This window comes from Raphanus sativus, chromosome 8 (genome assembly GCF_000801105.2).
Source record: "Raphanus sativus cultivar WK10039 chromosome 8, ASM80110v3, whole genome shotgun sequence".
Taxonomy (NCBI): domain Eukaryota; kingdom Viridiplantae; phylum Streptophyta; class Magnoliopsida; order Brassicales; family Brassicaceae; genus Raphanus; species Raphanus sativus.
The window spans coordinates 821,683-1,051,445 of record NC_079518.1 but is presented as its reverse complement, the minus strand read 5'-3'; the positions used below and the strand labels follow the sequence as shown (position 1 = coordinate 1,051,445).

The 229,763-nt window shown below is 36.3% G+C and overlaps 48 protein-coding genes, 2 long non-coding RNA genes, 7 other non-coding genes and 2 pseudogenes across 72 annotated transcripts; 33 read left to right on the top strand and 26 right to left on the bottom strand.

The window, feature by feature from the left end:
• Positions 1–643: 643 nt before the first annotated feature.
• LOC108822259 (elongation factor 1-alpha 1) lies at positions 644–3,062 on the bottom strand. Its single transcript, XM_018595292.2, has 3 exons — positions 2,930–3,062; positions 1,879–2,360; positions 644–1,786 (listed from the first exon to the last, which is right to left on the bottom strand). Exons 2-3 carry the CDS (start codon positions 2,338–2,340, stop codon positions 899–901), a joined length of 1,350 nt encoding a protein of 449 aa, XP_018450794.1. The 5' UTR covers positions 2,341–2,360; positions 2,930–3,062; the 3' UTR covers positions 644–898.
• A 2,201-nt stretch (positions 3,063–5,263) lies between these two features.
• On the bottom strand, positions 5,264–8,973 carry LOC130494473 (L-ascorbate peroxidase 1, cytosolic-like). 3 transcript variants are annotated; one of them, XM_018593830.2, is made up of 9 exons: positions 8,871–8,973; positions 8,139–8,278; positions 7,862–8,036; positions 6,271–6,336; positions 6,067–6,201; positions 5,890–5,969; positions 5,713–5,815; positions 5,567–5,625; positions 5,264–5,471 (listed from the first exon to the last, which is right to left on the bottom strand). In XM_018593830.2, exons 2-9 carry the CDS (start codon positions 8,255–8,257, stop codon positions 5,456–5,458), a joined length of 753 nt encoding a protein of 250 aa, XP_018449332.1. In that variant the 5' UTR covers positions 8,258–8,278; positions 8,871–8,973; the 3' UTR covers positions 5,264–5,455. The 3 variants fall into 3 exon arrangements, with proteins under 3 accessions (XP_018449332.1, XP_056849138.1, XP_056849137.1); XM_056993158.1 differs by having other exon boundaries at positions 8,139–8,270; positions 8,871–8,940; XM_056993157.1 differs by lacking the exon at positions 8,871–8,973 and adding an exon at positions 8,641–8,722.
• A 3,822-nt stretch (positions 8,974–12,795) lies between these two features.
• LOC108822261 (probable serine/threonine-protein kinase PBL5) lies at positions 12,796–14,848 on the top strand. Its single transcript, XM_018595294.2, has 5 exons — positions 12,796–13,078; positions 13,242–13,489; positions 13,559–13,748; positions 13,833–14,224; positions 14,301–14,848. The coding sequence occupies exons 1-5, from the start codon at positions 12,958–12,960 to the stop codon at positions 14,610–14,612; spliced, it is 1,263 nt and encodes a 420-aa protein (XP_018450796.1). The 5' UTR covers positions 12,796–12,957; the 3' UTR covers positions 14,613–14,848.
• Positions 14,849–15,433: 585 nt separating this feature from the next.
• On the top strand, positions 15,434–16,452 carry LOC108822264 (uncharacterized). Its single transcript, XM_018595296.2, has 2 exons — positions 15,434–15,860; positions 15,951–16,452. The coding sequence occupies exons 1-2, from the start codon at positions 15,692–15,694 to the stop codon at positions 16,280–16,282; spliced, it is 501 nt and encodes a 166-aa protein (XP_018450798.1). The 5' UTR covers positions 15,434–15,691; the 3' UTR covers positions 16,283–16,452.
• A 474-nt stretch (positions 16,453–16,926) lies between these two features.
• LOC108822265 (histone H4) lies at positions 16,927–17,617 on the top strand. The gene is made up of 2 exons (XM_018595297.2): positions 16,927–17,034; positions 17,160–17,617. The coding sequence occupies exon 2, from the start codon at positions 17,174–17,176 to the stop codon at positions 17,483–17,485; it is 312 nt and encodes a 103-aa protein (XP_018450799.1). The 5' UTR covers positions 16,927–17,034; positions 17,160–17,173; the 3' UTR covers positions 17,486–17,617.
• Positions 17,618–19,323: 1,706 nt separating this feature from the next.
• Positions 19,324–21,936, top strand: LOC108819651 (probable NOT transcription complex subunit VIP2; the record flags this gene model as incomplete). The annotated part of the gene is made up of 12 exons (XM_056992318.1): positions 19,324–19,344; positions 19,475–19,589; positions 19,678–19,743; positions 19,837–19,990; positions 20,025–20,215; positions 20,509–20,579; positions 20,670–20,774; positions 20,877–21,269; positions 21,360–21,412; positions 21,503–21,544; positions 21,626–21,764; positions 21,871–21,936. Coding segments are annotated over 12 exons (1,416 nt in total), but the record flags the coding sequence as incomplete, so codon positions are not given.
• LOC130499304 (small nucleolar RNA snoR35) lies at positions 19,509–19,586 on the bottom strand. Its single transcript, XR_008938183.1, has one exon. It is a non-coding gene; the product is annotated as a small nucleolar RNA snoR35 (small nucleolar RNA).
• Positions 21,937–31,174: 9,238 nt separating the features above from the next.
• On the bottom strand, positions 31,175–33,198 carry LOC108857637 (3-ketoacyl-CoA synthase 3). Its single transcript, XM_018631640.2, has 2 exons — positions 32,650–33,198; positions 31,175–32,481 (listed from the first exon to the last, which is right to left on the bottom strand). Exons 1-2 carry the CDS (start codon positions 33,124–33,126, stop codon positions 31,534–31,536), a joined length of 1,425 nt encoding a protein of 474 aa, XP_018487142.1. The 5' UTR covers positions 33,127–33,198; the 3' UTR covers positions 31,175–31,533.
• A 6,097-nt stretch (positions 33,199–39,295) lies between these two features.
• On the bottom strand, positions 39,296–39,845 carry LOC130499182 (uncharacterized). Its single transcript, XR_008938049.1, has 3 exons — positions 39,731–39,845; positions 39,546–39,634; positions 39,296–39,459 (listed from the first exon to the last, which is right to left on the bottom strand). It is a non-coding gene; the product is annotated as an uncharacterized LOC130499182 (long non-coding RNA).
• Positions 39,846–41,063: 1,218 nt separating this feature from the next.
• On the bottom strand, positions 41,064–42,300 carry LOC108837311 (dirigent protein 25). The gene has a single exon (XM_018610370.2). The coding sequence runs from the start codon at positions 42,298–42,300 to the stop codon at positions 41,206–41,208; it is 1,095 nt and encodes a 364-aa protein (XP_018465872.1). The 3' UTR covers positions 41,064–41,205.
• LOC108837310 (pentatricopeptide repeat-containing protein At1g07740, mitochondrial) lies at positions 42,154–44,132 on the bottom strand. Of its 2 annotated transcripts, none has more exons than XM_018610369.2 (2): positions 42,717–44,132; positions 42,154–42,293 (listed from the first exon to the last, which is right to left on the bottom strand). In XM_018610369.2, the coding sequence occupies exon 1, from the start codon at positions 44,088–44,090 to the stop codon at positions 42,738–42,740; it is 1,353 nt and encodes a 450-aa protein (XP_018465871.1). In that variant the 5' UTR covers positions 44,091–44,132; the 3' UTR covers positions 42,154–42,293; positions 42,717–42,737. The 2 variants fall into 2 exon arrangements, with proteins under 2 accessions (XP_018465871.1, XP_056849134.1); XM_056993154.1 differs by having other exon boundaries at positions 42,158–42,293; positions 42,735–44,132.
• A 236-nt stretch (positions 44,133–44,368) lies between these two features.
• LOC108837309 (DNA repair protein RAD51 homolog 4) lies at positions 44,369–46,543 on the bottom strand. 3 transcript variants are annotated; one of them, XM_056993155.1, is made up of 10 exons: positions 46,392–46,543; positions 46,175–46,254; positions 45,990–46,105; positions 45,794–45,875; positions 45,492–45,629; positions 45,315–45,407; positions 45,142–45,238; positions 44,970–45,040; positions 44,738–44,890; positions 44,369–44,599 (listed from the first exon to the last, which is right to left on the bottom strand). In XM_056993155.1, the coding sequence occupies exons 1-10, from the start codon at positions 46,477–46,479 to the stop codon at positions 44,552–44,554; spliced, it is 966 nt and encodes a 321-aa protein (XP_056849135.1). In that variant the 5' UTR covers positions 46,480–46,543; the 3' UTR covers positions 44,369–44,551. The 3 variants fall into 3 exon arrangements, 2 of the variants coding, with proteins under 2 accessions (XP_056849135.1, XP_056849136.1); XM_056993156.1 differs by having other exon boundaries at positions 45,142–45,232; XR_008938048.1 differs by lacking the exon at positions 44,369–44,599 and having other exon boundaries at positions 44,821–44,890; positions 45,130–45,232.
• A 6,212-nt stretch (positions 46,544–52,755) lies between these two features.
• Positions 52,756–53,070, top strand: LOC108821687 (non-specific lipid-transfer protein 2-like). The gene has a single exon (XM_018594680.2). The coding sequence runs from the start codon at positions 52,756–52,758 to the stop codon at positions 53,068–53,070; it is 315 nt and encodes a 104-aa protein (XP_018450182.2).
• A 1,084-nt stretch (positions 53,071–54,154) lies between these two features.
• On the bottom strand, positions 54,155–56,095 carry LOC108821005 (glutelin type-D 1). The gene is made up of 3 exons (XM_018594052.2): positions 55,816–56,095; positions 54,639–55,359; positions 54,155–54,545 (listed from the first exon to the last, which is right to left on the bottom strand). The coding sequence occupies exons 1-3, from the start codon at positions 56,009–56,011 to the stop codon at positions 54,392–54,394; spliced, it is 1,071 nt and encodes a 356-aa protein (XP_018449554.1). The 5' UTR covers positions 56,012–56,095; the 3' UTR covers positions 54,155–54,391.
• A 5,852-nt stretch (positions 56,096–61,947) lies between these two features.
• Positions 61,948–62,019, bottom strand: TRNAH-GUG (transfer RNA histidin (anticodon GUG)). The gene has a single exon. It is a non-coding gene; the product is annotated as a tRNA-His (tRNA).
• Positions 62,020–63,339: 1,320 nt separating this feature from the next.
• Positions 63,340–64,464, bottom strand: LOC108819551 (40S ribosomal protein S15a). The gene is made up of 4 exons (XM_018592609.2): positions 64,311–64,464; positions 63,902–64,055; positions 63,648–63,808; positions 63,340–63,556 (listed from the first exon to the last, which is right to left on the bottom strand). The coding sequence occupies exons 2-4, from the start codon at positions 64,032–64,034 to the stop codon at positions 63,458–63,460; spliced, it is 393 nt and encodes a 130-aa protein (XP_018448111.1). The 5' UTR covers positions 64,035–64,055; positions 64,311–64,464; the 3' UTR covers positions 63,340–63,457.
• Positions 64,465–64,570: 106 nt separating this feature from the next.
• On the top strand, positions 64,571–69,090 carry LOC108822365 (calcium-transporting ATPase 4, endoplasmic reticulum-type). Its single transcript, XM_018595417.2, has 9 exons — positions 64,571–64,714; positions 64,996–66,438; positions 66,581–66,641; positions 66,735–66,856; positions 67,012–67,293; positions 67,368–67,745; positions 67,835–67,944; positions 68,043–68,271; positions 68,350–69,090. The coding sequence occupies exons 2-9, from the start codon at positions 65,026–65,028 to the stop codon at positions 68,932–68,934; spliced, it is 3,180 nt and encodes a 1,059-aa protein (XP_018450919.1). The 5' UTR covers positions 64,571–64,714; positions 64,996–65,025; the 3' UTR covers positions 68,935–69,090.
• Positions 69,091–74,692: 5,602 nt separating this feature from the next.
• Positions 74,693–77,064, top strand: LOC108822057 (dof zinc finger protein DOF1.1). Its single transcript, XM_018595070.2, has 2 exons — positions 74,693–75,004; positions 75,276–77,064. Exons 1-2 carry the CDS (start codon positions 74,978–74,980, stop codon positions 76,251–76,253), a joined length of 1,005 nt encoding a protein of 334 aa, XP_018450572.1. The 5' UTR covers positions 74,693–74,977; the 3' UTR covers positions 76,254–77,064.
• Positions 77,065–78,465: 1,401 nt separating this feature from the next.
• LOC108822056 (probable protein phosphatase 2C 4) lies at positions 78,466–81,234 on the bottom strand. Its single transcript, XM_018595069.2, has 4 exons — positions 79,555–81,234; positions 79,347–79,460; positions 78,984–79,248; positions 78,466–78,894 (listed from the first exon to the last, which is right to left on the bottom strand). The coding sequence occupies exons 1-4, from the start codon at positions 80,821–80,823 to the stop codon at positions 78,779–78,781; spliced, it is 1,764 nt and encodes a 587-aa protein (XP_018450571.1). The 5' UTR covers positions 80,824–81,234; the 3' UTR covers positions 78,466–78,778.
• A 1,776-nt stretch (positions 81,235–83,010) lies between these two features.
• On the top strand, positions 83,011–85,492 carry LOC108822055 (protein TRM32). The gene is made up of 4 exons (XM_018595068.2): positions 83,011–83,342; positions 83,598–83,742; positions 83,829–84,731; positions 84,817–85,492. Exons 2-4 carry the CDS (start codon positions 83,613–83,615, stop codon positions 85,326–85,328), a joined length of 1,545 nt encoding a protein of 514 aa, XP_018450570.1. The 5' UTR covers positions 83,011–83,342; positions 83,598–83,612; the 3' UTR covers positions 85,329–85,492.
• A 665-nt stretch (positions 85,493–86,157) lies between these two features.
• On the top strand, positions 86,158–88,347 carry LOC108822054 (probable GTP-binding protein OBGM, mitochondrial). The gene is made up of 5 exons (XM_018595066.2): positions 86,158–86,386; positions 86,460–86,568; positions 86,827–86,909; positions 86,995–87,057; positions 87,151–88,347. The coding sequence occupies exons 1-5, from the start codon at positions 86,246–86,248 to the stop codon at positions 88,219–88,221; spliced, it is 1,467 nt and encodes a 488-aa protein (XP_018450568.2). The 5' UTR covers positions 86,158–86,245; the 3' UTR covers positions 88,222–88,347.
• An 881-nt stretch (positions 88,348–89,228) lies between these two features.
• LOC108822053 (uncharacterized) lies at positions 89,229–89,803 on the top strand. Its single transcript, XR_001944686.2, has 2 exons — positions 89,229–89,404; positions 89,524–89,803. It is a non-coding gene; the product is annotated as an uncharacterized LOC108822053 (long non-coding RNA).
• A 548-nt stretch (positions 89,804–90,351) lies between these two features.
• On the top strand, positions 90,352–90,924 carry LOC108822052 (uncharacterized). The gene has a single exon (XM_018595065.2). The coding sequence runs from the start codon at positions 90,464–90,466 to the stop codon at positions 90,869–90,871; it is 408 nt and encodes a 135-aa protein (XP_018450567.2). The 5' UTR covers positions 90,352–90,463; the 3' UTR covers positions 90,872–90,924.
• A 1,597-nt stretch (positions 90,925–92,521) lies between these two features.
• On the top strand, positions 92,522–99,142 carry LOC108834426 (leucine-rich repeat receptor-like serine/threonine-protein kinase At2g14510). Its single transcript, XM_056991719.1, has 13 exons — positions 92,522–92,603; positions 92,719–93,259; positions 95,760–96,238; positions 96,331–96,475; positions 96,615–96,686; positions 96,765–96,836; positions 96,906–96,983; positions 97,076–97,224; positions 97,306–97,502; positions 98,076–98,202; positions 98,302–98,367; positions 98,453–98,642; positions 98,737–99,142. The coding sequence occupies exons 1-13, from the start codon at positions 92,522–92,524 to the stop codon at positions 99,140–99,142; spliced, it is 2,604 nt and encodes an 867-aa protein (XP_056847699.1).
• A 526-nt stretch (positions 99,143–99,668) lies between these two features.
• On the bottom strand, positions 99,669–100,807 carry LOC108822831 (F-box protein SKIP19-like). Its single transcript, XM_018596013.2, has 2 exons — positions 100,471–100,807; positions 99,669–100,288 (listed from the first exon to the last, which is right to left on the bottom strand). The coding sequence occupies exons 1-2, from the start codon at positions 100,782–100,784 to the stop codon at positions 99,685–99,687; spliced, it is 918 nt and encodes a 305-aa protein (XP_018451515.1). The 5' UTR covers positions 100,785–100,807; the 3' UTR covers positions 99,669–99,684.
• Positions 100,808–102,478: 1,671 nt separating this feature from the next.
• Positions 102,479–104,406, bottom strand: LOC130498426 (F-box protein SKIP19-like). Its single transcript, XM_056991781.1, has 2 exons — positions 104,023–104,406; positions 102,479–103,195 (listed from the first exon to the last, which is right to left on the bottom strand). The coding sequence occupies exons 1-2, from the start codon at positions 104,331–104,333 to the stop codon at positions 102,694–102,696; spliced, it is 813 nt and encodes a 270-aa protein (XP_056847761.1). The 5' UTR covers positions 104,334–104,406; the 3' UTR covers positions 102,479–102,693.
• Positions 104,407–105,502: 1,096 nt separating this feature from the next.
• LOC108822051 (telomere repeat-binding protein 5) lies at positions 105,503–108,104 on the top strand. Its single transcript, XM_018595064.2, is given in 10 exon segments — positions 105,503–105,562; positions 105,564–105,683; positions 105,768–106,443; positions 106,529–106,693; positions 106,775–106,834; positions 106,921–107,000; positions 107,084–107,325; positions 107,400–107,669; positions 107,756–107,819; positions 107,925–108,104. Coding segments are annotated over 10 exon segments (1,917 nt in total).
• A 1,048-nt stretch (positions 108,105–109,152) lies between these two features.
• On the top strand, positions 109,153–111,929 carry LOC108822050 (scarecrow-like protein 14). The gene is given in 3 exon segments (XM_018595062.2): positions 109,153–109,285; positions 109,379–110,805; positions 110,808–111,929. Coding segments are annotated over 2 exon segments (2,289 nt in total). The 5' UTR covers positions 109,153–109,285; positions 109,379–109,451; the 3' UTR covers positions 111,743–111,929.
• A 9,239-nt stretch (positions 111,930–121,168) lies between these two features.
• LOC108822706 (transcription initiation factor IIA large subunit) lies at positions 121,169–124,506 on the bottom strand. 2 transcript variants are annotated; one of them, XR_008937913.1, is made up of 13 exons: positions 124,372–124,506; positions 124,112–124,274; positions 123,812–123,976; positions 123,569–123,721; positions 123,364–123,409; positions 123,223–123,281; positions 122,971–123,084; positions 122,739–122,882; positions 122,599–122,659; positions 122,372–122,529; positions 122,198–122,281; positions 122,029–122,105; positions 121,169–121,699 (listed from the first exon to the last, which is right to left on the bottom strand). XR_008937913.1 is itself a non-coding variant. In XM_018595851.2 (12 exons), exons 2-12 carry the CDS (start codon positions 124,235–124,237, stop codon positions 122,082–122,084), a joined length of 1,134 nt encoding a protein of 377 aa, XP_018451353.2. In that variant the 5' UTR covers positions 124,238–124,274; positions 124,372–124,506; the 3' UTR covers positions 121,849–122,081. The 2 variants fall into 2 exon arrangements, 1 of the variants encoding a protein (XP_018451353.2); XM_018595851.2 differs by lacking the exon at positions 121,169–121,699 and having other exon boundaries at positions 121,849–122,105.
• A 320-nt stretch (positions 124,507–124,826) lies between these two features.
• Positions 124,827–126,728, top strand: LOC108822707 (tropinone reductase homolog At1g07450-like). Its single transcript, XM_056992656.1, has 6 exons — positions 124,827–124,992; positions 125,101–125,308; positions 125,392–125,608; positions 125,689–125,795; positions 125,859–125,938; positions 126,463–126,728. The coding sequence occupies exons 1-6, from the start codon at positions 124,928–124,930 to the stop codon at positions 126,572–126,574; spliced, it is 789 nt and encodes a 262-aa protein (XP_056848636.1). The 5' UTR covers positions 124,827–124,927; the 3' UTR covers positions 126,575–126,728.
• LOC108822708 (tropinone reductase homolog At1g07450) lies at positions 126,661–128,267 on the top strand. Its single transcript, XM_018595853.2, has 6 exons — positions 126,661–126,793; positions 126,890–127,003; positions 127,131–127,338; positions 127,444–127,660; positions 127,769–127,875; positions 127,983–128,267. The coding sequence occupies exons 2-6, from the start codon at positions 126,939–126,941 to the stop codon at positions 128,172–128,174; spliced, it is 789 nt and encodes a 262-aa protein (XP_018451355.1). The 5' UTR covers positions 126,661–126,793; positions 126,890–126,938; the 3' UTR covers positions 128,175–128,267.
• A 97-nt stretch (positions 128,268–128,364) lies between these two features.
• LOC108821834 (probable inactive L-type lectin-domain containing receptor kinase III.1) lies at positions 128,365–129,475 on the bottom strand. Its single transcript, XM_018594824.2, has one exon. The coding sequence runs from the start codon at positions 129,473–129,475 to the stop codon at positions 128,510–128,512; it is 966 nt and encodes a 321-aa protein (XP_018450326.1). The 3' UTR covers positions 128,365–128,509.
• A 4,546-nt stretch (positions 129,476–134,021) lies between these two features.
• Positions 134,022–136,570, bottom strand: LOC108819536 (methylsterol monooxygenase 2-2). Of its 2 annotated transcripts, none has more exons than XM_056992524.1 (7): positions 136,356–136,570; positions 135,621–135,758; positions 135,193–135,338; positions 134,892–135,011; positions 134,594–134,806; positions 134,426–134,506; positions 134,022–134,356 (listed from the first exon to the last, which is right to left on the bottom strand). In XM_056992524.1, the coding sequence occupies exons 1-7, from the start codon at positions 136,383–136,385 to the stop codon at positions 134,269–134,271; spliced, it is 816 nt and encodes a 271-aa protein (XP_056848504.1). In that variant the 5' UTR covers positions 136,386–136,570; the 3' UTR covers positions 134,022–134,268. The 2 variants fall into 2 exon arrangements, with proteins under 2 accessions (XP_056848504.1, XP_018448094.1); XM_018592592.2 differs by having other exon boundaries at positions 134,022–134,341.
• Positions 136,571–136,900: 330 nt separating this feature from the next.
• On the bottom strand, positions 136,901–138,128 carry LOC108822115 (ras-related protein RABA2b). The gene is made up of 3 exons (XM_018595135.2): positions 137,994–138,128; positions 137,686–137,892; positions 136,901–137,611 (listed from the first exon to the last, which is right to left on the bottom strand). The coding sequence occupies exons 2-3, from the start codon at positions 137,848–137,850 to the stop codon at positions 137,126–137,128; spliced, it is 651 nt and encodes a 216-aa protein (XP_018450637.1). The 5' UTR covers positions 137,851–137,892; positions 137,994–138,128; the 3' UTR covers positions 136,901–137,125.
• A 628-nt stretch (positions 138,129–138,756) lies between these two features.
• Positions 138,757–142,515, top strand: LOC108822109 (neutral ceramidase 1-like; annotated as a pseudogene).
• Positions 142,516–142,708: 193 nt separating this feature from the next.
• LOC108822114 (zinc finger CCCH domain-containing protein 4) lies at positions 142,709–145,198 on the top strand. The gene is made up of 4 exons (XM_018595134.2): positions 142,709–142,869; positions 143,189–143,458; positions 143,547–143,770; positions 144,239–145,198. Exons 1-4 carry the CDS (start codon positions 142,765–142,767, stop codon positions 145,074–145,076), a joined length of 1,437 nt encoding a protein of 478 aa, XP_018450636.1. The 5' UTR covers positions 142,709–142,764; the 3' UTR covers positions 145,077–145,198.
• Positions 145,199–145,503: 305 nt separating this feature from the next.
• LOC108822113 (sugar transport protein 2-like) lies at positions 145,504–147,707 on the bottom strand (annotated as a pseudogene).
• A 907-nt stretch (positions 147,708–148,614) lies between these two features.
• On the bottom strand, positions 148,615–151,402 carry LOC130498853 (uncharacterized). The gene is made up of 3 exons (XM_056992525.1): positions 149,961–151,402; positions 149,164–149,843; positions 148,615–149,066 (listed from the first exon to the last, which is right to left on the bottom strand). The coding sequence occupies exons 1-3, from the start codon at positions 151,261–151,263 to the stop codon at positions 148,692–148,694; spliced, it is 2,358 nt and encodes a 785-aa protein (XP_056848505.1). The 5' UTR covers positions 151,264–151,402; the 3' UTR covers positions 148,615–148,691.
• Positions 151,403–151,605: 203 nt separating this feature from the next.
• On the bottom strand, positions 151,606–154,517 carry LOC130498852 (internal alternative NAD(P)H-ubiquinone oxidoreductase A1, mitochondrial). Its single transcript, XM_056992523.1, has 8 exons — positions 153,796–154,517; positions 153,155–153,368; positions 152,920–153,080; positions 152,745–152,810; positions 152,504–152,667; positions 152,304–152,418; positions 152,028–152,207; positions 151,606–151,938 (listed from the first exon to the last, which is right to left on the bottom strand). The coding sequence occupies exons 1-8, from the start codon at positions 154,285–154,287 to the stop codon at positions 151,786–151,788; spliced, it is 1,545 nt and encodes a 514-aa protein (XP_056848503.1). The 5' UTR covers positions 154,288–154,517; the 3' UTR covers positions 151,606–151,785.
• Positions 154,518–155,374: 857 nt separating this feature from the next.
• LOC108821577 (protein PSY3) lies at positions 155,375–156,101 on the bottom strand. Its single transcript, XM_018594578.2, has 2 exons — positions 155,881–156,101; positions 155,375–155,596 (listed from the first exon to the last, which is right to left on the bottom strand). The coding sequence occupies exons 1-2, from the start codon at positions 155,969–155,971 to the stop codon at positions 155,469–155,471; spliced, it is 219 nt and encodes a 72-aa protein (XP_018450080.1). The 5' UTR covers positions 155,972–156,101; the 3' UTR covers positions 155,375–155,468.
• Positions 156,102–156,836: 735 nt separating this feature from the next.
• On the top strand, positions 156,837–158,299 carry LOC108819355 (ran-binding protein 1 homolog a). Its single transcript, XM_018592370.2, has 4 exons — positions 156,837–157,080; positions 157,213–157,364; positions 157,450–157,575; positions 157,819–158,299. The coding sequence occupies exons 1-4, from the start codon at positions 156,923–156,925 to the stop codon at positions 158,052–158,054; spliced, it is 672 nt and encodes a 223-aa protein (XP_018447872.1). The 5' UTR covers positions 156,837–156,922; the 3' UTR covers positions 158,055–158,299.
• Positions 158,300–160,027: 1,728 nt separating this feature from the next.
• On the top strand, positions 160,028–161,077 carry LOC108819597 (uncharacterized). The gene is made up of 3 exons (XM_056992317.1): positions 160,028–160,072; positions 160,161–160,361; positions 160,419–161,077. The coding sequence occupies exons 1-3, from the start codon at positions 160,028–160,030 to the stop codon at positions 160,908–160,910; spliced, it is 738 nt and encodes a 245-aa protein (XP_056848297.1). The 3' UTR covers positions 160,911–161,077.
• A 528-nt stretch (positions 161,078–161,605) lies between these two features.
• On the top strand, positions 161,606–162,227 carry LOC108821895 (uncharacterized). Its single transcript, XM_018594885.2, has one exon. The coding sequence runs from the start codon at positions 161,677–161,679 to the stop codon at positions 162,076–162,078; it is 402 nt and encodes a 133-aa protein (XP_018450387.1). The 5' UTR covers positions 161,606–161,676; the 3' UTR covers positions 162,079–162,227.
• A 1,191-nt stretch (positions 162,228–163,418) lies between these two features.
• LOC108819141 (CST complex subunit STN1) lies at positions 163,419–166,187 on the bottom strand. 3 transcript variants are annotated; one of them, XM_018592130.2, is made up of 3 exons: positions 166,069–166,184; positions 165,525–165,572; positions 163,419–164,100 (listed from the first exon to the last, which is right to left on the bottom strand). In XM_018592130.2, the coding sequence occupies exon 3, from the start codon at positions 164,096–164,098 to the stop codon at positions 163,622–163,624; it is 477 nt and encodes a 158-aa protein (XP_018447632.1). In that variant the 5' UTR covers positions 164,099–164,100; positions 165,525–165,572; positions 166,069–166,184; the 3' UTR covers positions 163,419–163,621. The 3 variants fall into 3 exon arrangements, with proteins under 3 accessions (XP_018447632.1, XP_018447633.1, XP_018447634.1); XM_018592131.2 differs by lacking the exon at positions 165,525–165,572 and having other exon boundaries at positions 166,069–166,187; XM_018592132.2 differs by lacking the exons at positions 165,525–165,572; positions 166,069–166,184 and adding an exon at positions 165,046–165,506.
• LOC108819140 (protein CHUP1, chloroplastic) lies at positions 165,796–168,051 on the top strand. Of its 4 annotated transcripts, none has more exons than XM_056992429.1 (5): positions 165,796–166,601; positions 166,731–167,047; positions 167,130–167,241; positions 167,499–167,630; positions 167,722–168,051. In XM_056992429.1, exons 1-5 carry the CDS (start codon positions 166,062–166,064, stop codon positions 167,824–167,826), a joined length of 1,206 nt encoding a protein of 401 aa, XP_056848409.1. In that variant the 5' UTR covers positions 165,796–166,061; the 3' UTR covers positions 167,827–168,051. The 4 variants fall into 4 exon arrangements, 3 of the variants coding, with proteins under 3 accessions (XP_056848409.1, XP_056848410.1, XP_018447631.1); XM_018592129.2 differs by having other exon boundaries at positions 165,800–166,601; positions 167,737–168,051; XR_008937716.1 differs by lacking the exon at positions 167,722–168,051 and having other exon boundaries at positions 165,797–166,601; positions 166,731–167,051; positions 167,499–167,518.
• A 513-nt stretch (positions 168,052–168,564) lies between these two features.
• Positions 168,565–173,925, top strand: LOC108822311 (6-phosphofructo-2-kinase/fructose-2,6-bisphosphatase). Its single transcript, XM_056992428.1, has 23 exons — positions 168,565–168,855; positions 168,940–169,003; positions 169,090–169,382; positions 169,473–169,694; positions 169,786–169,995; positions 170,090–170,185; positions 170,358–170,456; positions 170,544–170,573; positions 170,661–170,714; positions 170,878–170,931; positions 171,002–171,079; positions 171,245–171,336; positions 171,421–171,478; positions 171,596–171,670; positions 171,785–171,832; positions 172,045–172,142; positions 172,316–172,391; positions 172,697–172,759; positions 172,854–172,945; positions 173,250–173,318; positions 173,393–173,456; positions 173,571–173,636; positions 173,724–173,925. Exons 1-23 carry the CDS (start codon positions 168,682–168,684, stop codon positions 173,799–173,801), a joined length of 2,253 nt encoding a protein of 750 aa, XP_056848408.1. The 5' UTR covers positions 168,565–168,681; the 3' UTR covers positions 173,802–173,925.
• Positions 173,926–174,910: 985 nt separating this feature from the next.
• Positions 174,911–174,984, bottom strand: TRNAI-UAU (transfer RNA isoleucine (anticodon UAU)). The gene has a single exon. It is a non-coding gene; the product is annotated as a tRNA-Ile (tRNA).
• Positions 174,985–176,150: 1,166 nt separating this feature from the next.
• Positions 176,151–179,337, bottom strand: LOC130498474 (gamma-interferon-responsive lysosomal thiol protein-like). Its single transcript, XM_056991868.1, has 5 exons — positions 178,958–179,337; positions 178,826–178,891; positions 178,588–178,728; positions 178,171–178,263; positions 176,151–177,789 (listed from the first exon to the last, which is right to left on the bottom strand). Exons 1-5 carry the CDS (start codon positions 179,264–179,266, stop codon positions 177,574–177,576), a joined length of 825 nt encoding a protein of 274 aa, XP_056847848.1. The 5' UTR covers positions 179,267–179,337; the 3' UTR covers positions 176,151–177,573.
• A 5,080-nt stretch (positions 179,338–184,417) lies between these two features.
• LOC108833360 (zinc finger protein CONSTANS-LIKE 7) lies at positions 184,418–185,545 on the top strand. Of its 3 annotated transcripts, none has more exons than XM_056992272.1 (3): positions 184,418–184,917; positions 185,010–185,162; positions 185,494–185,545. In XM_056992272.1, exons 1-3 carry the CDS (start codon positions 184,516–184,518, stop codon positions 185,542–185,544), a joined length of 606 nt encoding a protein of 201 aa, XP_056848252.1. In that variant the 5' UTR covers positions 184,418–184,515; the 3' UTR covers position 185,545. The 3 variants fall into 3 exon arrangements, with proteins under 3 accessions (XP_056848252.1, XP_018462291.1, XP_056848251.1); XM_018606789.2 differs by having other exon boundaries at positions 184,419–184,917; positions 185,330–185,545; XM_056992271.1 differs by having other exon boundaries at positions 184,419–184,917; positions 185,010–185,545.
• Positions 185,546–186,926: 1,381 nt separating this feature from the next.
• On the top strand, positions 186,927–186,997 carry TRNAG-GCC (transfer RNA glycine (anticodon GCC)). Its single transcript has one exon. It is a non-coding gene; the product is annotated as a tRNA-Gly (tRNA).
• A 4-nt stretch (positions 186,998–187,001) lies between these two features.
• LOC130499313 (small nucleolar RNA snoR114) lies at positions 187,002–187,087 on the top strand. Its single transcript, XR_008938191.1, has one exon. It is a non-coding gene; the product is annotated as a small nucleolar RNA snoR114 (small nucleolar RNA).
• A 112-nt stretch (positions 187,088–187,199) lies between these two features.
• LOC108833359 (uncharacterized) lies at positions 187,200–188,056 on the top strand. The gene is made up of 2 exons (XM_018606788.2): positions 187,200–187,354; positions 187,452–188,056. Exons 1-2 carry the CDS (start codon positions 187,345–187,347, stop codon positions 187,922–187,924), a joined length of 483 nt encoding a protein of 160 aa, XP_018462290.1. The 5' UTR covers positions 187,200–187,344; the 3' UTR covers positions 187,925–188,056.
• A 10,116-nt stretch (positions 188,057–198,172) lies between these two features.
• On the top strand, positions 198,173–198,954 carry LOC130498305 (uncharacterized). The gene has a single exon (XM_056991538.1). The coding sequence runs from the start codon at positions 198,253–198,255 to the stop codon at positions 198,760–198,762; it is 510 nt and encodes a 169-aa protein (XP_056847518.1). The 5' UTR covers positions 198,173–198,252; the 3' UTR covers positions 198,763–198,954.
• A 2,611-nt stretch (positions 198,955–201,565) lies between these two features.
• LOC130498482 (cation/H(+) antiporter 14) lies at positions 201,566–205,271 on the bottom strand. Its single transcript, XM_056991880.1, has 3 exons — positions 205,020–205,271; positions 203,620–204,615; positions 201,566–202,813 (listed from the first exon to the last, which is right to left on the bottom strand). Exons 1-3 carry the CDS (start codon positions 205,269–205,271, stop codon positions 201,566–201,568), a joined length of 2,496 nt encoding a protein of 831 aa, XP_056847860.1.
• Positions 205,272–213,286: 8,015 nt separating this feature from the next.
• On the top strand, positions 213,287–218,584 carry LOC108822553 (protein TIC110, chloroplastic). The gene is made up of 15 exons (XM_018595668.2): positions 213,287–213,879; positions 213,974–214,033; positions 214,118–214,241; positions 214,341–214,409; positions 214,505–214,603; positions 214,732–214,798; positions 215,030–215,094; positions 215,173–215,267; positions 215,647–215,774; positions 215,854–215,954; positions 216,087–216,303; positions 216,606–216,760; positions 216,993–217,118; positions 217,204–218,172; positions 218,266–218,584. The coding sequence occupies exons 1-15, from the start codon at positions 213,356–213,358 to the stop codon at positions 218,512–218,514; spliced, it is 3,048 nt and encodes a 1,015-aa protein (XP_018451170.2). The 5' UTR covers positions 213,287–213,355; the 3' UTR covers positions 218,515–218,584.
• Positions 218,585–218,867: 283 nt separating this feature from the next.
• On the top strand, positions 218,868–224,403 carry LOC108833983 (nardilysin-like). Of its 2 annotated transcripts, XM_018607358.2 has the most exons (19): positions 218,868–219,348; positions 219,426–219,501; positions 219,587–219,633; positions 219,741–219,853; positions 220,176–220,249; positions 220,381–220,476; positions 220,567–220,686; positions 220,821–221,054; positions 221,163–221,311; positions 221,454–221,610; positions 221,732–221,881; positions 221,964–222,343; positions 222,417–222,566; positions 222,650–222,832; positions 222,956–223,159; positions 223,275–223,378; positions 223,463–223,616; positions 223,705–223,826; positions 223,921–224,403. In XM_018607358.2, the coding sequence occupies exons 1-19, from the start codon at positions 219,034–219,036 to the stop codon at positions 224,162–224,164; spliced, it is 3,072 nt and encodes a 1,023-aa protein (XP_018462860.1). In that variant the 5' UTR covers positions 218,868–219,033; the 3' UTR covers positions 224,165–224,403. The 2 variants fall into 2 exon arrangements, with proteins under 2 accessions (XP_018462860.1, XP_056847998.1); XM_056992018.1 differs by lacking the exon at positions 222,956–223,159.
• A 685-nt stretch (positions 224,404–225,088) lies between these two features.
• Positions 225,089–229,208, top strand: LOC130498911 (UDP-xylose transporter 3-like). The gene is made up of 9 exons (XM_056992745.1): positions 225,089–225,243; positions 225,437–226,787; positions 226,866–227,059; positions 227,431–227,615; positions 227,703–227,770; positions 227,916–228,048; positions 228,152–228,313; positions 228,396–228,668; positions 229,009–229,208. The coding sequence occupies exons 3-9, from the start codon at positions 226,939–226,941 to the stop codon at positions 229,132–229,134; spliced, it is 1,068 nt and encodes a 355-aa protein (XP_056848725.1). The 5' UTR covers positions 225,089–225,243; positions 225,437–226,787; positions 226,866–226,938; the 3' UTR covers positions 229,135–229,208.
• A 383-nt stretch (positions 229,209–229,591) lies between these two features.
• TRNAG-GCC (transfer RNA glycine (anticodon GCC)) lies at positions 229,592–229,662 on the top strand. The gene has a single exon. It is a non-coding gene; the product is annotated as a tRNA-Gly (tRNA).
• Positions 229,663–229,665: 3 nt separating this feature from the next.
• Positions 229,666–229,749, top strand: LOC130499314 (small nucleolar RNA snoR114). Its single transcript, XR_008938192.1, has one exon. It is a non-coding gene; the product is annotated as a small nucleolar RNA snoR114 (small nucleolar RNA).
• Positions 229,750–229,763: the final 14 nt, after the last annotated feature.

Sequence of the window (229,763 nt, the reverse complement as noted above, 5' to 3'; positions counted from 1 at the left end):
TTTAGATTTAAATAAATTTCACTTTTGTTCTTAGATAAGGTTATATTCCAAAACTTTTATAATTTTCTCAAATTTAATCCTTGAGTTTAATATATTAAACTATCTCAAACTACAATGTACTTCAATGGGCTTAAATATAAAAAGCTCACATAGGGAAGAAAAAAATTTGCAAAACAATTTAAGTTTGGTCAAACAGTCGAACAAATCAAATTCACCCGTCCATTCTTCTGGACGTATGGGTCTAATGGGCTTTAAATATATAAGCTCATATAAGAATCCATCGATTCCCACTGGCATTAGTATGGCAAAAAGGGTGACGAAGAATATACTTGTGAACAATGGTGTCGTAGAAGAAACCGAACCAGAAGAAGCCGAATGAACGATGTGGCCGTTAAACAAAAAATGAATACACAGGTTTATGCTCCACTCTATAGAACAAGCGAGACGTGATGAGCTGAAGATTAACAATGGCGGGAGGCGTTGAAGACCGAAAAGACACTAAGATGTTTTCAAGTTCTAGATGAATCGGATTTGAACGATAATTAGAAACGATAACTCTGCTGCTCAGATCATGCAAGACTATTCGCTAACTAATCTATTCGACGTAGTTTATAGACGTGATCAGTAAACGACACGAAGCTAATAACCGCAGGAATAATTCCATATCATAACATCCAAATATTTCAGAACAAAAGCAAAAGAAAAGAAAAAAAACAGGAAGCTAGAGTGCAGTGTAGCTCCGCCACCTCCGATCAAGAACCCAATTACGAGGACAGAGTTCTGACGGAGACGAAACAAAGCTGTACCACAAACAAGCTACAAAACACCAAAAAAACGAAACAAAACTAAAATTGTCTTTTGATTCAACTGCGGATGATAGAGTTGTACTGAAGGTACTTTATTTGGCACCCTTCTTGACGGCAGCCTTGGTAACCTTGGCTCCGGTTGGGTCCTTCTTGTCCACGCTCTTGATAACACCGACGGCAACGGTCTGCCTCATGTCTCTGACAGCGAAACGACCCAATGGTGGGTACTCGGAGAAGGTCTCAACAACCATGGGCTTGGTTGGAGTCATCTTCACCATACCAGCATCACCATTCTTCAAAAACTTGGGCTCCTTCTCGATCTCCTTACCAGAACGCCTGTCGATCTTGGTGAGGATCTCAGAGAACTTGACTGCAATGTGGGAGGTGTGGCAATCAAGGACTGGTGCGTATCCGTTTCCGATCTGACCAGGGTGGTTCATGATGATGACCTGGGAAGTGAAGTTGGCAGCACCTTTAGCAGGGTCATCCTTGGAGTTGGATGCAACATACCCACGCTTAAGATCCTTCACAGCAACGTTCTTGACATTGAATCCGACGTTGTCACCTGGAAGTGCCTCCACAAGAGACTCGTGGTGCATCTCAACGGACTTCACCTCAGTGGTCAGCCCTGAAGGAGCGAAGGTGACGACCATACCAGGCTTGAGCAAACCGGTCTCAACACGACCCACTGGCACCGTTCCAATACCACCAATCTTGTAGACATCCTGAAGTGGGAGACGGAGGGGCTTGTCTGAGGGTCTCTTTGGCTCGTTGATCTGGTCAAGAGCCTCAAGGAGAGTCGGTCCCTTGTACCAGTCAAGGTTGGTGGACCTCTCAATCATGTTGTCACCCTCGAAACCAGAGATGGGGACGAATGGGATTTTGTCGGGGTTGTACCCAACCTTCTTCAAGTAGGAAGACACCTCCTTGATGATCTCGTCGTACCTAGCCTTGGAGTACTTGGGGGTAGTAGCGTCCATCTGGATAAAGGAAACACATAAAAAGAACATCCATTAGCATCAAACCAAAACACGATAATCACAATATGCAGAAACATGAGTAATTAGTTTACCTTGTTACAGCAGCAAATCATCTGCTTGACACCAAGGGTGAAAGCGAGAAGAGCATGCTCACGGGTCTGACCATCCTTGGAGATACCAGCTTCAAAACCACCAGTGGTGGAGTCAATGATGAGAACAGCACAATCAGCCTGGGAGGTACCAGTGATCATGTTCTTGATGAAATCACGATGACCAGGAGCGTCAATAACCGTGCAGTAGTACTTGGTGGTCTCGAACTTCCAGAGAGCAATGTCAATGGTGATACCACGCTCACGCTCAGCCTTAAGCTTGTCCAACACCCACGCGTACTTGAAAGACCTCTTGTTCATCTCAGCAGCCTCCTTCTCGAACCTCTCAATCACACGCTTGTCAATACCTCCAAGCTTGTAGATCAAATGACCAGTGGTGGTTGACTTCCCAGAGTCGACGTGGCCAATGACAACAATGTTGATGTGAAACTTCTCTTTACCCATAGCTACTCGTCAATTAAAATCTGCAGAGATTATAGAAACGATCAATACAATAAACATATAACAATATAAAATTCATCTTCATCAAAACGTTGATTGTTAAAAAAAAAAGCTGCTATCGGAGTCGAACCGATTTCTACCACAAAAGAGTGTTTGTGGTGCTCTATCCACTGAGCTAAGCGAGCTATAATTCATAAGAATCAGGAGATTCAAGATTAGTAACAACTAATCCGAGAGTTTCTCAGGCTTTTAACACAAGTCTAAGTAAAAACTGGAATCAGTATGCTACTAAACCATCTCCTGATTCTCAATACGAATCTCAAAAGAAGTTTCATCGGATAGATCTAACCAACAATCAATCGTCCAATAACCAGATCTGAACTAGCGATAATCTAAAGAGTAAAACGTAATCCAATCGTTGAATAGGCTCATAACAACAGATACAAAGAATCATCAAGCTCATTGAAATCGAAGACTGAAAATAATTAACAGCAATCTAAAACGATCAAGTAGCAACAGGAATCGAATCGAAATTACGTGTAAAGAAACATTCAGCACAGATCGGATCGTAGATGCGTAGAAGCAGCTTTACCTCAGTGATATCGTGAGTGAGAAGAGGATACAATGTAGCACGGCTAGGATGTAAGTAGAGGAGGAGGGGATACGTGTCTGTATTTATATAGTGGTGAGTCGGAAGGGAGATAGGGCTTTTAACATACTAATAGTTATAGCGAAATTACAATCATGCCCCGGCCGTCGTCAATGCTTTTCATTTTCTTTTGTGGTGGGCCTTTGAGGTCGGTCATACATATCTTTGGGCTCACGTTAGGTTGAATTGACAAAGAAGAAGAATGTTAAGTTCACATTATGTTATTATCAAACAATTTGGTTAATTCTATTCATTCGCAATGGATTAATTTATATTTTGAAGTGAAAGTTTCAGTCCTAACATGGTATAAAATATAGTTGTCCGGAAAAAAAAACATTTAAATAGGCCTAAAACAGAGAATGGTCAGAGGAGAAAGCAAAAGACATGGCTACTCATTTGACTTTCTCTTTATTAATTTTTTGGTTCTGGTGGTTGACTCACTGGTTCTCTGGGTATTGCTTTGCAGGAGGTAAGGAGATTCAGACGCATCTAAGATCCGATTGATCTGTTTTGATGAATCTTTGGTGTTAAAGCTGAAATTCACTCATAACCAACATTTAAGCTGTTTTATACGTAGATGAAGTTTCAAAATACCAAGGTGGACTTGCTAATGTCTTATTAATTCAAAAAACAATATGATAATTTATTATTTAAGTTTTCAAAATTTTTAAATTAAATCAAACATCAAATGACTTATATATGACAAAGTTTTTATCAATATATATATGCTTGTTATTTTGTTGAAATTTAAGAAACACTCACATATTAGAAATATTTAAGAAAAAATCATTGTGTAAATGTTTTTGCTTGATTATAATCTAATTAGAAATTTTTTATATCTTAATTTTAAAATTTTATAATATAAAATATTATTTATAGATAATAACACAGTATATAAAAATTATCTTATGTTTTGAAAATATGTTTTTATTTTTGAGAAAATTTATTATGTTAATTTATAAGCAATTATCTAATATATTATATAAATCTAATATTGTTGATATAAATTTTATTTTAATTATTTTATAAATTATATATATATATATATATATATATTTCATTAAGAGTAATTATTGATATGTGCATCCATTTATTCTTGTTTATTTTTCAACGAAGTGAAACATTTGTCTATCATGTCCAAATTTCTGTTAGTTGGATTTAACATTCACTATAAAACACATGGATATCATCTTGTCATTATAACTAAAACTACTTTCCAGATATATTTTATTTGTTGTATGCCCTTTACCTAATAAGTTCGCATGCAGTATTTGCTAAGAAAACATAATCTAAGGGACGACTTCATCAATGGTACAAAGGATCCAACTGAATAAAAGAGCATGGATTGGTAAAAGCCTTTAAATTAAAACAAGGAAGAATTAAGAACAAGTAATAATTAAATAGAAGAAAATCATAATTAATCGAAGAATTCAAGCTACAAGATCCATCATTCATCGCTCATCAGATTTTGTCTTGATGGTCGATTCCAAGGGTTTTGAACGTAAAATAACACAGATCTTCTCGAAGAGCAGAAAAGAGACCATGGCATAGCCACTTTTGATTAAAAACCTCAACACAACAAAGCCCGGGCTGGTTTGGTTCTGATCGCAATTCTCGTTAGGTGTTGATGCGCCACAAAGAAAGCAGAACAAGAAAACAAGAATTTTGTGATCTGATGCGGCAACTCTGAATTCATTACGTTGCCAATCCCGAATATGTTTCTTGTAAGGGAAGGACGAAACTAGAAACACGATGAGGGTCGCAATGAATATTAACACGGTCATACAATCAATAGTATCTTCCAGCTCCTTCAAGAGTTTAACCAAAGGCTCGATCATCGTTCAAGAGAGCCTTTCCCTTCGTAGAATACTAATGGCCCTTTTATATGACTTCACTGAATAGTTATTACCATATTCCTGTAAGTTATGTTTATGGAAATGTAATATTTATTTTTTTTGGTGAACAAAACTTCAGCATTTCTTTTCATGCAAATGTAATATTGCCAAATCTATTATGCCGGAAAAGATCTTATTCACTGCAGAAGATAGGACAGAACTACTTGGTATTAATTACGACGTGTGAATTGAATTTTATACAGCTAAGTATGTTTCAGTTAACGTATTTATTGATTTACTTAATGTTTAATAAGTAAAGACGCGTTAATAGATATATTTTCTTTCCTCGCTTATAGAACCAAAATCGATTGCGTATTTTTCTTTAAAGTTAAGAAATGTCTAGATGATAAAGCACTTACCATATTTTTCCGGAAGTTCTTAATCGCTGAGAAATTGATTTATTAGAATGTCTAACCAGCAAAATCAAAACGTACCAACGTCCAAATCACAAGACCCCCAACAAAAGAAAAGGCTACGCAAATCCGAGAGTACATAAAACAATCAAATGACAAACGTTCAAATGCAATGCGAATCCTCCGAGTCTTGGAGACACCATATCCACACATGTCGCATCTCAAGCATCAGCAAACCTGCAACAAACAGAAGATTCAAACTCGAATCATAAATACAATACAATTTAGATTCACTTCTAATTAATTCAGAGAATCATAATATATGTAATTACCCGAGCTCAGAAAGCTTCAAGTGGGCCTCAGCGTAATCATTGAAAAAGGCTTCTTCATCCTGTTTAAATTGTGACAAAGCAAACGTTAGCTTTCTATACCACAACTCAAGAAAAGACGCAAAGTTTTAGAAAGAAAGGATGCATACAGCAGCGTATTTCTCAACCAAAGAACGGAATGTGGGATCGTCCAATAGTGACTTGTCAGAGACGAGCTGAATAAGACCTTCCTTCTCACCGCTCAAGAGCTCCCTGGTCACATTATATATTATCAGTTGATAACATATCAACATTGAATCACAACCTGAGAGAGTTGGGACACTTACTTGAAATAAGAGTTGTCGAAAATAAGAGGGTTTGAAGTCCAAGGACCTTCAAAGCCAGACCTATCCTTGTGGCATCTCCCCTGTGTTATCATAATTAATAATCATTCATCAATTTGTAGATTGGAACCCAACAACAAAAGACAGAGTCTTTAAGCAGTTGGGAGTGATTATACGGACCAGAGTGTGGGCACCAGATAAAGCGACAATGTCATTGTCAGTCAAACCCATCTGCTTTGCAAAGACTTCTCTCAAGTGGTTACAACCCTTTGTAGCATCAGGAAGACGACCCTCTGGAGGTGGCTGAGGCTTGTCCTGGAAGCAAGATACGAACGTTAGTAAATACGCAATCCCCAAACATTTCATCCAGTTTTGATGACTAACCTCTCTTCCAGGGTGGAACTGGATTTCAGGTCCACCAGTGACTTCAACAGCAACAACACCAGCAAGCTAAAGGACATGGTGAGTTAGATTCCAAATCATAGAGTTAAGTTAATAAACACTACTAATCGTGGCCGAATCAGAAATTTTTTGTACTGGATCATAGTTATTTTTTTCAAAAACATAATTTATAAATCATTAAAAACTACAAATTATAACTTTATCTTTTAATGTTTTGTATTTACTTTAGTGGGATTATACACTACAAGAGAAGTATGCTAACTCCGACAAAACTTTCCGAGAATCTTTGTCATCGGCAAAATCACGATAAGTTTCTGATAATTTACCGATAATTTTAATAAGTTGTTGGCATTTTATCGGAAAGTTCCGATATACGAATTTTATCGGAATTTCATCAAAAAGTATTTTCTCGGAAAAGTGTATTCACCGACAAACGTATTGTTTTCTCGGTAACACGTCGCAAAGTAAATGAAACTTCCTCGGAACCAGTTATTATTTTATTTTTTCATTAACTTCTCTCAATTTTCATTAATCAGTTATTAAAACTATTTCTAGCCATTAATGGTCATCGTTTATCTTTACCTTTCTTCTCTTCTTCCTTAACATTTTCCTTTACTTCTCATCTCCATCAATCTTCTTCCTTAATTTCTCTTTTCTCTTCAGTTATTGTTAATCTTCTCTGATTTTCTCTCTCGTTTCTTTTTCCTTTTGTCTCACATTGGCTCTTTATTTAGATCTCTCTTTCAGATCTGCTTTTTCTTTTCGGCAAAACACAACTTTTTTACACGACCATCTTTGCTGACAATCCTCCACTTCCATTAACATCACCGCTTATCCTCCACCATCAACGCCGTCGCAGTTTCTCTCACAACCACCGCCGTTGCAGATTCTTTCAGGACCACCACCGTTGCAACTACAGTTGCAGTTTCTTCAAGACCTACGCTGTTGCCGTTTCTGTCAGGGCCACCGCCGTCCCAGATCCTTTCACAAGGTCGCCGTTTCTTCCATCACCACCTCATCCATAGATCTCTCTCCACATTGTAGAAATTAGTTTTATTATAATTTTTGTGTTTAATTTTCATTTTTCAGTTGTAATTCTTTAATAATTTCAAGATTTAATTTATATTATTTCTATTTTATTAATGTTTTTTGTTATTTTGCATTTATTTTTTTTAATAAAGTTTTTAAATGTCATCGGAACGGTCTCGCTAACTACCGAGAATGTGTTTTGTCGTTATTTTCCGAGAACGTGTTTTCTCGGTATTTTCCGACAATGTACCGACCTATGTTATTTCCGACCGTCAAACTCCGAGGGATTGGCATTTCTCGGAAAACCCTCGGTAATGACGTATTCCGACAAAGTTCCAATAAATTACAGCGTCGGCACTAAGGTCTGTTTCTTGTAGTGATATTTTTTGTGGGATCAAATTTTATATTTAATGGGGTCAATAATTTTCTTCTTAAACAAAAACAAATGTTGTCAAAAAAAAAACAAATATATTTAAAAAGTAGTGGGGTCAGCTGCCCCTGACTACCAATTAAAGAGGTTTTCTTTCTTTAAAAAAACTTGTACCTGATGGAAATCAGCAAAAGAGATGGTAGGGAACTGCACCCTGATGGGCTCCAACAACCCAAGAGCAATCTGGATACCACTGTTGGCCTCATGAGCTTGCTCATCGGTGAACCTCATTGTTCCAAAGGGACCACCAGTCTTTGTGGCAGAGTCAAATGTTCCAGCAGAGTGCCATCTATACAGTTAAAAGCCAACCCACAGACTCAGCACGTCATATATAAAAAACTTCAGAAACCACGCGCACGCACGATGATATATATGGTTAAGTTTTACTTACGCGAGGCGGACCATGATAGGTGCACAATGCTTCTCAGCGATCAAGCCTCTGAGCTTCCTCCTGCACTTCTCAATAGCCTTCTTGTAGTCCTCGCTCACATTTGGGTAGTTCTTCGTCATCTCTGCTAAAAATCTGAAACACTGCACATATACATGAGCTAAAGTAGTAAATTTACGCACAGATCACAGGCTACATTCATCAAAACCACCGCCTCGGGCCCAACCTCATGTCCTCCCATATAATTATAATTAAAAGTTTTATTTTTATATATTCCTATATTTTACACAATTTTCAACTGTTTTTATTGATAGTAGATTGAAAAGGGCCCCAAAATAGTTAAATTTTTTTTTTTTGTTTTCACCATAAAATTTATAAAATAGTTATTTATAAAGTTTCATAATTTATTTTATATTTTGAATAAACGTAGATCTAGAAGTACTAAAAAAAAGTTGCCCTAGGTTTAAAGTTACACTTGTAAATAGCAAACTAGATCAACAAACACCTCGAGAGTGAGCTAATATAACCTAATGTCCATCTCAAAACTTAAGATACTTAGCCAAGAAACACAGTGAGATCGATCCACAAAACGCAAATGAGAAGGAACAAACGATGGCTAACGTCAAAAACAGAACGATCTACAACGTTAAAGCACATCATTCAACTCAGATCCGATCCATTAAAAGAGAAAAAAATACAGCGAATCGAAAGAAAAAGAGAGAGTTTCTGTTATACCTTTCTCGAGAGAGGATAAAAATCTGAGAAAGTGAGAGTAGCTGGTACGAAGTGAACACGAGTTTTTTTCTTTTATTGGAGTCCAAATATATAGAGGGGGGCTGTTACGAGAAGGGAAGAGGAAGAGAGCATTCTATTAAACACCGTCAGATAATGGAAAACGTGTGGTTAATATTTGCGCAAACGTAATCGACGGTGACGATTCATCGCATATAATTGTTAAAAGAAAAAATATAATTAGCGTATAGTTTCTATTGGACGAAACATGCTTCGTGTGGGGTGGGCCACCTCAAAAAAGGCGAGATTTGGATTTTTGTTGCCGAGGAGTATGGGATATTATGAACACGTTTCCATAGTGGTAGTTTCGTAATTTTCATTCGTTCCAGGTGTGAACGCGTCTCACGCATGAGTAGTTACTGACCCTTCTTCCCTGATTGGTTGGTTATAAATTGTCCGTATTTGGTTCACTCTGGGTTAGAAAAATTGGAACTGAACTAAATTTTTGTTTCTTTTTTCCTGCAGCTTTGGTCTAGATAAATTTCCTTTTAATCGAGGATTTGGTTGTATAATTGTTAAGTGAGCATGGTTAGGTAACACAAGTAGAAGAACCATGATTTAGAAGGTTCAAATAGTTTTCATGTTGAAAAGAGATAGAAAATGTAAGAATTGGATTGAGAATGCAGATTTGGTAGATGCTTTTCTGAGTTGTAACGAGTATAGACGTAAGTTAATAGACACTTCTATTTTCAGATTGGCTCTGTTTGCTTTGGTCCTTGGACAACCGTAAAGTTGACTAAGGATGGGGCTAAAGAGATCTTGGAAGGCATGTGGTCACGGTGGCTGAAGTTGAATGGATTGAATATATGGTCTTAAAACACGGTGGCCGAGTTCTTACAACAAAGATGAAAGATGGAGAAAATTGATATATAATGGTAGATATGCTGTATTGCTATGTATAACGTTCGGTATATTATATGTTACTCCGATGTGAATAACATAAAGATAATATATCCGTAAATAATTCCACACCGACCAATCTAATACAAGATCAAGCTAAATCGACCATAATCAGCCTAATCGATCTACTTTCACCAAATTCCTAAAAATATCCCAAATCAACGAAAAATTTATGTGAATGCCTGTCTTATGCGTGAACTATTTTTTTATAACTTACAGATTTGGTAGTCGTCTGATCATCTAATGGTGTTGTTACTTTTCACTGGATTCTCTATCACTAATTGCACTACTTTAATCCGAGTAAAGGATGAAACCTAATAAAATGAAAGAAACTAAAAGGTGAAAGGGATCTATATTATGAATTTTTCTGCATTTCTACAACTTTAACTGCGTATATAGTTTAGCAAATTGTCTTTATCATGCAACTAGCTCGAATTTTTCTTTAAAATATACACTATGCCCACCCATCTGTGCCGGAAAATAATATTCTAGCCGTGTAAACTAATTGGTGATTTGGTATTATAATATACAAATTGAAATTGGACCAAGTAAGTCACCATCATTTTATTGAGTAATATCTTGAACTCTACCTCGTGTTTTGAGGATTCTTTGTAATTTTTTCGAGTAAAAGGATCCTTTGTACTTGAACTAAGTTAACGAATGAAAAATGAAGTAGGGTCTGAACAAGAAAAAGGAATAAACGTGAAAACATCCCCCTAATGAAACCGTAATGGGACAAAAAAATACAAACACGTCTTAGTTTACAAATGCTGGTTCCGAATAATTAGTAAGCATTCTCCGTAGAACCCATACATCTGTATAGATTATACGTTTTCCTTTCTAGATTAAATAATTTGAGCTGTCAAGATAAATTATAATTTAAACTTATCTTCTCAAATGTTGCAAGCAAATGTAGGAAGCAACTAGATCAAAGTTAAAAACACTAATATAAACTTATCTTTCACTCCGACATTGATTAAAATCTGAGATATTATTACAATCCAGTTTTTAATCAAAAGGGAACTGACTAGAGTTTTATATGCTGGACCAATACAGTTACGAAGGGAGACAGAATAACTAAATCGTTACGTTTTAAGTATATATGGATTGACAAAACGTATTTGCGTTGTTGTCGTATCAACCTACCAATGGGGTTTTGTGTACGTATGTATAAGTAATTAGTTCAAGACTTAAAATCATCAAATTATTTCCATACGTTTGTTTTAAGTATTGTTTTATTTTTCGGAAGTTCTTAATCCTGTAATGTTGTCAAAATTTGGTTTTATTCTTTTTCCACGATAAAAGGTTATACAAAAATTTGAAAGTTAGGTAAAGCACGGAAGACTATGTGGTAAGTGGTAATAATATATTTGGGGTTTTTATCAAAAAAAAAAATATATATATATTTGGGACATCGAAGATAAAAATATGAATTATCAACGGTAAGCAACATTCTTGATTATTTAAATACAACTAACGTATATAAAGCCAGTCTACAAGAAAATAATAATAATAACAGTATAAGACCAAGGAAATCGATGATGGCTTCCGTAACGAATAGTATTAGTTCGTATGGAGGATCACAATATGACAATAATACATGCTTTACTTCTTTTTAGGGTACGCGACATGCTGTAGGCATGGCCGCATGGGATCTGTCGATTTTGGTTCAGATGATTCAGATTTTTGGATTTTCGGTATTATGTTCATAAGTCTCATTCAGGTTTCACTAATTATCGATCGTGTTCAATTAATTTTTTGGGATTCAGGATGGATCCAACTGTAACCAATGTTTGAAATCGTCCAAAATATATTTTTTCTAAAATCTAATAAATAATTTTTGGTTTGGAGTAAAAACACTCACGCCTCTTTTACATTCACTTGATATAGGTAAAAAGGTAAAAACGTGTAGGTCGATTCGGTTGAGATTATACCCAAACCTCAAAATACTAAGTTCATAAATTTCATTCGGATATTTTTAGATAGCAGCTCAGATTCATCTGGTATTTTCGATTTGGATTTAGATAGGTATTTTGGTTTGAAATAAAAACACTCATGCTTCCTTCACATTCACTGTAAGGTAAAAAGGTGAAAACGTGTAGAATAAACAACGTACAAAATGTCTTTTTTTTTTAAGTTACAAAATGTTTGCCAGCAAAAGAATGTCTCTTTGAAGTCGTAAAGGTCTAGAACATTACCGTATTTGTGATACTGTATTTGTTACCAAGGGAGTGGTTGACCTAACTAAGCCTTGTTGTAGACTTGTAGGTAAAAGAAATGAAATGCGATTAATCAGTCATCTGCCATGTAACATTGATATCGTTTGCACGTGACGCTATTCGCTTTCATTATGGCTTTTAATGGGTTCCTCGTAACATAGCTAAGCCAGCTCACCAGACGAAACGCGCCGCAGTTAACCACCGTTGGAACTTGGAACCATGCAGAAAACAAAAGCATACATATGGCATGTGTGAATTCAATTTTCTTAAAATAATCATTCAAATCCATATGGTGAGAGACAACCAAAAAAAAGAAGAAGAAGAAAGGTTCGACAACAGATAGCGCGTGGAGTTAAAAACGTGAGACCCACCTCATGACATCCTTTCATTCTATATAAAAAAATGAAATCAAACGGTGAGTAATTGGCCGTCGTCGTCGTTCATATATATCAAAATATTAATCCAAAGAAGTGAGACATTAATCAATCAAACCCAAATCCAAATCTCCATCATTCACCCGCCACGTCAGATCGACGGTGCCGGTTTCGAACCGCCGGTAGATGATACTATTAAACAAAAGAGCTGACTATTCTACGTGGCACTAGTTAATTCGCTTCACTACCAGCCATAAGTCATCCTCTGCTGACGTGTCTAATCCTGATTAGTCGCTATCGTATGTACTATGCACCTCGCCGTAGAGAAAAACTTTACCTTTCCTCTTAAAAATCTTCTCACGAAGCTTTCCTCTGTTTTTGTCATCTCACTAAGCTCTCCTTTTTTCTTCTCATTTCTCATTTTTTTTTCTCTTAAATCTTCTTCCGTGTTGGATTTGCCGTCTAAAGTTTCTGACTTTCCGACGAGGAAGTAAGAAAGAAGATCAAAGTAATAACAAGCGAATTGCTCTCATCTCGATGGGTTGTTTCGGAAGCAGTAAGAAATCGAGCAAACGATCGGAGAGGAACCACCACAAGGACGCTTCGAAAATCAGGAAGACCCTCGCTGGTACAAGCGATCAGACTCAACTCTGTTCAGGTACATACAAGAGTGTGATTCCGTATATAAACTGATTCCGCGTTTAGGTTTTTTGTGTTCTCTTAGAGGAGACACGTGTCCAAAGTTTTGATTTTTATGTTGCTGTGGTCTGTTGATTTTGATTTGGTTTAAGTTAATACTCTTTCCATTGTGTGTTTTGTAGATTCCACAAAAGTCAGCCCATACCGAGATGTAAACAACGAAGGTGGTGTTGTTGTTGGTAAGGAGGAGGATCAGTTAGCTCTCGACGTGAAGGGTTTGAATTTAGACGACCAGCCCGCAGGGAAGAAAGCACAGACCTTTACATTCGAGGAGCTTAAGGTTGCAACAGGGAACTTTAGGTCGGATTGTTTTCTCGGTGAAGGTGGTTTTGGTAAAGTTTTCAAGGGAAGTTTAGAGAAACTTGATCAGGTAAAAGTCTTAATCTTTTTTTTTGAAACAAGTTGTGTGTGATTGTTGTTGAACATTCTTTGTGGATAGGTTGTTGCAATCAAGCAACTTGACCGTAACGGGGCTCAAGGAATCAGGGAGTTTGCGGTTGAGGTGTTGACGCTGAGTCTTGCTGACCATCCCAATCTCGTGAAGCTTATTGGGTTTTGCGCTGAGGGTGATCAGAGACTGTTGGTATACGAGTACATGCCGCTAGGTTCTCTTGAAGATCATCTACATGGTATATGTTCCAAAAACTCAACTCTGTTGCTGCTCCCTTGTGTTGTTGTGTTCATTCATTCAAACGGTCCTTACTGTTTTGCAGATCTTTCTTTTGGTAAAAAGCCACTTGATTGGAACACTCGGATGAAGATAGCAGCTGGTGCAGCAAGAGGGCTAGAGTATCTGCACGATAGAATGAAACCCCCTGTGATCTACCGTGATCTCAAATGCTCAAACATTTTGCTCGGTGAAGACTATCAACCAAAGCTGTCAGACTTTGGGTTGGCTAAAGTTGGACCAAGCGGGGATAACACCCATGTCTCCACGAGGGTTATGGGAACGTACGGGTACTGTGCTCCCGACTATGCTATGACGGGTCAGCTCACGTTTAAATCCGATATCTACAGTTTTGGGGTTGTCCTTCTTGAGCTTATCACCGGAAGGAAAGCGATTGACAGTACAAAAGATCGTAAAGATCAAAACTTGGTCGGATGGGTATGTTCCTCTCTCTCTCTCTCAATGATCGTTGCAGAGACAACAACACTCATTTTGTTTTTTTTTTCTCTTGCAGGCACGACCGTTGTTCAAAGACAGGAAGAACTTCCCGAAAATGGTTGATCCATTGCTTCAGGGACAGTACCCTGTTAGAGGACTGTACCAAGCGCTTGCAATTGCAGCGATGTGCGTTCAAGAGCAGCCGAACATGAGGCCTGTTGTATCCGACGTGGTCTTGGCCCTCAACTTTTTAGCCGCTTCTAAATACGATCCGAATAGTCCTAGCAGCAGCAGCAGGAGGAGGAACACTTCTTTTCACAGAGATGGTGATGATGAAGAGAAAAGACCAGACTTACTCAAGGAAACAGAATCTGAAGTGTCTTCATAGGGAAGAAGAGAGTGGTGGAAAAAAATCAAATATAGGTTTTTTTTTTGGCTTCACCAGGAAAATGGGTGGATATATATTATAAAAAACCAAATCAGTGACATTTTTAACATCTATTCGTGGATGTACATCTTGACTCAGCCTCTGTTGTATGTAGCATGCTTCTTTTTCTGTAACAGACCATTTTGTTTTTGGGACATATATACATATATTGAAGAATAAACAAACATCTTTGTGTATATATATGTATATTCAGATTAGACTATGATGATGGTCCTGATTCTTTTCACAGAGATATAGATGACAAGAAAGATCAGACCTCCTCAAGGAAACAGAATCTGGAGGATCTCATAGGAAGAAAGTGGTAAAAAGTCAAAAAAAAAAAGGGGTGGGTATATATAAACCAATACAGTCACATTTTAACTTCTCTTGTGGATGTAGAACAACAACAAACCATTTTGTTGTTCTTTTTTTTTTTTTTTTTTTTTTTTTGCACAAAAAAAAAAAAAAGAACAACAACAAACCATTTTGTTTCGAGACAAATTAAACAAAAAAACCCAAACATTTTATTTTTTGTAACTTAACCCAAACATTTTTGTGTGTATAAATATATACAATGTTCTGATTAAACCATGATGATGGTGTTGATGATTATCAATGATGCCGGCTCAGTTATAAAGGTCCAATTTTCCAATTTTTTTTTATTAAATTTGTTTTTGGAAGAAGAACATTTTTCAGAACAAAAGTAAATATACAAATATTCTTATTTTATATGATTCATATCTAAATTAATAGCATTCTTCACAATAGGATATTAAAAAAATTTATGCTAAAATAGTGTGTTTTTAATTATTAAACCTTCTCCTATAAACCATGAGCCGCTCTGATGATGATGCAACTTTACTTTGGCATCACGTGATGCAAGTTTTCCCGCGCCAAAGCCGTTAAGAAGAAACCGTTATATAACGAACCTTATCGGAGAAAGGCTTCACAAATCTCTTTCTCTCTGCTTTCGCGTTCCTCTGTTTCCTCTCGATAGTGCTGACGATTCTTGGAAGAAAAAGCTTCGAGAAAAGACAACAATGGCAACGGAAAGATCCTTCTCGCAGCTCCCGATCTCCTCTTCTCACGGTGGCAGGAGGATGATGAACACCAGGAGAGGAGTTTTCCCGGTGTCGGAGTACTGGATCCACGCGATTCCCGTGATCATCTTCCTCTGTTTCTTCACACTCTGGTTCTTCTCCCACTCAGGTTTAGTTCCTCTTTTCCCACGGATTCCATCAATCTTTCTCGAGAACAGTAGGTCAAGAACGTTTATCTGATTGATGGTGATTTTGACAGTGAGCTTGGACGAGAACAGTGGAGAGATAATTTCAGTGCGTCTCCTCGAGAAGAAATCCATGGCGGCCGTGAGAAACGAGTCTCACGTGAGTTTGGCGGTTCTTGCTTCCTCCGCGGTGTCACCAGTCGTCTCTGCCAACGTTACTCTCACTGCTCATCGCAACGAAACGCAACCTCGCAATGCAACCGACACGAGTGAGCTTCGTAAACGGGAAGAGATAAAGGCGAAAGGGAAGAAGAAGGAGAAGAAGAAAGGTAGAAAAGAGAAGATGGAGAAAGATATCAACAAGTCCAAATCGGTGAAGAAGGGAAAGAAGTCACTCGCCGGTTAACACTTCCACTTGCGTCTTTTGCTGTTCTTGCTACTTTGATTCTTGAGTTTGTTGTGATGATGATGATGATCTTCTAGAAGTCTGTTTTAGGGTTGCTAATACTGTTGTTGTAGCTTAAGCTGTTTCCACGGCGGTTACTACTCTGTTTTTTACTCCCTCTTAAGTCAGTTTTTTTCTGTTACATCACTTGTTAAAATGAACATAACGAAATAGAAAAGATCTTCAGAATATTACTTGCAATTGCTAAAACGTATGTTCTCACATTCTCCACTCTCATTAAACTAAATCTAAATACAATAAAATTTTGGATATATTTTTTTTTGGGAACAAAACTGGTGCGATGTAGGATCGAAATAGTATATGAGCTGAGCTCTAACAGGCCTGGGAATCCATCCATATCAATGCCTCGTAAGGTCAGGGTAGTGAAATGGCACAAAGGAAGTAAAAATCAATCAAAACTTCAACATTTCCTGAATGTACAGGCCCAATACAAACATTATGTTATATTATGGGCCCGGCCCAATAAGGTGAGGGTAAACGTTGTTCTCTCTCTCTACTTGCAAAAACTGAGAGCTCCACGTCATCGATCCGTGTATTAGTTTAACGAAGTAAGAGCCGTCAGATCAAAATATCAACGGATGTAATGAAAAGCACGCGGATCGTCTCTGATTTATATATACAAATATTCACCGGGCATTTATCATCGTCAAATCTCATTTTGCTGTAATCTCCGTCTCCGATCAATTCAACAGGTATCGTCTTCTTCTTCATGTAGAATATGCTGTCGATTCGATTGTTAAATTAGGCTATATTTTTTTGGTTCGTTTTCAATTGAGCCAGGTCACTGACAAATATCTTCTATTTTTGTACCTTTCAGATCTAACAGAAAGGATGTCGGGAAGAGGAAAGGGAGGAAAGGGACTGGGGAAGGGAGGAGCTAAGAGGCACAGGAAAGTGCTGAGGGATAACATCCAAGGCATCACCAAGCCTGCGATCCGTCGTCTCGCTCGCAGAGGTGGCGTCAAGCGTATCAGCGGCCTCATCTACGAGGAGACCAGAGGAGTCCTCAAGATCTTCCTCGAGAACGTCATCCGCGACGCCGTCACCTACACCGAGCACGCGCGCAGGAAGACTGTTACTGCTATGGATGTGGTCTATGCTCTCAAGAGGCAAGGACGCACTCTCTACGGGTTCGGCGGTTAATTCAACGATGGTTGGGGGTTTAGGGTTGTTAAATTGTAGCTAAATCTTGTGCTGTTAAGTTCTCAATTGAAAGTGTGATGTCTTTGTTACTTTTGTCGTTTAATATGAATCCAAACTCAAGTTTAATTTTCATACTCGGTCACCTGCCATATGTTACTGTGATTCATGTTATTGATAACACATTTGACTTCCAAGCGTTGCAAAGAATACTATCTCTGATCTGTGTTTATTTCGTTACTGCTCTAGGAGTCAAGGTATTGGGTGATGTATAAGTATACAATCTCGTAACCTCCAAGTAAAAGTATCAAGGTGTCTATGATCTGAGTGCCTTACCGAAAATCAAATTTCACCCATCAAGGCTCAATCTTATTCCAAAGAATAGCCAAATTGTGTTCTACTAGTAAAAACACACAACTCAGATTTAATGATGAGGTTGTTGAATTTTGAAACATTCATCTTTTGCATTTCGGGCCGTGTTGGAACACACATGTCCATGATGAGCCCATTCCGTTGATTTTCAGTAAGCTTTTCTGAAGTGTAGCTAAGGGAATTACAGTTTGGGCTCTGATTATTTGCTTTAGTGAAGCAATAATATTGCGACGAAGATGGGCCGGTAAGCCTTGCCACGTCGACTAAATGGGACTAGAGAGCTCTGCTATGCCGTTTCTACACGTGGGGTGATATTGTTGGTTAAAGAAAAATAAGAAGGGGCTTTTCAAATTGGAAAGAAATATAGTGTTTGACCAAAAAAAATATCTCGTCAGCAAGAGATTATCTTCCTTATTTGCTAAGTTGAATTTGAATGACAAAATACAACTGTTAGATAAAATAAATCTCTATATATAGAAGTGTATATTTATATATTGGCTATATATGGAAGCATAATCTATCATATCTTACAAATGGCTTTTACAAAGAGGAGAAGTCTCAACTTGAGTAAAAACATTCAATGTACTGTGAATAGAAGATTAATATTTTCCCAAATTTTGCTAAAGAATGTATGTTGACTAAGTGGACTCTAAAATAACATTACCATATAGGGACAAAAAAATTCAGTTTAAATTGCTCGCATGGCTTCCGGTCTCGGATGGTCCGAAAGGGAGGTTTTGTCTTGTCTGATTTATTCTCTACCTTCTGAGATAAGGTTATTTCGTTCTTCCTCTATAGAACATGTTATATTCGTTATTACAAATCTTAGTGCTCTCTAGGGGTTTTGTTCATTTTCGATATTCTGAATGGTTGATCTTTCTGTAGAATCGTTAATATGATTGTTCAGTTCATGAAAAGGTTTTGATCGGGGTCGATATGTATCGCTTTAGATGCATTCAGTTTCTAGTGTTTATGGTGGTTCTTTGTTTTGAGTATGATTGAATTGTATGGCTTTTGATCACTCAGTTCTACTGTTTTATGGTTCATGTCGTTAAGCATGTTCAATCCATGAATGACGTTTTCATTAGGGTTTGAAATGTATGGCTCGGATGCATTTGTATTCTACTCTATATAGTTCTATGTTTTTTTTAACTGTGGGATCAAAAATTAAGGTTGAAATATATGGCTTTAGATGCATTAATGTCTACATGTTAATATGGTTCATGTCATTAAGAATGTTAAATCCTTAGATGTATGGCTTAAGCTGCATTCAATTTCTACCGTTTATATGCTTCATGCCATTCACAATGTTAAATCCATGTAAGGGTTTTGATTAGGGTTGAAAAATGTATGGCTTCTTTGATTCATCTGCTTACGTTCTTTTGTTAATGCCTCATTATCTTTAATCCTTCGTTTCAGGTCAATAACCATTTGCAATCTCTCAGCCCTGATCAAATTATAATATTTGCAAAATGTCAAGTTTCTCTAGTGTACGTATACTGCCTCTTATCATTCATCATATCCCTTCTATAAGTTTCAGTATTGTCAATGTAGCTTTCTACAGTTTACACTCTTTGTCATTCGTCTAACTAATGTTTTAACTCGCAATGATATTCTCAGTCGACGTCATCACTCAGCGGTTCTACTTCGAGTGCACCAGACGGTTCAGGGAGAACGTTTACTCCTACTTTCACTGGTCAGTTTGGGTCAGTGTCTCCGCTTTACAACCCTGATGGTGAGTAGATTTTTTCTCCAGCGTTCTCTCTTTCAAAGCTCTCATGATTCTGAACGTATGCATTTTGGTTTGTTTTCAATTTGTATAGGATCTATTAAGGGCATTTATGATCTTCAAGGAAACTTCTATGTTCATGGTGGATCGAGAAACTCAGGTCTAAATGGATGTTCTTGTCTGCTAGATTCTATAATAGCTTTAGTGATTCTACTCTTTCCACCATTGGTTAATTGTTTTTTTACTGTGACAGTTTTGGGAGCTTCTCCAACTTTGGTAAATGCCACCAGCTCTCGAGCACCACCACCGAGCTCTATGGGGAATATGGCTGGCGGAGTCTCAGTGAGCAGGTCTTTGAACTCCGGCAGAGGTGTCCTGAGTCAAGGGATCCTTCAACAACAAGGTACTTCATAGATCTTTTATCCTTTTCTGTTTTTTTTTGTTTATGTCTATAGTTAATCATATGTGTATATGTATGCTCACAGGACCTCCACAGGTTTATACTATGCCTGGACGTTCCTATCCTACTGCTGGAGGACATCCCCAAGCTCATGTTCAAGGTATGAGTAGCCAAAGCTCTGTGAGCTCTATGAATGATATGAACTCCAACTACACTTCTCCATCGCAATTGGGTAAGTAATAAATATATAAACCCTTTGGTTCTCTATAATCAAATATTAACTTCTACTCTTTTTTGGCATAATATTTTAGAGCTTATTTTTGTGATCATATCCCTACTGAATTATTGTTAATCATCTTCATGATCCAATATGCATGGTGCTACCCTCTTGAATCCTCATAATGTTCCTAGTACCACAATGTACCTGTTTTTAATTTTCTGACATGTTCAAGGTGGCTGCATCCATTTTATTTGTTGTTCTTATAAAGAGTTAACCGATTAAGAAGATTAATTTGTTGTATACAGGTAGTAATGCTGACTATCATCAAATGAATTTACATCATAAAGAAGTAATGATGCAATCTCAGCAGTCATCTGTGAGTTTTTTAGCTTGTCAATAAAGGTTATTTGGTTTGCTTTCCTTACACTGAAGGTTTATCCTCTATAATTAATGTGGCTACTTGTAGATGGGAAGGCATGGTGGGGTTTACTTTGGTGGTGCGCCTTTGCCACACTATCCTCCACAACTACAACATGTTCAAGCTGTGAGCAGTAGTGGTATCTCCTCTCAGGTGTGATATATATTCTAATTTTTTTTTTGAAAGCAGGCTGGAATCATTTGAAGTTCTTACTTATAATTGAACCAACGTTCTTGTTCTTTTTATTGGTTTCAGACTGGTGCATTAAGATCTGTGAATGCTGCAACGGGTTATGACCAGCCCCTCCAGCACCATCAGAACACGTCCCAGTATTGCGGGCAGATGCTACCAGCTATTGGCCAGCCCATCAGAGACGTGGGATCACAACCAACGCACGCAGCGGCGACACAGTCAGCTCCTGACCCTTTTAGCATGCTAGGTTTGCTTAGTGTGCTAAACAAGACCAATCCTGACGTGACTACTTTGGCACTTGGGATGGACTTGCAAACACTGGGGTTAGATATGACCTCGAAAGAAGATCTTTTCAAGACTTTCGCCTCGCCTTGGGCTAATGAACCCCTTAAAGATGTTCCTGATGAGTTCACTCTACCGCAGTGTTACAACGCAGAACAACATCCACCTCCACATGTAAGTCACTCTCTCATAAGTAACATCATTCACGTATCATTAGCTAACATATATATATATATACATTCATTTTTTTTTGTGTGGATGCAGCAATGGATGTTTAGAAAGCTTACGCTGGACACATTGTTTTACATATTCTATAGGTAACATATCTTTTTGGAACTGTGTTAATTTTTGATGCCCTCACTTGTCATAAGAACCATAACGATATTTTTTTGTTTCTTCTCATGCAGCATGCCGAAAGATGAGGCGCAGCTATACGCAGCAGATGAACTGTAATGCCCTTTTCTTCTCCATGATATTGCAATACATTGAAGGATTAAGCTGCATAACTTTTTTTCTTTCTTCTTTTGCAGTTACAACAGGAACTGGTTCTACCACAAAGAACACAAGTGTTGGTACTTTCGAATTGGGGAACCTATCGTGAAAACAGATGCGTATGAAAAAGGATCATATATGTGTTTTGATCCAGAGGAATTTGAGTCCGTTCAAAAGGTGATTGATAACATTACATCCAAGTTCTTCTGCTCATTGGTTGTGTTTTTTTCTTTTTCTTTTTATTTTGGCATCTAATGAACACCTTAAAACCATCTTGTTGCAGGATAATGTAGTTATTTACTATGAGATGGTGGAAAAGAGGACGTTTATACATCAATACCGAATGTAGATGATCTGTTATTAAGTATCTATGATGTAATGTTCCATCTGTTAGGAGTGTTCATAGATCAGGAATCAGTTTCCAGTATGTACTTTTCCAAACTTTGCTTTTTGTTGGTGATCATATGTAGCTGAAACTTCTTTAAGCTATATATTATTCAATGAACGCATATCTATTTCCCATTATCTTATTTTGGTTAATTTATCATCTAGTAACTTTTTTTCGTTTGGCGATTATTTGCTGCTGAATCTTCTTCAAGGTAGATTAAATGAATGCATGTCTCTTCCCCGTTAGCTTTTTTGGTTCATTTATGTCACTCTTTTTTGGTGATCATATGTAGCTGAAACTTCTTCAAGCAGCTATAATGAATGCATATATCTCTTCCCATTAGCTTTTTTGTTCATTTTATCACCTACTAACGTTATATATTAAATCTGTGTTTCATTGACGTTATTCTCTTATTTTCTGGTGTAATCATTATTTGATTTCTCTGGTTCAAAGAATCTCAGGCAACTCTCAACGCCAATTGTTTCTCTTTGTTCAACAGTTTATGGTACTTCAAGCTATTGCAGTGTATATAAATGCAAGGGTGGACTGAGTATCGTTAAAGTCAGATTACGCATACATTTTCTTATACTTGTTTTGGAGAACGTTACTGTTGATAGAGGATCTTCTAATGTTTCTTGCATTGGCGGCTGTAATCTTGTGCTGTATAATCCAGTAACACATGGACCCTAATGTCGTAGTCACTATGTTTGCCCCCAATAGAAGTCACCCAAATGGCTAATCATTTTTCTTCTTCAGCAACAACAACAAACAAGAGAGCAAAAAAGGTAACAGGGATAAGAACACAGGCAAGCCACGTGATATTGTTTATCACAGCCATCATCTATTTCTTGGTCTTTCTCTCTGTTACCACCACTGATGTCTGAACCACCAGGTCCACCCACAACTGCTAAGGAGATGAAGAGTGCGATCAGTTCAAAGACGATGAATCGTTGATGCAATATTAGTTGAAGCTATGTTCACACATGAATTGCAATCAAGAACATATATATTTCTATGTTAGGATTCAGATTTTTGAATGTGACATTTGGAAGATGGTTCTTCAAAGCAAGAAAGCGCATAATTGTTGGCTCATTTTTAGTGTGATAGTTATGTTTATATTTGCAACATTTTACTCTTTATTACACAGTAAATAATATGGAGAAAACCCTTATAAAAGAGTACAGTTGGAATTGTATCATTTGATTAAACAAGAAAAATAAACAAAAAGCAAAGAAGAATAAGAAAAATGTGAAAGGAGCAACAAGTCAAGGGAGGTGGTGAAAGCTTTTCTTTGTTCATACGGTTTACGGGATAACCTCGGTTTTGGTAAAAGAAAATAGTGTAGTTAATGAAAAAACTAAAAGTAGTGTGATTTTGATATAAAAATAATAATGTAAAATATATGCTAATATAATTAAAACTAATTTTTTATTTAGTGATACTGTAATAATATTTTTATTTATTTTTATAAGTTTAAATATTAAATTTTATTTCAAATAAAAATAAAAATTTAATATTTGAATAGAAATTTTCATATCATTTAGCATAAATGAGATGCAACAAATATATTTAAGATAGTTTTTATTGGTTGATTTCTTCTACAAATTTAATTAGCAACTGTTTTTGTTAATTAAGATTTGTATTTTGTTTTTTAAATATTTTTATTAATTCATATAACTTTCCAGATTTTATAATTATGTTTATTTAGTATTAGCATATATGTATATATTTATATATAAATGCAAAATATATTTTATACTATATATTTACTTACTTACATGTATATAAAAACTAGGGGTACTTGCAAAAACAACCTAGAAATTCAAGTCAACCCCAAAACCAACCTCTTTTTTTTTGTCATTACTATTCATCATTGAAAGTTCCTATTAATCTTTATGTTTTTGAAATATTTACAGAATTGACATTATTAATTAATTTTTTAATTAATTCGAAAATGCTATAAAACCTATAACACCCTACACATTTTTTCTTATTTACAACCATGCCATTATCATCAATTCTTCAACCACCATTAACAACCATTTTTGAGCTTTTTACACCTCTATCATTCAATTCTCAACCATTTTTTTGTGTTTCTAAACAAACAAATCTTCATTTCCTCTTATTTCCTCTTCATTTTCATCTAAAAAACTCACATAACTTTCATTTTCATAAGCACAACTTCAAATTTTCGAGTGTTATCTCTTAAAGATCATCAAAGTTCCTTCCTTTTGCTCATATTTGGAGTTTAGACGGTGGAAAAGGGTGGAAACGAGTTTCACACCGCAAAAAGGTAACTATTCACATAGTTTTCGTCATTTTTCAGATCTGTGTCGCGAATGTAGACAGTTTTGTAGGTCTACGGCTATACGTAGACTTACATTGCGGTCTACAAGTCAACGCACAAGTTAGTTTTACAATTGACCAAAATGCTTAAAAACCTATAAAGTAGACTTCCTTGGAAGTCTACGACTTTTCCTTTGATAACAAAAAAAAATATCCCGTAAACTTACCAAGAAGTCTACGTAAAGAGGTTAGTTTTTTCATTTGACCGAAACTTTTTACTTTTCAAAGTAGACTTCTCCAACAGTCTACAACAAGTAGACTGCTATGGAAGTCTACATAAGGTCTGTTTTGCATTTGACCCAAACTTTGACTCCGTTGATTAAGTTAGTTTTGTATTTGACTAAAATTATAAAAAGTTGACCATGATGGAAAAAAGTGTAGATTTCTTATTCAGTCTACTAAAATCAAGAAAAAAAAAGTAGATTGCATATGAAGTCTACTATTTTATTTTGGTCAAATGCAAAACTAACCCAGCGGATTAATGTGTAGACTTCATATAACATCTACACATTTGTAGACGTTCGTGTCAGTCTAGTTTTCGAAAGTCAACTTGGTCAATTGCAAAAACTAACCTGTTCTAAGAAATAAAAAACTGTAGACTATATATGAAGTCTACTTTTCAAAGTCAAATCTGGGATGAATTCTGGTCAATTGCAAAAGCTAACATTTTCAAAATGTAGACTGAAAACAAAGTCTACTTGTATAAAATTACAACATTTTTTAAAATACAGATAGTAACCCGTGAATTTTGCAATTGCAAAAACTAACCCAAACAGTAGACCTACAAGACAGTCTACAAACGTAAACTGATAAGAAAGTCTATTTATTTGTTGACGGAAAAAAAAGTCTACGTTCGAAAATATATAAAAAGTGAATTTGTGTGTTATTCATGATGTATTTTTAAGATTTTATTGTTTGACATTGTTTGTTAGTTAATCCTAATGGTCCTGAACTATTTTGAAAAGTTAAATCTTTTATAGTTATGAAAGTATCAACCTTTTGATTTGACTATGTAGTTAGTTAATAAGTGTAGACATATTTGTACGTCTACGTTTATAATTTTAAAAGTGAAGAAAGAACACTTTTTGTGGTTGAAGAATGTTAGGAAGTTTATGGAAGACTGACAGGTAAGATCATTACCAAGTATCTTGAGATAAAAAAAAATCAGAAATGTTTAGATGAGACTCTCAAACATAGTTACAATAGATGTTACGAGTGATAGACGAATGTGAAACTTATATTGAAATATTGGTCTTGAGTCAGTATTATGTACTAAACACATACTTATATTGAAATTGTGGTCTTGAGTCCGTATGTGTACTCAACACATGTTCTATTGCTTTGATGTTGTATTACATGATGAACTTTTGATAAATTGCGAGCCTTAACTTTTATGTATTCCTTTCAAGTTGTATTAAAGAAGTCTACTTTTAGTCCGTAAAGAAAATTAATATCCAAGCAAATTACAAGTGTTTCCAAAAAAAAAATTCCAAGCAAATTTCATAATACAACAGTGATACAAAAACACAATACAATATAGTCTAGTACAGGCATATATAATAAAAACACCGATTACCCAAAACTTATATATAATACAAACACCTATTACCCAAAACTTCGTATCCTCCAATTATAGCCAGGAAAATGGTTGCACAATTAAGGCAGTTGTAGCGGCCACAAAGAATGCAATCAATGCTTAAGAAAGATGGATAAGACTGAGACTACTCACGATTTCTCTTGGCAAGTTTACAAAAGCAATCAATCACAACTGAAAGGGTACACATATAGATCATAAACATGGGAATAGACATTATAGTCTTCAACAACATGAATCTTTCAAGCTAGTCGCTAGATGATCTTCTTTGAGTCACTTCACGAGCCAAACAAGGTTCATGCGGTAACTTGCATGCATTGCATAACCACTGAAATCAGGAAAAAGAAAAAGAAACCGATGAGGTAAAGAAGTTATGGACATTGTATATTATGTGAGAGACTGACATAAAACACTAATTGGAAGCACAAAAGAGAAATAACATGGACTTGCGTTTTAGGTTTTAAGTTGACAAAAGAGGCTCAGTCACAGTTTAAGTTTTTTTTTTATAATGATTGAGATAAAATGGTGAATAACCATCGGATTGCGTTTTATGGTTCATAGTGGAGATTAGAAGACAATGGAACCAGATAAAAGGAGCAGAAGTAATAAAGGGAAGCATGTACCTACAAGGTCACCAGTCCAAATTACAGCTTCTTCTCCACGAGTTACCTTCAAGCAATATATTTCTGGCGTCAAGAGGATGGTGGGAAGAAGTAAACATCAGCTGACACAAGTAAACACAAAGTTACGAAACTATGAACCAAGTCCAAGAGCGTTACGTAGTTACATGATGGAGAAATAAAGAGGGTAAACCTTAAGTTGTTTTCGAAGCTCCCCAGCCATATCTTCATCAATGCCAGCCTCTTTCGCCAAAACTGAATCAACAAAAGTACAAAACCAATCAAAACAAAACCCAAGGAACAAAAATGATGCAAAAGTAAAGAAAAAAAAGGAGGAACCTTTGGATTCTGGTAACTGCTTCTCATAGTCCTTGAACCTACGGATACAACCTAGGAATAATCCGAAATTGAAGTCAATATAAATAAACCCAAATAAAAAGTTGCAAACTTTACAGCAAATAAATAATGACAATACATCGTCCAGCTCGGACATGGACTGTGTTAGTTTCTGGTAACTCCTTATCCTTCATACCAAAAAGGAAAAGTCAGACCTTTAACCAGATCCTCGTTCCTCTTCCTCAAAATCGAGACTTCAACACAACTCTCTTCAGATCTGAAACAGTTCCAATAAAAAAGAAGAATCAGAAGTTGCTTCAAGAAGGATAGAAACATAAAAATAAAAGAGAAACAGGGGAGCAAGCTTGGACAAAGGGCGGCATAGATCTGGAGACGTGAGACCATGCTTGTCGTCGGAGAAGTCACGGCGAGGAGCCTCCTTCGTCAAGCTTCGTCTACATCCTCCTCCGTCAAACTTCTTCTCCATCTTCCTCCGCCTAGAACAAAAATAATATGAATCAAAACTCACACAAACACAGAGAGACATAGAGAGACATATAAATATATATATATATATATATATATAGAGAGAGAGAGAGAGAGAGAGGAGGTAACCGTGAGAGAGGTGGTCCGGCGTGAGAGATTTGAGTCGGATCTTGAGTTCATGAGAAGAGGAGAAGAGGAGGAAGAGCGCCGTGAGGGAGAGAAAAAAAATTATGAGATTAGGGTTTTGCATTTTAATATAATAAAGCAAAATATATTATTATGTAAAATTTCAAAAAAAAAAAAAATTCTGAAAAAAAATATTCAAAGCGGGAAAATTTTAAGCGGGAAAATAAAACTTTCCCAAAAATAACGGTTTTTTATACATTCATTTGAAAGTAGTAAACTAAATTTTAAGTCTACGAAACTCTAAACCACAAAACTTAAACCCTAAAATGCTAGCTTGATACGTTGACAGACACTAAACCGGAGATATTTACTTACCGGAGAGAAGATTGAATTTGGTTAGAATTTACTTGGTTCACTCCGGTTAGGTTAAATTCGATGAGAACTGACATTTTTGTCGGTCTACAATATTTTAATTTCCTATTTTATTTTGTTTTTTTTAGTAAATTTATATATGAAATACCAAAATTCTTTTTTTATTTATTAATATTATAATGTGTGATTTCACTTTTTTTATTCATAGACTCAATTTATAGAAGAAAAATGACTTTTTGTACACTTATTAAAGTAGACTGAATTGTAAGTCTATAAAACCCTAAACCACAAAACTCAAACCCTAAACCACGAAACTCAAACCCTATATGTTAGTTTGATAGGAAATTATTGTATCAAATATCAAATTTACAAAATATAAACTATTCAGTAATAATATGTTAATATAAACAAAAACAAAATCAATCTAAATCTAACCCTAAAGATCTAACCTTTAAAGATATAACATGTTATGTAACCTTTTGTTACTAAACCATGAACATTGTCTCAAATGGTTACCAAATCAACATATATTCTTTTTAGTTGTTCACTTATATACAAATTTAGTTTATAAACTTCATATTAACCTTTACATTGATGATTAATTAATAATTTCATAAAAATTAATTTTATATATTTTTAAACGTAATTAACTAGATTAAATTGCAATGTAGACTACAAATTAAGTCGACAATGTAGACTGTGTATGACGTCTACGGATATGTAGACTATGTTTGTTATGTGTAGACTTACGAAGGACAGAACAGTAAAATTACTTTATGTTTTTTTGTTTGGTCACAATGACTAAATAGTAGTTTTAACACCCTTTTAGGTTGGGTTTGCAATTGATTGAATATGGGGTGTACTTTTAGGGTTGCAATCAACTTTTGGGTTGGTTTTAGCAATTCTCCCTAAAAACTATTGAATACCGCACGTATATGTCGAAACACACCAAATAAGGATTTTTCAAAAAAAAAAAACACACACACCAAATCAGGTGTGGAATTACTGTTGATTGCGTTTTCTTCTTTTCCTTCGTTTTTTTTTTGAATAATTTTTTTTTTGATCTAGACAATTATATTTATTGTAACAAAAATGAAAAACGCACCGCACACATACATTTTGACTGATTGGTAACTTAGATATGGGGTCCACCACAACAGTTACAAACCCGTCCCGCATGTATGAAAAACGCGTCTCCCACTATGAAATGGAGAAGAAGATCGAGAGTGTTAGGTTTCCTCTATAAATATGTGTGTGCAATGTTGTGTAAAAATATCCTTGAGATCAATATAAGAAATGTAGACAATAAAGAGTTCTCTCTTCTCTTGTGACAGAAAAAAAAAAGAGTTCTCTCTTCTCTCTACTAGAATACACAAGTGAGAGTAAAGAGAGTGTGTGCTTGTGTATGTCAAAACACAAAGTACAAAAACAAAGAATGAACAAGTACAAAAACAGAGTGTCAACTGAGAACAAGAACAAGTGAGGGAGATGGCCATGGCTGAGAGTAAAGGCCAAGCAAAATTCACAACAAATACAAACTTAATATATACCTGAAACAATCACACATGATATCGATGCTCCCTGTGTCTTTTATAGTGTTCATCATCCTCAAGATCTTTTACTTCATATATTTATTTACATCCCATATATAACTTTTTTGTTTTAAAAGGCTTTCGTATTAGATAAAGAAAGGAAACGTACAATACAGAAATAAAAGAAAAGGGGGAGGAGGCCTATTGCCAAAGCAACGGAGAGTATCCCATATATAACTTGTTTCCCATATTGAAAGAAACAAAGGAGTCAGGTTTAATATTTACAAAATGCATCCAATTTCTCCATCCATTGATGTTCTCCACACTACATGCATGCTTCATGGCTTCATGTATATGTCTGAGATATTCTAATCTCTATTGATGGCAGCAGCAATGGCATGATAACCAACATGATATTGAACATAAGAAGAGACTGAGGAGCAATGGTTATATTAATACACGGATGCATCGAATTGAATTTTTATAACATTAATAAATTTCGCATGCTATGTCACCAACTCGTTCAAAAGCTGCAACGTACGAGTTTCTTTAAAACTACTGTACTAGAAAAACTAGCATTAAAATTTGAAAACATGCGATTTCAGAAGTCTTCGACCCATATGTATTGGTATAATGGAGTCCAGCACAACCACAAGTAATAAATTGATTCGGTGCAATGAATGTAATGCTATTTGAAAAATATAAGACAGTTTTTTTTTTGGCTCAACATCAAACTTTATATTCACCAATATATGGGTACAACTGATTGACAGAGATTAACCACTCATACAAGGAGATGATCTAGTATCGCACCAGCACACTTCCAAGGACCTAGCACTACCCAATCAATATAAGACAGTTTAGTTCTATATAAAAGTGACAACTGATCTTTAGAGCTTATTACGAGTAAAAAAAAAGCCTGCAAGTAGGCACAATTAATTCATTCCAACCACTTTAAGTACGTCGGCTATTACATTATTCGATCGTATGCATAAGGTCCTACACTTCTCCTGGTTCTCCATTATCAGCCGTCACTATTTGTTTATTTACGTAGCCTAGTCTATCAACAACTCTGAAAATTTCAGTCACGTATGATTTTCATAATAAATATATAGCTAATATAAATTTATCTTGCAAAATGAAAACTATGTTTTTAGTTGTTCTTTCCTTTGCATAGAAAAGTATTTATAATTAGGGCATGTTTCTTATTAGGATGTATTTTATTAGGCTTAATATATCACATGTGTAAAGGAAATGCTAAAACCCTGATTCTATTGTCAAAGATAATTGGGAAAACCAATAAAAATTTTTGTGAAGTTAGTTGAGAAAGATATGGGACCAGAAACGGGTGTTGAAATCAAATGAAAATTGAATGTGTTCACACCAAACAAGCTTTCTCAATATATACCCTTTTCCCTGTAAATTACAGTTATTTTCGAATGCTGACACAAAATTATAACAGCCCTCAAGCAGAGATTAAGAGATAATGAGCACCAGATTTTATTTTATATATAAATTCCACAATGATGTTCAAGTACAGTTTTTACATAGTTATAATTTAAATGAAAAATCTTTGAGTTCCTATATAAAATCTTGTTGAAGATGAGTAAAAACACATTACAAGAAGTTAACATATAAAGACATTGACAATAGTGTCATACTATAACAACTAAAGTTTTAAAAAGATTCAACTACTAAAGTTGGAGAGAGTAGAATGAATATGTAGCAGTAAGTGTCACTACGTACTTGGACAAAAAGAGTGTCACGACGTTCAATGGTACAAGGGATAATTTAAAATAAATAAATATAAACTAAATGTTACATCATAAATTTAACACTACAACATGATGGCTTCTTATTGTATAACTATTCACCAAGGAACACAATAAACAACTTATTACACTGAAAAAATATTTTTAAAAAGTATGAGACAGACCTATATCCCAGTTTCTTTGTCATTCGTATTTTCTTTCCCATCCAATTAAAAAGAAATCGTAATCAAACATAATCCAGATAATTCTAAAATATGAAAAGAAAAAAGGAAAGTAAAAAGATAATAGTCACCTTTTTATGGGTGGGGGTGGGGGGGGGGGGGATTTACGTTTTGAAATAATTGTATGTATTTGAATTATTACAAGAAAATATGTCACATAGCTTCCTCGCGGATCTTGAAAGTGTCATGATCATCTTCTTCACGAATCCAACCATACTTCTCAAGAAAAGGATTCACAATAGATTTTGGAGGGTACTGATCAATGCAATGGTTCCAAACATTCCCTAAAGATTCTCCAACGTTAAGATCTCTCACAACGTCCCAAACGCAACTATTGCACTTGAAACCTGCCCCAAAGCTTATCATGAACACTCTATCTCCTCTTCTCAGCCTCTTCTTCGCTTCCATGTACCCCAAAACATACCACAAGCTACTCGCTGACGTGTTCCCAAACCGATGTAGCGTCATCCTAGCCGGTTCAAGATCGTATTCGGACAAGTCAAGGCTGTAACCTATTGCGTCTATAACCGCTTTACCTCCCGTGTGAATACAGAAATGGTCAATACCGGTCTTGAAGTTAATCCCTGCCTTTGGAGCTGCCTGAGCCACTGCCGTGGAGCCTTTGCTAGGGTTTCCACGAAGCTTCTTGAGAAGAAGACTTAACATGAACCTAAAGAGCTCTGTCACGGGAAGAATCTTGGGAGTGATGACTTTGAGGTTGTCTACGAAAGCACGAGTCGCTGCTTTTGGAAGAGTCTTGTCTAAGTGGATACCGACACGGCCTAGCTCGTCTTCTTTTTGGACACAAGCGTTGTATGAATCCTCTCTGGCTCCATGGTGGGTCCGTACCAAACACTTGAGCTTAAACATGGCTCTTCCGCTCAGACAACGCTTGTTAGTCAATAGAACGGCGCAGCCACCGGAGCGGAACAAGCAGTTGGCCAAGATCATAGACCGGTTGTTTCCATTGTACCAGTTCTGACTAAGTGACTCAGAGGTTACAACAAGAGCAAGCTTGTTCTTGTACGTTTTGAAGATGTTTTTAACGATGTCTACGGAGATAACACTAGCGCTACATCCCATGGCCGTCAAGTTGAATACCTACAAATAGCACTAAATCAATTTTTTTATTCAAATACTACATACAAATTTTTTTAAAAAAATATTCATGAAAGGATAAAAATAAATAAATTTATATATTTGAATTTAGATTTAGTATTTAAGATAATTTAGTGCTTTATTGATTTGTATTCATGAGATTTGACCTACTTTTATGTCTTCTCTCATTTTGTAGTGGTTAATGATTCTTGCAGATAACGAAGGTGTTGAGTTGAGCATCGCAACGTTGACTACGAGCACGTCAATATCACTAGGTGAGAGTTTGTTTCTCTCGAGGAGTTTCTTTATTGTGTCTATGTAAAACTCTTCCATCTCCGAGAGCGCATCTTGTTGAGTAGGACACTCTTCACGGCCTTCAAAGAAGAGCCTTGGTGCGTAGGTTTGCTCTCCGATTCCTGAACTAACGATGGCTTTGAGGAGGAACTTGTACTCGTTTAGTCGCATGTGTTTGTTCCGAAGGATGATCTCACCGCTGAATTGAGTACTCACCATACGATCATCTGAAGGTTTGTGACATTGGTAGTCCAAGATGTAGCAGTTTTGATCTCTCTTGGAGTCTATTCGTTTCCAGATCTTGAAGATGAGGTAAGAAATAAGAAGAGAAGAGAGGATACATAGAAGATCCATTATTCCTTTAAAAGAAAAGTTTCGGTTTAAGAAGAAGTGATGATGATGTCTATTTAAAACTGCACGAAGATGTAGCTAACATTGTTGTGGGATTATATAAGAGGACAAAGAAACAAAAAAAGACAGCTCTCGTTTCTGACAACTCATCATGTCCGAAAGTCAATACCATTGGTAAAAAATATCGGTGGGAGTTAATTTCAATTTGGAAAGTTTACTGACAAGCACAGAGTTACGGTAAGAAAATTGATAACAATAAGGTGGCACATTGATGTGGACGTACAAAGTGGACGAAGACTTCGCCTGTCTTGTCGACTTAAGTATTTATTACATCTCATACGTAGTAGTCTGAAAGTGTTGTAGACAAAGGCACCAACAAGTATATACTATATGTAGAAAAATATGCGAACCCTCACGCTGTGGAGAAGCGTGTCCATCTTGTATCACATAGTGGACTTAATGAATCCTTGAAGATCAAATCAGTCAGCGTATTTGTCTGGCCGTCAGGTTACACAACAAATCAAGATCGAGTCCACAACTCAAACAGTTTACATGTGTGATGTTGTATTGCTAGCAACTAGAAAACGCTCCAAATTACACTCGTGATCGTCTTATAGTACTGGAACCGCTAGGTTTCCAAAATTTTGAAGAATTATTACACTTTTTTTTTTTGATCAAACAATATTGCATTCATAAGAGGAGTCTACTCTCCCAAAGAGGAGTTCCTGACATACAAGGTGAGAGCTGATTTTGCCACAGAATCAGCCTCGGAATTGAAATTGCGGGAAATGAAATGAAAAGAAATAACATCAAAGAAAGACATAAAGTGATAGATATCAAACATGATACCGAACAGTTCAGGTTGAGACCCTCCCTTCTTCAAGAGTTTGATGAGGGATAAGGAATCGGACAGAACCGCTAGGGATCGGACGTTTGAATACACGGCAAGAGCTACCGCTCGGTGGACATATTTCTATATTGTAACTTTTTTTATTAAAATTAACTTAAAATGTTTATAATCTCCTTTTTTTTTGGTCAAAAAATCACTGCCTTAGTTAAAAACAGCATATGGACTAATATAAGATTTAGTTTTAATTGCCGATAATCAGAAACAAATTACAGATTTACAAGCACGATTTTATAGTTACAATCTTGAAAATATCATGATGGTACATTGATGTGGATGTATACGCATACATACAGATATACAAATCAAGTGGAGAAAGACTACGTCTGATTGTCGAATCTGAATACACGAGGCAGGGATTGGTACGTTGTGACTTTTCAAGCCATTGTATTTAGTTTTTTTTTTCTTTTGAAACATAGCCATCGCATCTAATTAATATTGTAATTAGTTGTTTCTCGAGATTCATGAATGCTCTATAGGAGTCATAAGCTTTTAGCATGATTGCTGCGATTGACGCGAGCTATTTTACAGAAGTTTGGACTGGAAAATTAAGTATTACTCCCTCCATACTATTCGAAGGGGTGTTTAGCGAACAAAAATTGATATTCTCATTATTATAAATAGAATTTAATAAGTATATCGTTTGAACTTTGTAACCAATTACAAAATGTTGTATTTTTTACTGTTTGAATTAATTTTATTTAATAATATTTTTATGTAATCAAAATAAATTATTTAGAAATTTGTATTTTCTTTATCTATGCGCAAAAACTTTAAAAACCAATTATATTGAAAATAGAGAGTATTGATTTGGATAACAAATGATATTTATTTTATACTTATTGTATTGATGAGGTTGTAGATGAAAGAGCAATAAATAGATTTGGGTGAGCTGTGAGTATGAAGGTGGTTTAGGAAAATCATGAACTTTTTGGATACAAAGTGAGAGTGTTGTGATACGCGCATCTCAACCTCCACCAACCTAATCACGTCGACTCTTCTTTTACTACAAAGCCATCTTCCAACGCTTACTCACACCATCTGCATGTAGTTATACGCGTCCTTCTTTTGTTCCCCTAAATAATTTATTAAACGATTCACATTAAAACCCTATCCACTTTAATCATGCAGCTACGTAGGGAAGGTTATTGGTAATTTGGTTGGGACAAAGTTTGTCGATTTATTTTCAAAAAAACAAAGTTTGTCGATTTGTAATCCCAATAGCTAGTTGTCTCAACAGAAGAATACTTTTGATTGATTTTATGCTTTCTTTTTTATTGGGGATGATTACTATAAAATTTGAGAGATTTTAAGAAGTTTCAAATATTTGATAGAAATTAAACATGATACATTTTTTTTGACATCACCATGATAAATTTAAGAAGAATATGAATAGAAGTGCTCAAATTTTATTCTAACTGAGGATATATTTACAAAATTTAAAAGTAACTGAGTTTTTTTTAATTACAATGAGGTGTAATATATAACAGTATACAGTGAGTACAATTAATAAGCAATTTAGCAACTAATTACAAAATAATTTAACAAACAATAATGACGAATCTAAAACTTGTACAAACATTTTACAATCCTTTTTTTGGGCCGTGGAAGTTTTTGGCTAATTTTAGCTTTTGTAACCATCTTCTTTTGGTAATATAATTTGCATTTTATCAAAAAAAAACATTTTACAATCCAATGACCCTTTTTAATTGTTCAAACCAATTATTAGCATATATAGACACATTAACATTGGTGCTGTCAAAGGCCATCACGGGTTTATTTTATGAGAGCATTAAAGGTAGTCTAGTTATAGGTTTATTACTAATAATGAAGAAGTTAATGTTTGCCGGTGTTTTTAGTTTGCTGGTCATTGACTCATCTCATTCTCATTTAGTATTAGTTTGATTTTTCTTGTGGTTATCCAAATAAATTAAAAACGTCAATTCGATTCATATTAAGAAATTGACAGATGAAACCTCTTATTCACAAATATTTTAAGCAATTTACTGAATTATTGAATCACATGTCTCTTTCAGTGTCTTATTGATCGTTTTTCCTTGTAATGTTTGTCAAAAAATAAATGAGTGATCATCCATGAATAACTGAAGTTTAAATTGTTGTGGTGGAAAAATGAATAACTAAACGAGTGATTTCACATTTTTCGTTCGAGTTTCTATTTAAAACCATGCTAGAATTAGAAATAGCGGTATATATATATATATATATATATATATATATATATATAATACCATATTTGCATTCTATATTATTCAGTTCAGCACTTCAACTTCTATACTAAAATCAAAGAGACATCCAAGGAACAATAATACTCACAGAAACATCGCAATTAAAATCAGATTCTGATGGGCAGTGGACAAAGAAGACGTATAAACTGTGCTTTCTCTAAAGATAGTATACATAACTGAAAAACGTATGGTTACAGCAGATACATGGAACAAACTGGTATACCTCCCTTGTTTGCATACGGGTACTAATATAAATAATCGTTGTGGACTTTTTTATTTGTTTGAACTGACGAATCTTTTGTAGACTTATTCAACGTAGCTATTCCACTTCCCAACCACAATTCTTTTTTTTCTAAGAGTTACACTACTGCTGTGTCAAATACTCAAATGATTGACATTTTTAGCAACGAGCCATAAAAGATTGTCGGTCAACTATCATCATTTATATTTTACACTAGTGGTCTTCCGGCGCTACGCGCCGGGTTGTATATGTTATTCTTGAATGATTTTACAATTTATTTCATGGTCTTAGTAAAAAAATCATATTTAAAAATATGAAGATGAGAATAACGCGAAAGAAAATGATATTTTTCCTGATCTATTTGATAGTGCTTAGGGACTGTAGTATATAACTTTGTATTAAAATCGATTAGTTCAAAGTGAAATAGCATAAAAGGTTGTGATTGATCAATTTAATAAAAGCAGAACAAAAAAACAATAGTTGTAACAAATTTAATTTAGTTGAAATTTAAATATAAAAAAAAGTTGATGTTCGAGAAAGAAAAATATAAATGGTTATGTTTGTTTTGTGATTATCTTGTTTAAAAGAAGATAATAAAGTATTCATATTATTGAAGTAGTAACAATGCTTGCATACTTTGTATATGTCAAAGACGTGGCAATTTATTGGGGCATCACTGGGACAATAATGAAGTTTTGTTCATATATTCTTTTTATTTGATTTTTGGTGAGAAACTAATTTTGGAAATGAAACATATTAGAAAATGAGAAAAATCATTTTTATATTTTGTTTAAAAAATAATATGAAAATCGAAAACAATATGTTAATGAAATTGAAAACTGGAACATAAAAACCCCCTCTTATAAATTGTAATAAAGCTGAATCATAGATTACTTTTTCCCTACATATGAACATCTTATGTTTGTGCGAAGCCATTGATCAATGTAGTGGATATGGAAAGTATGGCCGAAAGTAAGAGATCATAGATAGGTTTCATTGTTGTAATTTTTGAAGTATACCGTTCATGAATTGTTTTCTTCTTCTGTAGTTGGAGTCCTATTAGTTTCCTCAAGATCAGCAATGATAAGGTCGACATCAAATCTTGCATTTGGGTTTTGATTGTTGTCTGTGATGGTAAGAGTAACATGAAGATCATCAGTTATGTCTTTGTGTTTGGCTGTTTGTAAATTTATCACGCATTGGGTTGTCTTTTGAATAAGCAGGATTGAGTCGCGTGTTTTATTTCATGGTATGTTAACATGAATTACATACCTTAAGTTTTTGAGTCAGTAAGATTACTTTGTTTGTCAATAATTGATGGTAGCTAGAAATCAATGATAGATTATTGTGTGTTGAGCTTATGGATGTAGCGTTAGAGTGTGCACCGGGGATTTGCTCCTGAAAGTCTTGTTTGGTGTGAGCACTCATAAGAGAGAATGGATTTGTTATTCATTCTTTGTTTATTTGTGTGAGTTCAAAGTTGAAAGCAGCCTAAGGTTATATAGCTATGTCTTATAGATGGTGAGGTTCTTGACTTCTTTTTTTTCCTATCTGGTTTTTGATTAATGAAACTTGAAGAAACATACAAGCGTGAAATCCTAGAACCCACATCAGGTTCTTGACTTCTTGTAAAACATTTTTTTAAAGGACCATTTATTTAGAAGCGCTTGAATTTTTGAGTTAATGGTTTGCGATGAAGACTGTTTGTTTACGTTAGATTATTAATTTCTACGACATTATCTATAATAATTTATATTTAGTGTGAACTTGTATGAGAGCATCATTAGATTGACGTTGCACCTTATCTATATAACTATTATTTTAAATTGGTTCAAGATTCTTGTGTTTTGTTTATTTTTTGGTAACACCCTATGTTTTAATTAACCAATGATATTTGTACTATTAATTTTAAAGTTTTCTCAGGGTGCTTAGTTTTTAAACCATTCGAATCATATAATGAGGCTTCTGCTAATTTGACTGATATTGATTTTTTCTTTTTCATTTTTTTTCTGTTCATGCTGGGTGATTTATATAGTGTAATAATATACGTAGTTACCCAACGAACTGGGATGTTAGAAGTGTTATAATATAGTCCTTACTTTTGGATTAGGGACACTTGAGATATATAGTTCTTACTTGGGGATTAAAGAGACGTGAAAAATGTACAGGAAGTGGAAAATTATGTGATGCTAGCTGCGCAATAGATTATGGCTAATATTATCTATTGTCTGCATTATAATATGTTAACATAAGCCTTGCAAGTGCTGGTAAGCTTGAACGTAATAACGAAAGTGCATGACAACAATACTTATTAAGCCAAGACATGTAGATGTTTATTCTGAAAAGATTTGCATTAATAAAAGAAACAACAACCACCGCATTGAGTTTTTCTAAAAATAAAAAGGGAAATAGACTTCAACGAAGTTGAAAGATGCTAAAACATTAATTGATAAGGAGAAGAGGTGGTTGTTTAGGTTCTATATTGGACTCATTCCAAACGTGTTTTTTTTCGGGGCATTCTCATCCTCAGCAAATTGTTTTTTCGCTGGTGCTGAACATTCTGGATGTGAACCATCAGATTAGATGTTGCTCTGCAAGTTTGCCAGCGTTAACAACTCTGGCATCTAATCCAGCTGCCACAGCTTCAGGAAGGGCTGCTTTAGGGACCTGTACACCTTCCTGTTATTAAACAACAAAGAGTGAGATCATATATTCTTTTAATTAGCAAATTCATATTGGAATAAGAGATCAACACTTACAACGAAGGCTGGCGTAGGTGCAAGCTCTCTTGTAGGAAATATGGGGGAAATTGTAAAGGTTTGGGTTGTTTGGGTTGTTTGAAGTCGTTTAATTTGAGTTGGAAGGTGTATGTATTCATTCCCAACAATCTCAGCTAGTGATAGAGGATGTTCAGTGTCAACCTGAGCATTAACACTTATCCCCTACAAAACGGTTGATAGCATTATATATTACTCATTACATACAAGTAATAATACTCTTATAGTCAGTGGTTGATTATAGTTCATACCACAATCTGTGATGCCTCAGAAGATAGAACGTGCGTCAGTTTGGCCACCTCCATATCAAAGGCAAGGAAGGCTGATGTGCCAGTGTTGTCTGACACAGAAAGTATCACCGGTACATGTTGCAGGGGAAAAGATTATTTGGTTTTTGCTTCCAATACGCGGAAATACAACACTAAAAATTTCTTACTGAGTTCAGCGAGAACATTTGTTTCATTGCATGAGACACATGTGAAGGAAGATTTCTCTCGGATGAGTTTCTCTGAACACCTGGAACAGCCAATATAACACCAACCCTCCTCTAGCTGAATTCCAGTCACTTTAGCCGTACAGAGAAACTCAATGATCTGCCAAGTTTAGGCGAAACACAAAAATGCAAAGCATATTCTCAAAGGGTTTTAAATTAAAATATATCAGACTTCACCTGAGAGGATCAGCAATGACAATGAATTGGTTTAGCCCAAAAAGGAAAGGGGTTAAAATTTTTTGTGCGTGAACCACCTTTGATGAAGACGCTGACTTGTATGTCCCACCACCTGGCAATATGTAAGGAAATGAGCATGGAAAGACAGTTAAAGAAAGAGGAAACCTACGATCAATTTATCTAACATAGACCAAGTTCCGTTTCTATGATCAGAATAAGAGGACTTGCTTGTCAAATCGGTAAGGAGAGTGTATGAATTCCCCATCGTCGGTATCGGTTGTTAGAGTAAACTATTCTTCGGGATCTCGTTTGAGTTGTGCTGCCCATAGTTGGAAGATGCGATATTTATAGTTGAAGCTTCAGCCGGTCACCGTAGTATTCGAAGAGGTCGATTGATTGCTTCCTAGTGAGAGGAGTGGGATAGTTAAGCAAAAGATCGGAATTAATCACCTGTTAATGGAAGCTTGAGACGTTACATAGAGATGTTGGTCGATTTAGTTTCTGTAAATTTTGGCTACTCTACGAATGTCGGAGACGTGAGGAAGAAGAGGAAACCTAAAACTTATTGGGCTTGCCATTTGTTTTCAGAAGCCCACTCGAAAATCTATTACAAAAGCAAGTTTATTGAGATAGAAGCCCAGTCCAAGAAATAACAATAACCAATGGAGTCACGACACTTGGCGTAAAAAGCCCCCATCCTCCATGATGACGTGGCAGCGGGAAATGGCAGATTTCCCAACTTTATTGTATTAGATATTAATTTTGATTTTGTCCGCTTTGCGTTACTTTGTTATTGGGGAATACATAGTTTAGCTTAAATTGATAAACGTCACAAAGTCAAAAGTATTTGTCTTCTCTAACAGTACAACACATTTGGAGATTGTTTTTTGCAGGGCTGGCCTAAATAATTTGAAGGCCTAAATCAAAATTTATACTTGTGGCCCTCATAAAAAAAGGTTGTGTGTTTTCACCATTTTATTAGTTTTCTTTTATAATCTTAGATCACTTTCATATTGATCAATATGTTTTCACATAACAACGGTCAAAAGTCTAAAAGTTAAAGATTAGATATTATAGTCCATACCAGTCAAGACCAGGATCGATATAGTGAATCTAATATAACTTTGTAATCGGCATAAAATTTGTTGTCAAATTAATAGGTTTTGTTGTTACATATCAACACGACAAAGATGAAAAAGAACACAACGCAATTCAAATACAAAGAAAACAAGAAAAAAAAACTAGTAAGAAAGATAAACGGTGCACTCCAGAACAGTCTCAAGCCCATCTGTGAACTGGTGCGGCTGCTGTGTGTTCCCACTGCCACCCGTATAAGTCTTGACAACGGCGTATCCTCTCGCATTCACATACTTCCCCGTACCACCCATGACACCAAGATGAGACTCTGATGCAGCCGTTCTATGCACACCGAAGAAACTGATGCTATCTTCATAACCACCACTCTCAAACATGGCCGTGAAAGCCATAGTCTGGCTGGTTCCATCCACGGCGCTCGCCACGTAGAACCCCTGAGCTTTGCCAAGCAGACCTGACCCGAGCTCATGCCCTTCGGTTAGCTCGTTGTCCATCACCGTCATTGTCCCAAACATGAGCATCTGAAGGGACGAGCCAGATGGGAGCTGACCACCGTTAGCAACGGGAAGACCGTTCAAGAGGTTGTTTCCGTTGTTCTGTAGAATGTTGGAAGTGGTTCCGCCAAGTCCGACCAGAAGCGGGACGTTGTTGTTGTTGAGGATTCCGTTATTGTTACTGTTCGATGGAAGGCCGTTACTCACAGGGAGGTTTGCGCCGTTGGGTTTGGCGAATGGAAGTTGGCCACTGAGAGCTGAGTTTGCAACGACTCCAGTCACGGCCCTGGCTGTTGGGTTTGAGCCACCGAGTATATCGTGCATAAAGAAGACCAAGGCGTGGTCGGGAAGTAAACCACCCGTCGATGACCCTGCACCTGAACCAACAGTCGGCAAAGGCCCTGAACCAGCAGCAGGCAAAGGACCTGAACCGGTGGTTGGTAGAGGACCGGGGCCCGTAGCAGGCAAGGGACCCGAATTAGCAACCGGTAAAGGATTAGAACCAGTGGTTGTTAGAGGTCCAGAGCCACTTAAAGTATTCAAAGGACCTGAACCGCCTGAGGCTGGACCTGAACCTGAAGTGATAGCAGTTGAAGTGGGGAAGGGGCCTGAACCAGACGTTGGTAATGGACCAGGACTTGTGGGGACCAAGCCAATATCTTCTTCTTCAGTAAGAAGCCGAGCAGCTGAGACATAAGTGATAACAAGAGGTAAAACAAGGAGAAAGAGTATCCTGCAGCCTGCCATTGACAAGGAGAAAGATAGTTAGATTGAAATTGAGTTGAATTGTTTCTACTTGTCGTGTGATTATACAGATTGATTCAGGATGAGCATTTATAAATGAAACGAAGCCAGATTGTTGATAGAAAAAAAAAGATGGAGTTGATGAAACAGAGTAGGTGACAACTTTTCCATTATCTGTGGTGGTTTGGTTTAGAGAAGAAACATAAAGAAATAAAAGCCAGAAAAACATTTCAGCTATAACATCAACAAAACATCTTGAATGAATTAGACGTTCCACTGTATGATCTATCCAAAAGACTAAACATTTCAGATTCGTCAGTGTAATAAGACAAGCCTGCAAATTTTCACCACAAACTGTTTTTTCTTGAACCAAGACCCATCCATATTAACTCAGGAATAAACAAGTATGAAAGTCTCACCCTTAAGAGATCACTCACTGCTTAGGTAGAAATCACTTCTGACAAAGCCTCACAACAACCTTCTCCATCCTTGATGCAGATATCACTAAGTAGATTTCGCCAAGCACCAGATCCAAAGCTTAAATTTTTCTTCGCCATCACCTCCAACACAAAGCAAGCATGGTCCAAGTTACCTCCTTTTATCAGCCCATCAACCAAACACACAAACGTTGCAGGTGTGGGAGAGTGTCTGCTCGCAAGCATTGCATTCAAAATACTCAACGCTGAATCAAAATCCCCAGTACGACAAAACCCATCAACCATCATACGGTACGTAGCTGCATTTGGCTTACAACCTTTCATCTGCATTTCCATCAGCATTCTATAAGCCTCAGGAGCTCTACCTTCACTACAGAGATGATTAACAAGAATGTTGTAGATCACAACATCTGGTTTTATCCTCCTCTTCTTCATCTCACCAAGTAGAATCTTCGCCTCATCGATCTTCCCTCTCTTACCAAGATCACTCATCAAAACCCCGTAGTTGACTAACCCTGGTTTACACCCACGATACTCCATATCGAACATCAGCTTCTTCGCTTCACTGTACTCTCCCTTACTACATAAACCCTTCATCAACAACCCAAACGTCACATGATTCGGTCGTATCCTTTTCACCATCATATCTTCAAGCAAGCTTTTCGCCTTACCCACATCGTCATTCCGGCACAAGAATCCAATCAGACTATTATAAGTCACCACAGTGGGTTGCACTTCTCTCTCAAGCATTTCGTCGAACACCTCGCGTGCACCTTCCCAATCACATCTCTCTAAAAACCCTTTGATGAGTACATTGAATGAAACAGAGTTGGGACGCAAACCCATATCTTTAGCTCCGTCGACAAAGGCTTTAGCTTTCTCCAGCTCGCGATTATCTACCAGAACGTTGATGAGAGTGTTGAGAGATTGGATCGTACGAACACAATCAAACGACGTCATTTTATTGAAAACATCGACGGCTTTATCGACCGAATTGGATTTTCCGTAGTGCTGGATCAACCCCATGAAGAGGGATTCTCTGCATCTGACGTTTCGGTTGCGGACAAGGAGGAGGATTTGCTCGACGGAGTCGAAGTCACGGGACTTGGCGAGCTTGTAGATGAGTGAAGAGTAAGATGGGTAGTCGTGTCGGAAACCCATTTGCTGGTAGTGGTGGAAGAGAGACAGAGCTTCTTCTGTTTCTTCGGTTTGTTTGAGATCGGTGAGAAACGGTACTTCCTCCCATGGCTTCCTGGTGGGCTTGTGACTTGTTGTGGGTTTGACGGATTGAGATGAATGGTAATGATGTCGGGATGCGATGGTGGTAAGAGCAGACGAAGATAGTCTTCTATGCATTGGATCAGCTCTGTCTTCTTCTTCCTTTGCCCTGTTTTTTTTTTCTGTCTGCAAAGTTTCTTTAAATGTTAGCCCAATGGGCTTGAAACTAGAAGATGATTCGGGTTACTAAAAAGATATAACGACATTATACTAGTATATCTTATCAGTGAACAAAACGAGGCCCAACCTAATAACACGATATTAAGAGGCCCAAAGGCCGAGACTAAAGAACCCCTAGGCCTAAGTTGAACTTTGTAATTTGTACAGTATGTTTATTTCTGATTCTTCCTTAACAAAAAAAAAAAATTATCTCTGACTCTTATGTTAACTATCTTTAAAGTTTTTTTTTTCGAAAGTAACTATCTATATATCTTGAGTTATTCATTTGTTAAACAGTACATTTTAGCATTACATATCTATCACTGTTTATTGCAAATCCAAGCTTATTCTTCGCTGGTGAAACCAGCACTACTAGTTGGCTATAAACATTGTTGATTGTCCTTGCGAGTCACAGTCTGGCCAGAAAGCTGCAAAGAAAACAAATACACACAGAAAGTATAAGGTTAGCCAGAGGATGCTTGAGATACAGGCATTTGCTTGGATTGTGTTTCAAAAAAAAGTGTTTAGAAAAAAAAACAGAGCATTTGCTTGGTTAGCTGAGTTACCATTGATGTGTGTTTTAAGATGGAGATAGTGCAGATGTTGTTCCTGTTGTCACGTGATAGCATAAGTCTCACGTGTGGAATGCTTTTCCAAGTTTCGCCAAGAGCCGGTTTGGTTTTACCGTTTTCTCCAGCACCCACCGTGTGGTTCGTCACCTTTAATACAGAAGGAGAGATTAAAAAAGGAACTTTGAAGCAGAATGACACACCCAATGCCCTGAAACTTCATTAATACCAGAACAGCAATGTTATGTTCATGTGCCAGCTTCTTAAGCAAATATCCAAGTGCCACCATTAAAGCACGTCCTGCACACACCAAGTTGTGAGTCATTTTTTCACAATCACCAGCTCATTAGCTAAGCATTTAGGTAATAAATAAAAAAAGATGGACGTACAAGGACATATACCCTGTGAGCCACTGCCTCCGAGGATTGGGGTTATCAGAGAAGAGATCGAATCTACAATTAACAACCGTAACCGGCACTCGTTCACATTCATCTGCTCCTGAAACATGTAGATAACAGTAAGAATATAAACATTATAACAATGAGGAAACTACATCTTCTATCTAGCTGTATACCTGAGACCTCAACGCAACCTCTAGACCTTGCAGCGTATCAAACATTGTATAGATGTCATAGACCGTGTGACATGATATCCTGCTCAAGACTCTCTGCACATATATGTTTCTTGTCAGTAAAACTAAGAACTGATACTGGTCCATAGGCTAGGGGATAAGAGTTGCTGGCAAATCAACCTTTTGTAAAGCAGCGGCAGCCGAACTGCCACAGATAAACTGAGCAATGCGTCGGGCAGAAAAAGAGTTCCCCGTGTCTATATAAAAGACACTGCCTTCTTGCTTCTCTGCCACGCTCGCAGCAGCTTGCATACAAAACTATTCCATTTCATAAGAAACCATACAATGTAAAGACACCACGAAAAGGGCTTAGCAAAGACAACGAATCTTCCAAACCAACATTCTCAGCTAAAGAGAAACGCTTGAAAAGAACAATCTACAACTCGTAGGCATATCAGTATAAGACTTGTATACATACATACCTGTGTTTTACCAGAAGACGATGGTCCAACAAGTTCTGTCACCTGACCCTCACGTAACCCACCTTGAAGTAATGAGTCCGTCCTTATAAAAAAGCCCCATTTATAGAAACACTTAAGAAGCAGAGTCTCTCAACTGATATTAGCAAAACAAGTTACAAAGTTCTTTTCTTTTGCTTATGTAAAGATGAGTCCTCACCCGTTATCTCCACTCGATAGAGTGTGTTTATTACGCTGTAGATCCTCCAACAACTCCATACCGTTCAACAAAGGCCGACACTTAACCTCTAACAAAGAAAGCATGACAGTGATACCCTGAAGAAAACCAAAGCTTAACACTTTGTATAACACTTTTGCTCAAATTCAAAACTCACAACAACTAACCTCCTTCAATCTATCAGCATCTACTTGCCTTTCAGCAAACGCAGCAAGTTCGTAGAGATCATGAATAAGGAAATCTTCAACTGCACGTTTTAACAGATAAGCAAAAGAGTCAAGCCACGCATTTCGTCGAACATCTTAAGCGCAGACGTTTTCAAACGTTACAGAATCGAACCGACGACAAAACGAGGTTGAAGTAGAAGTAGAAGTAGAAGAGAACCTGTGAGAATCCCATGAGAAGAGCAGAAATCTCGGAAAGATGCGTCGATGATTGGATTCTCCATCTCCAGATGTTTGAGAGGCGCCATGTTTTACTTACGCTCTTCACCTTGATGACTGACTCTGGAGAATAGAATCTCTAATCAATGGTTTCCGGTTTGATCATCAAACAACCCGGTTCTATCCAAGATTAACCGATATCCGGTCAACTGATTTTGCGATTGGTGAAAAATTATATTGAATTGAAACAAAACAACCATTTTCTGTTAATTGTTTTCCAGTTATCATAATTTCCTTTGTTTTCAAAATCATTGTTAAAGAGTCTTAGAGATATAAATTAAAGCAAATTATAGTTTCTTTTACCTTGTTGGGCAAATTAGTATTTGTTACTTTTTGTTTTGTTTCACACTATCATTTTATTTACGTTACATATGTATTAATTTAATTTTCTATTTACAAAGTAATATGTCTCACATACATACGAAAAGCATACAGTCAAAACTTCAAGTTACACTACCTCAAAACGTCAGCCTCATACAAATATTATTCCAGTATCCTTCTATATAATAATTTGACTATCAAAACCTCAAAATCAGCTTGTCAAACATTTCTCAGAAAAAAACAACAACTAGAACTAGAAAGGGAGTCGCCAAGGTTACAAAACATGTGTTGGAACCCAATATCCATGAAGTTCACAGGAGTAGTATGCATTGCGTTTGTGATAGTCCTTGTGTCGGTTTTAGCTCCGACCAAAGCAGTCTTGGAAGAGAAATCGGCATGCATCCCGCCAGAACTTATGACATGCCTACCAGTATTATTAAAACCCGGAAGTCAACCGCCCGCCGAATGCTGTTGAAAACTGAAAGAACAAGAGCCGTGTTTGTGTGGTTACATCCATAATCCATTATTTTCTCACTTTGTTTCATTTATAAATGGTCTTAGGATTATGGAGGCTTGTGGTATGCGTTATCCTAAGTGTTAAAATTTCAAATTTCAAAATTCTATGTAACAATGCATCATGGTTTTAACCATTGATCTAATAATCAATACAATCTCATTTTATAGTATAGACCATTTTAAATAAAAATATCAAAACGGACATGCATGGATGCTTTTTCTTTTGTCACTGGAACATGCATGGATGCTAAACCTGCCTAAATACGTATATGTGATACATACCTGTGTTTTACCAGAAGACTAAGGTCCATCAAGCTCTGTATAACTTTTTTGCTAAATTCAAAAATAAATATAACTAATCTCTTTCAATCTATCTGCATTTGCTTGTCGTTCAGCAAAGGCAGAAAGTACATAGAGATCATGAATAAGGAATCTCCAACTGCACATTTAACAGATAAGCAAAATAGTTTAAACGCATTTCGTTGAACAACTTAAACGCAAAGGATCAAACTATACAGAATCAAATCGAGAAAACGAGGTTGAAGAAGAAGATAACCAGTGAGAATCCCATGAGAAGCGCAGAAATCTCGGAAACATGCGTCCATGATTGGATACTGGAGAATAGAATTTCTAATCAATGGAACTCCGGTTTGATCAAAATACTCAGAGTCTGAGTTTTGGTTATTTAACCCGGTAAAGCTTAACCAATATCCTGTCTTTGAGAACCGAATATTGAATGCAACAACCATTTTCTGTTTGATGTTTTCCAGTTATCATAATTTCATTTTTTTGAAACACATAATTTCCTTTGTTTACTTAATCATTCAGAATCTTTTAGAAATCATATTTCTTTTTCTCCTTGCGAACAAATCTATACTATTAAAATAGAAGCAGTCTTGAAAAGTCGACTTATGAAAATTGTTTGGACCTTTGCATTAGAGTTAATTTTTATTAGTCTTACCTTATATATTTGTAACAATATATTAGTCAATACCATATATTTACCCTATTTTTACTCTTTCCTCTAACAATATCTGCGATATTATTAATTGATATCATTAGTTTGTTACCGAAATTAGAGGAAGTCAAATTATGGTGACTTTCCTAAAACGTTGAGTCAAAATGAATCATATTAATATCGTTAGTTTGTTGCACCTATTGTGCATGCCATGATGCCCATATGCAGCCTGTCGATTTTTTTTTTGTCTATCATAGCCTGTCCATATATGCTTTTTGATTGTTTATTGTTTATACTTCTTGATTAAAGTGAACTATGTATTTAATTTAGTACAATATATATGATGGACGTCTACAATTATCCAACTAAATACATGGTTCGAAATCTTATTTTAATTTTTTATTATTACTATTCTTCATTTTATATGATACGCTTTTTATATAATTTAGCTTTATGCTCAGGATCTACAATATTTATATATTGTATCACTAACATATTGTACTATATCAGTTTACATTATATAGTTTTAAATATTTAAAAATCAAATTTAATAAAATAGTTTTGCAAATCATATGTTAAATCTATACTATTAAAAAGGAAGCAGTTTTGAAAAGTCGACTTATGAAAGTTGTTTGGACCCTTTCATTAGAGTTAATTTTTATTAGTCTTACCTTATATATTTGTAACAATATATTAGTCAATACCATATATTTACCCTATTTTTACTCTTTCCTCTAACAATATGTGCGATATTATTAATTGATATCATTAGTTTGTTACCGAAATTAGAGGCAATCAAATTATGGTGACTTTCCTAAAACGTTAGAGTCAAAATGAATCATATTAATATCGTTAGTTTGTTGCACCTATTGTGCATGCCATGATGCCCATATGCAGCCTGTCGATTTTTTTTGTCATCATAGCCTGTCCATATATGTTTTTGATTGTTTATTGTTTATACTTCTTGATTAAAGTGAACTATGTATTTAATTTAGTACAATATATATGATGGACGTCTACAATTATCCAACTAAAAACATGGTTCGAAATCTTATTTTAATTTTTTTATTACTATTCTTCATTTTATATGATACGCTTTTTATATAATTTAGCTTTATGCTCAGGATCTACAATATTTATATATTGTAAATATTGTATCACTAACATATTGTACTATATCAGTTTACATTATATAGTTTTAAATATTTAAAAATCAAATTTAATAAAATAGTTTTGCAAATCATATGTTAAAACAAATTATATATATATTTATATATATATATATTACATCAACTTAGTTTTTATAAAAAGTATTATAATAAAAAAATATTAAGAGAATTTAAGAACTATTAAAAACATAGAAATATATTCTATTGAATTAGCTAATAAATCTACCAAGTAAAACTTAATCCATATAAATTTAACAAATGCAACTTTTATAAAATACACAAAATATAGTGAGAGATAAGGTCTGGGTATTCAGATATTTGGGTCAAGTCTTTTTTATTTAGGTTCTTTTGGTTTTAAACATCTGATTTTTTTTTTAAATTAGTGTTCAGATCGTTTCATATCCGGATCGGTTTAGGAATAATAATTCAAATACATATAATATTTGGGTATGTAGCAGGTCTAGGTTGATTCAGGTATTAATATCTGAAAATATATGAACTACCTGAAAACTTGAAAATGATCTGAAACTTGAAAATAATCAAAAAACCAATTCAAATACTGGAAAAGATCTGAAATGCTTCCCAAAATATAACCCGAAAAAACAAAAATACCGAAAATATATTTAAAAGTTTGAAATTTTACATGAATACTTAACCCAAAAAGAATATCGGTAATAATGAAGCATATCCAAAATATTTAATATACCTAATATATACAAATATTTCATGTACTTTAAGGATCAGACTGGGTTTTGGGTAGGATCCGTCCGAACCAAGATCTGATGTCCAAAAGAATACCCAATATGTATATTTCTCTGGATTCATACACAATCGTTTTTTTTTCAGATTTCAGTAAATATCTAGGTTTAAGAGAGAATTATATAAAAATGTATATATAAAATATAAAAAAACTAATTTATAAATTATATAATTTTTTAAAAATTCGCTTATTCGATATGATACAATTTTGTAACATAATAATGTGGAACAACCACAAAGTACTAATTCATGTAAATTTGTGTCTATAGCCAAAAGTAAAACCCGCGCTTTCGAAGCGCGGGTTAAAATCTAGTTAGTATTATTACTTTTCCTTCTTTTTTTCGCTTTGTTTCCCATGATCATTTTATTTTAGATTTCATATGTTTAATTTAATTTTCTATTTACAAAATATTGACAACTGTTTTTATATTTAACTTTTGAAAATTATCACAATAATTACAGGTATACTCTACTTTTTATTTGTTTTGTTAGCTATCTGGATAACTATAAATTATTTGCATATCAAATTTCTAGTCACAATAAATACATTATAATAATTAATAATGTTTTATTATAATTTTATTTATTTTATAGTTTGTATTGTAATTAATATGCATGATTTAGTTAAAATAATATTATGTTATTTTAATTAGACGTATGATTTTTGATATATAATATCTCGTGTGTATATAATATCTCGTGTGTTTGGTTATTATTTGGAAACTAGGTGTTTTGCCCGCACATGCGGACATAATCATTTTGCGAATATTTATTAGTTTATATTTTATTAATTTAATATTCTCAAAAATTCTAAATAAAAAATCAAATTATTTATGTATGAAAAGTTTTCTTCAAAATATATATGCTTATTACTAAGTCGAAATTTTAAAATACTCACACATTTTAAATATATCTTTATGTTTAATTAATATTTCTTTATGAAATAATTTTATTTTAATTTTTAAATTTTATAATAGAAAATATTATTTCTAAATAACAACAAAAAATATTTATAAGAATTTTCTTATTTTTCAAAATTATGATTTAAAATAAATAAATAATTTCACCATTTTTCAAAATGTTTAGGAGATTTCTTATGTTTTAAAATATTTATCTTTTTTTCATGCAAACTTTTTTTTTTGTATGTTTCTCATACGACATGTAATCAAGTATTGATATAGTAGAACATAAACATGAACTTATATGGTAACACATATTAGCAAAATTTTACAATTATTAGAAAACATATTTTAAGAAAACTAAACACTAAAATTAAAATAAAAAATTGCATATGCTATCTATGAGTTTATAATAACAAAATAAAAAATATATTAATTTTTAATACTAAAAATATGGATATAATACTTTAATCACATATAAGAGAAGATTTTTTTTATAATATTAATAAGAAGACAGTGTCAAATAGTTGTCTACATAATATTTTCATATTTAAAAAACGGTTTATTATCTAATATATAAATATAATTAAAGTTAATTATTAAAATTATTGACTCACCTAAAATCAAATGAAATTTTAATATAATAAAAATAAGATAATATCAAATATTTGTATATCTGAAATATTGTAATTATCATGTTTTAAAACTGTTTATTATTAAAATATATAAAAATATTAAAAATAAGATAATATCAAATATTTGTATATCTGAAATATTGTAATTATCATGTTTTAAAACTGTTTATTATTAAAATATATAAAAATATTATAGACTAAACCTAAAATCATGGAGAAGATAACAAATCAACAAAATTAATTCATAGATAATAATATAGATATCGGGTAAATATATTTTTTCCAATTCAACCATAATATTTTTGGAGAGAACCTGTGAGAATCCCATGAGATGCGCAGAAATCTCGGAAACATGCTTTGTTTCTCATGATCATTTTATTTTAGATTTCATATGTTTAATTTAATTTCCTATTTACAAAATATTGACAACTATTATTATTTTAATTTTGAAAAATTATTACAATAGTTACAGGTATACTATACTTTTTTTGGGTTAACTTTCTGGATAACTCTAAACTATTTGCATATCAAATTTCTAGTCACAATAGTTACAGGTATATTTGATTTTTTTGTTTACTTTCTGGATAACTATAAAGCATTTGCATATCAATTTTTTAGGAAAATTAGTGCTGTAAATTTTCAAAACATCTATAGATAATCTATGCATATATTTTCATTCTTTACTAGTTAAATATTATATGAGATTCCTTGAAAATTTTAATATATTTTCCAATTATATAGTTTTCTTTTATAGAATTGCTTTGACCAAAGAAAAAAAGAATTGTTAACATGTATCAAAATATAGATGTATGGATATACATGTTAAATATATTATAATATTACCAAATTAACATATCTCACATAGATATGAAAAGGTTACAGTCAAAACTTCAAGATACACTACTTCAAAACGTCAGCCTCTTATCACTCTAGCATCAATCTATATAATAACTTGACTATTGAAACCTCAAAATCAACTTCTCAAAAAAATTTCAAAAAAAAAACAACAACTAGAACTAGATTGAGAGAGTCACCAAGGTTACAAAATATGTGTTGGAACCCAATATCCATGAAGTTCACAGGAGTAGTATGCATTGCGTTTGTGATAGTTCTTGTGTCGGCTTTAGCTCCGACCAAAGCAGTCTTGGAAGACAAAGTGGCATGCATTCCGACAGAACTTATGGTATGCTTACCAGCATTACAAACCGGAAGTCAACCACCGGCTGAATGCTGTGGAAAACTGAAAGAACAAGAGTCATGTTTGTGTAGTTACATCCAAAATCCATTATTTTCTCAGTATATTACTTCTGAAAATGCTCACAAGACTTTAGCGAGTTGTAGTATACCTTATCCTACTTGTTAAATTTTCATTCAAAATCCTATGTAACAATGTGTCAAGGTTTACAGCCATTGATTAAATAATCAAATATAATATCATTTTCTAGTACATATTGTTTTTTTTTAAATGTCAAAAGGGACCTGCATGAATGCTAAACCAAACCTACATATGAACCCATCATGAATATAGTATGGGTTAGAATTAAATCCGTTAATAGGCGAGGTTGTGAGTTAATCCATGATAGAGTGCGTTTACCCATGTTTCTATAGTCCGGTCTTTAAGAACTGCAATTGAAAAATATATATATTGAATGAAATAAATATTGTCTGTTTAATGTTTTTATCATAATTTCTTTTGTTTACAAAATCATTGTTGGTGATATAGTTTATAGCAAATCATATTTTTCTCCTTGTAGACAAATTAGCATTATTACTTTTCCTTATTTTTTGTTGTTGTTTCACACTATCTTTTTATTTATATTTCATTTGTCAATTTTCTATTTAAAAATATTTACAGTTGTTTTTTACATTAAATTTTGGAAAAATTATCACAATTATTACAGATTTTTCTTCTTCTGTTGTTTGTTTTATAAACTTTCTGGACATTATTAACCTATAAATCATTTGCATATCCAATTTATATAAAAATTAGTGCTGTAAAAGTTCAAAAAATTCTATATTGAATCTATGCATTGATGGTTTTTAGTTTATTATGAATACATATATTTAATTCTTTACTAGTTAAATATAATATGAGATTTCTTCAAAAACTTTATATTTCTATTTCTATAAAACTATTTGACAAGTCAATTTCTTACCTATCCCACACAGATTAGTTCTACTACAAAAAAGTCTACATTTATAGCACATTGCACTACAAAAAAGTCCACATTTATAGCACATTAAGATAATTACTGATCTACTATCGTAGATTTATATAAAAAATGTATACTCTATAACAGCACTATATTAATGTTATGGTAAAGCTTTAGTAAGCGGTTTATAGCAGCAATCTATCATGTAATAACAGTTTATAGCAAATCATAATTTTTGAATCTGTTAGTAGACAGGGCTTGTGAGTTAGTAAATAATAGATTGTAAATTTGACGAATTTTTCAACTTGTAAATGTTTTATTTATTCCAACAAAGAAACCTTAAAAGCTGAACAAAGAGAATTAGAAGAACCGGTCCAAGAACAGCACGAAAAGAAGCAAAGAGATGATTTTTTTTTTGCTTGAAAGAAGCAAATATATACTTCCGGGAACGACAAGCAAACAGAAACCCTAATAAGAAAAAAAAACGATTAATGATAAGCTGGTTCTTGTTCTCCTCTCTCTTCGCCTGCTTCAGTTGGCCGGAGGGAAGAAGATGGCATCCGAAGTTCTCTTTGAACGAAAAGACTCCTCCACCTCTGGATCAACCTTAAACGCAGCTTGCATAACCTCTGGAGACAATGCCTTCCAAACCGATGTCCTCCCAGCCAAATGAGTGAAGATCGGACTACAAACACAAACAACCAACAAGTGAAAAAAACTTTTAGTTTCTTTTCATTTAATTAATAAACTTAGTAGAGACATGAAATAAAGTTCTTACTCGGGTGTAGTCACAATGGAGAACCAAGACATGCCTTCAGGATCAGCAATCTTTGAAACCACAAAGAACCTTGGAACAATGAAGAGAGAACCAGCTGTGATATGAGTCTCAAGAACTCTTTTCCCGTCAGCACCAACCACTTGAACTCTTCCACTACCAGCAACAATGTAAGTCACCTGAAGAGCCGAGTCACAAGAGAAACCAGGTGAACACATTGAATGTCCATCGATCTGAACAAGATCAGCTCCAAACCCAACCTCCCCAACCAGAGGAAGGTTCTTGGTATTCAAGACAACAACTCTGCCACCGTCCTTGATGTCTACATCAAGAGGAGCTTCCAAACAATTCAGCACAAACCCATTACGGTCCTCCTCCTTAGGTTGTGGCATCTTGAAACCGGCATCGAGCTTTACAATGCCTTTACCAGTTTGAGAACCGACAAGTGTCTTCACAGTGCTCTCATCGAGATCCCAGGCTCGCCCTACAAACTCAGTGGAGAAACCGGTGAAGATTCCGTTTGATCCGGTGAGGTAGAAGTCAGTGAACTGTCCTGCTTTGTGAGCCTTGTGTGTTTCACCGAGGAAGAGGATAACAAGCTCGGTTTCCTCACTGTTGAACCACCATGTGACCACACCAAAAGGCAGAGCAATTGAATCACCTTTCTTGATAGCGATCACCTTCTCCTCCTTCTCAGGGAGGACAATTCCAGCAGTTCCAGTTCCTGAAACCAAATGACAAAAGGTAAAGTCACATTCCTTCAGTTCCTTGCACCCTACGTTACTACATCAACATTTGAAACGTGATATATTAAGTAACAAACTAGCAGAACTACTTTATTTTGGCATACGGTATTCATGATCTATTTGAGTATTATATAAGGGAGCCTACATGCACTTTTCACCGTTCACTCGAATCAAGAAGTAATGGTCAATCTAAAGCAATAATCAACTTGAGATTTGGGGGTATAAACAATTGAGTAAAAAAGTTAATACATTTTAACAAGTTAGATTCATATATATAATATATATAACTCAAAAAAAATTGGTAGCTCAAGATCAATGTTTAAATTGGCTCCAACAATCAAGATCAAAATCCAATACTAATCATGAATATTTTCAAACAACAAAGAAATAAATCACTATAATTAAAGTTGAAAGAAATTTGCAACCGATCAAACCTTGAAGAACATAGGCAACCTTTGGGGAATCAGAGTAACGAGGAACAGCAAAACCATGCTGCTCAAGAGCAAGCTTCGCTGCTCCAATGTTACCCTCTTTAAGCATCGGCAACTCTTCTGGACACCATGCATGGTAAGATCCTCCATGTCCTCCGTACACTTGCTTTGGCAGCTTTGGTGTAAGATCAAGCTCCATAGTTTCAGTTTCTCTCTAAGAATAACTCAAAGATCAGAGTAAGTGTACGTTTGATATGAGAAATGTGATTGTGAATGACCGAGATGCAACCCTTTATATCCCCTATATATACACGATAGGAGGAAGGTCAATAATCACCGTTATAAAAGGGAGAGATTTGGCGATCTGATTTACATTGGGATTACTATTGTATTTAATGTTTTTAGTCAAAATTATAACCATATCTTTATGACCACGATCTAAAAAATTTATTATATAGCCAAAATTTATATAATAACCAAAATTTATATAATAATTTTTTTTAATTTATCCAATAATAGAATACAAATGGTAACAATCTGTGAAATGTTGTGAAACTGTGTTTTATTATTGAATCAAAGTGTTCCTTATATAGGAAATACACGGCGACATGGGCCTAAATACAATGGGCCATAAACGGGCCAAGATTACAAATAAATATCTAATGGGCTGGACATCCATAAACATAATATTCATAACACTCCCCCTTGGATGCCAGAACCATATAGAGCTTGTAGTGTGCTTAATGTTGCCTCATTAAAACCTTACTCGGAAAACCCAGTGGGACAAAACCGAAGTGAAGGAAAAAGAGTACAACACACACTACTCCCCATGTTCTGGACCTCCGTTCTTCAAGTCTGGCGCATGGACAATTTGATGGTTTAGCTTCATGGGCGCCAAGTCTTGAACTGGTCCTTCTGTTGCCACGTCCCAAACGGATAGGTAGACTTCATAGATGTGTAGTTGGTGTAGACATGGTGAAGAAGTCGGCTAACATTTCTCATGACTGAACTTGTAGTACTTTGTGCTTCTTCATCATTCTCCAAATGTGTATAACCTGTTTGAGACCTTGTATAAACCTGTAACATTTATTAAAACCAAATAGTCCCTTTTCTTTTGGGTTTGGTTAGTATAAATCAATCTCAAACTTTTAGTTCCTTAGAAGGCAACTTAGGATATATTGATCATGTCCTATTGTCTCATGTTCGGACATGCCAAATTTATCTAAGTAAAGTGCCAATAACACTTATGGCAGGGGACGTGTATGGCTTTAGTATCAATGTCTTATGGTCTGAACATATCCATAAATCTTATCCGACCTAGTATGGCTTGCCATATCAAGGCGCCAATCATATCAATACATTTCTTTTGGTCGGATGTGCATAAGTCTTAAAAATACTTATGTAAAATCTTTCCTGGACCAAGGACACATGCCTTGTCCATAGCCATACCACGATTTGAATATAGTGGTCACTGGAACCGGTTTAGTCGGAACAGGATCGAGGGGATCGAGCCGAAACGGGGCCGGAACAAGAGACTGAGATGATTACATGGTCCATCTTTCTTAGATAAATTTCGACCATGAATGCCTTAGTATATCCATGATCTACTCGGATCATGCTATGTCCATTGTGTGTGTCCCGTTCATAGATTTTGACCAAACTCTTCATGAACCTTCTTTATTATATGTCCATAACTTGTTCATGAATGGCTATCATGCTATAATTTGATGTTCATCAAAACTAAGCCACTTTTGGATCAATATGCCGTTCCCTTTACTATGGACGTTTCAGGTCGGACAAGACCGAAGGGAACGGATCAGAACGGGCTGGACTAGAACCAAGATGATTAAGGTCGAACTAGGTTGGACGTGATCCTAGTTGATATGGGTCTTTGGTCGTGAATCTGATGGATTCATCCTCTTATTCTCTTTTGACCATATCACATTCTATTCTTGGTACTTTGGATCATAGATCTCAATACATATTCATGGCTATCATCTCCACTATAGATCATTGTATTCTTATCATAGCCTGTCCAAGAATCAATCGATCTAATCATCCTTTCTTTAAGTATGAACACAAGGAATTTCCTTCATAATATATGCATGGAGTGTTCAGGGACGTTCTTATAGAACTCCTTTCACTAAGTATTACTTAGTCTTATCCTTTACATGCATTATATGCTTTATATGCAGCTGCCTTTCGTTTCAGTCCATGAATAGCTTAGGAACAAAACTATTCTATGAGAATTTCTTTTCTCATCTTTCTGATACTCTTATCATTTCTTTATCCAGTGATCAATCATGCTGCTTACTACATTTCCCTTTTCTTATATCCAGACCTTTATCACTTTCGGATTTGTAGTAGCATCCACCACATAGGAGTATATCTCCTTATAATCTGTTCCTTGGTCTTTGTGAGTATCCTTGTGTAATAAAGCCATTCCTTGAATGCTTTAAATAGGAATATGAACACCTTAGTCCATGTCTCACGATTTCTTTTCCTTTCCCACACAGGACCGATTTTTCACTGGTTTTTATCTTATCAGATGGTGTTTCTATATATGGCCAATACACCCATCTCTTTTATAGATTCTTTGAATCTTTCTTAAACCCCCACAGTTTCTTTTAGTCTATGAATGCATTCTTGTATTCTCGTGGGTTCTGATCCTCGCTTATATCTTTTAAACTCAAGTGCTATTTTCTTATGCATCTTTTTCTTTTGTGTATGTATGTGTCGACACTTCTTTTATAGTGTTCCATTATGTTCCAGACATGAACTAATCGATTAGAGATTTCATTCTTACTAAGAACCTTTATTACCTTGCAGTTTGGCGTCCCAAACTACATGGTCTGGTATCTTAGATGTTCAGCTGCGCAGCCTTATCTAAATGTCTGGTCTGGTTTCCCTTATGACCTCAGATATGTCTTTTATTTGCACCTTTCTTTTTATTTCCGAGGTTCCTTATCTTATGGAACATATTGGTCAATCTTTAGACTCTATAGCAACTTGATTATGTCTCTTCTAGGACATTAATTTCGTGGTGCTTAAGCTGGTATGACTTAGTCATTCTTTTTCTTTTCTTTTCGGGTCTAATTTGTCTGGCATTCTTTTAGCTAGCTTTGTATGATCTTTCTTTGGACGTCTTAAATCATATTCTCTGGTCCGAGGATCTTGCCAAGACAAGGATGGTTAATACCATTCCATTTCTTTATACTTGTACCAGCTTATTTCTTTCTCCCCCTGATGTTGGATAGTCGGATTTAATCATGCAATCCGTAAACCTGACCTTAATCTGATCACCCATATTTGGCTCAAGGTTTCTTATAAAATCGTGGGAGAAAGCATTCTCATATCCAACATATATTCCCAATCTTATCTCATCTTTTTATGAGGTTCCATCCTAGACGGCACATATTATTGTGGTGGTCTATACATAATCTCTTAGGATGGTCTATGTCTGGATCATGACCCTTTATCATTCTTAGATGGGAATATCTATGCTCACTTTATATGGCTTGATGCATATTATTATTACATGTAAATCCATGTGATCCCAAGCATTAGCTAGTGATCTTTGTATCACAAAGAATTCGGCCAAGTTCTATCATGGTCATAGACCATGTCACTCGGATTTTTAGTGTTGTTCATGGACCACGGGAGTGTCATTTCTCCCCCTCATGAACATGCTATAAATATTTTAGATGCTTGGAACATTATAGCCTATTGAGTTTCCCTTGTGTACATGTTACACAACGTGAGATTCTATGGGATAACTCTTTTGTGCCTTTTTCGATATCAATCTTTGCATCAATTTTAAAGACCTGGATGGCTAGTCCAGTCATGCCATAAAGTGTATAAAATTTTGTGGTCAACCTATCTGGTTACCTAGGCCTTTTTGCCTTTATCATACTGATCTTTTAGCATAGTTTAGATCAGTTGGGAGTACAGTCTGGACCATTTTTATGCCTTGGGTGATTTTTACTTTCTTTATAATCTTAAGGAATTTATATTTCTTTTGCCCATTGGTTCAATGCGGAAACCATTTATTTTTAAAACTTTATAACTCAATGGGTCTTTTATTAGGTGTATATAATGCCTTGGCCGAGTGACTATACTATTATTTATAAACTCATATATACTCTTATCCATATCATAGAGTTTTGATGTCGAGATTTTTTTTCAAGGCATCTGAAGTCTCATAATCCATCTGATCATTTTCTTTTTCATGAGTTTCATACCCTATTTGATCAGTATGGTCATGATCCATGTCATCTTCACCATCTCGGTAAGCCATGTTGGCTTCCGGATTTTTCTTCAAACTCTCTATGTAAAGCTCATACAAGTGCTTTGGAGTTTGGCAATTATTTGCCCAGTGATTACCCATACCACATTTTTGACACAAAAAAGATTTTATTTAAGGTTTAAAAGACACACTTCGACCTCGACCTCGACCACGGCTAAAGCCGGGTGTGGTACTGCGGCCTCGTCCTCGCCCATGTGTCTTAAATGTGTCACGACCTCGTCCATAACCTTTCCCACGGCTAGGGCCGGAATGGTTGTTGTGCTGGACGAGATTACTTTCTTTCTTAGGCTCCAAAGTCAGCCTAGAAATGTCGGGTAATGATTTTGTACCAGGAGGTCTCATCTCACTGTTTCTCATTAATAACTCATTATTGGTCTCAGCCAATAGTAAATAGGAGATCAAATCAGTATAGGTGGTGAAACCTCTTTCTCTATACTGCTGTTGCAGTAACACATTAGAGAAAGTCTTGTTCAGTTACTTCTTCACCACATTGTTTCAACATTGAAACTATCTTAAACAGAACCGAGTTGTATTCATCCACAGACTTATAGTATTGAAATCTCAGGTTCTTCCACTCAAATTTTTATCCTTTGGTAATAGCACCGTTTTATGGTGATCATATCTCCGCTGTAAGGCGGTCCAAAGTTCTAGTGGATTTTCTTTACTGGGGTACTGATTTCTTTAGACTCTCATTTAGATGGTGGCTAATAACTAATATTGCCACGTATCAATCTTTCTCGTTTGGCAATATCGCCTTCTGTGATTCATTCACCAAGTCCTTTTGACTTTAGGATAACCTCGGTATCTAGTGCCCATTTTAAATGATTATCTCTTTAGAGATTTAGGACAGCATAATCCAAGTTGATTTTCGACATCTCATATTGTATATCACTCAATCTTTATAAGAAAATCAATCATATAAATCGTGTGATCAAGCAAACAATCGAGTTAATGATTTCCTAATAAACAAGTCACACGGCTTAGATATATGTCTAAAATATAAAGTTTTTCTTTTTATAGAACGTTTCTGAAAATATAAATTTTCTGAAAATAGAAAGTTTCCCTTTATAGTAAGTTTCTAAAAATAGAAAGTTTCCCTTTATAGTAAGTTTCTAAAAATAGAAAGTTTCATTTTAAATAAAGAGATATGACAGTTTGAAGTTGCAGCCGAAATTAGGGTTTTAGGTCACTTGACGGCGCGTCTTAGAATAGCGATTGAGAGCGCGTCCGACGTCAGATAGAGTCGAGGCCGACGGCGTTGGATTCGTCTCGTCAAGAGCTTCAATTTGATATGTGGCTCGTCGTCTGGATCCTTACGGTTGAAGAGAACGAGCTGTTTGAAGTGGCGCCGTCAATTAGGGTTTTTGAGGTAGCTCGGGATTTCAGAGTTTCGTGCTGATAACGTGTTGTGAAACTGTGTTTTATTATTGAATCAAAGTGTTCCTTATATAGGAAATACACGGCGACATGGGCCTAAATACAATGGGCCATAAACGGGCCAAGATTACAAATAAATATCTAATGGGCTGGACATCCATAAACATAATATTCATAACATGAAACTTATTTTTCTGAAATTTGTTTATTGACCCACAACGAGCAACGTGACGGATAAGATAGAATCTTTGACAACTAATTTTAAAGATAAAATCCATTGTCTTTGTGCAGCAAAATCTGTTTATCCATTTATTTGATTAGTTATTATATCAGAACTACATGTTCCCATCTAGTCTGGCGATTATATAGGCCCAGCAGTGATAATATTTTGTATAAGCAACAAAACCAAGACCAGGCCCATCTAAACTATGAATTAAAAAAATTAAAATTACTGTGGCTGCTGGGATTCGAGCCCAGGTCTCCACGGCCACAACGTGGAATTCTCACCACTAAACTACAGCCACTTTGAGTGGTGAAACCTTCCACACCAATTATCTTAACTGTATGTAGCCCATTCCTCTTTTAAATATTTGGTAAAAGTACCCGGTACTCTCTTCTGTCTGTGTGTTGTACAATCTGTTTTCAGATAGATTTATTCAGAAGCATTTTGCAAACCAAAGAGACTTCGATAAGAGACACAATGTAAGAAACATAGCTTCAGAGTCTCAAGTTCAGACAATGACTTGGTTAAAGCAAACGGTGAATACATTCGAAACCGAAAAGTAAACTGGACAAAATCAATAACCAAGTAATACTCTCCACATCCGTCATTTTAGAGCTGAAGTAAGCTAGTTTTGATAACCTCGTAAAGTTGATAAATCGAAGGTAGTCCAATGACAATGAGAGACAATTAGGCAAAGCAGATCTCACCTTTTTTTTTCTACTTTCGTGGCGAGCAACCCATCTTACTCACACGTCAATAATTTATCAAAAAAGTAAAAAGGTTGTAATAATGGGTCTCAGGTCAGCTAAGTAATGGTTAATGAAGTATATGCTTGTGAATATACTTCCTCCAACGACCAACTTTTTTTGGTCTATAAACTCAAAATGACACATCTCTCTCATTTGGCTCCTCTTTGGAGGTCGTAAAGACCATCAATGGATGATGCTCATCGAACCTTCCCCTCTCTCTCATATACATATCTCCCATACAAGAAGAAGAAGGTGCTTCCTAGCTGCTGGCGCTGAAGATGAGCTGGTACGGCCGGAGAGGGGAGAGTGATCCGTACGTACAACATTTTCTAATAAGGTGTGACAAAGATTTATTGGGAGAATATTAGAATTAGAAAATTGGGCAACGACGTAACCTTTGGCAGTTCTTGTTTTCTTGCTGTTATTTTAAGAGTTTTTTTCAGGTTTTATTGATGAGAACAACAATCATGTTCTTAGCTTGTGGCTCGTATTATATACACCTACTTTTCGTCAAAATAGTATTAGGCCATTGCTCTTTAAATCATCTTCAGTGTAACCAATTACCCGACTCTGTATCTGCATGACTGCACCTGTCTTTACAGATTGTGTAATGAAAAATTGGATATATTGTATTCAATTGCCCAAGTAAGATAAAAGTGATCGACAAAAGCTTCATATGTAATTAGGTATATTAAGTAAGGTTACAGACATCCTATCGGTCTGCTTCTTATATGTAAGGTTACAGACATAAGCCTATCGGTCTGCGTCTTATATGTTATGAGTAGGGCACTTCAGAAAGAATGATCAAGTACGGATTATGAGAGTACTTAAATGTGAATTCAAATGAATCTTTCAAGAACTCGAGACCAAAGAAAAGGGAGTAATTTCAGAACTATCCAACAGAGTTGCCACAAAAATTCAAAAGACAAATTGATAACAATAGTTAAACATAATAGAATGAAAAGTCTCTTGTCCCCCATAGAGAGAACTTCAATAGAAGAAACCGAGGACCTTGCCTCCGACATTCTTTCTCCTCGCTTCTTCATGGTCCATAATCCCAGCTGAAGTAGTCAACACGATGTAACCGAACTGCAATTCAGAAGTTTTCAATGAGTTAATCCCATCCGAAGTATAAAAAAGGTTCCAATAAATGAATAAAAAAGGGACAAGAAGACCAAACCTGTCGGGAGGGAAGCAAACGAGCAGTCCAACTTTCAATCTCCTTAACACCAACATCAAAACGAGGACTGATAACACCACACTTGTTCAACCTCCCGTTCAATTCCACAACGATTTTGCCAGATCGGTGGTCATCGACATACTCAAACTCACCAATGTAACCTGCATTTCAAAATGATATATAACTTTAAAGGCACGAATCTCTCAAGGATATTATTAGAGGGGGAAAGTATATATAGCAAAAAAAAAGCATACCGTGCTTCTGCATGACGATGAGAAACTTGATGATGACTTTTGAGGAAGGCCTGATCATGACTTGCCTCTTGCCACGTTTCTCGGCATTGAACATGCTCTTGAGAGCATCGTTGAGCACACTGATTCTCACCATTTTCTCCTTAAGCTCAAGCCTCTGCGCGTTAATAAAAATGATATAAGATTCTCTGATACTGGTTGGGATTGTGAAAGATGTAATCAGCAGAAATGACTAAAGGAATCTACAAACACATCAAGGAAGCGTTCCAAGAGTTCTAAAAGTTCACTAGAATCTTCACACGAGCTATGAGATACTAAACTACTCTGATACGGGAAGAGCAGATAACAAGAGTTCAACAGATCAATCAATATGAACGAGCTAGTAAACTACGAAGAGTTAGAAATATGGAACCTTCTTAGATTGGCAGCTCGGGAGGCAGGTCGCTCAGTGACGGAGGAGAAGCAAAGAGACGGAGAAGAGAAAGAGACCCCTAGGGTTTTCTTTTACGTTTTTTATACAACAGCGAGAAATGATGTTTATGGGCTTTTGGGCCTAATGGACTTCCTTTTCATAATCATTGCTTTAAATATTTTTCAAACGAGTTATGCCGTTAGAACTGATTATAGGCCCAAATAAGATCCATACTTCATTAACAATTTGGGCTTTCAAAAGCTTTTACTTGAGTCAGCGCGCGTTTGTTAATAAAGATCTGTTTTCTATTTTCAGAGAGACGTCCCCAGAGTGTGTGCGTGCGATTGCTTGCTTGCAGCGGGAATCTCCTTTCTCTCTCGCTCCGCGATTTCTCTATCTCTCTGGTAAGTTTACGATCTTCAGAGTTCAGACTCTTGTTCATCGATCCTTGATTGAGATTCTCTCGTTCCATGTAAATCGCTCTCTCGATTCAGATCTATAGTTAGGCTCATACTTAAATTATCATAGTCAGGTGAATCGAGAACTGATTCGATCGTTCCTTATATCTGATGATGATGATGTTTCAGTTAGATATCTATTTTCGTTTCCTGTACAGAGAATCTATCATGGATATTCGTTTTTTCTAATAATTTAATTCAATTTATTTATATATTTACAATCGCAGTCGAACCGTAAGCTTCACTATTGGGAATCCATGGCGAAAGGATCGGAAGATCTCGGGGAGAAGAAGAAGCCGACCTCGAATCCCACACCCTCCGACACTTTCCCTGCTTGGGCGAAAACCGTAGCTGAATGCGAAGAGAAGTTCGGTGTTAGCCGCGAGAGAGGGTTAGCTACCGACGAGGTGTTGAAGCGTCACGGGATCTACGGTTTAAACGAGCTAGAGAAGCCTGAGGGCACATCGATCTTCAAGTTGATACTGGAGCAGTTCAATGACACGTTGGTTCGTATTCTTTTGGCGGCTGCCGTCATCTCCTTCGTCCTGGCTTTTATCGATGGAGACGAAGGAGGCGAGATGGGGATCACCGCGTTTGTAGAGCCGCTCGTGATTTTCTTGATCTTGATTGTGAATGCGATTGTTGGGATCTGGCAAGAGACTAACGCCGAGAAGGCTTTGGAGGCTTTGAAGGAGATTCAGTCTCAGCAGGCGACTGTTATGCGCGACGGGATCAAGGTTTCTAGCTTGCCTGCGAAGGAGCTTGTTCCTGGTGACATTGTGGAGCTCAGGGTTGGTGATAAGGTCCCTGCTGATATGCGCGTGGTGGCTTTGGTCAGCTCGACGCTGAGAGTCGAGCAGGGTTCTTTGACGGGAGAGAGTGAGGCGGTGAGCAAGACTACCAAGCCTGTGGAGGAGAGTGCTGATATTCAGGGGAAGAAATGCATGGTGTTTGCAGGAACCACGGTTGTGAATGGGAACTGTGTTTGCTTGGTTACTGACACTGGGATGAGTACTGAGATTGGAAGGGTACACTCTCAGATTCAGGAGGCTTCACAGCACGAGGAAGATACCCCTTTGAAGAAGAAACTTAATGAATTCGGAGAAGCTCTGACTATGATCATTGGGTTAATTTGTGCGTTGGTGTGGCTTATCAACGTCAAGTACTTTCTCTCCTGGGAGTATGTTGATGGCTGGCCCAGTAACTTCAAGTTTTCCTTCGAGAAGTGCACTTATTACTTCGAGATTGCTGTAGCGTTGGCTGTTGCTGCGATTCCTGAAGGTCTGCCAGCAGTTATTACCACATGCTTGGCACTCGGCACGCGGAAAATGGCTCAGAAGAATGCTCTTGTTAGAAAGTTGCCCAGTGTGGAGACTCTCGGATGCACGACAGTTATCTGCTCTGACAAAACTGGAACTCTGACAACCAATCAGATGGCTGTTTCCAAACTTGTTGCTATGGGCTCTAGGATTGGAACCCTTCGATCGTTCACTGTTGAGGGGACCTCATTTGATCCTCGAGATGGAAAGATTGAAGATTGGCCAGCTGGTCGGATGGATCTAAATCTTCAGATGATTGCAAAGATTGCTGCCATTTGCAATGATGCTAACGTCGAGCAATCTGACAGTCAATTTGTGGCTAGGGGCATGCCTACTGAGGCAGCTTTAAAGGTAAAGCGACCTACTACACCATCTTGCACCTTTCTATTCTGAGCTAAATAGTCTTCTTCTGTTTGTTTTCCTCACGTTTCAACGGGTATCAAGTGTTAATCTGGCTTCTTTTTTTTCTGCTGGTGCTTGTTTCCTTGAGCAGGTTTTGGTTGAGAAAATGGGATTTCCTGAAGGATCGACTTTGGCTGATGGCGATGTGTTACGTATGTATTCTTAATTATACTTGTTTCTTATGTTTTTCACAGTTTTACAGATGCAATAACTCCAACATTTTACCTTTCTAAACATAATTGAAGGTTGTTGTCGGCTGTGGAGTGAACTAGAGCAACGGATTGCCACTCTTGAGTTCGACCGGGACCGGAAGTCAATGGGAGTTATGGTGGATTCCAGCTCAGGAAAGAAACTGCTACTGGTCAAGGTCTGTTTTTCTTCATTTAGTATAATATTTTGGATAAATTGTGTATGATTATCTGGCTTGTGCTTTGGTTCTCATGGATGTATGTTATTAGTTAGAAAAATATTTGTCACCTCTTTTCTTCGGCACCTAAGAGAACGATTACGAAAATTTTGCAGGGTGCGGTAGAAAATTTATTGGAAAGGAGTACACATATTCAGTTACTTGATGGTTCCACTCCAGAACTTGACGAATACTCAAGGCATCTTATTCTACAAAGTCTGCGTGAAATGTCCTTGAGTGCATTAAGATGTCTCGGATTTGCCTACTCGGATGTTCCATCAGATTTTGCTACTTACGATGGCAGCGAAGACCATCCTGCTCATCAGCAACTTCTCAACCCATCTAATTATTCTTCTATTGAGTCTAATCTAACATTTGTTGGATTTGTTGGTTTAAGGGTGAGTTGCTTTATCGTTTGGTGATTATTCTTTTTGAGTCCAATCTAACTTCTCTACCTTTTCAATGAGTGAAGGATCCTCCGAGGAAAGAGGTGCGTCAAGCCATTGCAGACTGCAGAACAGCAGGTATTCGAGTCATGGTCATTACCGGAGACAACAAGAGCACCGCAGAAGCAATATGCCGTGAAATTGGAGTATTCGAAGCAGATGAAGATATCTCTTCTAGAAGCTTGACTGGAAAAGAATTTATGGATGTTAAAGATCAGAAGAATCATCTAAGACAAACCGGGGGGCTTTTGTTCTCGAGGGCTGAACCGAAGCACAAACAAGAGATTGTGAGGTTGCTCAAAGAAGATGGAGAAGTGGTTGCCATGACTGGAGATGGAGTCAATGATGCTCCTGCACTGAAGTTGGCTGATATAGGTGTTGCTATGGGCATTGCAGGCACAGAGGTATTTCTCTCTCTTCTATCTCATCTGTAACAGCGAGATGATTACGACTATTTATCAGCATTAAAGCTCTGGGGTTGTTATGTTTGCAGGTAGCAAAGGAGGCATCTGACATGGTGCTAGCAGATGATAATTTCAGCACAATCGTTGCAGCAGTTGGTGAAGGCAGATCCATCTATAACAACATGAAGGCCTTCATCAGGTGAGTCTTCTGTTGCTATATATATAACCTATTGATATTGGTGGCTTGCTATATAAACATATATTGATCCTACTAATCTGGTTGTGATGAACAAAAAGGTACATGATCTCTTCCAATATTGGTGAGGTAGCATCGATATTCTTGACAGCTGCTCTTGGAATCCCAGAAGGCATGATTCCAGTTCAGCTTCTGTGGGTGAATCTCGTGACAGACGGTCCTCCAGCTACGGCTTTAGGATTTAATCCTCCTGACAAGGATATTATGAAGAAGCCTCCTCGCAGAAGCGATGACTCGCTAATCACTCCCTGGATCCTCTTCCGGTATATGGTATGCAAGAACTGATTATTTTGTTCATCTTCTGGCTCCTTTTCTAACAGTCACTAATAATGGATAACCTGCCTATAGGTGATTGGTATGTATGTGGGAGTAGCAACGGTGGGAGTATTCATCATATGGTACACACACAGCAGCTTCATGGGAATAGACTTGAGCCAAGACGGTCACAGCCTTGTGAGCTATTCACAGCTAGCACATTGGGGCCAATGCTCATCATGGGAAGGCTTCAAAGTCTCACCTTTCACAGCTGGCACTCAGACTTTCTCCTTCGACAAAAACCCATGCGAGTATTTCCATCAGGGGAAAATCAAAGCATCCACGCTCTCCCTCTCGGTGTTGGTCGCCATTGAAATGTTCAACTCCTTGAACGCACTCTCAGAGGACGGCAGCCTTGTGACGATGCCTCCCTGGGTGAACCCATGGCTGCTCCTAGCAATGGCGGTGTCGTTTGGGCTCCACTTTGTGATACTATACGTGCCGTTCTTGGCTCAGGTGTTTGGGATAGTGCCACTGAGCTTGAACGAGTGGCTTCTGGTGTTGGCTGTGTCGCTCCCGGTGATACTGATTGATGAAGTTCTCAAGTTTGTAGGAAGGTTGACCAGTGGCTACCGCTACTCACCTCGCATTCCATCCGCTAAGCAAAAGGCGGAGTAGAAGAATAAATAATTGAAAAGCATTATTCATTGATACTTCTAGTTCTTTAGCTGAAATTCACTTTGTTGCTTAACTCAGTCAGTTTCGTTGGTGACTTCTTATTTTTCTAAACGAGAATTTTTGGTTTGATAAAAATGTTTCCAACTTGGTTTCTCATTTTGGTTCGTGGACATGGGCTTTCCAATACAAAGCCCGAAATGGAAAGATGAATGTCTCAATCAGCAAAGCTCATTCATATTATTATTCTTCTTCTTTACCTTTTTTTTTAATGCTTCTTTGCTTGGTTCTCATGATTATATATGTGTGTCCTTGCGTTGTGTGTTGGAACTTGGAGTCAATGAAGCCGAGTTTGTTTTGATAAATCATAACCGTTTGAAGCGTGCAAATGCAACAAAAAGATGTCCCTTAAATATTATATTGTTGAAGAGAAGTAACACAAAATATATTTAGATTGTAGTAGTTTCTTTCAAGATTCACTACCTTCACTATATATATGTTAGTGGAACTTTTAGCTCTAGTAGTCTAGTTCGATTACTCCAGCTGCAATGTGTATACTTATGTATCATGTATGTATATATGTATGTATGTGCACGTCAGCATGTGTGAGGTATCTGTGTGTGTGTAGTTTACAGGCATAAAAGATTAAGGAGTAAGCTTTTGCACAGATATAAAAAGCTTGAGAAGTAAGAAAAGCTGAGGGGGGACGGTGCAATTAATTGACAAGGAATCAGATTCCTACACCACTAATGTTCTTACTTTTTGTTTCCTGTCCTTATCATTTCTTCCACGTTTTATGTCTATTATTAATAGTAATCTATTCAAACATTAAAGTTTTTCATTTGGTTAACGAGTACCCCCATGCTACAAACCTAAAACCGAATCCTGTAAAACCAGTAATTCTTCCCTTATATATTATTTTAGAAGCATTAGAAATAAGTAACCTTACAAATGTGTCATTTCCTAGGTGTCATCACCACAAGCTCTCGACTAATTACAATAACTTGCCATTGGTCACTACATTAAAACCTAACTAATATACTCTAAGCTTTTACTTATTGACTAACCAAATAAATCATGTCTACGATTTATGGTTTCGGTTATTATTTACCATATGCTATTACACGATTTAATTATGATGCATTCTATTATTCCTTACATGGTTTTCGCATTATTATTTACCAAACCAGAAATATGGAAAATACGATTGTTTGTTTCGGTCTTACCAAAGACCAAAAATACTCTGGAACATACTCTATTATACAGTTTTTGGCTTTCATGATTAAACCATACATGATTAAATACTATTTTAATTATTAGATGACTTTTTATGAAGTTTACAGTGTTTTTCACTATACGATACGACCGTTAAAAAGATAGTTTAAAATCATTACAATTGAGTAGAATATTTTAAAAGCATAGTTTGAAATTATTATAATTGAGTAGAATATTTTGTTATCATCAAACGATCAAGAATCATTATTTTCATGTAATATTAAGGGATTATATATTTTGTATGATTTGATGCTCTAATATACTAAGTCATTCATATTTGAGGCTGTGAATCATATGGTTTGCCTAAGTATATAAAATACAATTTCGGACCAATGATGCTGACATGGTGTAATTTAAAACCATAATATAAAATCGTAATAAAACTGGATGGCTTGATTTCATCAAATCAAGACATCCATTTATGTAATCATCAAAATCATTGTAAGTTATGTTTTAATGCTGATTTTAAATTAGCAAAGTTTGATGCAAGTTATTTTTAAAAAAATATGATACTAATTAACTGAAAAAATTAAAACTTACGTTAATTTTGGCCATTTATTCAGCCTGATGTATTTTCGTAAAGTTAGAACTATGAATTCTCAATCACAGAGTTCCTTGCTGTAAAAACCCACATGATTTTAAAAAATCTTCCTATATTAATTATGTCATTAATTATCTTAATTATGCATTTGATTCGTTTATAATAAATAAAAGATCTTCAATCCTCTGTCAATCACGTAGGAATATTTATGGTTTGGAATTGTATTCTCCTCTATTTATCACATTTTAGGAATGTAAATCCCGTTATGACTACATATTGATTGTATTCCAAATTTTAAAAATAATTTTGACATAGTATTATTATTTCATATGCACTGTCAAATCATACAAATATAGAAAGTACATGTGATTGACACTGATTGACCATTTAAATTTATTTGGTGAATATCAGATACTCGGTTAGTTTCCATAATTACAACAAACAAATCGTGAAATATGAGGAACAAAGCAATTAACATTGTTCCATTATGATCTCGGATACGAAATATCATATAGTGCCATCAATTACGTCGAGTTTACCCTAGAACTATGCTCCTTGCATATATAAATATTGTGCCTTATAGCTTGATCTATTTAGCATTGTCACCTTCTCAAAAGTACATTTACACTACATTTAAACTTTCCTACGAAACTCATGGCATTGTTAAACTCAGTTGCCTATTTGAAGCGCTTTAAGATGGCATTGTTTAACTCGTTAGAATCCCACTAATCTTATGGTGGCCGTGGTGATAAACTTGCATTTTGCATGTGCGATAAATTTTTTTTTACATTTTTTACTCCAACATAAATTTCAGATGTTCACATTTTTGTCATATTTTATTTTATGTTCACATATAAGCTAAATGACACATGTTGGAACCAAACATTATGTTTACCACTAAGATTTTAAGATATTTTGTTGATGTATGTGGCTGTATTTATGGGTTTCATTGTTGTCTCATGGATTTTTTATAATAATATTACAGCAAAGATCATATTATGTAATTAGAGGGGTTGAATCTCAGTATTGTTTGTCTTTTTCTTAGTCTGGATTATATTGATTACATGTGCTAAAGAGAGACAAACCTCTTAAGTCGTGACCTCCAATTTTTTTTTGTTTTTTAGTAGCAATATTTACTATTGTCATATTTACTGTGATCTTTTGAGAATCCAATCATTTGAGAAATTGGTTATTTTAGTATTTAATGTGATTGTATATTAGAATAAATGTGAAATGCTATCATATAAGGAATAACTTTTAATGTTAAACTTTGTTATCATGTTTTAGTCAAACTACCCTTCTTTTTATTTTTATATATTCTCAAAAATAAAAGGATGTAAAATATAAATGATATAGTGATGCAAAATATAGATAAATTTTATTTATTTTTAAGAATAATAACTAATTTTATATAAGTTTTTGATTACTCATATAAATTCACTCCCATGATCTATACTTTAATTACACACAACCAATAACACAAGTTTTTTTTTTAAAAAGAAGCTTATCTTATATAGATTACACAATTTCGTTCAATCATTCATTATAAAATATATAGTATTGGGACTATGACTTTTACATTTTTAATACATATATATTAAAATTTATAATTTTTTTTAGTTCATTCATCCTGCGCATGGCGCAGATTATCACCTAATTCTTTAATTAAAATAAAAAACTTGACATCGGATATACAAGTTTGTTTTGAAGCGTCGACTAATAATATAATTTGGAAAGTGTATAGATACAGTAATCATGATTTGGTAAAAAAGAAACCAATAGATCATTTGACAAAGAGTTTTCCGCAAACTCATAAGGATGAAACTTCCAAAACAAAGCTCAAGGCGAACAAATGGTTCACACACACGAATATTTGGCATGAAATCTAAATATTGTACGTGTTAACCATGGCACATATATATAAACAAACGAGGGAGACTCTTGAATATTCATTTTTCCAATATGTTTTGGTTAATTTGATTAGGGGTAGACTGAACATTTATGATGAAAAAATTACATTTGAAATTTCAAAATTACATTTAATTTGAAAGTTAAAATCTCTAAAACAACAATATACAATGAAATGGATGGATTGATGGATTATATGGTTTTATTTATAGAATTGGCATATTATTATGTTATCTAGTTTTCTTTTTCATAAAGTAGGAAACCAGAGATTCTTTAGACCATATATATCAGTGATATCATATCACAAAATTAACTTTACACGAAATACATTTTCCGAGGAAATGCCGTAAAGGTAACTTAATCTCAAACGAGCATTTATCAAATTTATAGGGTGAAAGAAGACGAAGAATAATGATAAGAGTATACATAATGGTTTGGTATATGAAAAGGTGGTCGTGATGGATTCATGCATGAACGCCCTTTTATCATTTTTTCGTTTATTGAGAAAACAAAACTTATTTGCGGTGGAGAGTTTTGCCCCACTCGAAGCAGTGTGTTATAATAATGCTGCAAGTAGGCTATCTTTGACGGCCCCTTTCTGAAAAAGTGGTTTCGCAATTTATAAACGAAACGAGTAATGACGTCAAAGAAACACAAAACGAGTGATCAATGAAGAGATAAGAGATAGATTTAAAAGAGAAAAGGAAAAGAGTAGAGAAAATGTAGAGAGACAAACTGCAAAATGTAAAGCTATTTTAACAAGTAGTACGTTTGTTACATATACTTTGGCCTATAAGTAAAAGCTGGAGTCGCAAACGAACGACTCATCTTTTCACTTTGAAATAAAATTTCATTATCAACTACAAGACCCGTGTGCTGTATTTTAAGTATATGAATTTTCATCAGTTTATTCTTTTGTCATGATTGTGGAGTTCTTAAACCAATAAGATAAAACTACATCTACAATTTACATCATTTAGTTCATAAATGTTGAATTCCTATACTTTACTCATTTAACATTAACATATACGGAATCGACTTTTATAAAATACCAATTTTTGATACAGAAAATTTTTATTGGCCTGATTTTTATACTCCCTTAACATAATGTTCCAATTTAAGAAATGCAAATATATTTACACACTCCGCTGTATAAATAGACAAGATCCCACCAAAAGTGTAATAGAGAATGATGATGATGTGCTTTAGATGTGCCATATGGGGCTGGGCATCTAAATTATAGAGATGTCATATTTTTATTTCTGATTAATTATTCCCATGCACTTAAATCCCTCTAAGATTATAAAGTGAAGAGATAACTACCAACTTATTTATTTCTGTAATAACCTAACAATTTTAGTTCCATATATACCTTGGAAAGTTCCACAAATTTTAGGTTTATGAAAGATCATATATCATTCATTTAAAGATTGTTTATGCGAATTTAAGAACTCTTCCTAAACCTATAATTTGTGTTTTGGCATTTTAGCTAGAATTTGGGTGATGATTTTTGAAAAAAAAAAATAGGAAGAAAATATTGTATTTTTTTTACTTGAAAAGAAGCAAAAAAATTGGGATTTTTTTTTAAAAGGCGTGCTTTTTGGGATTCTTCTTGAACCTTTGATAGATGATTCGATAAAAATCATTTCAACAATGCCTCCTCTGAGAAAATTTATGCCTTCACTAGTATCCAAAATTGAATTAGTTTTCCAAGTAATACTCTATAATTTGGCTTCACTATTTAAAAGCTCAAAAAAAAAATTTTAATTTAAAAGCTCAAATTACTAGGTTTTAGCATGTCTAATTCGATTTATCTTCACCGAGGAGAAAATAGTTGGATAATCTTTTCATGCAACCTTTTTGGTATAGTTTCAAAATATTTCTCCCCTATAATTATATTTATGTAAGACTCTAGAGACGTCTGGGAGAGGAGCCTTATAGGCGAAGAAATGTCCCCACCCAAACCCTAAAAAGTTGAATTACATATAAAAATTACACAGCTGATTATAGACGCGTATACACAAGATATGATATGAGCATGGGAATTATACAAATGTATAGAATCATAAAAAGGACCGAAACTCCTTTTCTTTTTCTCGTTAAAAAAGCATTTTCTTTCTCTTTATTTTGTCTTTGTTCTCCTTCTCTCTTCTCACTATCCTCTTTGATTCTGTGCTCTCTTCACGTTTCTCTTGATCGTCTGGTTTTCTCTCTTTCGTCTTGCCCTTTTAATTTTTTTTTTTGATTCCCCACCAAGTTTCCCCTAAAGATCCATCAAACTTTATTAAAGAAGGAAGAATTAATAAAGGGTATAGAAGAACAATGGTTTTCTCATCCAATTGGTCACAGGTTTCACTTCTTTGATCTTCCATTACTAATGTTCTCTCTTAATTCTTCATTGATATTTTGATTCGTTTTAGTAATAATTTTGATTCATTTCCAAAAGATTATTCCTATTCCCATCTTCTTTTATATAACCCGCTTTCTTTAAAATTCAACATCTATAAATATGGTATTTCTTGCTTTACAAATACAAATGATACCAGTGTCGAATTGAGTATTCTTGGTTCTTTCTTTTATTTTCAATTTCATTTCCTTGAATTTTTTTTTCTTTTTTCAGCCTACGAATCCAAACAATCATCAGCATCAGCTTCACGAGAATGGAAGCTTAGTGAGCGACCACGGACTACTTTCTCACCAACTTCCACCTTGCCTACCAAACCCTAACCCTAACCACCACTATGCTGCTGCTACCGCCAGTGGTCTTCCAGCGAGGCTTGGTGGATCCATGGCTGAGAGAGCGAGGCAGGCCAAAGCTCCTCCACCTGAGGGAGCCCTAAAGTGTCCTCGATGCGACTCCATCAACACCAAGTTCTGTTACTACAACAACTACAACCTCACTCAGCCTCGCTACTTCTGCAAGGCATGCCGCCGCTACTGGACACGTGGAGGGGCCCTGAGGAACGTCCCCGTGGGTGGAGGCTGCCGGAAGAATAGCAAAAAGGGCAAGAATAGTAATTCAAAATCTTCTTCTTCCTTGTCCAAACAGTCATCTTCCACAGTCAACGCTCCAAGTTCTAACTCAGGACAGCTAAGGACAAACCATCAGTTCCCGTTTTTGCCAACTATTCACAATCTCACTCAACTCGGAGGTATCGGTTTGAATTTAGCGGCCACTAGTGGCAACAACCAAGGCCACCAGATTGGTTCAAGTTTGATGAACGATCTAGGGTTTCTTCATGTCGGAAATGGACGAAACATTCATGACAACAACAATAACGGTTCAATAAACAACCTAATGGCGTCGGCTGGATCTCTTAGTCACTTCGCTCTCTTCGATCCAACGACGGGGTTACACGCTTTCCAGAACGAAGGCAATATATTAAACAACGTAGGAATATCTTTTTCATCTACTTCCATGGTTGATTCTAGGGCTTATCAGGCCGCCCCAGTGAAGATGGAAGAACAACCTGGTTTGGTTAACTTGTCTAGACCGGTCTCTGGTTTGACGTCTCCCGGGAACCAAACAAACCAGTACCTTTGGAACAGTTCAGATTTCTCGGGTCCTTCTTCTAACGATCACCACCAACTCTTGTGAGATTTAGTGGTTTAATTTGTTGGCTCGTTAATATTAATGTATGTTACGACGAACGGTCATGATCAAAATGCATGCAGAGTACGTGTGTGGGACAATGATGGTGGGGACGTATTCTGAATTTCTGATACGTACAAACTAAAAGGTATCTTAATTAGAGTTTGTGGTTCTACAACTTAAGATCGATACTTATGTATAATCATCAGGTGAGTCATTTGTTTTGTATTATGTGGTTCAGGGTAAGTCTGATTCTGAAGTTTGCTATGTCTCTCAACGAATTCGTGTCGTGTGTGTAACAGTCCAATTTGTATACGTTTTAAACTAGATCTCATGGAATTAATATATAATGCTTTCGGCTATTTTTATTTTATATACTCGATTTCCGTTTATGGGCTATATATATATATATATATATATATATATATATATATATATATATATAAGTTTGCCTGATCCCAAACCGAATAGTGAACATTGCTAATGGTATATCGTTTATTGATTGTAATTAAGAAACTCTTATAATAATACAGTAAAAAGATAAAGATAATTCATAAAGTAAAAAGGGTGCTGACAAAGGAACTTGATCATGCAAATCTGTGTCTCTCTGGATGCTACGTTCTAAACTTCTAGAATACTCTTTTCTCATATTTTTAGGAGCTTCTTTTTCTTTTACAGTCTTCTTGTACGAATCTGTGTGTCAGTCTGTCTTGTGTTGGTGGATGATCCTCAATAGATATCTCTTAACCAAATATATGTGAACATGTATATTTTGATGTTTCTATACATGCTATAAATAAAGAAAAAACTTTCTGCATGGATTAAAAGCATACTTACGTATAGTTTTTTCATACTATTAAGCAAAAAGTATAAAATCCAGATCTCCAGAAATCAACGTTGTTATACCCACATACGACAGACTGCAAAGTGAGACCAACCCAGTTGATAGATTCAATAGTCTTTATTGTTCTATCAAAATTGTTAACTATGAATTGCATTTTAATTGGCTACTCGTAGTTTTTTGTGCAACAAAACTACTCATAGTAAGGTTTGATTTTTTTTTTGATCGAAACCTTAAATTATTATTATGAAAAGAGTTTAATCACCCAGAGGTGGATACAATGGGGAGGTTACAAGCTGCCTTGGCAAGTCTGTCAGCTTCCATGTTTTGGAGTTTTGGAATAAAGGAAAAGGAGATAGAATCAAAGGAACAACTCAACAAGAAGATATCATGGAAGATTTTTTGGATTTCAACGGCCGAGCCGTTACTGGATAAAAGGTCGACGAGACTTTTAGAATCAGAGAAGCATTCCAGCTTCCGAAGTCCCGAAAAAGAGGCAGCAACTAGAGCTGTCTTTACCGCTAGAGCTTCAGCCATCAAGGCCGAGCTAATGAAGATGCGGTTTGTAGAACCTTGGCTCACTAGGGAGCCCGATGGTGACTTGAAGAGCCATCCTATTCCGACTACTCATAGTAAGGTTTGATTGACACGGAAAACAATGCGTGCAGAGATCTATATGTCCTGCCATGAGCCCCAACTTTTATGATAGTCCCACTTAACGGTAGGGTTAAAATCATTTGAAATGCTTTTTCTGACTCTACCCTTTTTATTGCACTGAATACTTGTTTTCCGGAAATTTAAATTGAGCTTAACCACTAACCAATAACTACTGAAAACAACAATTAAATTGAAGCAGTGTTTTTAGTGTATATCTGCTTTGTATAATAATAATTATGCAGTAGGAGAACCAAAAGTAAAACCAAATAGAGTTATAGACAGTACACATAAATGAACGATAACCTGACCGCTGCATGGAACACGCGGTCAATGAATTTTGTACGGACGTTAATTGATTGTTGATGTTGACCCAACGCCACTAAAATGGACTGTTTCTTTCTCCTATAAACAAAAGAAACGAACTGTAGTAGTCAAACTTCGTTGGAACCTTTTTCTTTTAGATGGTGTGATTGAACTAATTTAATAACATCAAAAGGATAGACAAAAGGGGTTTCTCTATTAAAATTTGAAGATTTAGAATTTTAAAATCGTGGAAGCAGTCCAAAAGGGTATAGAAACTAGTGTGGAGACTTGAGATAAGTAAAGAAAACAAAGGACAAGAAGTTCCATAAAACATAAAATTCCAAATTTACTGAAAACAAGTTTCTTGAGATGCAAGAACCGTTATATTAAAAAACAGAGGGAGAAATGAAATAAATGTTAGGGAAAGGGAATAACTTCTCTTGAACCACAAACTGCCACTCAATACATATCTCATACTGACAATTAACTAACAACCTTTTTTAATTCCTTCGTTTACTTCTCTATTTACATACAGTTAGCGGTTGCAAGAAATTTACAATTCAAAGAACCAAATCTCTGACCACTAATTTAAGACAATTTAGAATCTTTCTCATCACCTATGAGTTGCCAAAACTTTTTTTGTTTCTTTTTCTTAACATTATTTCACTTTTCTGTTGAAACACCAATCTTCTTTGTGTGCGTAAACTGATGGGGAATTGGGGATTTGTTTTTATATACAAGATTTCCACATTCTTCCTTCTAAAGAGATCACTACTATTGAAACATCATCGTGGTACCTTCTCCGTTCCCCTTGTGGTATCTCCAGCAGTTCATGGAAATCCAAACCTATAATCCCAAAAACATCAATTAATACAAGCTATTTAACTAAAACAGAGTTTCTAATAGAAACAATGTAAAAGTTTTCATCACTATACCAGTTTTCATAGCAGCTCTGAACAAAAGTTCTTGGACAAGGTGCTGAGCTGGATCCCCTTCAGGCTGCAATTCGATGAAGAGCTCAATCTCTGAAACGGCTTCTTCGTTTGTGAAGTATTGGTAGAGACCGTCCGATGATAGTATTATAAACCGGTCCTTGGAGCCTAATCTATGATGGTAGAGAGACGGTAAGCAGTTGATGTATGGAGACTCCCCTTTGTAATCAATTTGGAACATCTCAAGAAGCGCATTGTTCCATTTAGGCTGCAAAAATATAACATCACCACATAACCGAAAGAAATTAGATTGACATCACCACATAGCCAATCTCATGAAACCTAAAATTGATGAATAATTATTACCTGTTTTAGGAAACCAGCACCAAATGCTCTTGTCACCTTCAAGGAGCCTTTAACCCGTTCATTCATCACTACACTAGCATCATCTGGATGCTCGTTTCTGATTCTTTCAACTTCCTAAGAACCATAGGAACATAACACAATCAATACCTCAATGAAACGCCAAGATTCAGATACATTGAGCAATGAATGCCATTGTTTATATGCTTACCTCTTCTATATTTGTGCTGTGATCAACAGTGAGCTGAGAAGCCGATAAATCCGATACTAAAGAGGAGTCATGATCTCTCTCACAACTTTTCATCAGTGTTTCTTCGTTGTTCTGTTCCAATCTCTGACCAAGCACAGCTCTACTATCACCAACATTCATCACATAAACATCTTCACCTTTCATCAACATCACCAGAACACAAGAACCCATCAAAGCTAGCTCAGGATTCTCCTCCAGCATCTTATCAGCAGTGTCTAGATACGTTTCTTCCGTCTTCCTCAAAGCTTCTGACAATGCATGTAAAACATCTGAATGGTTCGTTAACGGTCCACGATTTAGCTGTTCCTTTAATTGACGGTCAAGATCTTGCATCTCTTGATCCCACTCACATCTCCACCGTCGCTCACTATATTGACCACGTGGACCGTCCCGTAACAAGCCTTTGAGCTCCCGATGAAGCGTAGGATAAAGATGAGAGAGAAGATAATCAGGCGCATCTGGACCGTTGAAACCGTCGTATATTCCTACGAAAAGCCAGTCGTGCTCCTCCGAAACGACGACGTGTACTCGATCCTCACCTGCTTTCCCCTGAGCCCACTGGAGACTCTGGCTTTCAACCGAAACGTCTTCGTTTAAATTCCTTTCTTTAAGATTCTTCTCTGACCTGATCGGAGCAACGATGGAGTTTTGCCGTCGAGAAACCGTCTTCGAGATTGCTCGACGGAGAATCCGAACCAAAGATCTTTTTCTTGACCCGACCCGTAAAGCTAAACCATGGGAGAAGCTACGCTGGAAGAAGTGACGATGATGCTTATCAAGCGGGGCTGAGAGTAATAACCCGTCGCCGCCGCCGTCAAGCGAGCCCGACATGAAACCTCTCTCGATGGGACCCGAAAGGAACCCTGGATCACCACCGGAGCTTCTGGGGATGGGCTGGAGAGGGATGGAAGGAAACGACGTCGTGCTCTCAAACGCCGCGGCGGCGCGTTCGATTTGTCCGTAGGGATCGTAGAGAGAAGTGGAGAGGGGAGTGGCGGCGTTGGCGCTGACGGAGGCCCCGGAGATGGTTCGGTACACGGTGGTGGTAGTCTCTTCCAGCTCTGAGTGGACTTTTGAGGAAGTGGTTAGAGTTTGGTCGGGTCGGACGTAGCAGAAAGAATGGCCTAGACCTTCGTCTAGAGGATCGGGAAGCTGAAAGGAGATGTCTTTTTGTCGGAAACTATGTCTTCCTGTGAAACATGTGCTCAGTTTTGTCACTCCGTTACCCATCAAGATAAGTTTCAACCTAACAAAGCTCAATTTAAGTTCGGAAAATTCAAACTTTTGTTACAATTGAAGCAGAGAGAGATAGAGAGTTGACTTATGTTATAGAGAAAATGATTTTAATATAAGTATCAGGGAGGAATATATATAAATAAATATATAAGAGATACTATTCGATTTGTCTGAACAAAAAATAAAAAAAAATCTAGAGAAGGAAAATAACAGATTGTTTTTGTCAACAGAAGCAGATTAAAAAGTCTAACAAAGCTAGAAGCGTTGACTAAAAAGTCGTAAACCTGAGCTTACACGCGCTCGTTCTAGTGGCCGTATGAAGAGGATTCGATGACGTGACGGTGTCTTTCTTTCCTCGTGTGTGTGAGCAAAGAAAGATCAGAACACGTTTATTTAGTTTTTTTTTTTTTTTTTTTTGAGAAAGGGCTTTTAACACGTTTATTTAGTTGAATTTTGTTCTCCCTTTGTACGTTTTTCGCTTTATATAATATTTTTAATAAAATTTGCATAGTAATCCTATTTATTTAAATATTAATTCGAGATTTTCAGAAGATATTTCACTTCCACACATAAAAGTTTCTATACACAAATATAAACGAAAAAGAAACAGTTGATTGCAAAGGAAAACATGGCGGGTCATTTGAAAAATACACGCCTCAGATAGTGCAGGGGCTTACACGTGAACTTCCATTGCAAGTAAAATGCAGCACATAAGACTTACTTGCATGAAACTTAGCAACCCAAAAAGAAAAAACTTAGCTGCGGAAAATTAGGAAAGGCTGATTCAGGAAAGTATCTCACGGGCTAAAGACATTTGTACATACAACAAAACTCTATAAAGTCAAAAGAGCTAGCCACAAATTCACATTGCTATCGCCGTTGGATCTCGTGATCTAGACGATCAGATGGGCAAAAAGACTACCACGTGTGAAACTATATATATCACCGAGGCGTCGCGTTCTTTAATATCTCGTCAACTTTCATTATTCCTCTCCCATTCCCCCTCTTACGTGATTGATACTAAATTTCTTATTAGAAGAGAATTTATAATCTACTACCTATTTGTTCATTTCGGTGAGTTTGGTGGCATATTCATTTACTTTGGTTGGGACAAATTGTGATAATTACTATTCTTACTCACCTTAAAGTCTCTAACATCGTATTATTTTTACGTTTTGTTTAGGATTTATATTTGTTAGGAAGAGACTCAACTTCTTTTGCTTTAAGTAACAACCATCTAGAATTTTATTTATATGCATCGTTTGGTGGAAACTTGCTAACGAAAACAACTACGCCGATGGTCAATAACGTTAGTATGTTTCCACTTGAATATTAAGCAGTAGATGTCTTCTTCTATTCCGTTAAAATACGAAAGCGTGACTAGGGTTTTGATTTTCCAGGTCAACCTTGGCTTTCACGTCAATCCTGGCTTACATACATCCGTTACTCAAAATGATTTTAATAAGATATAATTTATCAGGTTAGACCTCATCTGCTAACTAAAAATCCATTATAGTTGGACTGTCCTTATTATTTATATGAAGTTAGATATACAACATCCAATAATCATTTGACAGGAATTAACATTGTAGAAAAAAGTTCTAAGCAGCCAAAAAGATAGTCTACTTCCCATAAAATAGTATTATCTAACAATTTGCCACAAACACACGTAGCCTAACAACTACTCATGTTACTTGGTTGGTGACCAGCGCAAGTGGTTTCTGTCTTATAAAAATCACAAAAATTCTAGAAACTTAAACTATATTCAAATTAGTCTTATGCTGAATTTTACACTCTTAGACCAAACTAATTAACAGTATAAAGGTAATTCTGTAAAACAAATTAATATTTTGCTAGAAGAAAATCCAATAGTATGATACATAAAATATTTAAAACATCAACAAAACTTGTATACTAAATAAATTATTTTAAGAAATTTGAAACTTTTTTAGAATAACAAAGACAAAAAAACTGATTTGAAGTAAACCTTATAAATATCAACAATTAAGTCAACATTTAATAAACTGTTATTTAGCATTATATATGTTTATGGAGTTTTTAATTATCTTATTAATTATAATGCTAGGAACATAGAAAATACATGTATTTATTTGAAGAAGAAAAAACATAAATTTCCGGTGGCGTGTGGGCGTTATATAATATGAAACAGACATTTGACGATTTTCTACCGGTAGACCTGGCCATCCTTGGCGGGTAAAGGTATAACCACATAGCAGAACGAAAAGTCTCGCTTTCTTTGTTCAAGGTCTTCCTCGTCTTCCTTCATCTTTTTCCAGACACCTTCCGTTGCATCATTTTAAAGCTCTCTTCAGAACCACATAGATGATGAAGTCGAACCATCCCTACCATCAACTCTAAGATCGCAACAGTATTTTTTTTTATGAACCCAAAAGTTTCGAGGTTAGCTAATAATCAATTTGGCTGAACCGAGGGCTATAGAGCATACTGATCAGTCTTCTATCGCGGCCAGCTTCCTTCCTCTTCTTGATCAGGTCAGCTTCTACGACATAAACTCTTTGACTGATTTTATTCTTCTATCCTTTGGCGTCACTTTAAGTTCTTGTTTTTGATCGATTTGGTTCATCAAAATGAATCAAGAAAATGTTCTTTTATTTAACATGTTTTTTTTATTTGACTGTTTCAGACAAGCTACTAAGCCTGGTCTGACTAATTTTGTGTTTTTTAATACGTCTGTTGTTATACTCTTGTCTTCACACAACTTAAAATCTTTTTTTTTTTTTTTGCAGATTAAAGGATTCCAAATGAGGAAACATTTGAAAAGCGAGAATTCAAGTCCAAGACATGGAAAATGTAATAAAAAATCCGGTTGGTTAGCTGGAATGCTTCATGTGCTTGACTTTCACAACTGGAGAACTAAGAACCGTCCAATCTGTAAGAACATCTCGTAAAAAATTTATTATATTTTTCCAGTATTGAAGATAAATTTGTTGAATGATGGTTTACTCTGCTTTCCATAGGTTGGAAGACCCCAAGAACACATTCCTTAGTGCGTGAAGCTGACGAACAAGAACCGTTTCTTGATTCTAAAAACGAAGATTCAAAGATTCCAAGTGTTGTTGCTGAGAGTCCAACGAGACAACTACAGAAGCTGATGACAGCAAAGCAAGTAACAGAGTACGTTGACTTTCTTGAAATCTTGAACAAGGAAGATGTTTTCGTCAAGATACTGAAAGATCCGAACTCGGAGTTTGGGAAGCAAGTTCAGATCAAGTCTAGTCCAAGAGTTTTGCCCAAGTCAGGCTCGTTTCCCCTCTCTGGCTCTTCACGTCCCGCTAGGATTGAGCACAAGCAGAAGGAGAATTGGTATGCTCCAACGCAGAACGCTGCCGTTTTGACTTTGAATGTTTCAAGAGACGCTTCTCAGGAACACAAACCAATCGTACCTTCTCATGTCTCAGCTGTAATAAATGGATTCAGAGGAATCAAGAAGTTTATGAAGAACAGATTAAAAGACCGAAAGCACATGAAGAAGAATAAGAAGAGTTCGCTAGTCTCAAAAGATGATTCTGTGGGGAGATACTCTCTGCTTTTGGAACAGAGTTTTAGAAGAAAAAGTGGTGACTTGCGTTCCAAGAGTTTAAAACTTTCCAACGAAGAGAAACAGAGCGACTTGAGAGATGATAATAAACCACAGTTCTTCAGACGTGTGTCGTCACTGTCCAGCCTTGAAGTTCTTGGTTCATTTCTGACCGAACTTCCCCGAAACAGTTCTGCAAGGAGATCTGTAGACCTAGATACTAACTTGGGACCCAAGAAATATCTATTGCAATCAGAGACTCTGGTAAGAACAGAGAAGGAAGAAGAAAAAGACGAGGAGCAAGAGGAGAAAAGCCAAGAAACATTGACTTTACTATCACCAGGTAAGATCTTGACAGAAACAATTCATGATTTGATGGGAGAAAAATATGAAAATTAATATTAATTCTATGGATGCTTGTTCTACAGGTTTAGGTCTAAGTTCTTTAGAGAGTTACAACCATGAAGAAGAAGAAAATGAAGATGTCTACTTCTGTTACGTAAAGAAGCTTCTAAAAATTTCAGGCTTCCTTGAAAACGAAGTAAAATGGTACTCAGAGGAACAACCACTGAATCCATCACTGCTCTACAAAGTTGACATACAAGATGAAGAAGAAAAGAACAAAGAGCTTCTCTTCGATTTGGTTAACGAAGCAATCGCTGAGACTCAGAACCAATCACACATCTATTTCCCTAAGACTTTCTTTTTTGCGTATCCAAATGGGAAACGTTTTCTTGATCAGGTCTGGAGAAGAGTCGAGTGGAGCCTCTTAGGGTTAGGAGCTGAGGATAGTGATCGTTCATTGGATGATATTGTGGGAAGAGATTTTACAAAGGGTGATGGATGGATGAATCTTAGAGGTGAATCTGAATGGCTGACTCTTGAGCTAGAAGATCTTATTTTTGATGAAGTTCTAGATGAAATACTTTGCGTTTATTAGGGACAGTTTATTAGTTACTACAATTTTTTTGATGGAATGTTTTAGTTGGATTTTTGTTCCTTTTTTTTAATATACATGTATATATGTTGACTGATACATATTCGAGATTTCATACAGTTTTGCAGTATATGAGTAGTGCAAAGTTACTAGGTTTGTAGCCGAAACCAGACCTGAAATGAAATTCCAAAATTGGTTTGATATTCTATACAAATTGTAAAAATATCCAAACAAATCTTGTAAAAATAATATTTTGGCTACCAATTGAAATTGATAGAAAATATCAATAATCAAGAATTTTTTTGTATTAGAATAAAAAAAATTGACTAGATACTAAAATAAGATTAAGGAAAGCAAGTGCATAAAAGAAAGGAACTATAAATCGACAAAACAACAAATTTTAGGGACTATAGAGAGAATTATTTGTCGTTGCACAGAAAAAAGGAGTATTATTTGTCTTGAGAATCCTAGACACAAGAAAAGGATGTCTAAAATGATTATCCTGTCCGAATTTGATTCAGAGTCGAACAAGTACCCAAAAAAACCACAACACCCTATTAGGACTCCAGTGGCCAAGCAAGTGAGTTAAGATCTTTTACCAAAAAAAAAAAGTGAGTTAAGATGATTGATAATGCGATTATACATGTCTTTAGTCCTTTTACCAAACATATTTGTAAACTGACTTTCGTTTCTTCACTTTAAAATTCAAATCTTATTCATCTTTCTATACATGAAATGGGCTTTGAAACTCGTCTTATTGGGCCGTATTTTGGTAAGCCCATTACGTTAAACCCTTCGGCTTCAGTCTCTGTTTCATCACTGACCACACCCACCACGGCGGCAACTCATTCGATCAAATTTCCTCGCTACCGTAACTATCTCCGTAGCTCGCCGGGAGATCCATCGGAAAACAAAAATTTATGTGGCTGAGCCGAGCTCTTCCTATCCGATACTTGACATCCAACCGAAGACTCCAAAAACCGCCATGGATGACAACATACCCTGCTGCTGCTTTCTACTCAGATTCTCCGGAGAAGAAAGGAAAAGTCACGCCTTTGCAGGTCAATTCATAATCTACTCACTCCCTCCCCTCTCTTTAGCTTTTTTTCAACTGTGACTTTTGTGTTTGTGCAGGAGACTAGAATGAGAGATAGGTTTACTCTGTACGCACGTGGCGGCGAAGGCGGAAGTGGTTGTTCCAGCCTCCGACGTAGCCGTACCGATCGCTTCGGCAAACCTGATGGTAATGTCTTACTTGTGACGATTGTTGTTTGAATCATTCTCAAATGCTATAGACAACAGTTATGTTTCAAGTTTTGTCTACTTTAGAATTGGAAATGTGGATTTTTTTTTTTTTTTTTTTTGATCAAATTTTTTTTTTTTGATCAAAGAATTGGAAATGTGGATGTGCCCAAAAATACTTAAGAGAATTATTACAAGTATTGTTTTTTTGAGACAATGCAAGAACGTTGAATGTTAGTGGAATTGAAACTTAGCTCAGGTGGAAATGGTGGGAGAGGAGGTGATGTGATATTAGAATGCACACACGCTGTTTGGGATTTTAGCGGATTACAACCTCATGTTGTAAGTTTATTATCTCTCTCTCTCTCTCTCATGTGTCTGATAGAGAGATTTGTCTTAAACATTTTTTTTAAATGACTTCTTGCAGAAAGGTGGGAAAGCTGGACATGGAACTTCCAAGAACAGGATTGGAAACAGAGGAGAAGACAAGGTTTTATTATACATATCTCTCTCTCTCTCTCTCACTAGTGTTCCTCTGCTTCTTTATTTTTAGTGTCAGGCGCTTATTTTGTGTCTCCAACAGGTTCTTCAAGTCCCCATTGGGACAGTGATTCATCTTCAAGAGGGTGAGATTCCATCTCAAGTTCAAGTTAGCTCTCCCAAGAGTTCGGATCCATGGGACCTTCCTGGCACACTGGTCGATGATCCTGAATCAGAGGACGTTGATCAAGATTCTTCTGTTGAAGCTGAATCAGAGGAAGAGAGTGTAGAAGCAATACATCTAGACACAGAAAAGGAAACTGATTTTGAAGAAGAAGGACAAGTCAGGTACAACGTTGCGGAGCTAACAGAAGAAGGCCAGAGCATAATCATCGCACGCGGCGGCGAAGGAGGGTTAGGTAACGTATCCGCCACGCGTTACTTAAGAGGCACCAAGTTCGCTAAAACCGCCACGTTGAGGACTATGGAAGGCGATTCTGATGACAATGCTGATGATGGTAACGGTCAACAACAACGCACGAGTTATAAATGCGGCTCCCTTGGTACAGAGTCCGTCCTGATACTAGAACTAAAAAGCATCGCCGACGTTGGTCTCGTCGGGATGCCAAACGCCGGGAAAAGCACGCTGCTCGGCGCGCTCTCGCGCGCCAAGCCACGTGTAGGCCACTACGCGTTCACGACGCTGCGTCCTAACCTAGGAAACGTTAACTACGATGACTTCTCGGTCACGGTAGCTGATATCCCGGGGCTCATCAGAGGAGCTCATCAGAACAGAGGACTAGGCCACAACTTCCTCCGCCACATCGAGCGGACCAAAGTGCTGGCTTACGTCGTGGACTTGGCGTCGGGGCTAGACGGCTGCGAAGGCGTGACGCCGTGGCAGCAGCTGAGAGATCTTGTGATGGAGCTCGAGTACCATGAGGAAGGGTTGTCTGATAGGTCGTCTTTGATCGTGGCGAACAAGATCGATGAGGATGGTGCGGATGAGAGGTTGGAGGAGCTTGAGAGGAGAGTGAAAGGAGTGAGGATTTTCCCGGTTTGTGCGGTTCTTGAAGAGGGTGTGGATGAGCTGAAAGATGGTTTGAAAATGCTTGTGAACGGTGATGGTGAGGGATCGGAGAGGTTAAAGTTGGAGAATATTTCTGTTGACTAGTTTAGTTCCTTTGTATTGTCTTTTTTGAGTTACCTCTATTTTTTTTTTTTTGAAATTATAGGCCACATTATTACATTTATCCATTGCGCTATAATATATGATCTTGAGTTGCACATACGAAATGAACTTTTAACTTTATCCACATCAATCTTCATATATTTTCTTGCTGTTATAAGATTTAGAAGAAGAGAGGAACACATATGATATCTTAATATAATGCATATGTATATACACATAGCTAATCTCTTCATCAAAATTAAAAACTAGCAACTTGTTTTTTTTTTTTGCTAAAAAAAGTAGCAACTTGTTAGAAACGATTTATAATAAGAGATACAGAACAATTTATTATAATATGAGTCAATTTGTTGAAAACAAAAAAAAAAGTATTTTTTCCACAAGAAGTTACTATGTTAAGAATATGGAATAGGCATGATTCATGCCTCTTATTTTGGACGGCTGCCGTTTACAAATAAAATCCTAATTCTTTGTTGCGTGAACGACTCTCTTTTTCTTATTCCCCTAATAATTTGACGTGCTCCATCTATTTCTTGATGTTCGTTTTTCTTGCTCAAATAGAACATTAAACTTTTTTTTTGACTAAATAGAACATTAAACTTCTTTCTTGAAACTGGTAGAACAAATCTAAGACACTAGGAAAAAAATCAGTGGACAAATCGACGTTATTTCCTCAATAAAGAAAATTTGATGTTATTCATATTTTTATTTAGATGCTTAACTGCATCAAGTGATAAAACATATATGATCCGTAAGAATGTTTATACAGAGGCAAAAGAACTTTTTAAAAAGAATAAGACAATATTTTACTTTAAGATCAGATTCTCACTATAATAATTTAAGGATTTTAATGAAATAGTTTAATCTCTATCTAAGTTTGATGACCTTTCTAGTTGAAATGCTCTATGTGATAGACAGTGATAACTTCTTCCAAGAGTATTCATTTGATTCTATCCATACACGAAATGACACGTGTGTGGTGGATACAAACACCGAATATTTCTCTTCTATAAATAGTGGTACTGCCATAAGTGCAACTTACAGCAAATAAAGGCATCAAAAAGACAAAAAAAGAATTACAAGTTTACAATCAAAGAGAAGTAAGAGAAGCAATGGCAGGTTCTAACTGTGGATGTGGTTCCGCTTGCAAATGTGGTGACTCTTGCAGGTAAAACCCTAGAACCTGTCTTCTTTACCTTTACATGCATATATACGATGTGGTTGCTTAATGAGTCCTTAATTTCTATATTTATCAAAATCTCAATTTTTTGTGTATGTGTGGTGAAGTTGCGAGAAGAACTACAACACGGAGTGCGACAACTGCAGCTGCGGTGACAGCTGCAGCTGTTGAAGAAATTGTGGTTTAAATCACATGCGTGCAGGAAAAACTGGGGGAAAAGTGTGTTTGATGTTAAGAGATATGTGTGTGTTTGAATAAAGATTTGGCATGATGTTGCCTAATTACTCTCTTAGCCTTGGCCTTTTCTCTATGTGTTTTTATTGTGTAATGTTTTCATTTGTAACGTAAGAAAAAAATATCTATTGACTTTTGTGATTGTTATTATTATTTGGGTAAGCCTCTTTCTCTCTATAGTTAGAAAATAAGGTTAGTGAGATTTGTGACAATGAACAATCATTTCCTTAGATAGATGACGATATATATGGTTAAATATTGTTCTTCGTATTAGTTTTTCATTCCCAATATACTAGTTCAGTTTAAACACGAAATATAAAGAAATTATGAATTTGAAAACCGAACCAATTCAAAAACAGAACCCAATACTAGCAAGATCGATCAACAACGAGTATGCTAAACACGCTTTGATGTTGAGACATGAGGAATAGCCTTATGGGATTTCATGAGCGCAAGTTTTAAGCCCTGATGCAGGAGGATGGTTTTTTTTTTGCTAAAAGATTATGCAAGAGGATGGTTCTATGGGGTAAATCTTATCTGCTTCCTAATATAACTCCAAGTGTCTAAAATAGCCTTAAATATCAATTTTAATGGATAAAGAAACAGATATCTTCTAGATAAGGATAAGTGATCAACGAGGTTAACTATAACGTTCGGATTAAGCAAAAAAAAAAAAACTGCGCATGGTTTGGATTAAATTGAGTAAATTGTTTATAAAAAAATCAGTTTTCATAAAATATAATTATTTATCACAAAAAAATCTTCTTTGATCCTCACGGAGGACACCGAGCGGATTCTAAACATCCTGAAGAAATGGATATAGGCTGTTGCGGCGATTACTCTGATGCTTCCCCGGTGGCAGAAATGGCAACAGAGAGCGAATGGTTCGCGTTGAGGCTTCTATGCGTCGTCTTCTTCTTCTTCGGCTCGGTTTTATTACTATGTTATTTCCTTTACCCGAAACTGCCGAAGTCGTCCGCCGGAGATGAGGAATACGGTGAGCCGCTTCCGCCGGCGTTGATATTCGGGAAGATAGGCGGCGGCGGGATCACGACGGATGTTTGCGTGATATGTTTGGAGGATTTCCGTAAAAACGACGCCGTTAGGGTTTTAGTAACATGCAGGCACGTGTTTCACGTAAAATGTATAGATTCTTGGTGTTTGTATAAGCTGGCATGTCCTGTTTGCAGAGCTCCGTTCCGGTTATTCGGTGAATGGTGACAAATTTAGGACCAAAGAAGTGTAGGGTTTATGTTCTGTAAAAACGGTGAGGGGATCCAATTTGTAAATATTTACTGTACATATATTTAAAAAAATTACAGATATAATTAAATATGTAGATCCAATTTGTATATATATTAAAAAAGTTCTCTGCAAGAGTTGAAAGGGCTATACAGATTTATAGAAGTAGAAGACATAGAGTCACAGTTCTGTTGCAAATTGAGCAGGAGATTCTTGGTTTTAGGGAGCGTGGTCTCTGAAAAATGGAAAATGGTGATTTTCGGCCTGGTTTCATTACTTCTCACACATGGAATCTTATAAGAGTTCAGTCACAAAAAATATTTTGGTACAAAGGCATTTGGTTCTCTGAAATTACTCCAATATTCTTCTTTCTTATTTGGGTTGCGATTCATAATAGATTAGCGACGGGAAATCGGATCCTCCCATGGAATCCTCAAGCTATCTCCACAGCTTGCTGGTTGTGTAAATCTGTTACAGAGTCTAGAGATCATCTATTTTTTGAATGTCTTTATTCTGAAGAAGTCTGGTGCAGGACGGTTAGAGGACTGGGGGGCAATAGGAGGACGGTAAAGTGGTCTCATTTGGTTTAGATCTTGGAGAATGGACTTCATGAGGGAACATTGACCTTCCTTTTTCGATACTGTTTTCAAGTTGTGGCTTATGCCATATAGCATGAGAGAAATGTGAAAAGAGTTGGAGAACATTTTCAGCCGCCTCCCTGTCTGATTGTCAAGTTAGACAAATTGATTCGGAATAGAATCACCTCTTTGAGAAGAAGCAGGTGGAAAATACTAGAAGGCCATAGAGATTTGGTTTGGGAGTAGATGAAGTTTTAATTCTACATATTATAATTTCTCTGTAGGAATTTTGTTTATTTCTCTATAGAAGGTTGCAGTGACTCTGTACAAAGGTCTTTTTGAGTTGAATAAAATTTAATTTTTTTTCAAAAAAATAAATAATTAAAAAAAAAAATTAAGGGGCTCCGTAAAGTCTAAATACTCCTAGGACAACGATAAGTCGATGCAAGAACAATCTTTTAAAAAGAAAACCAATGAAAACGCAACATTTGATTCTGTTTATAATAAGTTATAGCTTTGGTTAGTTGGTAGTATATTTTTTTTATAATAACTTTCAGTTTTCTGACTTTGAAAATGCTACATGAATTAAATCAAAGTTCAAGACCCGACAAAAAGAAAATCAAATTTGTCTTAGTCAAAATAAAGAGATGTTATATTTAATTTTGTTCTTTGAGGATTTCTTTTCCAGGTGACTGGGAGTGATAGAACCATATATTATGAGAAAATCATGGCAAAGTATATTAGACTACCAAGTTTTTGTTTGTTTTAGACTACCAAGTTGGTTTCGACCGCTTCCTTGAAATTTCTCGTTCCACCATTTGTATTAGATAATTATGTTTATGTCGTTTACTATCTCCAAGTGACGTTTCCATAAGTTGACATTGCCATTCTTTTAGTTTCAGTATTCATAAGCGGGGTTACTATACTAATAAAAATATATGTATAATATAGATATGACTTTATATGTTTCAAGAGTTTTAGTAAGTTTTCATAATGTTTTAAGAGTTTTTGGTTAAGTTTTCATTTGGTTGAGGACTGAGAATAGTCGAGGATGAAGACTCTCAACAAAATTCTGTTACTCGCTTGTGCCACTTTCTCCATTATACATCTTGTTAAACCTCAAAATCAACAAGGTATTTTTTTACTGTCTTTCACTTCTTCTTTCTTCTTTTAATATTATGGATATGTGTATCTTTCACCCTATAAAAGTTTCTATATCGAATATTTTCCTATCCGATATATTACCAGGATTCATCAGTTTGGATTGTGGATTACCTTCTAACGAGCCTCCTTATAACGAACAGTTCACCAATTTAACATACATATCTGATGCCAATTTCATCCACGGAGGAAAAACTGGTTATATCCAAAATAACTCAGAGACCGCCTTTGTATCGAAGCCAAACAGGGTTTTGAGATATTTTCCTGATGGAATAAGAAACTGCTATAGTCTAAGTGTCACACAGGACACAAAGTATCTCATCAGAACCGTGTTTGTATACGGCAACTACGACGGTCTTAGTAGTCCCCCACGCTTTGACCTTTATCTTGGTCCTAATATTTGGACATCTTTAGATCTTAGAAATTCGGGTATGGCCGCGACTGAGGAGATCATTTACATCACAAGATCTAATGGTTTAAATATATGTGTTGTTAAGACAGGGACAAGTACACCATTTATATCAGTCATAGAATTAAGACCATTGCCATATGATACTTATACTACTCGAACTGGTTCCTTGAAGACTATAGGGCACTTCTACTTCAACAAAACAGACAGAATTATAAGGTATGTCATCCTAATAGAATTACGACTATTTTTCTTCTGTACATTACCAATATATGATTTTATTTGTTGATGATAACTTGTAGCGCAAGGTGTTAAGTGTTAAGTTCTCACATCTAAAGTTCTAAAGTAAAACTAGATTTTGACCCGCGCTTCCGAAGCGCGGGTATTATTTTTCACTTTTATGAAAAATATTATTTGTTTGTAATTATTGAATGTATTTATCTTATCAAAACTTTCTTTATAATAAATTCGATATATTAGAGTGCCTTTGGTAAACTATGTGTTTCTCTGATTTTATTTCATTTCCTTTTCAATCAATATATTTATTTGGATTATTGTTAAAATAAATGATTTTAGAGTATAATTGTACAATACTTTTATATTGATATTTTGTTTAAACAATGTGATATATTTCTATATTAATTAAATATTTACATTGTAATTTGTATACAATTCAACATATTTGTCTAGTTTGTTATTAAAAGAAATGATTTTGAATTCAAATGTACAGTACTTTTATATTGTTTTTTCTTCAGTTCATATAATTTTTAAAAATAAATTTCTTTCAATATAAGCTATATCAAAAATTAGTCAACTAAAGAATCTATAAACAATTATTTACATAGCAATATAGAATATTTATATATTAATTCAGTTTAATATATAAATTATTTATCACTGCCATATTTAAAATGAAAGTTTATTGATATATTTTTAGGTTGCTACAAACCAACCCGGACCGAAAATGATCCAAATCGAACCTCCTACGATATTTATAATATTCGAATGATATTTATTTAATTTAAAAATCTAGGAGAAAAATATTGTGTATATATGATCAATTAGTGGTTTCCTAAAATGTAGGAAGTTTAAATGAATTTGCTGATTTTATTTAGATAGAGATATTCTTTATAAATGCTATCCAAGTAACCAAACAAACCAAATATTTTTAATACTCTTGTCCAAGTATCCAAACACACCGAAATTGTACTTCAGCTTTAATAAGATAGACTAGATGATAACCCGCGCCTTGCGCGGAGTGAACTTTTTTTTAAATATGTTGTATCTAAATAAATAATACATTTTTTTGTTATCTATAATTTTTTTTACATTTGATTAGGGATGACATGTGGGTAGGTATCATTTGGTTTGGTTAGGTTCGGTTTGGATCTTTGCAAATTTGGTTCGAATCTTTATATGTTCGGTTTGGTTTTAGATTCAGATAACCCATTTAATTTTTTAAAAACTTAAAGTTCATATATACTTTAAATTTTTCAAAACATAAAAATAAAAATAATATGTTACATATAAATTTTAATAATGTATACCAAAATACTTAAATTTAACATAAAAATTGGTTTAACTTAAATATTTGGATAGAAAATGAATAGATATTTTCAGTATTTTGGTATTTTGAGTAATGTTTAGTTATTTTAAATATATAATTTTTACTATTTTATATATTTCTAAATATTTTGGACAATTTAAAAACATCTTAAGTATTTTGTTTATTTCTTTGAGATATTAATTTTTTTAAATAATATATTTAAGTATATAAATTTGATTCGAATATACTCGGATACCCAAAATATTTTGGTCCGAATCGGGTTCGGTTCTGGTTTTTAGATACCCAAATTTTAAACATGTTCAGATATCTAACCAAATTGATTAAAGTTTATACTATTTTGTAGATTGGATTTGGTTCGGTTATTTGGATTCAAATTTTTTTTCCAACCATATATTTTTTATTGTAACCAAATTTTAAATGAAAGTGACGATGGTTCATACTGATTTTGGGTATGCAACAATTTTTAAACCAAAACACTTTCTTTTATGTACGTGATTTATTTAGTTAATCATTAAAAAATGTTCAAGACCCATTAAAAATGATAGGCTGAACTGAAAAAAATACTATTGATCACAAAAATTTCAATGTGAGGCTTGTACCATTTTTAGTAATTTATAATCGTTTTAAAAAATTCGAAATACAACATAAAAGAAAAAATATAAATTTTTTTTTATTATATGGTTAATGTGATTGTTTAATTTATTTTAACAAATAAAATTAAACGAAAAGTATAGAGGATAAAAAATTATTATCAAATTTTTATTATTCACAATCATTAATGGTGATATATATGTCAATCATATTATGAAGTTCCGTAGCTTTTATTTAAGGAAACAATAGAGAATATTCTTTTGTATATTAATAATTGATTTAATAGTTATTTAATAAAAACTATAATATATGTGTAGATGGACCAACTTATTTCTCTAACAATCCTCAGAATAATTCTCATGATGACACGTGGCTACCAAACAATGTTGCAATGTTCCAGGATTAATATATAGGGGATATAAGAGAAAGTGTCTTTAGTTCAAAAAAAAAAGAAAGAGAAATTGTCAATCCATTAATTAGTAATTGGTTTCGAGTTCAAAGTTTATGTTTTTTCCTTTTTTTCTACTTATCCATATAAGGCTAAATACTTGACTGTGGCAGTTACCCCAAGGATGTATATGATCGTATTTGGATTCCATATTTTCCACTAGAATGGACTCAGATAAACACAACACTGAATGTAAGTACCGTTTCTAAAGGCTATTACCCACCAAGAGATATAATTACGACCGCGGCCATACCCACTAATGCCAGTGAGCCTTTCACCTTCACCTGGAAGTTGGAAACCTCTGACAATGAAACGTATGCTTACCTTTACTTCGCCGAGATCCAACAACTGCTGGCCAATGAAACTAGGGAGTTCAAAATTTTGGGGAATGGTAAAGTTGATTACGATTCCTATAGTCCTATGAACTTTGAAGCAGAAACTTTGTTCAACTCTGCATCGGTCAAATGCGAGGGAGCTGTATGTCGTCTACAGCTGATCAAAACTCCCAAGTCGACTAAACCACCCTTAATGAATGCCATAGAGATTTTCAGCGTCATACATTTTCCACAGTCAGAGACAAGTACAGATGATGGTATTATATATGGCCATTGTAGTTATATGCTTGCATATAAACGTAACTTATAACTTATAGTTATATGATGTTTGTTGTTGTACTTTTGTTAGTCATGGCCATCAAAAGCATCCAAACTACTTATAATTTGAGTAGAATCAGCTGGCAGGGCGATCCATGTGTCCCAAAGCAATATTCTTGGATTGGTTTAAGCTGCAACATTGTCGATACTTCCACACCACCAAGAATTATAGCATTGTAAGAACATTCGAACTAAATATTGAATTATTATTACAAAAAAAATATATATATAATTGTGTTACAAAAAAAAACATAACTAGACATTGTTCTCAAACTAAAATGTATCTTTGCCTGGCGTCTCTGACTATGCAAACAGAGATTTGTCTAAAAGTGGATTAAGTGGAATTATACCCCCAAGCATACAAAATCTAAGCCAGCTTCAAGAACTGTACGTAACTCCTTGATAAAATAAAAATAAATGTTTATTTGGTTAATCGCTTTACAATTATTTCCTGATAAACTATAGGGATTTATCGAATAACAACTTCACTGGAGAAGTGCCTGAGTTTCTAGCCAATTTGAAATTATTGTTGGTCATGTAAGTTCTCAAAGAAAAACAAAATTCTTTAATCCTCATTGGTTTCTAATGATTTATCCACATCCACAGAAACTTAAGAGGAAACAATCTCAGAGGTTCTGTTCCTCAATCCCTTCTTGATAGAAAAAAGGATGGACTAAAGCTATCGTAAGATTTTGTTTTCAGTTTATCTTCTTTTAATCATCATATCCACTCTTGTTTTAAATATTTTATCTTCATTAATGTTTTTTCATCTTTAGTGTTGATGCAAATATCAAGCAATGTGGTTCATGCAAATCAAGAACCCGGGTGGTGGTGATTGTTGTGTCTGTTTCTTGTGTGGCCATTATCATAATCGTGTTGGTTCTCATCTTCTTTTTCAGAAAGAGAAAGAAATCAACTTGCAAAGGTAGTTAAAATTAATTAATATAATACAATGCTCATGTCAGAAATATTAATCTCATGGTCGGTGTCAAAATTAAAAATGCAGTTATGCGTCCATCCTTAGAAATGAAACACAGAAAATGTACTTATTCAGAAGTCAAAGAAATGACTAATAACTTTCAAGTTGTTCTTGGTAAGGGAGGCTTTGGTGTTGTTTGTCATGGTTATCTAAATAGTGAACAAGTAGCAGTCAAAGTTCTTTCTCAATCATCAACTCAAGGCTATAAGGAATTCAAAACAGAGGTATGCAACTCAAGGAAATCATGATTTATACCGAGTGTCGATCCAATACTTTTAGATACTCTAAGCAAACTTTTAACAACATTTTTTTTACATTTTTTCCTAATATCATATATAATATAAAATATCACACAAAATTTTATTCAACTCTATTAAAAGATACTTTATGAAGTTAATTATATAGCAATATGTGTTAGTATTATCACCAATATTTTGACTATAATCAATTATAATTTACTAAAATTAGTTGTTAATAAATCTCACATTTAAAAAAAAATATTTTATTTATATTTTATAAAAAAATTACTTATATTTTTATTTATTTTTACTTATATTTTTATTTATTTTTACTTATATTTTACTTATATTTTATATAATTTTATTAGAGTTTAATGTAAACATTATTTGTGTTTATTTGATGATAATAATAATAACATTCGTGAAAATATTAGTATTGTTTATTATATTTATTAATAAATATATTATACCTTTTTATACTATATGTCCTAAGCAATGGTTTGTGTGTTTTATTTTTTGGGCTGGTTCTGTTTGTACTTTTAAGTCGTTGATTGTTAGGTTGAACTACTTCTAAGAGTCCACCACGTCAACTTAGTAAGCCTCGTTGGATACTGTGATGAAGGAAATAATTTGGCTCTCATATACGAATACATGGAAAATGGAAACTTAAAGGAACATCTCTCAGGTAAACTACCTAGAATGTGGTAAAAAAATTGAGTTGCCTATTTCAAGCCAAAGCTTTTGAACTTTTCAATGATTATTAACCATATGTTAATTTTGGCAGGAAAACGTAGAGGCTCTGTTTTGAATTGGTCGAGTAGACTTAAAATAGCCATCGAATCTGCGTTAGGTCTGTATAGATTTTATTAGTTCCTATCATTTTTACTACATTTTCTTGAAAAAACAATAATATGAAGGCGTTTTCTATGTAATAGGAATTGAATATTTGCATATTGGATGTAAGCCGCCAATGGTCCATAGAGATGTGAAAAGTACCAATATATTGTTAAGTGAAACTTATGAAGCTAAACTTGCCGACTTCGGACTTTCAAGATCTTTTCTAGTGGGGAGTAACACTCATGTATCAACAAATGTTGCTGGCACTATTGGCTATCTTGATCCCGAGTAAGTGTATGCAACCGTAATTTTGAAAAGATGTCTACCTTCATGCTTGTTTAATGAAAAACAGTTCATACATCTTCAAGAACTTGTCATGCAGATACTACCAAAAGAATTGGTTAACAGAGAAGAGTGATGTTTATAGCTTTGGGATAGTGTTACTGGAGATTATCACTGGCCAACCTGTGATTGAAAAATCACGTGAGAAGTCTTACATAGTAGAATGGGCCAAGTCAATGCTCGCAAATGGTGATATTGATAGTATCATGGATCCGAATCTCCATCGAGGATATGACACAAGTTCATCTTGGAAAGCTCTTGAATTAGCAATGTCATGCATTAACCCTTCTTCCACAGAGAGACCAAACATGACAAGGGTTGCCCATGAACTCAATGAGTGTTTGGAGATATATGAGAGCTTAAGCAAAAAGAGCCAAGATGCAAATTCAACCAATTCCATGAGACATGGCATAAGTTTCATCAGTGATACTCCTTCAGCTCGTTAATCTTTTTATCTATATGTTTATACTCTACACAGGTTGTATTTAAGTCGGTAAGTGATTCATATTTCTACAAGAGCTTGATGACCTCCCAACTGAGATAAAATAGTTTTTTTGTGCACCAGATAAAATAGTTTTATTATCTGTTCCTAAATATAAGATATTTTTGGTAAACATTATTCTTATTTTATAAAATATCATTAAAATTATAAATTAAAAACCATTCAACGGATGAGAAAATAAAAATAAAGTAGAAAGTATTCTTTTTTTTATAGATATCTTATATTCCGGAACGGATGGAATATATTAGTTCTGATGTTGATATTTGTGCTGAAGTTCTAATCAGAACAAGCTTAACTTAATCAATATTTTTGGAGAATAAGACTGCAGAATAAGCACAAAGCCTGCTTTCGATGATGTTGCAGAATAAACTAAAAAGTTTTTAGATATTGTAGAAAGACAAAAGGCACAAAGCCAGTACTACTAAAGACCACTCACTACACATGGACACTCAGTCCACCGAATGCTTAAAGAGGTAAGTCCTGGTTCTAATCAAAATGATCAAGGTCAGAATGGTCACTAGCACCTGAGAGGTCATCGTCAAACTCATCTGCTGGTGCAATATCATCTTCTTCATCAGAGATGTCATAAAGATAGTCGTCATCTTCTGATGAATCCATGTCGTGAACCGTTGCATCAAATGGGTAATCATGAGTCGAGTCATCAGGGCGCCTCACGACTCTGATCCTCTCGGAACACCGCTTCTCCAGATCCCCAACAAGGTTAACATTGAAACACTGGCGCAGATCGAGATACTCCAGGTTAGGACACCCGTCGAGAATGGCTTTTAAACCGACGTCCGTTAACCTGTTCCCGAAAAGCTGGAGGCGGGTGAGTCCGGGCATTGTCTCGGCGATTGCTAGAGCAAGATCATCGCACTCGTTTCGAGGACGCCTGTAACCCTCACAGTTTTTTCCGAATGACTTGAGATTTGGACAAGACTGGCCTATAACTTTCACAGACTCTGCTGACAATGCGCAGTATGAAGTCTCGAGGACTTCAAGCAAAGGAAGTTTCACAAGTATCTCTCTAAGTCCCTCGCTTGCTATTTGATAGCACAGTGCAAGTTTAAGGCTTCTCAGGTTACTTGACCTGCAAATAATAATTAATTATTTGTAAACTGTTACAAACATAATCAAAGAAGCCTAACCAGAGTGGTTATCTCTTAACCATATTAAACCAACATTCTATATCATCTAATAGCCTTCAAGAACATCACTAAACCCTAGATTTAGCAACTAAACAAGGGAGAGAAAGAGAGAGAGGGACGAAACCTATCGGCGATGTAACTGAGGAGTTCATAAGTAGCGACGCGCCAAATTTCGATCTCAACCAACGCTCCCTGGCTACGATCAACTGCGTGGTGGCACATCTTATCTAACTCGTGGTGACAGCTGTCTCCCCTGTGTGGGTTACTCATGTCAATCTTCCGCCACATCGAGGGGTCTTTACAGACTCGACGCCACGATGTGCACACTCTCTGCGCGTTTTCCAGTATCTCGATCCCACCGAGACGGTGCAGGATCGACGACGTCAGCTCCGGCGGAAGCTCCGCCCAGTCCGGATAATCTCCTTGATTCATCGCCATCGTAATGATCAAAGAAAGAGAGTGAGGCAGTTTCGTGACCTAATAATATCACAATCTAGTAGGCCTTCACGACCTCAACAATCAAAGTGAATATTCCTTCTTCCATTTAAATATATCCATATTGACTGAATCATATGTATAGGGAAAGAAATCAATACTATTAAAGTTGAAGTGTGCCCTATTGATATATGTTGGGTCTATTTAAAAAAAAACAAGGAAGCAATGTAAGTGGTTATACATGACATATTTATATAACTACTTAATCTAACCATGATCCGCTCCTATCTAACCGCTCCTATCTAACCGTTCAGTCTTACTATAGTATTACACTCATTTCCTTTTGATTGTCGTGAACATATAATTTAGATAGTGGACATGTATTTTCGTTTGATTAACTATATGTCCACAGTACAATTCGTTTAATCAATAAAATTAATATGATTGATGTTATTGCTATTAAAAGTTATGGGTTATTATTATTTCTTTTTTGACATCATGGTTATTCTGTGAGACATAAAAATAATTATCAAATACACAATAAATTAAACAATTTTTTTGATCATTGTATAAAATTTCAAAATAAGCATTAATTAAAGTAAAAAAGTAAAAATATTAATTATATCAGTTTTAGTCTTATAATTATCAAAACTTCTTATTAATAACTAAAAATAAATTACAAAGAAAAAAACAAGTATGATTACAAAAACACAAAAATGAAAATTAAATTTCTAAAAAAGTAATTTAAAACAAAAAATATACCCGTCCTTTCAAGGTCGGGTCAAAAATATACCGCAAAATACTCACAGTATTGTTATACTAAAAAACTAACATCCTAATTAGAATATAAAGAGATTCTAATTATATAACTAAAAATTAAAAAAAAAAAATTAAAAGTTACATATAGATTCAATCAGTGATTCAACTGATAGTCAGGTTTTAGGTTTTAGCTGGTTTTCTTGGGTTTTACTGGATTATTAAAAATGATTTTTTACATAAAAATTCAAATCTGATTACATACCGGATCACCGGATTTACATTTTCAACCGCAGATCTGGATTATGTTTTAAAACACTAGGTACAGGTGTATAATATCACAAATTCAATACAATTATCAAATCTTCTTACTAATAATTTTAAAAAGATAGTATACATAAATAGATAAAAATATTGTAGAAGTACTAAGAAATAAAAATTAGTTACTTTAAATTTTGACCCGTGTATAGAAGTATAGTTTAAAGGAAGCTATTTTCGGGTCAATTCCAAAATCGGGTTTTTTGTTACAGATATTCTTAACTAATTATGTTATATAAGTACTAAGAAAATATTAATGTTATAAATTTTAAGAATAAAGTTTAAAAATGATTTCTTAAATGCATATGACACAAGTATAGAGTTAAGCAACTTGATATATTGAATATAATTACCAGAAAATATATTAAATTTAACTAATCTTAGCTAAAAGTATGATAACAAAAAAACACAATTATAAAAATTAAATTTCTCAGATTAATAAAACAAAAAAAATATACCCGCCCTTTGAAAGGGCGGGTCAAAATCTAGTTATCAGTTAAATTACATTCTATTAATTTAGTTTTATTTATTCTTGTGCGTGAGAAAAGTAAGAGATAACAATATGTATTATATACATATTAAGTCTAATAGATTTCTCGTTGGTTTAAGTATCAAAGCAAAATAAGCACAAGACCCTGCTCTCTCTGATCTTGCAAAATAAATTCCAAAGTTTGAGGAAACCAATCATATAATTTGAAACTTCAATCGAGTTTAGGTATTGTAGAAAGACAAAAGGCACAAGGCAAATACTACTAAAGACCACACACAAAGTTCACCGAAACTACTACGAGCATGATTAAAAGAGGCCAGGTCCCCGTAATGATCAAACGGTGCAAAGTCAGAATGGTCCATCGTAAAACTCATCATCTGACGTTTCATCGACATCAGAGACGCCATCATAAAGGTCGTCAACTTCTAATGTGTAATCATCAACCGGGTCATTAGGGCGTCTCAAAACATTGATCCTCTCGTAACACCGCCTCTCCAGATCCCCAACGATGTTAACATTGATGCATTGGCGTAGATCGAGATATTCCAGGTTAGGACACCCGTCAAGGATGGCGTTTAAACCGGCGTCCGTTAACCTGTTCCCGAAAAGCTGAAGGTGGGTGAGTCCGGGCAGTGTTCCGGCGATTGCTAGAGCAACGTCATCAGGGTTTTCCAACGTGTTTAGATTTGCACAAGAAGCTGGGACAATAGGTTCAAGAGGCTCTCCTGATAATGAGCAGTATGAAACCTCGAGGACTTCGAGTAAAGGAAGTTTCGCAATGACTTCTATAAGTCCCTCGGTTGCTATGAGATAGCACATTGCAAGTTTAAGGCTTCTCAACTTACTTGACCTGCAAATTAGCTATGTATAAAAGTTAGAAAAACATTGTCTCGGGACTCCAATGTTGCTGCTGACTTGCTTGCAAAGTCCGCTCTTCATAGCTATGTTCCCGCTTTGTACTGAACCACGTTTAGATATATGATTCAGTTTGTTCGTAGACAAAAAAAAAAAAAGTATAAAAGTTAGAAAAACATAATCAACGGGGCTTTGATAAAATAATAATAATAATAATAATAATCAAAAAGGACAAGAAGCAAGTAAGCAAGCCACAGGTACAAAAAAACACTCTTTCCCTAGCATCCCAATAACCTTTAAGCTAACCATTTAGACCTCATATATAAGCAATAATAATGTTAAATGGTATCGGAAATTAAAAGTAAAAAAAATAATAATAATAATAATGTTAGAATCAACTATCAAGTGGATGTTTTATTCTCCAAAATGAATAGGGCAGATGACTAACTAACAGTCACAAATCTGTCTCTTGTCATTCAAGGCAAGGCCAACCCTGAGATTTCAGGACAGGAGAGGATTTAGTTACAGTTTTGATAAAAAAAATATTAAAATTTTGATTTAAAAAATAAATATTTGGTGGTTTATAGCTATATAATTTTTTTAAAAAATTTTGAGGACCTAGACGAATGTGTCACTTGACGATGTCTATTGATCTAGACAGATTGAAAGAGACTACTAATAGTACTATTTAAAAGAGCAACACAATATCCTCCAATAACAAACATATTTTCACAAGCTTCCATGAGAACTAGAATGATCTTTCTAAAGATCTGTTCACTAAACCTAGATTTAGCAAACAAGGGAGAGAGAGAGGGACGAAACCTATCGGCGATGTAATTGAGGAGATCATGAGTAGCGAAGTGCCAAATCTCGATCTCAACCAACCCGCCCTGGCTACGATCAACAGCGTGGCGGCAAATCTTCTCCAGCTCGTGACTGCTGCCTCCTGCCATGCATCCCAGGTCACGCATGTCGATCCTCCGCCACGTCAAGGGGTCTTTACAGATCCGACGCCACCGTCTGCACACTTTCTGCGCCGTCTCCAGTATCACCATCACGCCGAGACGACGCAGGATCGATGACGTCAGCTCCGGCGGAAGCTCCGCCCAGTTTGGATATTCTACTTGATTCATCGTTGCCGGAGTGCAAGATCTAAAAGGATCAAAAGACACAGCGAAGCAGTTACGTTACGAGACTCCCTCTTTAAGTAGCATAATCTGGTGGGGGCCCCTCGTGATTTCACTAAACTAATTTGGGCCAAGGCCAATATTAGGATGAAGAGTGAAGAGTCATATATTCGTATCAAACCGAAAATGTAAGGTGTATGGTATGTTAAGGATACACAATATTCTAATATTCAATGTCTCCCTTCTACAGTTATGGAAAGCTTTTGTACTTAGCTAAACCTAGGTCTCCTCTCGTGTACAGTATTAATACTCTTGTAATGTCAACAGTGAATAATAAAAAGGTTTTTCTTCTTACATGGTGTAACCTCGCTACAACATATTGATAGTTATCAAAAAGGAAACTCTCATATTTATTCAAAAAAGGGAAAAACTCTCATATTGGTAATTAAATATTCTTAACGTGAGCAGTTTTCCTTTTTTGGAATATAAAACTTGATTTAGTTTTATAAAATTTCATAGTAACTTAACCATTACAAACCCTATATCTATCGTCATGAGTTGATTACAAACCTATATACGATTTTCACCATAATGAGGTGTCAACTATGGAATAAATAACTATAATATATGTGGATTTCGACACTTCAAAACTACTATGAACAATCAGTAGCTAGCGGACCACGTGAAGCATTATGGGTTGACACTTGACACCTCAAAAAGTTACTTTTATTGTATTTTTGCTTTAAAATACATTGATTCTTAGTAATAAAATGGTGAAAAGATTATGCTGAACCCATAAAGTAGTGATAAAAATTTATTATGACACCAGTCAAGAACAATCCTTGGTCCGCCATTGAACAAAATTACGAAATGATGTATACTCTAGTAAAATAGAAAATAAAGGAAAAACCGGAAAGAAAAAGATTTACATGGCCGTCTTGGACTAAAAAAAACTTACATGGCTTTGTGACTCAACGTTTTTGTCGAAGTTTGTGTGTGGTTAAAAACGCGCACGATCCGACAGAGACTCCATGTGTCAAAATCTGGTGGAAGTTTGTGAGACAGTGATGGGTCACCCAAGAAAGAGAAGAAGAACAGGTCTTCAGGGTTGAGGTTTACTGGTTTTAGCCGGTTATTCGCTCTTCAGACGCGTCCTGTGTTACAGGTATAAGACCATGGGTTTAAGGCCTTATCATGTCCTGTACTTTTGTTTGTTTCCACACAAAGAGGTTTTATTTAAAAAAAAAAACAAAAAAACGAAATGTTCTTATAATCATGGTGGTGCAAACGAGACTAGAATATGGATTCAATGGCTATGAGGTGCCTCACACACCTCGAGCTGCAAGATCCCCAAGAGTAAATATATTCTTATACTTAGCGTGTTCCACAAGGTTTTGGTTTTAATGTTAACAATGATTTGTCTGTTTGTGGTTTTGCTAGAAGAGTGCTTTCAAGAAGAAAAGCGAAAACAATCAAATATCATCGTCCTTCGATTTGTTGGCTGCGGTAGCTGGAAAATTACTGCTTGAAAGTGGTGGGGTTTCTTCTTCCTCAAGTAACAACGCCTCGGGAGATAATAATGAAGATCAGTGTGGGGGTAAGAAAGAACCAGGCGATCAAATGGTGGTGGAAGAGCCTCATTGTGATCATCATGATGATAATAATGCTGAAAGGAGTTTCTTTGTCTCTGAGATCCTTCCAAAAGCTCATGAAATGGAAAGCTTCAATAGATCTCCAAACCCTAATAAAGATTTCCTATTTGGATCTACCTCTGGTATAACTTATGATTCCTCAGAAAAGTTTGGAACTCAAGAACTAGCGTATGAGGAAGCCAAGATCCACAATGGTGATTGTTTTAGGTCAGATACTAATGACAAGAAACCAATGCTTGAGAGGCTAAACTGTGAACCAGGGGTATCAAGGAACAAGGATAAGCATCCTATACATTTACTCAATGGTATTGAAAATAATGATGGAGAAAATTTCTCAGCTCGTTACACAACAAAATCATTTAGGTCAACACTGCGTGTAGGAGATGGAAGAGTAAAGAAATTTATGTCTTCGAAGTATTGTAAAGTCTCTTCAAATCAGAAAGATACAATGGTAGCTAGCTCAGGTAAGCATGTGGAAACACTTTTGGGCTTGTCACATGTTCTTTTATTTTATCTGTGTTTGGTTTACTTATCTATGACAATGTTTAGACCTGGACTTGAAGCCTGGTTATTACAGCAAGAAACATTGTCTCAAAAGCTTAAGATCAGAGAAGAAATTTCCAATCAAGAAAAGAAGATACTTTGCTGGTTATACAGCCTCACAATCAGAAGAAACAGTTAGAAATGAAGGCCTTTCTGGTTCACCTCAAAAGGGTATAATCAGAAGCTAGTCATTTAAGCTTTAACCTCAAAACTGAATCATGATATTTAACTTTGAACTTTGTGTTTTTACAGCTTTTCTGTCAACCATAGCTTGCCAGAAGCAGCCAGCTTTCCAGTCAAAAGATTCTCATGGTATCTTTTTCTATCAATGTTCTCTTTTTTTTTCATAACATGGAGTTTTGTATTAACTTTTATTATTTTTTGTTTGCTGTGCTTAGTGAAACTTGGAATCAAGTCCTTCAAAGTTCCTGAACTTTTCATTGACATTCCAGAGACTGCTACTATTGGTTCCCTCAAGGTTTAAATTATTTTGCTTAGAACTATCTGGAGTGGCCATTCATATAGTTAGATAATGATGAGATTTTTGCTTCACTTCGCTAGAGGACAGTCTTGGAAGCTGTGACCACCATACTTGAAGGTGGATTACGCATAGGTGTTCATGTTCATGGGAAAAAGGTTAGAGACGACAATAAACTGCTTGTTCAAACTGGAATCTCTCTAGACACTCTTTCAGATACCTTAAGCTTTTGTCTTGAGCCCAATCCTCCACAGTCCACAAAACCACTTTGTCCTAAAGAGTATGATTCTGTGCGTCTATGTAATGTACCTCACACTCTAACTAGGTTAGTCTTTACTCCAAATATCAATATTTGATTCTTATATCTTTGGTGTGATAATGTGATTATTTGTCCTTTAGGTGTCTCCCATCACTGGGGAAACATGCTAAGCCAAGTGACTCTGCAGAAAGTGACCTTGACTCCAAACCTACTGCACCATTTGGGGCTAAACCATTCTACTCCAGGGCTTTGGTTCCTGTCTCTCCTCCTCTGCATGCTCAGGCTTTAAACGTAGTCCCACCTCGGAAACCTAAGCGATCCGAGGTGGCACAGCGCAGAATCCGTCGACCTTTCTCTGTTGCAGAAGTAGAGGCGCTGGTTCAAGCTGTGGAAAGACTTGGGACCGGAAGGTAACTTAATTTGTTAATGTTACACCAAATTAAAACGTCTTGATTTCCATCAAGAATTGATCCAAGATAGCCCTATTTATCTGCAGGTGGCGTGACGTAAAGCTGAGAGCTTTTGATAATGCAAAGCACCGGACTTATGTTGATTTGAAGGTTAAAAAAAAATATATAGATTTCCTTTTATAGCTCAGACAGTAAATGAGGTATGTTTTGCTTGTGTAAGAAGTTATTATCTTTTTGGTTTGATGTGAATTATAGGACAAATGGAAGACGCTGGTGCATACAGCGAGAATATCACCGCAGCAAAGGAGAGGTGAGCCAGTTCCACAGGAGCTCTTGGACCGAGTACTATTGGCTCATGCCTACTGGTCCCAACAACAGGGGAAACAACAGTTGCTAGAGGGACCTCAGAATCTTGAGACTAGTCTTGGTCTATAGACCGGGGAAAAAGTGCTAGAGGGATGAGCCTGGAATTTTTACTATCATATTATACCTTTTGTTTATTTGTTTATTTGTTTTGTTATGTATTTGAAACGAGTCATTGTATAAGAAGAAGAAAAAAAAGGAACTAAAGGTGGTGAAGAGAAGAGGATAGAGATGAAGATATGTGTAATTGTCACAGTGCTTGGTTATATAATAACATGCTTATTCTTTTTGTTACTTCAATTAAGACATTTCATAGACATGTGGACCAAGAGCAAGCATCATCGAGAATGAATGTGAAGGGAGATCATCATTTGGAGATAATGATAAAAGAAAAAAAACATACAGAAAGTTCTTGTGATATAATGTAGAAACCATTGAGTAGTCTCTATACACACATGGCTGGGGACTAGCTCTAGAAGCAAAGATTCCATGACAAGAACAAAAGGTTAAAGAGTTTATACGAGGAAATGGAACATAATATATGCACCAATAATGATTCACTTTGGCATTTTCCGATGGATAGCACAAAACTTTTTACACGCAAAATCAAAGAGAGAACATGATGGAAGATTCTTTAGGGATCTCACCATCTCATCGTCGATGAATGGAGAGAAATAATTGGACATGTCATTTTCATAACTTCACATCTTTTATGGAAAGTCTACACCATTGAGTTACTCCTTTTGAATCGATATGTTTCATGTGGCTAGGATTAAAACCAATCGCAAGCGAATGTATACGTTGCGTTTAGAAAACAAAAAACAAAATCTTTATTTGAGAATGTTAAAGGAATGTTAAATGACAAAAAAAATGTTAAATGACAAAATCATGGTCGTCACTGTAAAAAAATGATTTTTTGTTTGTTTGGTCAAAAAGTGAAAAAGTAAAGCAGTTAAAAATGTTGTCTGGATCCGGAAAGATTCTCTTTCAGACATGAGATATTTCCTCTGAATCGACTGATTGCCGTCAGACAAAGAAAAATCAAAAAGGCATATTATTTTATTATTATTATCCTCTCATTATTTATTATTTTATTAATTTATAATATCTTCTTTACAGTAAAACAATAAATCTCGCATCACTGCTTCTTCTTATCTTTCATTTGCTCCTCCACCCTCTCTCTAAAGTCCAAACCTTTTCCCCTAGCTCAAGCTTCTTCTTCTTCTTCCTTTGGTCATCTCACCCACAAAGAGGTATGTATACTGATACCTTCTCTCTAAATCATTATTTGTTATTTATTAGTATACTCTGTTCACTGCTCTGTTTTTTTGGATGATTTTGATCAGGAACATAAAGTCTCCACCTTTTAGTTGATTTTTAGCGAACCCTAGAGGATTTTTTTAGGGTTTTCTGGAATCCATGGGTTCTTATTCAGGTGGATCCTTAGATGGGTTCGATTTCACCAGCGAGTTTGATGATCTGCCTGCCTCGAACCAAACCGTAGATTCATCTGATGGGTTCTATCTAGATGACCCTCTCTTAAATTTCGCATCTTTCGATCATTATTCCTCTGCCCCTCCTCCTCATCCAGAGACATATCATCATCATCCACAGAAGAACAACATAGCTGCTGCTGCTGCATCATCAGGAGACCGCTTGTCATCTCCATCTGATGACTCTGAGTTCTCCGACTCTGTTCTCAAGTACATAAGCCAGGTGCTTATGGAGGAAGACATGGAAGAGAAGCCTTGTATGTTTCATGACGCTTTGGCTCTTCAAGCCGCTGAGAAATCTCTCTACGAAGCCCTTGGTGAACACTACCCTTCTTCTACCTCTTCTATGGATCTTGGAGCTTACCCTGAGAAACTGAGCCCTGATGGTTCTTTCCCAAGTGGTGGTGGTGGTTTCAGTGATTACGCAAGCACCACTACTACCACTTCCTCTGATTCACACTGGAGCGTTGATGGTTTGGAGAATAACAATAGGCCTTCTTGGTTACAGACACCCATCCCTAGTAACTTTGTGTTCCAGTCCACTTCTAGATCCAACAGCGTCACTACTAGTGGTGGTGGTAACAGTGCGGATGATTTGGTTTCGAGGATGTTCAAAGATAGTGAACTGGCTATGCAGTTCAAGAGAGGCGTTGATGAAGCTAGTAAGTTCCTTCCTAAATCATCTCAGCTCTTCATCGACGTCGATAGCTACGTCCCAAAGAACTCTAGCTCCGAGGAGAATAATACTTCTGAAGTTTCTGTTAAGACAGAGAAGAGGGATGAGGCAGATCATCCTCCTCCTCCTCCTTCCAACAGATTGACTGGAAAGAAAAGTCACTGGCGCGACGAAGACGAAGACTTGGTTGAAGAAAGAAGCAACAAACAATCCGCTGTCTACGTCGAAGAAACCGAGCTCTCCGAGATGTTTGATAAGATTCTCCTATGCGGCGGCACAGGTCAACCAGTATGCATTACTCACCAGAAGTTTCAAACTGAGTCAAATGGAGGAGGAGGAGGAGGAGCAAAGGCTCGTGGAAAGAAGTCAACAGGTAACGATTCCAAGAAAGAAACTGCTGCTGATCTGAGGACACTCTTGGTCCTATGCGCACAAGCAGTCTCCGTAGACGACCGCAGGACCGCCAACGAGATGCTGAGACAGATACGAGAGCATTCCTCTCCTCTAGGCAACGTCTCGGAGCGTCTAGCTCACTACTTCGCCAACAGCCTCGAAGCGCGCTTGGCCGGGACCGGCACGCAGATCTACACCGCTCTGTCTTCCAAGAAACGTCAGCCGCGGATATGCTAAAGGCTTACCAGACGTACATCTCCGTCTGCCCGTTCAAGAAAGCCGCCATCATATTCGCTAACCACAGCGTCATGCGTCTCACCGCTGACGCCAAGACCATCCATATCGTGGATTTCGGGATCTCTTACGGCTTCCAGTGGCCTGCGTTGATCCACCGTCTCTCGTTCAGACCCGGTGGTCCTCCTAAGCTGAGGATCACCGGGATTGAGCTCCCTCAGCGGGGGTTTAGACCCGCTGAGGGAGTTGACGAGACAGGCCGTCGCTTGGCTCGTTACTGTCAGAGGTACAAGGTTCCGTTTGAGTACAATGCGATAGCTCAGAAGTGGGAGACTATCAGAGTCGAAGACTTGAAGATCAAGGAAGGAGAGTTTACCGTTGTCAACTCTCTGTTCCGTTTCAAGAACCTTTTGGATGAGACAGTTGTTGTGAACAGCCCTAGAGACGCGGTGTTGAAGCTGATAAGGCAAGTTAACCCTAACGTCTTCATCCAGGCCGTGCTGAGCGGCTCCTACAACGCGCCGTTCTTTGTCACTAGGTTTAGAGAAGCCTTGTTTCATTACTCGGCGCTGTTTGACATGTGTGACTCGAAGCTGAGTAGGGAGGACGAGATGAGGCTGATGTTTGAGAAGGAGTTCTACGGGAGAGAGATCATGAACGTGGTGGCTTGCGAAGGGACGGAGAGAGTGGAGAGGCCTGAGACGTATAAGCAGTGGCAGGCGAGGGTGATCAGAGCAGGGTTTAGGCAGCTTCCGGTGGAGAAGGAGCTGATGCAGAATCTGAAGGCGAAGATTGAGAACGGGTATGATAAGAATTTCGATATTGATCAGAATGGGAACTGGTTGCTTCAGGGTTGGAAAGGTAGGATCGTGTATGCTTCGTCTGTTTGGGTTCCTTCTTCTTCTTCTTCTTGATAGTTGTTTTTTTCTTTCTTGTGTCCTAAGTAAGCTGGGGCTGGATTGGTGTTGAGAGTTAGGGTTTACTGGTGTTTTATGCTTGTGACATAGCGTGTGTGTAAGAGTATAGCGTAAGAGAGTGTACTCTATGTTCACACAATCTTATGTTCGCATAAATAATGAAAAGCTAACTTTTTAGAATGTCTATCTTGTTTATTAAGTCGTATTACTCTTCTTCTTTGGAAGTCAGATTTGAACCTGTAGTAATTTGTGGTCTCACCAGACTTAAACGGGCGCTCACCTAGAACTTTAGTAAGATCATCCTATTGTAGAACCTCCTTCTCTAGCAATATAGCTCAGCGATCTGAGTGACTTGCTCTTTGTGTTCCTCTATTAGCTCAACCGTTCGCTTGTGAGCTTTGGCCACCCATTCTCGGACCTCTTTGTCTATCAACGAACCCGGTTCTGTTGCTGTATTTGTTTAGAAAACGCACCGGTTTTGTTTCTTTTTTCTTTTTTTGTTAGAGCAAATTATAAGATGCTTGGGAGCCAAGACACCAACCGGTTTGATCTCTACAACTGCTAAACCAACCGGTTCTTGATTCTTTTCGAGTCTCAAATCTGTGGTTTGGTGATTCGGTACCTATTACTAAATAAATAAGACCCTGGACCATAAGTACGGGCCGCAAATGATTTAAATGGGCCTCAGTTAAATTAAGAAGTCATATTATAAACACTTTTTTATTATGCAACTCAAGTCAAGTCAAGTGTGTGTGGCAACATTTCTACCTGAGATCACCTACGCTTTGACACGTAGAAATATGTTCCACCACGTGTCAGTTTCTACACCGCAAGTACAATACAACTCCTGGCAACTTCCAGAACAAGCTACGTCACACCTAAAAGCTAAAATACTTAAAGAAACAATTAAAACTCTCAAGTATGATGAAGTTAGTAGAAGAGAGAAAGGCCGAGATGGATAACGGGTTTAGCTGCTACGAAGGAGAGACGGTGACTGCCGTTGATGATGACCATCACGTGGGATGTCAGACGCCTACACGTGAGGAATGCCGGATACCAGCGTATCCGCCGTGTCCACCACCGGTGAGAAGGAAAAGATCGATACACTTTGGAAAGAAGAGGGAACCACCGAAGAATGGTTACTTTCAGCCTCCTGAGCTTGACCTTTTCTTTTCCGTGGTTGCAGCCTCCATACGGGAGCAAGAAAGCTGCGTTTGAGATTTGCTAATACTCTTTTGAATATATGTTTATATATTGTCACGTTTCTGGATGGATTGAAGTTTTTTTTTTTTTGTAAACGGGGTATATTTGCACGTTATGTGTGAACCCCTAGCGCCTAGACTTGTGCGATGTATATTAAAGATCTCGATTTGTGTTGAACCTATGTGGTTTTGATGTTTTTCCTTTTGTTCTTGTCTGTTTTATGTCGCGGTTGACTCTATATTCTCTCCTTTGTTTGTTGTATGTAGATGCGTGTTACCACTGACAACTGTAGTATTGGACTTTCTATGACCGACTTTGTCTTATGCCTAATATATATGGGATGTTATGTGGTTATATAGCATGAGTTACACGAGGCAGGGTGTACTAGGAGTCTTATAGTTCTGACTAGTGTCCGTATATTGTAGGAAGCTGTGCTTTTATTATATGGTTCTTCATTTTTTTTCTCATTCAGTGTCAACGCTTTCAACGATGTAAAAGCATGTAACAGCTCGTCTCTTACGGAGGTATGGGAATTAGGATTATCAAGATCAGAGTATGAGGAATCACCGAGCCTTCCTCATCTCCTCTGTGAGACGTGTGTAAGAACTAAAGTTGGAAGACCTTTTTTGACCCTGGGAACTTCGAGGTCTCTGGAGTTTAAAGTTCGTTATAGGGTAAATTCACTCAAACTTAAGATCTCATGAAACTGATACATTTGAGGCTTGGTTGATGAACACGTCAAGACTTCCAAACTTAGAAGGATAGATACCACCACCAAGCTTTCAACGAACATGGAATACAGAATGTTTGAAAATCACGCGTTCTGGAAACACAAAGAGTTGGATTCGTTTGTAAATGTCAAGCAGAGTTCTTCACAAAAATGATAATATTCTAACAGAAAAAAGATAAAATTTTGAAAATTCATATTACAGTTTTAAAGCTTTTAACATATTCTCTAACTAAATATTAATACTTCTTAGTATTTTTTTAATTAAAAGATTCTTAATGCGAATGGTCTAAACTATTTGTTTTGTCCTGAAAACATCCCTAGTGTTTTCTTTTCTCTTAGTAATCTTTCTTGTGATGGATATTGGGTACTTATTTGTATAAGCTAATGTCTTATTATTTGTCTGATCATCGCTATAATTAGGCAAACTGTTATCTTAAGGTAACTTTCGATAAAGAAAGTAGTTTAAGCTACTTTAAATTGGCAGAGATATTTGACTAGTGAGTAGTGATATCATCCATTCACCAGTTTTTGCTGTTATATAAAATGCAGCTTTAAAGTTAAAGTAGTTAAGATGTTAACTACAAAATGTAAAATGCAGCTTAAACTACATACATTCTTACGTCACTGTCTAATTGATAAGAGGGTGTAACAAAAAAAGGGGTCTAGTTGCTAAGAGGAATATCATGAGTTAAGATGTTAACTACAAAATGTACAGCTTTGAAATTAAAGTAGCTTAAACTACTTTAATTTCAAAGCTGCATTTTACATTTTGTAGTTAACATCTTAACTCAAAGCTGCATCTTAGCTTAGCTTATAATTTCAAAGCTGCATTTTACATTTTGTAGTTAACATCTTAACGCATGATATTCCTCTTAGCAACTAGACCCCCTTTTTTTGTAACACCCTCTTAGCAATTGGACTGTGACGTAAGAGTATGTAAATGGTAGAAACTATAAAGTACATACGTACACATCATGTTGATATACTGTGGTTAGTTTTTTTTTTTTCTTGAATGAGTTGTTTTCAGGGAACCCAGGCTGTTTTGAAACACAAAGGTGAAAAAACATGTGGAATATCGTTTAGGCCCAAAGCTGTCTACTCTTGGTCCCGATTTCAAAAATAATTATCGTAAGATTCACTTTTCTTCTCGTCCCTCCTTGCCCCCTTCCTCCAAATACTCCCAAATTATATTTTCACAAAAGTTAATGTTGCCGTTTTGATCTTATAATTGTAGACCACCGATTCACATGCAACTCGAGAGACAAGACCCCGCCTAGAACTTAGACGTTTGTAGACAAAATTTGAAAACAGTGTCCTCTTTTTTAACATCAAACAGTACAACAAAGAAATAATAATAATATGTCTAGAAAATTCTACTTTCGAAGTCTTTTAATCTTGATTGGCATCATTTAGAAGTAGCTATATTATTCTCTCTTTTTTGGACAAATATAGTTATATTATTCAATTCAAGGCACGATGATGAATCGCTCGTCAAGAATATTCTTTCTGTTGGATCCTCGTCATTGACTCATATACGTATACTGGTATACATAGCCGTAGTTAGGTGTGGTTCCACAAAGCTATTTTGCATTCAGTGGAAGCTTTTAGAAATATTGATCTTACTTTTACAAATTTCCTTATGGTTTACGTCACACCATGTCAGTTTTATTGTACGACAAAATTATCTCTCTCTCTCACGTGACGCTTAATTACAATAAATAACGTCTTTGTTTTCTTGTTTTCTTTCTCCAACGATAATGAATGATTCATATTAGTATATGAAGCTTTATGTCATTTTGAAAATGTGGAACCTACAAAGCAGAAATGATAGTTTCGAGTCTTTATTCTTCGAACTAACGTATCAACCCGTAGTGTTTATTATCAAGAAATTTAAATAGAATTAAACATGTGAAACTAAGCCAAAAGCTCATTCGGATAATAAGGAGAAGACGTAAATAAATAGATGAAATATGGAGGAGTAGAAGAACACCAGCCAGTCTTATAAGCTAAAACCCAAAATGTGTTATGAGCATATATATGCGCATACTAGATGATAACCATTTCTTATGGTAAAAAAAAATCCGTGTATCCAAACAAAGAAATTAAATATATATAGTATCGGTAAAAAAAAAATAGAAAGACTGAAAAACGAAAAAATTACGAAGCAGATAAAAACATATTTTTTTTTTGTAAAATTTAAATTATTAAACAATCCTATATTAGTCTTTCATGTCAAACCAAAGTTAAAGTAGGCTAAATATGTGTCAAGGAGGAGTTACACTAAGTGATGGTTAAATATTGGATGCACATTATAGAAACCGAGTATGATTTAAATCAATTAATTTAATATTCCAGTTCATTCTATTGTCTTCAGCATTTCCATTTAATTTTATTTTGATAACACTCAATCTATATATACAGCTCTCTTCTCCCAGCTCCATCCCTCTAGATCTCTCTCTCTCTCTCTCCATTTAATTCTTTTTCGTCCTCTCTCTATTTAACTCAATCACTACAAACTCATAATCAAATAAAAACAATAAATAATTAACAGAGACCGGCCTTCACCTAAGTCAGAAGCTTTCTCTCTCCCTCTACATATTTCGTTCTTCTTGAAACGTGGAAATGAGCGAGAAGTGGAAGCTGTCTAAAAAGGATGCATCAGATGCATCGTGCTCATCTTCTAGTTCCTCTAAATCTAAGTTCTCTAGAAGCTTCTCGACGAGTGCTTCCTCCACAAAGGCTCCCGCATTCGTACGGAGCTCATCCACCAAATGTTCAGTGACATCTTCTTCCTCTTCCATCTCAAGAAGCACCTCGAAGAAAGAGAAAGGATCATCATCATCATCATCTTCCATCACCCAAAGTACAGTAACTTGGCCAAAGAACAGAAAGGAAGGTTTTATATCATGAGAAGGTGTGTGGCTATGCTTGTATGTTGGCACAAACATGATTCCTAGCCTACACCTCATGCAATTTATATTCTTTTCGTTTTGGCATTAGATCAGTTTGATTCTCTACTCTAGGTTGCTACAAGTTTCTATAATAGTACATTGTAAAGACCCTTGCAAGAAAGAGTTTCTTTTGATAATTAGTACTATATATTTTACAAAAAAAAAGATAATTAGTACTATATTATTATTATTTTGATTAGACAGAGTCATGTATACAAATGTGTAAATAACATCGAACATTTAAAATAAAATGAGAGTCTTAATGCCACAATCTGGAGGGTCGATGTGTCGAGACGTACAATTATTTTGATAGGATTAAATCGAATAGTCACTTTCAATGTCTGGAAAATAATTTAATAATAACCAATTATAATCTATTTGGTCAAAGATCATAGGTTGTTTTTTGGTCAACAGATCTGAGTGTGTGTTTTTCACATCTTTTCTACTTAATTTGTTTGGCTCCATATGGGATTTTGCAACGTTTATGCTCTTTTTTATAGCCGTGATGATTAGACTTCAACAATGTTGTTTAAAACAATAATGCGTACTAGACTTCTAGTTAAGGGCATGCCTATTATCCTGATGGGATAATGATGTGATCAATAAAGTTGCATGATGCTATTAGATTATAGATCTTGCCAAATGCCAGAACCCATACATAACAGAAAAGTCTCGTTTACAAAACAAAGAGAGAGAGAGAGAGAGAATAATATTCATTTTTGCATTTTTGTGGCAGTATTCTCCTCACACATTTTTTGGTCTCGTGAAGATTCCCTCTTGCCAAACCTAATTTTTTCTGTATATATATGAACGAAGCCTATGTTATCAATACTATTAAAACAGAAGACCCTTTTTGAGGTACCCTTATGTTTCAGTAGTATTTACAATTCTTTGCCATTGGAATATTTTAAAGGTATGCTTTTAATTTAATTGATGTTTTCTGATTTTCTTTTATTTATGCAGAATAAATATGTAACAGTTTTCGGCTACCTATTATTTAAAGAACACATGCCTCTCTGACAATTAACATATCATAGTTACATACGTTTTGTTATCTGTCAAAAACCTTTTTATTTAAACAACATATGCCTGTCGAATTAGAACAAACTTCAGTCACTATAACACACTGGTCTTCAATTATTAGTATAGATTATGTACCAATTCTGATGTTTTGATAATGATTTTCTACGACCCCAATGCTTCAACGTTTATTAGAATCTGCAAACTTCCACTTAAAAACTACATTAATATGTTAATATTGTTTCCATTACCATTCATCAGTTCCAATCATTTTTAATTTTACAAACGATTGCATCATAAAACATAAATAAATAAATACCAATCTTTTCTAATCAATAACTATATATATATATATATATATATATATATATATATATATATCTAAATACGTAAATGAAAAATCTTAACTCAACTCAAATAAACTAAAATATGGGTAATTTGTTAAGTTAAGGGAACCAAATATAGTAGATGGCAAATAGCTGATCAATTTAAATATTATCATATATTCAAAATATCAGTAGTTAACTAATCATAACATAAAAATCGCAGCATCTATTCTATTAATCCAACTATTATTTCAACAATACATATCTTTTTAATTTAACTGTTTCAAAATTTAATTTCTGAATGTAACCACCACATATACTCACCTAATAACCAGGGGCCACAAACCTGATAGCTGATCAATATATCTTAACTAATCAAACATTAAACATCAATTAAATAAATAGGCAAATATGTAGGCGACAGCTAAAAATATGTAATTTCAGTTTTTTTTTCGATTTGTTTCCTAATAATCAGGACCATATAAAATCTATTTTCTTGATCTAACCACCATTTAAATTCCTACTAATCGGCAGCAATTTTCTTAAGTTAAATAAATATGGTTAAGGTGAAGGATAGCTGATAATATATAACTTTAGTATTGTCGATTTGTTTCCTAATAATATGGATCATAACCAATATATTTTACACTGGAAGCAAATAATATAAATCCACTTGGCAAGCCCAGTAAAATTAAAATCACTTTTATTGTATAATCAAAAATCCAAACAATAAATATATAGATGTATAAAGTATAAAACTAGATTTTGATCCGCGTTTCGAAAGCGCGGGTTTTGTTTAGTTATAAACAAAATTAGATATGAATTAACATTTTATGATTTTTATATTATTATGTTATAAGGTTGTAGTATATCGAATAAAGATTTGTTTAAAATTATATGATTTATGAATTAGTTTATTTGAGATTTTATATGTACACTCTTATGTAACTTTTTCTTAGGTATATGCATTTTATTGGATCCAAAAAACTTAACAAAACTAACACGAAAATACATGTTCGAGTAAACTACATATTGGTTTTTGTTTTTGGACCCGTATGTTTCTATTCCAGTTGGGTACCCAAAATACCTGAATATTTTTTTGTAATTATGTATATTTGGGTATTTCAAATTGTTTTTGAGTATTATAGAAATTTTTAAGTTTCAAATTTGGATTTTAGGTTATAGTTTCGGGTTTGGGTAATATTTCAAACTTTTAAAATTATATTTCAGATATTCGAATAAAAATTTGGATATTTTTGGTTCTTCGGATAAAATTTTAGCTTTTGGGTATTTGAATATTTTCATGTATTTGTTTAGATTTTTGTGTTTTGTTTTTTTTCAGGATTTTGGGTACTTTGAGTATTTTTTTATCCAACCCTATTTTGTACCAAAATAACATAAAATAATTACAAATATTTTACAGATATTTGAATTATATAAAATATTAAAATGAAATTAATATACTTAAACTAAAAGTATATTTACAATATATATATATATATTTAATATAATATATTATTATTTTTTACATTTTTAAAATAATTTGTTCGGTCTTCGGGACGGGTTGGAACGGGTTGGATTTGATATTGGTTTTTAGATATAACATTTTAAAAGTCGTTTGAGTATATAGACCAGGTCTAATAAAGTATGAGACTTTCATTTTTGGTTCGATTCTAAATCGTTTTTTTGTACGAATGTTTTTGACTAATTATGTTAGATAACTATTAAGAAAATATAATATGTTGCAAAAATTAGGAATAAATTTTTAAAATAATATCTGAAATGTGTATAGCACAAATATATAGTTATGTAATTTGACATATTTAATATAGTTACCAAAATTATTACATTAAACTAATATTAAACGCAAATATGATTAAAATAAAAATATGATTACAAAAATATGATTACAAAAATATGATTACAAAAAACAAAATAAATTTCAAAAAAATAAACGAAAATTATATTAAATTAAAGGGTAATTCTCTCAAATATCACTTTTTAAGTTTTGTCATAAAAATATCATTCAAAAAATAAAATGACCAAAATAGCATCTTTTTGTTTTTAAAAATTTAATATCTATTTTTTATTTTTTAAAAATTGAACACATTCCTAAAACTCCACACCTTAATTCTTAACCTCTTAGATTAATTAACTCAAATGTTATAAATGTAAATTTACCCTTCAATAAAACTTTTTCCGGTCATTTTCCTCTTTGTGATATTATTTTTGTGACAAAAATTTGGTTTAGTGCTATCTTTGGCTTTTTCCCTAAATTAAATTAATATAGTTACCAAAAATTATATTAAATTAATTAAATGCAAATTATGATTAAAAAAACAAATATGATTACAAAAAATATGATTACAAAAAATACTAATATAAAATTAAAATTTTCAAAAAAATAAAACAAAAATATACCCGCCCTTTGAAGGGCGGGTCAAAATCTAGTATTATATTAAAACTTAACATTAAAATTAATATAATGTGTATATAAGAATGTACGTACTTAGACACTATTTCCGCGTTACTGACATGAATAAAACTAATAGTCCCTCTTAGGAGCGGGAAAATAATTCAACATATTGAAGAATCCAACAGAGATTTGTGAACCACACGATCTTTGTCTCTTTTTGACTCTGACGATAATGTTCATGATCATAAGTGTTTTGGATTTAATCAGAAAAAAAAAGTTATCACGTTACAAATGTATTCAACAGCCTTTTTCAATAATTGCAGAAAAAGAAAAGAACAACTCAAAAAAGTTGGTACGGATAAATTCAAATGAATAAGCAACAAAATATTTGAAGAAAGAAACTCGGACTTCTCAGGTGAGAAACCAAAACACAAAAGTGCAAGAGTGATAAAGTGAACAACAGTGTCAGAAAACTTTTATTAAGTAAAAAACGCGTTTGAGAAAATGATGACATGGTTTCAAGAGAGACGTTGGATATGTCAAGAGTGAAAAATCTGACGGTGGAGGTAGCACAGTAGCAGCTTCTGATTTTGGTACTGCGGAACCAAAGTGGTTAAGTAGGAATCAGAACTTTTGTGGCGACTGTTCGTTTTGATCCAGGGGAAAGTAGCTTTTGAGCTAAGTTTCTTTTTTTTTTACAGACGTCGAGACAAAAGGCTCGTTTTTAGCTGATGCAAGAAACATTAATTTTGAATATTATTTTAAGATTCTAACAAAAAATGCGAAAATTAACTTTGATTAAAGATTAAGAAGGTATTAAGGATAAAACATGAGCGATTTAAAACGTTTCAACCAAACAAAGACCAGGTGGTTGGGACAGAACAACGACGCAAACTAACAACAACGAAGTTGAGCTTATCTTGGGCCTTTTTGTCCAAACTAAAAGATGCCCAAAGACACAACTCTGTTTTCCCTCACATGTTACACCTCAACTGATCTTATATCTTTTATTCTTCTTCTCTTCACATCACTTTCCTTCCTCCATATCTCTCTCTCTCGGTTTATACTTGTATACGTATACTCATTGGCTCAAGACTCATGGAGAATAGTGTGAACATGTTTGGGAAGAGCGAGTCCTCAGATTACCACTGACTTGGCTGCAGAGCCAAGCATCCACGTCTCCAGACTCTTGACAGTGTTCCAGAGAATCCCTTCTTGCATCAGTCTTGTGATGCAGTTGCAACCGCAGAGCTATTCCTCTGCTTTCACGTCTCTTTGTTTCTCCAAATCTGCACTCTTCTTCTCCTCCTACACAAGAGGATGATTTCAGGTTTCATGTTGGTTGTACTGAGAAGAACATGTTTGAGACAAATTTAGATCATTCACAATGATATGATCTTAGTGTTTAGGAATCCCCTTGATCTTTCAAAATAAACACACATCTTAAGATGCTGTAGTAAGAGACAAAAGAGCTTTTAGCAATGTTAATTTCCCATCGTGTGAAAGAGAGTCTGCTTCAACCGGAAAAATCATATTTTTTTTACAAGAAGCCAACCAAGGTGCACTTTCCCATAAATAATCACTGTCTTTTCTCACAGAAGCTGGGTCTAAATTCACGAGAAGAAAAAAAGAAATACATTGGACACTGAAGGAGAGTGGCTTCTCCATAAGCATTGCTATTGTCAAAAGCTCAGAAGTCGAACTCCCCTGCTGCCTGGAAAAAGTAGATAAAGAACGTATGTTAGTAAAATATCATCCATCAACTATAACAGCATCCAAAGCTTTTGTTGGGAGGCAAACATTTACTTTGTTGAAGAGAATATCCTTATCGTTAATATGCATGATCCCATCTTTCAGATTGCACTTCCACCTGCTCTTAGTGCGAGTTACCTAATTTTAACGTACAACACCAAAAAACCAAATCTTACCAATACGCTCAATCACAACCGAAACCTTGTGTAAAAACAAGAGTTTCATTACCTTGTCAAACTGAGCCAAAACCAGATGTTGTGTGTTCATATCCTCACCACTTTCCAAGTCATCTAACTCGTCGTCATCATCATCTTCATTCAACAGCTCTTCATCGTCTTCAATGATATCGTTTTGTGCTGCAGCAACAGGAGTGCTCGCTTGGATCTCTAACAAAGAGAAAATATTCACTTAGTTGCTCTATAAAAAAAAGGTTTTTGTTAAGAGGCTTCTCTTACCGTTTGGAGCGGGTGTTCTGCCCTCGTTTAAGTCTTCATTGGGTCCTTGATAGCTGTATATCTGCAACGCGGTATCGTCTAAGTACTATATAACAATTTTGACTACTCAATAAAAAAAAAGCTGAAGCATTCATTCGTACATTTGGTGTCGACAACATTTCATCGTAAGGGTCAGGCATTGGCCCATCAGCTTGAGGAATCTTTGAAGATGAGCAGAGGAGATCTCGTGGAACCCTTCTTTCACTAACAAAGGTTATGCAGAATGAATCACCCTCAAGGTTTACCTGCAGAATTTGTCCTTATAAACTTGTGCCTGCATTCTTGAGCTATATTCTAAATGTAAATGAAAATGTATTGGTTCTAGGTACACACCTGAGGCATATCATCGCTTGCACCATCCTGTTGTGGTATAGACCGACCATTTTGATATTGTGTAGAAGAAGAATCATCACGCTTTCGTTTGCCGGAAGGTGGTACAAATAGGTCCTGAAAATATTAAATAGTTCAGGAATATGACTTTAAAAAGAACTGTAAAATGAGAAAAGAACTTGAAAAGCACACTAATCAAATTAAAAACAAAAAAAACAAAAATCCAAATTCACGATTCTTGATTTAGATGTTAACCTGCGTGAACTGCTGACTAGAGTTCCCTCTCTCAGGCTCATCACGGCCATCCACATAAGCTAGCAGTAGATCAAACGTTTAAATTCCAAACATATTTTTCTTTTCACTGAGAAATGAAGTGCTGGCAAAACTAGAACTTACCAACATTGACATCAGGCCTTGGATTTGTCCATGGAGATGGAGGTTGCTACAAATAAAGAGTATATTTCTTAGTTTATGCAAACAAACAAATAAACAAACAAAAAATCAGAAAGTACAAAGTCAAATCTCTGTTATGTCTGTGAAAAAGTCTTGGTATAAGCAGTCACACTACACAACTTTAATTAAAAAAAGTAGAGCTGCTCACCATATAAGGACTGGGTCTTGCTTTGACATCAGCATGGATTCCATTCTCAGATCCAGGAGTTGGATAATCACTGGAGCCAGTGGGGATGTTATACATGGATGAGTTATCAGCAGTCCCCGGAAGCGGCGTTGGAAGTGGGGTCTGCAACGGTGTCTGCTCAACACAGAAACTATTACAACAACAACATCTCAAAGAATCTAATTATTTATCAATCACTAGTAGTGTGTAAGTTTGTTTACTCACCGGAGGGAAGAGCATTTCAGCAGTGGGAGTCTCGTACTCCTCAGTACCTTCATAAGGAACATTAAGATCATGAGTCAGTGGACCTCCAGGTGTTGACCTCTGACCCGATGACCTGTCAATTGGTCCAGACAAGACTCCAGCTTGCATCATCTTCGTCTCCCAAATCTACATCGTCCCCAAAAAAAAAAAAAATCAAAAACCCTAGCTACAGCAGAGCAAATCTCGATTCCACTAACAATCATCAAAGTTCAATCCTTTTTCAATCGAATTAAGAAAACCCTAGTTGAAAAAAAAACTTACTCCTTGAAGCTCGGAGAGAACACTCTCGCCGGGACCTCCGTTGTTAACGAACTCCTCACGGACTTTGCTGACGACGTCCTCGATGACGTGGATATACACACCACTCGTTGTCGTCGTTGTAGCCATCTTCTCTCCTACCTCTCGAATTCAACCGTCTTTGAATCTGATTGGTATCAGAAGCATCAACAATCTCAGGGCAATTTACCCCCAATGCCCAGGAAAGAAAAAGAAAACCTTAAACCAACCCCCGATAAGCTCACCTAGGGTTTGGCAGCTGGCGGTGGCAACGATTTGGCGACGAATCGAAGAGAAATGAGAGCAGAGGAATCAGAGATCTGGTGGGATGGGAAGGAGCGGTCAAGACAGAACAAAAAGCTGCGAAGAATATAAATAGGTTTGGATCAGATCACATATCAGTACGGACACGTGCCGTTATCTGAGCCGTCCGCATTTTTCCAGATTTTTTTCTTTTCTTGCAAATATCTATTCATGGAGTATTTTTTATCCGGTCCGAGTTTATTTGTGCTGTTGAAAATCTTAATTTTTCTAACATTCGGTAATGTTGTAAAAAAAATTAAATAATTAGTTCAAATTATAATTAATTAACCATTATTTTATATTTATATATTTAATTGTAGATATAGATTATTTTTGTACAAAATTCTATAAATAAATCGTTTGTGCTCAGCTCTTCTCTCTTAGGTTAGTTACATTTCTAAACAATTTTTTCAACCACATGTTTCATATATAGAACTCATCGGTCTTATCACTTCTTTTTTTTTCTCTTTAGTAACGTTTTCTGACTGATACCTTACAATGGATAGCCGGTGGAGTCTTCAAGGTATGACCGCTCTAGTAACCGGTGGAACCAAGGGGATTGGGTTCGTCTTCTTCCTCCAAAATGCTCTGTTTCTTTCGTGGTTACAGTTTCCATCTTAAGACACAAAGTGAAACATGCATGAATTGCTTTTGAATTTTGTAACTTCCAGGTTTGCGATAGTGGAGGAACTTGCTGGTTTTGGTGCAAGAATTCACACGTGTGCTAGAGACCAGACTCTGCTTGATGAATGCTTAAATGAATGGAAAGTGAAAGGGTTTCAAGTCACTGGCTCAGTGTGTGATGTTTCCTCTCGACCTCAGAGAGATGAGTTGATGAAGACTGTCTCTTCTCTGTTCAGTGGCAAACTCAACATCCTTGTAAGTTTAATCCTAAGTTTTTTTTTTCATGCCTTTTTTCTCTATTGAGTCAATCACTATCATTTATTTGTTGTAATACACAGATCAACAATGTTGGTACCATTATGTCAAAGCCGGCTACAGAGTTTACAGCACAAGATTTCTCAGGTCAAGTAGCTACAAATTTGGAGTCTGCTTATCATTTATCTCAACTGGCCCATCCTTTACTTAAGGCCTCTGGATTTGGTAGCATTGTGTTCTTGTCTTCAGTATGTGGGGTTGTCTCAGCTGGTCAAGTATCCATATACAGCTTAACAAAAGGTTCATATGTGACACATTGCATAACTCTGTTTTTTTTTGAATGATGCCTATATACACATCTAAGCACCTTGAAAATGCAGGAGGCATGAATCAACTGGCAAGAAACTTGGCATGTGAATGGGCAAGTGATGGCATAAGGTCTAACTCAGTAGCTCCTTGGGTGACTAGAACGCCTCTTGCCAAAACAGTAAGCTAAAACGTTTTTTTTTTTTTTTTACATGAATCTTGGTTTAATGTTGGACTTTTTCAGCGTCTTGACGACAAGAAATATGCTGAAGCTATCTACTCAAGAACCCCATTAGGCCGTGCGTGTGAGCCGGGTGAGGTTGCTATTATCCTATATATGTATTTGTATAGTTTCATCTTTGTATACGTGTATAGGGAGATTGTATAGAGTATAAATACAGTAGTTTGTACATACATTTTGATTAATGAGAATGGGTTAACTTTACTCATATGGTATCAGAGCGATATGAGCTCGTTCTCTAACTGACACTTCCGCCGTCTTCACTCACCGTAACCGTTTTTTTTTCCTCCGCCGTCTTCTCGGATCTTTCCGATCATCTCTCTGCCGTCTTCGATTCGCTTCTCTCATCGTTCCCTGTGCAATCTCAGCTCAACTTCAGATCGTCTTTGACATCGGAGCTCGAGATCCATATCAATGGGGAAACGAAACTGCAAATCGAAGTATCGTCGCTCTTCGCCGGATCTTCCGGAATCTCAATCACCGACTTCTCCGATGACTCGTGATAGACCTTCTGGATCTAATCAACGTCGCGATGTCACCGAATCTCCTGACCTCACTCGATCTGTTCATCCTCCATCTGTGGCTCGCTTTGAGGTATCCGATTTGCCTCGCTGGTTACGTTTCTTTGTCTCCCTGCAGCTTCTTATATAACAGGACAAACCATTTGTATTGATGGAGGTTTCACTGTTAATGGCTTCTCCTACAAGCCAGAGGTTTAAACCCTAGTAACACTTCCAGAACAACAATGATGTAATAATGTATCAAAAGTTTTAGTTAATCGTAAGGGTGTTTATCTTATTTTTACTCCCACGCCATTTGTTAGCTCGGCTGTACCATTTGTACGCTTTTACTCTATGCATCAGTTTAAGTTCACCTACAAATCTAAGAAAAGAGTATCTCTGTCGTAGCTACCACGTGTTACAAGCAACACACAAAACGTGAGGCCCAGTTTTGTTCTCTTGTCTCTTGCGTTGTTTTTTTTTGTCTGAAAGAGGGCAACGTTACTTTTTTCTAAACAATTTTTCTTCAACCAGATTTTCATATATAGAACTCATCGGTTATCACTTCGACTGATACTTTACAATGGATAACCGGTGGAGTCTCCAAGGCATGACTGCTCTTGTAACCGGTGGAACCAAGGGAATTGGGTTCGTCTTCTTCCTCCAAAATGCTCTGTTTCTTTACTTCTTTCGTGGTTACAGTTTCATCATTCTAAGAACTAAGTTAATGTCGAAACGTGCATGGATGCTTGAGAATTTGATTTTGTCACTTCAGATATGCGATAGTGGAAGAACTTGCTGGTTTTGGTGCAAGAGTTCACACTTGTGCTAGAGAACAAACTCTGCTTGACGAATGCTTAAATGAATGGAAAGTGAAAGGGTATCAAGTCACTGGCTCAATGTGTGATGTTTCCTCTCGACCACAGAGAGATGAGTTGATGAAGACAGTCTCTTCTCTATTCAGTAGCAAACTCAACATCCTTGTAAGTTTAATCCTAAGTAGTTAGCCAAAAAATATGAAGTTAATCCTAAGTTTTTTTCATTCCTCTTTTTCTCGTCTTTCACTATCATTATTTGCTATGATGCAGATCAACAATGTTGGTACCCTTGTGTCAAAGCCGGCTACAGAATTTACAGCACAAGATTTCTCAAGTCAAATAGCTACCAATTTGGAGTCTGCTTTTCACTTCTCTCAACTGGCCCATCCTTTACTTAAGGCCTCTGGATGTGGTAGCATCGTGTTCTTGTCTTCAGTATGTGGGGTTGTCTCATCTGGTTTAGTATCCATATATAGCTTAACAAAAGGTTCATTTCATTTCACATGTGATACATTGCATAACTCTGTTTTTAAATGATGCATCTAAGCGCATAACTCTGTTTTTAAATGATGCATCTAAGCGCCTTGAAATGCAGGAGGCATGAATCAACTTGCAAGAAACTTAGCATGTGAATGGGCAAGTGATGGCATAAGAGCTAACTCTGTTGCTCCTTGGATGACAAAAACTTCTCTTGTCCAAAGAGTAAGCTAAAACATTTCCTCTTTCTTTCTTTCATTTTTTTTTTCTTTTAAGTTTCAGTATAGGATTTTTTCTTTCTTCTTTAAACCTGAATCTTGGCTTTTTTTCAGCGTCTTGATGACGAGAAATATGCTGAAGCTATCTTCTCAAGAACTCCATTAGGCCGTGTATGTGAGCCACGAGAGGTTGCCTCGTTGGTTGCGTTTCTTTGTCTCCCTGCAGCTTCTTATATGACAGGACAAACCATTTGTATTGATGGAGGTTTCACTGTTAATGGCTTCTCCTACAAGCCAGAGGTTTAAACTCTATAAACACTTCCTAAACAACAATGATGTAATAGTGTATGAAAAGTTATGTTATTGATTTTGCTGGTGAAACTTCTATTACTTGTTCCATTCTGTTTAGAAAAACTAGATAGTATTAAGCTTATGAAACAAGAGTTGAGAATGGACTTTAAAACTTTGTCTTGGCAAGCAAGGAACTGGTGGCATCAGCAGACCAATCAATGTAATAACAAAAGGAATAGTTAAATATAACTATGCATATTTATCCAACATTTTATTTATTTTTTTCTCTAATAAAATCAGGAAAGTAATACATTTATCAAAAGAGCAATGCATTATCCTCTAGGGTTCAATCAAATCATAAAGACCACCATAATTACAAGTGTGCAGATTATGATTAGTTTAGTACCCTTAGGGTTTGCAGTTGCTGAATCCGAAGGAGTATCAAAAACGGGATCAAAGTCATTTAAATCAGATGGCGACGGGGCTGAAAGTGAAGGAAGTAGAGTGAGATCAAACTCTTTTGCTTTGCCTTCTCTACTAAAGCTCCATCCAAGAACATAATGATTACTCGTTATGTTTCCTGTAGATGCTGAGAATCCGACATACATCTTGTCGTTAAAGATCTCTGTAAGATTCATCTTTCTTGACAAAAGAGGAAGTTTAGGTTTAGAAGTGTCGAGAGGAGCCAATGTGACGTTGAGAACCATCTCCACTCCATTGTATTCGATCCAAGCCCGGATCGGATCTTTGCTAGAAAGCTTCAAGCTTATGTTCTTGCTTTGCCGGTTCGAGAAAAACGCAGCTGGTGCAGATTCGACAGAGACCAAACCGTTGACGTCGATCCCCACGTGGTTACCGTCGATGTCAAGGAACTCGTTGGACTTCACCGTGTCAAACTCCACCGCGAGGATTCGATTAGTTGAGTTTCCGTTGTCTGAAGTGTTGAAGAGACCGAGAAACTGGCTCGCCATGGCTCTTGTGAAGTCCATGGAGGGAGAGATCACAAAGACTAGGCCATGACCTGGTGCGTTGATTGAGAAAACGAAACTTGTGGAGAAAGAAAGTGGATTTGATGAGTTAGTGTTGTTGAAAGGTATGGGGAAGCCATGAAAGGCTTGACCCATTTGCCTCCTTGAGGTGTTTGTTAGCTCCAAGATACCACTTGGGAGGATCTTTGCGGATCCGTAGTTTAGTATATTGGCTTTTAAGAATCCATGGTGAAGAAACTCGGTTTCTTGTTGTTGACTTAACACGCAAGAAACGAGGCATAAGTGAGTGAAAATGGAGAGAACAAATGATATGGAAGTAATTGCCATTGATGGACAACAACAATGAAGAAATTAGAGTGTAATTTGCTTGTCTTAATTGTTCTCTCGTAATGTATATGAACTACATGGAGAGAGACCATTTATTAAGCATTTTGTTAGCTTAATATTAGAAAGTTATATTTATTACCAGAAAACCAATCAGCTGCTAGTTCAAAACTTGACGTTCTGTCAGCTAAATCTTTTTGTTGACAAAAACAAACCAGCTATATTGTCTTTAATATATAGAATCCATGTATTGTTAAAGGATGTATCTATATGACTTGTAAAGCTTAGTAATTTGTTCAAAAAAAAAAAGCTTAGCAAAAGACATAATTTTGAACTGTTCAGGTGCTAGTTAGACTTAGCTGATCGTGATAAAGACGTAGGGCCTAACTTCCCAAACTAGCCTAGTATACAATAAAATAGATGCAGGCAAGGTTTTTCAAGAACTACGTGCAAGTAAGAATCTAAACGTATTTGTTTATATAAACATAAATAATAATTGACTTAAGGGCTTGTCATCACTTTTAAGTTTTAACTAATTAACAAATCTAATACAATAAAGTTAAGAAATCTGCCTCCTTACGCTATCCACGACATCTTTGGTGAGAGGAGCAAATGGTGACACATGGCGCAACGATAGTGGTTTGTGTGCTTCACGCGTTATTGTGTGCGATTTGTGGCCCACACAACATTAAACCTTTCTCGCCCATTACTGTTCATCGTCTCTCTCCTTCCCGTCGACGCTGTTCGCTGACCTCTTCACCAACGCAAGAGAAACGGCTCACCCCTCCTTCAAGCCGGCATTTATTCTTAGCTTTTCCTAGTGTAATCAGCCCCTCTCTGTAAGATTTCTACCAGCCTCTTCGTTTTCATTGAAACCGCCGCACTCTCTTGCTATAAATATGAGCCTTTTTACGATCATCAGTCTTTCTCACACCAATTTCCAAACAAAGCAAATTTCGATCAAGCGATTGCGATGGCCAATTCATACACTGTTCTTGCTAACCTCAGAGCCGGGCGATGCTCTAACACGGCCGAGGTCCGCCTGTTGTGTTTCTGGGATGCGAAGAACATCAAAGGGGGGAAACTGATCAGTCTGGAGATGTTGTTGATTGACGAAGAAGTAAGTTACTTTGTATCTCTTTAGAAATTGTTATAGAGTTCTGATTGAATATAGTTTTCTTTCGTAATCAGTTGCGTCGGTTTCTTCGATTTTAACTTTGTATCTCTTTAGAAATTGTTATAGAGTTGTGATTCAATATAGTTTTCTTCCGTGATGAGATGGTTCGGTTTCTTCGATTTCTATCTCTTTGGATTGAAACTTATTGTATTAGAGTTTTTAAAAAACTATTTCCTCATCTGAGCAGCCCATTTGTTGCGTCATTTTCTGAATTATTTATTTGTTCATGTCAACAGTCAACGCTGGTTCAAGGGACTGTTCCTGCCGCATTGAGCTTAACCTTCAGGGAGCGCTTGTCTGAAGGTTCGATTTACACCTTAAGCGGGTTTGATGTAACACGGAGCAGTCCCAAATACAGGTTATCTGATGGGCCCATAGCCATTCGTTTCAACGAGGGCACTGCTTTTGAAAAGTTACCAACCACCACGAAGGTATTACCAACCGAACACTTTCGCTTCCAACCGTATGACCACATGCTCGAGCTTGCAAACACTGGGAAGCAGCTCCCTGGTAATCACTTCTTCTCAGTCTTTTTGCGTTATTTTCCTCATATTACGGTCTAATGCCATATTTTTGATCATTTGCAAGACGTTATGGGAGAGCTGCGTGCAATTAGGAGCACCATAACAGACAGTTTACCTGGGCCACCTCGAGTTATGCTCACTTTGCGTATGGAGGGGTACGTTGAGTTCTCTTCAATATGTTTGTTATGATGACGCTCCTGCGGGCGTGTCTCACCTGCTTACTTTTATAAAATGCAGGGATGTGAATGTTGTTGTGAGTGTGTTTGATTCCCTGGCTTTTGCCTTCCACAGCAAGCTTGATGGTTACGGGAGAGAGCCTAGGATTGTCCTTGTCACTGGCATCAATCCTAAGATCTTCTCGGGTAAGCGAGCATATAAGCACTGTTTTATTACATGCTGACATAGTGGTCCTATATTAACTAAACACGTCTTCGCAGGGAAACTTTATCTGAATGGCACTTCTGCCATCCGTGTATTCTTTGACTGTGAGACTGCCGTAGGAAAGATAGCGTTTGAAAGGCAAGTTTTTAAGTTAGTAATTTGACTTCCTATATTGTCTGTGCAGTTTAATACTGTTTGATATCTTTCATCTAATTACCAAACAGATTGACGGGTGGTGGGATAGACCAAGGAGAGCCTTCATCAAAGGTGGTCCGCCGCTCAAAAAATAGAATCAACCACCCTCGCTGAGCTTAACCAGTTTGTTCTCACCGGTGATCCTCAGGTATTGAGTTCTTAGTTCAAAGTCATTCCTGGGTTATTAGAATAGTATGTGCTATTTAGTGCTCCTCAGTGGATAATAGTTAGTTTACAGATATCTGAGGATTATTAGATTTTGGTGTTCCCTTCTCTGATACTATGTTGACTAATAATGGACTTCTCTATTGTCCACAGACTATCGAATTCCTTTGTACAGCTAAAATAACTGAGGTTCAGCTAGCGGAGGGCTGGTGTTACATTGGCTGCGCTACCTGTTCTAAGAAACTCATACGAGAGGAGTCTTCCTTTACCTGTGGCCCATGCAATCAGACTAATGCTGTCGCTGAGTTGAAGTAATTGTTATATGTTTTCATGCTGTTTGCCTAATAGAAGGATCACGTCTTCTAACTTCTTCCTATACTATAGGTACGGGGTTGTGTTCTCTGTGTCAGATAAACGGGATAGCGTCTTTTACCGGCTTTGACGAAGAGATTGGGAAACTAACTCATGTTCTAGCCTCTGAGGCTGCGCAGATTGTGGTGAGAGCGGTGGCTCATCAATTTCTTTGCCCATGGGTACTTGGACATACACAAACTGATCTAATGATTTGAACCATTCGCAGGGGATTGGTGTTAATGCTCAAGTTGACAAAGAGCTCCCTCGATCGCTTGCTCCTGTTGTTGGAAACACCTATACTTTTCAGCTAAAGTTGAAGGACTTCAACTTCACTCCAAACCACCAGACCTTTACTATTTCCTGCATATATCTTGCCCCAGAGCTTGCACCCACCCCAACATTTGTTGTTAGTTTCTTCCCCTTAGGTGAAATTGCATTTTCTTCTTTTAGTTATTCGGGCTAACATATTTTGCTGTTTTTGAGATACAGGAAGTTGATGACAATGCTGCACCAGAGCTTGAAGGATCCGCCGTAGTTGGAGATGCTTCTCCAGGCACACTGAAAAGCACTATTGCAGAGCATTCCAGCTCTTCTGGTGGTCCACTTGAGGGTCGTGAGCCAGCAGATGAGGAAGCTACTGGTCTGAAAGAGAGTGCCAGAAAGAAGGCACGTGTGGAATGAGTCCTACCTTGAAGCAGAGCCACCACTTTTCCTCTCTATCGTTGACGTTTTAGGATTTTCACGTTTCTTTCTATTTTGAGAATTTACTGTCTTTTTTTTTTAAACAAAACTCTCTGACGGTGTGGTTGGTTTCTGTATTGACCATGTTTTATTTCTTGCCATTTAAGTACGTTTCCAAATCATTCTAAATTAGCCATAAATCTCAAGCCCAAAAGCTTTGATTATGCCTAATATTTAAACTGATTTATTCTAAATACATAAAATACCCAAAAGTTACACAGATTTTTTAAACGTAAATTTATATGCTAATGGGAACAAAATAAATTATTTAGTTTTATTTAAAATATTATTTATATGCTAACTCATTTACGAAATCACATTTTCCAAAATTTACTCCCACTTAAAGAGAAATTCTTTCAACTTATAAAGTTTCTCCTCCTTCTACATTGTTCCTATACGTTCAGTAAACAAATGCCATCAAGTTCTCTCACAAATATTTAAAATTAAAATTACGTTTTATATCTTTTTCTCTTTGGCAATAACATTTCAATAGCCTTCTTAACCCAAATCATCTGCTACGACTTACAGGTTTTCAAACCAACCTCCTCCGACGGTTTACATTATCTCCGGATGATTCACAAACTTGAAGAACCTGATATATGCCGCAGATTAAACAACTTAAAATCCGAACCCGGCGCTACGCGCCGGCAAACTACTAGTGTGTAAATAAAACAACCAGCTGAGTGATAATATTGTTGAGATTTCCAAACTAATTAAATGCAAATGACGATGTTAAGAGCGGTCTAATTCGTGCACCCAACAATTATAACCGTACTCACAGAAGCTGCGAGAAAATATTATTTTCGAAATTCAAACCGTTGTTTTATCTATCTATACATGCTCGCTGATCAGTTCAGTTACCTGTCTTGCAAACTAATTTTCCCGGTGAATAATATGGTTGTCAGTTAGACCGGGCCGACAGAACTCAACACATTTCGGACCAAAACTTATGACCAACACATTTCGGACCAAAACTTATGGGCTAACTAAATTTGGCCCAGAAAATCAATGATAACATCTAAAAGAGTAATTAAGCAACAAATCAAATCGGTCACTCATACCAAATGCTTCAATTTCCCAACCCAAACACATGCTAATTTTCAAGGACCCCCACATTTGTAGCAGTTCTAGATACACATAATAAACCAAAGACATAGAACAGCTGCAGCTACATGGAAACAAAATAGAATAGAAGACGAGGTTGCAAATGCACCACTAGTAAATCCGCATTATGTTCTCTGCAATCCAAACTGGTGATTTCACGTTTGTTTCAATTCACTGGTTTCTTTAAGAGACTTCAATCTTCTGTAGCCCTTATCGGTCCCAAAGATCCTGAAAAACACACACCTAAAACGAATTGTTAAGATATCTTTTTTCCAAAAGCAAAGAGATAATAATAATAGCTCTGATGTTTACCAGTCCATATACACAAAAGTTGAAGAGTAGTTTCCAGACTTTGTGTAGAGGAGGCGGTGATGGTAGTCATGGAAGTCAGCACTGTAACCAAATTAGTGAAAAAAAATTTCAATTATTAACAATGTATTAAAGCTTTTCAAGAGAGTTGGCTTAGGCATGTGATCTTACCCTCCATACAGCGGAAGAAAATTTGAGAGGCTCCATGGGAAATGATAACCACAATGAGCCTCAACTGTCTCAAGCACTCTCAGAACCATCCATAACCAGAGAGTAATCAGGTGGGGGCCGGTGAGAGCTGGACCGACTATGGTAGCAAATCCCAGGAATAGAATCTCAGCGGGGTGAGCATATTCTGATGTTAAACCAAATGGTGTGGCATATCTGGGATATGATAAAATGGTTGCTCTTTCAGAAACTTATTCAAACTTAACATTTTTAGAGTAAAAAATATGATTTGAAAACTTACTCATGATGCACACTGTGCACGTTCTTGTACAGCCATTTTGAGTGCAAGATCCGATGGCCCCAATAGAAAACAAAATCCTCAATGATGAAGTAGAATAATATCTGGGCAGAGACTTCTTTCCTGGAGGAGCATCACCAAAAGAGTCTTATATACCTGATCAAACATAATCTCAGGTTCTTTCATGATGCTCAACACTGACACTTTTCGTTTTAAAGTGTTTTTTTGAATTGCCAATTTAAAAAGTTTAACATCAGAACCCAAAAGAAAAAAAAAGCTCAAGCACTAAAGAACCTGATAATACCAGGAAGGTAGAGGAAAACTGCTTCGCATTCCCATGGCTCTGAAGACAGGATAGGAAGCCATCATGAGGGGCAAGTTAACGCAGAAATGATAAAGCAAGAGGCGAGTGATACATTTTCCTTGGGCTGCAGGTGTGTTGTTTTTTGCCTGACCAAAAAACAACAGCATTTGTTGATCATTAAAAAAAAAAGTAAGAGAAGCTGAGGAAAAGGATCACAGCTTCAACGTTCACTAATGATTGCAGACATGAAAACAAATGAACTTTTTATCAGTGAAACAACAATTGCCTTTCTACAAGTAGTCATGAACAACTGGAAGGAAAAAAAAAACAATTACACAAGTGAGTAGATTAATTGGTGATCAAACCTATAAAAGATCCTATTGAAACGATCACAAAAGCATACAAAATTAAGAAGAGAGGGAGGGTACCTGAATTTTGAACTTGGTGAGAAAGCCTTGCCTTTCTAAAAAAATGAAAGGGAGACCAGACAAGAAGAAGACGCTTTCATGGAGGAGGAAACTCCCAATGCAGGCCAGTTGAAAGTCGCTAAAATGCGTCACAAGGTACTGCATCATCACCCACCAAAAAAACACAAAAGGATCAGCGAATCTTACAGTTTCCGTACTGCGAGAAAAATGGGCCAATGTACACATAAAATCTTAGGTGAAAGAAAACATAAACTGATTGTAATAGAGTACTGATATCATCATCAGTTCAGTTGAGTCTCTCTTTCTTTCTTTCTATATATATCTCAATAGTGGTAAAAGTAAGCAGGAAACAGCATTTGCTTGTAACTATCACAGTGTTTCATTGATCCAGCATTAAATAAATGCACACAGTAGTATAGTGGAGGTCATCATCTGAAGGGAGTTTTGAACAGAGATGGACTTGGCTACCGTTCATGATTCAAAAACCCTAAACCAGTTTTAAGCTCCAAAAAAAGGAAATACTCTCTCTAGCATAGTCAAAATTCAGATCTAACGCATTACTGTAATCGATACGAGCTCACGTTTAATCCGACGGATCAAATCAATCAAGAGCAGAGCGGCGGATGATAAACAAGTGAAATAAATCACAATGCGGCGAGGTGAAGTTAAGCGAAGACGGAGCATAACGTGTAATCGATGAAAACTAGGAGGTGAAATAGATGTGAGGTACCGTACCTGCCAGCCCGATTCGACGAGGGAAGCCATTGATGGAAGGATCTATGAGAGCTAGAGATGGAGAAAGAGAGGCCACGAGCGAAATGAATATTAACAGACTGTCACCCAACGAAAATATCTTTTTTTTTCACCAACTAACTTCTTTTGACCGTCTCTCTCTGTCTGAGGCTATACGGACCTTTTCAGTCTAGTAAATGCTTTACACAGACAGACACCCCTCGTGCGCATCACCCTCCCATCTCTTTTTATAGCTTTAATGGTCTTCCACTTCTTTATTTTTATTCCCTTTCTATGTTAGCCACATTTTCACATATTTTCTACACAGTTTTTTCTTTTTTTTTAATAACTCAAGAGATTATTTATTCACTCTTGTTTAAGGTTTCAGGATTCGATTCCATCTTTTATGTGAAACGAGCATCATCATCATCAACAACGTATGATCCTGTCTCTCCCTCCGTGTCATATAATTTCAGATTTTATCAGCACCCTTGGCTTGGCTGCTACAATTCCAAATATATACTGTCCTAGTCAAGACCCAAGAGCTATAATCATAATGAGATCCTTAATCAACACTAGCAAGACTTTTACATAGAACAACTAAGAAACAAACAAACAAAAAATATTTCCTTTTTTGTGGAATGGTGTGTGAATGAATGATCACAGTTTCAATACAGCTAATTAGCTAAATGAACTTCTTTCTTTAACATAAAACAAAAAAATCAAAAAGAGAGAAAAAGTCTTGTAACCAAACGTGTGATTTTGATTAGTCATTAGGTAGAACAGCATCCTTTCCTGTTAGTCCCAGACGAATCCGATATGTTAATAGCAGTCCCTTGCCCCGGAACAGGAAGACCCCCCGCAGCTTCCTGCGCGGCCAACGCTTTCTTGCTTATAATATGATAAATCTCCGACAATATCGTCTGAAACGCCTTCTCGATGTTACTCGCTTCCAAAGCCGACGTCTCGAGAAACGACAAACCTTCCTTCTCGGCCAGAGACCTACCGTCCTCGTCAGCAACGGATCTCAGGTGGTTCAGATCGGATTTGTTTCCCGCCATCATGATCACGATGTTGGAATCGGCGTGATCCCTTAGCTCGCGCAACCACCTGAGAGAGTTCTCGAAGGTCTGTCTCTTGGTGATGTCGTAGACGAGGAGAGCTCCGACGGCTCCTCTGTAGTAAGCGCTCGTGATGGCTCGGTAACGCTCTTGTCCCGCTGTGTCCCAGATCTGAGCCTTAACCGTTTTGCCTTCTACCTATATATATAGAGGAAGATTGTGTTTTCAGATCTAAGGGAGGAGAGAGATTATTTATTAATTCGAGATCTGACCTGTAGAGTTCGGGTGGCGAATTCGACGCCGATGGTGGATTTGGATTCGAGGCAGAACTCGTTTCTGGTGAATCGGGAGAGGATGTTGGATTTGCCGACGCCGGAGTCGCCGATGAGGACGATCTTGAACAAGTAGTCGTACTCGTTGTCTATTCGATTCGCCATTTGGGTCTCTCTCGCTCAGATCCTACCTAGCTTCTGATCAACCTATAATGCGGACATTTGGAGATTAAAGCGAATCGAAAGGAGAGCAAATCGGAACCCTGGCTAGAAGAATTTTGAAGGACGAGAGTTTATAGAATGTTTACCCTTTTAAAACAAAGCCGGGGGGGAGGATCGAGAATGGGTAGCTTGAACTGTTTTTTTCCCTTCGTTCTGTTTTGGTTTTCGTCTCTCTTCTTCTCTATACGTTTGCGAGTTTTGTGCTCTCACAAGGTGAAAACTGAAAAGTGAAAACACCCAATTTATAATTTTAAAGTTTTTTTTTAATTTAGATTTTTTTTTGTTTAACCAGGAAATAAACAAATAATCTCACTAATTTTCATCTTAGGTGGTTTTTAAGTTTTTTTTACTATTCTAGATGAATTTAATGTCATTCAAAATTTATAACCAATTACAAAATAATGTATTTTTATTGATTAAATTAGTTTTATTTAATATGATTTTTATGTAACCAACATAAAATGTATAAAAATCTATATTTTTCTAATATCTGTACAAAAATTTTAAACACTTTTAAAGCTTATTGTAAGAGTTGAAAGTTTATAGTTTAGAAAATGTATTAGTTTTTAATGTATTAAGGTTTATGGACTAATGAGCTATGGTCTGAGACATTTTTTTTATAAACTTCATGTAAGATTTGAGCCCAAATATTGATTCAACTCAAGATTTTAGCCCAAACCTTTTTTTATGTATTAGGTTATGGACTAGTAAGATATCGGGTAAACAGTAATAATTTTAAATTTCATGTAAGATTTGAGCCCACATTTCTGATTTAACCTGGCCCAAAACTTTATACAGAAGTCAATTGAGCCATCATCCTTGACAAGTTATAGCTTCTTCTAAAATAAAATAATAGAAAGAAAATAATATCTCCCACCAATTTCATTTGCTTTCCTTTGGACTGTCAGACTCGCTCTTCGTCTCTTTCTGCACCAAATACTTTTCTTCTTCATCTCTCTCCCGTTGCTTTTAGAAGAATCCCGCCCCGAGATCAGGTTAGATATTAGTCTCTCTTCTGCATATGTAGGATACAGTATCTTGCTGGTTTCTCCATGGTTTATCTCCGGTCAACCAGTTTAGAATCACATACATGTTTAAACCGATTTTGAGATTTCAATTGAATGTTCTTGGAACTGTTTTCTCAAATCTATTGTTATGTGATTGCATAATAATACAATAGTAACAGTGTCTTCTTTAATGAAAGTAGAAGGTAATACTCACTGGTTGAGGAACTTGATCACCATGACGAAGGAGATATATAATCTAGTCAGATTAAGGAGCAGTTTCCTCTACATATCGACACTTCTTTTGCTGCGAGTTCACTCACACTCTGAGTATCTGATTGGACTTGGAAGCTACGACATCACCGGCCCTGCCGCTGATGTTAACATGATGGGTTACGCTGACATGGAGCAAGTCGCATCTGGTATTCACTTCAGGCTCCGCGCTCGGACGTTCATCGTATCCGACCCACAAGGGAAGCGTGTTGTGTTCGTTAACATCGACGCTTGCATGGCTTCCCAAATTGTTACACTTAAAGTGATCGAGAGGCTCAAGGCAAGGTAACCGTTTCCTAGATTTTTGAATAGTAGTCGCTTAAGACTGTAATTAGATTAGATAAATATTAGGTGAAAATCATGTAAATATATTATACTTATTACTGTCTATACTATGATTAAGGTGGTGTAATAAAACTTTTTTTTTTTGCAGATATGGGGACTTATATACAGAAAAGAATGTTGCCATCAGTGGCATTCACACTCATGCTGGTCCTGGTGGATATCTTCAGTATGTTGTGTACATCGTTACATCGCTTGGGTTTGTTCGTCAGTCATTTGATGCCCTCGTTGATGGAATTGAGAATAGTATCATACTAGCTCATGAGAACCTCCGTCCTGGATCAATCTTTCTCAATAGTGGTAAGGACTGATGATGATGAATACTCTTCTCTTTGGCAATTTTTTTTCCTGTATTCTGATTGGTTATTGCTTGAAACTGCTACAACTTTTTTTCTGATATTCACAAATTAATAATAGTCATCCTGTTTTTTTCTTTTTTGTTGATTAATTTGTATTGACAAGTTTTTATCTTACTCTGTAGGTGAACTCTTGGATGCTGGGGTAAACAGGAGTCCAAGTGCATATCTGAACAATCCTTCTAAAGAAAGGAGTAAACACAAGTATGATACCGACAAAGAAATGACTCTCTTGAAGTTTGTGGATGATCAGTGGGGTCCAGTAGGTAGTTTCAACTGGTTTGCTACTCATGGAACTTCCATGAGCCGTACAAACTCTTTGATCAGTGGGGACAACAAGGGAGCCGCGGCAAGGCTTATGGAGGATTGGTTTGAACAACACAACACTGCTGAAAGGGAAGAGCTTGAGATACCTAGAAGAGTTTCAAGCATAATCGGGAATCATCAGGACATCCGTAAGACTTTATATAACAACTGGCACATTGTGTGTGTGTGTGTGTGTAAAGATTAGAAACAAGAGAAAAATGTTTTGAGTTTGTTTGGTCTGTTGACGCCAGATGAGGAGGAGCTGATGCTAGAGCTTGCATCTTACTTTGAGTCACAACTTGGTAGGCCTGCTACTAGAGTTTCGAGTTCGGCCAGGCGGGTGAGGAGTGCTATGAGGAAGGCGGATAAGCCTGGCTTTGTTTCTGCTTTCTGTCAAACAAACTGTGGTGATGTTAGCCCAAATGTGCTTGGAGCCTTTTGCCTTGACACTGGTCTTCCTTGTGATTTCAATCACAGTACTTGTGGTGGGAGAAATGAGCTGTGCTATGGGCGTGGACCAGGGTATACAAAAATTTAGATAGCTCAGACTTTTTATTGAGTTATCTTATTTTATCATGAACTGTTTTGATTTTATCGTTGTAGCTATCCTGATGAATTTGAGAGTACACGTATAATCGGTGAGAGGCAGTTAGAAAAGGCTTTGGATCTTTTCGATAAAGCATCTGAGCAGCTACAAGGGAAGGTTGATTACCGCCAGGTTTACGTTGACTTTTCACAGCTTAATGTGACGCTTACTAAAGAAGATGGAAGCTCGGAAGTTGTGAAAACATGTCCTGCGGCAATGGGCTTTGCTTTTGCTGCTGGGACCACAGATGGACCAGGAGCATTTGATTTTACACAAGGAGATGATAAGGTATAGTCAAAATGCCAATAAGTTAACATTGGTTCCGCTTTCCACGTTATAAGTCTTACCATTTGCATCAAATCAGGGGAACCCTTTCTGGAGGATGGTGAGAAACGTTCTTAAAACACCTCACAAGAAACAAAGGGATTGTCACTACCCAAAACCCATCTTGCTTATCTTGCTTGACACCGGAGAAATGACAAAGCCATATGCCTGGGCTGTAAGTAGTTTACAGTTGCTTGAGTATATTTTTAAGACCTTACTCTAACTTTGTCTCATTGGTCTCTTAGCCGTCAATTCTTTCATTGCAAATTCTACGTATTGGACAACTTTTCATCCTCAGCGTTCCTGGAGGTAGTGGAGGAATCTGCAGAATGTCACACTTCATAATAATGACTAATGTGATGTGATGTTTAATATACCTGACTGTCTCGCTTGTCAGAGTTCACAACTATGGCTGGAAGGCGTCTCCGAGATGCTGTCAAGACACAGCTTGAAAGTATCGGTGATAAAGAACTGGGCGGTGAGATTCACGTGGTGATAGCTGGGTTGGCTAATGGTTACTGACAGTATGTGACTCCCTTTGAGGAGTACCAAGTGCAAAGATATGAGGTAAAAAAAGCTTTATCACACTGGCTCCTTCTTGTTCCTCTTAATCTTGTATCTGCTGCAATTTTGTTAGGGAGCATCTACATTGTTTGGCCCACATACACTCAGTGGATACATTCAAGAGTTCAAGAAGCTCTCCAAATCTCTCGTCCTTGGTAGGTCTGTTCAACCAGGGCCTCAGCCGCCGGATCTCCTACACAAGCAGCTTAGCTTCCTTACACCAGTCGTGATGGACTCAACTCCCGCAGGAGACAGTTTTGGGGATGTAATCTCTGATGTCCCCAAAAACTTGTCACTGAAGAGAGGAACTGACCAGGTGGTGACTGTTGTGTTCCAGTCAGCTTGCCCTAGAAACGATCTAATGACAGAAGGTAAACCTTATCCCTTTATGTCTGCTTCTTAGTCATAGATAATTTCAAAATGAGTGACTTAATCAATGTATGTTTTGTTCATGGCAGGTACGTTTGCTCTGGTGGAGAGACTTGAGCGAGAGGACAAGGCTTGGACCCCAGTTTATGACGACGATGACCTATGTCTGAGGTTCAAGTGGTCGAGGCCTAAGAAGTTTAGCTCCCGGAGTCAAGCCACAATAGAATGGAGGATTCCTGAGTCTGCAACACCAGGGGTTTACAGGATCACCCATTTTGGTGCCTCAAAGAGTCTCTTTGGGTCAGTCCAGCATTTCACAGGGTCGTCTAGTGCTTTCGTTGTAACATAAACAAGTAGAAACTAAAGTAGACAGAAGAAGTATATTTGTATCATAAACTAGGCCCTACATATAAATGCACCTGTCTAGTGAACGTCTCTGTATTACACACAAATGTAGCAGGAATATCAAATGATGTTATACCAACACAGATTAACAGGAGCAACACAAATTCAATCGAATCTAATTCATTTGGTTCCCATGGCGGGAACCAAATGGTTTGATTTGTATTCTTAAAAAGTAAAAAGGTAATTTCGTAATTATTTACGAAGTTATGGGGTTATTTTGTAAATACATAAAAGACAATCACACTCGGGCTTTTTTGACCTATTATTATTAAGCACCGTCGTCCGCCGCTACCTTCTCTTCGTCGTTGCTCGAGATTGAAATCGAAACATGGCTCACAGGATACTGAGAGATCACGACGCCGATGGATGGGAACGCTCCGACTTCCCAATCGTCTGCGAATCTTGCCTCGGTGACAATCCCTACGTTCGAATGGTGATTCCTTCCTCTTATTCATTCTCTCTCTCTCTCTCTCTCTCTCTCGTCCTCGTTGATGATACTAGACTACTTAACCTAGTAAAATCTAGGTTTAGGGTTTAAGTAGCTATCATACTCGTCGGAGCTTTGGTTCAGATCCAGATTCGTCTAGTTACTTTTCGAATTATGATTATTGCTTTCTGATTAGCTAGGTTTAGGGTTTTTGTAGCTATCAAACTCTTCGGAGCTTTAGTTTTCAGATCCAGATTCGTCTAGTTGCGATTCGATTTTGATTTTTTTGCTGATTGAAGTGTTTGTTTGTTTGTTTGGTGTGTAGACCAAGGCGGAGTATGATAAGGAGTGTAAGATATGCACAAGGCCTTTCACTGTGTTTAGGTGGAGACCTGGGAGAGACGCTAGGTACAAGAAAACCGAGATTTGTCAGACTTGCTGCAAGCTGAAGAACGTGTGTCAAGTCTGCCTTCTGGATCTTGAGTATGGTCTTCCTGTTCAAGCTAGGGACACTGCCCTCAACATCACTACTCATGACTCTATCCCAAAGAGTGATGTCAACAGAGAGTACTTCGCTGAGGAGCATGACAGGAAGGTATGAATGAACCAACTCTCTCACATTAATGAATGAGTAAGTTAGTTTTTTTCTCAAGTGATTTTTTTTTGTTCTTTCTCTTGTGTAGACTAGAGCTGGACTGGATTATGAATCTTCGTTCGGGAAGATGCGTCCTAATGATACTATTCTAAAGCTTCAAAGGACAACACCGTACTATAAGAGGAACAGAGCGCATGTTTGTAGTTTCTACATCAGGGGCGAGTGTACTAGAGGTGAGGAATGTCCGTATCGGCATGAGATGCCTGAAACAGGAGAGCTTTCGCAGCAGAACATTAAAGACCGTTATTATGGGTAAGTTGTTTTTCATCTGTATGTATGACTTTGTTGATGTTTAGTACTTTAGCTGCGTTCACCGCTAATGAGATTTGTGAAATCTTGCATGTTTCTGCTATGGGTCTATTTTATCTTTTAACGGTTTCTACACTCGTTCTTTGGAAGCCACTGACATATATGAATTGTGATGTTCAGTTCTTGGGCTGAACTTGCTATGTTCTCGTAGTCTTGTGATGTATATAGTCTTTTCAAATTTTTGTTCTCTTAGAGCATCAACATTAGGGGTATCCCAATGGGTCTCTCATGAATCCTTCAAGTCTCTCACCAATGTTGATGCTCTTAATGTATTTGTCTTGACAGATATGAATTGAGATCTTTATTTCTTGGGATGAACTATGCTGTGTCGGCTATCATGCAGTCTCATTTATGCATGTCAAACAGTCGGTTTGAACTATTTTTAATCTTTTTTTGTTTACGTTTTCGCAGTGTTAATGATCCAGTTGCGATGAAGTTACTTGGAAAAGCTGGTGAGATGGGCACGTTAGAATCACCAGACGACGAAAGCATCAAAACGCTTTACGTCGGTGGACTTAACTCGAGAATCCTCGAGCAGGACTTACGAGACCAGTTCTACGCTTACGGAGAGATCGAGTCCATCAGAATCTTGGCCGAGAAAGCTTGTGCCTTTGTCACATACACAACCCGTGAAGGAGCAGAGAAGGCTGCGCAAGAGCTCTCCAACAGGCTAGTCGTCAATGGTCAGAGGCTAAAGCTCATGTGGGGAAGACCTCAGGCTCCCAGACCTGATCAAGATGGTTCGAACCAACAGGGCGGTGTGGCTCATAGTGGTTTGCTACCTCGAACCATTATATCTCAGCAACATAATCAACCGCCACCAATGCAGCAGTACTACATGCACCCACCACCACCCAACCAAGACAAACCTTATTACCCATCTATGGACCCACAGAGAATGGGTGCAGTCGTTTCAACCCAAGAAGCTGGTGGTTCAAGCACTGAGAGCAACGGACCTTCGTCTTCTTACATGATGCCTCCACACCAGCCGTACCCGCCAGCACCATATGGATACATGCCATCGCCCTACCAGCAGCAGTATCCTGGTCCTATGCACCACCACTATGCACCACCTCCAGCTGCTTACCAATCATACCCACAGCAACCTCGTCCTGAATCAAGGCCTGCACCATCGCCAAGCGCAGTCTCTGCTCCACCACCTGACAATGCACCTGCTGGATCTGGCGCACCTTCAGGATCCTCTCAGCAACCTCCTGCTGCTTCTACTACAACTGATTCATCTCAATAGAAGAATCCTTGCTTAAAATGTTCAGCAACGTTTATCTTTGCCATGCTCAAAAGATTTTTATACTCTGAATGAATCATTTTCAGCTGTTTTAGTTTAAACTTTGAAATATATTTGTTTCCTAAGTCGGTTCTTAATGAAAGTTATCAAATCTAAGTTTTAAAAAGTAAAAACAAGGAGCGCTTATACGATTTGATCCACTTCTCTTTGAAACAAGGAGCGTTTATGGTTCTTTTTGTGAATTGTTTATCAATGGTGACCAAATTTCTCTTTTTTATACATCTAGCTTGATACAGCCAATAATTTTTCAAGAGCTATGGAAGCAGTCAAAATGCAAACAAAGGTGGCAAGAAAGTTTCAGTCAAAAAAAATTAGCAACAAAGTTTGTGAAAAATGCTCAAAATACTAAGTAGCAACAAGAAGAAAAAGAAAAAAAATCAGTTCTGCTTAAAATACTTCCTCCAATGCCAATGCTTCTTCCAACGCTGTTCAGCCATGTCCTCAATAGGAACACCTTTAGTCTCTGGAAGAAAGAAGATGACAAATAGTCCCATGATCACGTTCATGGCTGCAAAGAAGAAGAACAAGGCTGATCTGAATCTGCATAGCGCCGACAAGAAGAACTGTCCGATAACGAATGTGCAAACCATGTTCATCGCCACTGCGCAGAAGTAACCTGCATTTCTCACTTCAAGAGGGTAGATCTCAGACGGAACAAGCCATCCCAATGGTCCCCAAGACCAAGCGAATCCGGACACGTAGACGCAGATGAGTATCAGTACAATAAGTGGCACGGCGCGACTCGTAATAGGTCCGACTAAGTGCAAGTGTTGTAAGAGAAGGGCTCCAATAGATATCTGAAAACAGAGCAAGCAAGAGTTAACTTGTTACTCAAGTAAACTTGTGGCGCAAGTAAAATTATGTTTCTTTCTTTTTTTACCTGTGTAGCGGTCATTTGAGTAGCTCCTTCAACCAAAAAGAACTTCCTACCGAGTCTATCAACCATGGCAACGGCTATGATCGTAGCGACAGCGTTCACACCGTTTGTAACAACGGTAGAGATCAGAGAAGCGTTGTTACCGCTCCCCATGGTCTGGAACAAGACAGGAGCGTAGAACATAACCACATTGATTCCAGTGAACTGCTGGAAGAACTGAAGCAGCGTTCCGCACACAAGCGGCGGCCTGTTCTCGAGGTTGGTGAAGAGTTCTTTGAAAGGGCTTTTCACTCTGTTCGAAACCTCCGTGGCGCGTTTGATGTCATTGAACTCGAGCTCAATGTCTGCGAGTCCTCTGATCTTCCTCAGGACTCTCTTCCCTTCTTCGTCTTTACCTCGCTCTATGAGGCTGGCTGGTGTCTCGTGGATGAAGAAGGATCCTATCAAGAGGATTAGGGCCGGAACAGCTGCACCACCGAGAGAGTATCTCCAGCCGTCTTTCATCGTGGACGTTAAGAAGTTCACGTAGCTTGCTCCTAGGATTCCGATGGTGATTAGAAACTGGAACATGAGGTTTAGTCGTCCTCTGATTCTAGCCGGTGCAATCTCTGAGATGAACAATGGAACGGTCTGCATATGGTATTGGCATACATATGTTAGAAACAAGAGCAGTCCAAGGACATAACAGCTAAACAAAACTCTAGATAGAACGGTCGGTCATTAGAATAGCCAAGAGAAACATTAACCCAAGACTGGTTTAAAAAATATAGACAGGCAAAATATATTAGCGCATGGTACCTAAAACTTTAAAATAATTTACATAAAAGAGGTATTTGCAACAAAAAAAATTATTAAAAGTTACTAAATTTTTTAAGCTCTTAAAAATCTCATGACTGGTTTTATATTGACCAAATCCTAAAATGTTCAAATTAATTTATTTTTTTGAAACACTTTTTTCTGAAACACTTCCAAATTAATATATATAATTTGCAACAAAAAAAATATATTAAAAAGTTACTAAATTCTTTAATCATTTACCAAGTTCTAAGATTTTCAAATTAATATATATATATATGATTATTTAAGTTTTTAAAATCTCAAAACCGGCTCTAGATGAAATGTGGATAGAAATTTTTGAGGATTATGACCTGGTTACCAAAACCAATGCCGCAGCCAAGGAGGATACGACCACCGATCAACATGCCGAGTTCTTGGGCAAAGAAGTTGAGGATAGCACCGCAGAGGAAGAAGGCGGAGGCTGACATGATTATAGGTTTTCTTCCGAACCTCCTGGATAAGTATGAGGCGGTCAAACTGGCGAAGATACCAGCTAAGTAGAGAGAAGAAGTGAACAACTGCAATAGCCTGGTCATCGAATTTGCAGTAGTTGTTTTCGTGTACTCTGTGTTTCTTCTCGTACACGTGATGGAAAAACTTTATCAAAAAAGTGTCCATACTCGTCACACCTCCTGCAGTTTATTAACCACACCCGTTAGACATGAACTAGTTAAACCCTAACCAAACAAACAAACCTGAGATTCCTATGTCATAACCAAACATGAGACCACCAACAGCAGCAATGATACTGCACATGACGACTTGAAAAGTCGTCTTTGCAGGAAAGGAAGCGCCTTCTTCAATATTCATCACACCCATAACCATTGTTTATCTCTTTTTCTCTAGCTCTTTGTTTTAGGTATGTGTATGAACAAATGATTAGTTGAAATGTTTCTTTTATAGTTGAGTTCGGAGTGTTTTGGATAAACTATGATTTTCCACATAATCCTTTTACCCGATTTTTTGGTTGACTTAAAACTACTTTAGATTAATACGGTGGATACATCTGCTTGGGTTTAAGAGTTAAAGAAATTTATATTTTTAGAGATGAGGGTTGATTGGTTCTAATACCGAGTTTCACTACAAAATATGAGTTTTTATAAAAATAATTTTGAACATGGATAAAAGTTTGTCCAGTTTACATCAGTTATCCACATGTTTTTACCATGCATCAATTATCCACATGTTTAAATATCCAAATAAATCAATGAAAAATTAATAAAGAACGAACAACAATTTAAACAACCACATAAAGTTGAGTTACAAAGAATTAAGTCAACCAGAAAAGGTCGGTTTGGATAACACACCTACATAATCGTGAGAGAACTAACTAACTAGGTCCACGTTTAAACCACCCCCAAAAAATTGTGACATTCCTCAAGTGGTTTTGCAGCTACAATTCTATTTCATCCTAGCAAACCAAGATCATTGTTTTGTGTTCCTTCTTGTAACAACTATTGCAAACGATATTAATATTTTTTTAAGAAAATAAAATAAAATATGATTAAGAAACTCTTAGGATGGATTAGAGGGACAATGACATGTGATATAATATAATCTTCTTCTGCAGTTTACTCACTTGACTCAAATTGTTCCTGCTTTAGAGAACACAGTTCATTCTTTTGTAAGAAAACATTTCAGTTCAAGTGCACATGAAAGCCTTTGAAACTGACTTCTACTGCTGATTCTGGACTATAGTTTGATGAAACACCAATTTTTAAATGCCAAAAGTATTTACAAAGAGATCATCACTTGTAGTTTTTGATAAACTTCAGGACAAATATTCAAGTAAAATGATAGGTTTTGTGATTATATTTTATGGACCAAAAAACTTTTATTTTGCTTTAGATAGCCTCTGTTTCTTCTATACTGTTCCTATCACCACCCAATTGACTCTGAGATGGTTCATGATCTGAAATCACAGCTCCCGGTTGACTACCTGATGCAAGTTCCAAATTCTCAGAGGTCAAATTCAAAGCCTGGCCTAATGGTAACGACATGTCTGGTAACACAGATGTTGGTGAAGTATCAGATTCATCAGATGTGACATGATTCACAACTGAAGCTTCTGGTTCCACTATCTCTTGCCTCTCTTCAGCTATTAGGCCGCCGTGGTCTTCGCTGTCTTGATTGGTTCTTCTCTCAGAGGGTCCAGGTTCATCTGACTCATAACTCATCTTCATCTCATCTACCAAATTTCGGAGATGTTCAGGTGGTTCCTGTCAAAAAACCATTGCAAGGAATACATTCAAATTCAATATTATAAAAAAAAAACAATTATATTAGTAAACTTGATAAGAACAAGAACTATCTAACCTCTAGTATAACTTCATTGGTGTGAGGAACTATGGCCTCTTCCTCAGATCTTCCATTGACATCTGTACCATCAGACATACCCTCAAATTGTTTGGCTGCGTCACTTTCTTGAGAACTCATATTGAAATCTTGATCAAGTTTCTCCACAGGTAACATTTGGGAATCTGCATCACTATCCACAATACTCTTCTCTTTAGCCTCAGTTTCCTCACCACTAAAGCATGTTTCCTTGCCTGTGTCTGACTCGTTTACAAAGAGTGTCTTCTCGTCATCAGAAGAATGATTCCAATCAGCGGTAGCGGGAGGTGATCCCACTTCAGAAAACTCAACCTGAAGATCAGATTCCCCAGATTTTGTCACCTTATGCCCTTTCACTGTGCTGTAACCAAAATGTTCCATGTATGTTTGCCTTTCTGGTGCTAATGAAGTCGAACGTGACACAGTTTTTCTAGGATTCAGACCCATTGCAGCATTTCCACCACGATAATGATCACCATTTGGTTTTACTACGAAAGCTCCAGAAGAATATACTTCATCTGAGACATTGGAATCTACTCTTTCTTGAGGAACAAGCAATGAATTTGAATCACTCAAAACGGTCTCTGTGATGTGTTCTGTCTCCATATCTTTTGTTTCCGATAGAAGTGGTTTATTCCCAACCAAACCATCATCATCTCTACCTACATGAACAAGGTAGACAAAGCTTTAATTAATTACACATCAACATTTGTCCTTCCTAAGCATATATGACTTTATAACAACTTGAGCAGAGAAACACAACAGGTCTAAGCATATACCTTGCTGTGGTCTAAGCCAACCATCAGTTGACTTTTTCCACTGTTCCAATCTCGAGTCAACCTGAGTTTCAGATGGCAAGACTTTGCGGCAAAAGCTCTCATGGTGGCAGAAGAAGCTCTCACTAGGGTTAGGGTTGTCTGCAGAGAACTCTTGATGAAAACTATCACCTGAGAGGTTAGGCTTCTCCTCTTGAGGATCATAAGGAAGATCAAACGGGTTCTTTGTTGGTAACATCACAGAAGGCGCAGACTCAGGAATTTGAAGTCCATCAATCATACAGTCTTCTTCATCATGATCCAAACCGAAGTAGTTTCTTCCAACACAAACAGGAGGAACCTCCATATCCATTAGGCTTCTCTCTGCTGCAAGTAAGACTTGTCTCCTCGTTCTTCTTCTAGTAATCAAATGCTCTAATCTCTTGTTACGTTCCATCTCAGAGTTACCTAGATCCATTAGATTCTTCTGATCATCGTCGGTCCAAGCTATGATCTTTTTGTCTTCAAGTAAAGTTTCTTCTTCTTCTCCTCCTTCTGATGATGATGATGATGATGATGATGATGAACACTCAACTTCAGTTTCACCACCTCCACTCGTTAGCCTCTCATATGGATGTAGAAAGGAAAAATTTCCAGTTGTGGAAGGAGTTTCCTTGTTTAGGTTAGGCTCAAAGCCGTATTCTTGCGACGCAAGAAAGGCTCCGTCTCTCTTTTCTTCGTTGGGGTTAGGCTCAAAGGAGAATTCTTGTGGGGCAAGAAAGGCTCCGTCTTTCTTTTCCTCGTCTAGGTTAGGCTCAAAGGAGAATTCTTGCAACGCAAGAAAGTCTCTGTCCTTGAATTTTTGAGGGTTGGGGAATTCGCCGTAGAGAGTGGTCAAAATGACTTGGTCTCTCTCATCCTCGCTAGCCTGAGAAGAGTCCCAATCTTTGCCAACCTCCTCAACTTCCCTTCTAGCGTTTCGTCTAACGCTTCGCTGGTGCTTCAAGTCAGCTCTCCTTGTAGTTCCTCCTCCTCTCTCAGAACCCTCGGGGGAAAACGGCGGTAACCCTTTAGAGGTACTGATGCTTTCGACCTTCGGAGGCTTGGATCTTAGATGGTTTCGAAGATAGAACGCGGAACATGCGATGAAGGGAGAGGAGCAGAGGATGAAATAGAAAAGCCGTGGAAGGAAAGTGTATAAGAGGAAGGTAGCAGAAGAAACACCAGAGATGACTGGGTATTTTCTAACGTATGTGTAAACATTTCTCGTGATGATTATGAGAATTTTCCAGACGAGAGTTCCGATATCTTTGGTATTGATTCCCATGTTTTCAATCAACGAGGAAAAAAAATCTAAAGCATTCTATGGCAGTTCAAAATGTAAACTGTTTTAGTCAATAAAAAAAAATCAAGAGATTAATGGAAGAAGCGCAAATGGATGAAGAGGAGAGGTCAAGTTACGTTTTGAAACAATAGCCACTCAAAAAAAAAAATAACAATTAGATTTTTCTAAGAGCCGTAGAGATTTTCTCCATATTTAGAAATCTCCCCTTCTCTTACTGTCTGACATGAACCGTCCTATGTCCTGCAGTTCTATACTACATATATATATATATGCATAATTATCATGTGGATCCAATCCCCCTATTGGGTGATTGATACCAGTAACTCAGTAAGTGAGTTTTAATTTATTTGCTTAGTCTCTGTACATAATGAAGTGATCTGAATGATCTCCTTGTTTTCAAATAGCCAACAACGTTTAAGCTGGTAAACAGTATGAGGACTTGTAAAGTAAACAAAGAGAGTGAGAGAGATAAGTAGGTAGCATTAGCAATGTGGAAGAGCTGGATCAGAGACGGCTAGTGTCACGGCCGAAAACGAAAGTGGTGATCCAGTTAATAAAGACGTAGAAACGGTTTCTCCAGCTGACGACTCGAGTCAGATACGCTGACCTCCATATGAAAAAGCTCAGAAAACCACCCATTGATATCCCTTTTCCTTGCTGCCCAAGAAAACTCCCCCCATAAAAGTTAGCTATCATTATCAATGTGTGTTTTAAAGTGAAAAGTTGTATGATCTCTGTTTATATACCTTGCTCTCACGGAGATCAACGAGAGCTTTGTATCTCCCAATAGTAGCCATACTTCCCAAGTGCTTGTACACAAACGGCTCTCCGAGTTCAGTGTCCTTTGCGCTCCAGGCTCTTCCTCCTCCAGCTTTCCCCATCACGTTCAGTAGATTCGCCAAGTACTTGCCTTCTCTCTCAGCCACCTTCATTAACCATATAGACTTCGCTAATTACGAGTAAAATGAAAAAAAAAAAATATGAGTAAAATGGAATTTTTATTACAACAACGTTTCAGAGACCTGTGCAAGAGCGGGAAGTGTTGACTTCCCTGTGCTCTCAAGATATCCACTACAGTCACCAATTGCAAACACGTCTTGTACAGAAGGCACACGCATCCACTCATCAATTCCAATCCTATAGAAACAAAACCGTCCAAGATCTATAAAAGACAAGAGATTCTTGGAAGGAACATAACAAGATTGCTGTGGTATATACTGACCTTCCACCTGGATCTTTTGGAAGATCGAGAGACCTTACAAATGAAGATGGACCAACACCAGTTGACCAGACTAAGAGACCGTAAGGAACTTCGGTTCCATCGTCAAGTATTAGCCTTTGAGGCTTCACTTCTTTCACAATCCCACGTACTAGCTTCACTCCAGACTGGTGTCAAAAAAAAACACTAACACATTCTCAACATTGTTACAAATAAAACCAAATTAAAGTTAGCATTTTATAACCTTGTTTAGCTGCTTGATTGCATATTGTCTGAGCCCATCGTCAAAAGAAGAAAGTATATCCCTTGCCTTTTAAGAAAAAAAACAGTACTAGTCAAAATCACATTTTAAATATAATGAACTTAGATTTATATCATTTAGTCATAAACAAAAACATCATTTAGTCATAAACAAAAACCTCGATTAAAGTAACACGGATGTCATCTTTGACATGAGCATATCTCTGACGAACATCTTTCATGATGAAATCACTCAACTCACCACTAAACTCTACACCAGTGGGACCACCTCCAACCACAACGCAATGCAACAACCTCTTCTTCTCCTCCACACCAAGGCCTAAGATCGAAGTTGCACGTTATGAGTTTTAGTTTAGTGTATGAAGAAGAATTTGTGTTGTTGTTGTTTGTTACCTGGAACTTCAGAGAGCATGAGGTTAAGAAGAAGCTTTCTACGTATCTCCTGAGCGTGGTGAACCTCACGGAGGAAGATGGCGTTTTCCAAAACGCCGTTAATCCCAAATGTGGATGCCTCTGCACCACAAGCTAGTACAAGTTTGTCATAAGCGATCTTGAACTTCCATGGCTTCACTGTGCTTAACGCATCAGTTACTGTCTCACAATGCACCTGTTTGTAACCAAGTGCAAGAATCAGACATGAGTATATGACCACGGTTCTAAAAATCTGTCTAAGTGACGCATAGCCTCGTCTAGACAGCAAATCGGTACTAGCCGAAACGACTTTCATAAAATTTGGATTATATGATTCAAATGTTTAAAGCAATCTAAATTAGTTTAAATCTGTTAAATTAAGTAATAATGATAGTAAAAATCTACAATTTTTCTAATTTATTTTATTTTATACATTTAATTTTGATAATTCATTAAAATTATAAAACAAAAAAAAAACAAAAAACTGAAATATATTCTGTAAAATATATGTAAAATGATATTTATATTCCGAATAATCTGTTTAGTTGATGACTACGTCTATCGATTTTTAAATATTGTATATGACACAACACAAAGTCAAAACGACACATAAAGACAATTACCTCATGGTTTTGGGAATCAAGTCTTGAGCAATTAGCGAGGAAGTAATAAGAACCAGGTTCACGTGAAATAGCCGGTTGGATACGAGAAATTGGTTCTGCAACGGACCTAAACTCAAGCGTACCCACGCAAGTAGAAGCCAAGAGAGGAGTGAAGACCATGTGGTTCCTAGGAGAGACGCAAACAACGTCGTAAATGCTCGTATCGATTCCCTTCATAAGACGACAACCTGCCCAACCCGACCCTAGAACCAGCAGTCTCGGCTTCTCTCCTTCTTTGGTCGGAGCCAAACCTTCGTAACGATGTTGTTGTTGTTGTTTCTCAAACCCATTAACGACCTCCGTTGCTTGAACCGTCTCGCTCTGTTGTTGCTGCTGATGTTGCAGAGCCGTGCAGAAACGAGATGAGAGAGTGTAGGATTCGTGGTTTCTGAACAAGTTTCCGACAGAAGAAGTTGTCCGAGAGATCCTTACGAGGTTCTTGATCCAAGACATGATTCTTTTGGTTGAATTCCCGAAAATTCAAGAATGATACAAAAACGTTACTTCTAAGCAAGCAACAGACCTAAGTTGCTGGAGAAACGAACACTCTTGTTAAACGAACGAGCCGCCTTGGTACTGTATCATCATCACTTGTATGCGTCTGAGAAAAACCTACGTGCCAGATTTGGAAATGACAGCTGGCACTATCCTTCTTCCTATCAAAAATAAATTGCAAATTTTTAGTATTTGGTAATATATGATTGCTGCTACGATATATATATATATATATATAAACGAAAATGTTACGAGCGTACACGATGCCATGTTGCTGTGTAGATATGGATGGAGTTCAAATCAAAGAACTGGGAAAGATAATTATAAATAAGTGACTGGTGTTGAAAATTCTATACATATAAAAAAAATAAACGTTAGTACTAAACAAAAGTTGGAAGGAGGGAAGTGACGATAACAAACATGTGATTCTCTAAGACTTGTGTGGGGCGCAAGAAAAGGACATCGGAGATTCGGAATAAACGTTCACTGTGATAGGAGGTGGCGGATTTAGAGAGCAGCAGCCCATACTCATCGTTGATAATTTGTGGCCCATGAGCTCATTCGAGGACCTCTGTTTGTTTTGGGTTTTATGAATTAACACATTAACCCAAGAGGAGCGTTGCCAATCAACTTTATAAAGAAAGATCCTAAAACAAAGACGCCAAAGAAGAGTATTAACAAAGCTTACATGAGATTTACCATGCTACTCAGGGTGGTACAACATAGAATTGACAGTTGTACTTGTAGAGACACTTATGTGGTTTTTTAGAGTAGTGTTTATATTGACAGTTCTAGAGGCATAATAAATTAACCGAAAAGCTTATCACACAAAATTAAAATGTTAAATTACCACATTGATCAGATCTTTCAAGAGATACAAGTGTCCATATCTGCTTATTACTAGTACATATTATTCTCTGAGAGATTTATTTGTTCAAATATATAAAGAGATGAACGTGATAAGAGAAATGATAAACTTAAAATATATATATATAGATTTATTTGTTCAAATATATAAAGAGATGAACGTGATAAGAGAAATGAGTAAACTTAAATATATATATTTATATATATATCCCAAAACATAATCTCGTTATTTTTTTCTTAACAATAGGAACAAAAAAAACAATTTGTATTATTCATCCTCTCCGACCTCCACCGTGCCTCCCACCAGGTGGGTTGTGTCTGCCGTTGGCCGATGGCTCGTCGTAGTCATTGGTGCTCACCATCATCAATGATCTTCCTCTCACCACCATCTTTTCATTTTCTGCTATGCATGCAATTCAAATATATATTAAGAAGCTATATAACTTACAACCCACAGATGAATAATATTATTACGAAAGACTTATCTCTTTTTCTTTTTTTGTAAAAGGCTTACTAAAAGACTATATATCCCCTTCTACTCGCATATATCAAGAATTAATCAACTAATTGAATGAATACGAGATAGATCTAAACCCATTTTATTTAGGTTACGATAACAAATCTTAGTTATTCTCTTTCTTGTATATATGTGGATGAGATGATGAGCTAAACTGTTCTAATCACCTGAAAACGAAAAACCGAGTCGAGCCGTAGAGACGATTGAAAGTGCAAAGAAGATGCATAAACAAAGCCTAATCGCAGAACAATAACCCATCGTCTCTAGTTTCTCCTTTTCCTCCTCTTTCTCTATCTCTCTTCACTTTTCTTGTTTTTTTGTTTGACTTATCTCTTTGGAGAGATCAACTCGACAAAAACAACTCGTATTATTAACGAGTTAGTTTGGCTATAAAATGAAAGATGGAAGCACAGAACATGTTTTGGATGTCCAAACAACCGCTGATATATATAACACATTATTGGATGTATGAGTTGACTATTTTGCAGACAAATTGTGGATTTCACACTGTTAAGTTAAACAGTTAACTCAGAAGCAAAGCGAACATGTGTTTATTTTGCATGGGGCGTTGACTTACGTGCACCGTCCGTTACAGAAAAATGTCAACGTTCAAAAGTTTTGGCCAAAAGAGGATTTTGGGGGTTTCTCACTTTATAAAAAGAAGATTTTCTGACGATCATGTGGGTTCTTACTGTAATCACTGATATCTTTTTTTTTGTCGACGTTCAGAACCTTAGAGGTATTGCGTATTCTTTTAAGTTTAAAGTTGACATTAACAATACAACTTTAAGACAAAAAAACAATAGTAATTTAACAGTAGAACTATCTAACAGTTTTTCTTTAAAAATAATACTTGTACATGTGTATCCTCTTCAATTTTAAAACTAAAACTAATAACTTTAGTGTGAAATAATTTAAGATGAACATGATAATTATTTTAGGAGACTTGAATGTATTCAGTTTAAAAAATGACTTCAATGTATTCTGCCAAAGTATAACGGGGCCTTATATGGGCTAGATAATTATAACGGGCCCTTATATGGGCTAGATAATTTATTCATAAGAAATCGGCCCATTAAAAGCTAAATGCGCCGTATAACTGTGCTTTCCCATGTTGTAAAAAACCCTCCCAAATTCTCTCACACGCCGCAACCGTAGCGAACAATCGAATAGACGAAGAAAAAAAAAACTCGATCCGTTAGATACACTATGGCGACGACCAACGAGCCCGAGCACGAGCACAGAGACGCGGAAGAAGCTGGAGCTAACGAGGACGAGGACACCGGAGCTCAGGTCGCTCCGATCGTTAGGCTTGAGGAGGTCGCCGTCACTACCGGCGAGGAAGACGAAGACGCCGTCCTCGATCTGTAAGTGGTAGTTTTTAATTTAAGCCTCGAACTAGATTTGTTGATCTAGGCAGTCAACAACCAGATCTAATCGAGTTTCCTAGGGTTTATGGACTTTTGAGATTGAAATTTTTTGGTTTGTGAAATGTTAAGGAAATCGAAGCTGTATCGGTTCGATAAGGAGGCGAATCAGTGGAAGGAGAGAGGTGGTGGTACTGTGAAGCTGTTGAAGCATAAGAGCACTGGGAAGATTCGTCTCGTCATGAGGCAATCGAAAACTCTCAAGATCTGTGCTAATCACTTCGGTAAAAATTTATCTCCGTTTTAGGTTTTACTTTTACAGTTTCCCTTTTGGATCTGTATTTTTAAGTTACTGTTTTTTTTTTACAGTTAAACAGGGGATGAGTGTCCAGGAACACGTTGGAAATGAAAAGTCTTGTGTGTGGCACGCACGTGACTTTGCTGATGGTGAACTCAAGGATGAGCTTTTCTGCATCCGTTTCGCTTCTATTGAGAGTGAGTTTGTTTATTTACGCTTGCTTCCACTGTGTATTTAACCTTGGTAGTAACAGGAGTTGTCTATGGCTGCTAGATAACATTAGATTAGAAAGAGGCAATGATATTGAGGTGATTAGGCATGTGTTCAGACTGCAACTAATTTGATATGTCGTGTAAACCGAGAAGTTCAGTTGTTTCTGTGCTGATAATTCAATTAAGCAAGAAGTTTTTTGTAATGAAGTCTTGTTATATCCTTGTCAGACTGCAAAGCATTTATGCAGAAGTTCAATGAAGTTGCTGAATCTGAAGTAGAGAAAGAAGAGAGCAAAGATGCCTCTGACACGGCTGGTCTTCTCGAGAAGCTGAGCGTGGAAGAAACAGAAACAGAGGAGAAACCTGTGGAGAAGGAGAAGACTGAAGCAGAGGAGAAGAAGAAAAGCGAGCCAGAGAAAGCTGTTGAAGTAAAGAAAACCGAAGAGGCTAGTCCCTCGACTTAAGTTGCATCAACTTTTAAAGCTCCCAAATCTTGGCGAGTTATTTATTGCTATATATCTAGTGTTGGATGCATCTCTCTCGAGTCTACTATTGTCCGGTCACCTTTCTATCTACACATGTTTTGTCGAGTCAGATCGCTTGGGGTCGGGTTTTGCAGTGTCGTTTTTGGGTCTATAGTTTTTGAGTCTGAAAGTGTCGGTGGAATGATATGAAAGATTTATTTATAAAGTACGTTGGATTCATTGTTTCAAGTTTCTTATGGATCGTTTTTTAGATGGTCTTGTTGTGGGGGATAGAGATGATGTTCGTTCATTAACAAGAGTCGGGAACTACAAAATTCATGTTTTCTAATATATGTTATTCCTGACGAGTAAAAGTTCACTAAGAAATTGACAAGTAAAGATATCAAAGCCACTTGCCTTCATTATTGATCTACCCAAAATGGTCTCAGTGTTCACACGGAATCAACAACCACCATGAATCAGCACGTACATTATGATCTTGCCTTCGCTATGATCTATACCCAAAATGGTCTCAGTGTTCACACGAAATCAACAACCACCATGAATCAGAACGTACATTTTTGCTATGATACAAATTTACAAAATACCAAAAAACGAATTTAGATAGGTAAGATACATATCAACACTAGTTTAAAGTGGTTAACACATCATCACTTGACCCAAAAACGTATTAGACTATTCTAAGTCAAACAGTCAACCACTTGTGCCGCGTTTATTCCTCATATTGTTTTAAGAATTTAAATCGAATTTGATTATATAAAAGCATAGAGTGAGTAAGACACAAACAAAATAAAAATAAAAAAATGAGTATGAGAAGAACACAGTTGGTTCTATACATTTTTTTTTTTTTTTTTTTTTTTTTTTTTTAAATAGATATATTAATTGAACAACCCGAAACGGGAATTACAAGATTCGATTACAAGGATGATTTGAACAAAAGTTCTCGAGGCAATCTATTACTAAAACGAGCTTCGTCCACCCACTAAACCCGGCACATTCCGCTCATCCGTTTTTCAATTTTCTCGAGAATCGGTTGCCGTTCTCAACCTTCGACGATGACTTTGGATAGGTGAGGTTCTCCTTGTTGCCAAGGATGCCGGGACTATCCTTGTCGTCTTTGGAGTAGCTAGTTTCCGATGATCGCCTCAAACCTTTATAACCGTCTCCTTCGATGAACGCACAAATGCTATAGAAGGATGGGAAGGAACACAAACCTTTGAAAATCGCTCCCGCCCGACTGCACTGCCTCCTACCGCACAAACTGACCAGGGAGAGGAGACCAAAGTCTTCAAACCCAAGACAAATAAAGACAAAGCGGGTACGGACCGATTGCCATGAATGGAAACCTGAACGCTGCTACAAAACCTGCAAAAGCTAATGCGATGTAACACTGCCATGATCGAAAACGATACACGGCCTCGGGATATGTCACAAAGCCGGAAGATCCACCGAGGATACAAAGACTCCTCAGACAGAAGAAGCCAATAGAAGCCTCGTCAACCGCCTTCTCCAAGAACAGGAGATAGGAAAGCTTTATCTTGTGAGAAGGAAGGCTCGGTGGCACGAACCCACCACACCAATACGAACACGAGCAACACCACCAGAGAGAAACGTCGACATAACTCTCCTTGGTTACAGGAACCACTCACCGGGAAGAGGAAGGAGATCCAGAAGGAGTAAGCAAAACCGCATCTGAGAGGCCATAGACGACCACCTTCGATATTGCAGCGCTGCCTCTACCACACGCCAACACTGCGGGCTCCGACACACGCCAGAAACCGGAGCTAAGCGAGCCTCTGAGTTAAAGGGAACCTCCAGAGTTCTTTAGGCAGTAGCGACGCAGATCCCGCCAATCCAAGACGCCAAGGTAAAGTCGATGATTTGCTGCTACACGCCTCTCACTCACCGCACAGACTAAGGAAGCTCGAAAGCTACCAACCGGAACAGAACAAATGAGACAGCCGAACCTCCTCCACGCGCAATCGAACCTACAAGAAGTAAAAGGGCTTCCTGCCAAACCCTAAAATCCGACCACACCAGACGAAACCATACCCTCTCTGCGTCTAGACTCCAACCACCTAGCAGACCACGCTGAAACCGGAGCTCCCCTGCAGCAGAGACGAAAACGACGGGTCTCCAGAAGCAGAGCGACGACAAGGCAGGGAGAGTGAAGGGGACACCGGTGAAGCAAAAGAGAAAACAAAGAGACAAGGGCAGAGGAGAAGCCTCCGGTGCCGGAACCTGCGCTCACGCGCTGTCCGTACCGGAGCGAGTGAGATCTACTTCGTTGGTCTTCGAGAGAGAAAGTGAGGAGAGAGAAAGTGAGATTAAGTAGAAAAATAGTTGGTTCTATACATTCTTTTCATCTTTCATCTTCATTACAATTTCCCTTCCGTTAGGTCACGGTCTTACTCAGTTTATACGAACAACGAGAGTCTTCATCTCAACGAGTCAAAACCAGATGCTAATGGGTTTGAAGGAAAGGCGCGAGAGTTAGCTGTCGTTATAAAAAAAAGAGGCATTGGAGGAACTGGTGGAGGCGGCGGTAGCATCACGGGAGGAAGTGGCGGCGGCGGTAGTAGCATGGGAGGAGGAAGTGGCGGCAGCGGAAGCAGCACGAGTGGAGGAGGTGGTGGCGGCGATAGCAGCACGGGAGGAGGAGGTGTCAGCGGTCAAAGCTGGTCAAACGGCGGACGACATTTTGGTTCGAGTTATGTTGGTGGTAATGGTACTCGTGGACCGCATCGTTCAAGCGGCAGCCAGAATATACGAGGGGCAGTATGTGCGGCCGGTTGGTTGGGTTTATCGGTTTTATCCGGTTTAATATTGGTTTAGAAAGATTTATATATTGGTTCTCCATTTTAAGGGGTGTATATGTGTTGAAGTCCGGTCAGTTGTGTTTTAGTTGATGGGTATGCCGTATGCACGGTTTGTAAAGTGTCAATGATATTCAGCTAGTATTTTTTTGTGAAATTTCGCAAAGCAGTTATTCTTAATTAAAATATTCTACCATACAGGTCACATGTTTATAGTTTTCCAATATATCTGTGAAAAATGTTTTAAGATAAGGATCATTTAATTTAAGTTTCTATGTACAGAATAACGAGGAAAATATATTAGAATTGGTAAACGATATGGATAGTGTTGTAATGTGGAATTGACCGCACACATGAATGTTGTGCAAAGGAGTCAAACTTTTGTGACAAAAAAAAAAGGAGTCAAACTAAATGTTATGATAAATTCATCCTAATATAATGCAAAAAAATATAAACACTGTCGTAGTGTTGTGTATAGGAGTCAAACTTTTCTCATCTCATTTTTCTTCTCTCCTATCTAAATTTTATATGCAGTTGACAGACAAAATATATATAATCCATAATATTTTTTTAAGTGGTATTAAATATAAATATAAATTAATTAGATGTTTAGGAGCAGTTTCCTAAGGACACACTGAAACTACGTCGAAACGGCAACCACTTCACGCGTCCTCGTTTATTTCTTTTTGTAACAATACATAGAGTTAAGATTCGAAGCCAATCTCTATAAATAGAAAGCAAAAGGGAAGTGCTAGAAGACGCAGAAACCAAAAAGCAACAAAAAAATGGATTTCAGAAGAATATCGTTGGTGTTGTATATTCTCTTCATCTTTCATCTTCAGGACAACTTGCTTTTCGTGAGTTCACGACCTCCCTCAGTTGATACGAACCACGAGACTCTTCCTCTTAATCCCTCAGTGACGGATGATGTTGTTGGGTTTGAAGGAAAGACTCGTGAGCTAGCTGTCGTTATCAAAAAATCATTTGGTGGAGGAGGACGTGGCGGCGGCAGTGGCAGCAGGGGAATAGGAGGCGGAGCTCGAAGCCGATCACGTGGCGGGGCAGGTGTGATTTATCCGGCAGGATCGCATTCTCATCGTTCAAGCGGTAGCATGAACCTTCGAGGGCCAGTGTGTGCAGTCGGCTGGTTGTGTTTCTCGGTGTTATCCGGTTTATTCTTGATTTAGTCTGAACTTGATATATGTACGTAGTTCTAGATGGCACTATGGCGTATGTAAAGTGTGGATCGTATTCAATTAGAAGAATTGTTTTCACCAGTTGCTTACGCCACAAGAACAATATTTATTGAAATTCGTAAAAGCAAAAGTTAAGTCCATGTTAGCCTCGTCCATGTTATTTAATACCGTTTACTTAATCTTAGAGTGGGCATTTTTCTTAATTCCGTTTGGATTCATGTTATTATGGATTATAATGTCAAAGATATACAGAAAACAATAATCTCATAAGCCATTGCAAAAGCAAGATCACTTAGCTCCGCGGAATCCATATCAAAATATGAAAAGTCAAGACCCAGCTCGTGGATTAACTTTATCCGTGGACCATGTGATGATGAGTGATGCCAAGACTCGAGATAAAGACAAGACTCATGTTCCACCAAAAAACTGATCAACTATGGCCACTTGCAACTATACTAAATGAGACATGCACCACATACACACACACTCAAGAAATGACCAGTACCCACTTATAACATTTTTAGCAAAACAGACAACACACGTTAAAGGTTATTCAAGACACGCCAGTGGTACATGCAGAGTTGGAGGACATAGGTCAGGCAGGGTCACATGCTCCCAATGTATTTGTGAAAAATATGATTTATGATTCTGATCATTTTGTGTTTCTATTTAAGGAATAGATAGGAAAATAAGAGTAATGGATTTACATAAGTATTGTAGTGGGAGTTGAGTGCATATCTTATGTAGGAAGTAATTAACTTATATCATGATAGCTTCGTGCTATTAGATTTCACAGTTTAGGGAACATACAAACTCATGCTTTTCTTTGAACTAATAAATTATAAAAATATGTTGATTATGCAAATATGTATAGGTTATAGTGGTATTGACTATTTCAACCCGCCATTGATAACAGTCAGACCGCCATTGATAACAGTCAGATAATAAGGCTACAAAAGTGCTTAGGCAAGACCAAAGAGGTCACCATCAGTTAGTATAAATAGGTACACAGTTTTTTTAAAAAAATTGAGCAAAGTTTCATGCTATATATCCTAGCTTGTGTTGCAATTAAGTAACACAAAGCTTCATATTATCTCTATTCCATTGCTAGCTATCATTGCAGTTAAGTAAGTTTTGGATTAACAAGGTTATAATACTCCTGTATACATAACCTGCATTCGACTTACTAATAGTTACAATTCCACAATAGTTAAGCAAAAAAAATAAATCTAAGTTTCGTTTCAAAAACACTACAAGCAATAAATACTGTGATATGGATTTCAATTTGTGATCTATGGTATGCTTTCGCAAGTTTTTTTATATGTTTAGTATTAGACCATAGAAAATAATAATGTTCAAAAATTAAAACTTACAGGAGTTATCAGTTCGAGTTTCAAAATTTTAACACACGTAGAATTGTAGAAACTAGATATCAGAGATGGATGATAAGACTTGAGAAAAAAAAAAGAACTTTCAGTTGGTCGATCCATGAGTTACAGTTGAAACGTGAAACCATCTTCTCTTAATTACGTAATTAACTTTGAATTCGATAACAGCTTCGACTAAGCCTAACACACTCCAACCAGTGCAATATCTCAGCGTTAGGGTCTCTCTCGATTACCACATTAGTCGCCGTGATCTGCATAACTCCTCTGTACAAGCCGACGCGGCCACGAACGCGAGCTACGGCTCCGATTCTGATGTCTCTTGCTTGTCTACGAGCGGTTCTTGCGTGCATCAGAATCGTAGATGAGCTGAACCGGTTGAAGTAAGGAGAGGTGAGTTGGTTGAGCCACAGGATGCACGTGACGCAGCCAGCGCCATCGTCAACGTTGAACTTGAGGAATTTCTCGGCCATGTCGCGATAGACGATCGTGCCCACTGTCTCTACGCGTGAGACCCACGAGATACCTCCCACGGAGAAACAGTTGGCTTCTGTCGGTGATGGTGTCAGGCGGTGGATGTCACGTGTCATGAGTTTCGCGTGTGTGTTTTGTTGGGATCGATCCATGGCTGGACAGAGACCATAACAATGAAGATTAGTGCGGGAAACTGTTAAAACGATTTTCAAAAAGAAAAATATTTGAACTGAAAATAATTCTACAACAGTTATGTGTGAAAATAAATATATGTCCTAGTTTGACAAGTAGTTTATTCAGATGAGATTATTATGTTATTTCTAATGTGATTATAGAGCGTTTTTCTGTTACTTAATTGTTCTGCAGACAGTTTAGCTTGGATGTTTGAATGAAATTTTATTGCGTAATTTACTCTACCTCATAAATAATTTAACAGTAGTGAAGTATAGTGTTGAGAAGAAACTATCTCATGAAAGATGGCGATTTTGAAATCTTACTACATGATGCAGACCGGCACCCAGTAAAATTTCCAAAAAATTAGACACGTTTACAATTCTACATTACAAAAAGATCTGAAGTCTATAAAGACTGCATAACTCGTTTTTTTATACGACAACCTCTAGAATTTCATGAATTATTAAAGCTAAAACTCCATTAACTTTGAGCCAGAAAAAAACAAATGATCTTGACAGTCACCTACTTCAGCAACTAGTTCTTGTCTAATATCTACTGTATATTTAGTCAACACCCTGGGTTGGATGTTATCATTTTAATCTATATAAACTCTGTCATGCCACCATTTTTTATGTTACCAATAGGCAATAGAGATCATCATAAACAACAGTTACCCCTTCCCAGGACAATAGAGATCATCATAAACAATAGAGTCACTCATCATAAAAAAAATTCACTGACACTATTATGTTTAGGTACCCCCTTCCCAGGACATTTCTGTAGATTTGAATAAAGAAAGGGAATATACATTTTATTTGATTCAAGTACTATCTATGAACAGAGTGGAGATGAATAAATGATGAAAGCAAGAAAACAAAAAGCAGGAAAAACTACTATATGGTACCTTGTCATTTTCAAACTTTACCTTTGCTTCAGAGGCAGAGAATCTCAAATTCACAAAGCCACAATAAATGCCTTTAAGAGGTGATTCATGTTTTCTTTGTGTTTTTATTTTTCGTGGACCGACTCATGTTTAATACTTCAGTACACCATCTTGTGACTCCAATTTCTAATTTCGTTAGGATAATTTGAAATAGAAGAGATGGTGTTTTGTTTAAACGAGAAAAAATCAGTTTCTACAGTTAGAGAGGATTTAGAGCAAAAAGTATATTACAAAGAAAAGGGTATCCAGACACTCATACGTGGACGTACGCGGTGGATTTAGAGTGGGTGAGAGACTGAGACACAAGACTTGTTGAGCATATGACTATTTTCTTGGGAGGCAAGCTATTACAGCACCTAATGGTTCATTTCCTTGCGAGCTTAGAGCTAACGAATCGCCAATATAATAAATTATCTTTACTTCTTATGTGATTAGGAACGTTAAGTAAAGTATTTGCTTACCTCTGAAATCTGAATTATTTGCGGACCCAGAGGATCTTTTAACTTAGTCTGCAATTTAGAAAAGAAGTAAAATAAAATATAAAGAAATTAGACAAACGATGCGCATCAAAGCATAGTTATTCCTGAACATAATCATTCAAGTGATGACCTTAGTCACCGACACAGAAGAACTTAGACTGTATACTCCCAGTATCTCAGGTTCAACACAGAAGAACATTAATCATTTAAAAGATGACCTTAATCACTAACTTCATGGACAATCAATGCAAAAGCAAAAGCCAAAGCCAATTTGTACGCAGGTCTGAGATTTAATCTAGCTCACTAGAAAAGAAAGTGTCACACATGAGGACACACTTATAATGTGACTGTATCTGTAATTTGAAACCACACGCAAAAGTGAACATCAGAGGTTTAGGTGAGTATATATATAACTTCCTTGAGAAGTAATCAAAAGGCATTTGATATAAAGGAGAAAAATTTCGCCCAAAGAAAAACAAACCCAATCCCACATCTACACTAGGGAAAACAGGGTTAGCTATGTTACCAAATGGAGAGGACGATTCGGATCTTATGCGTCTGGTGAAGGAGCTTCAAGCCTCTTTAATGAAGAACGATAAACTGGAGAAGGAAAATCACGATCTGCGCCAAGAAGTAGCACGCCTGCGAGCACAAGTAAGCAATCTTAAAGCACATGACAATGAGAGGAAATCAATGTTATGGAAGAAGTTGCAGAGCTCGTATGATGGTGGCAACACAGACGCAGCAACTAATCTGAAAGCGCCAGAGAGTGTCAAATCCAACATAAAGGCTCATGAGGTAAAGAATCCAAACCTGAAGCCAACGGTCAAAGAACAATCTACAGCGATAAAGCCGCCACCGCCTCCACCACTTCCATCAAAAACAACACTTGGGAAAAGGTCCGTGCGGCGTGCTCCGGAAGTTGTAGAGTTGTATCGTGCCCTCACGAAGAGAGAGTCTCATATGGGCAACAAGATCAATCAGAACGGAGTCTCGTCTCCTACATTCAGTGCAAACATGATTGGTGAGATTGAGAACCGCTCCAAATATCTTTCAGATGTAAGTACTACAGGATAAACCATACATGTATTTTATCGTGCATCATTTGATTTCACTCTTATCTAGATGCAAAGTCCTTCCTAAATCCTAAATCATTAGAAACAATGTGGTGTTTGTGCGCACTTGCAGATCAAATCAGACACTGACAGACACAGAGAACATATCCATTTCTTAATCAGTAAGGTGGAGGCTGCAACATTTACAGACATATCAGAGGTGGAGACGTTTGTGAAATGGATAGACGGCGAACTATCTTCCTTGGTTGACGAAAGGGCAGTCCTAAAGCATTTCCCTAAATGGCCAGAGCGTAAAGCTGACTCACTAAGAGAGGCTGCTTGCAGCTACAGAGCGCTAAAGAACCTCGAAACTGAAATTTTGTCATTCAAGGAAAATCCAAAGGAACATCTAAAGCAGATCTTGCAAAAGATTCAGTCGTTACAAGACAGGCGAGTATGTATAAAGATTAGCTACTAGAAAACTACTTGATCTACTCAATTACACGAAAGTTAAACGTCATTAAATTTTCAGGTTAGAAGAAGCTGTTAACAGCACAGAGAGGACAAGAGACAGTACAGGGAAGAGATACAAGGATTTTCAGATACCGTGGGAGTGGATGCTCGACGCAGGACTGATTGGACAGGTAGGTGACTGATTAGCTGCGATATACCCATAAACTCAAATTCTGATGGGAACTATGGACTATCATATAGGGATGTAAGGGTACCTATGTTTTTTTTATTCTAAGCAATCTATAAGTTGCATCTTTCGTAATGAATCAGCCATTTAATCAAACTTCAAGAAAGGTTGTTACCCATTTATAAAATGTGATGAGAATCACATTCACTACTAGTACAAATCTCACAGAAGAAGTTGAAGGAATTTTTTACCTTATTGCAGCTAAAATACAGCTCGCTGAGACTAGCTCAGGCGTACATGAAGCGAATAACCAAGGAGCTGGAATCAAATGGAGGCGGTAAAGAAGGGAATCTATTGCTTCAAGGGGTCAGATTTGCCTACACAATACACCAGGTAACAAAAAAAAAAAAAAAGAGTCATAAAGGAATCTGCTTAACAAGAGCCATGTTCATATCTATTCAGTTCATTCCTGATGACACACTAGCTCAACATTTTTCAGTTTGCTGGCGGTTTTGACGAAGAAACATTACGCATATTTAATGAGCTAAAGAAGATCACTACAAGTGAATCCAAGAAGATAAATAAGTAACAGTCCCACAGCTTTAAAAAGAAAATTAATCGCTCGATCTTGAGTAATTAAAAGACGTTATGTGGTCTGCTGCAGCAGCAGCAGCAGCAACAACTAAGAGAGAGAGTGAGTGAAGTCCATGTTGGAATCTAGCTTATAAGATTACGCATTAGACATGTAAAAGACTAGAAGCCTAAATTATTATTGTTCCATAATTCAAGTCTATATTGCTCTCACTTGCATAGATATTTATGTCTACGTTATCTCATTCTTCCTTCCAAACGCAACCAGAACAGAAACGAAGCCCGCACTCAAATAATCTCCAACCTAAAATTCGCACTGAGGACACCAAATCGTTAACCGTCGGCGTCGCCGGAATTTTTTTTAAAAAAACGAACAAGTGTGAGCAAACTTACGATAAATTCTTCGAGGCTCTAACTCTCCAGCTTTCCTCGGCAGTTTGAAGTTCTGCAGATTAGCTCTATCACTCGCATTCGATTTTCGAGTTTTGAGTTTTTGAGAATCTGTAGTGACTAGGTCCTGACGGCCCGACCCAAACCAAATTGGTAATAAAGGCCCAGTCCAATTTTAAGAATCCTCAAAGCTTCTCACCAGTTTGTGACGAAGGCCCAGCTCAGTAAGCAATAAAATATAACCCGACCCGACAGGAAACGAACCAAACTAAGTAACCAAGCACCACGTATTTGCTCTTATCCGGTTATCACAAATGTATACCACTGAGAATTAACCGATTTTTTTTTTCTGGAAAAATAAAAAGCGGCATCGTTTCTCCTCTTCTCTCAAATCTCTTTTCCGTTTAATTTTTCTGTTACGCTATTGTTTTATCAAATTCAAATCAGCGCTAGGTGGTTTTCGATGGGGTCGAGTGCATCGAAGAACACTGAAGAAGAAGAAGACGATGGCTCCAATGGCGGAGGAGGCCAGCTCTACGTTTCACTCAAAATGGAGAACTCCAAGGTCGAAGGCGAGCTTACTCCTCATGTCTACGGCTCTGTTCCTATCATCGGCTCTTGGGATCCTTCCAAAGCTGTTAGCATCCATCCTTTTCATACACATGGAATCTGATAGCGTTTCTGTGTCTTCTTTTGTTGATTTTTTTTTTTTGCTTGATAGCTTCCGTTGCAACGTGAATCTGCGTCAATATCTGAACTGAGCTTCGTTGTTCCTCCTGATCACGGTATGTGAACGAGAGTTGGACTCAATTTGGGATTGATAGTTGATGCCACTATTCTGATCGATCGAATGGTGTTTTCTATGAATTAGAGACTTTGGATTTTAAGTTTTTGTTGAAGCCAAAGGATAGAAACACGCCTTGCATAGTGGAGGAAGGTGAGAACAGGCTTCTCGCAGGCGGCTCGTTGCGAGGAGATGCTAGAGTAGCTCTGTTTAAGCTGGAAGGTGATGTGGTTGTTGAGTTCAGAGTGTTCATCAAAGCTGACAGAGTTTCTCCCTTTGATCTCGCTGCTAGCTGGCGAGCTTATAGGGAGAACCTCCAGCCTTCTACTGTACGTGGAATCCCTGACGTCAGCATCAATCCTGATCCATCAGCTCTCGAGGTCTTTTTTTCTTTCGTTTTACCGCAGTTACTTGTATCTATATGCAATGTCAATTTTTTAAACAGCAGCAAAAAATGGTTTCTCCCACAGAATTGTCCTTCGGAAAGTTTGGAGCTTGATCTTGAGCATTATGAGGTTCCTGCTCCTGCAGCTTCTGCGAACTCGTCTCTTGTTTATGCGGCTGACAATGCGGAGAATCCGCGGTCTCTTTCAGCTTCTGGTTCGTTTGTTAATGACAATACCCCAAAGGGGGCGGCATCGAACAGTCCTAGAGTTTCTGGTGTTAGCGTTGATGGGTCGCCGTCTGCAGAGGTTCTACTTTGAACAGTCCTATGCATTAGTTAACCCCATTAGTTAATGATCACCTTTCTTATTTTATTTTTGGCATACATCTTACTTATAGGAAATGAAGATCATGGTTCCCGATTCCTCGGATACGTCTTCGGCTTTAGGAGTGGGTGAGTCGAAGTCAGTGGGGATACTCTCACCTTTCCAGCACAAAGATGGTCAAAGGGGACTCTTTGTTGATCGTGGTGTTGGCTCCCCTAGGCTTGTCAAGTCTGTTAGTGCTAGCTCTTTTTTGGTTGACCTCAAACTTGATGCGCAAACCAAGGTTTGGCATGAGCTAATTTCTATTTCTAGTGTGATTATCTTAAAAACTTAAAGAGTTTTTGACGTCGTTCCGCTCTTTTCATTCAAACTGTTAGAATTCAATGCCAGCCGCTGCAGGAGCTGTTGCTGCAGCAGCGGTTGCTGACCAGATGCTTGGACCTAAAGAAGATAGACACCTAGCAATTGTTCTGGTAATTTTTCCAAATAGACGCTCCTTATAGTTTCTGCAGGCTTTTCAGCTCATGTTTCCTCGTTTAATTGTTGGGAGCTAGATGCTGGCTATTTTGTTTTACGTATTACCCTAAATGAAGAGAAAGAGAGACTGATTGTTCTTATTCACACATTCTCGTCACATTGTATTAGGTAGGCTTGCCAGCTCGAGGAAAGACTTTTACTGCAGCAAAGTTGACAAGATATCTACGCTGGTTGGGCCACGATACAAAGCATTTTAATGTTGGAAAGGTTTGCTCTTATTTTTTCTTGCGTGTTCTGCAATTTGAAACACTTGTTAAAGGATTGACTCAATCATTGCTCCATTTCTTCACACAGTATCGACGGCTAAAACATGGAGTTAACATGGTAAAGCTGGATTTTAAATCGGGGTTTATAAGTATCTTCCCTCCATTTTGGATGATTTGTGATGGACATCGAATGCACTTTTTGTAGTCTGCTGATTTCTTTCGAGCTGACAATCCAGAAGGTGTAGAGGCAAGAACCGAGGTTAGTGGTTACAGTATTTGAACTGGTTAGTCTAGCCAGTTTGCGACTATCTCTTCTAATTTGTGCGACTAAATTCGTAGTTATGGCACTTTCAACTTAATTCGTTATATTGGGAGATGTTTGATTCAGCGATCAGTGTTAACACCATTTTACATGCCACTAGGTAGCAGCACTTGCCATGGAGGACATGATAGCTTGGATGCAAGAAGGTGGTCAAGTAAGTATTTTTTCAGTTAGATGTTTTTCCTGGTTCGCTATATTTCATTCTAAATAGTTTTCATCTGTAGGTCGGAATCTTTGATGCAACTAATAGCACACGAGCTAGACGGAATATGTTGATGAAAATGGCTGAAGGGAAGTGTAAGGTACTGAAGCTTCAAAATACTTTCATGTTGATTCTCATATTTTATGTTACAGTGTGTCTTTCAAATTTTCTTTTGATGCAGCAGTTTAATGCTGTCATGATCATTTTCGGCTAATATTCAATTTGTAATTATTCAGTAACTGGTTTCCTTTTATCTGTCATGTAGATAATTTTTCTGGAAACAATATGCAATGATGAACGCATTATTGAAAGGAACATACGTCTTAAAATACAGCAAAGTCCTGATTATGCAGAAGAGTACGGTGCCTCTGTCAGCAACTTAATTTTATCTTTCTAATAGACTTCTTTTACCTGCAACTAAATGCTTATGCCATTCTGCAGGACGGATTTTGAAGCTGGAGTGAGAGACTTTAGAGACCGTTTGGCCAATTATGAGAGGGTCGGAAGAAAAAATTGCAGCTTCTATACGTGTCTTAATTGCTTTGATAAAGCATATTTAACTAAGTTGTGGTCTTGGTACTGGTTTCCAATGTTGAGTTTATTCTTTTCTTACCAGGTTTATGAGCCTGTTGAAGAAGGTTCTTACATCAAAATGATTGATATGGTCAGCGGTAATGGTGGACAGATACAAGTATGTTTCTTAATTATGTGCCTGATGAAGAAATGTGTCACTGTTGGTGTTTCATTCTGATCTCGATAGAATACTCTATTGACTACTCCTGATTGTTAATCTATTATTTTGCAGGTGAACAATATTAGTGGTTACCTTCCTGGAAGAATTGTGTTCTTCTTGGTATGAATTAGCCATGTCTCTTGCTTATTTTTTTAATTGAAATGTCTTTCGTCTATTTGTAACATAAAAAATCAGCTTACAAGTTATATGCTTGCAAGGGTGATTAACTCATCGTCAACAACGTCAACATTCATCGGCGAATTCATTAAGAATAATTTAAGTGATCACGAGATCATTATTTTTGGAAGCTGATTTAATGTACCTTCAATCAGGTGAATACGCATCTTACTCCACGACCAATACTACTCACTCGGCATGGAGAAAGTATGGATAATGTTAGAGGCCGAACTGGAGGAGACAGTGTTATAAGGTATGTCTCTGCTCAGTGACTTCCAAATTCCAAATTTGAATTTCTTATGCCAATTGCTGCTCTGAGCCGATGCCAATGGTTGCTGCTTTTCCTCGGTTGCCCTGTTTTGCGTGAAAATTGTATATTTTTTTACAAATCGTGTCCTCGTAACCTTTGTCAATTTTGAAACGCAGCGAATCTGGAAAAATTTATGCAAAGAAACTTGCCAACTTTGTCGAGAAGCGACTGAAAAACGAAAAGGCTGCTTCGGTAAGTATTGTAGACTGTTACAATATGTTTGAACTTAGATGTATTGGTAATTGAGTCAAAGAAAGCTTATTGGCAACTGTGAAAAACCTCTGAATCAGTCTAGCAAGCTCCAGAAAGAAGTATTGAGAACAAATATGGTCACACAAATTTTAGCTTTCGTAGAGTAACCTAGGCACTAAACCATCCTTGAAACTTTTTCTGCCGCACAAGTTCACAAAGGCTCCAGCAGTTCCATACTTGGTTAATTTTGAAATCATAAAGCTCTTGATAATACAGTAATGTTGATCGATGTTTTCTACTTTCAGATTTGGACCAGTACACTTCAGAGAACAATCATGACAGCAAGTCCCATAGTCGGATTTCCAAAGGTTGTGGTGCCAGAATATCTCTCAACTCTAATTAATATCATGTAATTATATGTTGATGCAAGGAAAAATCAAATTTTCCTATTTTCATATGTAGGTGCAATGGCGTGCCCTGGACGAGATCAACTCTGGAGTCTGCGATGGAATGACATATGAAGAGATAAAGAAGAACATGCCAGAAGAGTACGAGTAAGTGACTTGGTAGAATCTGTATATGTTAAAAGAAAAAAACGTTATCAGTTCTGATTATTAAGAGTTCTAAAAGAACGTGAGAAAGGGCACACAATTCTAATGAGGAAAGATGGATAAGGGTGCTATGCTTGCAGTTAGATAGAACAAGATGTACTTTAGTTGTTTGCCTCATCATAAAGCCACGGAACTAGATTTGCAAATTGTTGACCAAAAAAAAAATTACTCTTGTATTGATACTGTATGGTGCAGCATATGAGCTCTTAGAGTTCTCTAATTCGTCTTGTCGTGCATATGACTGCAGATCTCGGAGAAAGGACAAACTGCGATACAGATACCCCCGTGGAGAGTCCTACCTCGATGTAATTCAACGGTATGTTCGTTTCTTCTTCTTCTTTGACGTCCAGTCATAAACTGAAAACCTTAAGCTTCTTTTGACAATTGTAGGCTGGAACCTGTGATCATCGAGTTAGAACGACAAAGAGCTCCTGTCGTCGTCATATCTCACCAGGTTATACTCCAAACGATCTGTAACACTTAGACAAACACAGTACATACAAATGTTGAATTGAATCTTTAAACTTGCCAATGAGTTCCTTTTACGGTTGCTTGGTTTTTTGCGCAGGCCGTTCTGAGGGCCTTGTATGCATATTTTGCGGATCGTCCCCTCAAAGAAATACCCCAGATCGAGGTAATCTGATTTAATACATACGAGATTGTATGATTAAAAACATTTGAGGGTATAAGACGGACACATAACATATTTGCTATCTAACAGATGCCGCTGCACACTATCATAGAGATACAGATGGGAGTTTCTGGTGTGCAAGAGAAGCGCTACAAACTCATGGACTGATTACAGGAAAAATGTTTATTTCAAGATAAACTTTATCCATCATGCTTATTCGATGCTTGTTCTTTCACGAACTTTGTATTAGTGTGTATTCCACACTGAAGTAAACAAAATTTTTAAAACACTACATGAACTTTAAGCGTCACGAACTTTATAGTAATGCGTATTTCACACTGAACTAAACAAAAATTCAAAAAATACTACATAGACTCAAAATAATCCTTATTTATATATTGATTATTAAAAGTGTTAGTCATCCGTTAATTTATCAAAATAACGTCATTTTGAATAAATTACGTAAAATTAAAATTTTAAAAATAAAATATACTCTTAAAATCGTACTTATATATATTGACTGTCAAATGTTTTAGTCATCCTTTCATTTATCAAAAAACTTTATTTTGGATAGATTCTATGAAATTATTTGTTGTTTTTAAATTTTTAGTTTTACAAAATCTATTCAAAATAAACTTGTTTTGATAAATTAATGTATGATTAACACCTTTGACTTGCTGATAAAAAAAAAGACTAACACTTTTGACGGTCAATATATAAATATATATATAATCACGATTTTGAACTTTAAATGTGTTAGTTTTTTTTGTCAGCAAGTAAAAAATGTTAGTCATATGTTAATCAAGAATACTTTCAGTGAGTGAATAGTAAAAACCTTCTTGGGATGTCGTGGTGGAAGAGCTCAAGAGCTCGAAAAAAATCATATTCATAGAGTACCTAAAATTCTAGCTCTAGCATATAGTGAAAGGTAAATGCTTAAGCTTTGTTGAATCATGTCTAAATTCGACATAAAGTTTTTTTTTGTGCTGAGAGACAAGATTAGAACTCTTTTTTATACTTGGATATATGATCTTTTCCCCACTTGTAAGTTGTAACTGATTTATTATCACACAAAGTCGTGTAAATGGATGATTTTAGTGTTTCTAGGTTTGAAAGCCAAACTCGACTATTTTTTCTAATTGCAAACGGATAATTAATGTTTAATTTTGTGTAGTCAACCATAACTTTAGAATTAAATCTACAAAAGTGATAGTTATATATTAAAATGTTGATTTCAAATAGTTGAAAAAACAAAACATTGAATATAAACAGTCTAATGGTCCCGGCGGGGCTCGAACCCGCGACCTTCGGCTCATAAGACCAACGCTCTAACCAACTGAGCTACGAGACCTTTGAAAATTAAATGTGTGATTAGTATTAAATTCTTAAATATCTGGATCAAAGTATATTGTATATTTATATCCATGGTTCTTTCTACTGACTTGGTATTTTACCTTTCTTGAAGAATTATATAACATTTGAACCCTCACATCAACTCATATGATAAATCTGTAACATCCCGAGTTGTGATATGTGAAAAAAGCTTAAGAGAATTGATTTGGCTACCTATGTCACCAAAGTTGACTTAACTTTTCCGGAGCACATCCTGAAAGAACTCCAGAGTTAAGCGTGCTTGAACTGGAGTAGTGGAAGGATGGGTGACCTACCGGGAAGTGATTCGCGATAGCGTGCGAGTGAGGCCAAAGCACGGGGAAAGGTCGGGTGGTGATTGCAGGGTCAGTAAATAATGATTTCGAGCCTTGGAAAATTAACGGACCGACCGTCGGATGGGATGGGGCCCACGGGCCGAGAGAGCGGGCGTGGGTGGCCCATTAGCCGTGGGCGGTCGGGGCGTTATAAGTGGTATCAGAGCTGGTTAGCCGTCTCAGTTCTGACCTGAGAGGCGTCTTGAGACCTGTCGTGGGGCGCAACGAGGGCGTTGTGTTCTTTGAGAGGGGGTGAATTGTAACATCCCGAGTTGTGATATGTGAAAAAAGCTTAAGAGAATTGATTTGGCTACCTATGTCACCAAAGTTGACTTAACTTTTCCGGAGCACATTCTGAAAGAACTCCAGAATTAAGCGTGCTTGAGCTGGAGTAGTGGAAGGATGGGTGACCTATCGGGAAGTGATTCGCGATAGCGTACGAGTGAGGCCAAAGCACGGGGAAAGGTCGGGTGGTGATTGCAGGGTCAGTAAATAATGATTTCGAGCCTTGGAAAATTAACGGACCGACCGTCGGATGGGATGGGACCCACGGGCCGAGAGAGCGGGCGTGGGTGGCCCATTAGCCATGGGCGGTCGGAGCGTTATAAAATCATCAACCATTCTCTACCAGTGGCGGACGCAGTGAGTAATCGTACGGGGTCACGTGACCCGTCTAATTTTTCAACTTTCTTTAACAAATACTATAAAGTCTATAGAAGTGCTTCCTTTTTTTTTTTTTTCACACTAAAGCTTGCATTGATTTATAACAAAGGAGGAATACATTTTTTGAGAGCCTAAGCCGACGAGTAAGCAATACTTCCGGAGTCTAAAGCCAGCAAGAAAACATAGTTCTTCTGGAGACAAACAACAAAAACAGAGATGATACCCTGAAGCCTAAGGCATTACACAAGACATAAACTTGAGAAACTAAAAACAGAGTCTAAATCAATTCACAAAACACCCAAGCAAATGATACCAACGCATGGAGGAGGTTGTGGAGGAGACAGGCATCAAAGGCTGAACTTTATTAAGGGAGCCATGGAGATCAACCTCAATCTATTGTTCCGGAATCAAACCAGGAACCACGAGATGACACCAAAGAAGCAATCCCAAAGGGTGAAGAGACGAACCGTAACTCATTCAACCCCACGCCAAGATGCAAATATATGAGCCGAAGCCCCTTTGCCTTAGGATCAAGCCGGAGAATCCACGCGAACCGAGAACAGAAAGGAGCTATTCCGTCGCTACGAACCCAAGGCAAAGCGTACCTCCAAAACACGTCGGTACCACTACCAGAAGCAAACTAGGAGGCGCACACACAGGTCGAAGGCTAAGGACCCTCGGAGAGGAACCTTTGAAGTTGGAGCACCGACAACTCAGAAGCCCACAACTTCAAGAAGGAGAATGATAGATCGAAACTCATCAACGCCTTCATCTAGCCTTCAGATCTGACAAACAGGATTTAGATCTGTTCCCGAGAGTTTATCAAGTTTGTCCAAAAGACATGTAAGCCAGGAACGCCGACTCCTCCACTCACCACCGAACCAAACCACCGCGTCTTAACTCCAGGGAAGGTCGAAGTACCGTCAGCAAGATAAGGCTGAGGAAGCTCGCCGGACCAGAGCTCAGAACAAGACGGTGGCAGAACTAAGACGAGGAAGAAGCAAAGACTAACTAGAAGACAGGGGGGAACCTCCGGCGCCGACACGCGCTTCCACGCGCTTCCGGACACCGGGGGAGACTCAGATCTCTTTTCTCTCTTTTTTCTCTCTCGAAAATGTGCTTCCTATCCTAAACGAAAATGTAGTGAAGAAAATTTGTGTATATTTGTTTCTAGATCTGCTCCTGTTCTCTACTATGTATTATATATTATCGTGTTGTCTTACTCTCTTATTATATGTCAAGTATAATGTTTTATACTTATGATAAGAAAAAACTTATAAGCACATCATCTCCTGGTCAACATCGAAATGAGTAAATGGGTTACAGTCCTCACGGTAACGTTCTATCTTCAACCCTAATAGACTCTTGTTGCTATACCGATAATGAGTCATTGGTCTAAACCCAACCCAAGTATACATTGTTGGAACTTGTGGTTTAAGTTTCAGAAAAGCCAAACGAGATAGGAGAGAGTTTGATCAACATTTGATTGTCCTGAGTAACTGGGATCTATCACATTTTAGGGTATCATGTTACATAACACAACAGAAAGTGAAGGTGTTTAGATTAACTGTTTATAGCAGGCCTCTGATGTTGAGGTACGAGGATAAAGAGGTTTTGATACGTTCCAATAAATCCCACATCGTATTGACTCCTTTCATGCAAACCAGAGGGAAGCGATTCACTTTCACACTGCGAATGAAGTCGTATGATGAATACTTGGCACAAGCTCCAGGCACTTTATTACCTTTGTATGCCTTGCAGATGTAGCTTATGAAATTTTCATAATCCTACAGTAAACATAATATTAGGTAAGTTCAAACCCAAGAAACATCATGCACATATACATGCAGAGAACTGATGCTAAACTGCCTTGGCCTGTCTAATCAACAAGAACAAGAAGCATGTTCGGTCTTGGCCATAATCAAGTGAAACATTAGTTTATGACTCCAAAAAATTTTTAAAAAAATTTACACAAACATAAACCTCTATTTAAAATTATAATTAAAACTCTTACTAAGTTGTTTATAACTCCTAAAAACTGAGGACAAAAAGCTCTCCATCCATTTCTCAGAGTATTTAGTATATAGTCATGAACAAAGAGTAAGAGAGCGAGTACTGTTCACGGTAAGAATCCAATAGATCCTAAAAAGGAATCATACTAAACGAACCTCATAAAGTGGCTGACCATCCACGACTACCCATGGCACATATTCATGAGGCGGCTGAAGTGCACTCGTTTCTGCAGCATACTTCAACTCAAGCTGCAGCAAGTGAAAAAAATATTAGCAAGAAATGCACCAATAAATGTGAAATATATAACCCATAATATTCAAAACAAGAACATGGTACACCGAATCCAGATATCTAACACGGAAGTGAGTTTATGAAACTATGAAACTGCTCAGAATATCCCTTCTATAACTAGACAACATCATTGCAGAATGGTAATCTAATATTCCAATGCTAAAAAGAGCAATGCTCATAAAACAAGAGATTTTGTGGTGAAAAGCTTTATCTTATTATATTTTTTTCCAAAAAAAGAGAGAAATTGTGGTGAAAGTCATAAAGAGAAGGGGACTACTAACTTTTTGTCCACGTCCACTGCTGAGGCAATCAGCAACAGGCTTTGAGCTCAGATTGAGCTTCTCATAACAAGTCTCCCACTTATCGTACTTGTGTTCTGTCACCAAACTCTCAACACAGTAGATGAAAGGGAAATGATCGCTCTGCATAACGAAAGTAACGGTACGGATCTCACAAATTTATGCCTAAGAAGAGTATAACTTGTTTCGCACGTCAAACAGATATCATCATCGAACTTACCAGTTTCGGCCAAGAATCAATGGCACACGCTTCCACCGTATCCAAGAAACATTCAACTTCCCCGTGCTGCAACAATTAGCAGACTAAGTTTATGTAATCGAATCTGATACTGTAGAAAGAATCAAGAAGTACCTGGCAAAGGGCAGTGACATTGTCGGGGCGGAGGTAGGTGTTGCCCCAGGGAGATAGATGGAGATCAACGATGGATATGACATCGTCATCAAAGAGCTTCACGAGGTGGTCAACTATGAATGAAGAACAGGCTGGACAGAGAGACTCGTAGTACAGGCTCAGCGAGACTTTCGACGAAGATGGTAGAGATGCACCAGAGAGATCAGATGATGAAGACGACAGTGATACAAAGCAAAGAAGAGAAACGTAACAGATCAGGAGAAGATGTTTGCTCCTCGGCATCGACGCCATGAATGGAAAGACAAGCATTGACTTTTTTTGGGTAAATTTTCTTCAGAGACTATTACATAAACATTGATCAAAAAAAAAAAACTATTACATAAACAATATACCTCGATGTTAAATTATTGTCACATCTTTTTTTATCTATATTATTGTCACATCTTTTTCTCTGGATTTGAAAGATGTGACAATAATTTATCATGGTAATGATTAAAGACACGTGCTATATATCTTATTGTATTTTGTAATGTTTTTTTTCCTCTTCTACTTGGTCTAAGGAGCCAGCAGCCAGGAGGTCCACTAAAAAGACTTGAAGACATGAATACACAAAGTTATGTTGGAGCTCTCTCCAAAAACAATCACACATCTATTCTATTAATTCTTCAACATGACCAATTGATATAAGTTATGTCCATCTATTATTTTCCATTTCTCAGCACGTATAAAGCATTACATATTTTTTTAATATACTAGATTAATAACTGCTTCGAAATTCCGTAACCACCACGTATGTTGTGGCCCCACAAACCTGTTAAATTTTTTTAAAACTTTGTACCACGTATATGTTTTTTCTGCTAAACCTTTTTAATATACATATACATTTCTGTAACTACCACGTATATTTTTCTAATGTATTGAAAATTTTAGAAATTTATTTTAAAATAATTTCTTATATGTATGTGGTACAAATGTATAATTATACAATTTGAGATATTTAATATAGTAATCAAAAATTATATTAAACTAATATTAAATACAAATATGATTACAAAAATAACACAAATATAAAAATTAAATTTCTCAAAAAAGTAAAACAAAGAATATACCACACTTTCAAATTAAAACAAATATATTTCTTAAAAAAATAAAACAAAAATATATATGTCCTTTTAAGAATGGATCATAAGTTTGGTCCAACTATTTGAAAAATCGATTTGTTAAAAAATATAACCCGCAAATAACCACAAAATTAAGCAGAGCAGGTGCGAGTACAAAATTATTTGTTTGCGGATTGTGCGGGTCATATTTTTTAACAAAACAAAATTGAAAACCCGCAGGTTGGCAGATCAGCGGGGTGAGTTCGACCTGCAACCCAGCCTTAATCGTGCGCATACCAGATCAATTTTTAAATTGTTATTATTTAATAAAATATATTTTGATTAAAATTTATACACAAATATGATTACAAAAATACAAATATAATCAGAAAGAAAAAACAAATATAAAACAAAAAATTAAAACAAAAAAATAAAAGGGCGGGTCAAAATCTAATATATTCTATTAATTCTACAGTTTGCCCTATTGATAAAAGTTGTATCTATTTTTTAAATTTTATAACTGCATCTACAATATAAAGTAAATATAACTGCACTAGAATATTATTTAACCGTACGTAACTTACTAACTTCCTTATTTTCATCAAGAGCATACAATATATGTGGGGCTCATGTTCTATCACTTACTTTCTTTTACAGTTTTTTATTTTTTTAGCAGTCTTTTTATAATTAGAAAACACAATCGTGATAAGTGACTATTTCCCATACAAAGCTAACAAATCTTTCATCCTTTTTTTTTGATCAACAAACGTTTCATCTAAATTTTTCTGGGAACTTGGGTCAAAGCTAACAAGTCGATTATAACAAATCGACATAAGTTATAGTTGTTGTTGAAGACACTTGGATGATAACCTTAGAGAAAGTTGCAGGAAACTTCAAAAGATGTCTTTAGGAAGAAGAAGATTTAATAACGATTATGCCATTAATGAAAAAACAAAAATAAAAACTAAAAGATCTTTTCCGGATCACGAGACCAATTAGTTTAATAGGTTAACAGATCTAAATAGATTTATATTATTATCATAGGTCAAAATTTTTAAATTTATATTTATGCTATTAAAATTCATAGATTTATGTTCACGTAACTAACTAAACGAATATACATAACAAATAGTTGTACAAGATCTATAAGTTATATGCAATTTGTACAAACCCAAACCTTTTTCTTTTTACAAACCCAAATTTAATAAATGGATATATGTATAAGGCTTATATGTTATATGTAGTTTCTTCGAACCCAAACTAAATATACATATTTTCAAACAGAACGTTCAACCACATTCTTATTTAGGAATGAGAATACATGTGATGTTTCAAAATATAAATATTGATGTTATATTTTCATAAATAATATTCCATCATGAGAAAATAACGGGAACTTGGACAATGATAAATCCTTTTGATTGGCATTGAAATTACATATTTAAATTATTGTATTGTTTTGACCAAAACTAAAAAAACAAATTAAAATTATGATCCGACCTCAACTTTCAAACCATATATCTTATTTAAGTTTCAAATAATATTTTATTTAAATCAAAATATATAACTGTATATGAATTTTGATAATAGATAAAAGGTTTATTATAAATATATTTTTATATATCTTTACAATTATTATATTAAAGAATTATTGTTAAAAAAAATACAACTCGCAGATAACCGCAAAATTAAGCGGAGCGGGTACAAAATTATTTGTTTGCGGTTTATACGGGTCAGATTTTTTGATCAGAACAAAATTGAAACCTGCGGATTAGCGGATCAGCAGGCCAGGTTCGATCCGCAACCCATCCTTAACCGAACGTATACCGGATCAATTTTTAAATTGTCGTTATTTAATAATATATATTTTGATTTATACACAAATATGATTACAAAGAAACATACGAATATAATCACAAAAACACATATATAAAAACTAAATTTAAAAATAAAAAATATACCCGCCCTTTTTAAAAACGGGTCAAAATCTAGTTATGTTAATAATGTTAGAACCTAACGAAATTGGAACTAGGAAAAAAAAAACAGAATACGAAATATGTAGAAGGAAATGATTTGGAATACCATTGATTTGGATGTGAATTAGGCTCGAAGCACGCCGCTGTTACCGTGAGGCCCTTTTAGGTTTTAATGGGCCTCAGTTTACATAACACGGGACGAATGCAAATCTAAAATTTAATCACGGTTCCAAAGTAAAGCAAATTATTTATTTTCTAACTAAAAGCTAACAAATCAGTTTATCATCAATACTATTAAAGTTGAAGTATGCCCCATTGATATTAGTTGAGTCCAATTTAAAATAAAATATAACTGAAAATATAACTGCATAAAGTAAATTGTAGTTGCATCTAAAACATAACTATCCACGTTCCATATAAGTTAAATAAAATGGAATTAACATAACTACTCCACGTTCCTAATTCAAAGGAATATGAATATGGCAAAAAAATGTCGACTACTATATTACATCCAAGACTAAAGTGTTAATATTCATGTGTTGATAAAACAAAACACACATGTACATATACTTATATAAATAATATTGGTGTATTTGATTTAGCTAAATTATTAATTAATTCCTTAAATAAGGATGCTATTTATTTAATAGATGTTCATTGCAATTAAGACACAAAATAATAGGTTCGATTTTGTATATATTTTATGTTTAAAAAATATTTAGAAAATATTTAATTTTATTTCTATATTTTAATTTTCATTTGACATATAAAATATCAAATATGTTTTAAATTATTTAAATATTTTTGTAACAAATTAAGATTTATGATATCTAACAAAATATTAAGATTTAAAAATTCAGAAATATTTACTTATGTAATGTGAATAATAAAATTAAACTTCAGATCTAAAGTAAACCAAAAAGTAAAATACTATTAATAAATTATCAATAACAAAACTTAAAAATCTAACTTCTTTATCAAAAGTTATACAAAACAGATTTTAAAAATATAATTAAAAACAAAAAAGTAAAATTTATCTATTGATTCAACAAGTAGTTTAACCGGTAATTGGTTTCCAGGTTTTAGTGATTTTTGCGGGTTTTATTGGGTTTTTAAATATCAAAACTTAAAAATTCATAAAATTTATATGTGTTATGAGAATAACAAAATTAAACTTCAAATTCAAAGGAAACCAAAAATAAGACATTATTAATAAAATATCGATAACAAAACTGAAAAACTTAACTTCTTTATAAAAATATACAAAATTAAATTACAAACATAACTAAAAACTTAGAAGAGTAAAAGTTCTCTATTGGTTCACCGGGTTTACCAGGGTTTTATTGGAATTTTACAAAACTTAAATTGGATTTATCTTGGATCACCGGGTTTACCAATTTAACCACGGATGGGTCTCAAAACACTGGGTATGAGACTTCGATTTCCAGGTCGATTCAGAGTCGGGTTTTTAAGGTACGAATATTCTTGGACTAATTATATTAGTTAACTATATAGAAAATATAATATATTGCAAACTCTATAAGAATAAAGTTTTAAAATAGTTTATGAAATGCAATGGCACAAGTATATAATTATCCAACTTGACATATTTAATATAGTTATCAAAAATTATATTAAAATAAATTAATTACAAAAAACATAAATATAAAAATTAAGTAAAAATAAAACAAAAACTATACCCGTCTTTTGAAAGGGCGGGTCAAAATCTAGTTTGCCAATTAAAAACAAACAAACAATTATTCACTTGGTCACAAAAAAATATGAGAAGCTTATTACAAAAATATAAGAAACTGTAAATCCATAGAAGACTTAATATTTCATATAGACTTAATAAAAGAAAGCCAAGGACACACTATGATGTAAAAAGATCTTTTTTCTTTTGAATTAAATTTAACATTCAAAAAAAAAATTTCATAGAAATTATTTCCTTTTTGTTAATATTAATATATTATCAAGTTATACGTACACTATATAAGTATTCAAGTGTTCCGTAGATATTTTTATACGTATGTAATATAAGTATTCAAATGTTTCCATAGATATTTTTGAATGCTATGTATACTAGTCAAATGCATGTAGTTATATATTAACAGAAAAGAAAGGGGAAACAACATTACATCATTACTGTCTTTTGTGACTCGGCTACTAGTATAAAGAGGAAAAAAAAGGATGAAATAAAATGTTCACTAGTGAGCTCCAAAAGAGCAGTAAGAGAGGTCCCACGACTTGCATTCCAAGCTGGACTCTCAAAGCCAATCAGCTTGGGACTATCCCATCACTTTTGGGATAAGATGATGCCACATCCTATATTAGTATACATCACATGTAAAAAGTATTAAAGAAAATAACTAAGCTCTGTTGATAATATCTATATATCTATGTTCTTTTTGTTATGAGGTTGGATAGACACAGAAAAATACAAGAGTGGAGAGAAAAAAACTGAGAAAAAGATAAGACATATATGGATACACAAAGATTACCCAAGAAAGAAGAAGATGATTATCAACCTTCCTCAACAATCGAGTCCATGAATGCTTTCTCTCAAGACCAACACAACTACTCTATGGATGATTTTGACAGCATCTTGGACCTCAACATTGACGGTTCCAAATGCTCTCAACAACTCATCTGGGATTTCTTTAAAGAAGATGGCGAAGATGAAGAGGAAAAAAGATTGAGTACTGATCAAGAAGGCTCAAGTTCTGGGGTTTGGGATAATATGTCAGCGGAGTATGAAGACAAAGAGTTGGGTCTGAAGCTTAACTTGAACCATCAAGAAGTTATTGATGCTTGGTCTGATCGCCGCCAGCAACCTCTGTGGACGGATAACGCAAATTTAATGGCTCCGACCAGTGCCGTTTATGTTAGTTTGTGTGAATCTTTTACTTGTTGTGCAAGCTATGATTAATGGTTCTAATCTAGATTAGCTAGTATTAAAATTTAGAGTGTGTCCAGAGTGGAGAAGTGCCGGTGATGGATGAAGAGAGAAACACGAGAAGAGAAGCGAGTGTGTTGAGATACAAAGAGAAGAGACAAAGTAGGCTCTTCTCTAAGAAGATAAGGTATCAAGTCAGAAAGCTCAACGCCGATAAACGACCACGTTTCAAGGTCACTCTCTTATTCCTTTTTTTCCTTCTACTTCTACATCTTAACCTACTCTCCTTTATAATTATCGTTATTTACTTTCATGACATTTGTTTTGTGCTAAATAAACCTAAAACTTTCTTATGAACTTTCTTGCGATGGATTTCTTTTCAATTATTTGTATTTTGTAGGGTCGGTTCGTGAAAAGGGAGACTTAAATGGGAAAATAAAATATCTCAAATCTTCGATCTGTCTTTTTTATTAGTACTATCATTATGAATATATTTATTTCATATCATTGTCGTCTTTTACAACTGTATCTAATTTAAAACGAAAATATCTCCTTGACGAAAAGAAAAAGAGATGCAAAATATCTTATAAAACAAAGGAGTTGAAGATTACATGAAGAGGACGTTTATGGCAAGTCTTTGTTGAGTTTGGTGGGACCTAAGTCTAAAAAGGTTCATCACCACATGTTTGAATCCAAAAGTAACCATCCTTTGTCGGGGCCAGTGTACCAAACTGTGTATCAACAGCATAGACATCATATTACTGTCAGTGAATGACAATGCTCCTTTTACAACAGACGTTCAGATTCTGTTGAAGCGCCCAGTTAATGTTATTGTAAAAAATTATGTTTTTTTTTTTTTGTAAAAGTAAAATAACTATTTATTTTCCATCAAAAAAATTAAACTAAAACGTTTCTAACACAATCTAAGGTTTTATCTTTTTGTAACTATGTTAGTAATCTAAAGTTTTTACCAAATGCAAGCAATCTGGTATGTATATGAAGGGAGTTCATTCACGTTGTTGAGAATTTTTTTTTTTTTTTTTTTTTGGTAATCATGTTAAATTTGTTGAGAATTTTGATCCCTTGTGACTTGGTAAAGATATTCATTATTCAATAAGCTCATAGGAAGTTTGTGATGTAAGTGTAGCAAAGCTTTATTTCAGAATCAAATCTATATTGAGGATTTACATATTTTGATTACCTGTCATTTGAGCTATTGTGTGTTACTGCTAAACTTTACTATTTTTTGCTTCGTTTAACCTTTTCATTCTCAGGTCATATATAGCCACTCCCAAAACACTAGGTCACTATAGATAAAACCCCAAACTATAGATGATAAACCCATATATATCCCCTTAAGTGATCCAATCCAAGAAAGGGCCACTCAGGCCTTGCAGATATGTAGAGAACAAGAGCTGAAACAGTTACATCATTTCATTAAAAAACTCAAACCTCGTAGAAGCCAAGTTGATGTTCTTTGGATGTTATAACGAAGTATATAATATAGAATGGTGTTAAGATAATTCAACAATACTATTTTAATGATATAGGTAAGAAGATCTCGTTCTTACTCATAGGCCTTTTCACTTTTGTACAAAACTGTTGTTTTCAAACTTTTAATGATAATTACAACTTAATGAGACATACATACATGCTCCAGATTTTGCAAAGTGCCTGGTCACGACTGAAATAAGTAATGTAATAGAAGAATATAACAAGTTGGGAATTAGATCTCAACGGCGATTCAAGCACGGCCTGAAAAGATCAAACAGACTAGACATCGGTTCATTTACCAATCCTTAAACTTCCACCTCTAGTTACTTGTGGAATGAGTAAATATGGAAACTCAAAGTCCAGATCACTTCACTTGAATAGCTGACTTTGCTTCAGTTATACAAAAACCATGTAACTTTCAATCTTGTGGTGAATTATCATCCTTTTCCCAGAGTTTAAACTGGTATAACTAAGAATGAATTTAACATCGTCTAAAACAGCAAGCACCAGTGGTCTAGTGGTAGAATAGTACCCTGCCACGGTACAGACCCGGGTTCGATTTCCGGCTGGTGCATTCTGAGCTATGAAGAAATTAGGCTTAAGCGATGGTTGGGTCCTTCGCATTCATCTGATATCCAGACGATACAGCCGTAAACCTGAGCTCTCCTTTTTGTTAAAAAAAATTTTGGCGTTCAGATACTGTGTGATGCACCAACTGATGTGACTTGCTGAGACTCTATTTAGATTCAATAATTGGGCCTTACGAATTCCAACTGAATCTGACTCTGATTAGATTTATGTTTGGGCCTAATATAAATAAGCCTTTTTAGATTTATAAACAGTCTTGCTGCGACTCCGATTCAACTCATCGGCTTCTATCTCCACCTTCGCTCTTGCTCCAGGCGATGCGAGCTCACTAACATGGAAGAAGGTTGTTTCTTGTATCCTCTTTACTCTATTTTAGTTCTCACAAGGATCCATGAAACCAGATCTGCAGTTTACGAATTAAGATCTTTGCTTATTTGCAGAGAACAACAACGCCGGGAGCGACTCAGACTCTAACTCCGTCGACGAGCCTCAGGACTATTACGAACCGATCTCAGCCGTCGATCTAGACGGCGAACATAACGATGAGGAAGAAGAAGAAGACAATTATCTCCCGATCAATGGAGACGGCTTCAGTAACGGCCACTGTACGATCCCGGAAGCAGTGGACGGAATGTCCTCTGTTAGTATAAACGGACACGCAGAGGCCAAGAGTGATGATACCGAAGTAGAGACAGAGACGGAGACTGAGACGACGCCAGATTCGGAGATCCGTACAGCGTTTGAGGAAGACGAGCGGCGTAGGAGATCGCCGTTACTGGTGGAGAACGCGGCTAGGGTTATGGAGGCAATGCGCGCCATCTCGTTCCCTGGAACGGCTCCTGATTGGGCCTCCGATGTTAATGAGGATCGTTGGGTTGATCAGCTTCGTAGATTGAGATCCACTTCTCAGTAACTTAAAACAGTATTTTTCTCAAATAGTTTATTTCCTTTCAAGTGTTTTTTCAGATCGTTATCAATATTGTTCAACGTTACAATCGAACATTACAAGGGTATTGAGTATTTACAATATGATTCTGATGATTCATTTTCATGTTTTATAGAGAGCTGCATAGTGTGGTTAAGATCTTGTGGGGAGTGAGTTTCGATAAATGTAATAGTGGAGAGATGTGCTTGACAGAGTGTTGAGCTCGACAGTCAAACTAGCCGAGGCCTGATTTCTCAAATCAGAGAAAGAGTTGTTACAAGTTCTCAAATCAGAGAAAGAGTTGTTACAAGATTAAGCTCGCATCCCCCATAAACCTGTATGAAATTACTAAAGAATTTAAGAGAGCCACAGATGCGTCAACAAGCCTACGAGCTTGTGTATCAAACTTAGGCCCAGATATGGCTCTACATGGGCTCTATTTCGTTTCTTTTTCCACTCTGCTCCTGCCTTCAATGTTGGCGCTCTACGTTGTATTCTCCACACGGACCATCATAAGATAACTGAAGATATATGTGACAAAATATTAGTATATATCTTACTAGTAACCTCCAGAAGGACCACATTATGTAAATGTATGTAAGCTATATATTGTTTTATGAAAGCAATTAATATAATTCTCTTCACAACATAAACTCACATGATCACTCCAGTATATATATATTTGTATCCAAACTCATCTACAGAACTCAAAGGCATACATTCAATCAAACAAAAATACTTATAAAATGGACCGTCCTGGTCACTATTGAGATATGTTGAGATATATCGAGATAGACTTAGGATATTTCCTGTTACGAGAGTATCTCGGCTATATTCGGTTGTGAATATATTTTGTGATAAGCATGTATCTTAGAAGCTAGATTGCCTTGGCTGTATATAAGCTATGTACGAGACTCTTGTAAAGTTATCACTTTCAATACAAAGCATTATCAGATCTTTTATGGTATCAGAGCCATTTAGGCTATGACAAAACCTGAAACAAAACAAATCGAAGGCAAGATGGAGGGAACGGTGAGTAAAATCGTGAAGTCTCCATACGCTTTGAACACGAAGGATGATCCAGGGAATCTTATCACTCAAGTTGTCTTCAATGGAAGAAACTATGATGAGTGGGTAAGGAAAGTGAGAACTGGACTACGAGCCAAGAAGAAGCTCGGGTTCGTTGATGGTACCGTGAAGGCACCAGAAGAAGGATCAGAGGAAGAGGAGGATTGGTTGACGGCAAATGCAATGGTGACGTCTTGGATCTTCAATACAATTGAACCAAAATTGAGATCAAGCATCACTCATCGTGAAATTGCCAAAGACCTTTGGGATAGCATCAAAGCACGTTTCTGTGCAAGAAGCGAAGTGAGAGTTCAACAATTGAAAGAAGAATTGATGAACTGCAAGCAGAGAGATATGTCACTGGAGACATATTATGGGAAGCTACAGGTAATCTGGGAAGATCTCGCAAATTATGAGTTCAAACCAGTGTGTAGCTGTGGAGGATGTAAGTGTCAGGGATGCAGTTGTGACTTCGTACGACAGCTGGAGATGGCAAGAGAGAAGGAGAAGCTTCACCAGTTCTGTCTCGGTCTGGACGTATCGTTATATGGCAACATACGGACATCTATTGTCAACACTGAACCGCTCCCTAGCGTTGATCACGCTTACTCTATGGTGGCAAGAGAGGAGCAAATGAAGTGCTCTGACCGTGATCGCGTAAAGGAGACTAGAGGAGAAGCAATGGCGTTTGCAGTTAATACTGCAGGAGTACAATTGCGTGGAGATGCTAGAGACAAAGGAGGTTTCTGCACGCATTGCAGCAAGCCAGGACATGAGGCTGCAACGTGTTATCAGCTACATGGGTATCCAGATTGGTGGCTTGAGAAGTATGGAAAAGGAAGAGGAGGCAAGTCGTCTCAACAAGGAACCGTTTCTTCAGCAACAAGAAACAAAGGAGGATACGGGAGAGGAGCAACAGTCAATGCGGTCTCTCACATTGCGGCTTCTTCAGACGCACAGGCAGTGACTGGTTTGAGTAAAGATCAGTGGGAGAAGCTTGTGAAGTTACTTGGAGAGAAGCCAGAGGAGACACGACTCACTGGTAAGAATTGTAAGGTTGATTGGATTGTAGACAGTGGTGCATCTCACCATATGACAGGAGTGGTAGATTGTCTTTTTGGTGTTCATACGGTTGCTCCATGTCTTGTCGGTTTGCCAAATGGAAAACTGGTTGTGGCTGATCAGGAAGGGAGTATCAAACTGACCGAAAATCTGACACTTCATTGTGTTCTGTTTGTGAAAGAATTGAAGTGTAGTCTGATCTCGGTTTCACAACTGGTAGATGAGCTAAATTGTATTGTTTTGTTCTCAAAGACATGCTGTCTTTTGCAGGACCTCACCCTGATGACTCCGATTGGACTGGGTAGGAGAAGGAATGGCGTCTATTTTCTTCAAGGAGTGGAGGCAGCGAGTAGAGTGAAGAAAGTAGATGCAAAGGATTCAATGGAGTTGTGGCACAAGCGTCTCGGGCATGCGTCACAGAAAAGAATAAGGCAGTTGCCAGTAGTCAGTTGTAGTGGTGTTGAGCTTTCAGTTTGTGATATTTGTTTTCGCGCTAAGCAGTGTAGAACTGAGTTTCCTTTGAGTATCAATAAAAGCAATGAGATTTTCGAACTTATTCACGTTGATTTATGGGGACCTTACCGAACCCAAAGTTTGTGTGGATCTTATTACTTCCTAACAGTGGTAGACGACTTCTCAAGAGGAGTGTGGGTCTTTCTGTTGGCTGATAAGACACAAGTGCAGGAAACACTTAAGAATTTCATTGCTTTGGTGTCACGTCAGTACAGTAAAGAGGTGAAGACAGTCAGATCCGACAATGGAACAGAATTCACTTCTATGAGGAAGTTCTTCTCCGAACAAGGGATTGTTCACCAAACTTCTTGTGTTGGTACTCCTCAACAAAATGGGAGAGTAGAGAGAAAGCATCGTCATATACTTAACATTGCAAGAGCACTGATGTTCCAAGGAAAGTTTGCTACGGAGTTTTGGGGAGAGTGTGTCCTAGCTGCAGCACATCTGATAAACCGGACTCCATGCGAGATTCACAAGGGTAAAACGCCCTATGAGATTATATTTGGCACATCACCGAAGTATGATGAGCTAAAGGTAGTTGGTTGCTTAGCTTATGCACATAACCAAAAGAGAAATGGAGATAAGTTTGCAAGCCGTAGTCGCAGATGTGTGTTTGTGGGATATCCTTACGCAAAGAAGGGATGGACGCTCTATGATCTAGATGCACGTGAGATATTTGTATCTCGAGACGTAACGTTCTTTGAAGAAGTGTTTCCTTTTGCAGAGCTACCCTCAGCTATTTCGCCTAAAGATGTTGAGTATGATGGTAACAAACTGGTGGATCTTGATGCTATCTTATCTGAGGACGACGATGAAGAAAGAAACATAGCAGAGAGCTCTGTTCCTGAGTTTATGGAAACAGAACAACAACCTGAGAAGAGTCAGGAGGAGCCTAACGTCACAGTTGCAGAAGAAGCGAATGCAGAAGTTGCTGAAATGGGAGAGAACAGTGACAGAGGAAGAGATGGTGTGATTGTGCAGCCAGTAACAGAGGAAAGTGCAGTTGCAGAGCAGATACCTGCTCAGACATCAGTGGGTGAGACACCTGTGATAGAGATGGGACGAGGTCTGCGAGAGAAGAAACCTTCCACTCGGTTGCAGGATTACGTGCTAAACACGGTTCAGGTGAAGGAGGATCATTCTGAACGAGAATATGAATTTGAGTTCGACTCACTTTATGGAATCGAACAGTTTCTCTCATGTGATCGATTCTCAGCGGCACACACAGCGTTCTTAGCTGCAGTCACGAGCTGTGTAGAGCCTAAGTCATTTGCTGAAGCGATGAAAGATCCAAGATGGAGGGATGCATCGACTGTTGAGATAGTGGCACTAGAAGAGAATGGCACCTGGACTGTTGAACATCTACCTCCTGGAAAACATGCCATAGGGTGCAAATGGGTCTTCAAAATCAAGTTCAACGCTGACGGTACTATTGAGAGGTTCAAGGCACGTCTCGTAGCACTTGGAAATAAACAGGTTGAAGGTATTGATTACTTTGAAACATTTGCCCCCGTAGTTAAGATGACGTCAGTACGGCTTTTCTTGAAGATAGCTTGTGGGCGAGGATGGGATCTGCACCAAATGGACGTCCATAATGCATTTTTGCATGGGGATCTTGAGGAGGAGGTTTATATGAAGCTCCCACCTGGGTTTCATGCGCCTGAGAAGGGGATGGTGTGTCGCCTGAGAAAGTCTCTGTATGGGTTAAAACAATCTCCCCGTTGCTGGTTTGCAAAGTTTGCAAAGGCCTTGCTTGACTATGGTTTTGAGCAGTGTGGAGTTGATCACTCTTTGTTCTCTCTGATTACTGCAAAGAAGGAACTTCATATACTGATCTACGTGGATGATCTTGTTCTTACAGGAAGCTCACACGAGGTTGTACAAGATTTTAAGGCTTACTTGAGCAAGTGTTTCCACATGAAAGATCTCGGAAAGCTAAAATATTTTTTGGGCATAGAAGTTGCTCGCAGCCAGGAGGGGATATTCTTGTCGCAGAGGAAGTATGCGCTGGATATAATAGCAGACGTTGGTTATCTAGGGGGACGCCCTGTTGAGTTCCCTATCGAGCAAAATCATCAGCTGGCGAAGTCAAAAGCTCAGCTGTTATATAATCCGCAGAAGTATAGACGTCTGGTTGGGAGATTGATTTATTTGTCAGCTACACGTCCTGACCTTGCTTATGCTGTCCATACGCTTTCTCAATTTATGCAGCAGCCGACTCAAGACCACTGGGATGCCGGGTTAAGAGTCGTGAAGTATTTGAAAGGATCGCCTGGACAAGGAATCCTGCTTAAATCTGACTGTGAGTTTCAACTAACAGCCTGGTCAGACTCAGATTGGGCAGGGTGTCCTTTGACACGAAGATCACTAAGTGGGTGGTTAGTTCAGATGGGGGATTCTCCTATCTCTTGGAGGTCAAGAAAACAAGATGTGGTGTCGCGTTCCTCTGCTGAAGCAGAGTACCGCGCTATGGTAGAGGCGTTGTGCGAATTAAAATGGATCAAGAGTGTTCTTCACACGATGGGCATTGGCCATAGAGGACCGATGAATCTTTATTGCGACAGTCGTTCAGCTCTGCATATAGCTGCAAATCCGGTCTTCCACGAGCGTACGAAACATGTTGAGCTAGATTGTCACTTCATACGTGATGATATTCTGCGAGGAGTAGTGCAGACGAAGCATGTGTCTACTTTGAACCAGTTAGCAGATATTTTTACAAAGGCTTTAGGCGGGAAAGCATTTCAATCGTTTCTGTTCAAGTTGGGCATTCGAAATCTCCATGCTCCAACTTGAGGAGGGGTATTGAGATATGTTGAGATATATCGAGATAGACTTAGGATATTTCCTGTTACGAGAGTATCTCGGCTATATTCGGTTGTGAATATATTTTGTGATAAGCATGTATCTTAGAAGCTAGATTGCCTTGGCTGTATATAAGCTATGTACGAGACTCTTGTAAAGTTATCACTTTCAATACAAAGCATTATCAGATCTTTTAGTCACTTCAAAGTTTATATAGTGGAGAAATGATGTATTTATTGTCAATGATACGCCTTACCAAAAGAATGCGTGCACATATCCTCTGGAACACAAGGAAACCGACGAGATCATGCAAAAAGTTATATATCAATATACAAGTATTAGGGGTGGGCATTTCGGTTTAGTTTCGGGTTCGGTTTGGATTCGATTTGGTTTGGGTAATTTGGGTTTTATAAAACTCAAACCAATTAAAACCAAAGTAGCTTTGGTTTGGATTCGGTTTGGGTTTAATTCGGTTTGGTTCAGTTCGGTTTGGTTTAGATTTAGTTCAGTTTACATTATTATGGTCTAGTTTGGTTTGGTGTAGTTCGGGTTGGTTATAAAATATGAAGACATCAGTTCTATACTTTTATTAAAAAATAATCAACTCATAAACGATAGAGTGAAAATATAAAAACTTATGCTACATGATTTTATATAAAATAGTATTATTTGAATCGTATCTATAATTTTTTTTAAAGATATGAAAGTTATGAAAAAATGAAAAACAAAACTTTATCTAAAATTTACAATATGTTAATACATATATATATATTGGATTATCGGTTTGGTTCGGTTTGGTTCGGTTTAAACCCAAACCAAACCAAACCGTTCGGGTTGAGTAAAACATGAACCAATTGGGTTACATAAAGAGCACGGTTTGGTTTAGTTCGGTTTAACTTCGGTTTGGTTGGTTCGGTTCGGTTCGGTTTGGTTTTTTTGTCCACCCCTAACAAGTATACATATGTGGAATGTGGTTGTTACTGTTGATATCTTGCTATAGGATCTTATCTCTTAAATAATGGAATCTCCGATATCCTAACACGAAAATGAGTTTGGGTTAGAAGTACGTGCAGCGGGAGATCACTTAAGATCACGCAAATGATTTACGGTTTAAAAGCATAAAGATATTGCACACGAAGGTAAATCTAACGAAACGTGTGTTGCAGGCTGGAGATATCTCCAAATATCTATACTAAAACTTTTTAAATTAGTCAACTGATTTGATTGATTCGATCATCGGGTACGTCCCCCCTATTGTCTTTCGTTTCTAATATTGCTTTCGGTTGGTTTCAACAACAACAAAAAAAGAGTGGCTACAAATGATATCTTTCTCGGTTTGAGAGAACAAGTATTGATAATGGGTGCAATTTCTCTAGAGGTTATTTGTGAAATAGAGTAACTTAAAAAAATTAAAATTAGTTTTAAGAAAGAAAGTAGAGAGAAATAGGGAGAGAAAAGAGGAAAGAGGATGCGATTTTGGTCCATTTGTCAATTTTGTTTTTCATATATTTGCCTTGGATTCTTATATATAAACTTGAATGTATATGTTTTGGTTCATTCGTTGTATTAATTTTGTATAAGTAGTATAGCAGTTTTGGCTTCGTTTATTTTGATGGGTTGTTGTTTAAAATAATTAAACCATTATTTCTAAATAATTCTTGTTTCCAAATATATATATTTTTTGTAAACTATATTTTGGTTTTGTTTCGATTGAAACAGCTTGAATAAGTTCTGTTTTTCCTAATTATGTATTTTCTGCCGACTTCTACCTGCATGATAATGTAGTTCAATAATTGAGAAAATAGGACAAAATCTCCTATTGAACATTATTTTAAATGCAAACTTGATTAATGATCCACCGTGGAAGTTTTCCAACAAGACATGTTTTGCTCACGTTTTTAACACATTGTGGCACACACAAACCGAAATTTTGATCGGTGTTTTCACTAATTTCGCCACTCTCTGATTAGGCTAGTTAAATAAGGATTACTTGTCCGCTCTATTGCTTAATCAAATTACTCATTAACCTCAGACACCACCGTGTCTTAAATTGTACTCTATATACGGATTAGTAGTTAAGCCCCCGCAAGTGGTAGGGATCGCAGTTAACATACGTACGGTTTTAACTTTAATTATTGCGAGAATAGTCTAATTGGCAGAAAGTCTTAAAGCAACACAATAATTTAAGTTAACTTCTACTATAATAAATAAGCTAACGCTTAGATGATTCCTGCATTAGACAAAGCTATTAGGTTTAAATTATTTGAACTATAACGTAAGCGAATAAACTACACAAGCGAATAACGTATAAATTTTTAAAAGAAAATAATGCATGCATAATAGTGCCTGCGCAGTATTGTTTTCTTAGTGTCCGAATGGAGTGGCGGGACAAGTGCAGTTCTCCTGCCACATGCAGTTTTCCCGCACTGCATTCACCATTCACCATATTTTATTTGTAAAAGCATTTCAAGCAGGAGATCTGCATGCAGTTCAATTTTTTTGTCTTTTTGTGGAAAAAGCAGGAGATCTGCATGCGGATCTCACCCGCCAACATTTGGTGGTGTTGATCTGCTTTTTTTGTTTGGTCAATAAATAATTTTGTTACAACACATAACTTTAAAATATATTTATTTAGTTTTATGAATATAATATTTTATTTATTTTATCTACAACTTTAACAATACAAAATTATCATTCTCTACTTATTATTTTTTACATATAATTTTTACTTTTTTTAAATAATTATATTAATATAATGCATATTTCAATTATAATATATTATGTATATCTATAGTAATATAGTTTAAATATGTATACTAATGTAAGAGTTGCGTACTTTTTATTACACAAATATATAGTAATATAATTTAAATATGTATACTTATGAAAAGAGATATATATTTTATTTATATATTTAATTATGAAAATATATAGTAATCTAATTGAAATATGAACAATAATGGAAGAGGTATATCATTAAATTTTATTTTAAAATTGTGACATTATGGATTTAGTGCAATAATTTTTGTTATTTATGTACTATATTTATATATTATATACTTTGATATATTTTATTATAATTTTTTAAACATTTAATCTATTTTATTTGAATTTTTATTATTTAAAACTATAATAACTGTATGTTCTGATTGATCCGCATTTCTTCTGCATATTCTGTATTTCTCATGTTTGATCCGCTTGATCTGCACTTCTCCTGCTTGATCTGCTTGATCTGCACTTCTCCTACTTGATCCGCTTGATCTGCTTGATCTGCACTGCTTGAACTGCTTTTACCATTCGAAGCCTTATCTTTTGTTTAATGCGCAGTTCGTCCAAACCGATAATTGCATGTTAAATTAATAAAGTACACATGCATTTGCCGTTCAACGATTGATGGAAATGGAACTACACATGGTGTAGCCGTATAACGGTATAGGACATATATTAAAGTTGTGGCCGTAGTGATTAGTGAACGTGGTGTGTACGTATTCCGTAACTATTAATTCAACAAAGTGTGGCAGGATATGTGGCCATAAACTTTTAAACAATACTCCAAAATCAATGAGCTCTGATTCTTTATTCTATCCTTTTCTATCTTTATATGGAAATCGTCAATAGATTGTTCAGAGTTGTTAATTTATATCTCAAAAACTGAAGTAGCTTGAGCACAGACAGCGACAATGTGCAGTTCTCAATACTTAAATAAGTTAAATTAGTAAAACTAATGTATTGTTACTTCCAACATTGATATCAAATCCTACTTAAGTATCCATAGTGTAGAGTACCCCTTTGCTTTATACTAGTATATAATTCTTTTGCAGTTTCCAAGTCATTGTTTCACATTATTGGTTACGAGTAACCTATCTAATCCCAAGTTTCGAACACGCTCCTAGTTTCAAGATTTGGTATTATTCGAGAAAGAATACAATACAAAGGAAAAAAGCTCCTTCAGAATTTGTCACATAGCGTCAGAATATCTTTACTCGATCTATTTCGACACATCTATCAGTTGATTAACTATTTAAATTACTACTCAACACCAGGTTTTCAGGTCAGAGATCTAAGACTACTCAATTGCAGACGGTAAACAAAAATCACATGTATGTAATGCTAATGACAAATCTCCAAAATAACACCTTTTAAAGTTTATTCCCAAAATATTTTAAAAAATTATAAAATAACATTTATTTGACCTTAAATACTAAAATCACAAAACCCTAAATATTAAACCATAAATCCTTATCATTAAACCAGAAATCCAGACATCTGCTATTTAATCTTTAAATGCTATTTTAAAAAGTTTACTTATATACCAATTTTGTCATAAAACATGATTTTAAAAAAAAATTGTTTTTTTTTTTTTGACAAAAAAAATTTGTTCAATAAAGAAAACATGATTTAGAATTTTGATGATATTTCTCTCTAAATATATAGATTAAGAGTACCATTAGAGCGTATACAAGAGATGCGTCCTCGATCTATATAATAAATTAATAATGTATCGAATAAAAGGATATAGAATCATAGGGATCCAGTAAATTTGAAATAAATTCAAATAATAAAAATGGCTTTTATAAAGGTAACTTAGATGAGATAATACATGTGTTTATGAGGGTGAGCTCAGTTGATATTGATAAATGATAATGTGATAAAAAGGACAATTCGGTCATTCACTTATACGTATGGTCAAGCCCGCTTTGTTTTTTGTTTGTTTTTTTTTTTTTTTTTTTTCAAGCCCGCTTTGTTGTGACGTGAAAGTGTTGGCTCCTATATAACCTCGTCTTCTCCAACTTGTTCTTCCACAAAACTCTCTAATATAGGAAAAAAAAATCAAAAGAAAGTGAAAGAAGTAGTATTAATTAAAGAGAGAGATGGGAAACAGTCTAAGGTGTTGTCTAGCTTGTGTTCTTCCATGTGGAGCGCTAGACTTGATCAGGATCGTCCATCTAAACGGCCACGTTGATGAGATCACACGGTCAATAACCGCCGGAGAGATCCTCCAAGCAAACCCAAACCATGTCCTAAGCAAACCATGTTCTCAAGGAGTTGTCCGCAAGATCTTGATCTTGTCCCCTGAATCCGAGCTCAAGCGAGGAAGTATCTATTTTCTCATCCCTGATTCTTCCTTGCCTGAGAAGAAAAGAAGGAGAAAAGACGCTCACCGTTCGAACAAGACTCTCAACAAAAACCCTAGCGCTGACCTCCGAGAAGTTAAACATGGTGATGATCAATGTGTAAAACTGAGTGAGAAGTACTTAGAAGAAGTTGCGTCGTCGACGTCAAATGGTAAAGAACACCGTCATCGCCGGCGGCACAGCAGATCGGCGTCGGTATCCTCGTGGCGGCCTCACCTTGACAGTATCACAGAGGATCTTAATTAATTACTCTTCCCTTTACCTCTCTCTCTCTCTCTCTTTTTTTTCTAGCCAATGGCCAGATTTTTATTTTGGAGAGATCATTTTTTTTTGTGTGGAAAATCCTCACGAGAGGAATTATATAATGTGGATAATTTATGTGTTAAAATGGTGTTGTAATTTCGTGTCACTAAGCATGATTATTTTTCAATGGATAAACATCGATTCATCGTCATAACAATAGTAAACAAGACGACCATTTAAGGGGACTAATAAAATTGAATTGAATCAAGGAACCAGCTTCGTTTCAATTACAGTTTCAATGTATTTTTTTCTTTTCGGTCTCAATATATTTTCTCTTGATATCAATGAAATAATCTGGAAGTGTATGTGGTGAACTGTATACGGAAAAAGCATCAGTGAAGTGTAATCCTTTGAAGGTCGTCTTGTTTGCTTGTAGGAAAGCTTGAAAGATTAAGCCTCACTTATCCTTTTTAATAAAAGTTTATACCAATTTCCTCCCACCGAGGCTGGGAAGATCGTTCTCGTCATTCTTCACCTTCATAGACATTTACCATCACTTTCCTCCTATGCGTACGGAGTCTCTAACGCCCTCAACCAATCCGTTTGAGCTGTATAACCAGTTCTAGACGCTCACGTCGCTCGTGATGCTGTAAAACTCGTTCAACAATCACATTGGTCTCTACAGAATCCTTCATGAAGCTTGGCAATTGAAGTTATGTGGTTTATTTACCTTAAGTATTTTAACTCTTGTTTAGCCACCAAGTTGGCAGTTTGTAATGCTAATGGAGCTGTGAAGCTCTAAACTATTGTAAGGATCTTCGAGTTTAATTAATGGCCACCATGTTTGCGAAAAAAAGTGTAGTCTTTTGTCAAAACAAATAGCATCAATGAAGTAATGATTATGATAAAATGTGTGTTTAACGAAACTACCACTTTGAATGATTAAACTTAACTTAGGTAGTTATAAAAAATAATTGACTACAATTTTTTTAATTGACTACAATAGTTAGTCCGCAGGTTTGCACATGTAGGTGGACCAATCGAAAAGGCTTTGAAACTAAAATAAAAAGCTTTTGTTCCAAATAATACTATAATCATTCAATCATTTTGATAAAAGGAAAATAACTTGTGATGTATACCATACACGGAGTCATGGTCAAGAAAGTGTATCAATGGTTATGCAAGAAAAATGAACATTTTTTTTGGTAGGAAGAAAAATGAACATTTTTATCTTCTCGTATGAAATGATTTCTCTGTATATGTAGCCTCGTTTTTCAGCTCTAAGTTACCGACATTTAGGGCATGATTTACCCCGATCTCTTAGCCGGATTCTTAACTCATTATTTGATTTTTTTTTTTTACCTTCTCTGTTAAAAAATGGTTCTTATATTTTTTATTGTTTTTAACTTTTTTAGTTAAAATCTAAGAAAAACTAAGAATCATCTATTAACTGTCGTTTTTAGCTTTGGTAAATGTATTTAAGAGCCTAAGATTCGACTTGTTTAAACAAGTCAGATGCTAATGCAGTTGTTATTCTTTTTTTTTTTTTAAACCAATGCAGTTGTTATTCTTTGCAAATACAATATCCATAGTTTATAAAGTATTTCATATTAGCTGTGATTGGCTCAACCATCGAAATGGGATATGGATTATTATAGGTTTATGCAAAGACTCACTCATAGACTTCAAACAAAATTAAAAAAAAACATAGAAAATTTAAGTTCATGCTATAGCCTAAAGTTCTTTATTGGACAAAAAGGTTGGATATGGCTACAACTACAAGTTAAGATACCTTTGTAGAAAATGAAATTCTTATTATATAAAATATCAGGCTGAAGACTAAATTATTATTCTTCATCTAATTATTAAGATATTTAAAGAGAAATGACCAGTAGAAAAAGAGAAAATGAAAGCTGGCGAACCCATCTGTATCAACTGCCTTCACATGGCTTCCCTCTTCTATGCCCCATCTCTATAAGACATCCATTTTATCTCTGTTTATCACTCTTTCTTTTTATTTTATTATATTCCTCTCTACGGCAATTACTATTAAACTATAACGTATGCAACTATGCATACGTTACTAAGTTTGGACCAAACAGCCCATCTTCTCCATAGGCCTCAACCATTAATGCTTCCAGACTTTTTTTATTCCATTGAGTGTTTTCTCTTGTTCGTTTCTGAAATAGACTTGCACGTACTGATGCAATCTAGCATGTACCGCCAAAACGTAATGTCATTCTTGTACTAGAAGTGATGTAGTGTCATTACATTTTGGTGACCCACTCGATATCTCAATCATGCAATCTGATGCTACTCTCTTGCGTGAAACCATGACACGTATGTTTGTTTCTGTCCATATAACAACTTTGATATTACCCTTTCATCAGAGAATAAATCGATCTGATCCCACGCTCATTTTCTCCAAATAGATCTTGATAAATATATTTTCTATCAATTAAAAATGAAAATTACATCAGTTCAAAAAAAAAAAAAATGAAAATTACATACCATTAAAACTACGTCCGTAAACGTCAGTTCGGATTCAAAATCTCTTATGAACTATGTTGTCCAAATCAACATGGACCATGCTTTAGACTTCATTTATAAAAATTTGGGATTGAGCTATTTGTGAGTATCAAACTTTTTTTTTGAGCAACATGTCAGTATCAATCTTCTGTAGGATTATTTGCGCCTTGGTACAGACATCCACAATTATTTTAAAAATTAAACTATGTCCTGTATCGAATTGCTTACTTAACACACAACTATACACCCTTTATTAGTACTTAGAAAAATAAAATAATTAACGGCTGTGATGAAGATCAACAGAAGTATATCCTTCTTCAACAGAGAAACGAGGGTGTACTCTTGGATCCCCACCTCTATGAGGCGAAACTGCTAGTTTATAGCTATAATCCACCGCAAAAGGGTCGTCACATTCTTGCTGATGAACCACGAGCACCGAGAAATGAAAATCTGGCGACGCAAACATGTCTCCGATCACACCTAGCTCAGGGCACTCGCTCCAGTCCGTTAGCCCGTACAGTACCGACGACTCTAGGTCATGGTCACGACCCACGACAACCAAATCGTATGTAGACCCAAGCGCGCTAATCACTTGCGTGGTCTCCACTCCATCTCTCACGATCTCTTCTTTGTAATGCACTTGGGGTTTGTTCAGCGAGTAGTTCTTGAAGTCGTTTATCAGGTGACACTCCGAGGGTTCTGTTTCTTGTCCCATTGTTATGTTGCTGTTGTAAAGGGCGCTCTTGTGTCGGAAATGGATCATCGTGACGCTCACTTCCGGGTGCTCTGCCATCCTCATACAGAACGCTAGGGCTTCCGCGTCGTCTCTTCCTTCTATAAAGATCATAGCCACGTTACGCCACGTGTTGCTCATCAGGACAGAGCGGCGGCCTTCTGTTTCTCCTCGGTCGATGAATATTGCGACCGAGCAAGGCGCCTTGTCCAACACGTTAATGTTTATGCTACGGATCGCTGGGTTCACATGGTCGACCGACCCGTCTATCGCGTACGCTTTGTGAAACGGGATGACGATGAGCGCAGCTTTCTTGTCGAGAGCGAGAGTGCAGATATCGTCGTTGATGCTGGAGAAGGGAGCTGCCGCTGTGAAATGCTGAGCCATTAGGGTTCCTTGATGCAGCTGCTCGAACCGTTGGAACCCGTTGACGATCTGCGTGGACTCAGCCGTGTTGGGGTCGAGTTTGTTCATCAGGTGATGCGGCATGAGCACCGCGTGCGCTCTGCCTTTGAGCTCGACGAGGTGAAGCGTGAAGACGGATACAGGGCTGTAGCGACTCGGGTAAGAAGCTTCTAGGAGGTTAACCATCGAAGGTACGTTTTCGACGTTGTATACGCAGAAGAGCAGACGGAGCTGCATGTTTCGTTGTCTCGAGTTAAGGATCGTTCGCTTGCTCTCGCTTCTGTAACGTTTTGATGGGTCGTACAGACGCACAACGAGGTAGCGTGAAACGCCCGTCACGAGCAAGAGCGTGATGATAACAAGATTGAAGCATTCTGTGTCTAGAATCTGCAAACAATAATTTGGTGAATTTTTTTTTTCGATCAAACCAACTTTTATAAATAAAACCTAACCTCCAAATCATCGCGATAATTTGGTGATTTTTTTTGAAAATGTGTGCATGGACTAGTAAACACGTCCATTGAGGTAGTGGACTATTTCAGTTTCGTTTAGTGTGTTATGCAAAATTAAGTAAATTTGATGGATAACACTCAAAATATGTCACTTTTTACAAAGAGTAAGAAAACAATTGAAATGTTAATTACATCTATTCAATTAATAATATTTGAAAAATAAAGTTATTTATAAAATTAATGGATTTGCAATTAATATTAAACTCAAAATTATATTGAAATTATAAAATGATATTTTTGTGTAAATATTTTTTTTTTGAAAATGATACTCTTTCGCAAACAGAGGAAGCAACATTTAGACGAATTTAAGTATTAATATTTGTAGAATTCTTTTTCAAAAAAAAAATATTTATAGAATTACATATTTTATAAATATTACTATTATTTTATGTATTTAAAACTAGTAATTTGAAAGCATTTATATGTGTTAAATATATTTTGTACATAGATTTTATTTTTAGTTGTCTAAAACTAGTGTATGAATCAATTTTATTTACGTAAATATATTATTTATGTAAAATGGATATCATTTTAGGCCATGTTCGCATGTATGGGTAGGCACTAAATATTCGTTTAGCACCTAGCGTCTAGTGAGTTTTAGGATCTCGATCGACCTTCTTGTGTGTAGATGAAATTTAATCAGACAGACGCAAACAAACAATGTAGGTTTTGTGATAATACCTTTTCATCTTTCCACATGACCGATGTGTAGATCTCAATGACTCCTTGGCAACACATCAATAAGGCCAAAGAAATTGCGTCTCCTATCTGTATCTTGCAATACACGGAAGCGGCTGCGGTTCCAAGGAACTTGCAGGTGTAGGTAATGAGGATCACGGCCTCAATGACCTTCACCTGGCTCTTTTCAATCTTTAAGAAATTGGTCTGTATTCCACTAATGGCAATAAAACATGGGAGCATAAGGCTTGTTGCAAACATCTCGAGCTTGGTCGTGAGCCCTGTCCCTAATGGAGGTCCATCAGGGAGCGATACACCTAGCCAAAACGCTCCAAACGCTGCATGGACGCCAAGCACTTCTGATCCCAAACTTATCACAAACAAGACCATTATGATAGGGAAGAACGGTATGTCGTTTGTTTTATCAACCGAAACGCTTCTTTTCTGCGTCAGCCAGATGATCAAAGGTCTGCAGATGAAAAAGATAGATAGGAGAAGAACGGTGATCCAAGCGAACGACCAGACGGTAGCGAGGGTACCGTCCTGTAAGAACATTCTGAAAAGGAGTGCAACGATCCAGCTAAAGGCCTCGCAGACAATGGAGCAGTTTGTGGCTAATCTCCCGAGATCAGAGTTAAGGATGTTGAGCTCGGCTAAGACGGTTGTGGTTACCGGGAACGAGGTCATTGCGTTGAGGGAGATCACCGTGTGGATGCAGTGGGAAACTTCTGGTGAGAGCTCGAAAGTGTTTTTCAAGAGGAGGACGGTGAGGTTACCTAGGGAGAACGGGAAGGCGTAGGAGGCTGTACCAATGATCAAAGCTTTTGAACCTGCTTTACGTAGAATGCTAGCGTCAATTCTTAGACCTAGCAAGAAAAGATGCATGAAGAAACCAATGTTTGAGAAGGTTTGTAGATTGATTTTGGCACTTATGGGAAAGAACATCGCCATGTATCCCTTGATTTGGCCTAAGAGAGACGGTCCTAGGATTATACCAGCCTGCCAGTAAACATTTTGAAAAATTCAACAAAAGAGAAATGTAAAGAGCTTCCAGGGTTGCAGGCAGGCTCAACATTTTTATGAGTAGTCATAGGGCAAATTTTGTTTAAACTCTTACAATTTATGTTTACTTTGAGTTTTAAGCAATTTCTTTATTTTGAAAATTTTATCAGTATTATTTTATAAAATTTGCGATAAAAATAAAATTATGTGCATATGAGGAATTTTTCAATCTAAATTATTAAATAGTTTTAAAGTATTATATAAAAGATAAATATATAAAAATCAAATCCTTTAACTATTAAAATAGGGGGAGACACCGGACGGTTGCACCATTTGTCATTCTTGCTAGCCGGTTCTGAAGGTTAGAAATAAATACAGACGAGTTATTGAGGAGTTATTACCAAGACTTGAGCAGATATCATGCCTTGATTCAAGGGCTTGAGGAGGCGGTAGAGAAGCCTTGAAGTGATAATAATGGCAGCCATTTGCAGCAAGAGAAGTGGCATTGCGTATTTGAGAGGATTACTGCCCAAGAAAACACCCCTCGAGGTTAACATATGGTTTGTCTGGCACACGAGGTTCTCCAAGACGAACGGCCCATGAACTTTGCCTCTCTGCGTCGAGGTGGCCTCATCCATGTCTAGCCTTGACATTGCTATTATCTTTCTTGTGCACGCCAAAGGCAACTTTACAAAACAGAGTACTCTGTTTTTATTTTGGGAAATGCTGATTAGCTTGCTATATGCAGATTGTTTTCTAGGATTTGGGTCAAAAGATGAAAGACAAAAGGGAAGCGTGAGAAACAGGAAGAGAATTGAAACCATATTTCTTGCTTCTATTTAGTGATTCTAACTATTTTTTGGTTGGATGTTAATAATCCATAATCTCCAACCATTCTAAATTCATGGTTATAGTTTCCCTTTAAGTCGTAATAATAAAAAGTCATTTGATACGAGATTTTCTCCAACCATTTATATTCTACAAGACTACAATCACATTACACATTCTAGTCTCATCTATTTTTCTTCTCTCCTATCTAAATAATAATATATGCAGTCGACAGACATTTTTTTTTTTTTTTTGAAAAAGGGCTACTGAAAAAATAACACCCACGTTTAACCTTTTATATAAAAACGACGTGACTTTCTATTCTTGTGTTTATACTATGGTTTATAATCCGTCAATACTTTATGAAATTTAAAGTGGTTTTAAAAGATACTAGATCATGACCCGCTCGACCGAGCGGGAGTCATTTTTTTTTTATTTTTATTTTTACTAAATGTTATACATGATCGCCAATGTGTATTAATATAATTTTTTTGATAAATAACAATGTGTACTAATGTGTTTAAGTAAGCAATGTGTTTAATTACTAAATTTGATTTTTAAATTTTATAATAACGTAAAGTAGATTTTTTCTGTATTATTTAAAATATATAGTGCTATATATTTTGTATTTTCAACATTTATCATACAAAACTTACATTGGGGTATTATTTATATGAAAATATGTGTAACATAATATATTTATATATTATATAAAACATATGCACACCCGCACGGGTTTTATTTTTAAAATGTATTCTATATTGTTTAGTTTTATGTGGTATCGAGTTTGTATAATTCAATTTTGTGTTTAGAGAACAATATCAAAACTGTCTTTCGTATGTAAAAATAACATTTTGCAAGCACGAGTTGTGTCTTTTTATTGTAACACAAAATTTTATATAAAACTTATGTTTTTTTGTACATTATGAAATTTAATTTTTTAAAATAATTATTACGTAATTTCAAAGCAAATTTTATCTCTGAGGTCTAATATATTTTGTGTGTAATGGTTCAAAGCATTTTCGATATATATTATATTTCATTTGGTTTGTTTTTAGTATTATTGTATAAATATAATATTATACAATATTAGTATATTCTATACAATATATGAAGCTATGTGTTATTTGTTTTAGAAAGTAGATTAGGCCCAACGTAGTTATAAGAATAGTCATATATTTATGTATGTGTATATGACTTATCTACCTAATGCTATTCATACTAATAAAATTAATATGGCCAATGAAAATATACTGATCAATTTAAAATGAATTGTATAGGGTAATTATAGAACGATTAATATTTTTTAATATTCTTAGTATATATCTTATTTAAATTGACATGTAATAAATGTAAAAATCATATATGGAATATGGACAAAAAGAATAATTGTATTTAAGGAAATACATCAATGCAAAGTTAGACTATGGTACATAATATATATAGAGAATGAGACATTTAATTTAAATATATGAGGTCCACCTTTAAAATCCACCTAGAAGAAGTTGTAATGTTCTTGTTTTAATAAGATAGATATCTATGGGTGTTACAATTTATCATTATTAAATGCATTGAAAATATAAAATATGTATTTTTTTTTCTAAAACATAAATCATTTTGAAATAGAAGAAATAGTATACTTTTCATTAACCTAATCATATAATTAGTTATTAATATAAAATATTCTTTATTATTTCCTTAAATAAAACATACAGAATTGCTTAATCTGATCAAAATATATATGATAATTAATGATTTTAAATAATAAAGATTTGATCATTTGTAAATCCTCTATCATTTTTATATATTATATAATTAAAATAAACTATAAAATTAAATTAACCAAATAATAAAAATTTCGATTTTTCTATATATGTTATATTTAAATTTTTTAAAACGAATATAAATTAATAATTTTTTTTTTAAAATCCCTCTTTAAAAATCTGTGATCAATGGATTAATTTTTATTTATAACAAGATACAAATGTTCATAAAATTATATGAGTAACATGTCTTATTTGATAAATATTAAATTATATATATATATATATATATAGTTTGAGTTAAGTTATATATTATATAAAATGCATAAATATTTAAATTTCAAAACTTTATTGAACAATACTAAGAATTTAATATTTTAGTTTCAAAAATTTCATTGAATTTGTAAAAATGATTATAAATTAATAAAAAATATTAAAAGTTTCATATTGAAAGATTTGTTATCAATGTTTCAATTTTTTTTGTTATAAAATACAAATGATAGTAAAAGCATGTGAATAGAAAAAAAAATTGAATAAATAGTCATATTAAAAATGTTATACTATATACCTGTTGTGAACAGCCGTCGTTTAGGTTAGAAGAAGAATAGAGAAGAAAACGTATTGAGGCAAATACCCGTTTAGGGTTTCTTATTAATGATGTGATAATAATTTACAAACCCTTAGACCCATATTTATACAGCTTCAAAAAACCCGATTTCCTTTTCCCAATAGAAATAGTAACTTTCCTAAACCGAAAAGGCATACCGTAGGGATACCGAAAAATTGAATAAATAGTCAACCTTGATAACGAGTGCTGGGCATTTTACTGGTACACACAGAGATTTAAGACACACAGATGCAACAAACACCATCTTGACGAAAAATCTCTACAAAACTCCTTATCCCGTATATCTTCTGGGGGGAACCTCCATTGCTTCTTAGCATTGGCAAACACGGAGCAGATTCAAGCAATGCTTGAACTTCTCTGTTGTAACAGGCTTGGTCAACATGTCAGCTGAATTCTCCGACGTATGCACCTTCTCCAATAAGACTTCTCCAGAAGCTGCTAACTCCCTTATCTTGTGAAACCTTATACGTATGTGCTTCGTCCTTCCATGATATACTTGATTCTTAGCCAAGCATAACGCGCTTTGACTATCACAGTGTAGCTGAACACCTTCTTGATCAACACCCAACTCGGATACAAGTCCATTTTACTGGTACACACAGAGATTTAAGACACACAGATGCAACAATACCGATGTTCATATCATTTTAATTTAATTATAAACAGTATAAACGATAAAAACTTATTATTTGATTTTTTTTACCATAAAATGATTATAAATAACAATGTTTTTTTTATTTCTTGGTCCACACCAATTTAGTTACAAACAATATCCATTGACCTCTCATTAATTTATTATAAGTAATAAAACACAAATAAATAATATACATAAAATTGTATGTATATACAATATTTATTCTGCGTAAGGCGCGATTTAGTAAATCATTTAAAGTGAGATTTCTCCAACCATAATATTCTAAATGGTTCGATCCCATCTAATCTATTAAAACTGAAGTACAAAATTGAATTGATCCTAACTTTTCCTAAATATTTACATTCCTATGCCACTGGAGTATTTAATAATCCTATATTTAAGCAATTCATGTCTTTTCTTAATTTATTGAATGATTTCCTAAATCAGATTTTAAACTAAGAAATATTTGGCAACAATAAATTGAAAAAAAAAACGACTTTCCTAAAAAATAAGCATTCCTTATTTTGCATTACTCTTAATATTCATGTATTTTATTATTTCCAAAATGATAATAGGTACACATATCATAATGTTAGCCTAATAAACAATTTATTAATCATCTATCTTATTATGGTCAAAGTAGGGCTGTTCAATATGGCAAAACCGAACCGTACCAAACCGAATCGAACCGAAATAGACAATGTGGTTTGGATTTGGTATATACCATACAAACCAAATGGATGTAATTTTCTAAAAACCGTAGGATTTGGATATGGTTTGGTATATAACCGATAAAACTGATTAAACCGAATAAAAACCGATCAAAAATAGAAACATGTAAATATGTATATATTTTATAACGACGTATGAAAATCATAAGTTAATTAATTTGCTAATAACTATTACCATATTTTTATAGTAATAAAAAAGTCATGATTTGTAAAACATTTGAAGTATAATTAAATACAATTCATCGCAACCGATGCTTCTTATTTTTTTAGTTTTCTTTTTGATCTTTTTGCTTTATTTTAGCATTGACTAAATTGAAATAAAGATTATAAATTTGATGGACAAAAATTAGTAGAAATTCTTCACAACTTTTTTTTAATCTATAAATGAACAGAGATTCGTGTTCAATCGAAGAAACATGAATTTGACGAACGCTAAATATGGAAGAATAGAAAAAATTTCTTTAGTGCTTCGTGTTTCTGTTTTTTTTTAGCTTTTAATTTTTATTCAAATTTTGAGCTTTGATTTTAATTATAGATTTGATTATTTTATTAGATGGTATAAGCATTTTTTTATTTTTTTGTTCTTTTATTTAAACATATAGTATTTTTTTAATAAATGACTGTGTTGACAACATGACTCTAAAATTCAAATAATATGATCACAAAATAAAAAAATTATGTTTTTGGTATAAACCGAATAAACCGAAAACCTACAGTATATAAACCGAACCGAACCGAAGTAAATATGGATTTAGAATGGTAGTTGTATTTTACTAACCGAAATACTGAAAAACCGAAAAAACGAACTGAAACCGAACCGATATCCGGATTTAACACCCTTAGGTCAAAGTCATAATTTTTCAAAATCACCCGGCCCAAGTTACCATCATCCTTTTCATATTTGTTTTTATTGTTTTTATTATTTTCTCAAGGTAAAGATTTAAGAATCTACATTTACAAATCGTTTAAAAATCTTTTTTCTTAAAAAATTCTGTAGGAAAATAAATTTCACTTTATTAATATATACTTTATTCATAAATTATTACTATAATGCTTTCATAATATAAGTCCAATTAGTTGAATATTGGATTTTTATATGATACATTATGATATAGACAATAAAAATCACAAAGTATAATTATTCAAAGTAATAAATAAAATTGCTATTTTTTAAAAATGTTATATCAAAAACTATTTAATACATTTTAATTTACAAATATATATATATATATATAATATACCATTAGTACAAAGAAAAAAAATAAAGTGAAAAGAAATATTTATGCTGAAAAATTAATTTATACAGTCACGGGTCAAGCTATAAAAATAAACAACAACAACGCAATATTATTTTTATTTAATAAATTTATTTTAATAGAAATTATATTTCCAGATATGTTTATATATTTTATGTATTTATAAATTTATTTTATTTGTTTTAAAAGATGCTAAGATTTTGGAATTGAAAAAAATAACCAACTCCTATATTATTTTTCTTTGAAAATTTAAAATTTATATCAGAATATTTTATTAAACTTTTATTTTAATTTTTATTATAAGTATAAAAGATTATTGTCAATTTAAACTTATGTTTAAATATTATAAATACATATCCAATATAAACAAAAAAAAAACTAAAAACAAAAAATAAATACCCGTCCGACTGGACGGGTCAAAGTCTAGTTACACATTATAGTTCAAAGCTCCTGCCTCCTTCAAACTACTAACCCAACTTGAACCAAATAAAAGTAAAGAACATTTGCCTGTGACCTTTTAGACCATAATGTGCTTCTTATTAAACAACTACAAATTAGTATTCATTACCATCCCACACAGCACTGTTCTCAAGAGACAGTTAAAAACACCTGTCTTAACTCGAGACGACCATTGGACTGAGTGGAGTGATCTTGAAACCCTGAAGAGCATGCAAAGAAGCAGGCAAAGGAGAGAGTAGAAATCGTAATGTTTCCAACTCACGCGCCCGTGTAATCTATACTATTAAAGCAGAAGCAGAATCCTAAGAGGGATTCTGCCCTTAATTTTTAAAGTTATTTACATTGTTATGCCATTTCCTTATTTGAATTTTTGAAATTAATTTTTAGCCAATAAATTCATTCAATCGAAAATATTTTTTTTAAAAACCAATCACATTGTAATAGGAATATAGTTAATACGATTATGCAAAATATGGTAACTGAATTTGCCTAATTATTAGGATAGTAACTATATTTCCATTTGAAAGTATTATGTGAAATACGATTCCTGAATATGCCATAAGGTTTTGGAAAAACTTTAACACATCAACGTGTTTTCCTAACTTCAGTATAAATACAATTTTTGAAACACTTTTTAGAAAAAAATACTCAGTATAAATACATATTCATCTATTTTTTACAAAAAACCACTACCATCAAATCATCTATGGCTTCTAATGTGCAAATCAGAAACTCTATGTTTTCTAAAATGAAAATTACGACTATTAATGATTTGAAGCTTTGGAAATCAAGTTGCTTCACACGTGGAAACAACACACTAAGTTTAGGTCATAATTAATGTATAGTTGACCTTTACACTAAATATAATAATTGTTAAAAATTTATTAAAGCAGTCTCATTCATAGATAATAATTTCAATATTTAAATTAAATAATCTGCAGAAATTTTGAATTCCTATAGAGGAATCATGTGTATATAAATATGACTTACATTATACAATAAAAAAAATAATACTAATAAAGAAATTATAAATTTTACAATCATATAAAAGATTAGATTATGATATAAATATATTGAACCAGAGACAAATATCATTTAATATAATTTTATACAAAGAATTATCTTTCGAATAAATTAAAAATACTACTATAAATCAACACAAAACACATCATATCATTCTTGCATGAAAATTTGAAACAATAAAAATTATTTCTAAATGTTAAAAATTCAAATTCTTATAAAAAAACTAATTCCGCACATTGCCTTTTCTAAAGTTATTTACAAAAAAATGTCATTGCTTTTTCTGGAGTTTTTTTAATTACTCACCACGTATTTCTAAACCAATGACATTTTCCTATTTTTAAGCAAATCATAAATCCAACGCATTATTGAAGCCCATTGATTCTACTTTAAATACAAAACTAAGCCTATTGAATATAATGTAAATTACCACTGTTTTTACTATCGTTTTTATTTTACCATCGATTTTTATTTTACCATTGATTTTTGTTGATCAAAATTTTGAAGAAAGCGTGAAAAAATCATTTTCATGCACTATGTTGATGCAAACAGAAAATGAACTTCGCTCTGGACCAATTATTTAACAACACAAACATGATTAAACAAAAAAATTATCAAAAACAACTTTGTTGGAGACAAATGTGTAATGCAAAAATGTGTTTGGTAAAAAAAATATGTGAGAATTTATTTCTTTTGTCAAACAAATAGGTATTTATATTTTTGTATTTGGAGTAGCCATTGTATTTATATATTTTTAAACTGTATAGATATATGTAGCTATATAATGACATCTATTTATACTAATTATATAGAACTTTGTATTTATTACATTTTTGATGTGTGTTATTACTTTTTCCAATATATGTTTTATTTCTAAATGATTTTAACAATATATCCTATCCCATTGTATCATTAATATTTTGATAAAAACACCAAGCATTATGACAACAAAATATTTTAATGATTGGTTAATTCAAAAAATCTAATAATATTATTTAGTTGTTTATATATATTCTAAATTAAAAATATTAAGCACTCTTACGTTTATGTCACAATAGTGGAACCTAATACAAATAAAATTTATTTTCAATATACACTAAGCCCATCATATTTTTTAAATGAAAATGTAAAATAATAAAAAAATTTTACAAATAATAACATAGATTAGAAAGTTAAGAAATTACAAAAGAAATAATTCCGCGCGGTTAAAATCTAGTTGTTTTTTATTTTAACTTCTTGATGTCTTTCGTTGAGTAAAAACAGCACGCAGTGTTTAACATATTATTAAAAACGTCATGAAGTTTTAAAAGTCCTATCCCTTTCCCCTCTTCTTCCTCCGCGTTTCTATCCTCTCTCTTTCACTTCTCCAAATCGCGTTAAACCCTACGAGCTTCTTCACAGTAGAGGGGGAACCAACCATGAATCCCTCGCTTATCACCGCCATCAACGCTCCAGTCCCACCTTCCCCTCAGTCTCCGTTACTCTGCCACTTCCTCACTCCGTTACCTCTCCGTTTATCGAAGTCTCCGTCTCCGTCTCGCCGCCGTTATCGAGTTTCGTTCCCTCGCTGCGCAGCCACTTCTTCCGAACAACCGTTGGTGTCCGCGCAGGCGAAGAAATCGAATGTACACGGGAATAAGAAGGAGCTCACCGGACTGCAACCGATTGTGGAAAAAATGACGCCGCCGGTGAGGCTGGCGACTTCTGCTGTTGTTCTCGCGGCGACGTTAGCTTCTGGTTACGGCCTTGGCCTCCGGCTGGCTGGCTCCAGGAACGTTGCATTGGGTGCGGCTGCTGCAGCTGGAGCCGCCGGTGCAGCTGCCGTCTATGCGCTGAACTCCGCCGTGCCGGAGGTGGCTGCCATCGGTTTGCACAATTACGTTGCTGAGATTGAAGATCCTGGCTCTGTGACGAAGGATGATATTGAAAAGATCGCTTCTAGGTTAGTGGTTTGCTTGAATTTTTGAAGATCATATAGATCCTTAATTGAACAAGGGACCAAGTGTAATTAATTGATCCTTTCTTATATGTTGCAGGTATGGTGTTAGCAAAGGAGACGAGGCATTCCAGGCTGAGATTTGTGATATATATTGCCGGTGAGTTGAGTTTGATATTGTCTCCCTCTTTTTACTCTTAGTGTGGGGGAGTTGTTTAGTTGATGATATCTTAATCTTGATTAGGTACGTAACTTCCGTGCTTCCAGCTGAAGGACAGTCTCTTAAAGGAGATGAAGTGGAGAAGATAGTCAAATTCAAAAGTGCTCTGGGAATAGACGACCCTGATGCAGCCTCCATGCACATGGAGGTGTCTTTTTTTGTTTGAATTATCTATCACCTAGCCTTTTGCTGTTGATTCAGAAGGATCTTGAATGTATGATTACCCATTCCTTTGGTTTTGGTCTAGATTGGTCGGAGGATTTTTAGGCAAAGGCTTGAGACTGGAGAGCGTGAAGGTGATGCAGAACAGCGTCGGGTGATTCTCTAGTCCCCTAGTATTCGTTTATGTATTGTAGCTTGGTTCAGTAAGAGAGCACAAGTGTGATCACAAGTTGTATGCTCCCGGTGCAGGCATTTATGAGGCTTGTATATGTTTCAGCTCTTGTGTTTGGAGACGCTGCATCCTTCCTTTTGCCTTGGAAGCGAGTACTGAAGGTCACAGATGCTCAGGTAGGCATTTCCAATTATGTTGAATCTGTGATTTTGAATATTTGTACCTTTTGCAACGTGCATTTTGGCACCTTACTCCCAACTTGGTAATATAAAGGTCTCCGCTAATGTGTTAATCTTGTGTATAGGTTGAGATTGCTATTCGTGAAAATGCAAAGCAGCTCTATGCCGAAAGGTTGAAATTAGTTGGTAGAGGTAATGTTATTCATGTTTTTCATTTAAAGATATTAAGTAATGTTACACTTGTAGAATGGAGGAATTTGCCTGAGGTGGTTTGAAATCGGGTTTTGTAATGTTCTTCTCATAGCAAGATGTCTGAATACTCGGCACGAAACTATAATACTTTTCGTTTGAAATTGATCGTATATACGGCTTAGCTTTTTCATGGAAACTTACATTGTTATGTTGGGTAACGTGTTCTTGCAGATATTAACGTAGAAAACCTTGTGGACCTAAGAAAAGCACAACTATCATTCAAGCTTTCTGATGAGGTACTCTTATCTCTTTGCGTTATTGACTTCTTGCTGCCACTGGCTATTGTTCTTCTGACAGTTTCTTCTCCCTTGCAGCTTGCTGAAGATCTGTTTAGAGAACATACACGAACAGTGGCCATAGAGAATATTTCATCAGCACTTAGCGTACTAAAATCCCGCACACGAGCAGTGTAAGGCATTGTATTATTGAATCATGTATCGAAAAATATATGGAAAAATGATGATACATGTGAAGAAGACGTTAATGTTTTTTTTGCTTTACCTTGAGGTTTGATTTTACAAAAAACTGACCTTTTCGATCGTTTCCTTTAGTGTAGTAGCTCTTAATATAATCAGTATTATAGTCAGATAAGTTAAATAGTTATTTAGTGGGAATTTAAATGGGGGGCACGAGATTGTATTTCTCTAGGCGTTTTGTATCCCGGTTATTTGAACAGTGAAACCAAACTGGAACGTCTAGTTTATTTTAGTAAACAATGAAACCAAATTGGATCGTCTAGTTTATTTTAGTTTACAATGCTATTCATTTATTGATCTGTTTTTATGCAGGAAGAGTATGGCACTCGTTGTGGAAGAGCTCGAAAAAGTACTCGAGTTTAACAACCTACTGGTTTCCTTGAAAAGCCATTCAGAGGCAGATCAATTTGCAAGGGGTCTTGGCCCTATATCTTTGATAGGTAAAGATGCATTTGAAGTCCCTTTCTTAGTAGTAATTTTAGGCGCTTAACTTCGGATGTCTGTGGGCCTGTGGCTTAGGTGGTGATTCTGATTTTGAGAGGAGGATGGATGATTTAAAGCTCCTTTATAGAGCATATGTTACAGATGCTTTATCGAGTGGACGCATTGAAGAAAACAAGGTAAACTAAAACCAGTTTTATATCCGTTATTATATAGTAAACTGAGTACATTACAGAGCATGTTTTCAGACTCTTTTTTCTATCTCAGTCCCATGTAATGTGAATTCTGATCATCTTTGTACTGAATAATAGCTTGTGGCAATGAGCCAACTGAGAAACATACTCGGACTGGGAACACGAGAGGCTGAAGCTATTAGTGTTGATGTTACGTCCAAGGCGTACCGTAAAAGACTTGCTAACGCTGTTACTAGTGGTGACCTTGAAGCACAAGATAGTAAAGCAAAATACCTTCAAAAGCTATGCGAAGAGCTGCACTTTGATGCACAGAAGGCAAGCGCAATCCATGAAGGTAATATGGGACCACCTGATCTTATGCTGTTATGTTATACATGAGTTACACAGTTTGAATTGCCACTAAATCGCCCAAAGATAGAATAGATGGGGTCCATGGAATAACTAGAATCTTCTCAATTTGATTGCGAACCTTCTTGACCCTTACTTTGCAAACTAGCTTTAAATGTTGTGGATTTGGGGGCTAACAGATTTCCAGCTAGTGCGGCACTTTCCTTTGATTACATGCTGTTATCTAACAGTTAATGTTTATTGGAGTTTTTATTCTCAGTCATCTAACAGTCACCTTCTCTTCTTCAGAAATCTATAGGCAGAAGCTTCAACAGTATGTTACTGATGGAGAGCTGAGCGATGACAATGTTGCTGCTTTGTTAAGGTTAAGAGTCATGCTCTGCATTCCTCAGCAAACTATTGAAGCAGCTCATGCAGAAATCTGTGGAAGCATATTTGAAAAGGTAAACCAGCTTATAAGCCCCCTTCTGTATCCCTGTTAGTTCCCATTGTCTTTCGTCTTGGCACTGCAATTTCACCGCTGTCTTTTTGAAAAACTCTAGTGTTAATATTTAATAGTACGTATTTACCTGTTTTCAATCCGTTTCCAATAACTTCATGTCGGCCACATCTCAACTTAATTGCCTTGTTACCGGACGATTTGCGTACAGATACTTATTCGTTACATTTTTCCAGGTTGTCAGAGAAGCAATTTCTTCTGGAGTTGATGGTTATGATGCTGAAACTCGCAAATCAGTAAGAAAGGCTGCTCATGGTCTTCGGTTATCCAGAGAGACTGCCATGTCTATTGCTAGCAAGGCTGTGAGTATCATTCTCTTTGCTTTTCCCATGTTTTCTACTAGGATTTGGTGTCTCTGATAGAAACGAAAAATCCTCATTGATGCAGGCCCGTAGGGTTTTCACAAACTATATCAGACGAGCAAGGGCGGCAGAGAACCGCACCGAGTCAGCAAAGGAGCTCAAGAAAATGATTGCTTTCAACACGTTAGTTGTGACTGAAATGGTGGCTGACATTAAGGGAGAATCTTCTGACAAGGAACCTGAAGAGCCTGTTCAAGTGAAAGCAGAAGATGGCGAAGATGAGGAATGGGGATCCCTTGAATCGCTCAAAAAGACAAGACCTGACAAAGAACTCTCCGAGAAGATGGGAAAGCCTGGCCAGACTGAGATAACTCTCAAAGATGACCTTCCCGACAGAGACAGGATCGATCTCTACAAAACGTACCTGCTCTACTGTGTAACGGGAGAGGTCACAAGAATCCCGTTTGGCGCCCAGATCACAACAAAGAGAGACGACTCAGAGTACTTGCTTCTCAATCAGCTCGGTGGGATTCTCGGATTGACTTCGAAAGAAATAGTCAACATTCACGTAGGTTTAGCCGAGCAGGCTTTCAGGCAACAAGCTGAAGTGATTTTAGCTGATGGGCAACTGACAAAAGCTAGAGTAGAGCAGTTAGACGAGCTGCAGAAACAAGTTGGGTTACCTCAGCCACAAGCTGAGAAGGTTATAAAGAACATAACGACCACAAAAATGGCGAACGCGATAGAAACTGCTGTTAACCAAGGAAGACTGAACATAAAGCAAATACGTGAGCTCAAGGAAGCAAACGTCAGCCTAGACAGCATGATCGCTGTGAGTCTGAGAGAGAAGCTATTCAAGAAGACGGTGAATGATATATTCTCATCAGGAACAGGCGAGTTCGATGAAACGGAAGTCTACGAGACCATCCCGTCTGATCTCAGTATCGATGTTGAAAAGGCGAAGAGCGTTGTCCATGATCTTGCTAGGAGTAGACTGTCAAACTCCCTGATCCAATCCGTAGCATTACTCAGGCAAAGAAACCGTAAAGGAGTGGTATGCAAGTCTTCCTCTCTTTCTCTCTTATCTTGACATAAGCACTTAGATATATCAGACTGATTTGGTGCATGCTTCTTCTATGTGTGTTAGGTCTCGTCGTTGAATGATTTACTGGCATGCGACAAAGCTGTACCGGCTGAGCCACTGTCATGGGAAGTCGCAGAGGAACTGTCTGATCTGTATGACATTTATTCAAAGAGTGATCCCAAACCTGCGCCTGAAAAAGTGTCGAGGCTACAATATCTACTGGGGATAGATGATTCAACTGCAACTGCCCTCCGTGAGATGGAAGATGGGGTGTTCTCTTCAGCTGCAGAAGAGGGCAACTTTGTCTTCTAAATCTTTTGATGAATATGTCTTTAGCTTTTGAAAACGATTTGATTGAGAGATGAAAAATGATTTTTGAATTCTTAAGTTTTTGCAAAGCCTGTGAAAAATGTTGTATCAGAACAAAACATGATCTGATTGGCAAAATTTGAAAAAAAAAAATTGCAAACAAAAATGTTTTAACTATGTGAAATCACCACTAGATTCTCCAATCTGCAGATAAAAGGCCAGTTAAGTTTGTTACACTGATTATCAGAGGCGAAGACCTTTCTTGCTGTTTACTTCTTTCAAACAGCAATGCATGTCGTTTTGGCAACATTTCACATTTGATATTGCGTTTTAGTGATTTTTCCTTTTTATTTTTAATATAATAAAACGAAAATTCAGGAGAGGGCAATAGCGGCGGAATCGGATTCATTGCGTACAGCAGCAGCCGCAGCAGCAAGACCTAACCAACAAGGAGATACCCTTGCAGCTGCAGCTGCTACGCTTCTTCACGAGTCGCTCTATCTTCTCAGAACGAGAACAACAATGCCTGAGACGAAAGCCGTTTCGACCTTGGACAATGTAGTGGTGAAGTCACCCAACGATCGGAGGTTATACAGAGTCATTGAATTGGAGAACGGATTGTCTGCTCTCCTCATTCACGATCCAGACATTTATCCCGAAGGCTTCCCGGCAGATGGCCAGATTCAAATGGATGAAGACGACGAGGAGGACGGAGAAGAAGAAGAAGAAGAAGAAGAAGATAGTGACGGAAGCTATGAAGATGATGAAGATGACGAGGAAGATGAGGAAGGAGATGAGGATGAAGTAGAAGGGAAAGGAGATCACCAGACCAAAAAGGTTTTTTCGATTTAAGATATTAGAATCCTTTCTTACTCTTTGTCAAATTTTGATTTTGAACTCGTATGGCGTTTCAGGCAGCTGCGGCTATGTGTGTTGCAATGGGTAGCTTCTTGGATCCTCCGGAGGCGCAAGGCTTGGCTCACTTTCTTGGTATTTTTCATCTTTCTCTTGAGTATGAGACTATTACTACAGTTTGACTATTTGAATCACACTCTCATGTTTATGTGTTGTGCAGAGCACATGCTTTTTATGGGTAGCACCGAGTTTCCCGATGAGAATGAAGTAAGCATAGTTGATGATGATTGGTTTTTTTTTTCAAACGTTTAGTACATATTTTGTTTTGTTTGAATAATGTATCTTCTGGGTTTGACTTTGTTTTTGGCTTCTAGTATGATAGTTACTTGTCTAAGCATGGAGGATCCTCTAACGCATACACTGAAATGGAGCACACGTGCTATCACTTTGAAGTCAAGAGAGAATTCCTTCAAGGTGCCTTGAAAAGGTACAGACATTGGTTGCGCTGCTGCTTCACTTGTCTTTTTAGTTGTCAACTGCTGTAAATTTACCAAGACAGGCGATATATGTGTCCATATGCAGAGCTGTTATGATTGCTTAATTTTGTGATGATACAGTAAATGAAGATGCATAGTTCTATTTATTGTTCTTGCTTGTTAAACGTCAATTGTCTCCCTAATATGTGGTCACCTGCATTTTACCGAAATCATTTGCCGTAGAACATTTTCCATAGGAAATATTTGAGCTTGATGTTAGGTTTTTATTCTTTGAAACAGTTATTTGACCTTGGTTTGTCTTCTTGTTCATAGGTTTTCTCAGTTTTTTGTTGCACCGCTCATGAAGACTGAAGCCATGGAACGAGAAGTCCTTGCTGTTGATTCAGGTACTTCTTGTTAACTAAACCCTTAGTTCCTTTGTTAGAAAATATCAAAAGATTCATCTTCAATCAATGTTCAACTAAATTAACGTCTTATATAATTAAAAATGTCTTTCTAACAAGATCCAAACTTATAGAATTTAACCAGGCCCTCCAAAATGATGCATGCCGTCTGCAGCAGTTACAGTGCTATACGTCTGGAAAGGGTCATCCTTTTAATAGGTTCTCATGGGGTAAGGACTTGTCGGTATAACTTTCTTGCCGCACTTAAAAGTAATCATGAAATAGTTAATGTTAATCTGTCCCTTTGTGTGCTCTGTAAGGTAACAAGAAGAGCTTGAGTGGTGCAATGGAAAACGGGGTTGATCTACGGGAATGCATCGTGAAATTATACAAGGAATATTACCGCGGTGGATTGATGAAACTCGTTGTCATCGGAGGAGGTATTTTCTTTAGGCTTATGATGTGTTTTTTTTTCGCTCTAATACTTTGGAAAAACATTAGTTGGATTCATATACATTGGCTTTGTTGCTCTTGAGTTTATTGTAATTTTATGGTTACCTATAAATTCTTGCAGAATCTCTCGATGTACTTGAAAGCTGGGTTGTAGAACTGTTTGGCGATGTTAAAAACGGATCCAAAATTAGGCCAACACTGGAGGCAAAAGGTCCTATTTGGGAAGGGGGTAAATTATATCGCCTAGAAGCCGTTAAAGATGTTCATACTCTTGATTTGACATGGACTCTCCCTCCTCTTCGCCATGCCTATGTGAAGAAGCCGGAGGACTATCTAGCACATCTACTAGGACATGGTTAGGAATCACATCAATTTTTATCGTTTATATATTGCTTTCTTAAAGCGTTCTTGTGCATGTAAACTGCATACTGAAGAATGTTGTATATACCATTATCTTTTTCAGAGGGCAAAGGAAGTCTTCTATCATTCCTTAAAGGTAGAGGCTGGGCAACCTCGTTGTCTGCTGGTGTTGGAGATGATGGAATTAACCGCTCGTCTTTGGCCTATGTTTTTGGAATGTCCATAAATCTCACTGACTCTGGTTTAGAGAAGGTATGTGATTATCTTTTAACTAAGTTAATGCAGGGGTTATTTCAATCGTTTTGAACTGTATATAGCTTTATTTACTGTTGTTCTTCTCTATTTTTAATTCATTATGTTACTCATTGGACCTTATGACAACTTCTATAAACAGATTTATGACATCATTGGTTACGTCTATCAATATCTCAAGTTACTGCGTAATGCGTCACCACAAGAATGGATATTCAAGGAACTCCAAGATATTGGAAACATGGATTTTAGATATGCCGAGGAGCAGGCTGCAGATGATTATGCTGCTGAGCTTTCAGGTTTGTACTTACATGGTCATTCGGAGGCGTTAATGGTGGTTAACTTATTATGTTGGGATGTAAAGCCTATGTAAATCATCATGGGGGTTTAAAGTAACCATTGAACGTGTTATTGTTGCAGAGAATATGCTTGCTTATCCGGTTGAGCACATTATTTATGGTGATTATGTATACCAGACATGGGATCCAAAAATGATAGAAGATCTCATGGGTTTCTTCATACCAAAAAACATGAGGATTGATGTTGTTTCAAAATCCATCAAGTCAGAAGGTACTTTAGAGATTTGTTGAGTCTATAACTTTTGGTATTGCATATTCTCACTATCTTTCTTTTGAAAACTTCCTTGTTTCAGAGTTCCAAACTGAGCCTTGGTTCGGTTCTCATTACATAGAAGAAGTTGTTCCATTGTCGTTGATGGAAACATGGAGCAATCCTTCAGAAGTGGATAGATCTTTGCATCTCCCTTCAGAAAACCAATTCATCCCTTCTGATTTCTCCATCCGAGCTATTAATTCTGATGGGGATCCCAAAAGTCAGTCTCCCCCTAAATGTATAATTGATGAACCGTTAATGAAGTTCTGGTACAAGCTTGACGAAACGTTCAAGGTTCCCCGTGCAAATACATACTTCCGCATAAATTTGAAGGGGGCATATGGCAGTGTGAAGAACTGCCTTTTGACGGAATTATTTATCAACCTTCTGAAAGATGAGCTAAATGAGATCATATACCAGGCAAGTCACTACCTTTCAGGATGATCTTTTTAGATGTTTTTTTTTACTTACTTTAACATCTGATGTTTTGCAGGCCAGTATAGCAAAACTGGAAACTTCTTTATCTATGTATGGTGATAAACTAGAGCTTAAAGTGTATGGGTTTAACGAAAAAATTCCAGCTCTCTTAGTAAAAATCTTAGCCATAGCCAAATCCTTCATGCCAAGCCTGGACCGATTTAAGGTATGTGAAAATTTTCATCGTTTGTGTCAATCTCTTCTCATTCTTTCTTGATCCGCAGATAACTTTTCTATCTAACCTTGCAGGTTATAAAAGAAAACATGGAGAGAGGGCTTAGAAATACCAATATGAAGCCTTTGAACCACTCCACATACTTGAGACTGCAACTCTTGTGTAAACGAATCTATGACAGCGACGAGAAGTTGTCTGTACTAAATGATTTGTCTCTCACTGATCTCAACAGCTTCATTCCTGAAGTCCGCTCTCAGGTAACATTCTGCAACAACCAGGATTTCCGTTTTACTTAACACTCGACTACTTGCCTTTGCGATTGTTCTCTGGTTTTGTTTAGATCGAGCAAAGGTTAGATAAAACGTTTGTTATGCTTGCAGATATTTATCGAGGCTCTGTGCCATGGTAATTTGTCGGAAGACGAAGCAGTGAACATCTCAAACATATTCAAAAACAGTTTGACAGTTGAGCCGCTCCCAGTCAAATCCAGACATGGAGAGCAGATAACGTGCTTCCCTCTGAGTGCCAAACTTGTAAGAGATGTCAATGTGAAGAACAAATCTGAAACGAACTCAGTAGTCGAGGTAAAACGAAAAAAAATGACTGTTCTTGTGATGAGAGTCAGCTAAGTAGAAGCTATAGTAGGTTTCTCAGAGATAGTCGTGGTTATGAATTCGAACATGAAATCCTGTTTTGCAGCTTTACTATCAAATCGAGCCTGAAGAAGCTAAGTCAACAAGAATGAAAGCTGTGGTGGATCTTTTTAGTGAAATCATAGAAGAGCCATTGTTCAATCAGTTGAGGTTAGTCATCACATGTTTATCAAGCTTGTTTTATAGATCAAATAGTCTTTCTCATATATATATAATAATGCGTTTTGGTTGTAGGACAAAGGAGCAGCTTGGTTATGTTGTCGAGTGTGGTCCTCGCTTAACTTACCGTGTCCATGGATTCTGTTTCTGTGTTCAATCTTCCAAGTACGGTCCAGTTCATTTGCTCGGGAGAATCGACAATTTCATAAAAGACATTGAAGGGATGCTGGTAAGTTTGTAAAAAAAAAAAAATAATTAAGATTGTTAAAGCTTTTTCCGTTTCATTCCAAAAATGTTTGTTTGAGTTTTAATTGCAGGAACAACTGGATGAAGAATCCTTTGAAGATTATCGAAGTGGTCTGATTGGTAAATTGTTGGAAAAGGATCCCTCTCTCTTGTCTGAGACAAATGAGTTATGGAGTCAGATTGTTGACAAAAGGTAAAAGATCTCAAGGGTTTTGAAATATGAGATGTGTATATTTTATATAAAAGGTCAATTCACTGACAGCATAGAGTAAACTATGATGTCACAGGTACGTGTTTGATTACTCCCAGAAAGAAGCAGAAGAACTAAGAAGCATAGAGAAGAAAGATGTGATCAGTTGGTACAGAACCTACTTCAAAGAATCATCACCCAAATCACGAAGGCTTGCGGTGAGGGTGTGGGGATGCAACACCAATATGAAGGAAACTCAGACAGATACCAAGTCGGTGCAGGTCATCGTAGACGCTGTGGCTTTCAAGTCAACTTCAAAGTTTTACCCAAGCCTCTGCTAATAACACAACACAAGAGTTTTGCTTGGTCTATTTTTTTGTTTGTTTTCTCTTTGATATTTTCATTAAACTCCATTTTATTAAATACCCAAAACCGTTATACTTTGAGAAAAATACCAAAATGTCGTTTTTTGTTATGATTTGAGGATATGTATTTAAATTATGCTTTGTCGGTCGGTTGGTTGGCCGGCTTGTGACATTTTCTAATGAATTAGATCTAGCATATTTTTTATGTTCTTTAATATTTGAAATTTTCATATTAAATCCAGAAATTAAGAATATATTTAAAGTTTCAATCAAAATCACACAACTAACGTAAAAAGTTATTATGATATAAATAGCTTACAAAAATATAAATCTCACCCAAAACACTGATTAAAAATTAAAATCATTATATGACGTTATTCTTAAATATTAATTCTAAATCTTAATCATTAAATGTAAATATAAAATAATTTTAAAATTTTCAATTAGTATTATTTTGATATTTTTTAGCTAATGTCGGAATAGAAAAATGTTCAATATTATTTAAGAATATTTCTCTACTATAGTATATCAATTAGAAATTTATACCAAAATTTGAAAACATCATATAAGTTTTTAAAAATATTATTCATTTCGTTTTGTAATAGATGATATTTTAGAAAATATTTGTTGTTTCAATGAAATTTTGATATTTTATATTATTTTTAGTTTTACTGAAATATAACTAATTAGGTTTTGCAGTCTTTTCAATGACTGGTTGAATGATTTTTAAATTATATTTTTATAATTACTTTTTAAAGAATTTTTTTTAAAATTTTTGTACATCAAGAAGTATTAGTATTTTATAAAACTCTTCAGACACAGTTAATATAATAGCTTCCGTATAAAAGCAGCATTACCTTGATTTAACCCGCGGTTAATTTCTGGTGGGGCCTATAAGTATCAACGTAGAAAACTCTCTCTCTCTCTCTCTCTCTCACTATTTTCTTCTGAACGGTGGTGGTGAGTGCAGACCACCATCAGATTTATACACAGATTCTGAATCTCTTCTCCTCCGTCGAAGTTTTGAATTATCTCTCTCTCTCCCCCCTTCTCCCGTGAGCTTTCCCTCTCCCTCTTATCTTCTCCATCTTTCATTTCGCGTCTCCTCAATTTCCGTTCAGCTAATATTCTGATCTCTCTGTCTTTATCATAACGGCAGATCTAGGGTTTATATCTTGTTCGTTCTCCAACTTATGTTAAAATGTTTATCTAACGACTTTTGAATTTCTCCGTTTTTTTTTGCTGCAGTTGAGCTTCCGTAGCTTAGATTATAGCTGTAAACTGGGCGAGTCCACGTCCATTAACCCGTATCCATTTGTCCATTTATTGTTTGTGGACAAAGAGTGACCATGTCCATTAGAACCATGTCCATTAAGAACCATATCCACTAAAACCCATATTTTTATGGGCTGCCATAGAGTCCATAATAGACCATATAAGAAAACTTTAGATTTTAATTTATAAGCCTATAATTTATAAGCCTATAATTATATATACAAGTTCATAAAATTAAAATAATCCATAAATACAACAATTTTGGTTTTGGCAAGAAAACTTGATTTTGCGGTTTTAACGGAAAAATTCGATTTTACGATTTTGGCGGGAAAACCTGATTTTCTGGTTATGGCGGGAAATCCCGATTTTGTGGTTTTGGTAAGAAAACTCGATTTTGCAGTTTTGACGGGAAAATCGATTTTGCGGTTTTGGCCGGAAAACCCGATTTTATGGTTTTGGCGGGAAAACCTGATTTTACGGTTTTGGCGGGAAAACCCGATTTTACGGTTTTGGCGGGAAAACCCGATTTTTCGGTTTTGGCGGGAAACCCCGATTTTATAGTTTTGGCGGGATAAACCGATTTTACGGTTTTGGCGGGAAAACCCGATTTTCCGGTTTTGGTGGAAAAAACCCGATTTTCCGGTTTTGGCGGGAAAACCCGATTTCTCAGTTTTGGCAAGAAAACTTGATTTTACGGTTTTGGCGATTTTACGGTTTTAGCGGAAAACTCGATTTTCCAATTTTGGCGAGAAAACTAGATTTCACGGTTTTGGCGGAAAAATCTGATTTCTCTGTTTTGGCGGGAAAACTCGATTTCTCGGTTTCGGCGGGAAAACCCGATTTTACGGTTTTAGCGGAAAACTCAATTTCTCGATTTTGGCAGGAAAACTCGATTTTTCCGGTTTTAGCGGAAAAATTTGATTTCTCGGTTTTGGCGGGAAAATCAAATTTCTCAATTTTCGCGGAAACCCCCGATTTTACAGTTTGTGCGATTTTACGATTTTGACAGAGAAAATTCAATTTCCCGATTTTGGTGAGAAAACCCGATTTCTCGGTTTTGGTAGAAAAACTCAATTTTTTTTTAAACCCTAGATTTTTTTTGTCCATTGGACAACCCATGTCCATGAAACCCAAAACCCGTAAAGACCATTTTTTAAATGGTCATCCATATTTTGTCCATTAATAACCCATGGTAAAAATGGGTATGTCCATATTAAGTCCATTTAAATATGGACGTGGACGACCAATGGACGACCCGCCCATTTGACACCTATAGCTTCGATCCTCTCGCATTTTACGTTTTACGTTATGCAGCACGAATAAGGTTCGTGTTTCTTTAACGTTTCTACTAGCTTAGCTTATGATTCGGAATCGATGTGAACTTTTTTTTTTTGGTTGATAGATCATCGTAGATCGTGATTGAAAGCGAGAGAGAGAGAGCAAAAAAAAAAAATAAAGAATTAGGAGAGGGGAAGATGAGCGAGGGGCAGAAGTTCCAGCTGGGAACAATCGGCGCTTTGAGTTTATCCGTTGTGTCGTCTGTGTCGATCGTGATCTGCAACAAGGCCCTTATTAGCACCCTTGGCTTCACCTTCGGTAACCTTTTTCAACTCTCCTTTTGGATTGATTCTCCATGTTACTGCGGAGAATAGTTTCTATATGTGTGCTGAATGTTTTTACTCTTAGCGTATGAGTTGAATGATAGTTTAGAGAGATCATTTACTTTATACTATGTTTGGAATTGTTAGGTTGTTATCTCTTGGCTCTTCTTTTCTGAGAGACTCAATTTGTTTTGGTTGTTGTTGCTGGGAGGCAGATTCTCGGGCCATTCTTATGTAGTATTTAACTGTTTACACTGAGAAAGTCGCTGATCAACTCTTTTTGAAGCTTCCTTCACCATAGCTGCTTATATGCTATTTTGATCTTATAAGCTATCTCTACTTACTTTTGTTGTTCTGTAATTACAGCGACTACTTTGACAAGTTGGCATCTTTTGGTCACGTTTTGTTCCCTTCATGTGGCACTATGGATGAAGATGTTTGAACACAAGCCTTTTGATCCACGAGCCGTGATGGGATTTGGGATATTGAATGGGATCTCTATTGGACTATTGAACCTCAGCCTGGGCTTTAATTCCGTTGGTTTTTACCAGGTATTGCTTTGTTATTCCAGCTCCTACATGATGATTTCCTTTTGATCTGTTTTTTTTGTAACCCGTCTTCTCTTCTGTTGGTATTAGATGACAAAACTAGCAATCATCCCCTGTACTGTTCTCTTGGAAACCCTCTTCTTCAGGAAAAAGTTCAGGTTAGCACTTCAAAGCTGTCTTACCTTTTGTACATTTCTACTACACTTGAGTGGTTGTTAAGTTGGCCGATACCATTTTATATGACATCATCTATAGATCTTTTCCTATGGTCTTGTTAACTATATAACTACTTTATGTTTGCAGTCGAAAAATTCAGTTTTCGTTAACCATCCTTCTCCTTGGTGTTGGGATTGCAACCGTCACAGATCTTCAGCTTAATATGCGGGGTTCTGTCTTGTCTCTGCTGGCTGTTATCACAACTTGTGTTGCTCAAATTGTATCCTATGCCTAGCCATTCTTTTCTCATTTGCTTTATCTTTGAACCTTTATATCTGATCTTATGCCAATTCGATGGTGTTCACTTAACCAATTGTACACAGATGACAAATACCATCCAGAAGAAGTTCAAAGTTTCATCCACGCAACTTCTTTATCAGTCTTGCCCTTATCAAGCAATGACACTTTTCGTCACTGGCCCATTTTTAGATGGGCTCCTAACCAACCAGAATGTGTTTGCTTTCAAGTACACTTCCCAAGTTGTGGTAAGACTCAATCTTCCAAGGAATCTACCCAACTTATTTATTCGATATATATATATTAACTCGTGTGTTTTTTTTACTGCAGTTTTTCATCGTCCTATCCTGCCTCATATCAGTGTCTGTAAACTTCAGCACTTTTCTGGTAATTGGGAAAACGTCTCCGGTCACATATCAGGTGCTCGGACATCTGAAAACATGCCTGGTTCTAGCATTTGGATACGTGTTGCTGAAGGACCCATTCAACTGGCGCAACATTCTTGGCATTATGGTGGCAGTGATTGGAATGGTGGTTTATTCCTATTTCTGCTCGGTTGAGACTCAGCAGAAGGCAAGTGAAACATCAACCCAATTGCCTCAGGTATATATTTCCTCTAGCTAATATCTTTCTGTTTGGATTTATAAAAGCTTAAATACTATTGAGTGCTGGACTCCAGTAAATTGTTCCTTGGTACATATCAAAAGAGAGTCACCTACTGATTTAAACAGAAGAAACCTTTTTCTCCATAAGATTTGACTGTATAGAAATGGGAAAAGTGATATTAGTCTAATTGTTAAGTCAGTGTACAAGAAGATAAATAATTAGATGAGAAACCGTATCATAGGGGGTGTTGTTTTGGTTGGTAAAAGTCTCTAGGTCTGCTGATTTTGGGTAATGTTGAAAGAAGAGAGAAACTGATGTTACTTATTGGGATTGGCAGATGAAAGAGAGCGAGAAGGATCCGCTAATAGCAGTTGAAAATGGAAGCGGAGTGTTATCAGATGGTGGTGGTGTGCAAAAGACGGCGGCTCCTGTATGGAACTCAAATAAAGATTTTCAAGCCTAAAGCTGTGAACGTTGCTATGTTTCTTTTGTATCAGAGATCTTTCAGAAGGAAGAAAGAAAAACTTTTCAAATTTCCTTTTGTTTGTTTGTTGTTCTCTTTTTAAAGTCGCATAGTAAGGGAAGTAGGGGAGACTGAAAAATCAACAGCTTTCCACACTGTAATGGAAAATGGAAGAAAGTAGGGACTAGGGAGGGAAGGGAAACACAGCTTTGATGAGATCCTTTAGCAGTTTATTTTCAGTTTTGGATTCAGTGTTACAACTGTACTCTAAAGTTGAGGCTATGTTCATACACACTGGACACATGTATTTGATTTTAAGGCTCCTTGATTTGTATATATAGGCTATAAGCTACTCAATTATCCTTGTCCTTGCCAATTGTTTTCTACTTTACATTTTGAGAATTGTCAACTATACTCCAAAGTTTCAATAGGTAACAGAAACTTGATAAACAACGAAGCACCAGTGGTCTAGTGGTAGAATAGTACCCTGCCACGGTACAGACCCGGGTTCGATTACCGGCTGGTGCATTTGAGCTGTGAAGAAATATGGTTTAACGAAGGTTGGGTCCTTCGCTCTCATCTGATTTCAAGATGATATGCCACCATCCTGAGCTCTTTATTTTTTTTAA

Bases quoted from the DNA above. Each gene is read 5' to 3' on its own strand.
- LOC108822259 (XM_018595292.2), bottom strand. From the start codon at position 2,340: ATGGGTAAAGAGAAGTTTCACATCAACATTGTTGTCATTGGCCACGTC. The intron at 1,787-1,878 runs GTAAACTAATTA...TCCTTTATCCAG, and splicing joins TGATTTGCTGCTGTAACAAG to ATGGACGCTACTACCCCCAA.
- LOC130494473 (XM_018593830.2), bottom strand. From the start codon at position 8,257: ATGACGAAGAACTACCCAAATGTGAGCGAGGACTACAAGAAGGCTATT. The intron at 5,816-5,889 runs GTAAGTGTCCCA...TAATGTGACCAG, and splicing joins TTCGACAACTCTTATTTCAA to GGAGCTCTTGAGCGGTGAGA. The intron at 5,626-5,712 runs GTATGCATCCTT...CAATTTAAACAG, and splicing joins TGGTTGAGAAATACGCTGCT to GATGAAGAAGCCTTTTTCAA.
- LOC108822261 (XM_018595294.2), top strand. From the start codon at position 12,958: ATGGGTTGTTTCGGAAGCAGTAAGAAATCGAGCAAACGATCGGAGAGG. The intron at 13,490-13,558 runs GTAAAAGTCTTA...CTTTGTGGATAG, and splicing joins GTTTAGAGAAACTTGATCAG to GTTGTTGCAATCAAGCAACT. The intron at 14,225-14,300 runs GTATGTTCCTCT...TTTCTCTTGCAG, and splicing joins ATCAAAACTTGGTCGGATGG to GCACGACCGTTGTTCAAAGA.
- LOC108822264 (XM_018595296.2), top strand. From the start codon at position 15,692: ATGGCAACGGAAAGATCCTTCTCGCAGCTCCCGATCTCCTCTTCTCAC. The intron at 15,861-15,950 runs GTTTAGTTCCTC...TGATTTTGACAG, and splicing joins CTGGTTCTTCTCCCACTCAG to TGAGCTTGGACGAGAACAGT.
- LOC108822265 (XM_018595297.2), top strand. From the start codon at position 17,174: ATGTCGGGAAGAGGAAAGGGAGGAAAGGGACTGGGGAAGGGAGGAGCT.
- LOC108857637 (XM_018631640.2), bottom strand. From the start codon at position 33,126: ATGGATCTTCTATGTATCCTCTCTTCTCTTCTTATTTCTTACCTCATC. The intron at 32,482-32,649 runs GTAGGTCAAATC...TGCTATTTGTAG, and splicing joins AAATGAGAGAAGACATAAAA to GTATTCAACTTGACGGCCAT.
- LOC108837311 (XM_018610370.2), bottom strand. From the start codon at position 42,300: ATGGCAGGCTGCAGGATACTCTTTCTCCTTGTTTTACCTCTTGTTATC.
- LOC108837310 (XM_018610369.2), bottom strand. From the start codon at position 44,090: ATGCATAGAAGACTATCTTCGTCTGCTCTTACCACCATCGCATCCCGA.
- LOC108837309 (XM_056993155.1), bottom strand. From the start codon at position 46,479: ATGGCGCCTCTCAAACATCTGGAGATGGAGAATCCAATCATCGACGCA. The intron at 46,106-46,174 runs GTTAGTTGTTGT...GGTTTTCTTCAG, and splicing joins ATGCTGATAGATTGAAGGAG to GGTATCACTGTCATGCTTTC. The intron at 44,891-44,969 runs GTATTAATGAAG...TCTGTATTAAAG, and splicing joins AACATAACATTGCTGTTCTG to GTGACGAACCACACGGTGGG.
- LOC108821687 (XM_018594680.2), top strand. From the start codon at position 52,756: ATGTGTTGGAACCCAATATCCATGAAGTTCACAGGAGTAGTATGCATT.
- LOC108821005 (XM_018594052.2), bottom strand. From the start codon at position 56,011: ATGGAGCTTGATCTTACACCAAAGCTGCCAAAGCAAGTGTACGGAGGA. The intron at 55,360-55,815 runs GTTTGATCGGTT...ATTTGGTTTCAG, and splicing joins GGTTGCCTATGTTCTTCAAG to GAACTGGAACTGCTGGAATT. The intron at 54,546-54,638 runs GTAAGAACTTTA...TTGTGTTTGTAG, and splicing joins TCCATTGTGACTACACCCGA to TCCGATCTTCACTCATTTGG.
- LOC108819551 (XM_018592609.2), bottom strand. From the start codon at position 64,034: ATGGTGAGAATCAGTGTGCTCAACGATGCTCTCAAGAGCATGTTCAAT. The intron at 63,809-63,901 runs GTATGCTTTTTT...TTTGAAATGCAG, and splicing joins CATCGTCATGCAGAAGCACG to GTTACATTGGTGAGTTTGAG. The intron at 63,557-63,647 runs GTTTGGTCTTCT...TCTGAATTGCAG, and splicing joins GTTTGCTTCCCTCCCGACAG to TTCGGTTACATCGTGTTGAC.
- LOC108822365 (XM_018595417.2), top strand. From the start codon at position 65,026: ATGGCGAAAGGATCGGAAGATCTCGGGGAGAAGAAGAAGCCGACCTCG. The intron at 67,294-67,367 runs GTGAGTTGCTTT...CAATGAGTGAAG, and splicing joins TTGGATTTGTTGGTTTAAGG to GATCCTCCGAGGAAAGAGGT. The intron at 67,746-67,834 runs GTATTTCTCTCT...TTATGTTTGCAG, and splicing joins TGGGCATTGCAGGCACAGAG to GTAGCAAAGGAGGCATCTGA.
- LOC108822057 (XM_018595070.2), top strand. From the start codon at position 74,978: ATGGTTTTCTCATCCAATTGGTCACAG. The intron at 75,005-75,275 runs GTTTCACTTCTT...TTCTTTTTTCAG, and splicing joins TCTCATCCAATTGGTCACAG to CCTACGAATCCAAACAATCA.
- LOC108822056 (XM_018595069.2), bottom strand. From the start codon at position 80,823: ATGGGTAACGGAGTGACAAAACTGAGCACATGTTTCACAGGAAGACAT. The intron at 79,461-79,554 runs GTAAGCATATAA...TATGGTTCTTAG, and splicing joins ACAGCACAAATATAGAAGAG to GAAGTTGAAAGAATCAGAAA. The intron at 79,249-79,346 runs GTAATAATTATT...ATATTTTTGCAG, and splicing joins GTGCTGGTTTCCTAAAACAG to CCTAAATGGAACAATGCGCT.
- LOC108822055 (XM_018595068.2), top strand. From the start codon at position 83,613: ATGAGGAAACATTTGAAAAGCGAGAATTCAAGTCCAAGACATGGAAAA. The intron at 83,743-83,828 runs GTAAGAACATCT...TGCTTTCCATAG, and splicing joins AACTAAGAACCGTCCAATCT to GTTGGAAGACCCCAAGAACA. The intron at 84,732-84,816 runs GTAAGATCTTGA...CTTGTTCTACAG, and splicing joins ATTGACTTTACTATCACCAG to GTTTAGGTCTAAGTTCTTTA.
- LOC108822054 (XM_018595066.2), top strand. From the start codon at position 86,246: ATGTGGCTGAGCCGAGCTCTTCCTATCCGATACTTGACATCCAACCGA. The intron at 86,387-86,459 runs GTCAATTCATAA...GTGTTTGTGCAG, and splicing joins GAAAAGTCACGCCTTTGCAG to GAGACTAGAATGAGAGATAG. The intron at 87,058-87,150 runs GTTTTATTATAC...TGTCTCCAACAG, and splicing joins GAAACAGAGGAGAAGACAAG to GTTCTTCAAGTCCCCATTGG.
- LOC108822052 (XM_018595065.2), top strand. From the start codon at position 90,464: ATGGATATAGGCTGTTGCGGCGATTACTCTGATGCTTCCCCGGTGGCA.
- LOC108834426 (XM_056991719.1), top strand. From the start codon at position 92,522: ATGAAGACTCTCAACAAAATTCTGTTACTCGCTTGTGCCACTTTCTCC. The intron at 96,239-96,330 runs GTATTATATATG...TACTTTTGTTAG, and splicing joins AGAGACAAGTACAGATGATG to TCATGGCCATCAAAAGCATC. The intron at 96,984-97,075 runs GTAAGATTTTGT...TTTCATCTTTAG, and splicing joins AAGGATGGACTAAAGCTATC to TGTTGATGCAAATATCAAGC.
- LOC108822831 (XM_018596013.2), bottom strand. From the start codon at position 100,784: ATGGCGATGAATCAAGGAGATTATCCGGACTGGGCGGAGCTTCCGCCG. The intron at 100,289-100,470 runs GTTTCGTCCCTC...TATTATTTGCAG, and splicing joins CTCAGTTACATCGCCGATAG to GTCAAGTAACCTGAGAAGCC.
- LOC130498426 (XM_056991781.1), bottom strand. From the start codon at position 104,333: ATGAATCAAGTAGAATATCCAAACTGGGCGGAGCTTCCGCCGGAGCTG. The intron at 103,196-104,022 runs GTTTCGTCCCTC...GCTAATTTGCAG, and splicing joins CTCAATTACATCGCCGATAG to GTCAAGTAAGTTGAGAAGCC.
- LOC108822706 (XM_018595851.2), bottom strand. From the start codon at position 124,237: ATGGCTACAACGACGACAACGAGTGGTGTGTATATCCACGTCATCGAG. The intron at 123,722-123,811 runs GTGAGTAAACAA...TGTGTTGAGCAG, and splicing joins CTGAAATGCTCTTCCCTCCG to ACACCGTTGCAGACCCCACT. The intron at 122,883-122,970 runs GTGTGTACCTAG...CAAATTCTGCAG, and splicing joins CAAGCGATGATATGCCTCAG to GTAAACCTTGAGGGTGATTC.
- LOC108822707 (XM_056992656.1), top strand. From the start codon at position 124,928: ATGGATAGCCGGTGGAGTCTTCAAGGTATGACCGCTCTAGTAACCGGT. The intron at 125,309-125,391 runs GTAAGTTTAATC...TGTAATACACAG, and splicing joins GTGGCAAACTCAACATCCTT to ATCAACAATGTTGGTACCAT. The intron at 125,939-126,462 runs TATTATCCTATA...TATCCGATTTGC, and splicing joins TGTGAGCCGGGTGAGGTTGC to CTCGCTGGTTACGTTTCTTT.
- LOC108822708 (XM_018595853.2), top strand. From the start codon at position 126,939: ATGGATAACCGGTGGAGTCTCCAAGGCATGACTGCTCTTGTAACCGGT. The intron at 127,339-127,443 runs GTAAGTTTAATC...GCTATGATGCAG, and splicing joins GTAGCAAACTCAACATCCTT to ATCAACAATGTTGGTACCCT. The intron at 127,876-127,982 runs GTAAGCTAAAAC...GCTTTTTTTCAG, and splicing joins AAACTTCTCTTGTCCAAAGA to CGTCTTGATGACGAGAAATA.
- LOC108821834 (XM_018594824.2), bottom strand. From the start codon at position 129,475: ATGGCAATTACTTCCATATCATTTGTTCTCTCCATTTTCACTCACTTA.
- LOC108819536 (XM_056992524.1), bottom strand. From the start codon at position 136,385: ATGGCTTCCCTCGTCGAATCGGGCTGGCAG. The intron at 135,012-135,192 runs GTATTATCAGGT...ATGCTCCTCCAG, and splicing joins AGTTTTCCTCTACCTTCCTG to GAAAGAAGTCTCTGCCCAGA. The intron at 134,807-134,891 runs GTAAGTTTTCAA...ATCATATCCCAG, and splicing joins GTGCACAGTGTGCATCATGA to ATATGCCACACCATTTGGTT.
- LOC108822115 (XM_018595135.2), bottom strand. From the start codon at position 137,850: ATGGCGAATCGAATAGACAACGAGTACGACTACTTGTTCAAGATCGTC. The intron at 137,612-137,685 runs GTCAGATCTCGA...CTATATATATAG, and splicing joins TCGCCACCCGAACTCTACAG to GTAGAAGGCAAAACGGTTAA.
- LOC108822114 (XM_018595134.2), top strand. From the start codon at position 142,765: ATGGCTCACAGGATACTGAGAGATCACGACGCCGATGGATGGGAACGC. The intron at 142,870-143,188 runs GTGATTCCTTCC...TTTGGTGTGTAG, and splicing joins ACAATCCCTACGTTCGAATG to ACCAAGGCGGAGTATGATAA. The intron at 143,459-143,546 runs GTATGAATGAAC...TCTCTTGTGTAG, and splicing joins CTGAGGAGCATGACAGGAAG to ACTAGAGCTGGACTGGATTA.
- LOC130498853 (XM_056992525.1), bottom strand. From the start codon at position 151,263: ATGGGAATCAATACCAAAGATATCGGAACTCTCGTCTGGAAAATTCTC. The intron at 149,844-149,960 runs GTATATGCTTAG...TTGTTCATGTAG, and splicing joins TTGGCTTAGACCACAGCAAG to GTAGAGATGATGATGGTTTG. The intron at 149,067-149,163 runs GTTAGATAGTTC...GTTTTTTGACAG, and splicing joins CCAATGAAGTTATACTAGAG to GAACCACCTGAACATCTCCG.
- LOC130498852 (XM_056992523.1), bottom strand. From the start codon at position 154,287: ATGTCTTGGATCAAGAACCTCGTAAGGATCTCTCGGACAACTTCTTCT. The intron at 152,811-152,919 runs GTTTTTGTTTAT...TTTTCTTAAAAG, and splicing joins TCCGTGTTACTTTAATCGAG to GCAAGGGATATACTTTCTTC. The intron at 151,939-152,027 runs GTATATAAACAG...TTTCTTGGGCAG, and splicing joins TTGATCTCCGTGAGAGCAAG to CAAGGAAAAGGGATATCAAT.
- LOC108821577 (XM_018594578.2), bottom strand. From the start codon at position 155,971: ATGGGTTATTGTTCTGCGATTAGGCTTTGTTTATGCATCTTCTTTGCA. The intron at 155,597-155,880 runs GTGATTAGAACA...CATGCATAGCAG, and splicing joins ACTCGGTTTTTCGTTTTCAG to AAAATGAAAAGATGGTGGTG.
- LOC108819355 (XM_018592370.2), top strand. From the start codon at position 156,923: ATGGCGACGACCAACGAGCCCGAGCACGAGCACAGAGACGCGGAAGAA. The intron at 157,081-157,212 runs GTAAGTGGTAGT...TGAAATGTTAAG, and splicing joins GAAGACGCCGTCCTCGATCT to GAAATCGAAGCTGTATCGGT. The intron at 157,576-157,818 runs GTGAGTTTGTTT...TATCCTTGTCAG, and splicing joins CCGTTTCGCTTCTATTGAGA to ACTGCAAAGCATTTATGCAG.
- LOC108819597 (XM_056992317.1), top strand. From the start codon at position 160,028: ATGAGACAGCCGAACCTCCTCCACGCGCAATCGAACCTACAAGAA. The intron at 160,073-160,160 runs GTAAAAGGGCTT...ACCACCTAGCAG, and splicing joins CGCAATCGAACCTACAAGAA to ACCACGCTGAAACCGGAGCT. The intron at 160,362-160,418 runs GTTGGTCTTCGA...GTAGAAAAATAG, and splicing joins GAGCGAGTGAGATCTACTTC to TTGGTTCTATACATTCTTTT.
- LOC108821895 (XM_018594885.2), top strand. From the start codon at position 161,677: ATGGATTTCAGAAGAATATCGTTGGTGTTGTATATTCTCTTCATCTTT.
- LOC108819141 (XM_018592131.2), bottom strand. From the start codon at position 164,098: ATGGATCGATCCCAACAAAACACACACGCGAAACTCATGACACGTGAC.
- LOC108819140 (XM_056992429.1), top strand. From the start codon at position 166,062: ATGTTACCAAATGGAGAGGACGATTCGGATCTTATGCGTCTGGTGAAG. The intron at 167,242-167,498 runs GTAGGTGACTGA...ACCTTATTGCAG, and splicing joins ACGCAGGACTGATTGGACAG to CTAAAATACAGCTCGCTGAG. The intron at 167,631-167,721 runs GTAACAAAAAAA...ATGACACACTAG, and splicing joins TTGCCTACACAATACACCAG to CTCAACATTTTTCAGTTTGC.
- LOC108822311 (XM_056992428.1), top strand. From the start codon at position 168,682: ATGGGGTCGAGTGCATCGAAGAACACTGAAGAAGAAGAAGACGATGGC. The intron at 170,186-170,357 runs GTAATTTTTCCA...ACATTGTATTAG, and splicing joins GACACCTAGCAATTGTTCTG to GTAGGCTTGCCAGCTCGAGG. The intron at 171,479-171,595 runs GTCGGAAGAAAA...TTTTCTTACCAG, and splicing joins GTTTGGCCAATTATGAGAGG to GTTTATGAGCCTGTTGAAGA.
- LOC130498474 (XM_056991868.1), bottom strand. From the start codon at position 179,266: ATGCTTGTCTTTCCATTCATGGCGTCGATGCCGAGGAGCAAACATCTT. The intron at 178,892-178,957 runs GTACTTCTTGAT...TAATTGTTGCAG, and splicing joins ATGTCACTGCCCTTTGCCAG to CACGGGGAAGTTGAATGTTT. The intron at 177,790-178,170 runs GTTCGTTTAGTA...TGTTTACTGTAG, and splicing joins ATGGTCAGCCACTTTATGAG to GATTATGAAAATTTCATAAG.
- LOC108833360 (XM_056992271.1), top strand. From the start codon at position 184,516: ATGGATACACAAAGATTACCCAAGAAAGAAGAAGATGATTATCAACCT. The intron at 184,918-185,009 runs GTTAGTTTGTGT...GAGTGTGTCCAG, and splicing joins CTCCGACCAGTGCCGTTTAT to AGTGGAGAAGTGCCGGTGAT.
- LOC130498305 (XM_056991538.1), top strand. From the start codon at position 198,253: ATGGGAAACAGTCTAAGGTGTTGTCTAGCTTGTGTTCTTCCATGTGGA.
- LOC130498482 (XM_056991880.1), bottom strand. From the start codon at position 205,271: ATGTCAAGGCTAGACATGGATGAGGCCACCTCGACGCAGAGAGGCAAA. The intron at 204,616-205,019 runs GTAATAACTCCT...GTTTACTGGCAG, and splicing joins TGATATCTGCTCAAGTCTTG to GCTGGTATAATCCTAGGACC. The intron at 202,814-203,619 runs GTATTATCACAA...TATTGTTTGCAG, and splicing joins TCATGTGGAAAGATGAAAAG to ATTCTAGACACAGAATGCTT.
- LOC108822553 (XM_018595668.2), top strand. From the start codon at position 213,356: ATGAATCCCTCGCTTATCACCGCCATCAACGCTCCAGTCCCACCTTCC. The intron at 214,242-214,340 runs GTGTCTTTTTTT...GTTTTGGTCTAG, and splicing joins CAGCCTCCATGCACATGGAG to ATTGGTCGGAGGATTTTTAG. The intron at 214,604-214,731 runs GTAGGCATTTCC...TCTTGTGTATAG, and splicing joins TGAAGGTCACAGATGCTCAG to GTTGAGATTGCTATTCGTGA.
- LOC108833983 (XM_018607358.2), top strand. From the start codon at position 219,034: ATGCCTGAGACGAAAGCCGTTTCGACCTTGGACAATGTAGTGGTGAAG. The intron at 219,854-220,175 runs GTACAGACATTG...TCTTGTTCATAG, and splicing joins CTTCAAGGTGCCTTGAAAAG to GTTTTCTCAGTTTTTTGTTG. The intron at 223,379-223,462 runs GTTAGTCATCAC...TTTTGGTTGTAG, and splicing joins CCATTGTTCAATCAGTTGAG to GACAAAGGAGCAGCTTGGTT.
- LOC130498911 (XM_056992745.1), top strand. From the start codon at position 226,939: ATGAGCGAGGGGCAGAAGTTCCAGCTGGGAACAATCGGCGCTTTGAGT. The intron at 227,060-227,430 runs GTAACCTTTTTC...CTGTAATTACAG, and splicing joins CACCCTTGGCTTCACCTTCG to CGACTACTTTGACAAGTTGG. The intron at 228,669-229,008 runs GTATATATTTCC...TGGGATTGGCAG, and splicing joins CATCAACCCAATTGCCTCAG to ATGAAAGAGAGCGAGAAGGA.